Source organism: Aotus nancymaae, unplaced genomic scaffold (genome assembly GCF_030222135.1).
Source record: "Aotus nancymaae isolate 86718 unplaced genomic scaffold, 86718_ANA_hifiasm-v0.15.2.pri h1tg000022l_1, whole genome shotgun sequence".
Taxonomy (NCBI): domain Eukaryota; kingdom Metazoa; phylum Chordata; class Mammalia; order Primates; family Aotidae; genus Aotus; species Aotus nancymaae.
Genome location: NW_026988435.1, coordinates 26,921,291 through 27,209,648, shown reverse-complemented (window position 1 = coordinate 27,209,648; position 288,358 = coordinate 26,921,291). Strand labels below are relative to the sequence as shown.

The 288,358-nt window shown below is 33.6% G+C and overlaps 1 pseudogene; it reads right to left on the bottom strand.

Annotated features, from left to right (window-relative positions):
- Positions 1 to 50,673: 50,673 nt before the first annotated feature.
- Positions 50,674 to 51,332, bottom strand: LOC105711821 (rho-related GTP-binding protein RhoC-like; annotated as a pseudogene).
- Between the last annotated feature and the right edge of the window lie 237,026 nt (positions 51,333 to 288,358).

Here is a 288,358-nt window from a genome sequence, read left to right as displayed (position 1 = left end):
GCTCAAGAGAGACTTAAAATGATGATGAATGACAGATTTTGTTAGAATAAGTTACATATGACTTTGAAAGTGATTTCAACTCCACATTGAGATGCCATAAAATTGAGTCACATAAGCTAAATCAGAGCTGGCAGGGAGAAATTCAGAAATCAGGAGACATTCTTCATCATGAGAGCCTACTTTGAAACTTAAATAATAACAATGCAAAATACACATTTTGAACACTGGATTTTCGAAAATTATTTTGGCCCTTAAGAAAATAGAAGGTTCTGGATATACCATGTAAAAAAGAAATGGAGAAGGTATTGACTACAACAACTTTTTACAAATATTTGAAATTCGGTTCTTGTTTTTTAAACTGTAATGGGAATTAATTGCATAACTTGTTTGATTTAATTAAAATACATTAAGACTTACGACTGGGAATAAACTGACATTAATTCATATGGTCAATAGCCATGAATTCCACACTGTTTTGTGGCAGGAACCATGCCTTTCCTGTGTTTTGTTGCCCATAGCAGACACATGGTAGAAATTACTAATAAATTCAGATTTAATCAATATATATTAAGTAGACAATTTAACAAATTTTTAATTCTTTTAATTACTCAATATACCCAGTGTAAATATTGTAATTCCAAAAGAAGAAAGAATACATATAAAGAAATGTAATAAATTGTGCCATATTGTATATGGAGTAAGGGTAACAGCTAGGTTTCTAGTTAATTTCATCTGTTCTTCAGCATCAGCTCTTTCTGTTATAGCTCAAAGAATCCAACAGTATTCATCTCTTCCTTCATTTGGTGCTCTGTGAAACGCTCTTTAAAAATATCTTCAGGAAAATATTTCAATAGGAAAATATAGCTGCTGACACTTACCAGCATTAGAATATGCGTCTATATGAGTGTGTGTGTGTGTGTGTGTAAGTGTGATTTTTGATTAATTATATACTTTTATACATCTTCCTATCTATGATGATCTCAAGTCAATATATTTATGTTTCCATTCTCATTTTATTCTCTACTCTATATATGATCTTTCGTAGTGCTAGACCTAGACTGTATATATGATCCCCACTTCTGTTTACCTGCATAATTAATAATAGCCATCACTTTTTAATTTTAAACGTGGAGGCATCACTTACATTCTTCATGAAATTTTAGTTTTACAATTTGGAGCATATGTATACTTGAGTATATGTGTATTGCACTTATGTGTTTAAGTATGAATACATATACATATGAATATATATTAATCCCGACATATGTATTAATCTTAGATGAAAATAAACTTTGGAGCTCTGAAGTAACAGTACAAAATTCTCAGGGTTTTCTTTTTAATCATGTCCAATAAGTGAGGGAGAAGAAAAGGTAAAATCAATTAGATAAATAGTTAAGACTGGTCTTCCAAGAAGCAGCCTGCTTGAAAAATCACAGCTACAGGCAACAATAGAGCAGCCTCGGGAAAACTCAGGCTGCACCTGCACTGCTAAGCAGGCAGGGTCCAGTACAGAAGCCTTTTGTTCTTTGCGTAATTGGTGGGCTCCCAGAAAAAAGTTTCCTCCCCTTTTCAGACATGTACATGGTGGGATCCATGGGAACTTGCACAGGAAGGAGGGGAGCTTACCTAAAACAAACACACAGTTACATAAACAAGAGAAGCAGTGCTTTGTACTTGCCTAAAGACATATTCACAACTATATAAGAAGGACTTGTGCAGATGGCTTTTCAGATTTACTCAAACAGCTACATTGACAAGAGAAGCTTCTGATAAAAGCTTTTGAATTCAGCTGTAAAAATGGTAGCTCACTCAGGCTCCCCTCTCTGCTGTGGAGAGCTTTCTTCTTGTGCTTGTTAAACTTTCACTCCAACCTCACCGTTTATGTCTGTCCTCTTTAATTCTCTTGCTTAATAGATGATGAGCTCAGATGATATCTTAGACAAGACCAGTGATCCTGACCTGTTTCATAAGTATCTGAAAAATTCATAATTGAATATATTTAAAGCGAAAAACTCTCCCCCAAAAAGTAATAAAAGTCTATCTTGAACTTACTGATCATGTTCATCATAAAAAAAAAACTTCCCTGAGACAGAACGAAAGCAGAACGTTTAGACAATTCCAAGAATACATATGTATTTGAGTTTATTTTTATTTTCCAGATTTTTTTTCCCAATTCTGTGACAAAATAGTTGTAGTTATACAACAGGAATGTAGGCTCTAAGAAGTTAGAATATGAGGCAAATATTTTAATTTTATGTCATGAAGACAATAAAAAAGAAAATATGCTAATAATTGAGACAGCGTAAGAATTTTAATATTGGCAAAGAGATAGCTGTCAGCAAGTATAAAATGGGTATAATGGTCATCTATTGTTATATAACCAACTGTCACAAAACAAAATACATTTTATTATGTTTTACATATTTATGGGCAAGAACTTCAGGTGGGAACTGCCTGGGAGATTCTTTAGTTAATTAAGAAATAATTTGTGCCAAGAATCCGCCACAGTGTGCATGAAGTTGTCATCAGCAATGAATGATGCATGATTTATCTTACTGGTATTAACACGAGAAGACTTACGACAACGTAATATAATTCCAATGCTCATTTTTCCTTATTCATGTCTTAGAGGTCAAATACACGAACATAACCAAATAATACAGAGGAGAAATAAGGATAGTAAATACAAAGAAAAAGGCAACTACATTTATACTGGGAAGAAAGCATAATTATTTTGAGGTGCACTCAGTGTAATAATATACTGAGAGACTTTATCAATAAAAAAGAATGAGTTCAAATGCATAGTAATATAACATTACTGATTGGAATTCTAAATAAACGGTAGCCACACAATGCTTTTATAAGTTCAAGGTAACTATGAAAGCAGAGTAATCGGTTACATATGAGTGAAAACACACATGCTCACAAATACACTGCTTAGTGGTCTTAAAAGCACAGAAAATAGAATCAAAAGAAAGCATAAAAAATGAATACATTAGTCAACACTCAATTAATATCATCATGGAGTAATTTCCATATTAACGAGATATATTATAGTTGGGAGAGACAAAAGTGATTTGTATTAGAAGAGACCAGTTTATCAAAATTTCTACATTGTCATCTAGATTTAGATTATTCTAAATATGAATTCTGTATCAGATATTTAGTAGAAAAAACAGACCATTTATACCCTTTTCTTAGTGATCAGTTTTAGAAGTGCTATCCATTACCTGCCCCTTTTTAATCCTTCCTCTGATACAATGTCAAATATTTCCATGGTATGATTGGTTATATCATGTAACCAATTTATATATGATAAATGTACTGCCACAAGGGTCTTCCTGTACAAGTTCTTAGCCATTCTGCACCTTAAGCATAACCACCATAGGGTCTCTGCAACATATATTCTTGTTTTTGAATAAAGTTTTGTCTTTCACTGATCTCTCTCATCAAGCTCATTTATCACAAAGTGTGTGTTATGTTTCTGATTGGTTGTTTTACTTTTCATAAACACTCTTAGAAATAAGGAAAAGATAGATTAGTTGCTTGTGATGCAAGTATTATATACTACATGTAAAACTATTCTGTATTGGTAAAATCAAAAAGTCCAATGCTCAGGACCCAATTGTTATTAAAATATTATCCCTCATGGATATATTTAAATGATATATGCTACACCTGAGCATTCATACATATGTCCTTTTAGTGTATTATGTTTATTAACATAAGAAATTATGCAGCATATTTTATAAGTCATTTCCATAGACAGGCTGTTATTTGGTTATATTTTCTCTTACAAAATGAAGTACTCCCAAGTAAAATGTTAAGAAATATTCCTTTAAAAATACTTGAGAGCCAAAATAATTCAGTAGAAAGAAATGGAATAGGTGAAAAAATTCAACTGATCAAAATTAGTTCTGTTATACTTAATTAATTATTCTCAGTTATTGCTTTATTACTAAGTATTCTAATGTATATTGTTTTCAAAATGAAAATGCAAGTTTTTTATGATGGTAAGAAGTTATGTTGGGTTGGAGGCAGATAAAGCTGAAAGAATAAAAATGATAGCATAGAAATAGAATCTGTAGATTCTTCTGAAAAGTCTGCATATGCCTGTGTAATCTGGGAAAAATTTGTGCTTCTGCTGACAAGTTATTTTGTTATTTAATTATCAGCTATAAAATGCACATTTAAAGACTAATTAGAAAATATTTCCCTATAAACATAAAAAAAATTTTGGTTATTTTTCATGTGAGAATTTTTAAATAACAGATCACTGGTCCAGTAATATCCATTGTTTTTTCAATGACATAATATAATCATATCAGTAATATGATATACAACTGGTAATTAGGAGTACAATAAAATCAACTGTAAATATTCTTATTATATCCTATTGCTATTCTGATGTTTTGACTTGGAAGTCATTGTGAATGATTTATAATTGGTTATATAAGAATTAGGCTAGATAAAGTTATAATCACAGAGTTTTCATTCTGCATTTGAGATCAATTTTTATAAATTTAAATTTTATTTCTTTTCATAAGTTCCTCAGATAAAGGATTTTTCAATATTATTACATATAGCTGTCTAGAATTGGAAAACACGACAGAGTATTAAAATCAACATTCTCATACAGGTGAGTAATGTTATTATTACTTGCTATTATCTATTTGCCAAAGATAACTCCCTGATGATTTTTGTTAATTTGTAAAACAGAAAGAACCCCTATTCTATACGGTTACCATGAATTAATGCATCACATGAAAATACCTATCTTAAGACTTATTATATGAAAGAAAAATACTATTAAGTATCCTATATTGCACCCATAATTCATTGACCTAAATATAAAAATTAATGTTGATACTATGAAGAAATTTTAAAGAACATTTACTATACTATATACTTTATGGTTATTTTTCCATTAATTTTACAAATACTTTCTAAGATATGTAATATACTTCTTCATTATTTCACAGATAGTTGGCATTTATTTGTAATAGGTTAATGTCATGTTTCATGACATAATTTACAATGTAAGGTATTTGTTACCAAATTTATAGTTTAGTTATTTTCTGAAGATTTGTATTGATGTATCCTCCATTCCTCTAATGCAGTGTAAAAACGCTTTTTACAACATAGAATTAAATATACTGTGAACTCTAACAACTAGACAGGAAATAATGGGCTAGTAACCCAGATCAAGATTATAGGCACATTTGGCATTTTAAAACCACTTTCTTTCAGGTTCTAATTAGGATAACCTTGCAGGAGGTGTGATCAGACTTTCTATATAAAAGATAACCCTATTTTATAAACTGGAAATATAAATGACCTCAAAGGGCCAGTTTAATGAAGAACTTTCAAGAATTTTTTTTTTGTCACAACTTGATATCTTCTTTAAAGTTACATCAAAAATGGGATGCCATAACTTTGAAATGCGTTTTGCAATGCATTTGACCAACTTCTCAAAATTATAATTTTATAATGTACATGTAAGAAATGGTATATCAATTTCTCAGTGTTATGGTACACAATGTTTTGTAAATTTAAAAGGTTATACATTTTTTATCAATATTATTCAAAAATCAAGATAAGTAGGAAATATTTTTTCAGAAAATATTTTTACATGATTTATAAACATACTCATTTCTAAAACTGATAGAAAAGACAAAATTTAATTTAAAGGCTATTGATTACTGTTGTACATATAAGCTGTGATTCAAGGTTCAGGAAAATTATTTATCTATATTGTATTTTATTCAGTCACATATAATAAGAAATGATTATTTTTTTCAGGTATGCACTATACATAATTTTAATTCATATGGAATTCATGTAAGCAATTGGAAAATTTGATGTTATTTGAGATAAAATAACTAATATTTAGAATAATTTGGTTCTAAGGGCAAGTGGTAGGTTAGCAAGTCTGATAGATTCCAGGGCATATGGCTTATTATATTACTGTATCTCTTATTGCTATTTCAGTAAAGCATTTAAGCTTTCTGGATTTGATATTAAATTATGAAGCAAACCATTTTTAAATTCCACTGAATTAGTAATTTATGTATAATAAAATAGTAAAATTTTTATACATCCAGTGAGTGGAAGACAAAATTAACAAAGTGTGCATGCATTTCAAGACCATTACTAAGTATTGATACTATGGGGAATAGATATAATTATAAAACTTTGAAAACTCCAACTAAAACCAAAAATCATTACATATATGATTAGCGTAAGTTTTATATCTATTATAAGATATATTATGAGACTAAATATCTAAGGATTCTTTCCCAATTAAATATGAAAAATCACATGAAGTATGATAAGACATATGTGCAACAATTCAAAAAAGGATTTTAAACAGGGAAAGCACTGCAATGAGTAAATGAAAAATTGCCAGAAAAATTGAAGAGATACAATTTTCACATACACTAGATGAGCAATGAAACGGGTGGTATCCATGGTTGTTTGTGAAAATGTAAAATTTAAAAAAATCATTCTAGAGGGATTTTTTTTCATTTTTTAAATAAATGTGAATGTTTTGTTATGAAGAAGGTACAACAATGAAAAAACAACAATGCAGGGTGGCTTCCACCATCTGGCAAGGCTCTAGTCTCTGTGGTCTGGCTTCCCAGCTCCAGCTCAGCTTTGCTGTTCTGTCTCCTTTGTTCCAGGAAACCCTAGGTCACTTTGCTACAGCCTCTTTTGCCCTGTGACCTGCAGGCTCTAGGAGACCCCTAAGCAGGATGCCAGAAGATCCCGGAAGCCAGAAAATAGAAACAAATGGGAAGTCTAGGATGTTGAATAATTCTGGAAAAATATCTCTGAAGTAATAAGGTATGAAGACTCTGTAAAAGTAAAGAACTTAGTCATTATGGAGAAATCTTCAGCCAGATTCCAAATCTTAATCAGAAGAAGAAAATTTCTGCTGATTTAAATTCATGTGAATGCTGTGTGTGTGGACAAGTTTTACGTATCACCTATCTCTTACTAGGTACATCTTATATCATTCTGAATGCAAACCATAAGAATGTGAAGAATGTGGAGTGAGGTGATATAAATGTAAACAATGTGGGAAAAACCATTATGTCTCTCATAAATGTCTAAAGACACATGGTAACACACACTGGAAAGAAACCTCATAAATGTAAGAAATGTGGGAAAACATTTAAGTTTCTCTATTTACTTCAAATACATAAAGGAATTCACATTGAAGAAAACCCCTGTGAATGGAAGAAAGGTGGTAAAGCCTTGAGATTTTGCAGTTCTTTTCAAAATCATAAAAGAACTCACAGTGGAGAAAAACTTTATAAATATCAGAAATGTGATAAAGCCTGTGAATATTCCAGTTACCTTCATAATCGTAAAAATACGCATACGGGACAGAAACTGTGAATGTAGGAAATGTGGGGAGGAGTTCAGATGTCTCAGTTATTTTCAAGGACATAAGAGAGTTCACGGTGGCGAAAAGTCTGTGGTTAATTAAGATGGTAAGGAATTCACTCTTTCTAGATCCCTTCAGAAATGTAAAACAAATTATACTGGAGAGAAACCCTATAAATATAAGAAATGTGGTGAAGCCTTCCGTCATTCCTCCTCTATGCAAAGTCATAAAAGAACGCATACTGGAGTGAAATCCTATGGTTGTAAAAAAATATGGTAAAGCCTTCAGTCTATACAGTTACCTCAGAAGACATGAAAGAGTTCATACTGGAGAGAATTTATGTGAATATCAAAACTGTGGTAAAACCTTCAGTCTACGTAGTTCCCTTAGAAGACATGAAAGAGCTAATTCCAGAGAGAAACCTTATAAATGTCAAAAATGAGGTAACATCTTCAATTGCTTCTGTTACCTTCAAACACATGAGAGAACTCATACTGGAGAGAAACCTTATGAATGTAAAAAATGTGGTAAAACCTTCAGACATTTAGGTTTCCTTTGAACATATAAAAAAAATCTCATACAGGAGAGAAACCTTATACATTTAAAAAATGTTGCAAAGCCTTTAGTTGTTTTAATTACCTTGAAACACATGACAGAATTTACACTGAAGATAAATCTTATGACTTTAAGAAATGTGGCAAAGTCTCTAGTCATTCCAATTCTCTAGGTGAACATAAAAGAACTTACACTGGAGAGAATCCCTATGACCCTAAGAAATGTGGTAAAGCCTTCAGACATTTCAGTTCTCTAAATAAACATGAAATAACTTACACTTGAGAGAAGCTCTATGACTGTAAGAAATATGGCAAAGCATTTAGATATTTTGTTCTGTGTAAACATGAAAGAACTCATACTTCATAGAAATCCTAGGACTGTAAGGAAGGTGCAAAAATATTCAATCATTTGAGATTTTTTAAAACATGGAATTAAACAAGTGAAAAACTCTATGTGTATGAGAAATGTGATAAAACCTTTATATGTTCCAGTTCCCTTTGAAAACATTAAAAAACTCAGTGGAAGAAAACCAATGACTGTAAGGAATATGGGAAAGCATGCAATTATTTCATTTTTTTTTGAAAATATAAAAAATTTATACTGGATTAAAAATCTTCATGTAAACAATGAGGTAATGTCCTAAGTGCTTCCAGTTCTAGCTGAGGACATGAAAGAACTAATTTCTGAATGACCCTATAAATATGTGGAATGTGGGACTGACTTTGTCTCTCTCAATTATATTCAAAGACACATGGCATATCCACACTGGAGATGGATCTTATAAAGAATGTATTCTGTATCTAAATTCTAGTAATTTGCAAAATTCAGACAAGTTTTCATTTTGCTAATTATTTCAAAAGTCATCTTAGAACTCCCATCGACAAAAAAATCTTATAATTTTGAGTAATTTGGAAAGCCTGGTGCAAATTAAACATTCCATAGTGCTCAAAACCTACACATAAATGAAATGTTATATAAGTTATAAATATATTATTTATCAGTGGCTCATTCTTAATGAGGATCTTTGGACTATTGATTTCCACTTATTTTACATGAAAATATTGAGGGGAGAGTTCTGTAGATACTCCTTAAGCAATAGTACATGAATTCAATAGGTAGTGGGTTGTTTTTCTCAGTTAATACAAAATTTCTTTATATGGCTAAAAGGTTGTTGTATCTATGGGTAAATTAAAATCTATTTCTTTTTATTTTCTTTTTGAGATGGAGTCTCTCTCTGTTGCTCAGGCTGGAGTGCAGTGGCACAATCTCAGCTCACTGCACCCTCCACTTCCTGGTTCAAGTGATTCTCCTGCCTCAGCCTCCTGAGTAGCTAGGATTACAGGCATGTGCCACCACAGCAGGCATTGTTCAAAGCTGCTAAACTGTATTATATTTTTCTTGTAGTAATATAAAATGAATGCATTTATTTATTTATTCCTTTCTAGGATCATTTCTTCTGTCTTTCATTCTACCTCATAAAGTCAATATTCGAAGCTTTTTAACATACATCATTTTGTAAATATTTAAATAAAATAAGTAGGTTTTAGTTTCATGTGTTCAAGTAATTTAATTTGTATAAATGATTTTGTGCTATGCCTTATTTCCTTTTGGTGTTTGAAACTACCTGTTTATTTGTATTTATAGGATAATGCATCTAAATTCTGCATAATTTATGGAGTACAAGTAACATATCTTACTTTAGCATTTTACCAGTAATAAACTCCAAAGCAGCTTTCACTTTTTCTAAACACAAACAATATTTCAATGTCCTTGCCCACGACTAATGATATAGCTATTATATACACATTCAAATTTTATCTAAGTTCTTCATACTTTATAGAATGATTATATTAAGTAATTGTGTCCTAAGATAATGAACTATTTTTCCCTTAAGCTAATAATACATTTTATTTAATTTTCCCAGTCTAATTCTATAAACATCTTAATCTCAGTGTTGTTTTAAAAACGCATTTTTTTATTTAGCAATTTGAGTAGGTCTTCATATATTTGATACATATTCAGTTTTTCCTGTCTGTAACCTGTTTTTCTTTTGCCTGTTTTTCTTTGATTTACCTGTTTGTTATTGTTTTTGTTGTTTTTGATTTTTCAGAAGTTCTTCATATATTCTTTTAATTGTGGGTGTTTTTGTTACCATCTTTATAAGATATAACTTATATACAATCAAATTCACCAATATCAATATTTTTAATATTGTAGCATTATCAGATAGTTGTGTCTTTTTTTTTTTTTTTTTTTGGTCATTTATATGTGTAGGCAGTGGTGCTTCTTTTCAATGTATTAATGGTATAGCAAATTACTTAGGTATAAGGGTGAGTTTGATGAGTCAACAAGATTTTATTTTTCTTTAAACCTTTCACATTGCCATCTTGAACAAAGTATTAGAAAGGCAAATAAAGGCCGGGCGCGGTGGCTCAAGCCTGTAATCCCAGCACTTTGGGAGGCCGAGGCGGGTGGATCACGAGGTCGAGAGATCGAGACCATCCTGGTCAACATTGTGAAACCCCGTCTCTATTAATACAAAAAAAAAAAAATTAGCTGGGCACGGTGGCGCGTGCCTGTAATCCCAGCTACTCAGGAGGCTGAGGCAGGAGAATTGCCTGAACCCAGGAGGCGGAGGTTGCGGTGAGCCGAGATCGCGCCATTGCACTCCAGCCTGGGTAACAAGAGCGAGACTCCGTCTCAAAAAAAAAAAAAAAAAAAAAAAAGAAAGGCAAATAAAATAAAACATGAAAATATTCAAAGCATTTTTTTATTTTTTAACATTTACTAAAGTATCTTTTAAATGTCATACAATTAACCATTTCATATGGATAATTCAAATAATTTTAGTAAATTTACTGTGATTAAACCATCATCATAAAGAAGTTTTGGAACATTTTTCCTCATCATGCCAATTTGTAATTGATTCTTGCTCCTGCCCAGACACAGGCAACCATAAAGCTACTTTGTTCTTCCTCTTGCTTTTTGAGAATAATTCATATAAATGGATTCATGGAGTATGTGGACTTGTGTCTAACTTGTTTCACTTCCCATGTGTTTTGAAGTTTATTCATGAAGTACCATGTGTCAGTAGTTCATTTTATTTTGAATAATATTGTTTTCTATGGACATATTATATGTTGGCTAACATAAAATACTTGATAGACATTAAATTGTTTGCAGTTTTTCTCTATTAAGAACAATACTACTGTAAAAAATTTCATGCAAATTTTTTTGACTGTGTTTTTATTTCCATATACTTAGATAGATACATACATACATAGATACATACACACATTCGTAAATAGAGTCTTAGAAATGGTCTTACTGACCATCTGGTAGGTTTAGTTGTAACATTTTGAGAAAATGTCAAACTATTTTTCACAGTGATTGTACCATTTTACAGTACCATCAGCAGTGTATGAGGATTCTAGTTTCTCCACATCCTTGTCAAGGACATGTATGATATTGTTTGTCTTTTGGATTAAACTGGTTATGAAAGTAGTATCTTATTTTGGGTTAATTTGCATCTCCATGATGACTAACAGTGTTGAGTAACACTGTATTTTGAAATGTTATAATTAATTGATTTGATGCATAAAGCATACCATTAATTTACAACATACCCAGTTTGATTGATAAATATAATTTTCTGAGTCATAGTATGTAGTTGAATAAAGACAATTATGTCTAAAATATTAATATAAATCAATTAAAAGTACTCAGGATACTGCTTTAAAATGTCTTAAAATTAATAACAGGAACAAAGTTTTATATAGAAATATTAAGTATTGAGGACCTTCTAATAGGTATAATCCTAAATTAAAACAAGCAGGTTATAGTAGTATAAAAATTATATATATACACATATATATACACTTCTGAGAATGATATGAAATTAAATCATGAACTTCTCTGATAATATTATGTTAATCAGAAAGATATCCAACAAAATATTATTTCCTATACAACCTGGGTTAGATTTGACCAGAAGAGAAATTTTGGACAAGATTTGGAAGGCAAAGTGAAGCATGAACCATCACATATGAAGGTTTTATGATTATACAAAATTTTAATATACAGGTCACATTGTATATAACCAAAACCACAACATTTTGAGATATGTCTCCTACCAGAAATTATTTGTCTTCCCAGTGGATGAAAACTCATTCATTAGCCTTAAACCCTACAGCTCGACAAATAGAAAATCTAGCTAGGTATTATCTGTAGACAAAATAATGACTTCTTTGCTTATTTCCCTAAAAAAAATTCTAAATCAGTTTCTAAATACTATCACTCACCTCAGGTTTTTGCCAACTGTTGGTGCAGTATCCTCTAGAATTTCTAATTCTACAAATAAATTCCTCTTCTCTCTCTCTTGCTAATTCTCTGATAAATTTTATCTAGATAATCACATACCTCACTAAGAAATCTAGTTTCTTTTACTTCCCAACCACATCATCTTGATTACTTCCCAGCTTTTTCCTCTTATTTTGGTTAAAAAATACTCTAAAGTCAAATAAAAATAAAAACTAGGCAAATTTTCTTAGGGTTTATTTTAATTTGAAATTTGGTTCTTTCACCGTCATGTTTGTGATAGTTTTATTATACATGTAATTGTAAATTTGTTTATTTTCTGCAATATATTTAGAATATTATTTTGTTCTGTAATTCAGCAGTACTGTAGTTATTTGTCATAATTATTCATTTTCAGGTAGTACATGCTTATCTTTCTGAACACTTTTAACATTTTCCCTTTGTCATTAACGTTTTAGAACTAACTATATCGTGTGTAGTTCCTTGTGGAATTGTGATCAATTGCACATGCCAGAGAAAATTTTAAAAAATCTAAGTAGAAGAGGGATATTTGCAGAAAGAATTATTATGATTCCACAAACTACATACATCATGATGCAACTCAAAGGAGGTTTCAGAGAGAGCCAAACCATGTCATTTATCATTTAGATAAGTGAACACAAACACACAGCAACACACACTCTAACACAAATTTATACAAATCCACCTTTTGTCTTCAAGTATTTCTCTCCATTTTAGAAACAATATCCTGCCTTCAATTAAAGCATTTCATTCATTAATATTTTTGATGATGATAACAGAAAGATATAGGAACATGGCCTTACCCTTTCATGTACTTTTACACTGCTTTCTTCTGTCAGTGATACCCTGGGAAGAAATTGGTGTTACATTAATGAAAACATTCAATGACGGCATGAGTTGATTCATACCAGAGGTAAAAGTGGAAGGTCTTTTATAACTTGAGAGAGTTCCAATTTCAGTCAGTCTTCTTGGTTTAATATTTGACAAGTTAAATTTAACAAATCATTTCTCTTCCCAGTAATATCTATATTAGAGCTATATAAATCATATGCTCTACTCTCCTACCCTAGGGAAATAATTGAGGTGAAGGCCACTGGGCTAAACATGATTTAAACAGAGGAATAAGCACATATCAGTTTAATATTGGCAGAAATATTATTCTCATTGCACTCATTCTGAAAAGTCTCAAGTTCCCTTGTCATATTTCTCTAGAATTATGAAAAATCTCACTACAGTACTGGGTTAAAGTTACACTATTTTCTCCTCTTACGCATTGCTCATAAACACTCAGTTTTCAACACTTAGCTTCTTCTAAACCTTCAAACTGCCCTAACTCCATGTTAATATAGCTTTATATTTTCTATTCCTCTCCCTTCTGTGGGAACTTTATTGTATGACTAAATTTGATTTTTTTAAAATTAAATGCTTCTTCTCATTTTCCAGATTTTAAGTGTATATTCTTCTCCCATATTTGTAAACCTTTATTTTCATGGAAGCGCCAAAGTTGCAGTCTAATAATTGAACATCTCTTACAGAACCATGATTAAGAAGTATTGTGCTAGGAAATTTCTTGAGCTGGAGGCAGATTTATATTATATACCAAATATGATATTAAGTACACTAAGTAAATATAGAACCATAGTGTATTATTTTAAATTGGATACAATATTTTTACTCCGTTGTTGGTATTTGCATTCTTTTCAAATTTAGTTATTAGCATTTGTTATAACTGCATTATAATCTTCAAAGAGGAAGGTCTGTAATAGGCTAGTTCAACATTATATCTGTAATTTCATTTTGATTCTACATTTTATTTCATTTGATACTATATTTTTACTGTGTTGTAGGTATTTGTAATTTTTTTTTCAAATTTAGTTATTAGTGTTTGTTATACTTGTATTAAAATCTTCAAAGGGAAAGTCCTGTAAAAGGCTAATTAAACATTATATCTGTAATTTCATTTGATTCTAGATTTTATTGAGCATGATCTTGCAATAAGAAAATAAAATAGTTAGCATAATCATTGTGAGATTAAATATCAAAGTAAGAGAAATAATTTATTAGATTCTTGACTGAATTCTATTTATACACTAGAAAAATTATTAGAAAATTGATTAAGCATCATATTAAGCTCTACCCTTGAAAATATTTCAGATAATTCTTTTAAATAATCAATATTATAAAATATATATCAGGAAACGTTAGATCTTTTGGTATATTTCAAAAGTAAAAGGAGAATTTGTAGAAAGAAAAAAATTTAAATATAGAGAATAGAATAAAAACAACACAACAAAAAGTCTAAGATAAAATTATATTTAATATGCTGTTATTGAACATTATTTTTCTGGATAATTAGGTTTGACAGAATGGAACCAGAACTGATTAGCAGACATATTTATGATTCTATATTCTTTGGTATTTTGATCACATTGCTCCTGACTTAGAAATATGAGGACAGAGTCTTTCTTCTAAGAAACTTTTACCTGTAGTAAGGATAATCAGAATTTCAAAACTATTTGAAATTTTTGTCATAAAAATATTTAACTGAGATTAAGAGATGAATTTTTTTCTCCTAAGAATTTTTCACTGGGAGATATTTTATAGAATGACTTATAGAATTATATGGGAGATATTTTATAGAATCATTTTGTAGAATGATTCTATAAAACGATTTCTGGAAATCATTCTATAAATTTGTTCTGACTCTGAGGCATCCTTGGAGTTGCTGTGATTTTTGGGGCTGCCTGATTTGTGAATCATTTATTGCTCAACTAAATTCCTTTAAATTTAATTTGGCTAAAGTTTTTCTTTTAACTTTGTGAGAAAAATCAGGGAGGAATAGCACACTTGTACGCCACTGCTAAAATTGAACTTATTCTATTTTTTAAAACATATTGCTAATAAAATTAACCCTACAGTTGTGCACCCAAATGCGTATCAATGATGTTTTTGTTTTTAATTGTGGGTATCAATATGGCCTCATAGATTTACTTTTATTCAATTTCTAATATAAAAATATTAAATTCATTATTCATATAATTTTTAAATAGTCCCCAATGTGGCCAGTTTTTGTCACTCAATTCTGGACTCTTCTTACTTTATTAAAATATAAGTTTATTCTGGAAAGTGTTATCAGCAAGATGGCAGAATAAGGGTTTTCTAGCTTCACTCCCCTCCACAAAAACTCAACTTGTAAATTCTCAGAAACAAGAATAACTGTCTGAATATTGAAGGTCTTGAAAGTGAGGTTAAGACACCTCATTAGACTACATAACTGATAAATGCTCCAACCAAAAGGCAGAAGAAATGGTTCACTGTGACTGCACTACCCTTACATCAACCAAGCTGGCATGGCATCAAACACAAAGAAATGCATTGGACCCACAGTTTGGTTTTTACAGTGAAAAAAAGTGAGTTAGAGATGGAAGTCCATATTCCCCACTATTATGGGACTTCTCACAGGAAGTTCACTTCTGTGACATCCCATGGGAATTACTGAGAGTGCTGGCAGATTTAACCATATAGGGTCAGTGAGAGACAAGAAATATGGTGGAGCTCAAAGCAACCAGTGAGGACTGGATGCAGGATTCCTAGACCTAGGGCATCAACTTCTGCAACTATGGCTGCAGGAATCATGGACATAGGCTTACTGTTGAATGGCATTCATATACAAAGCAAAATCTGCAAAATCTGAACTAAGTGCCAAGGGTTTGATATGTAGACATATTAACACAACAGGACTGCAAGAAACAACATAATCAAAAAAGCATGTCACCAAACAGATAAAAGAAAATCCTAGTGAAAAACCCTAAAGATACATGTTTTTGTTAAATTTTTGACAAATAATTCAAAAGAGCTATTTTAAGAAATATCAGCACATTTCAGGAAAATACAGAGAAATAAGTCACCAATTTATCAGAGAATATAAACAGAAAGAATGAAATAGTAAAACAAAAGGTGACATTCTAGGGCTAAAAAATAGAAAGAACAAATTTAAAAATGTAATTGATGTAGTTAAAAATAAAATTTATCAAGAAGAAAATAGAATTTATAAACTTAATCAATTAAAGTTAGATACAATAATTGTTTAATTGTTTAGATATAAAAACATATAGAGACAAATTTTAGACAAGTGATTGTATAAGACCAGGAGGGTAGGGGAGAGGAGAGCTCATGATGGAAGAATTAGAAAAATAAGGAATAACTATGATTGGTTATGGAGTTTCTTTAGTGGGTAATTAAAATGTTCTAAACTTGATTATGGTGGTGGATGCATAACTCTGCAAACACTTGATTGCATTGCACACTCTAAGTGGGCAAAGAGTATATGAATTATATCTCAATAAAGCTCTTTCAAAATATCTTTCTTTTTCAGAGACCAGCCTCAATTTATTGATAATCATTACACAATATTGTGTATATTAAATTATCATACTGAGTATTCTGAATATATACTCTCTCTGTTGGTTAATTACATATTTTTATATAAAAATCAAAATTTGTTTCTTTTTTAATTTTTTTGTTGATACATGTTAAATGTATATATTACAGGGTATATGAGATGTTTTGATACAAGCATGCAGGGTGAAATAAGCACATCATAAAGAATGAGGTACTTATCCCCTCAAGCAGTTATACTTTTAGTTACAAATAATCAAATTACATTCTTTAAGTTATTCAAAAATATACGATTAAGTTATTCTTGACAATAGTCACCATATCCTGCTATCAAATGGCAGATTTATCCATTCTTTTTTTTTATTATTATTTTTTGTATCCATTAACCACCTGCATCTCCCCACCCAATCTTGCACTCCCCATTGCAGCCTCTGGTAACCATCCTACTCTCTGTGTCCATTAGTTCAGTTGTTCTCAATTAAGATCCCACAAATAAATAATTTTTGTCTTTTTGTGCCTCACTTATTTCACTTACGATATGATCTCTAGTTCCACCCATGTTATTGCAAATGACTGGATTTCATTATTTTTAATGGCTGACTGGTACCCCATGGTGAATATTTACATTTTCTTTGTCCATTCATCTGTTTGTGGACACCTAGAGTGCTTCCAAATCTTACCTATTATAAACACTGCTGCAACAAACATATGAGAGCAGATAAATTTCCTTTTCAAAATATCTTTAACTTTCTTTTTGTCTTTGGCTTCAGATACATGTCAAAGTTACTTGTATTAATTTTTTTCTTCAATGTGTTGATGTTACCAATTTGATATACATTTTTTGTTTCTTTTTGCATTGTTTCACATTTTCTTTTACATTTCTTATTGACATTTATATCTGTTGAAGTACATAAATTAGTAACATGATTTCAAAATTAAAAATTCAAAATTTCCCATTCCAAGCCTCAATCAAGCCAAACCCAGCTTAGCTTCCAGGCCGAGGCTCCTTAGGCTACTACGGCCCATGGGGCCTGCCACAACAAACTCCCACAAAGAAATTTATGATATAATTTTATTCTTCAGTTTGTTATTTTTCTCTTGAAGTTATTTAGGATTTTGTTATTTTGCATGTAGAAGTTGAAGTTTTTGGTAATATAACTGAATTAATCAAATGTATCTTTCCTGCACCTAGTTTTTGAAGTACAATTTAAAAGTTTAATTATCATACCCAGAGTACGAAGAAATTCCCTTATGTATTTTCCAGCATTTTATTACTTCACTTTTTTATATTTATATGGTTGATCATTATGATGTTTACTCTTGTGGTTTTGTATGTGGTTTGGATCTAATTTTATAGTAACCTTTTGTGTCAATGCTGTTTATTAAAATATTGATAAATAGCACTACCTTTTCATGCATTGTATTTTCGTATTTGATTGGGACTAATTTGACTCTGTCCATTTTATCACACTAAGCTTCCTGTCAATTCAAGGAACCAATTATTGTATTCACAGAATTTCTGTAACAGCACGAGTTGTCCATCCCAGTTCTTCAATTTCATGACTACCTCAGCATTCTCTCCTGTTATTAATCCATAAGATTTTCATAAAACATAGCACTATTTACTAGTTCCAGAAGTTGAAGCTTGATAGTATTTTTACTAGGATCACATTGAATGTGTAAATTAACTGAATGAGAGCTGTCATGATTATAATAAAGCATTATTTATGATTGCTTATACATTTATTCAAATCTATTTGATGTTTATCAGGAGGGTTTCAAACTTTTACTGGTATGGGGTTTTGCAAATTTCTTGTCAAATATAGTTCAAAGTGTTTGATCTTTTACTTCAGTTTTCTAAATAAGGCTTTTCTTCACTTTAATTTAATTTTCCTTAGATTAGAAGACCGAGTGAAATTCTCTTTCTCTTTGAAATCTTCTCTAATACCAGTCTGTTAAGAGGAAACTTCCATTCAGGGTAGCATCTTTTTCATTTTTTGAGGTACTGTGTAGCTTCAACTGTTATATAATTGGAAAAAAAAAAACAAAACAAAACAGAGTTTTGAGAGTCAAACAAACTCAAATGCCACACTCAAACTTCTATGACCATTGTGTCCATTTACAAATTGTTATTGAATCAGGGACCTCTTTTCTTTATATCACTGTGATTTCATTTTCTAGTCAATCTAGTAGACTGGATTCTACTCCCTTAAAGTAATTGGGAGAAATACATTATTTTAAAAGTAATGGACATCCAAACATTCATGGAACTCTTTTGCTCAAAACTGTTACCTGTATTCAGTACTTCTGTCAAAGAGATAAAGAGATGTGTTACTGATTATCCAAGTACCCTGTTTCTTAAGAGACATCAGTATGCAAGAGAACTGAGATAATTAGAAGAGAAGGCAAGTGTTTCTTTACCAAGTCATCCACTTCTTAAGAGAAAACCAGATGGAGAAGGCCAGAGTATGGTATTTTAAGGTTTTAATAATCAGAAATTGATTGTGGAGAGCCAAGATAATCGTCTAGGTACAACCTTCGGCTCCCACATAAGAGCTGGAGGGAAGAAGTTAAATACATTTTTTTTTTTACTTCAAACTTCATGTCACAAACAAAACTAGTTGCTTTGATGAATGTTCCAGATTTTCTTGTCTCTGATGTGAGGAGTATTTTTCCTTCAAACTCAGAGAAACAATTGACTTATGAGAGACAGAAATAATGTTCATTTAATTGCAAGGTGATTTTTTTCAATGGAGACCTGTACTATGAAATTGAAAGAAAGTAGTTTTAATCATTGCCACTTTAATTTTACTGTTTAATGATGTTGAACCAATGGAACAGAAAAAGTTAAAAATCTTACATAGTTGTGACAATTACATGTATAGTAGAACACATACAACTATTAACTCAATACTTTTTTTCTTTAATTCCATTTCTCATCTGATTTATGAGATTTTTAATTTCTCATTGGACAATTCTCATCTTATCTATGACAGCTAAATGCAGATTTTGCTTTCTCTCTCAGCTCTAAATAAACAAATAACAGGAATTATAGCAAGATTCAATTTTTTTTGCTATGTTAATTTTTCCATATTCTTGAAGAAATTAAATATTCCAATAGTTACCACTTTCCTGTCACCTGTTTGGAAAAAAATCTTGAGTTTGTAATGAAATAGTTACGGAGAACCCTATCACCATCTCTTCATCCTCCCTTTCACTTTTCTTATTGAGAAAATGAGGGCCAGAACCTAAAGCAAAATAAAAAAAAAAAAAAAAAAGAAAGGAAAGCAAATATTACAACAGAAAGAAAAAAATATATATGGACCTTGGCTAGAACCATTAGGGTATGCCCTTTACACATAGAAAATCAATATGCCTTCAAACAAAAGCATATCTAAACTATAGTCTATTAATAATTTCCTTTGCATTTTCATTAAAGAGAGTTCCAGTAAAAACCTGAGTTTATAATTATCATTTTGCTTGTCATCATCTATCTTTGAATAATATTATTTAGTTTAAAGGTTAATTAGTATGAACCATCTATGATAAAGTGAATAATTTCAATCACCTCACTTTTCTGCTGCACTTAGTTTTCTGAACTATATTATATTTTACTTTTGTTAGCTTGCATATTTTCAATTATTTAATAATCCACTGACCATAAATAGGTATGTTAACTTTAAAACACATGGCCCTAACACTGTTTTTAAAATATGGTTATATATTGGTAAGTCAAGCTTTCTATAATGTACTGAAATATTGAAATATATATCTTAGTCAAACACTTTGTGTCTCAGAATGAGTTCTTATAAATAATTGAATGTCTAAGATACTTAGCATTTACCTCCTCAATAAAGTATAAAACATTTTATTCTTTTAAAGATTATAACAAAAATGCCTAAAATACTACACATATTAAGATTTCTCACAAACAACACAAGGCATAGCATTTTTCATTAAATAAGGTCTACCTTTTTATCATGTAGTGGACTGGATTCTACTTAAGAGTTTCTTTTATTTTGCTACTTTTAATGAAAAATTAAAATTTTATATCTAAATTCTTTAGATTATTATTTCTTTTTTATCTTTATTGTTTTCTCCTGGAATAACTGATGTTCATATTTGCTACTTAAGATGTTATAGTAAACCCTGACTGAGAAAGCACAGCTCTCATTTTAAAGGAATTACAATATGTCTAACAGTACTAAGCTGCTTCCCTGATACAGGATAAACACAGGGCACTCTACATTAATGACTGACTGAACAATGCATGAAGAAAGGTCATTTTGAAGAGGTAAAGGAATCTTCAACATAAAACAGATGAAGTGCTTTTGTTGTTGTTAATAATCTTTACAGCTGCACATCATTTAAACATATAATTCAATATTAGCACCCAAGTAACTCTTACTTTGAAAAGTTTCCACCTACCAAATGAAATCAGCCCTTCCATCCTAGGCCCAAGCAGTAAGTCCTCTGCTTTTTGTTCTTTTGCCTAGTTTTGGTCTTTTCAAATTTCATATAAATAATGTTTGGCTTTTTGCATTCAACATATGCTTCTAAAATTAATCCATTGTGTGCAATAGTTATTTCTTCTTTTTATTGTAGAGTTAGATTTAATTGTATTAATATATTTGAACTCTTTTATTTTATTTATTTATTTATTTATTTTTGAGACAGAGTCTTGATTTGTTGCCCAGGTTGGAGTACAGTGGTGCAATCATTGCTTACTGCAGTCTCAACCTCCTGAGCTCAAGCAATCCTCCCACCTCAGCCTTCAAAGTAGTTGGGATGACAGACAGGCTTGCACCAACACACACAGTTACTGTTTTGTGTTTTGTAGAAATAAGGTCTTGCCATGTTGCCCAGGTTGGTCTCAAACTCCTGGAAGCAATCCTCCTGACTTTGCCTCCAAGGCCCAATTGATTTTATGATAAATCTAATTTTAATTTTCTTTTAAGTTCCAGGATACATGTGTGCAGGATGTGTAGGTTAGTTACACAGGTAAATGTGTGTCATGGTGGTTTGCTGCACCCATCCACCTATCACCTAGGTATTAAGCCCAGCATGCATTAGCTATTTTTCCTGACTCTCTGTCTTCCCCTGACCCCAGTGACAGGCCCCAAGGCATGTTGTTCTACTCCCTGTGTCTATGTATTCTTATTGTTCAGCTCCCACTTATAATCGAGAACATGCAGTGTCTGTTTTTATTATTCCTGTGTTAGTTTGCTGAGGCCAATCGTTTCCAGCTTCATCCATGTTTCTGCAAAGAACATGATCTTGTTACTTTTGATGGCTGCACAGCATTCCATGGTGTATATGTACCATATTTTCTTTGTCCAGTCAATCACTGATGGGCTTTTGGGTTGATTCCATGTTTTTGCTATTGTGAATAGTGCTGCAATAAATATACACTTTCATATATCTTTATAATTGTATAATGGATAACCCTTTGGGTATACAGTCTGTAATGAGACTGAGGGATCAAATGATATTTCTGGTTCTACATCTCTGAGGACTCACACAGTGTCTTCCACAATGCTTGAACTACTTTACATTCCCACCAACAGTATCAAAGTGTTCCTATTTCTACACAGCCTCACCAGCATCTGCTGTTTCTCGATTTTTAATATAACCATTATGACTGGCATGAGATGATATCTCACTGTGGTTTTGATTTACATTTCTCTAATGATCAGTGATGTTGAGTTTTTTATTATATGTTTATTGGCCACATAAATGTCTTATTTTGAAAAGTGTCTGTTCATGTCCTTCACTCACTTTTAATGAGGTTGTTTGTTTTATTTTTGTAAATCTGTTTAAGCTCCTTTATAGGCTCTGGATATTACATTTTTGTCAGATGGAAGGATTGCCAAAATCTTCTCCCATTGTGTGGGTTGTCTGTTTGCTCTGATGATAGTTTGTTTTGCTGTGTAGAAGTTCTTTAGTTTAATTAGACGCCATTTGCCAATTTTTGCTTTTGTTGCAGTTGCTTTTGATGTTTTTGTCATGAAGTCTTTGCCCGTGCCTATGTCTTGAATGGTATTGCCTAGATTTTCTTCTAGAGTTTTGAGTTTTACACTTAAGTCTTTAATCTATCTTGAGTTAATTTTTGTATAAGCTGTAAGGTAGGGATACAGTTTTAATTTTCTGCATATGGCTAGCCAGTTTTCTCAGCACTATTTATTAAATAGGGAATAGGTTCCCCATTGCTTGTTTTTGTCAGGTTTGTTGAAGATCTGATGGTTGTATATGTGTGGTTTTATTTCTGAGTTCTTTATTCTGCTCAATTGGATTATGAGTCTGTTTTTGTATCAGTTCTATACTATTTTGGTTACTGTAGTCTTGTAGTATAGTTTGAAGTTGGGTAGGAAAATATCTCCAGCTTTGTTTTTTTTGCTTACAATTGCCTTGGCTACACTGGCTCTTTTTTGGTTCTATATCTTCCTGATACCAAAACCTGGCAGAAATGAAAAAATAAAATAAAAACCTCAGGTAAACATACCTAATGAACATCGATGTAAAAATCCTCAATAAAATATTGGTAAATTGAATCCAGCAGCACATCGAAAAACTTATCCACCATGATCAAGTCAGCTTCATCCCCAAGATTCAAGGCTGGTTCCACATACACAAATCAATAAACATAATTAGTCACATAAACAGAAATAGAAAATTCAATATCATTTCATATTAAAAACTCTCAATAAACTAGGTATTGAAGGAACATACCTTAAAATAATGAGTCATTCATGACCCACATTCAGCCAATATCATACTGAATGGGCAAAAGCTGGATGCATCCCTTTTGAAAACTGGTACAAGACAAGGATGCCCACTCTCATCAATCCTATTTGACATAGTATCAGAAGTTCTGGCCAGGGCAATCAGGCAAGAGAAAAAAAATAAAGATATTTAAATAGAAAAAGAAGAAGTCAAATTGTCTCTGTCTGCAGATGGCATGATACTATATCTAGGAAACCCCATCGTCTCAGCTCAAAAGCTTCTTAAGCTGACAAGCATTTTTAGCAAAGCTTCAGATACAAAATTAATGTGCAAGAATCACAAGCATTCCTATACACCAACAACAGACAAGCAGAGAGCCAAGTCATTAATGAACTCTCATTCACAATTGCTACAAAGAGAATAAAATACCCAGGAATACAGTTAACAAGGGAAGCAAAGGACCTCTTCAAGAACTATAAACCACTGCTCAAGGAAATCAGAGAGGCCACAAACTAAATGGAAAAACTTCCCATCTTCATGAACAGGAAGAATCAATATCGTGAAAAAGGACACTTTGCACAAAGTGATTTACAGATTCAGTGTTGTTCCCATTAAACTACCAATTGATTTTTAAAGATTCAATTTTTTTTATCATTTATCATTTTCTTGTGCCTTCTTATTATTGAGTTTTAAGAGCTCTTTTTCATATTATAAATAAAAGTTCTCCATAAGATATATATATTGCAATTTTCTTCTTCCGGTCTGTGGCTTGTCAGTGCTTTCCTTAAGAGCATTTAAAATAATAATTTCAGTGAAGTCTAATTTCAGATTTTTATTTATTTGCACATTTGTTTATTATTAATTCTGCAGTCTTTTTTCTGCTCCGATGACCTATTTGTCTATTCTTCAGCAGCACTGCACTGCCTTCACAGTTGTAACTTCATAAGAAATTACAAATTCAAGTGATGTAAATCCTGAAAATTTGTTCTGTTTGTTTCAAAATTGTTTTGCTATGTTGAGCTACTTACCTTTTTTTGTAAATATTCTAATCAGCATGACAATTTGTACACAATCATATTACAACTTTGGGCGATTGTATTGTGTTCATAGGTAAATTTGGAAACAATTACAGCATAAACATATTTCTATCCCAATTCACAAAACACTGTATGTTTTATTTATTTAAGCCTTTTGCAGTTTATCCAAAAATATTTTAAACTACAGTCAAAGGACTTGTTCAGACTATAAGCAAATTTTTCCCAGAAATTTCTTTTTTATAAATGCAATTTTAATTTTTTTCTGTTGCAGTTGCTGTCTAGTAGTATTGCAATTTTTAGTATTTTGCCTTCCCTCTCATGTTCATCTTTCATTTCTTCTCTGTGTGAAGGGATCAAGGCATTTAAATATTTTCTATTTGCTGGCTGATATGATGTTAATCTTAGTCAGTAAAAGGCATTGATGGACAGTGAGTGAGGACATGAGGGTTCCAGTGTCTGCCAGGACCCACCTCCTATTGTATAGTGAATTTCTTCCACTGAGCACTTGTTGTACGTAACAGAGCTTCAGATCCCAGCAACTGCACATGGGCAACTTCTCCAGCACAGCTTTCTGCAGTAAATCTTGCACCAAGATCCTGAATTACGTTTTATTTCCACCATCAAGTTTCTATAGCATATACAGTTTCTACTGCACTAAGGTCCAGTAGCAGCCATGTTTGCATTTTTAAAACCCATGTTCTAGAACAAGTAAATCTCCTCTGTTGTCAGAGTCCCTTAGTATGGATGACATTTCCATCATCAAGCTATATAGAATGTACAGATTCTCTCACAGTGGAGTACTGCGGCAAAAAGGATGAATTTCTAGCACCAAGCCCCTAGCATGTGCAGCATCTCTAGTGCCCAGACTCTATCACACAGATGGTATTTCCAGAACCACAATTTTGCATCATGTGCAGCAACGCTTGCATTGGAGTTTTACAGTGCTTGGTGACCAGAAGGACCCATCTCCTACCACCTGCTGATAGGTGACACCTCTATTGTGAAGCTTTGCAGCTGAGAACCACTGGGGAGACCTGATCCCAGGACCAAATTTCACTCTTATCAAAGAGGGTGGATTTCTAGGAAATTTCTGAAGTACATTTCCAAAGAGATTTCCGTGCCATCCAGTGATCCACGGCAGTGCCCTGTCCAAAAATGTCCAGATTTCATCTCTAGGTAAAGAGATGGTCTCTCATGTGTTTTATCTCAGCCTTCTGTGTAGTGGCTGCTACTTACATATGTAACTTGGTGAAAATGCATTTCCATATTTACGTATTGCTGGATTTTTTTTTAATAAAACATGCATTTATGTTCTTGTAGTATGTTGCTCTTGCGTTTACCCTCTTGGAATTTCTGTTTCAGCTGTCAGGGTAATCCAGCTTTTATAATAGAATATAATTTCTTTCCTCTTTTTCTGTTTTCGGGAATGTCCATATAGAATTGTTACTTTTTCTTTCCTTAAGTGTTTGGTACGATTTGCATTAATGATTTCTGGGTTTAAGGCTTTACTTTTGTGGTAAGATATTTAACTAAAAACATCCAGATTTTCCCACATACATAGAACTGTACAGATTATGTTTTTTTTTTCTTTACTGAACTTAGACAGTTTTGCGGGGGTTTTTTTTGTTTTTTGTTTTTTATTTTGGCCAACTCTCCCTCTGTTGCCAGGCTGGAGTGCAGTGCCGCGGATCCTGGCTTAATTCAACCTCCACCTCTTGGGTTCAAGTGATTCTCCTGCCTCAGCCTCCTAAGTAGCTGGGACTACAGGCAAGCGCCACCACACCCCACTAATTTTTGTATTTTTGGTACAGATGGGGTTTCACCATGTTGGCCAGGATGGTCTTGATCTCTTTATCTGATGATCTGCCTGCCTTGGCCCCCCAAAGTGCTGGGATTACAGGCATGAGCCATCGCGCCCAGCCTGATAGTTTTTATCTTTCAAAGTATGTACTCTTTTTTTCAAAGCTGTCAAAGTTATTAGCATTAACTTGTTTACTGTATTTATTATCATCTCTGTAATGTCAGTAGGATCTGTAGTGATACCCACTTTGCATTACTAACAGTTGCAGTTTGTTCAATTTCTCTCTGCTCCTAATCAGTCTGGCTAGAGATTTGTCCACTTTGTTAATCTTTAAACAACCATGATAATCTTTCTGTTTTTACTTTCATTAATTGCAGTCTTTTTATTTTAATCTTTTGCATATTTTCAAAAATGAAAATATATATAATCAGTAACTGTAATTGTTATATCTGTTTTCTTCTAATTTGTAACTGTTGCTTTTCAATATAATTCATGATTATTTTAAAGTTTCATTCAGGTAAGTATTATGTATGAAGTATAATGCTTTAAGCAGTAAAAGTGTTAATAACATTTAGGCAAGTTAAGTGACTCCAAAAAAGTACTAGGTTGGCAGATACTAGGTTGGATTGTCTTCCTGGTGATATTTCAGATCCAGGTGACATCTCTATGTTTCTTTAAATTTTCCCTCATTGCCTGAAGATTCCTGAAACAATTCCGAGCATCATTTTCAGCCTAGTCCATTATCCAAAGAGGGAAAACAATGGGTGGAAAATAAAATGAAATAGACAACTAGTGCTGTCATTTTTTTAAATCAAAATTTCCACACTCTCCACTAAGTCTCAATGGTTAGAACTGGCCATGCGTCTAATGGCAAAACCCTATGAATATAAAATTGCTGAGGTGATTGGATGGCATGAACCTGGCAGATTGAGGCTGTGGTGAGCCATGATCATGCCACTGCATTCCCACCTGTGCAATGGAGTGAGACTGTCTCAAAAGAAAAAAGAAAAAGAAAGAACAAAACAAATGAGTTAATTGGATAGTCAAGTAATAGTGTCTGCTTCACCCCAGAAGCAGAAATCAAACTCTTAAGTACTAAAGAACTTTGCTTATGCTGAATTTTGAATGAATTTAATTTTTACTCATTAATTTAGCTAGTAACATTTTAGTTTTGTGAAAAATACTAAAATATTGAGAAAGAAAAATATAATAATTATTATTGATATTGTAGGGAAAATTTCAGGTAAAATATAGAGTGTATTTTTATTTTCCCCACATTAAACATGCAGACAATTGCTCCATTTGATTTAATTTTTCTTTTACTCTAGTTTTGACCTCGTTGAGTTTAAGCATCTCTGCATGCTTGTGTATATTTGCTTTCGTTTCTGTGGAAAATGAATCCTAACATAGCACTTGTAAGTGATATTCAATAAGTACCAGCAATACAATATTATATTATTCTGCTTAAATTTCTTCAGTATATTCTTTATCTCATCCTGATAGAAAGATGTAATTTCTGAGAGTTAAGTACAGAATGCCATATTATTAAAACTCAAACATTTGATTTTGAATTTGGTGTTTGCTTGCATTCTGACCAGTCTACAAAATGAAGAAAAATGATTTTCAAGAAATAATCATAGCATGTATTTGCATATTTATAGAAATTCCTGATGCTATGACTACAAAATAATAAAATAGAAAGGTTTCCATGTATTTAATCTCTTCCCATTATTTAGTAAACTAATGAAAAAGAATTTTTTATTGGAATTCTATAACATCTTTGACATATTAATTTATTATTGCATCCATGATTATTCTTAAAGATGACAGTATCTATCAATACTCATTTCATAATAGCAAATTTTTCAAAATGCCACTTTAACAGGTCATTCAAAGTAGAATTATCTGAATGTTTTTCTTGACCTATACATTTGGAAAACATTTGGTCAATTTAAAATTAGTGTTTTAAATGACTTTAAAGATAAATACCTGACGTGATACACTGTTCTAATATTTTCAAATCATTAGCTCTGTGAAAGCTAACTTATAAAAAAGAAAGCAAAGTAAATCAAACAGATTTCAAAGGGTTCAATGATGCTATAAATAATATTTCTTTGCAAGATTAAGGATATTTTCATAAATTTTTTTTAAAGCTCAGCGCTAGAAATCATGCTTTGAATTTGAATTAAAATAAGATTGCTTTTAATTTAAATTATTCTATTCCTCCAATATAACTTTTTAAAACTATGTAAGTTCCTTTATTTTTAATGTTAAATGTGGGGTATTACTTCCATCCCAGTGCAAGTGAGGCTTCTTGGAAGGGGGCTAAAGAAAGGGAGTTTACTTTTTCAAAAAAAAAATACACTTAGAGCACATTGATTTATACAGCTATATGCTAAAATTGGTGTAAAATCACTAGTCATATGTAGGATTGAGAGCATAGATGGTATGCCTTTAAGAAACAAAATATTGCAAGAAATTAAATAAATTTGAAACTACTGAGCTAAAATTAATAATGATAAAAATGATAGGTATGACAGGAATAATAATCATGTCTTTTCACAACAATCTTAAGGCACAGAGAGCCTTAAAGCTGCCTAAATACAATCAGTTGGGTTAGTTTAGACACTTTAATGTCAATTTATACAGTATGATATTACTGGAAGATGATGAACTCATGAAATGCACATGGAAATTGCTTTGGATAGAAAGTTGGAACTCTGAGTCAGTCACCATTTAATTTGCACATATTAATAAAGCTACTATAGTTAATAATATACACACACTAAAAATTGCAATATTTTATAGATTTAGAGGAACATGTATTCTAGATAAACTCTTCAATTTACCCAGGAGAAAATTTCCCAAAGAGATAATTGGGGTCTATTTGGTTCTCAGAGACCACTCAGGAGAAGGAGCTGTTTTGAACTATCAGTTCTAGTTAACAAAAACAACTCCTTCACTATCAAACAAATCCTGAATCCTGAAATGCTGGTGAATTCCCTTCTACTCCCTCATATAAATATAAAACATTTTATTGTCTACATTTGAGTAAATATTCCAAAATTCGTTGATGAGTCAAAATACATTTTATCAGGCTAATGAATTTAAAGGTTTTCAAGATGTGGCATTGCCACTCAGACATAATGATTCTGTCTCCTAGATATTTTACCTTTCTCTCAGATCCTGTTTGGCCAGGGGCCCTAAAGCTTTATTTCCTCCAGAATGAGTGTCAGCAGAACAGGTGCTGTTATTAAGAAATTTGGCACTAAAAGCACAGCCTAGAGGACAGATCTGCCTTCTTGTCTATACATTATCATTGGAAGTTTGAAGCATATTAGGTGTCCTAGTTTAAGATCTTCCAAATGTAGAAGCTGACACAACAATTCATGTTTAAGATTTTTATTTGAGAAGTTATTTCAAGAGGTATGCAGGGAGTCTGAAAATGATAAAGGAAGGGAGGAAACCGAGAGAGTTTCATAACTGGCAAGTTGCCTACGTGAAAAACTGGAACTCGACACCACTATTATACTCTTTACAGAAAAGAAGTTGGGCTAGTAATCTACCAGCTCAAAAACCACATCCCTTTGAGGACACTCCTAGGCATTAAAAACTCTGCACATGCAGCATGCAGGAGCAATGTCTGAATAAAAAACACCCCCTCAAGCAGAGAGATGCAGAGAGGCACACATCTGTCTTACAGTCTCTATACAATCTCTATATTGAGTCCACAAAGTAGGTGGGTGGCAGGAGTGCCCACTCTGATCCTCAGGATCCCCAAATTAAGCTCTCATGGCCTGTAATAAGGTTATTCAAATTATTTTATTTTAAACCTAAAGGTAATTCAAAAATAAAATGGAAAAAGTAAATAGAGATACTTACTTAAAAAATCAAAGACAACAATAAAGACTTGGAGTAGATCCCTGTATTGCTAAAATAAAATCATTTTTAAGACAACACATTTATTTTTAAACTTGTATTTGAAGCAGGCATCGGCAAGCAAGTAAGAGCCAAAATAATAATAATAATAATAATAACCTGACTGTATATGAGGATTTACAATAAGATACAGTGGTAATTTCGGACTATTAAATTATACGTAATTAAAAATCTACAGGTGGAGGATATTTACTAAGAATTTGGTGAAAACATTAGAATTATAACATATTCTTCAACATTTAATTATTAAATATAGAAACTATAACACATGTAAAATCAGAATACATGTCAACATTTTACTTTGCAAAAAAGTATTTTAAAGTGTAAACAAAGGAAGAAATCACAGTTTTTCCTCATTAATAAAGAAGCTTAAAAATGGAAAACACAAAAAACATAATTTTAAATGATGGAGATTTAATGATTTCATCTTTTTCATTGCTTACTGATTTGTATTTTTTTACATGTCTCAATTATAAAATGCATCAGTATTATTATTTAAGATACAAGAAACTACAAAGCAATGACAATATTACAGAACATTCAAGAATTATTGAAAGAGCATATCTAAAAAAGTAAAGATATGTGTAAAGAAATGGCTAAGTTACTGAATAGCTTTTAAAAGCAAAAGTTTGAAACTTAAGTAAGGACAATTCAACTTTTTCTTCTGACAGTAAATAGCATTTATGCTCTGGTAAGTCACTTAAGTATTTACAGCTCATACTTTATCTATCTTAAATGAGACAACTGAATTACACTGCAGCGAATTTAAGATGCAGTAAAAACAACTTTAATGAAACTATGGCATCAAATAGACAAAGGAACCGATATCTGGTAACGAAAATAGAAGACTCTTACTTAACAACTATCCAGAGCTTTGCATGAGAGTGTATGAATGAGGCATTTTGCAGAGCTCTGTAAATTGCACATTTATAAAGTTATACTCAAGAATTAAAATACTCAAATAAATTGTTACACAGAGGAAAAGTACCTTTTTAAAATTAATACTCTTGCTTTACTTTCTCTGTATTATAACTGCATGGGAAATTATAATAAAATAGTCATTCTATTTTTATGTTCCAGACTGCATTTTCCAATTAATTAAAACTATTAATCTTCATTATGATTCTTTATTTCATGTAAATTTAACTTTTTCTTTAAAATACAAAGTTGGAATAAAAAAGATGTTCAGAAAACTTTAGGTATATTTTATCACTTTTTGAGGCAAGGGCAGGAAGGTGTCACGTTTGTAATGCTTCATGTAGTCAGCAGTTTATGGTTTATTTACTTTTTAATTCACAGTTAAAGAAAGAACAAAATCAGCAGTACAAAATAAATGATTGCAAATAAAAAGTATAAGCAGAATGTATTCACAGCTCTTTAGAGTGAATTCTACACATTATCTTTTTAAAAATATGCTGCACATTTGATTGAGTTTTGCCCTAAATTGTATTCATCTAACGTATTTATTATATTTTCTATTATCATTTGAAAAGACATTTTGAATTTTGCGTTTTCTATAAGACCGAGAACACTTCACTCTTAAAGTGATAGTTGTTTCAAAGTAAGGTAATTTGAAAAAAAACAAAAACAAAGCTGGATAAGTATTATATTACTACTTAGGAAATTGCTGTGAAAGTGTATTACCTCATCCAGTTTCTGACAGGAATCTAGCAGCAGCTGAGCTGTGTGGTTTTAGCTCAGCACTTGTAACAAGATCTCAGTTCTCCTGTGGAGTAGCAAGGATCTCAAGATCTAACTTCAGCTTCAGAATCTGCTTCCATGATCACCCACCTGATTGTTGGCAGGTCCCAGTTCCACAGGCTCTGCCTGAAAATACTAGTTACTTACTACATGATCCTCTTCATATAGCTGCTCCAAAAATTATGGCTCATTTCTACTAGAAAGAGTAATGAGAGATGTAGAATAACAGAGAAAGAGAGAGAAGACCAGCAATATTCTGCCATATGCTATTTAGCACATTGACAAACCCTGGTAAAACATGATAGGGGAGTATTTAAAGGTGTGAATGCCATGAAAGGAATTTTTGGAGGTTATAGTGGAGGCTGTTATTCCAGTCCTTCCTGGCTTCAATTATTTATGTTGCTCCCATAAGTGAAATACAATTACTTCCTCATAAAAGCCCTCCTAATGTCTTACCCCATTACAGCATCAGCTCAAACCCAGATCTACATCTATACCCAGTACGGTAGTGAATGAGGCTCCTTCCTATGGTTTCTTAAATACAACTCCCTGAGTACAGTTTTTCTTGATCTCCGAAACTAACATGACAAGATATCTGCTCTTAATACACCCAATGTAAAATGATGTGATTGGCATAGATAATATGTTTTAAAGAGGAAGAAAAAAGTAGTCATTTTTGCAAAGCTACATTTAAAATTCTAAAACTCAGCCGGTCACATGCTGTAAATTCTGTAATTATATCTCAAGACCAACAAATAATTGCTCTGGGCTCTTGGTTCCACCCTGTGAGTCCTCCTTCCTTTGTAATGAAAGGTAGCATGGGTTGCTTTTCACTCACTTGCTGCCAGTAGAATTCTGTGGGACAAAAGCCCTCTTTTAATTTTGTGTTATGTTTGTTCTTTTCAGTTCAATATGGTATCACATCTGAATCTGGAATTTCTTTAAAAAGTGTACAAATCTCATTAAGATCTGTACCATTAGAAAAAATCCATGTTCATAATCTCTTAGGGATGAGACCTTCTTTACTTTTCATTTCACCTGGGAAGGCTGAGGGACAGTGACCTTGTGCTTCTTAAAAGCTCTACTGTTTTTAAGAAAATATGAGGCACACATTTAATCTCTTTAGAGAGCCTTTTGTGTGATATACAACCTTTGATTTTTCTGAGGTCTCCACCAAAGATGTTTTAGTCACATCTTCAGCTTTATATTTGGTCTGTATTTTCCTAGGAGTGTGTCTAACTTTTATCTTTCCTCAGAAAGCTATCCTCCTTTGTGAAATGAAAACACTAAAAATTTTCAAAACCATCAAGTGTTAATACTTTGGTTACCAGTCTTTCTTTGTTTCATCTCCTGCCTCTGCCATTACTATAAGCAATAAGAGGAAATCAGGGAGCATGTTCAACACTGATTGGGTATCTCACTGGGAGACGATTCTCCATAAGTCTCTGGTATATCTGCACCTCTGACATCATTATCTCGCATTTCTGAAGGTCTGAAGTCAGAAATGTGTCTCAATGGGCTAAAATCAAAATGTCAGAACAGCTGCACTTCTTTCTGGATCCTCTAGTGGGGAATCCATCGTCTTGATATTTCCAGCTTCTAAAAGCTGCTTGTATTCCTTGGCTCTTGGCCCCATTGAATATTCAAAGCCATAAGTGACTGATACAGTCTTTCTCATCCTAAGTCACCCTAACATTAATGGTCTTCCTTCCTAGTTTACTTATAAGGACCCTTGTAATTACAGGATATTGCAAAATAATTTGGGATAATCCCCATCTCAAGGTCTTTAATTTAGCCACTTTTAAAAAGTTAGTTTTGCCATGGAAGGCATATAACATATTCACAAGTTCCAAAATTTAAAACATGGGTATCAATAAGAGGCCATTATTCTGCTTATGATAGTTCACTTTTTGGACTCCAAAGATTCAGTTTCATCCCACATGCAAAATGCAATCACCTCATAACAAAATCTCCAAATTTTCAACTAACGAATGCATAAACTTAAATCCAAAATCTCATCTATGTCTTCTCAGCTCAAAGTCTCAAATATTACTCTCTAAATCAGGTATGACCGTAATCCATTCTGGGACAGAATCCCGTATGTGGGCTTGTGAGACTAGAAAACAAGTTATCCGCTCCCAGGATACAATGGTGGATGGGGATAAAATAGCAGTTTTATATATTTCCTTTCAAAATGGGGGGAAAATGAAAGAAAGGCAAGCATTGAACAATCCAAAATTTTGAAATCTGGTTGGGAAAATGACACTAGTTCTGAAGACCTAGTAATAATATTCTTTGATTCCTGGCTCTACTTGCTCAGAGGATGATACCTCTTCCATTGGAGCCATCTCTAATTTTTAAGAAATGCAGCACATGTTCTCAGGTAAGTAATGTTATCCATTTCATGCTTGTAGAATTTTGGGACCAACATTTTCTTATTATCTCATTCTTTCTCTGTCTCTTTCTATCTCAGCTGGTAGAGTTTCTGCTGGTAAAAATTTTTCAAGACCCTTGTAAGTTGCCTGAATTAATGGGAATTCACTCTATTAGTCAAGACATTATCACACAGATATTTTCTGAATTATTCATTTATCTTCCTGGCTTCTTTCCAGAGAGTTGTGCTTTCTTTGATTCACTAATATATTTCAAGAGTCTTCTATGTGAATAACACTGTAACTATTAGTTCCTTCTTAGGTACTAACAAAAAAGCTTTCCAGTCAAATGCTACTTTTAAAGTATGCTTTCTTGACAGTGAACTTCTTAATTTATTTTGCAATCTGAATAAGCTCAGAATTTCTCGAATCATGAAGTTTTGGTTCTTTCTACTTCATAGTTCTTCCCTCAGTGTATGTTTTTTCTCCCACATTTCACTGTAAGCACTAAGAAGCAACCAGATCACATCTTTAACACTTTCTTTGGAAATCTCTTCAGCTAACTATACAAGTTCTTTTACAAAGCTTTGTTTCTGCATAACTGCAGGACACTATTTCACTAAGCTTTCTGCCACTATATAGCAAGTATCTTCTTTCCTTCAATTTCCAATAACATATTTCTCATTTCTCACTGAGCCCTCAATAGCAACAACTTTAACTCCCATATTTCTATCCATAGTCTGCACACAATAATTTAAGTATTCTCTAAAGTGACATATGATTTCTGTGCCATGATCATCAGTTTCTTCTGAAGTTTTACCAGCAAAGTCTTAAATGATTGTATTTTGCAACTAACAGTCAACACAAGCCAATCTCAGCTTTTTCAAGCATGATCTAAAACAATATAAAAACTTATAATCTTACAGTTCTGGAGGGCAGAAGTCCAAAATCTGTCTCACTGGGCTAAAATCCAAGAATAAGCAGGGCTTCCTTCTTTTCTGGGGGTTTTAGGGCAAAGCCTTTTGGGTTTTTTTGTTTTGTTTTATTTTTTGGGTTTTGCTTTTTTCAGCTCCTTCTTCCGTCTTCAAAACCAGCAACAGCCAGTCAAGTCTTTCTCATGATGCATCACTCTGACACTCACTCTTCTGCTTCTCTCTGTCACTATTCAGGAAGACCCTTCTCCTTCCTTTGTGTCCACCCGAATAGTTCATACTAACCTCCCCATCTCAATATCCTTAATTAACATAATTACACCTGCAGTATCTCTTTTTGCAAGTAGTGTTCTAGATGTTAACACACAGTCATTTTTGAGAGGGAACATTATTTTGTGTACCAGTTTGCTAGCAGTTCTCTCATAAGATCAGTGTTTTTATTTGCTCTTTTGTTTTTTACTTGCTTTTAAAGTAGTTCTTTTTATTTATTTATTTATAATTAATTTATTTTTTAAGTTATACTTTAATTTATGGGGTACATGTGCAGATCTTGCAGGATTGTTACACAGGTGTACACTTGCCATGGTGGTTTGCTGCCTCCATCCCCCCGTCCCCTACATTAGGTGTTTCTCCCAGTGTTATCCCTTCCCAATCTCCCCATCCTCAGCTATCCCACCCTTAGCCCCCAACCACCCAAACAAATTCTACTTTGTGATATTCCCCTCCCTGTGTCCACGTGTTCTCATTGTTCAACACGTGCTTATGAGTGAGAACCTGTGGTGTTTGGTTTTCTGTTCTTGCATCAGTTTGCTGAGAACGATGGTTTCCAGTTTCATTCATGTCCCTGCAAAGTACATGAAATCCTCCTTTTTTATGGCTGCATGGTATTCCATGGTGTATATGTGCCACACTTTCTTTGACCAGTCTATCATTGATGGACATTTGCGTTGGTTCCAGGTCTTTGCTGTTGTAAACAGTGCCACAATAAACATATGTGTGCATGTGTCTTTAGAATAGAAACATTTATAATCCTTTGGGAACATACCCAGCAGTGGGATTGCTGGGTCAAATGGTATTTCTATTTCTAGAATCTTGAGGAATCGCCACACCATCTTCCACAATGGTTGAACTAATTTACACTCCCACCAACAGTGTAAGTGTTCTTATTTCTCCATATCCTCTCCAGCATCTGTTGTCTCCAGATTTTTTAATCATCACCGTTTTAACTGGCATAAGATGTTATCTCAATATGGTTTTGATTTGCATTTCTCTAATGACCAGTGAAGATGAGCATTTTTTCATATGTTTGTTGGCTGCACAAATGTCTTCTTTTGAAAAATGTCTGTTCATATCCTTTGCCCACTTTTTAATGGGGCTGTTTGATTTTTTCTTGTAAATTTGTTTTAGTTCTTTGTAGATTCTAGATATTAGCTCTTTGTCAGATGTGTAGCTTGCAAAAATTTTTTACCATTTAGTTGGTTGCCGGTTCACTCTAGTGATTGTTTCTTTTGCTGTAAAGAAGCTCTGGAGTTTAAGTAGATCCAATTTTTCTATTTTGGCTTTTGTTGCCAATGCTTTTGGTATTTTAGTCATGAAGTCCTTGTCTATGCCTATGTCCTGAATGGTATTGCCTAGGTTTTCTTCTAGAATTTTTATGGTGTTAGTTCTTATGTTTAAATCTTTAATCCATCTGGAGTTAATTTTTGTATAAGGTGTAAGGAAGGGTTCTAATTTCCACTTTCTGCCCATGGCTAGCCAGTTTTCCCACAGCATTTATTAAACAGGGAGTCCATTCCCCTATTGCTTGCTTTTTTCAAGTTTGTCAAAGATCAGATTGTTGTAGATGTGTGGCGTTACTTTGTTCTTTCACTGTGATAAAGCTTCCTTCCTACGCAGCATCCCCTGAGCCATTCATCACCCCTGGGACTTGAGAAACAAGGAAAGTTGAAGCAAATGTGAAACTTGTGCTGCTTTCAGTATTTCGAGGAAAAGTTCTTTTTCTCTGACCTAGGAGTTTGATAGCTTCTGCTAGCATCAGTGGAATTGTGGCAGTTCCGTTGTTAGCTTGCAAAGCAGACTAAAATTTCAAATGTGTCACAGTATATGACTGTCTTAGTCTGGTCAACCATTTATGACTTAGTAATTAACTTTAGCTAATTATGATGGTGCTAAACTCTCTGCCATTACTTTAAAACAATCTCCTTTCTCTAATTTCTAATGACGTTTGTCCCACTTTTCTGCAACCCTTCATGCACAGACTTATCCAAGAGCATCAGGCTTCTATTAAGAGCTTCCTCAAAGCACTTTGGGCTTTCACTGTAATTCTCCTCAAGGTCTAGTTTCTGGTTTCAAACTCTCTCTCATATTTCAAGTTTGCTTTCTTGCATCTCACTTTTGGTTCCAAACAGATATTTTGGTTCCAAAAAAAAAAAAAAAAAAAAATCAGCTTTCTTTTGTTGAGTAATAAATTATTTTAAAGTATAGGAGCTTAAGGCAACACATACTTCTTTTCTCTTACAGTTTCTCAGAGTCAAGATTGAAATTCTTGGAGTAGTTTAGGTGAGAACTTCTGGCTATGGAAACCAAGAGATTGCAGCTAAACTGTTAGCTGGTGATTCAGTCACTTCAAAGCTCAAATGAGGCTTGGGAACCTGGATGCAAGCTCCTTCATATGGGTTTTGGCAGACATCAGTTCTTTGGTGGCTCTTGGCTGTCACAGAGTGTGTGATGAGAGCAACAGTGAGAGAGAGAGAGCGCATGCAATACGAAAATATCAAATACCTGTACTTTATAACCTTCTCTTAGCAGTGACATATTTTATTTCTACCGTATATTATTTGATATCCAGACCAACCATAGTACAATATGGGTGGAAATTATTTGGAGTTAAGATAAGTGAGGGCTTTGTTGAAGGAGGAGCATTATAAACTGCATTCTTCGATATTATTATTCTAAAGTTAGCCTTCTTTGTATATACAAAATATTGTTATTTTAAAATAATATGCAGAAAGCATTTCTATCTATCAAATATATTTTGTTACATATCTAAGATAAAAGAAATCACATTTTATACTTATATCAAGTAAATTTTTAAACTTTTGTGGTCATAAATAAATATTTTAATAGCATATTTAATTATCTGTATTAGTATATTTGCATATGGAATTATCTAAAATACATTCATAATATTAGACAGAAAAACCTGATTGAAATTCTGAATAACATAATTCATGGCCCACAAGAATGATCAGTATTTGTCATTGGCTGTGTGACCATGAACATACAGCTTCGTCTCCATGATGTGGCCCCTGCTCATCTCTCCTACCTCATCTATTCTCATCTCCCTCCACCAGAGACACACTCTGTCTTCCTTGCTAATTCTAAACTCAGTAGATGTATTCTGGACTGAGGACTTCTACTCTAGCTGTTCCTTCTGCCTGCAATCCTCTTTCACAGATATCCCCACAGTTTCCCACTTTACTATTTTCAAATTTTTGATCAAGTGCCATCTTCTCAGTGAGACTTTGCCTAATTAGAATTTACGTTAACTCAATACATAAAGCTAATTCCTGATTTCTGCTTCATTTTTTTTGCATGTACTTACAAGCCTTTATAATATCGTGCAACTTATTTGTTTTTTCATTTTTATTGTCTACCTCCCATACTAAGCTGTGATTTCCGCAAGGCAAGGTTTTTGTCTATCACCTTCTTTAGTTAAGTGACTCCGGAACATAGAATACCAACTGAAACTGTGATAAGTCAAAGAAAACTGCTGAAAGAATGAGTAAACATATGGGGCTTCTGGAGGTAACAGGCTAGTAAATTAATCAGCAGGTTGAGTAGTGCATACTGGATGTTTCCTTTGCCTGAATGAATAAGTTGTTATATTGAAATATAAGAAAGTGGAATAAGTTAGAGACTTAGGTCATTACTGAATATATTTGTAAATACTGCTTTTCTTCTTGGTTGTCACATTGGGAGCTATAAAGGGTTATGTAAGACTGTTCTAGATTATCATGGTAGCTTCAATATTCTTGTTATCAATTAATATCAAGTGACCATTGCTGAACTGCACAAAACAATATTAATGGTTTAAATTTTCAAGCTGTTCCATGAATATTTTTAGCAAAACTTTAAAAACTTTAAAGCAATGGACCGAAGTTATGTTCTATAGTGACATGAAAGGCTGTATAATCCAATTGAATTTGGCTTTCCTGTGGAGCTTGAATTGCTACTAAGGTTATATGATAATAAACTCTATTTTTCCTATTGAGTGTCATGCCTATATATATATATATATATATATATATATATATATGTCTTTTCAGTTAATGGGATTTCTATTGTGTTTTATGGTAACATTTGCCAATTCCATATCTCCTTTACTCAAAGCTAGATCAAAGGACTTTTTGCTCTCTGATCTCCAGTTCTTCAAACATCCTTGAGTGACATTTCTCATTACTTTCTGAAAATACCCAATGTAAGGCAGAATGTCTGCAATACAATATAGAATCACTTTGTGCCGAAAAAGACAGTGGCTAAAATTATTAATTTTATGTTTGCCAGAATTGTTGTCAGCAATTCTGTTACCACTTTTAAAAAAAATGCTCAGTTCATATGATATTTGAATAATATTTTCTCTTCTGCCCTTAGATTCTGCTAAACATTAAACCAATTAACAACAGACCTTTCGAGCTACGCTCTTGAATCTTCTGGAGTCTATCAGACTAAAGGAAAGCAATGAGGGTACTGTGACTTAACGCTTCTTACCCTGAATTCTGTTTCAATCAGATAAGCTTTGACTATTTCCATTCCGTTCTTGATACTTCATATAAAATTTACTTTAATAAAATGAATATTCCTTTGGGTAGAAAAAAAATAATAAAAAACAGTTTACAAGCTATATTCTCATGTGGTTCTCTTGCCTCAAAAAGATATATTACTAAATGTAATGTAATGAAGTATCCCTAACCCGAAAGTAAAATTCATGTCCACCCGGAAACTCATGTGACTTTATTTGGAAATATGGTTTTGCAGATATAATTAGTTAAGGTGAACTCATACTGACTTTGTGGGCCTGAATTCAACAATGGATGACCTTATAAGAAAGCCATATGATGACTCAGAGAAATACCAGGAGAATTCCATGTCAGAGGTGAGGCTAACTGAAGTGACATCTGTAAGCCAAGGAATGTCAAACAGGGCTGATAAGCACCAGAAACTAGTAAGAGCTCAGGAAGTATTCTTCCCTAGCTCAAATGTCACAGCTTTGCTGACACTTTGATTTTATAATTCTAGTCTTGAGAACTATGAGAAAATAGGTTTCTATTATTTTAAGCCACCCTATTTATGGTATTTTGTTGTATCAGACTTGGGAAACTAATACACTAATATTGAATCTATGAGAAATGTGTTTTGAATGATTATTTCAACATATCTTGAAATTCTATGTATTTTCCATAATGCATAAATTTCTGATATACACATTCTTTTGAAGGCTTTCAAGGTTAATGTCATAATTAGTTGTGATTACCCCAAAAATCAGCCATTTAAAAAACTTTTAACATTCTTAAATGTTTTTCTTGACTTACCTTGTATCATGTGTTCTATGACTCAAATTATATGTTTTTTAGATTAATCTAGTTATAGAATTATAAGAAACAAGACAGTGTGGTATGTCCTGTAGAACATCAATTTGCATATGATTCTACAATGAAGAAAGGAAAAATGAAGACATTCCAGAGATAATAGGGATCTACATGATATTCCCTGGCTTCACTTGTTTTTCCCTTTAAACTTGGATAAGCCCTTTAACATATCACTCATATATGTCTGGGTCATATGAGGGAGCCAGAATAAATTAATTGAACTCATGGAGCTAGAGAGTGAAATGATGGTTGCCAGAGGTTGGAAAGGGTGGCAAGGATGGGAGGGCAATGAGGTGATGGTTAATGGATACAAATGAATAATACAGTTAGATAGAATGAATAATATATAGCATTCAGTAGCACAACAAGGTAACTATAGTGAACAATAATTTATTCTGTATTTTAAAATAACTAAAATAATGAAATTGGAATGTTCCTAACACAAATAAGTTATTCAGGTGATCAACTGCCCTGACTTGATCATTACTCACGGCATGCTTGTATCAAAATATCACATCTACCTCATAAATATATACAACTATTTTGTAGCCATAGTAATTATTTTTTTAAACCCTGTAGAGAATGAATAAAGTCACATATTAAGGGAAGATAATTTAAACACCTTTAGGTGACAAAGAGTTGCATCTAGAATAAATAGAAATTTATTTCAATTTAAAAAATTCTTAAGTGAAAAAAACATTTAAAAAATAAGAAGAAATAACAAAAGACAAGGATGTAGAACAACTTTAAGACTGATACATTCTTGGTGGGATTTGAAAATGTTAAAATCACTTTGGAAAATATCTTGATATATTTTCATAAAATTTGTTTTCCCTTGCCATATTACCTAGCAATTCTAGTTTTCTATTTATCCTATATAGAAGTAAATACTTAAGTCCATACTTTTTTTGGAACAAAAATATTTACTCCATGTATGTTATAAACACTTAAAGCTTGAAATGACTCCAAATATCCATGAATGGGTGAAAAGCTACACAAATTCCGGAGTATTTATATACTGGATGAATCACAAATTGTTTTGCTAAATAAAACAAGCCAAAAAAAGGAGTATGTACAATATAATTCCACTAATATTGGTTTAGAATGGACAAAACTAATCTACATTGAGAAAATCAGATAAGCAGTTGTCTGAATTAGTAGGTGTGAACACCTACGGTTGGTTGGAAGTAATTTTTATTAAAGCCAGAAGAGCTTGAAGATATCTAGACTCATGGGCAAAGTCTCTTACAGAGGAGAAACTAAGGTAAAAAAAAATAAAAACTTGGCATGAAAAAGTTAATGGAGCCCCAAATTTAAGGAAGCTTAGATAAAATTTTGGAATTTAAGCAGTAACAGGAGAGTTAAGAAAATTAAGCTAATATTTTTGAAACTTTCACAAAACTAGCAGTGGAGGAAATTCTAGAACTACAAAATTAGACAGGCTAACTTTAACCATTCTTCTCTAATTCAGAGTAAAAATGTAATAAGAAATCTGATTAAGGACATAACTCATGCAAATTATTATTTTAAAAATTAATAATAGTATATGTTGGAATTATATCCTTATAAATAAGAAACTATATATTCTAAAGATATGCCCGTTGAACATATAACACTGTAACCTGACAGTATAATTTTTTAAAAAATAGAAGAAAAAATGAAAACAAGTGGTTAAAAACAGCATAAATATGGAAGGAACTAAAATAAAAGAAAAGAATTTTAGGAATGAAGATTTTACTCTGAGTAACATATAGGAACAAACAAAAACAAGTCATATCTTACGTGAAAAAGATTCAAAGGAGAAAGACTTTAAAATTAAAAGAAGTAAAAAGAGAGAAAACATTGATTTAAGAAAGAAGGGCCGGGTGTGGTGACTCAGGCTCACACCTGTATTCCCAGCAGTTCGGGAGGATGAGGTGGGAGATCACCTGAGGTCAGGATTTTGAGACCAGTCTAGTCAACATAAGAAAACACTATCTCTAGTCTCTACTAAAAATACGAAAATTAGCCAGGCATGGTGGTAGGTGACTGTAATCCTAGCTACTTGGGGGGCCTAGGCAGGAGAATCTCTTGAACCCAGGAGGAGGAGTTTGCAGTGAATTTAGATTGGCGACTGAGCAAGACTCCTACTCAAAAAAAAAAAAAAAAAAAAAAAAAAAGGACAAATTTGAAATTACATTTTGAAAGGAAACATGGATTTATTGGAGAAAATTAATTACAAACAACTGATACTGATACAGATTCCAGTATAGTTGACTTGTCGTTTCTTTATTGCTGCTGTAGCAAATTGCTACAGACTTCATAACTAACACAATTTGTTATCTTTCACTTTTGGAGGTCAAAAGTCAAATGTTCCTTCTGGAAACTCTAGGCAAAAATTTGTATCTTCACTGACGTTTTTAACCTCTGGAGTTTCTTCACATTCCCAGGCTTGCAGTCTCATATTATTTTCCTCTCTGTCCCCATCATTACAACTCTTTCTCTTGCTCTGATCATTCTTCTACCCTCTTAATAAGTACCCTCATGATTACATTGTAGACACCCAGATAATCCAGGTTAACCTCCCCATCTTGAAATCATTAACATTATTGCATCTGCAAAGTCCCATTTTCCAAGAAAGAATTTTCATAAATTCTGGAGATTAAGAGATGGATGTCTTTGGGAAAAATTATGGTGCCTACCATGGATTATAAAGAAAGAAAAGACAATGCTTTGGACATCCAGAGCAAACTATAAAGCCACAGAAGAAAGGAATTATAAAATATAATCAGATTATCGTCAGACTTTCCAAGAGTAACACTCAGGCCAGAGAAAAAGAGAAAAGTATCTTTTTAACAGTTAATAAAATAAATATGAGCTACAGATTTATTTTCTAATTAAACATAATTCAAATATAAAAGCCCCTGGAAAACTCTCATATTTTAAGCATTCATAGAATGAGACTTTGACAGGTTGTTAAATATGTTTCAAACAGTCAAAATGACTTGAGAGACATCAAAATATATAAAAACTGGTATATAACATTGAATATATATATACATGTAGAACTAAGAATACTTGATATATAAGATATAAAATACATTTTGATGGCTATATATCTTATGATATACTTATAACTGTAAATGGAGAAAACACACAAAAATAAACAATTTAAATATAACTAAAATGATGAAAAAAGGATACCTACATAGGGTAGAAGAGATAAGCAGTCTTCAGTCCTGAATTGCAATTCAGTGTCAGAGGGCAATTCATGCTTTTCCATGTACTGCTCTGTCAATTGAAAATGGCTTGAAACAATAACCAAATCTGTATTAAGAAGTATCCCTAGTTACTAGATTGCCACATTGAAATGCCATTTCTCTCTAAAACAAAACAGGGCTTCTTGAAGCATAGTTGATCCACACCCAGGTCAGAAAGCGCCCAGTATGTGCCAAGAACACCTTCTCATACCCATTGACAGAGCCATGTCCGAAGGACTCAGAAGCCAATTTGAAAAGTTTTCCACTATCCGAAGAAGGAATAATTTAGGGATAATTAAGGAAAAGCATGGTTACAGATTGAAACCCATCAAAAAAGTTTAAATATATAAAATTGCAAACAATAATAATAATAAAGTAATAACCTTTGGACAATGCTAGAGACCCAATTCATTCTTTAGAAAGTTAGTGCTATAATTTGAATGTGGTTTGTTTGGCCCCACAAATCTCATGTTGAAATTTTAATCCCCAGTGTTGAAGATGGCACCTAGTAGAGGTGTTTGGATGCCAGGAGATCCCTCATGAAAGGCTTGGTGCCATTTACACGGGAGTGAGTGAGGTCTCACCCTTAGTTCCTACAATATCTGATTGTTGAAAAGAGCTGACACCTCCTCTTATCTCTCTTTCTTCCTTTCTTGCCACTTGATTTCTGCACATCAGCTCCCCTTTTCCTTATTTCATGAGTAGAAGCAGCCTGAGTCCCTTGTCAGAAGAAAATGCTGGTGCAATGCTTCTTACATAGCCTGCAGACCTGTGAGCCAAAGAAACCATTTTTAAAATAAATTACCCACCTCGGGTAATTCTTTATAGCGACATAAGCAGATAAAGGCCATCAGTAATTAAAAGCAAAGAAGAGATGGAATGCTTCTTTTGTATGGATGAAACCACTGGTAACCAAATGATAGATGTTTCTTTTTTCAGTCCAACAGCTGAAGAAGAAATAATAAAATTATAATACCATCATTTTTCAATACCTATTGGAAAAATGGATCTAGTCTTTGAGCAATAAGAACTGCTAAAACTATAAAAAGAAAGAATTATAATATATGCCTCCTGTTGAATAAATTGCCACCTGTAAATTAAACAAGCAAACAGAACTGATCTTTAATTGTGATTCTCTTAATTTAATTATAAATTTATAAAGAGTTATACTAACCTACACCATGTAGATATATATGAAGGAAACTCTACAGAAAAAAAAAAATGCAGTGGCTTTTCAATTAGTTAATTGAAAAGAAACCTAGGCATAGTTTACTTAGACAATTAAAGGGTATTTTCACATCCATGCAGTACTGCTAATAATAAAGTTGAAAATCATTTTCTGTGGGTCTACTTGTCAAGAAATACCAAACATCGAAATGATCACAATACTTGATACAATCATAATATTTGTTAATTTTTTAATTGACAAAGATGTGAAGAAATTGGAATCCTTATACATTGTTGGCGAGAAAGTAGAATAATTCAGCCAATATGAAAAACAGTAAGAAAGTTCTGCAAAAAATTAGATATAACTATCATATGCTCCAGAAATCTCACTTCTGGGTATTTGCCGACAGAAAGTGAAGTCAGGGTCTTAAAAATATTTTATCACTCCCATATTCACTGTAGAATTATTCACAGCCAAAATTTGAAACAACTTACATGTCCATTGATAGATTAATATATTGTTAAAAGTGATATATATACATAATGAAAGATAATTCAGCCTTAAAAAAAAAAGGAAATCCTGCCATACGTGACAACAGGGATGAACTTTAAGGACACTGCACTAAGTGAAATAAGCCAGTCAGAGGAGGTCAACTACTGCATCATTCAATTTGTTGCAGGCATACAAAATAGTCAAACTCATAGAAGCAGAAAAAAAAATTGAGGTTGCAAGAAGCTGGAGAAAGGAAAACAAGAAATTGTTGCTCAATGGCTACAGTATTTCTGTTACACAGTATTAATGATTTCTATAGATCCATTCCATGACACAGCACCTACAATTAACAATACCATATTGGCCCCTTTAGAGGATATATCTCATTTAATTGTTCTTACCACACACACATGCACACAAACATATATATACACATCGCAAATGAAAAAATAGACACACAGACACAAAAGAATAAGGGAAGGACTGGGCATGGTGGCTCACATCTGTAATCCCAGCATTTTAGGAGCCCCAGGCAGGAAGATCACTTGAGGCCAGGAGTTTGAGACCAGCCTGGCCAACATGGCAAAACCCCATCTCTACTAAAAATACAAAAAAATTTGCTGGGCCTGGTGGCACGTGCCTATAGGCCCAGCTACTCTGTGGCTGAGGCAGGAGAATCTCTAGAACTTCTGAGGTGGAGGTTGAAGTGAGCTGAAATCATTCCAAAGCACAACTGCCTGACCAACAGAGCAAGATTCTATGTCAAAAAAAAAAAAAAAAATTAGCTACGTTAAGTATCTTAATTGTGGTGGTGGTATCATGGGTGTATGCAAAGTCTAAACTCATTAAACAGCATATATTAAATATGTGCTATTTTTACATATAACTTATAACTCAATGAGTCTAAAAAAGAAATCTATAAAAAACAATTTTTTAAATTTCTAACCACAAATTATGAATCATAGATTGTAATATATATATAGTATATTATGTACTTATAGAGCATAATGAGAAACAATATAGGTACATTGAACTTAAAAATGTATCACATGCTTTAAATTAAATTACTTATTCAGTAGCATCTTAAACATATTGAAAAAATGAGCAATATCATTTTCAATGAAAAACTTCAAAATATGCTATATGTGAGGTAGGATTTTCATTTTGAAAGTTTGCATGTGCCTAGAAGCATGTGTAATAAAAATCAAATATTTAAGAGATTAAATCACAGTGCACACCCTTGTTGACCATGAATGAAACACAGTGAGAGATTTTGGAAGATTTCTTCCTTTTTATACCTATTTATTCTAAACTCCTTACTATGGAACTTTCTACATACATAGTTTTGACTTCACATCTCTCTTTTGTTCCCTTTTTTTCTCTCTTTAGCACTTGTCATTATGTTATTGATGTTTAATTTGCTTGTTTTTCTTGCTTATAGTGTCATTAAAAGTTCTATCAGGGCAAGAATTTTTCTCTATTTGGGTCATCGATGAATCTCTAAGACTTAAAATAGTATGTTTAACACAGTCAAATCATAACAAATGTTTATTAAACTGATAGATACATGATTCAGTCTACATTATTTTATAATTCAAAGAATATCATTTTTAAATGTATATGTAAATCTCAGAGTAAGGGAAAATGTATAGACATTACAAATATCCTTAAACTTATGTCAAAAATTACTTTCATGATCATAGAAATGACCATGTTTTGCTCTCCTTTCAATTTTTATAGACCTTGACATTTTTTGTATTCCAACATTAATAATACTACTTTTAAAATGTTAAATTGAGGTCTGTACTCATGTATTGGCCTTTCATAACCAAGTTTTATTTTTTAAATAAACTCCACTCTAGCCAGTTGGTTTTCAGATGTTACCCTCATATGAAAAAATTAGTATTGACATGCACCTTGTATTTATTTTCAACTGGAGCTGAATTGTATCAAAGAAAATCTCATGTTTCCCGTTTATGACAGGAATGTAACAGACTAAATACCACTTGTCTAAAATGTTCCCTGGTTGTGTTGTCCCACTAAATACATTTACATTGAAATCACAACACTTTTTAACGAGAAAATGAGAACTGCATTTTCTATTATTTGACAAGGACATGACATTATGTGTTCAATGTAAGTTTGTGAACTGCATATTCTAAAATGGGTTTATTTTATAATGATTAAGTTTTCCTTTCAAATACATCTTTGCTGCTTGAATTAAGTAACTGCTAATGTAGGAAATCACAGTTATTTCAAAAAAGAAAACTCAGCTATTGTACAAGTATACAGAAGCACAGTCCATTAACCTTTCTGTCCTTGAAATCAGACTGATGTATTGTGCAACTTCAATTAGCTTGTCAAATAAATGCACTGCCACTACAATTCTTTTCTTTAGTTCAGTTTTAGGAAACAAGGTATGCCAAAAACAGAATAAGCATGACAATTTTCTTCTCTGGGAAGAATATCAGGCAATGCATATTGAAGTACTATTTAAAACTGAGGATATTTCTTTATCAAATGTAACACGAATGATAATAGACGTGGTCCCTGATTTGACATTTCATTCGGTTTTTCTTCTAATAATGAAGATCATGAAACCCATTTAAAATGGAATGAGGATGGTATTTTCAAGATGTTGGCTATATACAATGCAAAAACGTGACTAGATTTTTGTTTCTTGTAGCTAAATAACTTAAATTGTTGACCATGCACATATAGAATAACAAAAATGTAAAAAATGGAATCATATATATATATATATCTCATTATATAGATACAGCTATAGAAATCATATATCCAAAGACGTATCCATAGACATATTCATATCTATCTATCTATCTGTATCTATATAGATAGATAGATATAAATTATTCAAATGGTGGAGACATTTAATTGGCCATCATTAAAAATGTTACCCTATTGTCTGGATATAAATGTATTTCTCTTCATTGTCAATTTACATAAAATACAAATAATAGCAAAAATCTTCACCTTCTTTTATTACAGCCTTGAAACTTGTGTAACTGCTGTTTACTTTCAACAATATATTTGACAAAAATACAAGTACTCCTCAGGAAAAATAATCACAATTATTTTAACAAATATACCTCAAAATATATTTTTACAACAAATCAAATATAATTGCTTAATTTTTTATTGCAATACCCATATATTATGGTAAATGAAACAAATTTACCAATTAAAAATGTGTGTGAATGAGCACAAATATTTAGAATATAATCAAAACTTGAATATTATAAATATAAAGAATACACAAGGTCAGATTTGAAAACAGTCATCAACTCTATTTTTTTCTTTCAGTATAAATGCACAGTTTTAAATTCAAATAATTCTCTCTTTAATGGAATGAAGCCATTTATTTTCTAATGTGTATTAATATGTCAATAATTTAAGTTAGTTTTCCATCTTTATTCTTCCCAACATCACAGTCTACCTCATCTCATTAGATATGATCCAATAGTTATGTATAGTTTTCAACTTTTGGTCTTATCTGATACTAGCTCTCTTTCTATTTTGGGTGACAAACAAATATCAATGATGAAATTGAATTCAATCTGTAATACATGTTAGGAAAAAATATCTTGGATATAGCAACATGTAGAATTTCTATAAGTATATATTAATTTAACCGTGATAAGATTATATCTATATTTTGATGTTTTAATACATATCCACAGTGTACTCACACTTATTTGGTTTATAGACATGAAGTAAATAAATTAAAAGGGATCCTTGTGTGATTAGGTACCTACTTGCCAAAAGATATATCTATTGTGTTCTATTTTATTATAGAAATAATATATTTAACACAGATTTCTAAATGATCTTCAGAAGATCTGGGGACTGAGGGCAATTTTAAAAAGAAACACACTTTCTTTTATTTCATTTCTGCAAATATTTTTAATCAAAAAAACAAATAATGTGTTAATCAAACTGATTCATGGCTGCACAAGTGGTGTACTAGCCTGAGTTATCCAGAAAGTAGTGTCTTAGGCAGTGAGTCACATGATACTGTTTTATTAGGGAACACAGTCTCTGAGTGGGTAGTAAGAGATGAGGGGAATGGAGTGAGAAAATTGTGTCATTGTTTTTCTAGAATCCTGACCATTACTACTAATTACATGATCCCTCTAAACCAATAGTTCCAAAACTTTTTTGGCTCCAGAGACTGGTTTATTGGAAGATATTTTGTTCCACAGCGAGGTGGGAAGATGGTTGCAGGATGACGCTGTTCTATCTCGTCACGGGGCATTAGAGTCTCATAAAAAGTGCACAGCCTAGATCCCTCGCATGCACCGTTCACAATAGGGTTTGCACTCTTATGAGAATATAATGCTGCTGTGATCTGACTGGAAATGAAGCTCAGATGGTGATGCTGGCTCACCCACCACTCACCTCCTGCTGTGTGCCCAGTTTCTTACTGGCCACAGGCCAGTAATGTTCCATCTGGGGGGTTCAGGACACCTGACCTGAATGATCCAAGAAACCAGCTAAACTGCATATGTATATTGCCCATGGATGAGAAGTGAGCAAAGACTTTGTATTTTAACATTCATTAGCCAAAGTGTTTTTTTTTTTTTTTTTAAAGTCTGTGGCTTTTATTCATGCCCCCCTGACCAAATGCAGTCAGAGACGAGGCCCTTGCCACAAACAACTCCCGGGGCCTGGGACTCTTGGTTCCCCTACCGCAGACATTTTCTTGTTGAGCCAGAAGTGTATAAAGTGCTGCTGTGTGACAATCCTCTGGGGAAGATTAAAGGGGCATAAGCCCCAGGGCCCTGAGGAAGGGCAGGGCAAGGCCTGGCTCCCAGAGCACTGGGAGGGAGGGCCCATGCCACCACCTTGGGGCTGGGAAGCTTCAATGCAGTCCTGGGCAGGTGGGAACTGAGAAGGGAGGCATCAGCATGGAGCCTTCAGGAGGCTGGGGTTGTAGAGTGATAATTTCTGTACCTCTGTGAAAGGAGGGGGCATGTAGGAGAGGCCTTGGGGGTCTCAGAGAATGGGACACCCCTCCGGCGCTTGTTCTTGCAGACCTGGAGGCCAGCCCAAGTGGCCATCTCAAACACCTCCCTCACTCCCTCCTTGGTCTTGGCTGAGGACTCAAGGTAGCCAAAGGCACTGATCCGGTTCACCATGTTTCTGCCTTCCTCAGACTGAACGGGCTCCTGCTTCGTCTTGGCCAGCTCTCCCCTCGTGTGCTCATCTTGCCTCCAGTCCTTCTTATTCCCCACCAGGATGATGGGCACGTTGGGGCAGAAGTGCTTCGCCTCTGGGGTCCACTTCTCTGGAACGTTTTCTAGGCTGTTGGGGCTGTTGATGGAGAAACACATGAGGTTGACATCAGTGTCGGGGTGGGAGAGAGGCCGCAGTCGATCATAGTCTTCCTGTCCTGCTGTGTCCCACAGAGCCAGCTCCACCTGTTTGCCGTCCTTTTCAATGTACACAATATAGTTCTCAAAGACAGTAGGGACGTAGACTTCTGGAAACTGATCCTTGCTGAAGACAATGAAGAGGCAGGTCTTCCCTCAGGCACCATCCCCAAAATCACCAGCTTCTTTCAGTTTGCAGTCATGGTAGGGCTGCAGCTGGCTGAAGTTCCCAGGCTGCAGGACTTTTTTTTTTTTTTTTTTTTTTTTTGTAATCGTATGTTCTCACTCATAAGTGAAAGTTCAGCTATAAAATGCAAAGGCATAAGAATGACACAATGGGCTTTGGGGACTCAGAGGGAAAGAGTGGGAAGGGAGTGAGGGATAGCAGACTACAGGTTGGGTTCAGTGTATACAACTCAGGTGATGGTGCACCAGCATCTCACAAATCACCACTAAATAACTTACTCATGTAAATAGCACCTGTTCCCCTAAAATCGATGGAAATAAAAAAATTTAAAGTCTTATACTGAAAGTCAAATGTTACGTAGAAAATACAATAAAGTGAACATATCAAACTTCCCTGCACATTATATTGATGAATGAAAGCTGTGACTAATCTCTTGAGCGTGAATACTTAAAAAAACAAGAAAGGAGACTGTTCCTTTTCTTCAGTTCTCTGCTTCTTCAAAGCAGAGAACTAGAATCTTTGCTATGGCTGCCAAATAAAATGTAGACAAGTCATCATGTTTGAAAAATAAACGAGGTTTATATCTTCTAGGATCTTCTGGGGAAACCACATCTTTACCTTGGAGTTGGCCAAAATGGAACTAACGGCAGCAACCCTCTGTAAGATGGGCCCTGGAGAAACATAACTCACATTGGTTTAGAAGCCTCAGCCTGGTCAGTCTGTAGTTTCTCTCTTCCTTCCACCTCCATTGTGCAATATACGATGCAATTCGGAGCCAAGGATTTGAGGCTTTGGACTTCCATGATTACTACCTCCAACGAGAAAGCACAACGTCTGAATTGGAGAGCTGGTTCTCACTCTCCTCACCCATGTTGATGATGGAAGCATGGTGGCTGCGTTCAAGTTTCTGGAGCTTGAACTCCCAGCCTTTGGATACCAGCATGCTCTCCAAGTTGGCCATGAGCAGCTTGACAGATGACTTCAGTTCCTCAATGTACATGTTTTCCATTTCTTTGGATACAAACTTAGGAAATTTGTGTTCCCTAGCTATTTGATCTGCCATTTGGAGACATCCATTCAGCTCGATCTGGGCTGCTTGCTCATCTGGATTGTCCAGCTGTCAAGCATTGTACAGGAGCTGATGTTTGAACTTCTTGATCCCAAGAATGCTCTGGAATATCTCATAGAGTTGCTGCTTGCTCAGAATCAGCTCAGAGGCTGCGCTGGCCATCATCCAGGCCTGCTGCTTCCAGGGGTCCTCTTCCCCTCGGTAGATGGCATCAAACTTGGTCATCCAGTAGCTCAGCACAGTCTCCCTGCTGAGGCCATCAATCTCGGGCAGGCTGCATACCCTCTTCTCAATGTGCTTCTTGAAGACCTCCCTGGAGTCATTGGTGGAACAGCCTCCACTCTGCACCATGCAGGCCACATGGTCACTCTTCAGGAACGCCTCATAGTAACTCTGCACAGCCTTCACAAAGGCTTTGTCAGCCTCCGTATTCCAAAGTTGGATCTGGAGGTACTGAGCAGGATTCTATTTTGGTAATGAATGGTAAACATTGTGAGAAAAGGAAAAGCTACTAGGGACATACGAGGCTGGGGCAGAGAGAAACTATGAGGTTTTTCTCCATGAAGCAAAGTAAAGCCAATGTGCTGTGATAGCCAGGGCAAGAGACAGATGATGTCAACAGACCTGCAGCAGTGAAGGAATGTCTGATTTGGTAAGTTACCTTTGCAATCTCATAATATTCAATCATTGTCGTGACATGATTGTAGTTTTTCATTAATAGAGACTAAAAGAAAAATTACTATATTTAAAATTATGGATAGCTCTTTTTGTTTCTATAACACTTAGACTATTTTTGAAAATGTCAAGGGGAATAAATTAAGTTGTTATTATACATACTTCGGCTATAGTTTGATTATCAAATTAGAAGAGACACCAAATGAAAAATGTTTTCCTGTTAGTCAAATTTAAAGTTTATTTCCAATCTTTGTTTTCTGTTTGTATTGCAGAATAGGGAATATCCCCAATAAAGTTTTTAAGTAAATATCAGAATAAAATTAAAATTGACAGTGTATGAAAATGTCAGATAATGTTAACTGGGTATGGAGAGGTGCTGTTTAAAAGAAGAAAGGAAGAGAAGTGAATTAAATGTTGATGTATGGAAAAACTGTGAAAAAATAACATTTGCCTATGTTCATTCAGAGGTTCATAATTGGAAAAAGGCAGTTCTTATATAAATACTAATAGTATCAAAATGTGGTTTTGTACTAATGCAACAGCTTAGTTTCAAGTAGCAGACCAGGTTGCTTTATGCATTGTAAAGAAGTCATGCATTATACGAGAGATCTTAGTAAAATAGGTTTGGAAACTTCCAAGTCTTTTCTAACGTGTTGGAGGAAATTTTTCTTTTCAAACAAAGTTTAAACTGAAAGAAAGTCTATGTATTCTGAAACAGAGCACGTATAAATTTTGACAATGCAAATGCCTTTTCCACTTCAGTAAAGATTATTTTCCTCAATATTTTGTGACTCTGTATTCTATAATTTTCTTTTGACCAGCAAGTACTCTTCACACAATACGAGAAAAAAGCTTTGTCTATTGTAAATATCATCCATCACATTTCATAATAACAAGGCTTAGAAAAACTTGTAGGTATTTAGAAGCTTAAAGGTTTATTAAAATATAGAACAGAATAACAAGTTGTTTTCAATTTCTTTACAAAGAAGTAGCAAGAGATTCTGGAGGACATACCCAGAAAGAAGCATTTGATTAAAAATGAATTTCTGTTAAAAAAAAAAAAACCTAGAAATATTGCTAATGTAATGAGGTTGAGCAGATATTTTTAAGAATATCATTAGGCAAAATTTTGACTTAGGGATTTGCAGTTATTATAGTGTACGTTGCTGAAAATGCTTTTGTGAAATGTTGGCTCTAAAAATATAACTTGAACAATTATATCATTTTTTTGATTTTAAGGGAAATGCTTCTTTAGACTTATCAGAAAATTGTTTTTTGGAGCAGAAACCATGAGATGCTACAAAATCTACCGAATTGGCAAATTAAATGCTTTGTGAAGAGAGCATTACACTTACATTATTAATTTGTAATTTTGCTCTTGCTCTTATAAATAGCATAACAAAATGTAAATGGTAGAGAATAATTTCGTTTCCTCAAGAAATAAGAAATGAGCAATATAAATTCAAAAATAAAATTCTTGAAATAGCCTGGTGGAACATAGCCTAATTCATTTCTCATGTTGTAAAACAATCTTAACATTTCTGTTAAAGTTCCAAGCACTTTTTTTTTTACCATAAGCTTAAAGAGTAAAAGTGTATTGGATGCCAACGATATTGTCATTTCTCACATTGGACACTATGTCAAATTTCAACATTTAAAAGTTTTTTAAAAAATAGCATCTTCAATAAAAGGTTTTGTTGTGAAAAGTTAAGAGAGTTGGGAGTAATTTCCTCTTTTTTGGTGTTTTCTATAATGTTCTGGTACATAATGAAGGAAAATAATATAGATTTAAATATACATTTATTCTTTACATTTGATCATGAAAATGACAAAAGTAGAATGTCATAAATACATTTCACGAAAAACTTGCTTGTATGAATTTGTATGAAGTTCATAGGGAGATCAAAATTTGATTTCCTAAAGAATGAAGCTAGGAAAACAATGATATATATTTATATCTATCTATCCATCATCTATCTACCTATCTAGTTCTTCATTCATCAATTTCTCTATATGATAATAAAATATGTCTCTTCATGAAAGTTTGGGAACATACATGGGCTCAGTACTTCTGACTGTGAAACTATCAATGCAAATGATTAATAATTGGAGTAAAGTGAACATGGGTTTTCTCGAAGTTAGATTTCAGTATTGTTTTTCCAAATTTGGAAAAGTGTATAATCCATAATTGTCATTTTACTTACTGTTAAGTCATGATGGCAACAGTAGCTATAGCAATAAATGTAATGGTTAGTCTTAGAGCAATGGAGAACCTTCCAGTTTCTGTCCACATAGATAGCATCAGAAAGGAAGACATTCCAAACTATGTACGTGACTCTCAGTTGTATTTATAACTTTCTATTCATTTTTAACATTCACTATTTTAAAAATTAGGTTAAAACCATAGATTTACCACAATAAAATAGTGATAAATATAAAATAATTAATAAATATTTAACTATATATCTTTATCTCTCAATTTATTTATGTATCTTTTTCTCACCATGTCATGATCTTTCATTTGTGCTTATTTCCCGAATTATAAGCTATGTTTCAGAACTTCTTTCTATTGATAAAATAAAATATTGCAAGTCACTATTCAAAGCATCAGTAACAGATGTTGTAGGCAAATGAAGAGGAATACACAATTCTGCATTCTAATATTCACCATGAATATTACGTTACATAAATCTATAAAAGACTCAGGAACAGAATGGAATAAATTTCATTCCTAAAAAGTGTTCATTAAACACTAATATTATCAAAAACAAGTCAATGATGTGTATATTACACTGTTCACGATGACATACATTTTTAGGCAAAGCATTAAACGTGGTGTTAATTCTCACAGTTTTCTTGTTTTGTTTTGTTGTTATTAAATAAAGAGAGTATATCCATTGCTTAAATTATTATGTCTTTTCAATTGGATGAAAGATAAATATTATACTAAACGTTCCTTATGTACTTACAAAATATTCTGAACAACATATACCTTCGCATGTATACAAAGCATATTCCTACCTCTGGGCCTTTCTACTGGCTGTTAGTTAGGCATGAAACAACACTTGCCCAGATTTTTTAGAGCTCATCCCTAAACTATAATCAAGGCTTTTGAAACATTGCCTTCTTATCCCAAACTGAAACAGATAGAAACATGAGTCTTTTTAGGCCCAACTTTCCCTGATATTCCTGTTTGAAATCATAAGTCCCATCACTTTCTGTCTCTTTATCGGTTTATTTTGATTGTGTATATACAATCCTAATGATGCATTACATATTTATTTATTCATTGTTTATTTCCACAGTATCACTCAGGGATCTTAATAGCAGTGGATGGAAGTGATTCTGCTAATGAAGCGAAAACCTTCATGTTTTTAAAAAAGAAAAATAAAATACATTCACAGAATTGTTTGTAAAATTGGAGAACTAGCTTCAGAACTCAACAACAGGATGGCGAAAAAAATTGCCCGTCAGGGAAACATCATGATTTCCATTGCCTCACTGAGCCCTAGAGGCAACTGCTGCTTCTAATGATATTGCCAGCTTCATTGATGCCTTTCTGAGCCCAAAACTCAAACCACAGCTGCTCCTGAAATTAAAATGCCTGCGGAATTAGCCAAAAATTAATTCCCATCTCCTTAGAGTTTCCTTCCTCTGTTTGCTCACTTCCAAATCAAAGTCTCACATTAATAAGTTTGAATGGTAGGGGTTTGGCTCAATAAAGTTTGAATGTATCTTACAGATTGTGATTGTCTTGAATATTGTATCTGTGCGCTTAAGCTGCCATAACAAAATGCCACAGACTGGGTAGCTTAAGTAATATACATTTATTTCCTCACACTTTCATAATTAGGAAATCCCAGATCAGAGTGCTGGCATGGGTGATTTTGATGATGGCTCAATACTTACCTTGCAGAGAACCGGATTCTTACCGTGTTTTCACAAGATACACGGATGGAAGACTGAGGGGAAAAGGAGGGTTAGAGAGAACAATCTCTTTGGTGTCTCTTCCAATAAGGGCATTAATTCTATCATGAGGGCCTCAATGTCATGACCTCACTGAGCCCTATTTACTCCCCAAAGGCCTTATTTAAATTATTTAGGAAAGAAGTTAGTCTGATGATTTTATATTTATAATTTATTTTACTGAATTTTACAAAAAATTATAATCTTTAAAAATAATCTCATTGCAGAGATCTCCCAAAGCAGGACAAAATTATTGTTATATTAATTATGCTTCCAAAACAATAATATAAGTGTGGTTTCAAGTGTAGGTAAGTTAATGTAAGTCAGTCATGATTATTTGAAGTTTTGAGAAAGCAGGTCATGATTTATTCAAGTTGGACAGTTGAGATGTCAGACATATGAAAAAATTGCATGTAGCTCCCCATTTTCTCAAAAAGAAGAGTCCTGTATTTTGTGAGTAATTGATTCAAGTCTCCAAATCATTTTTCTATGTAGATTCAGAATTTTATATATGTATATACTAATAATATAATAGTAAATAGATAAAACATTTCTTGTAATAACATATTATGTTAAAGTGTCAATAAAAATTGTTGGTATTATGAAATCCACCTGAAAAGATCGGATAATTCTGATTTAAACAGTGCGCACTTTTTTTTTTAATTGCGTTTTAGGTTCTGGGGTACATGTGAAGAACACGCAAGATTGTTGCACAGGCGCAGAAGTGTGCACTTTTTGATACAGTGGGTAGGTAGGACAGATGTTGGAAGATATCAAAACAGATGCTAAATGATTCTTTTTTTACAAGACATTTATAAAAGAGAAACAAAATTAAATGTCAAAATGATAGAACTACTCTCAGTTCAGAGATATAAACCTCCCCAAACTCATTAAACTGGAAACAACAGCCAGAACAGGTGTTTATATAAGTGGGAGCTTAAAACTTATATGATATATGGGAAAATGCATTTTAAAGATACATATGCCAATTTTTCTGTTCATATTTAAAATACTTTACAGTGATATTTTGATAGAGGCTACTTTATTATCTCTATCTGTGGGTGAATTTAAAGGAATACAATTTCAACATTACAAATGTAAAACTATAGAAAAAATGTGCCTATGCATAAAGCAAAATAGAAAAATAGCTGTCAGAAACAAAGATAAAGTGCATTATCAATGCTACTTTCTTCAAATTATCAAAAATAGATATATTTAATTGTGACACTTAGAAATAAGCTCAGAGGAAATTATAGACACAGGCGCAGATGTGATTTTGTGCAGCTGATATTGAAATAATACATAATTACAACCACAAATAGAATAAATGTCTGTGTCTAGTTCTGTAGGTATTTCTTTCTGTTTCTGGGGATGCTTAGATTTTAAAAATAAAATGTATAGTTCCAATGTGTTTATAATGAAGCACAAAGAGAGAAAAGTGAATTCTCCTTTTGGCCAAGAAATGCAGAAGGCTGTCTGATAACCATTTGACTCACAGTCACTGATACATTGTAGCTTCTGAACTGAAGTGACTTTAAATCAGGTATTAAGCAATAAAATAACAGGTGAGTATATTTTAAGATGCTTAAAATATGGTACTTAATTGCAATATAAATTGATTAATATACATTTTTCTAATTGTTTCATAAGTCAATTGTTTCTGTCCATGAAAGTTAATGATATGAAAAGTTGTAAAAATTTATTGCATTACTCCTATATATATATATTTATCTTCATTTAAATTTAACTATATATAGATATATATTATACTTTTAAGTTCAGGGGTACATGTACAGGCTTGTTACATACGTAAACTTGTGTCATAGTGGTTTGTTGTACAGAGTATTTTATGATGCAGCTATGAAGCCCAGTGCCCATTAGTTATTTTTCCTGACTTTTTCACTCTTTTCATTTCATAAGATTTTCCAAAAGATGCAATTTTTTATTAATCATTTTAAATTTAAATATTTGTGTAAATGGGAAAATAAATTATCCTAGGTGCTAAGATAAAAAAAAAAGTATACCTATCTTGCTAAAGGAATCATTAAATTTTGGATTGAATTTTGCATTAATGTTATTCTGGTTTTTTGCTCAACCAAGGTGCTAAAAAACATATATGTCACTGATTAGTTTTTATTATAAATTTATATTGAATATTGAGAGTAATATAAATTTTATTTTATTAACTCTGCTAAGCAATAAGTTTATTTACATCTTCAATATTCAGGGGCATAAGCTAAGTAGAAGGCAATTCTCTTGCATTTCAGTTGGCATTCTGAATTGAAGATAAGCAACATTGCTTATCTTCTGATTGAAGATAAGCAACAATACTCTAATGTGTTAATTGAATTAATTTACTTAGTGCATAGTTGTTAAGTGTTGACAATGTCTAAGCATTGCCCTGGGAATAGAGATAATACACTGGAGAACAAATTAAATTCAATTCCTAGATTCCTGGAATTTCGAGCATAGTGTGGGTAAAAAATACTAAGCCAATATTCACAAGACGCATAAGAGATGCAAATGCTTATTTAACTGTGTTTTAGATTGTTTCCTTTCTAAAAAATTGTTCTTTCTTTTCTTCATAATGATTTTTTTTATATGCAGTATAATTGGGGAAATATTCTGAAAAAAATACTCCATTTATATGTGCAACAGAGAATATACTTGAGAAGAGAAAGTTTCCCCTGAACATATAAAACCAAAAAATTGATAGTGGCACCTGAACACTGAGTATAAAGGGTGAAACTGGAGAAATTTGGCTATTATAGGATAAGAATGCAGCAAGGTTAATGTCCTGAGGCAGGTGGAGGGATAACAAGTTTAAAAATCCTCGGGATCAGTCAGTGAAGAAGTGCTTTGAAAAACCCAGGAAAGCTGTGGACATACTATCTAAGGCCTTGTAAATTATATTAAGAAAGTTAGAGTTTAGCCTTGAAATAATGGAAAAATCATTGAAAGGAAAAAAAAGGTAACACTGTTCTTTTTACATAGTTGATATTTTATACTTGTTTATGATTTGATATTGTTTCATTTTACACAGAGTTTGATTCAGTTGGTGTTAATTTGACTATTGTGGAAACAATTTTCCAAAGAACAAAGCAAAGTATATTAAGATAAGATTATTATTAATTTAGTTAAACATTAAAAAGTGAGTTCATTCCACTTTCAGAAACTTTCTCCAACTGCAGTAATTAGGCCAGATTGAGAAAAAAAAAATACTTTGGTTTGAAGTAGCTTTGTAGAAAGTTCAATTCCTTGACTCATTCTTCCACTGACTCACTATGTCACATAAAAGTCTAGTGACTTGAGTATTGCAATTTGTTTATCAAAATGCTAGTGCAAATATTTTTAAAGAAAACTCATTGGGTTTAAATTCCATATACAGTCCTTGAAGAGAAACCCTTGCTTTATTTCTAGCAACAATTCTCTTCTCAAGTATCTTGTGTCCAGAGATGACTACCAAAACCACTGAGCCTCAGAGAAGTTAACTGTTTCAATTACTTTATGGGACAGGCAATAGAATAGAGGTGTGCTGATGATTTGCCAATCTCAAGATATATTGGTATATGAGTCACTTCCACATTTATTTAAGGTGACTCTTTAAAACCCTATGAAATAAACACAGATAGATCAAATGACCTGCTCAAGTTATAAAGCCATTAATATATAGGGCCTGATACGTTTTATATGATACTCTCAGGCTTTTTGCATTACATCTCACTGTCTCTATAATCCATTTGACACAAAGCACATTTACTTTTAAGGCCACATAATACGTTATAAGTGAGACAGTATCAAACCAGTGGTTTTATTACTTGAAAAATAGAGGTGGGATTAATTTTTACTCAAAAACTATAACTCTTAAAAGTATTACATTCACTTCCCTGACCTAATGACAAATAATGTTGCATTCAAGACAAAACCAATTGAATGTACCTTTGGTGGTATAACTCATAGATAATACTATAATTTTTCCATATAGATTATTTTAAAACTACCCAAATTAACACTTGTAATTGCCCAAACATAACCATAATGCTCTATGTGGAAAACAAGTTCAATATACAACACCTGAGCCTCAATATCCATAACAACTTGCAAAGTAAATGCCATTAAATAAATAAGTCAAAAGCAGCATTTAAAGAAGAAGTATTAGTAGGAAATTGATACTCTGACATGACTGCATAACAATAAAAACGCCATCTGACTACATGCAGGAGTGTAGATGCAGGATTAATTGAACTTTAAAATGAAGTCTAGAGATTTTGGATGTGAGAGTAGTTATCAGTTAACATATTTAATTCTAACTATAAGATATTTAATGTAATCCAAATGGTAACAAAAAAACAGAAAATATAACAGATATATAATGATAAAGAGAAAGGAATAAATGTTTAGCACTCCAGAAAATAATTAAATAATAAAGGTGCACCAGAGAAGAAGAAAAGAACAAAGGAGCTTAAGAAAACCAGGAAATGAATAACAAAATGGGAGTTGTAAGTCCTTATCTATCAATAATAACCTTGAATGCAAATGGAGTAAATTTCTAATGAAAGGACATAGAGTATGTTACCAAACAAGATCTAAATATACAATGCCTATAAAGACTCAAGATTTGAAGAGTAACATAGGAATAAATGGGGTTTAAAAAGATATTCTATGCAAATGTTAGCTAAGAGTTTAGGAGTATCTGTATTTATATTTGATAAAATATACTCCAGGTAAAATAATGCCACAAGAGACCAAGAAGGTGATTAGGTAATGATAAAGAGGTCAATTCAATGAGAGAATATAATAGTTGTGAACATATATACTTTCAACAATGGAGCACCTCCTACATAAAACAAGCGTTAGTAAACATAAAGGTAGAAATATATAGCAATATAATAATAGTAGGGGACTTCAATTCCCTACTTTTAACAATGGAAAGATCAACCAGACAGATAATTAAATCAAAAATACTGGATTTGAATTACATTTTTGATCAAATGAGCATAACAGACATATACAGAACTTTCCACTCAACAGGAGCAGAATACATATTTTTCTGTAGTTCACATAGATCATTCTCCAGCACAGACCATGTAGTAGACCACAAAACAAGTCTTAACAAATTGTAAAAGACTGAAACTATATCTAGAACCAGGCAACAATAGTAGAAAACCAAAATCAACAACAGGAAGGATCTTGGAAAATTCACAAATATGTAAAAATTGAACAATATTCTCCTCAATAACCAGTTGGTCACTGAGTAAATGAAAAGGAAAATTTAAAAAATATCTTGAGACAAATGACAACGGAAGACAATGCACCAAAACTTAGAGAATGCAAGAAAAGCAGTTCTAAGGAAAGTTTATAGCAATAAATGCCTACATTAAAAACTAAGGATCCTAAGTAAATAATCTAACGTTACACTTCAAGGAACTAGAGAAAAAATAAATAAACTCAAAATTAATAGAAGTAAGGATGCATATAAAAGTTAGAAAAGAAATAAATCAAATAGAGAAAAATCCATAGAAATAATGAAATAAGTTTTTTAAAAACTTTAATAAAATTGGAAATACTTTAGCTAGTCTAAGCAAAAAGAGAATATTCAAATACATCAAATCAAAGTGAAAATGAAGAAATAAATGCTGCAGAAATAAATCATAAGGGACAATTATAAATAATCATATGATTGCTAATTGGACAGCCTAGAGGAAATGAATAAATTCCTAGAGAAATACAATCTTCCAAGATTGAGTCCTGAAGAAATAGAAAGCCTGAACATAATAATAACAAATAAAGAGGTTGAAGAAATGATCACAAACCTCCCAGTAAAGAAAAGCCAGGACCAGATGGCTTCACAGCTGAATTCTACCAAAAATTTAAAGAAAGAAAATACTGATACTTCTTAAACTCCATCAAAAAATTGAGCTACAGGAAATATCTCCAAGACTAGTTTATGAGGCCAGTCTTACCATATTACTTAAGCAAGAAAAATATACTGTCAGAAGAAAACAAACAAGCAAACTACTAGCCACTCTAGTGAACACTGATGCAAAAATTTTCAAGGAAATAACATGCAAAACAAATGCAACAGCATATCAAAAACCTTATACATCATAACAAATTAGGATTTATTCTTGACATGCAATCTATATTAAATATATGCAAATCAACCAATATGATAAATAACTTTAATAGAATGAATGATACTGAACACGTGATATAAATTAATGCAAAAAGAATCCGCCAAAAGTCCAACAGGCATTTTTGATGAAAGCTCTCAACAGTATAGGTATAGAAAGAAACTTCTTCAACATAATAAAGGCCATTTTTGGAAAACTCGTAGCTAACATTACAACCAGTGGTGAGAAACTGACAGCTTTTCCACTAAGATTTGGTGCAAAGCAAGCAGGCCCAGTCTTACCCCTTCTATTCAATGTATTACTAAAAATACTAGCAAGAGTTCGGATATGGTGGCTCATGCCAGTAACCCAGAACTTTGAGTAGCCAAGGTGGGCAGATCACTTGAGGTCAAAAGTTCAATACCAGCATGGCCAAAATGGTGAAACCCCATCTCTACCAAAAATACAAATATTAATTGTGCATGGTAGTGCATGCCTGTATTCCCAGCTACTCAGGAGGCTGAGGCGGAAGAATTGCTTTAAGCTGGGAAGCATAGATTGCAGTGAACCAAGATCATGCCACTGAATACCAGCCTGAGTGACAGAGCCAGATGAAAAGAAAAAAAAAAAAAAAGTTCCTCAAAATACTAGAAAAACAAAAGACATCCAAATGAGAAAGAAAAAGTAAAAGTATCTCTATTTGCAGATTATGTAATTTTATATGTAAAAAAGCTCTTTTTCTCATACAAAAGTCAGAATCAATTAATGAATCAGTAAAGTTTCAGAATACAAAATAAACACACAAAAATCAATGTATTTTTGCACAAATAATGACTTAACTGTAAAACAATCAATTCCATTTTGATAGCATAAAAATAATAAAATATGTATTAATAAATGTTGTTTTGTTTTGTTTTTGTATGAATAAATTTAGCCAGGTGTATGTGAAAAATCTGAACATTATTGGATTAAATGAATTAGATAGACCACTACAGAACTCTCTACCAAAACCCAACAAAACATGCCTTTTTGTCATTGCCAAATGGCACATACAGAAAGTCAACCATATAACTGGAAATAAAACCTCAGTAAATTCAATAGAACCAGAATCATACCAAACATACTCTCAGACCACAGCTCAATAAAAACAAGTCATGATAAATAAAATTACTCAAAACTATGCAATTACATGGAAATTAAACAACAAGCTCTTTCATGATTTGGGATAAATAATGAAATTAAGATAGAAATCAAGAAGTTTTTTGAAACTATTGAGAACAAAGATGCAACATACTAGAATTTCTGAGATACAGCTAAGTCAGTGTTAAGAGAGAAATTCATAGCACTAAATACCCACATCAAAAAGTTAGAAACATCTCAAATTAGCAACATAACATTAAAACTGAAAAAATTAGAGACACAAAAACAAATCAACCCCAAACCTACCAGAAGACAAGAAATAACCAAAATCAGAGTTGTACTAAAGGAAATTAAGACAGATAAAAACATTCAAAAAAGGAACAAACCCAAGAGTTGTTTTTTTTTTGAAAAAATTAATAATGTAAATAAGCAAATAGCTAGACTAATAAGGAAAAAAGAGGAAAGATTCAAATAAACACAGTTATAAATAATAAAGTGTTTCTTACCACTGACCCCAAAGAAATAAAAATAACCATCAGAAACTACTTCAAACACCTCTATGCACACAAGTTAAAAAACTTAAAAGAGATGAATAAATTGCTAGACAAATACCACATCCCAAGACTGAACCAAGAAGAAGTTGATTCCCTGAACAGTCCAGAATGAGCTCCAAAATTGAATCAATAATAAACAGCCTACCAACCAAAAAAAGCCCAGGACAAGATTGATTCACAGCCAACTTGTACCAGATATACAAAGAAGATCTGGTACCATTACTACTAAAACTATTTCCCCAACTCATTCTTTAACACCAGCATCATCCTAATACCAAAACCTGGCAGACACACACACACATACACACACACACACGCCACACACACACCCTTTCGGCCAATACACTTGATGAACATTGTTGCAAAAATCCTCAACAAAATATTTGCAAACTGAATCCAGCAGAACATCAAAAAGCTAATCCTCCATGATCAAGTAGGCTTCATCCTCAGGATTCAAAGTTGGCTTAACATACACAAATCAGTAAGTGTAACTCATCACATAAACAGAACTGAAGACAAAAATCACATGATTATTTTAATAGATGCAGAAGAGTAGTTAACAAAATCCAACATTCCTTCATGTTAAAAACTCTCAATATTGTGGGTTTGAAGGAATATACCTGAAAATAATAAGAGCCTTTTATGACAAACCCCCAGCCAACATCATACTGAATGGGCAAAAGTTGGAAGTATTTCCGCTGAAAATTGGCAAAAGACAAGGATGTGCTTTCTATTCAACATTGGAATAGATGCTATGGCCAACATTGCACGAAAATATCTAGCATTCTTATACATCAACAATAGTCAAGCTGAGAGCTAGAACAGGAAAGCAATCTCATTCACAGTTGCCACAAAAATAATAAAATACCTATGTATACAGCAACCAAGGAGGTGAAAGATCTCTACAATGAGAATTACAAAACACTGCTCAAAGAAATCAGAAAAGACACAAATAAATGGAAAAACATTCGATTCTCATGGAGAGGAAGAATCAATATCATTAAAATGACAATACTGCCCAAAGCAGTTTACAGATTCAATGCTATTTCTCTCAAACTACCAATGACATTCTTCACAGAACTAGAAAAGTCTATTTAAAAATTCATATGGAAACAAATCTAGCCCAAATAGCCAAGGCAATTCTCAGCAAAACTACAAAAGCTGGAGGTATCATGTTACCTGACTTCAATCAAGGTTCTAATAACAAAAATAACATGGTACTGGTATTCTCTACTCAATGAAATGGAGTAGAGAGATCAGAAATAAGGCCACACAACTACAACCATCTGATCTTCAACAAAGCTGATAAAAACAAGAAATGGAGAAGTCTAACTCTTCAATGAACAGTGCAGAAGATTGAAGTTGATCACCTTCCTTATACTGTACACAAAAATCGACTCAAGATGGATTAAATATTTAAATGTAAAACAAAAAACTGAAAAAAAAAAAAAAAACCCTGGAAGATAAGCTAGGCAATACATCCTGAACACAGGAATGGGCAAAGATTTCATGACAAACACATCGAAAGCAACCAAACAAAAGCAAAAATGGATGAATGGGATCTAGTTAAAGAGCTTCTGCACAGGAAAAAATAAAAATACTATCAATAAACAGATAACCTACAGAATGGGTGGAAGTATTTGCTAACTATTCATCTAATAAAGGTCTATATCCAGCATCTATAATGAACTTAAACAAATTTACAGGGGAAATAGAAACAACTGCATTAAAAAGTGTACAAATGACTTGAACAGACACTTTTCAAAGAAAAATGTGGCCAACAAACATATTTTAAAAAGCTCAATATTGCTGATCATTATTGAAATGCAAATCAAAACCACAATGATACCATCTCACACCAGGCAGAATGGCTATTATTAAAAAGTAAAAAAATAATAATAAGAGGTGGTGGCAAGATTGCAGAGAAAAGCGAGCACTTACCCACTGTTGATGTGAGTGGAAATTAGTTGAGCCAGTATAGAAAGTAATATGGTGACTTCTCAAAGAGCTAAAAACAGAACTACCATTTGACCAAGCAATTCCATTACTGGATATCAAGTCACATGCATACAAATATTCATTGTGAAACTATTTACAATAACAAATACAAAGAATCAACCTAAATGTCCATCAGTGACAGACTGGATAAAGAATATTTGGTAGAGATACACAATGGAATACTATGTAGTCTTAAAAAGGATTGAGTTTTGCAGAAACATAGTTGGAGCTGGTGGCTTTTATTCTTAGCAAACTAATGCAAAAATAGAAAACCAAACACCACAAATTCTCACTTTTAAGTGGCAGTTAAATGATGAGATATTTATAGGAGAAAATCTAATAATCTGCTTAAAAATAGGCAAAAGATCTGAATAGATATTTCACATAAGAAGACATACAAATGTCAAACAGTCATATGAAAAGATGCTCAACACCACTGATCATCACAATCATATAAAAAGGTACTCACTGACTCTAATGTGATTTGCATCAAATGCAAATCTAAACCACTATAAGTTATTGTCTCATGCCAGTAAAAATGGCTTTTATCCAAAAGACAGACAACAACAAATGCTAGTGGGAATGTGGAGAAAAGTGAATCCTTAAACTCTGTTGGTGTGAATATAAACTAGCACAAACACTATAGAGAACATTATGAAAATTCTTCAACAATGAAAAAATAGAACACCCATGTGACCCAGCAATACTACTGCTAGCAATACCCCCAAAACAAAAGAAATCAGTATTTTGAGGACATATCTACATTCCCATATTTATTACAGCACTTTTCACATAAACAGGTTTTGGAGACAATCTGAGTGTTCACCTAGAGATGAATGGATAAAGAAAATGTGGCTTGCATACACAATGGAGTGCTATTTAGTCATAAAAAAGAATGAGACCTGTCGTTTGCAACAACATGAGTGAAACTAGAGATCTTTAGGTTAAGTGAAGTAAGCCAGGCACAGAAATACAAAATTGCATGTTCTCATCTATTTGAGGATCCAAAAATAATAATAAATACACTTACGGGCATAGAGAATAGAAGGATGGTTACCATAGGCTGGGAAGAGTAGTAGGGGTGGGAGGGGGGTGTAGAGGAGGTGCAGATGTTTAATAGGTACAACTAATAGAATGAATAATTAAGACCTACTATTTGGTAGCACAACAGGGTGACTATATAACTTAATCGTACATTTAAAAATAACTAAGAATATAATTGGATTGTTTGTAACACAAAGGATAAATGCCTGAGGGGATAATTATCTCATTCTCCATGATGAGATTATGACACATTGCATGCCTGAATCAAAATATCTCATGCACCCCATAAATATGCACACCTACTATGTACCCACAAAAATTAAAATTAAAAAATCTGATAAAGAGTTAATACCCAAAATTCATAGTTATATCACTCAATACCAGAAAAATATATTACCAGAGTAAAAGTTAAACAAAAGACCTAAATAGACATTCATCCAAAGAAGACATAAAAATGGCAAACAGTCATATAAAAAGTTGCCTAACATCATCAATCATCACAGAAAGGCAAATTAAAATCCCTCTGTGATACCACCTCACATCCATTTGGATGACTATTATAAAAAACTCTAAAGATAAGAAATGATCATAAACATGTGACAAAAAAGGGAACCCTTTTACACAGTTGTTCAAAATGTAGATTGTTAACAGTTGTTACAAAAAATAGTGTACAGGTTTATAAAAAGATTTAAAATAGAACCAGCATATGTCCATAATATATGTATATGTATGCACATAAGTGCATACATATACATATATATTATATAAACATGTGTATGCATAATACATAGTACATGTGTACATATCTAGTAACGGCATAAAACTTGCTAACCAAATTGTCTAAAATAATGTATTCCCCCAAAAATAAAGACTTCAGAGCATGAGTAGATTTTTATTTTTACATAGTCAGAGATACTAGTCCTTTCATAAGATACAGCATCTCTCAATTGCTGAAATTATGGTTTGCATATATCAATTATTTTCTCTGAGTCATTAATTAAAATAAAACACCTGGGGAATCAAAAAATGCTGACTGAAATTTTCATATTTTTAAGAATTTTGTGATAGTGTGATATGTATTACCCACAAAGTGAGCAGGCTGTGAAAATTTGGCAGTAAATTTAAACATACCCTACTGATTGACATATTATGGATACTTATAATGAAAAAAACCATCAAAAATAATACAAACATTTTTTGGCGATATTTTTTGGCTCTATTAAACACTTTCGATCAAATTATCCAATCTCTTTTAGATAAATGACTCTTTAAACAAATGTCTAGTGTGTTAAATATTCAGGTTTAATTTAACCAATTTATGCCTTGTGTTCCATTATTAGAACGCTAAGCATGTGGGAGTTATTTATATCCTACTGCTCAAGGTCATTGCCAAGGCTGGATTGCAAAAATTCAAAAAATGGCAACCTCAGGCATAAATGGGTTAAAAATTGATAAAATCAGATACAAGAAAACATATAACTTCTCTGGAAGAAAAACAAAATATAAGCTTCCAGTAAGTGGTTTCCTACCTTACTCATCAAACATCCAAATAGTTATCATGAATACAGAGTCAACCCAATTCAAATCAATTTGATTTGATCCCACGTATGTTTATTCTGCTGACACATAGTGTATGCTGCTCTATAATCTGCTTGTCTGATTTACATGAAGATAGTACTTATAGAATAAAACTCTGACAGTTTAATTGTGGGGAACTAGAATAATGCGATTTAAGAGCTCCAAATTATCATGCGATAAAAAAACAAAAGCAACCTCAATGTTTGAGGAAATCTTGTTTCTATGTATTGATTTTTATTCTCTACCACTAACTCCAATTATAGTTGCCTTTCATTCACTCAGTCTATTCATTTATTTACAACTCTTCTGAGTGCCAATTATGTTTCAAAAATTGTGCTTGATGTTGTTGACACAGTATGATAAAAGAGACTTTGCCCAAGACTCCATAATATTTATTGTCCAGTAGTCATTCAATAATATGTACTGGGGATTTAGAAATAATTAATTTGAAGAAGTTTTAAATTTTCTTTAAATCAATACATGAAACGTATTCATTTATGTATTAGTATATACTATATGATGAGATATATAACAATGGCAATCAACCATCTTTACTTATAAGAAGAAATTGGCATTATTTTCAAACAGTAGGTAAGGTAGGAGATTTGAATGATGAGATAAAATTCCCAGAGCACTGAGACAAAGATCTGATCATTTCATTGCTAAACTAGATGCAAAATCATTGATGTTGATAGAGCAAAAATAAAAACTAAAAAGCAAAGCTCTGTTTTTTTCTTAGCCTTCTCCCTTTGCTAAATCCCTAGGCATGAATAGTAGGTTTCCAAACAGTTTAAAAGCTGTCATGAGGTGAAGATGTTTATGGGATGATGGAACCACACATTATTTCCCACAAGTGAGTGACTGTTGCCTAGAGGTGTATCCTTCAGTCTTCGGGCCTCAGAAAATACCCTGAGAAAGCAGGCAGGAATTTGCGAAGAAGGACTCATGCCCCTCAAGCCAATCTGATGGATGGGAAGAAAATTGAGGGTGAATTTTTAAGAAGGAAGGATCAATAGTATTGAGGAAATGTGTTCTCTTTCTGAGTCCGAAAGGGGGCATAGCTTTAAGGGCAAGAACTTCTCAGAGCCATGCCCCCCTCCCACCTCTCTCCAACTGGGAGATTTAATGGTTTCTATTTAATTTTCCAGGGTGCGGGAAGAACCAAAGGTCAATCACTCCAGAAGAATTTTAAAGGAACTCTTTTCATTGGTGGGGGTGCGGGTGGAGGTGCGGGAGGCTTGGAGAGGGAGGAAATTCCTCCTAGGTTATAAAAGTCCCTGTCTCTCTCCTCCAGGCAGATTTCCCCTCTGGGGCCCCCTTCCACACTTTTCGTGGGAGCTTTCTCTCTTCCTCTCCTTTTTCTTTTTCTCTACCTAAATAAATCACTTTCTGAAAACATTGTTTTGGAGTCCGGTATTTACTTTACCAGCGCACTGGGCCGTGGTCTCCTCTCTCATTCTTGACAGAGCGAGGGACCAAGGGCCTGGAGAAACGTCCTCTCAGGGAAGCTGAGGGCACCCCTGAACCCATGAACCTCTGAAACCCAACAGTATTCCTTGCTATGGATTTACAAATTTATTTTTTGAATATATTTTAGAATGCTAGTATTGAACAAAGTAAAAAAAAAAGATTAGGATAATCTATTCTTGTCCATATTTTAGATATCCTTGGGAGTACTGGCAGAGGAGATTATTACAATGAAGGCAATAGTCTACTAAATCTGGGATATATGCTTGTGAGGTTCAATAAAATAAAGATTATATGAAATATAAAAGTTCAAAAATATTTTTAAATAAAATTATAAGGGAAAGAAAAATTGGAGAAGCAGAAATGAATCTTTAACAGTTCCTTTCTTTTTGGAAGTTTGTAATTCCAAATTGTATTCAGAGACATTAAAATTCTGAATAATAAAATAAAATAATTATTTATTTTTTCAGAGGGTAAGAATAAAAAAAAATCCATAAACAAATCTGAATATGACAAAATACACAGCCCAAGTACTGTGCTTATGTTCTAAAATACTATCCAGTCTTAAATATTTTCTGTCTCCCATTTTCTAATAACTCCTGTAACTGTAAAACAAGCCATTAACTTTAGATGTCCTATAAGTTTTGAAAATTTCATTTAGCTTGTACTGCCACATAACATTAATATAATTTCCTTTGCAAATATCATTCATATTGAGGGCATTTAAACTAATCTTCCATTTTAGTTAATAATTTTAATATGTTCTCCATATTAATTCTTCATATTAATTCTCAATTTTAAACATACAAATCACTTAAAATCTGTATACATCAATTTAAGTTTGGTAAAATTATTTGTTTGCTAGGTTTAAGTAGCATAATTTTCTTCTGGTTATAAATTAATTTTATGAGTCAAGTTAAAAATTCAGCTTTATGCAAAAGAATAAAAATCTCTTATAGTACTATCACCCTTCATATATTACTATACCCAGACTTCTGTTAAGTTCATTCTTGAGAACCAAATAAAGTTACTCTGTCTCTTTTGTGGTTTCTCTTCTTCAGTTCCAAGACCAAAAGTATCATCTATACAATGCATCTTGGTGTACAGCAAGCTTAATTAACTTCTGTTATGACAGAGAGCTTACCTCATGGCCCCAAGCAGAAAACAGCCAAAACTGAATATTAGACCTGATTATTTCAGTTAGTGCATATTTTAAAGCATTAATTTTCCTGTTATAAAGCGCCAATTTTGCATACTTTGTGCTTTTGCATAACAAATAAATGTCACAATATTAACATTTTAGTCTTTCTCTATTTTCACAGCCTTCAGCACGAAGTGTACAAGGAGGCAGATTACTTACTTATGTCACAAATTTGCTATATTACTATATCATCTATTATATCGCTAGTAAGACATCGTTGAATTAAACTTAAATGACATAAATGAGTGGTATATCACAACTGATTTGTTAGTCCTGTATCTCTCAATATTTAATGATGTATTTAGACATAAGGAATCACTGTATGTTTGCTATAGAACATATAGTATTAAAAACAATTTAACATTTTTTTGATTTCATGTTTTTAAAATAATTCTGTATTTTATATCAGGTATTAAATGCCTATATGATTTGTCTTCTTTCTTAACCTTGCTTATAACATTTGAAACAATTTTATTAAGTGTTAGAGAAAAAAACAAAAGTTGTCAGTCAGAGATAAGCACAGACATCATGAATGATACACTGCAGGGTTAGAATAGAAGAAAATGAAATCAACATTACGTAAAACAAAACAAAAATTTACAAACACAAGTTTCTCAGGATACTAGAATCCTAATAAAAAATATTTTTATTGGTTCTAATATCTACTTTTTATTTATTTTATATTTTACATTCTTTTTTAAAATCAACTTTTGTGAGTACATAGTTGGTGTACATATTTATGGGTACATGATATATTTTTATCCAGGCATATGTAAATGGAGATCCATCAACCCAAACTTTTCTTTTTGTTACAACATTCAACTATACTCTTTTAGTTATTTTAAAATGTATAATATTGTTGACTACAGTCACCCTGTTGTGCTATGAAATTATATTTACATTTTATAGATCTCATTATCATTTGTCTTCATTATTCAATCATTTTGCATATGTTTTCTAAGAATAAATTATTTTTCCCTTTGGAATAACATAAAAATTTAATTATGTACTTCATGTTGAAAACTTGGCAGGACGATAAATAGATGATGATAGATACACAGATAGATAAATTATAAAAAGAAAAATAGAAAGTAAAAGCTGGGTCATCTTAATATTTCATATGATCAGCACAATATTTGAATAAAATCATTAAAAATGATGAGAAACTGAACTGTGAGTTGTTAGGGGAAGCTCACTTCAAGCAGGTGGAGGCCCGAGGAAGCCCAACGTCCAGAAGGTGGCAGTGTGTTCGACATATCTGACCAAGAGCACACAGGGCAACAAATGCTGCAGTAGTGTGAGTGAAATGGTGCATTTTAAGAGGTTAAATAAAGGTCTAGATGCTGTAGCCTATTGAAAGTCATTGTGAACTTTATGGCTTGAATTTTGAAAGCAATGAAAAGTCCTTAGTTTGAAGTGGAGTAGTGACATGATGAGATGTGGTAGATATTGTGATGTGCAGGTCATCTTACACTTTGATGAGATTGGTTGCCTCAGCACTAGGATAGTGTTGGCAGGCGGGCAGCTGGCCTTTACCTTCCAGATGATTCAGAGTTTGCCTCAGCTGCAGAGAGCTCGCCAAATATCATGCCCTTTTCAGAGAGCATCCCATGGAAAAATCTGGGATAGTCCTAAAAGGTTTTTACAGCTTCAGAGCACCCAGTGAGACTGGCTGTGTCTGCAATTGGATCTTCTTTAACCTTTAACTTCGCCTTCTGCCTGTGTTGCTTCTTTCTTCTTCCATCCATAGCTGTCAAAGGAAAAGATACACCTTGATAAATATACTACATATTAAACCCCATCTGAGAATCTGCTTATTGAGGAGACCAACTTGTGAGTGTGTGACACAGGTTTTAGCAAGTTAAATATGGTGGTTATAGTATTTAGCATACTACTGAAATCACATAGAGATTTTGATGTCCTGGACCTAGCTGATAGTAGATGAGGTTAAAGAAAAAAAAAATAGACATCTTCCGGATGTATTATCAATTTAATATCAAATATAGGATGTGAGAGGAAGATAACAGTGAATTATGACTCTAAAATTTTGAAGACTAAGAAAAAAAAAAACAGTTGCTCTTGAATAAGATAAAATAATTGTATTAGAAGTAGATTTTGGGAAAAGTTCCTAAGTACAGTTTGGTCATTCTACCTGTAGATGTTTTTTATACTTAGACTGCAAATGCACAAGAAGCTTGGAAATGCCAATCTGGAGTAAAGTATGAAACAAAGTAGCAAACATAAAAAGCCATGTTTACTCATTTCTGCTTGCCAGCCTAATTTCACAAAGCCTCTGGCTCTATGATGACAAATAGCTCTCCACAAAAATGCTTTGAAGTTAGAAGAGAGAACATGGTCCCCTATGTCTCTTGCCTGAGCCACTGCATCCCTTCAAAGGTAACTGACCTTAGCCCTCTCCTTTTCTTACACATAAGATAATGTCTGACAGGGTTACTTATTAGGCTTCTGTAATCTGGAACTAGATGTACTCCTACACCCAAACCACAATGTGGTTCTACTTTAATGTAACTTGTGAGCAAGTGTGACGTGATTTTGCAAGTACTGAACCTCCACCACATGTATATAAGAAGTGGGCTGAAGTACTGTGGTGGAACAGTCTGATAGAGCATCTCTAAAGGGCTGCTCCTGAGACTGAGGCTTCAGTCTGTAGTCCATGATACGATTACTGAATAAAATTAACCTTAATTCTGTAAAATCTTGATTTATTTTTGTTAGTCAATGTGAGTATAGTCACAGGCAAGAGGTATATGTTTAGAAATAATGTAGGTTTAGATTATATTTAAAAATAATGAAGCTGGTTGGGAACACAAAATAGTATATGTGGAAAGATAAAGGATACAGGGACTCAGTGTAAAGAGGTGTAAAGAGGTGAAAGAAATGAGACGAAACTAAGAAAGAGACACTGAAAATGGGTTTCTGGTGAAGGAGGACAGTGGTATTCATGACTTAAATGAAGAAAATATATGAATGAGGCGAGACTAATAATGTGTGTTAAATTCCTTGATGAGATTAAAATGAAGAGGACTAAGACTTGACCATTGGATATTAAAAAGCAGAGGTCCTTGGTGATATTGACAAGAACAGTGTTGGTGAAGTGATGCATTGGTCAAAAGCCTAAACACAGTTGGCTCCGAAGAGAACTGAAGAAAAACTATTGTGAACAGCAAGTAAAGGAAACTCTTTTGAAAGAGCTTTCTGTAAAGGATGTAAATAAATGGGTTAGTTATTAGTGGGAAAATTAAGTCCAGTGAAAGTGATTTTAAGATGGCAGAAATAACATGTTTGCCTGCTGCTGAGAAAGAACAGCAGAGGGTGGGAAGTTGAAGCTGTAGCCATAAAGAAATGAATCTGGAGCAGTGACCTTCAGGATATGAGGGTGTCTAGGATCTAACCTCTGAGAAGAGGAATACGGATTGCCAAGCCAAAGTAGCAGAAAAGAAAGTATAGTATATGGGGACAGCTATGGGTAGAAGGATAAATGGGCTAATATGAGCTTATGAGAATTTCCTTCTTATCAAATATATTTCATTTTCAGATAAGAAACAAAGTTGTTTAGCAGGACTGAAGATAGATGAGGAGATGCTAGATTAAAAAGAGAGCAGAAGGTCCTAAGTACAGTTGTTGTGAGATATTCACTTTTACATTCTAAGAGCTCTTAATTTGTATCTAGTTGTGGCTTAATGTTGTATTCTACAAATTAATTTATATCAATAAAATCATAGATTTATATATACTGTTCTATATAATCATTTGATAAGAAAATTGATGGTTTGTTTATCACCACAGTGTTAGAGACGATAAAAAGATCTTTTACTTTCTCAGCAGCTTTCTTTTTAATCTGATTTTATGCTGGAGGCAAAGCCTTGCATTGATTTCCCCAAGCAAATTGCTTATACAAAACTCTGGTAGCAACTCTTCTGGCAGTTTTTAGATCAATGATAACCAATAAACAGTGTCTATGTCTTTTTGAATTATTTGTTTGCAAGCTAGAGAAATAAATTAAGCTACCTTTAGCAAAATAAGGTAATTTATTGGAAAGATATGGGACAACCCACAGAATCAAAGAAAAGACTACAGAAAACAATTATTGAAAAGGACTGAAGCAAGAGAACTCCTGTAGTAGTTTTTATAAATCAATGGGCAGTCTCCTTAGACAAGAAAGACAGAATGGATTAACCTAAACAATGGCTCAACATATCTGTATCTTTTACAGGACTGTAAAAACAGTGAAACACTAGCTCATTCTTCTGCCATTTAAAGTTGCTGCTCTGTAACAGCTCATTAGCTCAAGGGTTGTGAAAATTCAAAACAATAGAAGATTGTTTTGAGTTTAAAGCTGGAATTAAGCCATATGGTTTTTGTTTCATCCATATGATACGTTGTAATGAAGCCATTTATGGTGAATTATTAATTAGGAAAATCAGTGGAATTTATGATTAAAAATGTTTGATCTTTATGCACTGTATCTCTTATATTACTTACTACTCAATGGTAAACTGCTACTCTGCTAAGTAGCTTGCAATTCACTTACTCTTTTAAAACAGTTGATCAGAAATAGGTAATATCTTTCTCTCATTTTTCAACCCACCTTCTGCTCATTATATCGGTTACACTGGGTTTAGTGTAGTATTTCAAATACTAATGGGCAGGTATAAATTCTTAAACAAAATGTCAAAAACGTGCCTCTGCCAACAGAATCTCAATATTTATTCTTTTTCAAATATTTATGGCATGGAATTGAATATACTAGTGTACTTGATGCATATCATTTTCTCATTTCAATATAAAGAGCATTTTGTATTTGCTGATACATTTAATTGTATAATTTAGAATTTACGGTACAAAACTGTAGCTAGACTATAACTTCTCCAACTTTAAGATTATATCATCTCAACCTATAAATCTCTTAATAATTAACCATATTAGTGTACACCAAGACCAGCTTGTCTGTAAGTTTATCATAATAAACTTAAACATGCCATCATGTTCTAGGTTTCCTCGTTACCCAATTCCATGCCAGTTATTAAGTTTATTGGAAATAAAAATAATGCAATCACAGAGGGAAGAAATAGAATGAGAGCACAATCAAGAACTAGACAAAGAATGAGAAAGAGTCAGGAGAGACAATGAACAAAGATAATCGAGCTATTTTACTTGATTAAAGTGGGGGAAATGACAATGAAGAGCAGCATTTCTCTTATGCATCAGGATGTCATGAAAATCTGAATTTTCTGGCAATGTGACTATGAATAGCTAATAAAACTTAGAATTCTGTCAGTCTCCTTTCAATCGTTTATGATTTATAAGAATTTATTTTATATCATAGTTTCTTAACTTCTAGATTTTTGGGGCCACACCATTTATTTCCAATCATTTAACAATATTTAAAAATAAGATCCATCAAAAATTGTAATTTTTCTACAGGTGTGCTTTAGGTAACTCAGTTTTCTTCCTTTTCATGTACTCTTTAGCTTTCGCCTCTCCACTTAGTATTTTGCTACCTCTCTCCTCTCTTTCTCTCATTAACTTTAAAGAGGTTCTGATATGGTAGAAGAGAGACATCTTTTCAATTCATTCCTCATCTAAGATATGAAACATGTCTTTAGATGACACTAGACTGTTGTAGCAAAATAATCTGCAGAGAAGATGAAGAATCACATTTCCTACTGTCACTGTTTATGATGATGGCCTTGCCAAAGTAGTTTACTGGAGCTTGTATCTAAGGCAAACTACACACGGGCAAGGCCATTTTTATTTTAACTTCATAGTGAAGGATGGGTAGAACTTCAATCTTCAAGTTTTCTTAGAAATTTATTTCTTTTAAAGTTCCACTCACTCCTCTATGATTAATGGTTAGAAAGGCAAACTCACTCTTCCATTTAAAAATAAGTGCTTCAGGGTCAATAATGTAATTTCTCCCACTGGACATTTTATAGGTACAAAATGGTCAAATAGTTTCTTGCTGAAAATAAATTGTGTGTGTAACATACAGCCTGATTTTCCCCCCGGTGTATGCAGAACTTCTGTTTCTATAGTTTTGTTTGTTTTAATGAAGTGAGATTGCTGCATTAGGATGGCCATAGAGTTTGACTCAGTGACTCACTGGTTAAATATAAGATTCTGTTTATTTGTCAGAATCATTATAAATCTGTGCGAGATACTGTGGCCCATATGCAATAGATACAAAGTAGTCAAGTGAACAAAACTCATAGAGGGTCGAATTTTTACACAATAGAAATCCGTATGTTTTTCTAATGGGAAAAACAAAGCTGCTAATATTCCTCAGCCTCATCTTTGTAAATTATTTTCAGCTTTTTTCTGTTTTTTTTAATACAACGCAGTAGATTAAAAACATTTAATTACATTGTGACCTCATGGTAGCCAATAATCCTACAATCGATATTAAATCAAATAGTCCCTGTCACTTTTCTGAACCTTACTATCCCTGTAAGATTATTTAGGTGTTTTTCCTACTTAAATTCCTAGAGACAGGCTCTTTACTCATCTTTTCCAAGCCTAGAAAAGCTCATTTTGTCACTGCATTTTGTTTTCATTTATTAATAGCAGAGTCTCAAAGTGTTGAAGGGTAGATTAGTATCCCAGGAGGAGTAAATTCCTCCCTAATATGTGCCTTGGAAATAACCTGTTGGTAAAGGAGCAGATGCCTCCTTCAAAAAAGATGCAGAAGAACCTCTTGAACTTGCTGTCACCAGGTATGTCAGCATTCCTCCTTCAAGACCTTAGTGACCCTACTTCAGACTTGTTAGAGTCTAAGATTCTTTTTTCACATAAAATAATCAATTTATGCACAATTAAAGGTGACTCCAAGTACTGGGAAATCGCAAACAGCAATGAGTATTAGCAGTTTTCAGCCAGTAGAGATCAGTTAGGCAATTTAGATATAGTGAAGCCTCATGGGTCATGGGATGGAAACAAAATCTCTGTTTTCATGTAACTAAAAGTATCTTCCTCTTAACTCCATATAAATACTTGGCTCCTTCTTTCTGTCATTAACCTGGGATTTATTGTTTTCTTATGATCAAATTTTCTCTCTTGCAAATATTTGGTATACATATTTATGCTATTATTGCCATTATTATTTTAGATCATCATCATAATCCCTAGTCTATTACATTTACTTTTAAAACTATATTCTCAACTCCACCCTTATTTCTATCTAGTCTAACTTTCATATCACTGTATCAGAGGCAGCTTTTTAGCATAATTTACCATAATTTTATAAAATATAGCGTGGAATTTAAGATGATTTCAGTAAGAAATTAGAATTTATATTTATGTCTCAAAGGCTAGCCTTGTTTTATTAAATAGTCATTCTCTAATTTTTAACAAAGTTTCTGACATAAATTCGGTGGTCAAAAGTATTCACTGAATTGAATATTTAATTAAAAACATTAGAATCTCATTGAAGACATAACTGTCATTTATAATTGTACATTGGTTGAAAGAATAAACAGTGCTTGGCACATTGTAGGTTTTCAAATGGTTATTTGAATGAACAGCCTGCAGTTCCTTAAAGATTCAGTCTAAAATATAAAATAATAGTAATATTTTAAAAGTGTCTCTGCTCTAATGGGGATTCCTATTTTCAGGGCATCAAATTCTTAACATCTAGAGTGGAAGTTCAGCAGGTGTACAAACATCAACAATAATAATGCATTTAAAATGTTAGAGATGCATGATGATGGGTATTGTGACTATTGCTTTCATGTCTACAGATTCACACATAAATATTAGGAAAATTGTGGTAATTAAATTATTCTTGCCTCTGGCTGTTTTAGAAATGCAAACGTTAAAACTTTCTGCCTAGTGAAACAGGAGGCAGCTTCTGAAAAAAATGTATTATTTATCCAGTGAAATAGCCAGCAGGAAGGACTGTTCTGTCTCTTTGTCTGAATCTGTCATGTTATGATAAGATAACCAGAATTGCTGCAGCATGAGAGTGAAACTAATCCAAGGACTAGACAATTAAGATATATGGAGAGCTTAGACACTTGAAAATATTACTAACCTGATAATTAAACCAACCTGAAATTTACCCCAGTCTTGAATTTCCTGAGGAAAACACTGTGTTTTCCGAATATAATTTAGTCATATTTTCATTATTTACAGTCCACAGTAGACTAAGGGATTGACAATTGTCTGTGTTACTTTCTGTGGTGATTTTGTGTTTGCTTTATTTACTTAGTGCTATCCAAATTCAGTGCCACAAGTAGTTAAATTACCTAACACAAATATACAGAATAAAATTGAATTTAAAATTAGGATAAGTAAAAATGAGGATAAATAAGAGTATTATAGCAAGTTGAAGGCAAAATGAATTCACTGATGAGAATATCATTGGCTATTCCATAGTCAACAGTGGTAAACTGTTAATTTGGTTCTAAGATTCCTGTCAGCCTACATGAGGAAGAAATCCTATTAATTCAAAATGTGTATTCAATCAAGTAAAAAGAAAGCAGGCCTGGCACAGTGGCTAACATCTGGAGCCTGTAATCCCAGCACTTTGGTAAGCCAAGGTGGGAGGATCACTTGAGCTCAAGGAGTTTGAGACCAGTCTGTGCAACACAGTGAGATTTCCTCTCTACAAAACAACTTAAAAATTATCCTGGCATAGTGGTGTGTGCCTACAGTCTCAGCTGCTTGTGAGGCTGAGGCAAGAAGATTGCTTGAGCCCAGGAGATCAAGACTGCAGTGAAGAATGATCACACCACCACTGCACTCCAGCCTGGACTACAGAGTGAGACCCTGTCTCAAAATAATAATAATAATAATTAATAATAATAAAAATAATTATAATAAGAAAGCAATTGTACAGAAAAGAAACATCATCAGTTTTATTTGTGTGTGTGTGTGTGTGTGTGTGCGCATTTGTTTTGGTTTGTTTTTGGCATGAAGTATAGATATAAGTCTTTATATGACAACTTTAAGAAGTACTGATAATTCAATGTCATTTCCAAATCAACCTGAGGAGGTAGCTCTCTTTGAACATGAGAGAACAAGAGACAATGTATTTTTGTGTATATCTGTCTGTGATAAAAATATGAGTTCCCAATGCCTAAAAAAAGCCAACTCAAACTTTTAAACACTGAAAAAATATCTTTAGTACATTTTGCTACCTTAAAAATTAAAGAAGGCAACATTTGACCTAAGTCTCCTCACCAACATCACCAAAGATCCAGCCTCTGCCAAGTACATTTTCTGTTATTTCTCTGAGACCCAACCTTCTGGGAGGCCATGAGTTTCCCTCAGGCAGAATGAGGTTTGCTTCTTGGAGTCACATAGGAAGGCTGAGGTCCCTCCTCACAAAATTGTTCTTCAGATGGAGAGAGAGCTTCACTCTCAGAACAGCTAAGCAAGCACAATTCCTGAGCCTGGTTTTCAGTGGCTTAGAATCTGTGAGACTCTTTCCTGAAACAAATGAATATAATTAAGCTGATTGGATGAAGCCAAGTTACTAAGTCTATATAGAGGTGAAGGTGTGGTCTGTCCCACCAAAATTTATTGAGTGTTTTCCAAAATATTGTCAAAATTAATATTAAAGAACACAGACAGAACAAAAAGTCAGAGGAAAGGAGATCTTCCTCCCTGTCTCCCTGTCCCAGTTTCCTTGTCTACCTTCTTCCTCTCTCTCCTTCTCTCTGTCACCTCCTCTCCCTCTCCCTTCTATCACCGGATGTCTCTCTTCTGGAACTGGGACACCTTTATTTTCCTGCCTTTGGACATCAACACTCTAGGACTTTTGGCTTTTAGACTGTGAAACTTACACCTGCGGTGCTCTAGGTCTTCAGGCCTTTGGCCTCCAATTGAGAGTGACACCTTTGCTCTCCCTGGTTCTTAGGCTTTGGGACTTGGAATGAGCCACACTACTGTAATACTACAGGACCTCAAGCTTGCAGAAGTCCTATGCGGGAAATTCTCAGCTTCCGTTATCATGTGAGCCCATTCCCCTAATAAATTCTTTCTGATCTATGTATCTATCTATCTGTGTATATCCTACTGCTTCTGTCTCTCTAGATAACTGTGACAAACACAACTGTCTTGTAAATTAAAAAGAGTTTTTAAAGTATACCAACAAGTAATTAATTCATACAGGAGAAAAGACATAACACAGGATATTTTTATTAAATCAATTTGATATGAGATGAAGATTTAGTAACTGGTATAAGACAGCATCAATAATTTCATATTTTCCTCTTCACTTTTAATGCTGCTGTTGTAAATTTAATACTGCTGCTATTAAATAACTTTTGTTTCATGGAGATTATTATTGAGGTCATGCCATGGCTCCAGTAAACAAACAAAGACAAGACAGTAGAAATGCAGCTTCAACTATCTGGTCTCTCCTCTCTAACCTCTACTCTAGGCCCATTCTGAACATACATGATCAAGTATAGCAGGAATTATGTACCTACTGAGACAAGATCAGGACATCTCAAAAGAATAAGCAAATATTGACCAAGTTTAAAAACCTGCCAAATGGAACATGTTTGATAGAATTGGATATCCATGACAATTCTAATGAGACTTTCAGATCCAGGCTCATGGTCAGCATACTTTAAGGAGGGGAACCATTAGAGAAAAAATAGTGTTTACATCAAGTTATTTTTTCTTAATTACGATGGACACAGCTTTACTAATACAGTGGGGAAAGATACATATTTTTAAGCATATATTAATTGATGTTCTGTCTTTGGAAAATTAAATTCTACAACCATGTTTTAGTGTTTTAGTAATTATTAATATTTTAATCCTATTGACTTTCAATTATCTACCATTAATTTTCAGATCAGTGATGTTAAAGACGGTTAATTTCACCAACATTCAATAATTTTTCTCTTGCTGAAATATATGCTACTTTTGCCTGCCACTTTCCTTTCATCTGAGCTATGCTGGGAGAAGCATCATGTGAAGCAGTGGGACAGAGTAGATTATGTGTAGACTCTGGAACCAAACAGCCAGGCTAGAAATCCTGAGTCTGTCACCTGGCAATGTTGTAACTTTTGGTCAAGTAGTTAAACTCTCTGTATTCCAATATTCTCAACTCTAAAGTGGGATAATAAGGCTAACTTTGAAAGTAACTTAGCCCATTCTCATTCAAAAATGTATTGTTTGGTTCCCTATGGAGCAAAACTCTGTATACATTCTGTAAAGTTGCCAGATTCTTAGACAAATTCAGGTGCTAACTAATTATTAATGGCAAGTATCACAATTTGATTAAACACGCTTAGTATAAGGTAACCTCTTGGGGTGAGTACCTTGATGGCTATGTCAGGTAAAAGAGCAAAATCACTAAAAATGTAGAGAAAAAAAACAGTAGAAAATAAAAGAGTATGCAATGATAGTATAAAGAGAAGAACAATGTATTGGAAAGAATACGAGATTATAATTTTAAAAAATCCTATTATTTCTTGGTTTTCAACATTCTACCTTGAAAAGTTTGGAAAAGTCATTTAATCAGTCCAAACTTCTTAGCTATAAAATGGATCTCAAAGTAAAACTATTCCTTTAGTTGTTATGAAAAAAAAAAAACAAAATAAGAACTACTTATAAGAAATGCTATATAATGCCCTTTGTATTTATTAATATCATTTTATTTATGAATTGGTACAAGGCGTTATACACCAACATTATCAATACACATTACAATCTCTCCACATACCACAATGGTGGCCCTTTGTGGATGAAACACATTTACTCTTATAATGAAAAAGTGTTTGATAATAGGCACATCCATTTACCAAACAATCCCAAAAGATTTGTACATTTTTACAAGTTTCCATCTGATCAACCCAGAATTTCCACTAGACAAATCATGCTGATTCTATCATAAACACTCACATTAATTCTTGAACACTAATAGACTTTTAAAAACCTTTATACATCATTAAACTTGAAAAAGATTAGTTAATAATTTTAAGAAAAATTCATCAGATGCCTCTCATCTTCATAAGAGAATTGATTGAAGAATACAATTTAAACAATATCAGCCATGATTCATGGTCTTGAGAAACTGCAAATATGTATATTTACTTTTATAGTTAACATATCTTTTTGGAGCCTTTTAAAAACTTCCTTCTGGTTCTCAATATTTTCATGTCATTCTATCAAGTCTTACTTGCTCTAGGCAAATGAGTAAATAGTTTCACTCTAAGTGGCATCATTAGGTGAGTGAGTACTGTTTAAAACATACTATTTTGGATTATGCTAGGTAATAATTTGGAGAAGTGTTAAATGTGTATCTTTGTAAATTGAAATCATTTAAATATATAAATATATGATTAGTATGTTTAAATTCTGTTATTTGAATAATCATAATAATATTTATTTAAAGTGATATTTATTAATTGCTTGTTTTGAGGTAAGATTCTGTTTACTCCCAAAGTCACACTGCCAATAAGTTGGACAGATAGAACCTGAAACATAGTTCTAAATTCAAGAACTCTGTGTTATTACAATCTCTGCCATTCTTATTGAGAAAAAATTACCTATACACAGAACTTTAACATTTTATATGGTTAATTGGAAAAATAATTCCAGGCTTGTAGACTTCAATGACTTTTCTGGAATATACTCTTGGTCATAGTATAATAAATACATATGAAGGTTTGCTTTCTATAAAAACTATTCAAGCATGTAATCTCAGTAACAAACATGTTTTAGATTTGAAAATTAATTTAGAGACATATGAAATAGAATGTTTTTATATGTATACATACATATTTGTGAGGGTTTAATAAATTCTAACTGAGAGATAAATTTCTTTCTTTTTTCAAGAGACAGGATTCTGCTGTTACTCAGGCTGCAGTGCAGTGTTGTGGTCATACCTTACTGTGACCTTGAACTCCTAAGCTCAAGCATTCCTCCTGCCTCAGCCTCCCTAGTAGCTAGGACAACTACAGATTAACCATCATGCTTGGCTAATTTAATTTTTTTTATATAAAGATGGTGTTTAACTGTGTTGCCCAGTCTATTCTCAAACTCTTGGACTCAAGCAATCCTCATGCCTTGGCCTCCCAAATTGCTGAGATGACAAGCATGAGCCACTGTGACTGGCCTGGAGAGGTACATTCTAATCAAATAATGAGGTATGATCTTCCTATTCCATGCTGGGGGCTCACTGATTTCTCTTTAAAATATGGTTTCTTTATTCTGTGAGCTGCTTCACTTATTTATTCTTCATTAATTAATTTATTTGTTGCTATTTGATTTGAGGACTAAATCATGTATTGGGTATGTTGGACGAAAACATGACAAAAAAGTGAGGTACCCAGAGTCGGGAGATGTGGCAAGACAGGATATGAGGCCAAGAGAGGTGAGAAAACAGAAAATGAGGCTGATGAATTGAACAGAAACAGCACCTAGACCTTGTCATCCAGGATAAAGATTTTAGTCACTATGGTTAGAGCAGTGAAAATCTACTGAAATGCTGTATAAATTGGATACTATGATCAAGTCTTTAAAAATCCTCTTTTAACTATCAAATATAAAAGTTAAACTAGCAATTTACCAAGACTATCAGATAATAAATAATAATCAATATACTCTGGCCATTTACAATCACAGGCTACTTGATATCTTTGTTTGGGACAATTTAATGCATTGTCAACATTTCAATTACTCATTTTAAAATGGAGTTAATACTAAAAATTAATAAAAATATTTGCAATTCAGGGTTATGATAACTAAATAATGCTAAATTTGTAAAGAACTTAACAAAGTGATTGATACATAGCACACAAAGATTTACTAAGTAAAACAGCTATTTAATTTATTCACATTTCTAAAATTTTTATTTATTGCATTGATTTATAAAGAACATCAACACTGTCAAAATTTCACTCTTCATCTATGTTTTTCAGTCTTATTTAGTTTTGGTAAAATCTCATTTGGTGATCAAATACTAAGAATTTTGAGCTACGTGCTCATGAATTGAGTAAGTAAACTAGTAGAAAATAATCTTCTCGCAAAATGAGAACAACAGAAGTGAAATCACCCACATTTATTACCTTTTCCTTAAATTATTCTGTGTATGATTCCCAAGGTGGAAACCTGAAAAATGAATGCTATTTTATTTTCTATATTAGGAAATCAATTTTAGTCTACTCTAGCTTTAAAAAAAAAAAGAAAAAGTGGCTTCACAATTAGCAGGAATACAATATTTTTCAATTTATGTAAGGCTGAGGTTTACTTCCCATAAAACAGCTTAAAATTTGACAATTTTTCTTCGTGACATTAAAAACAGTGCGATTCACTTTTTAAGTGATGCCACTTTTCTTTTCAGAATCGTAGAATTCTACTTCATTAATCAGGCTTCCTGGAAGAAACAGAAAAGGTAAAGACAGTGTCTCTTTACGGGAGAGTCTTTATAAATTTCTATGGGGGAGAGAGAGAGAGATAATAAAGATTGATTTATTGATTGACCAATAGTAACGAATTGGGTCAGATGACTATGGAGTCTGTGAAGTTCCAAAGTCTAGAGTCAGCAAGCTAGAAACCCAGGAGAGGCATTGGTGCAAGTTCCAGTTTAAGCACAGGAGAACCCCAATGTTCAAGCTCAAGTACAGGGCCCAGAAAAGTTACCTTTCATTCAGACTTTGTGTTCTGTTCAGGTTTTTAATGACTACATGGAGTCCATCCACATTTAGAAAGGATACTCTGCTGTACTGAATCAGTGGGATTCAAATATTAATCTCACTCAGAAGCACTCTAACAGACACACCAAAAATAATGCTCCACCACATGTCTGGGTACCCCTTTCCCAGTCAAGATAACACACTGAATTAATAATCACATCCAATAAGACAAAAAAAAATTATTTTGAGCAATAGTTAATTAATAACTAATTAATTCATAAATATGTATTGAAAATGCATCTGGTGTTTGTTATTCTTTTTTGCAGGCCTTCATGCATTTTATTTATTTTTTTTTCAATTGGTGTTTGAGGAACAGGCAGTGTTTGGTTACATGAACTAGTCCTTTAGTGGTGATTTCTGAGATTTTGGTCCATCCATCACCCAAGCAGTGTATACTTGTGTGGTATTTTATCTCTCACCTGTCTCCAGCCCTTTCCCCTAAGTCCCTAAAGTCAACTGTATCATTCTTACGCCTTTGTATCTTAGCTCCCACTTATGAGTCATAACATACAACGTTTGGTTTTTCCATTCCTGAGTTACTTCACTTAGAATAGTGGTCTCCAATTCTATGCAGGCTACTACCAATGCCATTAATTCATTATTTTTTATGGCTGAGTAGTATTCCATGGTGTGTGTGTGTGTGTGTGTGTGTGTGTGTATGTGTGTGTGTGAATATATATACACATATACACACATATATACATATAATATACACACATATATACATACATATAGACACATATATACACTCTGTGAGTTTTCTGTTTATTCTGCTGATTATTTCTTTTGCTATGTAGAAGAAGTCCCATCTATTTATTTTCACTTTTGTTGCATTTTCTTTTGGGTTCTTGATCATGAAGTCTTTGCCTAAGCCAATGTGTAGAAGGGTTTTTCCAATGTTATCTTCTAGAATTTGTATTCTTTTGGGTCTTAGATTTAAGTCTTCGATCCATCGTCTGTTGATTTTTGTATAAGGAGAGAGATGAAGATCCAGTTCATTCTTCTCAATGTGATTTGCCGATTATCCCAGCACCATTTGTTGAATAGGATGCCCCTTCCCTTACTTTATGTTTTTGTTTGTTTTGTCAAGGATCACTTGGCTGTAAGTATTTGACTGTGTTCTTGGGCTCTCTATTCTGTTCTCTTGGTCTATAAATCTATTTTTATACCAGTATCATGCTGTTTTGGTGACTATGGCCATATAGCAATGTTTGAAGTCAAGTACTGTAATGCCTCCAGATTTCTTCTTTTTGCTTAGTCTTCCTTTGGCTATGAGGGCTCTTTTTTTCATTCCAGATGAATTTTAGGATTTTTTTTTTCTATTTCTGTGAACAGCGATGATGGTATTTAGATGGGAATTGCATTGAGTTTGTAGATTGCTTTCAGCTGTACAATCATTTTCACACTCTTGATTCTACCCATCCATGAGCATGGAATATATTTCCATTTGTTTGTGTAGTCTATGATACCTTTCAGCAGTGTTTTGTAGTTTTCCTTGTAGAGATCTTTCACTTCCTTGGTTATGTATATTCCTAAGCGTTTTATTTTATTTCATTTTATTTGCAGCTGTTGTGAACTGGGTTGAGTTCTTGATTGGATTCTCAGCTTGGTCACTGTTCATGTACAGCAGAGCTACTAATTTGTGTAATACATTAATTAATTTTGTACATTAATTAATTTTGAAACTTTGCTGAATTCATTTAGCAGTTCTAGGAGCTTTCTGGAGGAGTCCTCAGGGTTTTCTAGATATACAATCATGTCATCGGCAAACAGCAACAGTTGGATTTCCTGTTAACTGATTTGGAAGACTTTTATTTCCTTCTCTTGTCTGACTTCTCTAACTAGGAGTTCCAGTCCTATGTTGAATAGAAGTGGTCAAAGTGGGAATCCTTGTCTTGTTCTAGTTGTCAGGGGGAATGCTTTCAACTTTTTCCCGTTCAGTATACTGTGAGCTGTGGATTTGTCATAGACGGCTTTTTTTTTTTTTTTTTTTGAGAAAGAGAGAGAGAGAATGGGGAGGAGGAAAAAGGAAAAGAAAGAGAGAGAGAGAATGGGGAGGAGGAAAAAGGAAGAGAAAGAGAGAGAGAGAATGCGGAGGAGGAAAAAGGAAAAGAAAGAGGGAGAGAGAATGGGAGTATTGCTTTCTTGCCCAGGCTAGAATGCAATTTAGTAATGGGTATTGAAAACCTCTTGTATACTGATAATTATACTTAATGATGTAGTCAGGAAGGAATAAGGGAAGAAGATAACAAACAAACAGCCAACCAATATTTCATTTAAACCTATGAAATGCTATGCGATTACTGAGGAGTGATTTACTTCCAATTATATAGTCACTTTTGGAATAGGTGTGAGGTGGTAATGTATGCTTTGTGTATTTGAAGTGGAGAGTTCTATAAATGTTTATTAAGTTTACTTGTTCTGGGTCTGAATTCAAGTCATGAATATCCTTGTTAATTTTCTATCTCGTTGATCTATAGAATCATTAGCTATTCTTGTTACATTGATCCTTTTACCATTATGTAATGTCCTTCTTTACCTCTTTTGATCTTTGTTGCTTTAAAGTCTACTTTATCAGAGGCGAGAATTGCATCTCCTGCTTTTTGTTTATTTGTTTATTTTTACTCTCTGGTTGGTAAATCTTCCTCCTTCTCTTTGAGTCTTTGTGTATTGTTGCATGTAAGATGGGTCTGGATGCAGCATACCGATGGGTTTTGGCTTTTTATCCAATTGAAATATATATAAGTTTAATACTGGCGTTTGATGCTAGCTGGCTGTTTTGCCCATTAGTTGATGTAAATTTTTCATTGTATTACTGTTCTTTGCTTTTTAATATATTTTTGGAAAGGCTGATATTGGTTGTTCCTTTATATGTATAGTGCTTCTTTCAGAAGCTCTTGTAAAGCAGGCCTGGTGGTGGTGAACTCTCTAAGTACTTGTTTGTTCGCAAAAGATTTAATTTTTCCTTCGCTCATAAAGCTTAGTTTGGCTGGATAGGAAATTCTGGGTTGAAAGTTCTTTTCTTTAAGGATGTTAAATATTGGTCCCCACTCTTTTCTGGCTTGTAGGGTTTCTGCTGAGAGATCTGCTGTGAGTCTGATAGATTTCCCTTTGTGGGTAACCTGACCTTTCTCTCTGGCTGCCCTTAGTATTTTCTCCTTCATTTCAACCCTAATAAATCTGGCAATTATGTGCCTTGGGGTTGGTCTTCTTGAAGAATATCTTTGTGGTGTTCTCTGTATTACCTGGAGTTGAATATTACCTTGCCTTGCTAAGTTGGGAAAGTTTTCTTGAATGATATCCTGAAGAGTATTTTCCAACTTGGATTCTTTCTCTTCATCACATTCAGGTACACCTATCAAACGTAGATTAGGTCTTTTCACATAGTCCCATATTTCCTGGAGACTTTGCTCATTCCTTTTTATCCTTTTTTCTCCAATCTTGTCTTCTCGTTTCATTTCACTGAGCTGGTCCTCGACTTCTGATATCCTTTCTTCTGCTTGATCAATTCGACTGTTTAAGCTTGTGCATGCTTCGCGAAGTTCTCGTGTTGTGCTTTTCAGCTCCATCAATTCACTTATATTCCTCTCTAAATTGTCCATTCTCGTTAGCATTTCGTCAAACCTTTTTTTAAGGTTCTTAGTTTCTTTGCATTGGGTTAGAACAAGTTCTTTTAATTCACAGAAGTTTCTCATCACCCACATTTTGAAACCTGCTTCTGTTATTGGAACACACTCGTTCTCCATTAAGCCTTGTTCCGTTACTGATGAGGAATTGCGATCCCCTGTAGAGGGAGAGGCATTCTGATTTTGAGTATTCTCTGCCTTTTTAGGCTGGTTTCTTCCCTTCATTATATATGTATCCGTCTGTTGTCTTTGTAATTACCGACTTTCTAACTAGGTCTCTGAGCGGACGTCCAACTTTTTGATTCCCAGCGCCGAAATCTGAGCAATCCACTGCGCCAGCCAAGACAGCGGTGTTAAGATTGATGGTGCCTTTCTGCCCAGGAATCTCTGGACTCTGCACCAAGAACTGCCGCTTTAAGGCGCCAGCAAAACTGCCACTACAGCCACAAGAGTCGCTCTGGCGACCCGTGGAGCTCCTCCGCTGGGAATCTCCTGGGCCGTGAGCTACAAATATTCGTCTGAAAGTGTGGCGTCCTCTCGTTCTCTGCGCTTTCACTGGGAGCTACGTGCCCGAGCTGCTAGTGATCAGCCATCTTGGATCTCTCTCATAGACGGCTTTTAATACCTTAAGGTATGTCCCTTCTGTGCCAGTTTTGCTGAGAGTTTTAACCATAAATGAATGCTGGATTTTGACAAATGCATTTTCAAATGAAATGATCATGTGAAGTTCTTTTTTTTTTTTAATTTTGTATAGTGTATCACAATTATTGACTTGCAGATGCTAAACCATCCCTAAATCCCTGGTATGAAACCTACTTGATCATGACAGATTATCTTTTTGATTGAATTTGGCTTACTGAGGATTTTTGCATCTATGTTCAGCAGGGATATTGTTCTACAGTTTTCTTTTTTTGGTGAAGTCCTGTCAGTTTTGGTATTAGGCTGATACTGACTTCATAGGATGATTTAGGGAGGATTCTCTTTCTCTTTCTTTTGGAATGGTGTCAATACCATTGGTATCAAGTCTTTTTTGAATGTCTCATATAATTCAGCTGTGAATCAGTCTGGTTCTGGACTCTTTTTGTTGGTAACTTTAGTTACGATTTAAATCTCACTGCTTGTTATTTGTCTGTTCAGCATTTCTATTTCTTCCTGATTTAATCTAAGAAGGTTGTTTTTTTCCAGGAATTTATCCATCTCCTCTAAGTTTTCTAGTTTATGCATGTAAAGGCGTTCATAATAGCCACAAATGATCTTTTGTATTTCTGTGGTATAGGTTGTAATATCTCCCATTTTGTTTATAACTGAGTTTATTTGGATCTTTAATCTTCTTTCCTGGGTTTATCTCACGAATGGTCTATCAATTTTATTTACCCTTTAAAAATAATCAGTTTTTTGTTTCATTTATCTTTTGTATTTTTTTGTTTCAATTTTATTTAGCTCTATTCCGATATTTGTTATTTCTTTCTTCTGTTGAGTTTGGGTTTACTTTGCTGTGCTTCTGTAGTTGTTTGAGGTATAACCTTAGATTGTCTATTTGTGCTCTTTCAAACTACTTAATGCAGGCAGTTAAGGCGATGAATTTCCCTCTTAGCACCACCCTTGCTGTATCCCAGAGGTTTTGATAGGTTGTGTCACTATCATCCTTCCCTCCCTAAAAGCACCAAGTTTATTTCCAAGCAGCTGGTGAGCAGGGCTGAGAAAATGCCCCAGGCTTCAACCCTCCCAGCTGAGAAAGCAAGCGAACTCACAGTTCTTCGGCCTCTCCATGGAGCCTGCAGCAGCAATCCACCTCCTTCAAAAGATCTGTGTGTCCTCTCTGCTTTCTTAGTATGATCCTGTGGTAGTTCTTGGAGCAAAAATTGATGGCATGGGTCTCCATATGCTGCGCTGTTCATTCAAGTGTGAGCTGCAAGTTAATCCTGCCTCCTATCTGCCATTTCCCCTCTAGTGCTTATTATTCTGTGTGGAATGTGCTTTATACTTTTGTGACATCAAATCATTATAGTTAAAATCAAAATGAATACTCCAAAAAAGGAAAACATTCTCGCTAATACAGATATTCAGTGGACAATAATTTCTGCTGTCCTTTTGTTTGGATGATATAGGCTTTATAAGAAAGTGCAGGTTTGAGATGCATAGAAGTAGCGGGTTGTATGCTCCATAGATGACCATAAAAATGTCTCCAACCCACATGCTATTCTCACAATGTAACTTTGAAGTTATTTTATCTAAAATATGTGTGTCTGTATTTCTTCATTTGGAGCTGGGTGTTAGAATTTTGATTTTGGCAGATATCACATATGACATCTGAGGCTGGTTCATTTAAGGAAGAGTTGAGATCTTTGAAGCCATAAATGTCAATGTTAAGAAGTCCAAAGTCTCTATGCTCTGAGGAAGTACAGGATGTGTAAAGCACTAGTCTGGAGGACAAAGCCGGTAGAAATCTTGCTTGCTGCCAGCATCAGCCAACAGATGTGTGAGTGAACATGCCACCACTTGATTCCCTTGCACAGAAATTGAAGTCTCTCAAGTGAAGCTTCTGCTCTCATGAGTAGATGAAAATTCTTTTTGCTTATCTTCTGAATTCCTGACCCACAGTATCTGCAACCATAATAAAATCATTGTTTTATACTGAACATTTGGAGTATTTTAATATGCAGTTGTAAATAATTGGAGCTGATAACAACTACTAGTAGGATCTACCACAACCCAAACCTGAAACATACAAAATTTCTTTCAGCCTTAAGGTTTCTGTTAATGACAGCCTAAAGGGAGTTAGGAATAGTCTTACTGAAGCCTGCATAGCCTGGAGAAATCTGTCAGTGAAATCTTAAAGGAGATTAAGGGAAATGACAGTGGGAACTAGAAGAAAGGTGACACATCATACAGTACCACTAAATTTGAATATACTCTTACCTGAGTTAATTTGCAAAAGAAAAACATCCCTAGTGAACTCAATGATCTGGTGAAGGAAATCTCCAGGCAAACTTTTTGAAGATGCCACCTGGCCTTTTCTCTCTGCGTTTAAATCAAATGAAAGAGAAGAGATAGGAGCTAAAGAATTGATGGTTAAATATTTATGCCATCAAGGATTGCAGGGTTTTAAATTAAAACTGAATCTTTTGCCAACCACTCCAGATGGCAAATCATTCTTAATTTAAGAAATAGCTTCCAAAAGAAGATTCAATCGGAGGTAGAACTGCAAGATCCTATGTTAAGACCTTAGGAAACATCTAAGATGAGGTCTCATGTGACTCTTTAGATGGACAAAAATTCTTCCAAAAAGCATGAGGTTATTCCTCAAAGGTCTTCTCTATTAAACAAGTGGTTTTCTAAGACTCCTAAGGACTGCCCTACAGCAGTACCATAGGGAGACCAAATAGGTACGAGATTATCTTGATGAGATTGTGGGTGTGACTCTTGTCTATGGAGTAATTTTTAAATTGACACATACTCTAAAACTTTAAAAGTTTTGTTTAATAGGGTTCATAAACTTGTACTTAAAAGGACAGTAAAATTTTTTTAAAAAAAGTTTGTCCCTCAAAAGTCTATAAGCAAAAAACAGAATGCAAGAAATCTTCTCAGAGATACACATGTATACTACCCCCGATGAAAAGTGAATGGTGATTTAGATGGTGAAACAAGAAGTCCAGTGGGCAGATTTAAAAGCGACAGAGAATAACTGAGTCTTAATCTAAATGATAAATATGTCCAATGAATTTTCAAATAACTACGGACCAATGACTGTGGTGTGCCTCCTGATTTTCTCATTTTAACCTGGGAAGGTCTATCATGATTACATAGTCTGTCCCACCATAGTACGATGATTATGTGGTAGAGAAGAAAAATACATTTTCTTTTCACCTTTAGACATATGTATTATTACTTCACTTGTCCTAAATATGTCTGCTTATCACTTAGATTAATATAAGGATCCCAGTTTTTCCTCTACTACATGACAGAATATTTGCAAAAAATAACTGAAGTGATTTTTTTCAACATTCAAGTCAAATGATGTCCCTCATTGCCCAAAATTCTGCAATAGCTGCACATCTCACTCAGAAAAAAAATAGTCTTTACTATGAACAGAAGACCATCCATCTTCGGTACCAGAGTAATGGATGGCTGATTCAAATATTTCTTTCTGTGTAATTGAATAGTAAGCCCACACTCATTGCCACGTAGCTCTGTGATGCTCTGCCTTTGTGGATTAAAAATATTTGTCTCCCATATTAATATAATACTTGGCTATGTAACATGCTTTGGCCAATGGAATATTAGCCTATTTGACATAAATAGAGACACAAAATGTGCTTCTTTGATCTGGCTTCCCATCTACTATTTTCCCTGAAAAGAACACACCTCAGCTGCAAGTCCAAAGGGGACAAATGACAAATGCATAAGGCCATCATCCTTGAGTAGAACAACTCAGCCAAGTCCTACCATGTCGGTTGAACTCCGGGAGAACCATAGACCCTAGAATGTGGAAAACACATATTTTTCTGGTAAACCAGATATCTGTATACCTACTTCCTTGTTGTAATCAGAAACATTTTCACAAATATTACCTCTACCCATCCCATATTTTAACCATCTTGATTTTTCCCTTTAGTATTGGTATATCTGATAATTGCAAATTTATTTTTAATGTCCTTTAATTCCCTGCTCCCCTCTCAAACTTACAAACTGTATGAAAAAGGGGAAATACGTTTTTGGCTTAGGTTTCAGTGTGCTCACAGCACCTTAACTATTGCATGGTTCAGAACAGGTCCTCAAAATATATCTAATAAACTACTGAAATATGTAAGTACTTGACAATGTGTTAATTCACTATGAGTTTTTATTCATGTTTCTGGTCAAAGTGACCAGGATACATCTGAAAAAATATATGTTATCCTGTGGTACTAGAAATAAATTAGCTATAAAAATTATCAAAGGACCTTCTTAGAGTTTATCTTTGCCTATATGGTAAGTTCATGAAACGAACATTAGAGACAGGATTTTAGTGAGTACAGTTTACAAAATACTGCTGTCATTACATTCTATTGGAAATAGAAACAATGAGTAAATGTAATTTTAAACATTTTAAAGGATTATTGATCTAATAAAAACAGAAATATGTATAATCATTTAATGGAGATTTCACTTTATTGTCATTCTTTATAATATCATACATAGCAAGGATGTGTTAGCTCCATTAAATAAGTCTTACATCTGACATTCTTGTTTTCCTTACCAGCAAAATATTATAAGATAATGCTTTCCTTTTCAATATTTTTCTACCTTATAACATAACTTTTCAAATATATCTCTTGTATATGATTATTGTAGATTGGTACCTTTGAATGTTTGAGGCATATAAGAAGACAGTCCCCTAATCATGAGGTGTCTGTTAATTACCAATGCAGAACACTTAAGCTACTTGCTTACTTCTGGTTTAATATTACAAATTTTACTGTTATTGTGATAATGCTTTTGTCATAATGCATGTTAATACTGTTACATAATAATAATGGTTTTTATTTAAGAATTGTTTTCATGATCTGTTCATTTTATCTTTTTATAAATAGCATTCAAATTATTTTATAATAAAATGTTAATCAAATATTTTATTTTATTTTTTACTTCTTAATTTTTTTGTATGTAGTAGGTATATATAATTATGGGGTGCATGATAACTGGCATGAAACATGAAATAAACACATATTGAAGAATGAAGTATCTATCCCTTTAAGCATTTATACTTTTAGTTATGAACAATCCAATTGCACTCTTTATTTTAATATGTATAATTAAATTATTATTGAATATAGTCACTCTTTTGTGCTATCAAATAGTAGGTCTTACTCATTCTTTCTAACTAATTTGTGTACTCATTAGCTATCCTCACCCCCTTTCTTCCCCGGTCCTTCTATTTTGAGCCTCTGGTAACCATCTTTCTACTCTCTGTCTATGAGTTCAATTGTTTTGATTTTTAGATCCCACAAATAATTGAGAACACAGGATGTTTGTCTTTCTGTGCCTGGTTTATTTCACTTAACATAATGATCTCTAGTTCCATTCATGTTGTTGCAAACGAATGGATCTCATTCTTTTTTATGACTAAATAGTACTCCATTGTGTATATGTACCACATTTTACTTATCCATGTATCTGTTGATGGACACTGTTTTCATGCTGCTGATAAAGACATACCTGAGACTGGGTAATTTATTTAAAAAAAAAGAGGTTTAATGGACTCACAGTTTCATATAGCCAGGAAGGCCTCACAACAGTGGCGGACTGGATGGCGAAAGGCACATCATACATGGGAGCAGACACAAGGGAAATGAGAGCCATGCAAAAGGAGAAATCCCTTATAAAATAATAGATCTCATGAGAGTTATTCACTACCATAAGAAGAGTATACTGGGGAAATCATTCCCATGATTCAGTTATCTCCCACCCAATCCCTCCTACAAAAGCTGGAAATTACTAGAGTTACAATTCAAAATGATATTTGGGTGGGGAAAGAGCCAATCCATATCAGACACTTAGGCTGATTTAAAATCTTAGTTATTATAAACAGTGCTGCAACAAACATTGGAGTGCAGATATCTCTTTGAGGTACTGATTTTCTTTCTTTTGGGTATACACCCAGCAGTGGGATTGCTGGATTATGTGGTAGTTCAATTTTTAGTTTTGTGATGAACCTCCAAACTGTTCTCCATAGTGGTTGTACTAATGTACATTCCCATTAATAGTGTACAAAGGTTTCCTTTTCTTCACATCCTCACCAGGATGCATTATTGCCTGTCTTTTGGATATAACTCATTTTCACCGGGATGAGGTAATATCTCATTGTAGTTTTGATTTGCATTTCTCTGACGGTCAATGATGTTGAGAACATTTTCATAAGCCTATTTCCCATTGATATGTCTTCTTTTGAGAAAGGTCTATTCAGATTGTTTGCTCATTTTTGATTGGATTATTAGATTTTTTCCTATAGCATTGTTTGAGCTCCTGAAGTGTTCCGGTTATTAATACTTTGTCAGATGGGTAATTTGAAAATATTTTCTTCCATTCTGTGGCTGTCTCTTCACTTTCTTTGTTGAATCCTTTTCTGTAGAGAAAGGATACAACTTTCTTGATTGTATCCTTTTTAACATATGTGAAATTTCGTTTTGGTTCCCTGTACTTGTGGGGTATTGCTCAAAAATTTTTGCCTAATCTATGTCCTGGAGATTATCCCCAATATTTTCTTGTAGTGGTTTTATTGGTTTAAGTCAGAGACTTAAGTTTTAATCCATTTTGGTTTGATTTTTGTATATGGTGAGAGACAAGAGTCTAGTTTCATTCCTCTGCATTTGGATATCCAGTTTTCCCAGCACCATCTATCGAAGACTATCTTTTCCCAGTGAGTTAACCATAGCTGTGCAGATTTCTTTCTGGGTTTTCTGTTCTGTCTATGTGTCTGTTTTTATGCCGGGTACCATGTTCTTTTAGTTAGTATAGTATAATTTCAAGTCAGGTAATGTGATTCTTCCAGTTTAGTTCTTTTTACTTAGGAAAGCTTTGGCTATTCTGTGTCTTTTGTAGTTCCATATGCACTTTAGGATTGTTTTTATTTGTAAAGAATCTCATTGGTAAATTGATAGGGATTGCGTTGAATCTAGATTACTTCAGGTAGTATAAATATTTTAACAGTATTATTAATATTTTTTTCAATCAATGAACATATAATCTTTTTCCTTTTTTTAATGTCTTCCATTTCTTTCATCAGTATTTTATAGTTTTCATTACAGAGATCTTTCACTTCTTTGGTTAAGTTAATTACTAGATATTTATCTTTATGTTTGGCTACTGTGAATAAAGTTATTTTTACTTCCTTTCATGTTGTTCACTGTTGGCCTATAGCAATACTACTGAATTTTGTATGCTAATTGTGTATTCTGCAACTTCATACCAAATAGTCACATCATTCTGCATTTCTTCAAACTGTGCTGTATGTATTAGTGTTCAGCAAATACTTCCAATAATACTGATACTCAATGATTAATCACCTTCTATAGTTACATTTCCTTCTACAAAAACAATATTATTGACTGGGTGGTACACTGTGCTCCTATTAATTATTATACTATCTGAGAGGCTAAGCTTATAAATCCATAAAAGTATTACCCATTTACCTAGTAAATATTGCTCAGATTGCTTATTCAGTATTTCTTAAGTAATAAGCAGCTCAAAGAGGAGTAGGCAGTAAAATCCAATCTCTGTTAAGCATGAGCAGCCATCTCACATAAACCAACAAAAGCATCCTGCGAGCATGGGAAAGCTCAAGTCCAGATGGAAAGGAGCCATGTGTAAGGATGTGTGAGCATTCAAAAAGAAGTAAGTCACTACAGATATGTCCATTTTTTTGTCCAAGGAAACATTTTTTTTTCCAAAAAAATAAAGGGCTATATATGAAAGATACATTCGGATATTTCAAATTCAATCAATGTGTTTCAAATTCAGTTAAAGAATGGCTTAAAGCTTATCTCTTGAGACACAGTTAAATGCATGCAATGGATGCCATTATAAATAAGAGTAAAGGTGTTAAATAGTACACATGGGTTAAATTTTAGGATTATAATCTGGCATTACATTACATAGTTCTCCTAAACCAGAATTTCCGATATCACTAGGATAGGAATGTCTGCAATATGTTTCTTGGGTATCTCAGTCTTACTGTTCTCTAAGTCAATTCCATCACACTTGTTCATGGCATGTCACCTCAGTGTGGAATGTCTACAGTAATCTTAGAGTCTGTCTCTTCGATCAGAATTTCTGTTCTCCAAATCATATAAAATGCTGCCTCTTTAAAAATTTGACAAATTCTTTACTAGTAATACAAAATAATATAGTTTAAAATGTTATATTATCTATCTTTTAAAATTGTATAACTGATTTCAGAGTAATTCTATTTCTGCAAAGACCAAATTCAGATGCTCTACTACTAAAATTAAGATAATTGATAGTTATCTGCATTCCAAATATATGATGTAATTTCCCACAATATGACAAAGTGCCACAACAGGCCATTGTTCTTGTGCTCTAATTATTGTCTATACAGGGAATATCACTGATTATTCTAAAAACAAAACCATCCTTTTTGTAAATTGTTTTTCAGCATTTCATGGCATATGTTCAGAAATCCAGTGTAACAGTTATGTGAGAGTTCATTTTACAACCTTCAGTTTGAAGGTTTCAACATAAACACATTGCTTAAATAAAACGCCTATGAGAATTTAATTGATTTTTTTAAAACCAAAACCACACTATGACATTGTTTTGAATATTTTCCAACCTAAAAATCATTACATCTAATCTCCATGACAAAGAACTTTGGGGCCATGACAATCTATAAGTATTATTGGAACGGATGGACTGAGACAGAGCATTTTTCTGAGAAAGGCAAGACCTTGCATTCAGGTACATTGTCAGTTTGCTTTGATAACTGTACAAGGTGTTTTATTAGAGTGTTAAATTTTTCTGAGAAGATTTAGCCCTTCCCTCTGCCTCGCTAAATATTAAAGCATGCCTGTCTGCCATTAACAAGCATTATGAAATATTTGTACTCCAATTTTTTGCAGAGTAGAAATTTTATTGATTACCTAATATAACCTTATTTTGTCATGTAAAACAACAAGAAACTTCTTAATATTCCAAATATCAGTTTATCAAATATCTGATATAATAATAGAGCGTTTATGAAGGATTTATCAAAGAATGTATAATCCATTAATTTATTTGAATATTTAAAATTTTATTTTGGATTAAATATGAGAAGCATAAAAATAGGCGTATCAACTACATCAACAGTTTGACTTACTTTATCGATAATGTTTTAATATTCTGACAATTAGCATAAAATATATACATGGACTAAATGCTTGCATTCACCCAAACCTCTCATGTTAAAATCTTAACCTCCAATGTGATGGTATTAAGAGAAGGGCCTGTGAGAGGTCATTAGGTTATGAGAATGGAGCCCTCATGAATGGGATTAGTTCCCTTATAAAAGGTACTATTTGTACTCTGATTTTTTTCCTTCTATACTCTTTTAGAAATCATTCACTGGCATTTTTTTTCCTGCTTGAAGAAAACATAAACTATTTTTCCTATCACATTCAAAACAGATTATTATATAATACTCCTAATTTTCAGGTAACTTTCTTGCTCTCCTTCAGTCATGTGAGAATACAAGAAAAAGTTAACGGTGTGCAACTGGAAGAGGGCCCTCATCAGAACCCAACCATGCTGGCTCCCTGATCTCAGAGTTCCAGCCTCCAGAATGGTGAGAAATACATTTCCATTGTTTATAAGCCACCTATCTATAGTGTTTTCTTGCAGCTGCCCAAATGACTGAGACAGCATGCTGCTATTTCTTTTAAACTTGAAACATTTTTTTCTTACCACTTATAAAGACAACTTAAAGGATACTTTTTCAGTATTTTCGTAAGCCTCTTTTAAACAGAGTACGTGGAAGAAAATTTTTTTACCAGTTCTCAGTATCGGGAAATATGCTTTTATTAAAAATGTAGTTTGTTTCTTTGTGCTTTCTGTTTTCCTTTGGCATGTGATGAATTCTTAACTGATGATATATATAAATTTGGTTTAGCTGCTAAATGTCCATATCTCCACCAGTAGAGGCATATGGTATACAAATCCTACAAATCTTCCCTTCGTGTTGTAATTTTTGTATCATTCTTTGTAATTCTTCCTGACTTTCTGCAGTTATTTGTATTATTGTTTTACAGAAGGCAAGTATTCCAAGAACTGTGAAATCTCTTGGAGATGAGGCAGGACCTTGGCAAATGGCAAACCTGGTGAACCAATATAATCAACTTCTAACTAGGAAGAATGCTGCCCCAACAACTGAGTAATGGCCAGATGGTGCCACTATCTCCTCACGCCAGCAAGATTCTTGAGTCTTGCTGACAGTGTCAGCTGTACTAACTCAGGAAAAGCAATGCCCAGCTCCATACCATAATTTCTACACTGTCCCTCGCAGACTACTGCTAAATTTCATTAAACATAAAGGTTCTTCGTGTTCTGCAAGAAAACATCGAGACTAAATCAACTGCACTACTTGCCTCTATTTTTCTTGGTCAGTGTTTAATGTGTACGTTTCTCAGAGCTTCAGTCTTATAAGTTTTTCTTTTTTCTAATAACTTTTCAAATTCCTTTTCCCTGATGGAGTTTCTTCTTCATTTCCCCATCTCTTCTAACACTGCTGCTATGGACACTGCACACACTGTTCTAACTTCAATAGTGTTTAATGTTTTCTCAAAATTCTTTTGTCCAAAATTTGCTTCTACCTCTATCTTTTAACTAAAAACACTATTTCCTCTTCATTCCTCTCAGATAGAGGCTTTTTTAATTTTTTCACATTTTATATGCCTCACATCGGGAAGTAGAGTCACTTTGTTCCTTATTTCCAAAGTGTTTATCCTCCATTCTCTTGTAAAACTCACTGTTCTTAGATGATTGCACCATTTGATATACTGCTTTCTACTATACAATCATCTTATTTTATGGATATTATATTTATTCATCTACGATATTAAGATCCAATCTACAGAATCCCACCCCAACCTACCAGGATGCCTTCATATTCTTGATAAATAACATTATCTCCTATAAATAACTTTTTTCTCTTTCATTTTTGTCTCCCAATATACGGTCAGTGTTGGATCATTGGGAACTAGAGCTTTGAAGTTACTATCTTATATATCCTAATTCTAACAATATCCTTTTTTTAATCATGATTCTATCTGTCTTCATATCCAAGTGAGATCATTAGTCATGGACCATTATTCAGTTGTTCTTTTCAGTTTTTTAACTCCCTTGCTTTTCCATAATTTGTTAACTTTCCAAGTAATACCTATCCATGTGTAAAATATCTCTATCAAATTCTTTTAATCTATTTGTATACAATAAGTGCTGATAAATAAAATCAAATAGATACCAATATAGCACGCATTCATAGTCACTAACAGCAGCTAGTTCTTACTCCTATATATTTTTTTGTTATCCTCAAGGAACTTTGTTCTGTATTCACTGTTTATGATTACTTCAAGCCATAACTTTCTTTTTTTACTTTATTCTCTAATAAACATTTTTCATGTAGAAAAGAGCAAATAAAAGTCATAAAATAGTAATTCCCCAACATGTGGGTACTAAATTTGATTATTTCTGCTTTCCCCCTTCCCTTCAGCAACAACGAGAAAAGTGTCACTTGTTAAAGCTCAATACTTCCATCTGCACACCGATTTTTCCCTTTGACACTAGTTTAGAAAGACTTCACTGGCATTTTCTTCTGCTTTACCAGAACACAAAATATTTTTAATATCATATTCAAAACATTATTAAAAACACTTCTAAGTTTCAAATGTAATAATAAAGTAGAATTTAAAATGTTTTAACCTCCAGTACAGCATCTAATTCAATCTCTAAAATCCAAGTAGAAAACACATATATACATTAATCCCTAGCACAATGCTGTCAAAATGGGCTTTACTTGCTTCTCTAGAACTGTGGAATTTTATAATGGAAAGATTAGATCATTTAGTATAAAATCCTGAATTTAGAGATGGAAAATTGTTTTTAATTACATAATTGTATAGAGGCAGATTTATGCTTACAAACCAACTGTGCTATGATTTTGTTCCTTATTTTCACTCCGTTGTGAAATTTAAAACCGCACTAACCAGCTTAGAAGTCAGTTATCATTTGAACAGCCTACATAGCATTTAAGAACACAGTATTTGAAAGCAGACATCCCTGAAATTAAACTGCAGGTCATCTTACAAGAATGAGATTCTGCACAATTTGCTCTACATTCCCAAGTTATTTTTTTGTTTTTTGATGGAGTCTTGCTCTATTGTCCAGGGTGGAGTGCAGTGGTGTGATGTCAGCTCATTACAATGTCTGCCTCCTGGGTTCAAGCAATTCTGCTGCCTCAGCCTCCTAAGTAGCTGGGATTACAGGCGCACACCATCAGGCCCGGCTAATTTTTGTATCTTTAGTAGAGACAGGGTTTCGCTATGTTGATCAGGCTGATCTCCAACTCATGACCTCATGACCCACCCTCCTCAGCTCCCTAAAGTGCTAGGATTACAGGTGTGAGCCACTGTGCCTGGCCTACATTGCCAAGTCTTATAATGCTTGTAATATATTGTCTAACTTATATGCCAATTGCAAATATCAAAGTAAGGATTTATATAAAAACTTGCTTATTGCATTTCCATAGGTAATACCAAATAGATGGCAAATATTTCTGTAATTATTATCATAAAATATTCTGCTATATTTAACCAATTATTCACCAAATACTCTTATCCAGCAGCTTTATTACTTTCTGTGATATACTATTTATACTACCAATTTTCCATCATTTTGTAATGTGTTGATTTGTTGATTTGTAAAAGGAGTTCAAACATGAAAAATAAAATTATGAATGTGGAATCATTTGGGCAAAGGTTACCATTTTGATCTCTGTATCATTTAGCACTCTCCCTAGCATTTATGATATTTACCTTTTGGACCACATTTACTCCTGTCTTCTCGGGATGTAGACAACACCTATTCTGTCATTTTAGAGACCATCTCCTCTATGCCAATGTCTTTCCTTTTTCTAATCGATACAGATTCCTTTATTACCCAAATTTTTAATTTTTTTTTGAGATGGAGTCTTGCTGAGTTACTTAGGGTGGAGTGCAGTGGCGCAATCTTGGCTCACTGCAACCTCTGCCTCCTGGGTTCAAGCGACTTCTGCCTCAGCCTCCCAAGTAGCTGGGAATAAAGGCACCTGCCACCATGCTGGCTAATTTTTTGTATTTTTAGGAGAGACTGGGCTTCACCATGTTAGGCTGGTCTCGAACTCCTGGGCTCGTGATCCACTGGCCTCGGCCTCCCAAATTTCTGGGACTACAGGTGTGAGCCACTGAACCTGGCCAATTTTCAAGAAAATATAAATTTAGTTATGAATTGCTACATAACAAAATGTCCACAAACTCAGTGGCTTATATCAAGTTACATTAGTTATTTTAATTTCTGAGGGTCAGGAATATCGTCATGAATAGCTTGGTAGTCTGCTTGAGGATCTCTGACATATCTGCAATCAAGGTGTCAACCAGGGCTGGGGTTCATCTAAGAACTTAGGAAGGATCAGCTTCCAACCTCACATGATTGTTAGTGAGTTTCAGTCCCTTATAATATGCTGGTGTGAGAGACTCATTTTGTGTTGTCTATCAACCAGGGGGTCCTCTCGCTACCTAGCTGGCTACTGGACAGGAGCGGTGCTCAATTCAATACCATACAAGCTTCTCCTTGATGGTCATTTGCTCCCTGCAAATGTTAGAAACAAAAAGGCAAAAAACAAAAAACAAACAAACAAAAAAAAAACGAAAATAAAAACTAGAGCAAGAAGGAAGTTTCAGTGTTATATAATGTGCTAATGGAAGTAACCATGACATCACCTTTGCATATTCTATTGATTAGATTAAGTAACAGCTCCTATCTGTACTCAAAGAGAAGAGATTATATAATAACATAAATGTCAAGACCTGGGGATACTGGGGGATGGATGGAGGGAGCATTTTAGTAAAGTCAACCACACATACTGGTGTGCATTCATTTAATATTTTATAACAATTTTGTTGGTTGAACAAACTTGAATGTAAGCAATTGGAAGTTATACGTTTTTGTATATCTTGTGACTCAAAAATAATTCACTTAAAGTTGAATGGCTAATATGTGCTATTTTAGATTGGTAGTTTTTAGATTTAGCTTACTTACGGGGAAAAACCTGGTAGAATACATTGTAGATTTTCCAGAGTGTTGTAATAATATGCTGATGTTATAACATTAATAAATAATTAGCCAGGTCAGTTTAGTGGAAACTTTAGGGCCATTTGGGGATAAATTTACCAGACCAAGCATTCTACTTAAAAAGAATATATAACATGTCATTTACCACAACTCCCACTCACTTTATGTGACTTGGAAGCCTTAGCCTTCTTTTTTGCTATTACAGTTCATCATTTTATTTATTTTGGATTTGTGGCATCTGCTATGCCACTGCGTTCTATTGATCGCAATATGAAAATTTCAACCTGCATGAAGTAAGAACATTGATAGAATTTGAGAGCTAGCTATCCCTCTTAATATTACTTGTGGAAGCTCTGGACAGACTGCTGTTTGACCTTCTTAAATGAGCAGCTTGCTTTAAACACCCACAACCGATGTACATACATGATCACTTGGCTGTCAACACTCATAACCATCTGTTATGATGGCAACATGCCTGCTCTCAAATGATATTCCAGTTTAGGCTGCAGGTGCCAACTAAGTAGATTGGCAGCCTGAATTCTGAAAATGCTTTCTCTTGTGCGAAAAGGAAGCAATGCCATGTTAACACCCACATGACTTCTTACCACAACACCACCTGTTCATTATATTTTAGTCCAAAAATACCCATGAAAAAGCCAATAGTTGTCGTTGAGGAAACAACACTAGGCTCCCATGGGATATTTCAAAGTCCAACACGCTGTTCTGTTTGTAAAACGTGATCTTATTCTTGAAACAGCACAAATATGTGGGTGTGAAATAGTATAGCGGAGATCATTTTAAGGAAAATGATTCTAAGACTATACAGTATTCAACATAATAATATCATACTGTTTAATATTTTAGTATCTTTGTTATTGTCCATGTTGGTGGGAAATAGCTGGCTGCTCATATATATAAAATCCCAAGAATTACGTAGATTTCTTTGCTTACATGCAGAGGTCTTAGATATTTTGTGTGAATTCACATCTGCATGCATTTCTTTGCGGCAGAATTCCAAAAGTGAAATAAAGAATAGGAAAGAAACTACTGTATTATACTTAAGTGATTTCAGTGTTAGTTTGCTTTCTGAAGAAGGGTACATATCTAAAGTTCCCCCCAACATTCTATTCAATTCCATCCTCTTCCTACAACACATTTGAAGCAAATAATACAAGGCTCCTATTAGTTTCCGAAATGTGTTAAGTACCAAGTGTTAGCAAAGCTGAAGGAACAAACATTAGCCTCTATAGCTATTTTATGTCTTCTCTATAAAAATGGTCCAATTTACCTTTGTCTGCAGCTTACGACATTGTCTACCTTTCATGTAATATATTATCTTTCATCAAATGACAATTACTGTGCCACCACTAGATACAAAAATGTGCCTAATCCTCTAATTTGTTTCTCCTCCTGCATAAGATAAAACTCTCCAGTTGTGTTCATCCCTTTACAGGAGCTACTGTTGATGAATCACTCCCTCCTGCTCTTGTACATTCAGTCCTGTTTTCTCAGTCTCCCAGCTTGTAGGCATGTAATAATATCTCTCTTCATAAAGGAATGCAAACTGTCCTAACACTACATCCAGTTTATGCCCTTGACATATAACCTTCCTAAAAGTCTTGTGTTTCTTAATGTCTCCACTTTGCCACCTTGCTTCCTCTGAATCAACTCCAATCTTAACATGGCACTTAAACAAAACCGTCACTTAATTTATCTTAAACAAAATTATGCTTATTATTAACATTTTCTTGCCTTCAGATTTCCTACGTCTAATTTATATTTTCTCTTCTTATCACACTTAATCTCCTGTAGGATTCTTCAGAACTGATAACTCCTACTTTTAAAAAATACTTCCTCATGTTCTCATTGTTCAACACCCACTTATGAGTGAGAACATGCGGTGTTTGTTTTTCTGTTCTTGTGTCAGTTTGCTGAGAATGATGGTTTCCACACAGGCAGGGGAACACCACGCAATGGAGCTTGTCAGGGGTGGGGGGAGGGGGGGCGGGTAGGGGGAAAGGGGAGGATAGCAGGGTGTGGGGGTTGGGGAGGGATAGCATTAGGAGAAATACCTAATGTAGATGACAGGGGTGGATGGATGCAGCAAACCACCATGGCACGTGTATATCTATGTGATAAACCTGCACATTCTGCACATGTACCCCAGAACTTAAACTATAAAAAAAAATAAAAAATACTTCCCTTCACATTCTCCTTTGCTTCTTTCTTATTTTTCTCTCACACTAAAACTATAGGTTTTTCCCCGTAACTCTGCCATTCCTTTTCAGGCTCCTGTACTGGCCCCTTTCACTCTAGCTGTCTTGTAAATTGTTGAAATTCCTCAGAAATCAGGACTGAGTATTCTTTTTCACTAAAGAAAACTCAGTTAGAACATTTCCTTGGATCCTAATACAAACTAGAAGCTAATTACCTGATTTGTATCTCTATATATTTTCCATGATGCTCTCCAAGTTCCAGATAAATATAGTTATTTAAGAGTGTCATTTTCATGTGGATGCTTATGTTTCTGAGAGATCTATGTCTGTCTCCAAATTCTGATGAAGAAGGTTTGGGGACAGCCACTACCTGGAATGTATTTGTCTTCATTTTTCAGCTTGCTAAATCATACACATTTTAAGGTCCCAGCTTTCTATTCCTCCATTCAAAAAACATAATTTGATTATTTACTTTTATTTCAATATTCTTTGTATTTCCTTCACAGGATATACAACCTTTGGTGTCCTAAGAGATTTTTGCCTTTCACTGTACCCAAGTCCAGTACACGTCATGGTACATAGTAGAGATTCCCTCTCTCTCCCTTTTTCTCTGAGATCGAGTGTATATATACATTTTGAACAAGCTTATGTATTTTTATTCCACACTCAGTTCTGGTGACCAAATAGAGAAAAAAATAGGAGAAAAATGTCTTTCCATGTAGGAAAAAGTTATACCAGTGAAGCAAAATGAATTGTGCTTCTTATCAAATTATTGCAACATAAAAGCTCAAAATCTTTATCTCTGCTATTTAGAGTTACTTACTTGATAACTTAGTAGCATAAGTAATTTTTTTATTCTCTTTTCTACATTGTCACATTCAGACTTGTCTTTTATATGTATTATCTTCAGTGTTAATATATTTTAAAATGTTTCATTGACACTCATATTCTGATTTTAAGAGAGAAGCACATTTTAGGAATCAATTTCAACTTACACAAAATAGCCTTCTCACACAATTGGAGATAATCACTTACTTTAAAGTTGTAGAATTTGGCAAAGAAAAAAGAATTATTTGATTCATTTTTAAAACATGTAAACAAGAGTGTTATCCTATGCCTGATTTAAAATAAGTGAGTTTTTCCTAAAAATAATTAAGTGACTGTTCTCATGAAATCACTGAAGTAAAATTTCACCTTAATTATGAGAAACTCCATAGTACAAGTTGGTAGAACAAAAATGTTTAAGATTAATATTTGAAATCTCAGCTTCTATTTGAAAGATAAGTTCAGAAGATAAATATATTTTCTTAAAAAAATATAACATAGAGTATAGTAATCTCTGATAGTAGTTTGTATTCCTGTGGAATTGGTGGTGCTATAACTACTATCAGAGATTACTACATACAACTCTATGCACATAATCCAGTAAATCTAGAAGAAATTGATAAATTTCTGGACACTTACACCCTCCCAAGACTAAATCAGGAAGAAGTTGAAACCCTGAATAGATCAATAACAAGGTCTGAAATTGAGGCAGCAATTAATAGCCTACCAACCGAAAGAAGTCCAGGTCCGGACGGGTTCACAGCCAAATTCTACTAAACATACAAAGAGGAGCTGGTACTATTCCTTCTGAAATTATTGCAAACAATACAAAAAGAGGGAATCCTCCGTAACTCATTTTATGAGACCAACATCATCCTGATACCAAAACCAGGCAGAGATACAACTAAAAAAGAAAATTTCATGCCAATATCCATGACGAATATCCATGCAAAAATCTTCAATAAAATACTGGCAAACAGAATGCAACAGCATATCAAAAAGCTTATCCATCACAATCAAATAGGCTTCCCCATGGGGATGCAAGGCTGATTCAACATATACAAGTCTATAAACGTAACCCATCACATTAACAGGACCAAAGACAAAAATTACATGATTACCTCAATAGATACAGAAAAGGCCTTAGACAAAATTTAACTGCACTTTATGCTAAAAACTCTTAGTAAACTAGGTATTGATGGAACGTATTTCAAAATAACAAAAGCTATTTATGACAAACCCACAGTCAATATCATACTGAATGGGCAAAAACTAGAAGCATTCCCTTTGAAAACTGGCAATAGACAAGGGTGCCCTCTCTCACCACTCCTATTCAACATAGTATTGGACATTCTAGTCAGAGCAATCAGGCACAAAAAGAAATAAAGCATATTCGATTAGGAAAAGAGGAAGTCAAATTGTCTCTATTTGCAGACAACATGAGTGTATATTTAGAAGATCCCATCGTCTCAGCCCAAAATCTCCTTAAGAGGATAAGGAACTTCAGCAAAATCTCAGGATACAAAATCAATGTGCAAAAATCACAGGCATTCCTATACACCAATAACAGACTAACAGAGAGCCAAATCAAGAGCAAACTCCCATTCACAATTGCTACAAAGACAATAAAATACCTAGGAATACAACTAACAAAGGACGTGAAGGACCTCTTCACCGGAAACTACAAGCCACTGCTCAAGGAAATAAGATAGGACATAAACAGATGGAAAGACGATCCATGCTCATGGTTAGGAAGAATCAATCTCATGAAAATGGCCATACTGCCCAAAGTAATTTATAGAGTCAATGCTATCCCCATCAAACTACCATTGACCTTCTTCACAGAACTGGAACCTTAAACTTCATATGAAACTAAAAAAGAGCCCGCATAGCCAAGACAACCCTAAGCAAAAAGAACAAAGCTGGAGGAATCACACTACCTGACTTCAAACTCTACTCTAAAGCTAAGGTAGTCAAAGCAGCATGGTACCAGTACCAAAACAGAGACATAGACCAATGGAACAAAGCAGAGGCCTTGGAAGTAATGCCAGACATCTACAACCATCTGATCTTTGACAAACTGGACAAAAGCAATGGGAAATTGATTCCCTATTTAATAAATAGGGATCCAATTTCAGCTTTCTGCACATGGCTAGCCAGTTTTCCCTACACCATGTATTAAACTGGCTAGAGATATGCAGAAAGCTGAAACTGGACCACTTCATTTACACCTTATACATAAATTAACCTCAAATGGATTAAGCATTTAAACCTAAGACCTAACACCATAAAAACCCTAGAAGAAAATCGAGGCAATACCATTTGGGACATAGGCATAGACAAGGACTTCATGACTAAAACACCAAAAGCAATGGCAAGAAGCTGAAATAGACAAATGAGATCTAATTAAACTTAAGAGCTTCTGCACAGCAGAAGAAACAATCATTAGAGTGAGCCAGGAGTGGGAAAAATTTTTTGCAAGCTACCCATCTGATAAAGGGCTAATATCCAGACGCTACAAAGAAATAAAACAAATATACAAGAAAAAAACAACCCCATCAAAAAGTGAGCCAAAGATATGAACAGACACATTTATGTGACCAACAAACATATGAAAAAATGTTCATCATCACTGGTCATTAGAGAAATGCAAATCAAAACAACATTGAGATACCATCCCAGGCCAGTTAGAATAGCCATCATTAAAAACTCTGGAGACAATAGATGCTGGAGAGGATGTGGAGAAATAGGAATGCTTTTACACTGTTGGTGGGAGTGTACATTAATTCAACCATTGTGGAAGACAGTGTGATGATTCCTCAAGGATCTAGAACTAGAAATGCCATTTGACCCAACAATCCCACTATTGGATATATACCCAAAGGATTATAAATCATTCTATTATAAAGACACATGCACATGTATGTTCATGGCAGCACTGTTTACAATAGCAAAGACTTGCACTTAACTCAAATGCCCATCAAGGATAGAATGGATAAAGAAAATGTGGCACATATACACCATGGAATACTATGCAGTCATAAAAAGGATGAGTTAATGTGCTTTGTAGGGACATGGATGCAGCTGGAAACCATCATTCACAGCAAATTGACACAAGAACAGAAAACCAAACACTGCATGTTCTCACTCAAAAGTGGGTGTTGAATAATGAGAACACATGGACATAGGGAGGGGACCATCACACACTGGGTTCTATTGGTGGGTGGGGGACTAGAGGAGGGATAGAAGGGGTGGGGAGATTGAGGAGGAATAACATTAGGAGAAATATCTAATGTAGGTGACAGGGGGATGGAGGCAGCAAACCGCCATGGCATGTGTATACTTATGTAAAAATCCTTCAACATCTGCACATGTACCCCAGAACTTAAAGTAAAATTTAAAAAAATCCCAAAAACAATATACAAAATAGAGAATAAAAAACTTTGCTGTATTTTTAAGTTTTTTGGATAGTATAGGAAGAAATTGTTTCTATGATGTTTTCATCAAATTGTGTTTTTTGTTACTCTTGGGACATTCAGAGTATTAAAGATGACAAAGTTCTGGCCAAGGAGTTAAAAAACTTAGCTATTGAAATTGACTTTGATTCTAACCAGCCAATCTATATAAAAACCTGGTATCTTAACATCTTCATCTGTAAAATGAAACTTGCTGAAACTAATGATTACTGACACTGTTGACACATAAAGTTCCTTACTGAATGAAAACCTAAACTCACAAACCCAACAAGCTAAATAAATGCTAAGATAGAAAAAAAAAAAAACTAAATTATACTGACTGAAAATATGTCAGTAGTTGTCTAGAAAGTGAGTTGTCTGAAAGATGACTTTAGACAGAGCAGGAGGGAATTTTTGAATCTACAAACATATTCTAAAACTTCATATGGTTAATATTCATACAAGTAAATATATGTGTCAAAACATATTTAATTGATAGCTGGAAATAAACATATGCTATTATAGATGTATTACACCCCAATAAAGTTAATTTTAAAAGGTGTGTGTGTGAAGAAGCAGTATGATTCAACACCAAAAATTTCATGAATATGACTTCTTCATAGCTACAGCTTTATTATTTAGGTTATTTAAGATGTTTCTCTGTCTCTCATACTTTAAATGTATACATACACCATAAAATTATCACATCTATAGTCATTGTCTCAGAAATCAAAATTGTCAGTTGTTCGATTTTCACATGCTAAACAAGTTAGCAGGAATTGAGTTTATTGATGCAAACAAGAGTTTTTACTTTGTTGGTTTAACACTTTTCTCAAAATTAACTAATTCTGTGATGCTTTACTATTTACTTATAATCAAATGGAAGTTAATCATTTAACATAAGCCTACAAAATATGGGAAAATAAATAAATTAACTTGTGGACCTTGATAAGAGAATGCATTGCTTAATTAAAGACATCCTTTTAGAAATATTGTAAGCTAAAGGTGGCTTTATGAGATTACAACAAATAAAATTGCCCTTACACTTGATTTCTTCAAACCCTACATGCATAAGAACACAATGTAAGTTTTATTAAACTTGGTGTGTTCCCCATAGTCAATTATGACCTAACATGTTTAGATATCATTAGGAAATGATAACAAGACAGATACGATGTGAAATCATACTTCTGAAAAAAAAATTAAACTGGGAATTTAACAATCCATTCAAAAATATAACAATCAAATTATTGAGTGCATGTAAAAAGTATTTTAAAATACAACAAAAATTTGGCAACTTATTTCATATAATGTATTGTTATTAAATTGTATAATTAATGATTATTAAATTGTATAATTAATGATTAAATGTATAAAACATGTTTTTTATTGAATTAAAAAAAAATAGATGGCTTTTGCTTGGGAGTCCATTCACTCTTGACATTTAATCTGAAGTTGTTTGACTAGTGGTTTACATGCAGTACGGTTTCTAGTTGAAAGTATAAACAGGATATTCCCTCATGTTCTCTTCCAGATTATATATTGTGTGAATCTATGATTTTCCTTCTGTATTACACTGTACCACAATGACAGGTACATCAAAGTTCCCAGGTACAACACTGACTTTTTACATAAAAATACAGGGACATAGATTAACTTGCCAAGGTCATATGGCAAGCTTGTGACACAGCCAGGATTAAAACTCCCAGAGTTCCTGACCAGTTACAGCAGTTTCACTGTAGCATTCTTGTAAAGCTATTATTTGGATCTGTGTAATTTATGTTTGAGTTCACATGCCTAGAATCAGTGTGACCCAGGTCTACTTTAAATCTTAAATGAAGAGTATGTAGTAAGTTTTCAAAAAAAGATTAGATTTGATGCTTTTAACTGAATAAAACCTGCTAAAACATTGAATCATGAAATACAACTGATTTGAAAATTCAGATATATTCTTTATAATATGCTATGTAAAGATTTGGAGATTAGTCTATGATAGTGTGATAGAAGAAAAACTATACTTATTTTAGATAAATAGGTAGTTGCACATGGTTTAGGTTGCACAAATATAAAAACAATAGAATATGTATTTGTCAGCTATTGAAATATGTATGTCACATACAGGCAGTATCAATTTAGCCCAATGATGTAATGATTTACATCAGAAATACATGCCTATTTCACAGGCAGGAGAGACTTCCAATGTGAAAGTGGATTAATTGGATTTTGCCAGCAGTGTTAAGAATAAACAAGGTAGGCTGATTTTTTTAGGAATATAGGGAAAACAGAACGTTATTCTATTATAATTATCCAGCTAGGAACAGTGAGGACAAAGAATTTGCAATAAAAGCACTAAGGAGCTTAGATTTAGGTGCAACACATCAAACACGGAATAAGGTATTACTGTGACTAACAAAATGAGAATGTGGAAGGAAAGAAATGACTAAGCAATGATATAAAGATTTGTGGCTTGTATACCCTGGAAAATGGTGGCATGATGAGCCATGTCATCTTATTGGGAAATTAAGGATATTAGAAAGAGGAGGGACAAATTCATTTAAAGGACAGGTGACGCCTTTAATTTTCAACATTTCAATCATAGTCTAGCAGGATATTTACATTGTTTTTTTGGCAGACAACTTGAGATATGAATTTAGCTGTTTACAATCGATGTTGGAGATGAAACAGGAGTCTTATCAAGATTTTAAATAAATCTTGTAGTAACAGATGATAATTCTTAAATAAATTGTGTAGTCAAAAATGATGTAAGTAAGGTGTACAATAACATCCAATTAGAGAAGACTAGGAATGAATTAGGCTTTTCTGAAGAATTTCTGCCACTAATCTGGTACCTGAAAAGGTTATAGACAGACACTGATGCTCTGGTGAACTGCAGGCAAGTCAGTTTCTGCCTGAATTAATTCAAGTCAAATAATACTGGGGCCACTGTATTTGGTCAGCCATGGAGAAGACCTCAAGACATCTCAACTGCTAAACACCAGAAACAAAGTCAATCTTTTATGTCAGTTTAAGAATGAGACAGGAGAGGATGAAGAAGGGTGTGTTGGTGGGGTGGGGAGAGAGAGAATAATGGAGGAAGAATGTAAGATGATCAAGGAAGTCCTGTATCATAATTGTGCTGGCGGTCACATAAATTAACATATGGAGTACAGTTGCATAAATCAGTACATGGAATACAATTGCAAACACACACATACACATATAGGTTAAGTTTAAGAAGGTAAAACTTGCATAAGATTTGTAGTCTTGTTAAAAGTAATATGCCAATGTCGATTTTCTGGTTTGATATTGTGCTATAGTTATATATGATCTCACAACTTTGGGGCAGCTGAGTGAAGGTTACATAAAATTCTTTATACAGTTTTTGAAACTTTTAGTGAATCCATAACTTTTTTCAAATAAAATGTATTTAAAATGGAAGAGATGAGTTTCCATATTGAGAGGTTCCACTGTACATTCAATTCCATGGATAGCCCAGACAAAGATAAATCATTCTAAAATTTGAGGTTCTTAGGATAAAGAGAATCTCAATTATATACCTAAAGGTATCTCAATTAAAAAATAGCAGAACAAAAGAAATACATTATAGGAAAGTATTAGTCTTCTTAACATCAAAACCAAAGCCAAATCACCAATATTGCAATATCTTTAACAGTTACTGGAAAATTAATTGTAACTTCTATTTTGTACCCAGCACACTATCATATAGGTGTGCAAGTAGAATAAAAGTATTTGGAAAAATGTAGAGTCTCAAAATTGTCCTTTTTACTATTTTTCTCAAGAAATAAATGAACTATGTTCTTTATCAGTTAAGTCAGTAAACCACTACAAAAACACAGGGTTCTAGAAAAAAGTAAATCCTATTTAGGATATAAAAAAGGCAAAATTCCTACAGTGACTAAAAGGCAAATAACAACAACTGCACAATTTTCCTAGAGTCCCAAGTCCAGGTTGAAATAAGAGGATAGAAACCTCTAGAACAAAAAGAAAAAGAGAGAAGAAAATATTCTCAAATGACAGAGAAATTACACAATGGGTTATCTGGTAGGTTTGATTATTTAAAAAACTTGGTTTGAGAAGGGTTTTACTAATCTGTTGGAGGTCATCCTAGAGGATTTATAGAACAATTACATTGTCTTAAAAAAAAAGCCAAACAAATCTACAAAGTAAGAAGAGTGCAAGTAATGCTTGGAAAAATTGTAAAGTTTGCAGGAAAACAAATGTGACTAACAATAACTATTTATCACTTAATAATACTTCCATAGTCATAAGAGGTTTCAAACTATAATGTAGTTTTACCACACATAAAAGAAATATATTATAATTATCTAGGGAAGAAAAATTGAGAAAGAGTGGGACTATAAGAGAGTTAAATTGTCGTCATCTCTCATAGAAAATCAGTAGACAAGTGTAAGTAAAGAGTCAACAGTACATGGAGCCTGCTATCCAGAAAATAATGATAAATATTAAAAGAAATAACTAAACACATTGAAAATGGACTCAGGAGAGTATTAAGTAGCTAAGGAAATTATGAGCAGGAGACAGTATTTTTTGTTTTTTTTTAATTTTGAGTTTTTCAGTACCATTTTATTTTATATTAATTGCACTTAATATTTTTATAAAGATATTTTTAAAGAAACCAGCATTGTAACTAACAGAGGCCCTCCTGTAGTTTGAATGTGTCCCTCAAAATGTATGTGTTGCAAACTCAAACCTTAATACAGGTGTGCTGGGTGGTTGGGCCTAGTGAAAGGCCACTAGACCATGAAGACTTTGCCCTTACATATAGATTAATGTCATTGTCACTTGATGTGGGTTTCTTATAAAAGGCTGAATTTCAATTTGGACTCTTTTTGTTTGTTTGTTTGAGACAAAAGTCTCTCTCTGTCACCCAGACTGGAGTGTGGTGGAGTGACCTCAGCTCACTACAACCTCCACTTCCCAGGTCCAAATGATTCTTGTGCTCTTCCAACAGCTTTGAATAATTTATGTCAATTATTTCTCACATTAAACCACTATATATGCATTATTTAGATTCATAAAATGAAGTTTATAGAAGTTATAAAACTTGACTAAGGTCACAGAGCTATTGGGTGTCAAAGTCAAGATTCAAATCTTCTTATAGTCTCAGAATTAGCGATTGTAGTAAGTTCAGTTTAATTAATTTTGCCTGACAAGGTTGTTACATAATTAAAGAATGTGAAAATCAGTTACATAATTAAAGAATGTGAAAAGCCTGTAATTTTATTCACACTCTTTATATCTATGTCTAGCTGTAGTTATACATTTAAATCTATGCCTATACCATCTATATCTATGTCCAAGTCTACCTCTATTGATTATCACTACCTATATGTATAGGTAGTGATGGATAATGAAGGTTTATTTTTTGTATAAAAATAAAATATCTTTTACCATTTAATGCAGTGATATTAATGGAATATTTAAAATTTAAAGAAAAAAGTAGTATGCTATGCTGGAAGCTCTTTAAAAAATAAGAAATGAAAAGAATGAATATATTTCTAGAAGTGCAATAATTCTTCATTTTTTTTAAGCCACACATCAAAGTAGGCATCATTTCAGGACATAATTAACATTAATCCAAATTTTAGACAAACTGACAAATTTTACTTTAATTGACATTTTAATAGTGAAATTTTATTGGAAAGTGCTGGCAAGCTCACATCCAAACAACCTTCACTATAAAGAAGTGGTTCTGGAAATATGATGAGAATTTATTACAGTCTTCAGCATTTACTCAAAGAGATATACTGAACAATGAAACAAAAAGAAATAAGACCATCCATCACCTTCTCACAAAAGGACCTAAGCTCTTATGTCCATTAATACTGTTATATTCTGCCACCAGTCAATGAGAAGGTGTCCCTGAAAAATTCTTGCAAAAGTGTTAAGTTATAAATATGTCTATAGCAAAGGTATTGCCTAGATTCTGGATGAACTTGATCCAATACCACTTTACTTTATACTGAAAAAAAATCAACATTACCATTATTGCTATCTAGCCATTGAACTGCTTTATCTCAGTTGAAGAAAGAATTAATGATGTATGTTTTATATCACATCATTCATACATATGTGTATGCATATAAAGAAGTGGAGCTTCTTGAATCTTCTAGGCTCTGAAATAATAGTTACACCAATTTTTCACATCATGTTGGAATAAGAGGTTGAGGCATGTGTCAGGTATGCCTTGGTGAGAAGTACCTTTTATACCTGGTGTATGCATGTACTATGCAAATTAATTCCCTTCAGGTGTAATTGTTTGCATGACCAAATACTATCTGACACTGTCTTTTTAATCCTATGGACAGGCACAAAAACTAGCCAAAATAAACAAACATCTGGGCAATTTCCTATACAATGCCTTAAAATTATCAGGTCAATGATTCTGAATCCCAAGGCATGGCAATGAACACTTCATAAAATTGTTTGAGTTTTATACAATGAGGTTTTCAACAACCCTATGGGAATGGATGAAGTGTCCAGTTCATCCTTTTGATTAACTCAGCTAATTCTATATTATAAGGTTTGTCACTTGCAAAATCCTCTGTTATATAACAATACTTGTATTAAATTTCTCTTTTTTGGGTTACAAGCAATGAAACCCAACTCAAAATATGCATTCAACACTAGGGCATCTAGATATATAAAGCAAATATTATTAGGCTAAAGAGAGACATAGGCCCCGGTAAAATAGTAGCTGGAGACTTCAATCCCACACTTTTAGCACTGGACAGATCTTCCAGACAAAAAATCAAGAAACATCAGAGTTGATCTACACAACAGGCCAAATGGATCTAACAGATATCTACAGAATATTTAATACAACAGCTGCAGAATACATATTTTTTTCCTCAGCACTTGATAATTCTCAAGGACAGATCATATATTCTTTCACAAAACAAGTCATTCTGATTGGTATGAGATGGTATCTCATTGTGGTTTGGATTTGCATTTCTCTTTTGATCAGTGATATTGAGCTTCTTTTCATATGATTATTGGCCGTATCTATGTCTTCTGTTGAATAGTGTCTGTTCATGCCGTTTGCTTACTTTTTAAGTGAGAGCTATTTGCTTTAATTAAAAAAAAGTTGTTTAGGTGCCTTATAGATACTGGATATTAGACCTTTGTCAGATGCATAATTAGCAAAAATTTTCTCCCATTGTGTAGGTTGTCTGTTTGCTCTGTTGATGGTTTCTCTTGCTGTGAGGGAGCTCTTTAATTAGATCCCATTCATCAATTTTTGCTTTCGTTGCAATGGCTTTTGGTGTCTTCATCATGAAATCTTTGGCATTCCTGTGCCAAGAATGATATTGCCTAGGTTGTCTTACAGGTTTTGTATAGTTTTTGATTTTACATTTAAGTCTTTAATCCGTCTTTCTATTCTGACGGACTCTATTGAAATAGAACAGAATAGAGAGCCCAGAAATAAGGTTGCACACCTACAAAAACCTGATAAAGCTGACAAAAACAAGCATTGGGAATAGAACTCACTATTTAATAAATGATATGAGGTAACTGTCTAGCCATATCCAGAAAATTGAATCTGGATCCCTTCCTTACACCATATACAAAAATTAACTGAAGATGTATTAAAGACTTAAATGTAAAACCCAAAACTATACAAACCCTGAAAGACAATCTAGGAAACACCATTATTGGCATAGGAATGGACAAGGATTTCATGACGAAGATACCAAAATCATCTCAACTAATGCAAAACTGATGAATGGGATCTAATTAAACTAAAGAGCTTCTGTATAGCAAAAGAAATTATCAACAGAGTAAACAGACAACCTACACAATGGGAGAAAAATTTTGAAAACTATGCATCTGACGAAGGTCTATTATTTAGCATCTATAAGGAACGTAAACAAATTTACAAGAAAAAGCAGACAACCCCTTAAAAATCAGGCAAAGGGCATGAATAGACATTTTGCAAAAGAAGACGTACATGAGGACAATAACCGTATGAGGAAAAGCTCAATAATAATGATTAATAGAGAAATGCAAATCAAAACTGCATAAGATACCATTTCACACCAGTCAGAATAGCTAAGATTAAAATGTCAAAAAATAACAGGCACTGGCATGGCTGAGAGAAAAAGAAATGCTTATACACTGTTGTGGGAGTCTGAGTTAGTTCCACCATTTTGGAAAACAGTGTGACAATTCCTCAGAGACCTAAAAACAGACTACCATTCAACCCAGCAATCTCATTACTGGTATATATCCAAGGGAATGTAAATTATTCTGTCATAAAAACACATGCACAGTATGTTCACTGCAGCCCGATTCACAATAGCAAAGACAAGGACTCAACCTAAATGCTCATCAACAGTAGACTGCATGAAGAAAATGTGAAACATCTACACCATAGAATACTATGCAGCCATAAAAAAAGAACGAGGATGGGGCTGGAGGCCATTTTCCTGCAAACTAATGCAGGAACAGAGAAGCAAACACCTCATGCTCTCTCTTGTAAGTAGGAGCTAATTGATGAGAACACATGGACACATAGAAGGAACAACAGACACTGGGGCCTATAAGAGGGTGAAAGGTGGGTGGAGAAAGAGGATCAGAAAAAGATAACTATTGGCTACTAGATTTAGTACCTGAGTGATGAAATAATCTGTACAACAAATCCCTGTTACATGAGTTTACCTATATAACAAATCTGTACACGTACCCCTGGATTAAAATAAAAGTGAAAAAAAGAAAAAGAAAATAAACAATTTCAAAATACAAAAAAAAAATTATGCTCACAAATGAAATAAAATTTCATCAATAAATTGATAAAAATTATTAAATATGATTTCAATTGTGTAGTGAGCAAAAAACAACCCTTTTCAAGAAACATCTATATAAAAATTTTGTTATATTAAATTTTTATTAAATTAAAGAAGCATTGTTATGACATTTTCTGTTCATTGCAATTGTATTGAAATGTAAATATTGAAAAGAATCACTAAATTTCACGTTACTCAATTGATTCTTAATTAAACATGTATAGTTATGTTAACTTATCTTCAAATCTTCAATTCTGTTGTCCTGTTGTTAGATATCCTTTTGAAATATTTGAACTAAATGTCTGGCATGTCCAGAAAGAAGTAACTTAAAATTAGATTTGGCTAAATAGAAAATGTAGAAAGTGCGATTCTGTCCTTATTCTTTATACTTCCTAAAAGTATGCGTTTTATAATAAATTATTTATTTACAGACAAAGATGTTATAGGAGACTTTGTCAGTCTTAGCTATCTTTGCTTTACCTTATTCAGTTATTTATTATTTCATTAGCCAGAATTCTAATATGTAAACTAGGTAAACAATACATCGCTAAAACTTCATTCAACACAGTTTCTCATTTACTAACCTTTGCTTTGTCAAAAAAGACTAAAAAAGAAATTTAATAACAAGACAAGAGTTGTCAAAATTTGGGAATTTTTTCAAACTCAATTTCAAACTATGAATTTATGCAAGACAAAATGCTTTGCACACAATCCCTTCTGGGTCATGGATATGGTTCAATGTTTCTTGAAAAAACGATTGTGACATATTAAATGACTCTACCAATATTTCCCTATTCCAAGGAAGAGTATCTCGAAGACTTTTAAATTAAAGACATCTTGGGTTTCAGATTCAGCCTTTCTCCCCTAATTATATGAATAAATCTTTGAGTGGGCAACCTGCTTTTCTGCTCCTTAACCCATGAAAAGTCTTTCTTAGAGATGCTTGAAAGAGGTAGTTGAGTGGGCAGGTACAGATAATTCCTCAGTAGCGAGATAAAATTACAACACTCATAAATCAAATATTCCCCAATCAAATTTAATGAAAGTGTTGGCCTTGGGAATGTTTACTTTAGAAATCAATGTAGGGACTTGAAAAAAAGGAATTGATTCACACATAATTTTTCTTTCTTTCTTTCTTTCTTTTTTTTTTTTGAGACGGAGTTTCGCTCTTGTTACCCAGGCTGGAGTGCAATGGTGCGATCTCGGCTCACCGCAACCTCCACCTCCTGGGTTCAGGCAATTCTCCTGCCTCAGCCTCCTGAGTAACTGGGATTACAGGCACGCGCCACCATGCCCAGCTAATTTTTTGTATTTTTAGTAGAGATGGGGTTTCACCGTGTTGACCAGGATGGTCTCGATCTCCTGACCTCGTGATCCACCCGCCTCGGCCTCCCAAAGTGCTGGGATTACAGGTGTGAGCCACCGCACCCGGCCCTCACACATAATTTTTTAGTTTTTCTTTAATTAATTATTTTTAATATCAATGTGATATTAAACTTCCTACAGCAATGACTGGAAGCTTGAAGGCATGATGTTCCCCATCACACATTATCTTTCATAACCAGATAGATAAAACTGGATGACATGGAATACACTAAACTTAACCAATTAATTAACTTTAAATCTCAGCATACTTACCAGTTATGGGACTTTTTTCCTAGTAAAGTGTTTCCATTTTTATGTTTAGAACACCCTTAAGCATCTCAAAGTTGGTCTAGTGGTAAAAAATTTTCTTAGTGATGGTCAGGGAAAAATGTAATTTCTCCTTAGCTTATGGGACTCTACTAAGTGTTTTCAATAATATGAGGAGCATAAATGAAAGAGCACATGCCTAAGTTTGAATACTAGCTCTAACACTTATGACTCGGGTAAGTCGTCTAATCACTTGATTATTTTAAAATATATTATTTGTAAAAAGGATAATAAAATTCACCATAATAGATTGTTGTGAGAGTTCAACGAGTTAATATGTTTAAAAATTTTAGAAATTTTTAGAAATTTTGAGGTGTTGAAATCTTCTACTACTATTACGTGGGTGTCTAAGTCTTTTCATATGTCTGGAATTAATTGTAAGTGTCATTTTAACAAGTATTAATTTTCCCAGGGTGTTACATGCAATGGCAATTGCATCTGTTTTCGGTGATAATTATCTTTTCTCTTTAGGAATTGTATGAATTTTAGTATCATCCTGATACCAAAATCTAGCAAAGACAACAACAAAAAGAAACTGTAGTCTAATGTTTCTAATGAACATAGACACAAAAAATCACCAGTAAAATACTAACAAACTGAATCCAGCAACATAAATAAAGCTAATTCACTATAATTAACTAGGCTTTGTTTCTGGGGTGCACGGTTGGTTCAATATACCCAATTCAATAAATGTGATTCACCACGTAAACGGAATTAAAAACCAAAAACCATATTGTTGGGGTTCTGAAAGGACGATTCTCTAGGTTCTTGGTCCCTCACTCTCTCAAGAACGAGAGAGGAGACAACGATGTAAAGTAAATACCAGACCCCAAAACAGTGTTTGCAGAAAGTGATTTATTTAGGTAGAGAAAGAGAAAAAGGAGAGGAAGAGAGAAAGCTTCCATGAGAAAGAGAGAGAATGTGTGGAAGGGGAACCCAGAAGGGAAATCCAACAGAGAGAAAGAGCTCCCATGAAGGGAGTGTTCGTGGAAGGGGGTCCAAACATGGAGTCTCAAAGGGGTGTGGAAGAAGGGGACTTTTAACCTGGGAGGAATTCCCACCTTCTCCAAAACTCCTGGTCAATAAAAAGCGTTCCCTTAAACTTCCACTGGAGTGATTGACTTTTGACCCTCTCCTATGCCCGCAAAAGTTGAAACAGAAATCGTTAAACCTCCAGGATGGAGAGGCATGGGAGGGGGGCATGGCACTGGGAAGTTCTTGACCTTAAAACTACGCCCCTTTGTGGACCTGGAAAGAGAACACGTTCCCTCGATACGATCATCTCATTAGATGCAGAAAAGCATTTGACAAAATCCAACATCTATTCACAATTAAAAAACTCAACACACTAGGCATCGAAGGAACATACCTAAAAATAATAGCCATATGGGACAAATCAAAAGCCAACATACCGAATGGGTGAAAGCTGGAAGCATTCCCACTAAGAACTTGAACAGGACAAGAATGTCCACTCTTTCCACTCCTTTTCAATATAGTACTGAAAGTCTCAGACATAGCATTAGGCAAGAGAAAGAAAGAAATAGTATCCAAATAGGAAACTAGGAAGAGAAATTATATCTCTTTGGTAATGATATGTTCCTTTACCTAGCAAACCCTAAAGTCTCTGAGACATAATAACAATTTTAGTAAAATGTAAAGAAACAAAATCAACATCCAAATATTTTTAATAGCTTTCTGTAAACCAATAGCACTCAAGCTAAGAGGCAAATCAAGAATGTAATCCTGTTTAGGATAGCCGCCCCGCGCACACACACAACTACCTAGAAATATATCTAATTAAGGAGATGAAAGACATCTATAAGGTGAATTACAGAATATTTCTGAAAGAAATCAGAGATGACACAAACTAATGGGAAAACATAGCATGCTCATAGATTAGCAGAATCAATATTGTTAAAATGGCCATACTGCCCAAAATAATCTACAGATTTAATGCTGTTTCTATCAGTGACAAATGGCATTGTTCACAGAACTAAAAAAACTATTTCAAAATTTATATGGAACCAAAAATGAGTCCAAACTGCAAAAGGGATCCTCCTACAAAAAGCCCTGGACCACACAGATTTATAGCCAAAACAAAAAGAAGAAGGCTGGAGGCATAATATAACCTGATTTCAAACTATGCTACAGAGTTACAGTGACAAAAACATCATGATACTGGTAAAAAAAAAAAAAAAAAAAAAAAAGACATATATTCCAATGGATAAGAACAGAAAATCCAAAAATAAAGCCCTACAACAATTACCAACTGATCTTTGACAAAATCAACAAAACAAGCAATGGGGAAATTCCCTATTCAATAGACAGTTTTGGGAAAACTTGCTATTTATATGCAGAAGAATGAAACTAGACCCCTATTTCTCAGCATATACAAAAATTAAGTCAATAAGGATCAAAAACTTAAATGTAAGACCTTAAACTATGACAGTCCTAGGACAAAACTCAGGAAATACTAATCTGTATGTGGGCCTAGGCAAAGATTTTATTACTAAGTCCGCAAAAGCAATTGCACCCAAAATAAAAATTGACAGGTGGAATCTAATTACACTAAAGAACTTCTGTACAGCAAAAGAAACTGTCAACACAGTAAACAGACATCCTATAGAATGGGAGAAAATATTTGTAAATCATGCATTGGACAAAGGACTAATATTTAGAGTCTATAAGGAATTTAAAAAAATTGACAAGAAAAAGAACCAATCCCATTAAAGTGGGCAAAAGTTATGAACAGACATTTTTTAAAAGAAGATATGCAAGCAGACAAAAAGATCTAGAAGGAGTCTGTGATTTCATAATCCACAGAATACTACTTGATGTAAATAAAACACTTTACATTCATAAGGAACGTTTGTGAATTCTGCCATTAACTAACCAGAATGGTTAGGGTCTCAGAAAGCATAGCTGTGTCTGATAGCAAAGGGTGTATTTAGATTGAATCTTCTTCATTAATTATGACTTGTTTTTCTTCTTTAATTTTCCCAGGGTATTACTCACAATGGCAATTGCATCTGTTTTCAGTGATAATATCGTTTCTTTTTGGGAATTGTTTTTCTTAAATGTAATAAATTTACTTTTACCAGAGGAAACGAAAATGCTCAACGTCACTAATCATCAGAGAAATGCAAATTAAAACCACAATGTGATACCATCTTATACCAGTCAGAATGGCTATTACTAGAACATCAAAAAGTAACAGATGCTAGTAAGGCTGAAGATGAAAGAGAGGACTTTTACACAATTGGTGACAATGTAAATTCATTCAGCAACTTTTAAAAGCAGATTGGAGATTTCTCAGAGGACTAAAAATAGGACTATCATTCAACTGAGTAATCCCATTACTGTGTATACACCCAAATGAAAATAAATCATTCTCCAAAACACACATGAACTTGTACGTTTTCCACAGCACTATTCACAATAGCAAAGACATGGAGCCAACTTAGGTGCTCATCAGTGATGGATTTGTTAAAGAAAATATGGTACATATACAACATGGAATACTACACAGCCATAAAGAAGGACAGAATCACTTCCTGTTCAGCAATGTGGATGCAGCTGGATGTATTGGAGGCCATTTTCCTACGTGAATTAACACAGAAACAGAAAACGAAATGTTCCATATACTCACTTATAAGTGGGAGTTAAATTCTGGGTACACCAATGAAGATAAAGATGGAAACAATTAATGTTGGACTCTTCAAGAAAAGGGGTGCAGGGATCAGGGAAAGGGTTGAAAAATAAATAACTATAAATAACTGCAGGGAGACTCATTAAACAAATTATGCTAAATCTGTTAGGTAATGTATTATATACTGTGATGTTATTAAACATGTTTATAGAGATTATGTTATAACATGGAAAATATTTTTATAATTCTGATTAGAGAGAGCACAATAAAAACAATTTATAATATTAAAATAGTTAACTATTTTCTTAGCACTTACCATCAGGTGGAATTGATGAAACAAAGATATATCCTATAATTTGAGAGCAAATAGAATATGAAAACAAATTTAAAATAATTCAAACAAATAAATGTAAACATGAAATTTTCAGTTAAAGCAGACTTACAAAAAATATTTTGTCTTAAATATTTCTGACATGAAAACACACATTAAAATTTATGAAACATGGCAATGAGTGAGTGAAAACAATTCTTCTTACCTACCCAGCAATCCCATAATCTGTGATCTTGTTTGGTGGGATGATTTAAACAAAAATTCACTTAATCTCTGTAGCTACATCTTTATCTTTTACTTATTTTATAATAGACTAAGAATAAATTTGCTGTGTAAATCATAATTATGTGTATGTTAATACATTGCTATCTTAATGGAAAAAATTATTCTATAAGCATAAATGTGAACCTCCTGGGTTTGCAGGCATGATTTGTACTGTAAAGTTAATAATTAGTTTAAATATTTAATATCATTGCTAACTAGAAATCCTTGAATTCTAAGTGGGGAAACAATCTCTGGGGCATTTTATTTCTCTAATCTGCCACGATTTTTTAAACCATACACGCTCTTCTGTTAGGAAGACATAATATGTCAAAAACCCCATTCAAACAACTGAGAATGACATTTTAGAATGATCTTTGTCATTTGTTTTGAATGGGGTTTTGACATATTATGGTTTGTTATGCTTCTTATAACAAATTGTGTGCATGTATGCTGTTTTTTGCAGAAAGTTTTAATGTATAATTCCTACCATTTATATTGAGTTTAATTTTGTGACTTTAGAATTTTTTTGAAATACATACATATTAAGCCTAACATAAATAAATACCAACATGTGAGTTGACTTCTAATTTTGAAGAAAATGAAAGGGCCTGTAAGTGAAATATGTTTGGAAGCATCATAGATAAAGCAATGGGTTACAAAACTGCCTAATTAGGAAGTGTCTAATAAGTATGCAAGTCAGGCAGTGCTGAAACTCAGCAACTATTTCATCATTAGCTTCACGACAATACCATGTCTGAGAGCTACAATCTCTCTAGTTTTGCAGGGCTGCCGTGAAAGCGAATCAGCTCCTCGCCACCCTCGATTCCTTAATTCCCTCTTAAAATGTACTGGTTTTTGTACATGTACTGGTTTTTAATCACACATATATTGCAAATGATTATTGATATATTACCTTCTGTCTGTTGTTATATCTTTCCTAATTAAGTGACAGCAACTCCAAAGTTTCCAAAATGCTTTAAGATACAGTGTAGTGCATTATATTATTTTTAGTATTATTTACCTTTGAAAATGTTCTTTGGAGAGAGATGCCTTTAATATATTCAATAATAGCTTAAGCTTATTGGGGAGTTTATTCTAAGACACAGTGAGAGGAGAGGAATAGCAGAGCATGGTTATAGGTGAGGGAATCTTTTCGTGAGCCATTGAGAAGACTTTTGAAGAGTCTTGCCACATCCTAAGCATTATTTTTCTTCAAAGGCGAGACAAGAGTCTTCACAGCAAACAAACACAAAATGCCTTGGGGATAATTAAGATTTAATATGTGAGTACCCAGCCCTATCAAGCATCCTTTGCTCAAGTGTGTCATTGAAATCAGCAGAATCATCAAACTTCAAACCTGAGGGCCATTTAAGAGTGAGAAATTTAAACAAGAGTATTTAGATGAGGGAGCACAAGTGGGCATTGAGGCACTAAACCACTGAGACATACTCATTATTCCAGGTTGGAAAGTAAGAGTTAGAGTTAAGTCTAGGTTGATAAGATAAAAATAACCGAGAAAAAAATAGATCGAATGTTCGTTTTGACTACAGTTATTTTATTTCATTTTATCCACAACATAAGTTCCTGTTTATTCATCTGAAAATTATCTGTACATTTGCAGATATTGGTTCTCCCTCTTATGTCTGCATTTACACCAGCACAATTAAACAAGTGCCCAGCACTCAATAAATAATAGCAGTATTACTAAATTATTATTTTTATATTGTTTCTGTAAATAGCTCTGAAGTTTCTTCATAATAAAACACAAAATGAACAAACAAAAGCATAAATTTGATTGCCTATACTTCTCCTGCAGACATTTTAATTGCATCAACTTGAAACATTTCAGGAACAGCAGTCAAACAAATCAGAATTATAGAAGTATATTTTTCTGACATTGTAGAACACAGAACTAGGCAACCTAAGCATAGTGTGACCATTATAATGTAAATTCTAGGTTGCTATTTTATATTATGTTAAAAATGTGTTCTGTATGATCGTCATATAATGTTACATCTCAGTCCAGAGAAAATAATCTGGTTTTAGTCTTTTTTTTCTCCCCTCATAGCATGGTTTTCCACTTTTTGTTATTGCAGTTTTTAAACTTGGCTGTTTAGAATCTGTTTTCCTTTCTTCCTGAAATCCTGAAGTCTATTCACTGACCTACAAACCTTACAAAATTGCACAAATCTTTTAATCAGAGACCTAACAATTTTGCTGACACACTATCTTCTCAGGGGCATAAATTACTGGTAAATGGTTTAAAGGAATAGCTTCCACTAGCTGTGTTTGCTTTCACATTTTTTTTTTTTTTTCAAATACAAAATATAGATGGTTGATAAGTATCACAGAGAAAACCCACGTCATCAGCATTCGTTTTTAACGCTCTATTTCAACAGAGCCAGAGGAAAAAGTGAGAGGGAAAACAAAAATCTAGTTCTATTTCTTTGTTGTTACTCATGTTCAAATAAGCAATTTGTGTTGTTTTACATTATTGACACTCCTCCAGTAAAAGATATTTTGGGGGCATCATCTTGATTCTAGTATTTAATTCTACTTTGGGAGTTTAGAGGATTTTAAAATAGTTTCTTATAGATTCATAGTAGGCAATGTCAGCCCTCTCAATAAACATTGAGTTTCTCAAGTTTTGAAGTGCCAAAGCCCTGCCAGGAGATGAAGGGACACTGACATCTTTAAGATTGGCGCTAAGCTAAGGTACAGCAAGATTGAACCCTTGATTTGGTTAATTAGTGTTCAGTGGAGGACAACCTTCTTCCTTGTCATGGCTTTATATCTACCTCTACAGCTGTGAACCAAGTCTAAGTACCACACTTTTTAGGCTGTTTAAAGATGATTGAGCATTTTATAAATTATCCCTTCCTTTTCTGGCTTTTCATTGCTCTCTTGGTTGTCTTTTTTAAAAATCATTATTGCATCCATTAGCAGTTACATAGTGAAATTTTAAAAGAAGATGGCTAACTAGCTAGATTTCCCCCCAGAAAGGAGTTCTCCTAAGAGCTTCAGAGGAGAACGGACTCAAACTATTCACTGCAATGAACTATGTAGACTTTACTTCTATACATGCCAGTTCTATTGAAAACTACCACAATATATGCTAACTCTGAAAGTTTACAGAGCGGGATTAAATATGTATGTACTGACTATATTACATTAGGGGCATTAATTCTAAACTCTTAAATATTTAAGTCACTGAAGTGTTTAGCATGAGGACACTTAATTATGTTTTCTATTGCACTTTAGTGATAGATTTTCTTGGAAAAAGTGAGAAACATGAGAAAATACTGTGCGAGTGAGTACATGGAGTATTTTTCACACATAAATATGTTCATCTCTTCTTTCTACATATTACAATCTTTGAATTATAAATAAGGAGCACTACTAGAACATACTTTATTTTTAAATTTGGGCAAATGTACTACTTATATACACTAGAAAGACATATACTGTACATACACGTCCTACTGCTGACTTACCCACACTTATGCATGTACAGGAACACACATCATACACACCATTTGGGTGGATTATCTGTTTGACATTTTTGAACAGTTCTAATGTGTTTCTCCACATACCAAAGGACATATATCCCAAAAATTAACTTGGTGTGTTTACTGAGATGCTTTATTCCACATTGTTTGGATCAGATCATGTTAGGGGAAGCAGCAAAGGAGAAAGGATTTACAGAATGCCTACAAACATTGGTTATGAGTAACATATAAACTGGCAACAGCAAACCACAGCAAACTGCTGGAGGCCTCTGGGGAGGCAAACTTCTCCACGCCTCATGTTCCCATGCAGGATAAGCTAGGCTCTGTTACCATAAACATTGTGCTCAAGGATGTAAAACCCCTTAATAACACTATGAAGTAGCCAGACTTGTAGTCTCCTTGTAAGACCCGTGTTCCATCAGCAGCATATAGATAATAGGCTAAAGATAACCACATGTTCTTGTTTTGTGAAACTCCCAAACCGCCACTGTCAATCTTTAGAATGACACACCAGTTCTGGCTCACCAATTCACTCCACCATCATGTAACCCACTCCCCACCATCACTCCACCCCTACCCTATAAATCAAAGTGATTGTAGCCAATAAATAGTGTGGATGATCAGAGCTTGTGGCCTTCACTGTCTCCTTCAGTAATGAATGATGGCCACCTGGACCCGATTTCTCTCTTAATCTGTCTTTTTCTCATTCTTTTGTCACCACCGAACTCGGGGTACCCACGGATGTAATGTGGGGTTTGTTCCCTACATTCTGGTGCCAAACATGGCCGGAATGGAATGACTCACAAATAAATAGCTGTTCCCATTCCTTATTTAAAGCCAGTTATAAATAATATATGTTATCAATTAAGGGCATGAAAAGAAATGTTTGTGAATGTATTGCTGAATATTTTAATATTCTTTAATGTAAACTACTAATGCAGGAGCAAAATGCAGATAATCTGTGTTCTACCCCACCTGCCTCTTGGAACATCACTGCACCAACCCCTCCCCAGCCATAAGTGAGGTCTTGTTTAGCGAACTAACTAATCAAATCTTATCCCTTCTGATAATTGATTGTAAAATGGTTTACCATTGCTCTTAGAATAAAAGTGAATGTCCTAATGATTATAGGACTTTGTATGACCAGTCCCTGTCTAACTGGCCAGCTTCAATGTACACCAAACTCATTCCTGATTACTGCTCTCTATTTACACTAGACTTTTCTCTTGTTCAAATATATCATGTTTCTTGCTTTGATATAAAACTTCCCTTAATTAGTATTTCCCATTGTTTCCTGGTTACTGTTTCATCCTTGCATAGGTTTTGCTGCTGTAAAAAAATACCACAAACTAAGTGTCCTATAAAAATACATTGTCTTACAGTTCCATAGGGCAAGAGCCTTACACAGAGCTCACTGAGCTAAAACCAAGCGGTCAGCAGGTTGTAATCATTCCTGGAGGCCCTAAGGGAAAATCTGTTTCTTTGCCTTCTCCAGCTTCTAGAAGCCACTGACATTTCTTGCCTCATGGCCCCTTACTCCACTTTCTAAGCCAGCAGCAGCAGCAGCAGGTTAATTCCCCTTCATGCTTTAGATCTCTCCTCATCCTTCTTCCACCTTAAGTCTCTGACCCAAATGAGAAAGGCATATGATTATATTAGTCCCACCAGAGAAATTTAGTTCAAATCCAAGAGAATCTTCCCATCCCAAGATAATACTTTTAATCTCATCTGGAAAATCTGTTTTGCCATGTAAGGTAATATGTTCACAGTTTCCAGAGATAAGGGCATGGATATCTTTGGAGAAACTTACTTTCCCCACCACACTCATTGGTCAAAATTGAGTACAAATAATAATTTATCATGATAACTTCAGAGTGCTCTCTTTTTTCTCCTTTTGCATGATCACAATTCTAATTAAACAAATATGTGTCTTTCTATAATAAAATATGAATTTTAATAAGAGCAGGCATTAATTTTATTTATTTTGTTATATATCTAGAGTCTGTCATAGTGTCTTATTCATTTTGGTGTCAAACAATTTTTTGTTTTTGAAACAGAATCTCGCTGTCCCAGGCCGCAGTGTAGTGACATAGTCTTGGCTCATGGCAAACTCTGCCTCCCCGGTTCAAGCAATTCTCTTGCCTCAGCCTCCTGAATAGCTCAGATTACAGGTGTGTGCCACCATACCCAGTAATTTTTGTATTTTTAATAGAGAAGAGGTTTCACCATGTTGGCCAGACTGATCTTGAACTCCCAACCTCAAGTGATCCAGCTGCCTTGACCTCCCAAAGTGCTGGGATTACAGGCATGAGCCACTGTGTTTGGCACAAACAAATATTTTCAAAGTGACTGAAGAAGTGTTTGAGTAATGAGAAACCAAGGATTATCATATATTATAAATTAAATTTGAGTAATTGAAAGAACATGGGCCAGGCATACAAGAAGTACTCTTCTTCTTCTTTTTTTTTTTTTGAGACAGGATCTCACTCCCTCACCAGGAGCCAGGCTGGAGTGTAGTGGTGCGACCTCGGCTCACTGTAACCTCCGCCTACTGGGTTTAAGCAATTCTCCTGCCTCAGCCTCCTGAGTAGCTGGGACTACAGGCGCACGCCACCACGCCCAGCTAATTTTTTGTATTTTTAGTAGAGACTGGGTTTCACCATGTTGGCCAGGATGGTCTCGATCTCTTGACCTCATCATCTGCCCACCTCAGCCTCCCAAAGTGCTGGAATTACAGGCGTGAGCCACCACGCCTGGCCCTTTTTAGCACTCTCACTGATCAAGGCTTAGGTATGGCTGAATCACTTAAAATCTGTGGGTCTCATTTCTTAGTATCTTAATTACTATTCTTTCATTCTTTTCTTTGTTCTCCTTTTTTCTATATCTCCACTTTCTTGTTTGTCTTTCTTCCTTCCTTTCTTTTTTTTAATTGCTGAAATATCTTTCTTATAGAGCAATATTTTAAAAGTGTATTTATTTGCTTGGGTATATAATTGTATATCTAACATTCTTTTTTTGGAGGGGAAGGGCATCCATTACCTCAAGCATTTATCCCTTAAGGTAAAAACAATCCAATTACAGTCTTTGGGTTGTTTAAAAGTATACAATTCAGTTATTATTAACTATAGTCACCCTATTGTGCTATCAACTAGTAGGTCTTATTCATTTTTTTACAACCATTTTTTTGTACTCATTAACCATCCCTTCCTTCCTTTCTTTTTCTTTCATGTTTTCTCACTTCCTTCACTCCTTCTTTCCTTCTTTCTTTATTTCCTTCTTAATGAGGTAACTATTAATCAGAAAACCCACAATTAGTTTTGCACCAGCCTAATAGTTGGGTTGGCAATCTCCAAGTTTCCTACTAATCATACTTTTAAATGATTTTATTGTATTAATTAAATTAAAATCTCTATTAAATGTGCAGTAGTTGCAGAAACTTTTAACAAATAATGAAATTGATGTGAAATAATCTATTACAAAATAATATTTCACTCAAGCATGCTATTTGTATACTGTTCAAACAGTGTTCACTGTGTATTTTTTTTTATCTTATTCCTGAAGCAAAACAGAAAGATTCACATTACTTACTCATTCCTAGTAATTTTGTTTTGATGTACATATTCAGGGAGAAGATTCCAATGTTATCTAATAACAGTAACTTTAATAAAAATACAGTTTGTTATCTACCATTTATTTAGAACTCTCATTATAATCTGCCAGAGAGCAGAACAATGCTTCCTTATTTTACCCTAATTATGCTGCCTATGTGTTAATTAACATTATCATATTAAATAATATTTCTGAAATAAACCTGAAAACACAAATTAACTCAATATATATTGAGTGTCTTCTATATGATAAAACTACTTTGGTTTTAGGCCTCCAAATCTAGCAGAATTGAAAGTACAGTATCTACCAGTTGGTGAGACACAAGGCTCTTCTACTCAGAACATTTGATGATAGTGCTGAGCATCCATTGAAGAGGCCTTGCTGTGATGTGCATGATCCCCAGTTCCTTGGTTGTAGGGAGATTCAGGCAGGTCAATTTTGTTAAGATAATGGAAAGTAATTAAGACGCTCACAACCCCAGCTATTTACTAATTGGCGTGGAAGTGGCTTAGTGTTTTTACAAGTAATACAGTTAGAATATCTCTGACCTTCAGTTTTCTCACATTAAAAAACCAAATACAGTACATAGCTTGCTAAACTATTTCCAGTGTCAAATTAAGAATGTAGAATAAAGTTTTTTTATCATTGCTATTATCTTAATCTTTATATTTCAAGCTTACATGAAAAATGTACCTACAATGGTTTCATTTGTAATTGGTACATTAATTAGATTTGCATGTAGACTTAAACAACTCAAGACAATTCTGGTTTTATTTCCAGTTGTGTAATATAGAGTGTCTAAGTGTTTTATTTCATATACAATATTTCTATTTTTATAAACAATAGTTTTAGCATCTTGTAATTGTGTTTACCATAAAATGCATGTTGACTTTTAGCTAATTTTCAGCAGTAGTTGAATTATCTGTGTAGGGTACTTGGGTTTAAACAATTAGATATGAGTAACATATTTGCCAATTACCTCCTTTATGATTCAATTTTCCCAGTACTGAGTAACATAACAATAAGTTTCTCTAGAGATTATTAATCAATAATTGCTGTGCCATCCATGAACTCTAGTTGCTTGGCAGTGGGGAGATTTAGGTAGGCCAGTTTTGTTAAGGTAGTGAGGAGTAATTAAGATGCTAACAACATCAGCTATTGACTAATTGGTATGGTATACGTTATGGTGTATGAATATATGAAAATTATTAAAGTATGTTAAATCATAATTATTCATTTTGATTTTTGATAGTCTATAAGTCAACATGTAATACTATTGAAACAAAATAATATTTTATCCATATAAATTATAATATTTTTAAGAGGTAAGATCTTCAAATTGGGCCATATTTATATTTTAGGATAATATAGTAATATGGTTTTCAAGGATTTAGGTGGATTATAGGATCATATTAGATTTGTATTGATATACAACATTTAATCAATTGCAGTGTATACATTTGAGAGAATTCAATGAGTAAAATCCTCTGATTATTACATATCTTTTCATTTAATTTAAAGGTTGATGCAAAAGTAATTTCAGTTTTTGCTGTTACTTTCATTGGCAACACCCACAATTACTTTTGCATCAACCTAATATTATATTGTGCTAAGGATTTAATCTACTGTCTAGTATATATTTTCATAACTCCTTGAAACTTCACCTATTCAAAATTTTTCCATTATAAATAATGTTTTTGTTGATTATTGGAACTTAGAATGAAAGAGAAGAAAGAAAAATGGAAGAAAGAGGTAAGTCCACTTCTATCACTAGATTATGGTTGTTGTTAACATTCTGTATGTTAATTTCCAGTATTACAGTATAGACTATGTTAATAGTTATTTCATTGTGTGATTGTTATGAATTGAAAGTTTTGCTCCCCTGCAAATTCATATGTTGAATTCCTAACATTCAATGTGATGATTTAGCAGGTAGGACTCTTGGGAAGTAATTAAGTCATGAGATTTGAGCCTCCTTGAATGGGTTGAGTGCCCTTATCAAATACCCCCTGCCCCCCAGAGAGTTCCCTAGCCCCCTCTTCTGCTATGTGAGGACATTACAAAAAACTGTCTATGAAAGGAAATGGGCCCTCATCATACACAGCTCTGCCGACACTTTGATCTTGGACTTTATAGACTCCCGAATGTGAGAAACAAGTATTTGTTGTTTAAACTACCCAGTTTATGATATTTTTGTTATAGAAGACTTAATGAACTAAGACAGTGACCAAACAGGTTATTTAACTTAGACGTTTTTTTAGGTGTAATACTTCTCCAACTTTTTTGGTTTACTAAATGTAATTTCTATTATATGGATTGTCTGCTCATGTTTTTAGTCCTTTTAATTATAGGGATTATAGTAAAACACAAATTTTCAATTGGTTGTGTTATTCTGATAAAGATGCCAAACTTTGATTATCTTGATTAATTGTTAAAACACAGACTCATATTAGTGTGCAGCATGGAGTAGCTGCACTCATTTTGCCAACAAATACAGCTACTAATTCTCTTACCAACACTTCATCAGTGACAATATATTTATGAAAGTCATCCTGAATTCCTTGGCAGGAAATGGAGGCCAGTGATTGTTGATGGCTTCTGCATGGTTCTGTTAATGGCTGTGCCTTTTAGAAGCCCCATTCCCATTGAGCCATCTCTACAATGTTGCAGCCCTCAATTAGGCTCCAATAATTATATTCCCTTTTCTTGCTCATCAGGCCCAAAGATGTTAACACTTTTCTCTTTGCTAAGGCTTGAGTGTTTGTTCAGCATCCCTGGGGCTTCTGGTAACTCAGCCCATTTTGTTAATTAAAATGTGTTTTCAAAATTCATGGCTTAGTGTCCTACTGGAACTATAATGAATAAGATCTTACCGACTTTTTCTTTTCTTATTTATTGACATGAGTCGACTTTAGCAAAATAATAATCTTTTCCAATTGCATTTGCTAGCTACAAGCACACTGCTATGTCCCACCCCTCACATTTTCTTTGCCTTTAGGTTTTAGTAACATGATTTTTGTAAAACAGTCTTTTGCCTCCCGAGATAAAATTTTACCAAGGGAACAAAGAAGATACATGTCTGAGTGACAAAATGTGCATGTTAAAAGAGGACAGAACCAGGATTTAAGAGTCCTATGGTTAATTACGGATCTGTTTCAGCTTGGTTTCTGGGGCAGCAAAAAGTCATTCAAATTTTATGCACTTCAGTTTCCTAAACTATCAAATGAGGATGCTCCTTTAGTTCTGATTATTGCAAATTGTTTTCTGGATGCAAGAATAAATATTTGCTTATAGATGAAGCTCTACCCTTTCTTTGACATCATTGTTCTATTTTTATTTCTTTACATTGCTTTTGAGTGAAATGTCTTCTTTTGAGTAATGGATTACAGTACATAAGAATAGAGTGTTTGTAAAACGCCTGAATTGTATGACAAGGTCCTCTGAGTTCTTGGGCAATGTAATTTATGTGTTGAAGCCTAATCAGCCCATCATCAATATTTAGGAGCTTCTTTAAGTTAGCAAATATAAAATCTTCAGTGTAAACATCGATTTATTATTTTTTTCAAATGATACATTTCTTTTAGTCATTGCAATGTTTGGTTTCAAACACTTTTAGTTGTGCTCATTTCTTTTGTGATATAAACAGAAATAGGGTCCTAAAATAGTAAGTTATGATTCTTGCATCCACATATGAACTGAAATTCCTCATTTGATACAACTGCAATATAAAACTTCATTTTCCTCTACAAATTTCTGATGAAATAGAAGAGTATGTACATTAGTGAAAAATAAATTCATCAAGGCCTCACTTTTATGGCATTTATATTCTTTACAATTGAAGACCAAATCATTGTCCCAAATTAAATTCTTTATAACTTTACAAAGAAGATACTGATCTCAAATTTCAAATGAAATTTGACAAAAGTCACTAAACTACCATTAGTAAACTAAATTGTGATGAGTGTTTCTAGTTCTTTTTAGGTACTAGAAATCCTACAAAGTGTTATAGAGACATTGTTTATTTTTGAAAGATTATACTTTTTTCTTAAAGCCATGTATTTTATCAAATAAAATACACAGTTTTTGACTGGACACACAAGGATAGTACATGAGAAAGTCACCATCTGCTTCTCTATATGTTTAGTATTAAACCAATTTATAGCATTGCTCTATTAAAAGTAAAAATGTAAGAACTTATAGGAATAAAATATGACAACTATTAGAGTTACAGTTTCAGAGCAGGTTCTCATTACATGGCCACAATTATTATTATCGTTGTTATTTTTATTAGTAGTGATAGTATTGTCATTATTCCCTAAATCATTATGTATTTTTCAATCTGGAGAAACAAAGGAATGAGATAATTGAACAAAAATATATATGCTATTATAATTTGTAGTTCTATGAAGTTGTGGTTCCTAAGCAATCAGACACAAAGCGGAAAATTTAGTCAAGAAGATTTTAATGAATTTGTGTCTTTTTTCTCCAAAATTCTTTTAAAAAATGACAATTTACAACTAGGCTGCCAGTGATTAATAGTCCTGTTGTTCCTGCAGAACTAGCAATGTGTTCCATTGTGGAAAACATCTTAGAAGTATTTCTTAAGCTATGGTTAATATTACACTCTAATTCTGTAGCTAAACATTCAGATAAATTGAATGGATTGATTAAAACTAAATAATTCATGACTCTGAATATTATGATTATAAGAAGATTTCTTAGGCAAAATCCAATGTTCTAATTCCATGAATGAACAAGAAAACAGCTACCAAGATATTTTTAGGAACTGCAGCAGAATGATACCAAGAAAAATACTAAACTGAACCCTTAATAAGCAGGATCCACTATAAAATGGCAAAACAGATACACAAGTGAACATTATTTTTTTCTAGTCAGATCATTATTTGCTAAAGCAAATTTCATCCAAAGCAGAGTAGAAGAAATATTAGGTAGAAAACTAAGTCTAATTACACAGTTAACTAATAAATGTAAGTGAATAGTTTTTTTTTTAAATAATTACTTTTAGAATGGTAATTTGAGGCAACTAAATATTAACATGTGTATTTAGAGAACAAATAGAATATGCAGGTATTTATGAATAAAAATCTTTGCTTTGGAATAAATAATTATATTAATTTACAACTCTTTTAATATAATAAATTCAACAGTGGGAAGACCTAAAAACATTCAGCTATTTAAACTATTTGATATTTATACTTGGTTTTTGAATTGCACATATTCAAATTTAAGGTAAAACAGAATTAACTTAAAATGTATTTAAAACTTACTAGTTTATAAGCACCTATATTAGAGTGATATACATTATATAACAGAACATATTGTAATTTTCCTAATATGACTACAATTATAGCTTACGTGCTTTCATTTGTAGCATGACAAATTTTTACATTTAAAATTTGACACTTAAAGTCTCCAGAGAAAATATTTATTTATTCTGTAATTTGGTGAAATATATGTAACTATTCCAATGGCAATTACTAAAAGTAAATCATGTATACATAGAAAATTTAGCTTTCCATGTTGTAAGGATAAGTTTATTACTCTTCGTTTTCTAGAATAATATGAAATACTTTAGGAAGAAGGGAATAAATTGTTTCTTCTTTACCAGAAATACAGTGATTGCCTGCTAATTATGTCTCTGAGAACTGATGACAGTGTCATCTTGAATGTTCTCAAGACCATGCTATCAAAAGTGTCTTCATGCATTCATTATGCTTCCTTTTTAGCAAAAATTTTACATAGCACCTGAAGTTCAATGGAAAGGAAATTGAATACCTCATTCCAAAAATATGAATGAGCCAATGACAGTGATAATACATATTGACAGGAAACAATAAGATGTTATAAAAGTTGGATTTAATTTCTTTGTATTACTTTATCTGAAGGTAAGTCATATGTAGTATTTGTCCTTTTTAGGATACTTCTTACATAACGAGGACAGATTTTATTGTTGGAAATTGAAATGACATAAATTTAAGATAAATGTGGAGTGTAAAATATATGATTTGAAGCAGAACTCCAATAAATAGAAATAAATTTTAAAATGTATTTGACTAGTGATTATTTAAGTATATGTTGACTATAAAGTAGCTTTTGAGGGTTTTGGGTTTTTTGTTTGTTTTACCCATGGTGAACTTCTGAAAGAATTCTATAAATCTGTTTATCTCCCTTGTCTGTGCCCTTCGTCATGTTTCAGCCTTATTCCCAAGCTCCTTACCTCTAACTGCACTGCCTACCCAGTGAATATAGACTTCAAGGCTAGACATTGATCCTGAAAAACTTTCAGGGAAATATTTTACAGTCTTTTTGAATCTAATTCTCTTTTATCCCTGTTCAGGATACTTTGATTTTAAAACAGAATTTTGGCAACATTTATGCTTTAATTGATTTTACATGCTTTCTCTGTTCTAGGATAAAAATTTGAATAAATTTTATAAGTATTTAAGTACTTAAAGGAATATGATGGATTAGGTATTTATATTGTGTATATAGTCTAACTGCATCTATCATTTTATCTGTATCTATTTATCCATAGAACGAAATCTAGACCAATTTTATATTAGAATAAATTCAGTACTGAGAATAACCAAATACATTAAGTTATTTAAGCTATTCCATATTTATGCTAGCTTTGTAAATAGCAAATATTTAAATTTAAGGTAAAATAGAATTAACTCTTAAAATTTTATTATAGCTTACTAGTCTATGAAATCTGGCATTAAAGTTATATAAATTTTGCCACAGAGGTTATTCTAATTGTTTCTATATGACTATATTTTTACCTTATGTGATTTTACTAGTAGCATATTTTTCACATTTATAATCTTATAAAAGATGCTTAAAAATCTCACCTTTATCTCTTAAAGATGTCTCTAAATATCTACATAGGTAGATAAACAGCTATGAAAAAAATTAGAGAAGTGAAGTCATTTTCTAAGATGACAGTGTTACCTATTTGAGGATAAAGCCTATGTTATTTCCACAACAAGAATTCTGCACTTCTATCCCATAAAGTGATTAAATTAATTAAAATATGATAATTTAATTTGAAGAATTTCTGAAAAATCAACTTCTAAACTGTAAAGATAATTTGGTTTACAATGTCCTAGATTACAGCATGCTCTGCCAATATTTACTGAAAACATTGAGTGATACACATATTTGAAAATGGTAGATCTTTTCATGTACTGTACAAATTGAGTCATTGTCAACTTAGTGTTTACTTTTCCCAAGATAATTTCACTGCTGGAAGAAATGAAAAACATGGCCTCACTACCCTTTCTGTATCTCACATTGTATAGTCAGTATTTTTTTTGCGAGAAAGACAAACATCATAAGCAAATTAAGTGATTGCCTAAGACATTTCTCCCAAGTATTTACAGATGATTTTTAAATGCAATTTTTAAACTAATTTTTTTTCTGAAATTACTTAAAAAGGTATCAGTAGTGATTGTTAGTTTGGTATATATCACAAAAGTTTAATAGGTTTCTCATATTAAAATAAAAATATGAATGTCATGCATATGTACCTGTGTATATAAATATATATCTCAAAGACAATTTTTAAATATTTTTTACCACTGTTCGTTTTTCAAATTCTGAATGACACAGGAAATGTGTTGTGCAAAGATCTACTCATATCTCAATACTTTGAAGTAAATGTGTTAACATTTTAATGACCATTAATTTTCAAATATCTTGTGATATACTTAACTGAAATAATATAATAAACGTGATATTTCTTGTGATTACCTATTTTCTCCCTCCTTCATTACCATTATCCATGATCATTACCCAAACAAACAAGGGATATATGCCCTTTAACATATTTATATGTATGTACATATATGTGTGTATATAAACATAAATGTTTTCCATCCTAAAGATTATGATTGTCTTATAAAGCAGGATACTATCATACATATTTTATGCATCTTGCTTTTCCAACTCAAAACCATTTTAAAATCCCTCCACATTACCAGGTATTACTAAATTTTTTCATTTTAGAGTGTGTAATGTAACCCTTTGATTATGACATTCTCCTACTAATGAGCATTTATTTAAATTCTTGTTCTTGTCCACTGAAAATAGCTTTGATAGGCATCTGTGAACATTTTTATACATGTTTTCTAAGTAAGAAGATTCAAAGGTTCAAACCTGCATTTATTAATGTAAATATATATTGCTAGATTGCCCATATTCAACTCTTGTGAATTCATATTTTACACCAGCAATATAAAAAAGAATAGATTTCCTAGATATCTGCCAGATATGAATTATAAGTTTTCTAATGTTTTGCCTTTCTGCTAGATGTAAAGTTTCATCTCATAGACACATTAATATCCATCTTTCTAGAACCAAATATTTTAGCGTTTTTCACAGCCTCCTTGGATATTTTCTACTCGTTTCATTAATTATTTTTGTTTTGAAGTGTTTACCTTTTCTTTTTCAATAAAAAATATTTATATGTTACCAAAAAAATGTAAATATTTTCCTGAATTAACTTTTATCTATTTAATTTTGTGGGGTTTGTTTTTGTTTTTTGTTTTGTTTTGTGTCAGGAGGCTTTATTCTTTTTTGTGCTTTTACTTGACAGCATTCTGTTTAGAAAATTATCAACAACCCCCATGATCTGTATAAAGAGATATAATCACCTAGATATTTTGTAATATGTTTATTCTGTATTCTGTATTTAACTTCAACCTTTCAAGGTATTTTAATATAAATATCTGTATTGTCTATTTATTTATATTAAATATTCAGTTAATTAAATAATCTATCCTTTTACAAATAAATGGAATTACCAACCATATGTATTCTCAGCTGATATAAACATAAATCTAGTTTTAGATTGTTTATGTTTTTTAATCTTTTCATTTCTGTTTCTAATACTATACTAATATTATTAACATCATTTTTTTTTTCTACTTCCTGGTATCAGGGAACAATCTTCCTTTAATTTTCTTTTCATTTTCTTGTTTTATTATATCTAAAAACTGATAATAAACGTTTTGCCAATTTTTAGAAATTTTCTTTTTCAGATTCTAATTGAAATTCTATGAACTGTCTAGATTAATACAGGAAACATTGACATTTAATGAGATATTGTTGCATATTAATTTATTAATGAAATTAATTTTATTGAGAATTGTTTAACACAGAGCTGCCAAATTTGCTCATAAAATGTTATTCTTTCAATGTTTCTGTAGGTTATTAAAATTTTTATTCAGATATATATACATATACAATTGATTTATACTTCCTTTTTGAACAATTTGATTTAGTTTTTATATTAAATGTTCTATAGAATGATAAAACCGTATTTAAAATGTTTTCATGTTTTTAATGTCTAGAGGTATTAAAAACATGAACATATTTTAAATACAGCTAAAGATCATTGATTATATGTTCTATTAAGATTAGATAAATCTAAGAGGTGATGTTCATTTTCAGTGATACCTGTCTAAGCATTTCTAATCACTTCTACAGTAATTAGTTCATTCAAGTTTTACCTTTTTAAAGATTGAATGTTGATCATTTAAAATTATCTATTTGTAAGTATTTTCCTAGAAATATTTAAATATTTCTGCCATAATTTAATGTATATTTTATTATTCAATTAATATATTCTACTAATATATTCTACTTTGATATTTCCCATTCATCTATTTTTACTTTTTATTTTACTTGATCAAAAAAAAAACACCTCTGCATAGTCTTTTTATGGCATTAATTTTCGGTATATTTTTACTTTACAAATTTTATTTTCTTTTTTGGCTTTTCATTTCTAATGTTATCATAAATGTCCTTTTTCTTATTTTTCTGTTGATGTCTTTCTAAGAAACTGTTTTTAAAGACCTCTCATCAATATTCTTTTGTGACTTAGAAATGCTATAATATATGGATATCATTAATATTAAATTTTCATGAAAATACAACTTTTGCAGTCCTCTATAAAGGCTAGTGTAAAGTGTTCTCTTTCTTTCATTTTTTAGACAGTAATATCCAATTTAGTATCAAATATTTGGTTCAAGGAGTTTTTTTAGTATTGCATTTTTTCAATCATCTTTGGGTTTGGAACACATAAATATTGCTCATTTTTAATTTGATTACCCTAATGAGACAATATATCCTTTAAGCACCTTTATTTTTAATAAAAATCATTGACTTTTTGACCAAAGGCATATCCATACTGATTTTGTAAATGTTCTATGGACATATAACAATGTTTACGCTTTTTACTTGTGGAATATACAGTTCAAAATGTACATATAACGGATGGAATAAAATCATTTGAAAAATGCTCTATATAATATGTCATCCAAAAAATGCAAATTAAAGCAACAAAGAGATACACTACACAGCTATTTGAATGGGCAAAATCCAAAACACTGACAACATCAAAGGCTAGAAAGAATGTGGAGCAACAGATACTTACAAAAAATTAACAAAGACTACAAAATGACTAACATACAGAAGTGAAAGAGGTTTCTCCGAGTGTCAACCCTGTGTACGTTGGTTAATGAAAGTTGAAGTGTTTAATTAGAGTGATCATCCATGGAACCACAAAGGTGGGTTTAAAAAGAACTTTGTTGGCCAGGCGCGGTGGCTCACGCCTGTAATCCCAGTACTTTGGGAGGCTGAGGCAGGCAGATCACAAGGTCAAGAGATTGAGACCATCCTGGCCAACATGGTGAAACCACATCTCTACTAAAAATAAAAAAATTAGCTGGGCATGGTGGGGTGTGCTTGTAATCCCAGCTACTAGAGTCTCCGTTAAAAAAGAAAAGAGAGTAAGAGAAAGAAAAGAAATAACTTTGTCAGTACATTATTGCTCCATAGATCATTTATTTTCTCTATTTTTTCTTTGTCTCTTTAGATACAACATAACTTTGTAGCACACAAATAAGAAATATTATTTTCAATGTTCTTTTTAAACGCTCCTTCACAAAACCGTTGCATGAATGTCTTAATCTGTCATACAACTAGCAGTAAGGCATGAGTAAAATACATATATGAAATTAATAGGAAAAAAGTTAAGAAATTTAATATTTCATCTGAAGTCAGGAGTTTGAGATCAGCCTGGCCACCATGGGGAAACCTCGTCTGTACTAAAAATACAAAAATTAGCCGGGCATAGTGGCACAAGCTTGTAATCACAGCTACCCGGGAAGTTGAGACAGGAGAATCACTTGAATCTAGGAGGCAGAGGTTGCAGTGAGCTGAGATTGGGCCACTGCACTCCAGCCTGGGAAACAGAGCAAGATTTCAACTCAAAAAAAAAAAAAAAGTCCTTAATAACAGTGTTGTTATTTTAAGAGGAAATAAAATATAACAACAGTGGAGATGTGAAAGATAAAACACAGATATGTGTCATTATATAGACTTGAATACTGAAATACAATAATACTAATTTCACACACCAGACATGAAATGCAGTCTTCTTACTTTGCATTAATATGTTGTAGCCAGTGGAATTCAATGTCAACTTTATTCAGTGACTTAAACATCCTCCATAGTTGTTAAAATTCACCCATGTCATTTAACAAAGATGTTGCAGAGAAGAAAATGGTAGCATATCCTGTACATAAAACAGATCTGTATATGACTTGTAATTAAAATAAAATTATAAAATATTCTTAACCTTACTTTCTTCCATTTAATCCCTGAGTCTTACTAATAATGATGTTTTTTTCTGAACGTAGAGCTAAAGATGTTAAAATTTTTCCTGTTAAAGTGACATGACTTTGATTTATGTACATCTTTTTCCCCTCAGCAGGCATGTATTTGCATTTTTCTTCACAAAGACTGTAGAAAAGTCTTAGCAACCAAAATGACTCGAATCTCTCTATTTGATATTCTTTGATCAGACCAGGACAAATACATGAAGCTTATCTTTAATACCTACCTCCCATTCCTTTAGGACTTCTTTCAACTCAAATATACCACCCTGAGTTACATACTTTTCTGACCTTCTCATAAGCCCTTGAAATTTAAATTAAAGGCAAATAGAGTAGAATGGATTGGAGTGGAATGGAAATGGAGTAGATGGAATAGGATAGAATAATAGAATAACTCCAGTTGCTCATGGTTTCAAATATCTCTCTTTTCAATGAAATGATAAACGTGGTCATTTTTAAAACAGGAACCAGCACATAATGAATTAAAGTATACGTTCTATGTAATTAATTAGGAAAAGAACTTACTGAGTGTCAAATTAATGAGAGATATGTTGTCATCATCTGCAAAGTAGAAAGTTTAGTTTATGTCTGTGACTGGGTTCAGTCAACAATTGTTAGCTAATTAGTAGCATTCAAGTCTGTAAATTATTGTGTACAATGTAATGATGTAATTTACTTTTAATAAGCACCTCAGTGTTTTCTCTTTCTCTCTGTGTGTCTCCCTCACTCTCTCCCTCTGTGCCTTCTTCCCCTCCTTCCTCTCTTCCTGACCACTCTCATTGTACTAAAAGTATGGTATTATTAGCCTCTTGGGGGGAAAGCTGACACAATGACAAGTAATTACATTGTATTATTAAAAAATGCCATGAATGCAGAAAGCTTCGTGTGACAAATTCATCCTGAGAAAGCAGGAAAATCCACGTCTGTAGGTACTATAAGCGTGGCTTGTTTGTTTTAGAATGATAAGAAAGAACTTGCAAGTTAAACCCAGATACTTGTTTTTTTTTTTTTTTTTTTTTTTTTTGAGATGGAGTTTCACTCTTGTTACCCAGGCTGGAGTGCAATGGCATGATCTCGGCTCACCGCAACCTTCACCTCCTGGGTTTAAGCAATTCTCCTGCCTCAGCCTCTCAAGTAGCTGGGACTACAGGCATGTGCCACCATGCCCAGCTAATTTTTTTTTTTTTTTTTTTTTTTTTTGTATTTTTACTAGAGATGGGGTTTCACCATGTTGACCAGGATGGTCTCGATCCCTTGACCTCATGATCTACCCACCTCGGCCTCCCAAAGTGCTGGGATTATAGGCATGAGCCACCGCGCCCAGTCAAACTTGTAACAGAATCTTGTGTTTGAGAAAACTGGAAATTTAGTACAAATAGATCTTATAAAACATGAACCATGACAGTAACAGAAAATGAAATTGGAATGAGTTCTCAGAGACATTTCAGGGACTCTCTTTATCCTTCAGTGATTAGCAAGTCCATGATGTCAAGCAATTTAATTTTTCAATTAAAAGTAGGAGAGTGAAGAACAAATAGAGAAGAATGGACAGAGATAATTATCTATTAAAATAGTCATGGCATGAGCTAACAACAACCTGATAACAGTCAATAGCAGTGGGAATTGAGAGAGTCAAGAAACACTTATTTGAGACTTTGGACTGAAAATGGTGGTTGTTGCTGCTTCATTCTATTAGATCAATTTGTTGATAACTAATAATAAATAGATACAATCAGAAAGCATAGCACAGTAAACTACTGGCATTTATAATTTATAAAACAAAACACTTTATAAAAATTTAAATGAATTTTAGTTATTTGTATTTCACGTACCTCAAATAATATGTCATTTAATTTTAACAGCATTTTGAAGCAGGCTTTATTGCCAGTTTGGTAAATAACCAAATGAAAGTTTCAGCAATTTTACATTGTCCATCTTCACATCTGAGAATGAAGTTTCAAATCAATTTAGCTTTGCCACAGTGTCACTTTTTTATTTAATCAAACAGTTCTAAATTGCTTAAATATCTGTGTGTCTTTCTTATATGTTGAGCAAGTAGCAACAGTGTGACAGTATTGAAGTCCTGAGACAACTGAGAGACAGAGGGAGCATTGGTATAAATGCTGAAGAAGTGTTAAAATTAACTTGTTTGGCTTTAAAAGTAGAGAGAGGGCCATAAATATCAATTGAATCTACGATTACACAATGATTAGCCAGTATACAAACATGTGTATTTTTATCATATATAAAACATGTTATCCCCAAACGTTTGCAAACAGGAAAAGAAAATGTATAAGGGTTTAATTTCACTTGTCATAGGATTTAAAGGAAATACTGAGGAGCAAGAAGGCCTTTCTTGTAATTGTCACATTTTACCACAGGCAACATCTGAAATGCCAGCACTGTTAAGCTCATTAAGTCTCAAGGACAGATATGAACACAAATCTGTGACATAGAAAAAAATAATACGTAGATATGTCAGAGGATCTTTATCACAACGTTAATTATAGATCTAAAGAAATATGTTTTGATTTCAGCATGGACCTACTTGTATAATTGCAGCTGGCCAAGGAGCAAACATAAATGAAACCACAGAAATATGAAAGTTAATGGGTTTCTAAAAGTCATTTATTCATGCCTTCTCATAAATCTTAAAAAAATAGGAAGGGCTAGAATTATAAATAACTCGCTCTAGTCAAACTTTTAATGACATCCCAAATTACAATTTACGATTTCTGATGTTTCCTTAGATGCTCCTTCACAAAGCCAAAAAAATAATCTTGTTATAATGTCTTAAAATATTATTTTCATACAACAAAATAATGGCTGGTCCTTTGTGAATAGAATGAAAGAAATAAGCAAAATTAGACAGGTAACCTGAAGAAAACAAACTAATTGACACATATTTTTTGAAGAATGATCACCATCAAGGAATGAAATTCATTTTCATTTTCATTTATCTTCATCTACTTTTATTATTTCCTGTTATAAGTTTATTTTTTCTATTAAAAATATTGTATCAAAAAATTAAGCCAGGGATTTACTGAAGTGAATGAAAGTATTGTGTGTATAACTTTGGTAGGATACACTATCTTAAAGGCAATTGACAAATGTATTTCCATAATCACTTCTACCTAGCCTTTAGAGCAGAAGGGATGAAATATTTTCTTTTTTTTTTTTTAATTCTTTTTTATTATACTTTATGTTCAGGGATACATGTGCAGAAGGTGCAGGTTTGTGACATAGGTATACACGTGCCATGGTGGTTTGCTGCACCCATCAATCCATCATCTACATTAGGTATTTCTCCTAATGTTATCCCTCCCCTGGTCCCACACCCCCTGATAGGCCCTGGTGTGTGATTTTCCCCTCCCTGTGTCCATGTATTCTCATTGTTCAACTCTCCCTTATGAGTGAGAACATGTGATGTTTGGTTTTCTGTTGGGATGGAACATTTTCAATTGCTCTGTGTATCACTATCTCAATTAGACAATAAGACTTAATTAGAATACTCTTGAGCAAAAAAGAGAATTGCATGCATGGCATCCTAAGACAGAGGTCAAGATGAAGCAGGTGGACTAAAAATACTGCAGAATGCCAATGAGAAGCAACACTTTGGTGACCATTCTGCCTACAGAAAGAAAGTAAAATAAGATAAATGCAATGAGACTTTGAGTGTAGCACTTTCAATTTTGTTAATTAGGCTGCATTCATGCTTCTGCGAGGCAGCAATTATGCCACTCCATCCCTCCATAGCCCATTGTGCAAATGCTGCTGTTCCTGGTAGATATACAGGAGTTCCGTCTGAGCCAAATGCTGAGATTTCATTACAATACTGTTCTCTTAATGATGTAATTCTTAAAATTTTATTTATTTGTCTTACAAAGAAAATGTATTAGTAAATTTGTTACTAGTGTGTTTCGTTATTGTTGTTTTGAGAAAGGGTCTCACTCCATCACCCAGACTGGAGGACAGTGGTGCAATCATGGCTCACTGCCACCTCAATCTCCTGGGCTCAAAGGGTCCCTCCCGAGTAGCTGGGACGATAGGTGCCTGCCACAATGCCAGGCTAATTTTTGTATTTTTTTGTGAAGATGGGTTTTTACCCTGTTACCCAGGCTGGTCTCGTATTCCTGGGCTCAAGCAATCCTTCCACTTTGCCCTCCCAAAGTGCTGGGATTACAGGCATGAGCCACCACCCCAGTCTTTAGATATTAACTTTGTAATTTTTATGTTGTTTCTGCCAGTGAGGACTTGTGTGTCTAGAATCACATGGTGATCATTTTAAACTTTTAATAAAATTAGAGACACACAATTTTTACATATAGTGCCACTTCTAACTTTGATCCTGATGGAATTTTTTATATTGATGATGATTCATGTGCATTCATCCCCAAGGAATCATAATGTTTTATATCTTACAAAAAGAAAAATAATGTTACAAATGGCCAAAAAAGTAAAGCACAGTTATGCATTGCTTAATGATGATGACATGTCCTGGGAAATCTGTCCTTAGGGTATTTTATAATTTTGTGAACATCATAGTGTATACCTACACAAACTTAGAAGGTATAGCCAACTACACACCTAGGCAATATGATATTATAGCCTATTGATCCAAAGCTACAAACCTGTACAGCATGTTTCTGTACTGAATATTGTAGGCAATTGTATTTGTCTATTTAAGTACATATACATACATACATATATATATATATATATATATATATATGGTACAGTAAAATATAGCATAAAAGATGAAAGATGAAATATAGCATAAAAGATTATTTAGGGGTGTGTGTGTGTGTGTGTGTGTGTATATATATATGGAACAGTAAAAATATAGCATAAAAGATGAAAAAATGGTGCTGTATAGAGCATTACCATGAATGAAGCCTGCAGGACTGGAAGGTGCTTTGGGTGAATCAGTGAGTGAGTGAGTGGTGAGTGAATGTGAAGGCCTTGGACATTACTGTATACTACTATAAATTTATAAATACTGTACACTTAGGCTACACTAAATTTGTAAAAAATATTTATTTCTTCGATAAGAAATTAACTTTAGCTTACCATAAATTTTTACATCAAAAAATTTTTAATTTATTTAGTTTCTGGATTCTTGTAATAATACTTAGCTTAAAAATTAAACACATTGTAGAGCTTTACAAAAATATTTTTTTCATTATATCTTTATTCTATGTTTTTCTTTACTTTTTAAAATTTTCTGTTAAAAACTAAGACACAAACACACACATCAATGTAGGCCTATACAGGGTGCATATCATCGATATCACCATATTCCACTTTCACATCTTGTCCCAGGGGCAGTAACGGGCATGGAGACATCATCCTCTGATAATACTTTCTATTGAAGCACCTCCTGAAGGACATGCCTGTAGTTATTTTATGGTCAACGTCTTTTAATTAGTAGAAGAAGTATACTGTGATACAAAGATATAAAATATAGTAAATATATAAATATATAAACCAGCAACATAGTCATTTGTTATCGTTAGGTATTGTACATAATTGCATGTGCTACAAGTTTATAGGACTGGAAATATCCTAAGTTTTTGTACATCAGCTTCACCACAAACATGTGAGTAATGCATTATATGAGGAAAGTATGGTGGTTACAATGTCACTAGGTGATAGGTATTTTTCAACTCCATTATAATTTTATGGGACCACTATCATATATGTGATGCCTTATTTACTGTAATGTCCTGACATGTTCAGCCTGTATTGTGTTCCATCTGTTACATACATGCAACAAATATTCTTTTATGTCATCTTTCAACAACTTAATGAGGAAAACTTGCCATCAATGTCTGCATGTGTGTATTCATACACACATAAAGACATATGTATATCTACCTATTCATATAAGTACAAAGAACATATATAAACCCCATTACATTTGGTTTAGTTTTATAAAAATTACTCTGTATCACTAAATTATTCTAACATGGACTTACATAAAAACAGATTTGAATCATGTCATCCTAATTTTTAATTAACGTGCTATCAAAGCCCATCTAAACCTTATTTTTGATGTTTGATTTTCCTTACTGTTATCATCAATGACAATGCAACCACAGTGAAAAGTGTACTATCAGTCACCTCTGAATACTGGCCACTTGCTCAGTTTGACAGCATTTTTAGAGAATTGTCAAGGCTAGTTTGTTTCTTCCTGCCTTTTACTAAGCTAACCACTTTTTCAAATCTAAGTGCCTACCATTTAACCAAAACAATGGTTAGCTAACGGCATAGGATTTATTTATTCTACTGTCATTTGGACCACTGATTTTAAATTTGTCTTTAAAGTGTACAGTCATCCCTAATATCTGTAGAAGATTAGTTCTAGGACCCCTGAAGGTACTACAATCTGTGGGCGATTATGTTGCTTATATAAAATGGCATAGTGTTTACATATAAGCTACACACATCCTCCTTTACACTTCAAATCATCTTCAGATTACCTGTAATATCTAATGAAATGTAAATACCATGGAAACAGTTGTTACAGTGTATGTTTTATTTGTATAGGTTTTTATTGTTGTATTTTTGTATTTTTATTTTTCATGAATATTTTCCAGCTGCCATTCGTGGATACAGTAAACCTATTGTAAATATATTTTTGCTTTCTTTATTTTTTCTTGCCTGCTTTAAGCATACAAACTTCATCCACTTTTTTTTCCTAAGGACCCAGAATGAATGAGCAAGGTGCCCTCTTGATTGGTGAAGGAAAACAACCTCTTTTCTTCTGCCTACAATCTCAGAAAAATCTCCTAGGCTAATGAGCATTGACAGTAAATGTTTTTTCAGGCTTTTGTCTGGATTGTGTTGATTATACACTTCAAAAAACTTTACCTTAGTTGTTTATTTTCCTCTCCTACCATGACTCAAGAGCAGGCTCTGAATATAGGATTAGGCAAGAAGGAACTGGATCTTTCGGAGTGTTTCTATTTCATAATGGATTAACATAGTCCTCAGATTCCTGACTCACGTGGTCATGTAAAATAATTTTGCTCTTACATTGGAATAAAATTACTAATTATAGATATACCTGAAAACACTCAAACTCCACACTTCTACGGTCTCCCAAAATGAAAATAGTATAGATATGTACAGATAAAATGAGGTGAATAGGAAATTGCCCACTGCTTTTCTTTTCTGACCTTAGCCAGAGACATTTTGACATGAAGGAACAGCTATTAGCCTGAGGACTTTTGTGAAAATGAAGCTGTTAAAAATGTGCAATCAAATATTATTAAAATAGGCCAGGTGCTCATGCCTATAATCCCAGCATGATCAGGGGCCAAGGCTGGTGAATCATCTGTGGTCAGGAGTTCGAGACCAGCCTGGTCCACATGGCAAAACCCATTTCTATTAAAATATTGTTTTTTTATTATTATGGCAGGAATTAGTTTTAGAGAAAGGTTGCATATGCCCATTTAGTAAGATGATAATTCAAACAAAGATAGTATATCTACAATGGTTGAAGTAGGAAATAATTTTCTTTCTCTCACAGATTCTACTGTGTATAGACAATGTTTCAAATTCCTTAATTTTAAGGTTTTTTTTATAATTTGAAAAGGCATATAGTTGGTCATGTTTCTTGGCCTACAGATTAGTATTTGACTCTATGATTTGACTTAGTGCTATTATTTGTGAGTATAATAAAAAATTGGTTAAAATGGTAAACAAAATTATTATGAAGAATTAACATAGGGTTATTGTTTTATTTTATAAAATGACCTTATTTTACCTTTTGAGTCTTTATTTACTTGGGACGTAGTTAAACCTATAGGAGTTCTACACGAAGTTGATAATGTAACTTGATTATAATTCATCAAGTCAATATCTTTTCCCTCCATTTGTTAGCCTTCATTTGCTTTATGCTCTTTCTATTTTCATCCCCATTGTAAGTAATATGTAATTTCCCTTATGGGTAAAAAATATAACCAGGAGAAATTTAATAACAATTCAATTTGGATGTAATGCTATGTTTGAAATACAAATCTCTAAACAGTCATTATAGTCTGGTTTCTCCAGAGAAACAGAAACAATTGGAAAGATAGAGAAATAGATGATAGATGATAGATAAATAATAGATAGATAGATAGATAGATAGTAGATAGATAGACAGGTATAGGCATGGACACAGATTTATTACAAGGAATTGGCTCATGACTTACCTGGAAAATTAATTGTCTACAGCTGGCAAGCAGGAGACTCACAAGAGTTCATAGTATAGGTGCAGACTGAATCCAAGTCTGGAGAGAAGACTGATGTCCAGTTTGAAACAGTAAAGCAAAGAGAAATAATTATTTCTTATTCAGCCTTTTATTCTATTCATACCTTTAACTTAGATGAGGCTCACCCACATGGAGGAGGGCAAACTACTTTACTCAGTCTACTGATTTAAATGTTAATCTCACCCAGAAATATATTCACAGACACATCCAAAAGTAATGTTTAACCAAGTATCTGGGCAACCCATTGTCCAGTCAAGTTGACACCTTAAAATTGATCATTATAGCAGCTCTCAAGTGTGAGTTCCAAAGTCACTGGTAGATTACTGTATTTTGTGCAATACTACCTGTAATTGCCTTGCCATCTTGTCAGGCTCTGAAAATTTGCCGTTTTTTTCAGGCAATTGGGCCCCTGCAAGTTTGTCCACCTCTGATTTGATTGGACAATCACTGGCATCTGGTAATGTGAGTAAGCAACACTGTACTATGATCTAAACATAAGGCAATTTATTCCACCATACATTAGCCTCCAGACATCTTTATCTTGAGCATTTTTTTCATAGCACTTATAACATTCTCACTTTTAGAGAATTTAAATATTTCATATGCTTTTTCACTAAAATGTAACCTTCCTAAGGGCAGAAATATTTGTCAGTATTGTTCTACTAACATATCTTGCTTTAATTGCAGGTACTTATTAAATATCTTTAAATGTTTCCTAAGACCAAATTTCCCTCCAGAAATTGTTGTCAATATTATGCCCCAAATCAAAATTATCCCCTATTAAACATATACTTTCTTCTCATATTTGTTGAATCCTATTCACACATATTTTCCAAATTCCTGATAGAGCCTACTTTTTATCATTCATGCACACACACATACACACACACACACACACACACACACACACACACAGCCATCCTCTCTTATCCATGGTTCTTCTCTTCACGGTTACAGTTATCTGCAGTCAAATGTAGTCTAAAAGTATTAAATGGAAAATTCCAGAAACAAAAAAATACACATTTTAAATTGTAGCCTTTTTGAGTAGCCTGAAGAAATCCCATGCCATCTCACTTTGTCCTTCCCAGGACATGAATCATCCCTTTGTCTATATTATGCTGTAGACACTGCCTACTCTTTAGTCACTTAGTAGCCATCTTGATTATCACATCAAAACCAATATTTACATAATTTGGTACTATTTGCAGTTTCAGGCACTCACTGGGGATCTTGGAACATATTCCTTGAAGATAAGGGGACCTAGTGTACTTAGTTATATATTAATTAAGTGCCAAACACTTTGCTAGTTTCCAGGGATGTAATATTGTCTTAGGGACAAATTCATTAAAAGCATAGCCTGAGACATAATTTGTTAAGGGAATACTCTTAAGAAAGAAAGAAAAAAAAAAACCTCTAATGGAGTAAAGAAAACATCCTAGGTAAGAGTATTGAATTGAATGATGTCGCTCAAAAATTCACATCTTTCCAGAACCTCAGAATATGAGCTTATGTGGAAATAAGGCCTTTGCAGAGGTAATTAGTTAAGATGATGTTACACTAGATTAAAGTGGACCCTAAAATCAATACATAGTGTACTTAATCAAAAGAGAATAAGAGACACAGAGATATGCACAAGAAAGAGAGTCATATGAGAGAGACAGAGATTGGAGTTATTCAGCTACAAACCAAGGGATACCAATGATGCCTAGAAGCCACTGGAAGCTAGGAATCTTGGAAGGCTTCTTCGCTAAAGCCTTCAAAGTAAGCATGGACCTACCAACAACTTGATTTTGAAATTTTATCCTGCAGAATTGTGAGAGAACAAATCCCTGCTGTTTTCAGTCACTTAGCCTGTGGTAATTTGGTATGAAATTTCCAGAGATTTAATATAGCAGGGAACGAATCTAAGCAGAGATATAGTTACAGCTGAAGTATAGAATTTCAAGATTTGACATGTAACAGCATCAATATTCTTATATATTTATTATTTTATTTATTTATTTTTAGTTATTAATGATTTTTTAGTTCTTTATTAAGGTTATAAGAACTTTTTTCCTATGTTTTCTTTTAGTAATATTTTAGAATTAGCCATTATGTTTTACTTACATGTAAGCTACTTAAATTTTTTTTGTGTGTGTAAGGTTTATATTTATACATACATAGAGACAGACAGACACACACACACATTTGTATATATTCCATTTGGTTAATCAGTTCTTGCAGCATGATATTTTGGAAAAACTATTCTTTTCTCATTGCATTATCTTGGTATCTTTATTAAAACACAATTGACCAAATCAACGGGGTGTGAGTCTCTATGAAGACACAGATTTGTATATTTCCCAGGCAAAAACCAAGCAATGGAACTGCTGGGTTGTTAAGTCTTAGACCAATATATGTGAATTTATTTTTAGGTATTGCGTTTTCTTCCGTTGACCTATAAACATATCTTCATCAATATGTTCTCCATACTTATGAAGGGAAACTTGCTTCTAATTTTAGTGAAGTTTCAGTGTAGTGGTATAGAAATTATCTGTTGGTTAATTTAAAAAGTCAGTAAGAGTATCTGACTTTATTCAATAAATATGTAAAATAAAAATATACTCTAGAATATTTTAGAATATCTGTTGTTAACTCTTGGAATACATTTTGTATTAACTATTAAAGCCAGGTAGTATAAATCTTCAAACAACTTTGTTTTTCAAAAATACTTTGTATGCTTTGACCCTTTGCATTTTCACATAAATTGTATTGTTCATTTTAATAAAAAAAAAGAAAAGTCTCCTAGGATTTTGATGGAAATTGTTTTGCATTCATAGATGAAGTTTACACAATTGCAATCTTAACAGTATTGTTTTTAACTAGAAAGCATGTCTCTATCCTAATTTGTGTTCTTTTTAAATTTCTCTAAGCAAATTTTCTAGTTTTCAGTGTACAGTTGTTACATATGCTATATAAAATTTATTTGTAGTTATTCATATTTTATGCTATTACACTTTTATGTTTAGAAAATATTTCCATTTTAATTACTAGCTCATGGACATATAATTGTTATTTGTATGGTAATCTTGTATCTTGCAAACAATTTTAAATTTTAGTAGATTTTTGCACAGATTATTTAGCCTTTTCTACACACCCAATAATGTTTGTAAAAAAATATGTTTTACTTCTTTTTCACTCTATATGCCTTTATGTAGGATCTCTCACAGAGTAACAAATTAAAGTGGTAGTAAGTGTTCAGTCTTTCAGGATTAGGATGCTGTGGGCTGTATACAGGTTTCCCATTATCAGGTTGAGGAATTTATCTTCTGTCTCTAGTTGCTGAAAGTTTTTATCAAGGTGTTGAGTTTGTTAAATTACTCTTCAGTATGAGAATTTATTATGAGACAATAAGATTTTAATCAACAGTTGAATGGATGTTCTAATAACAACTAAACCAATGAATTCTTTGAATCTGAAATTCTTTTTCTGTTTTTTTTTTGTTTTTGTTTTTGAGACAAAGTCTCACTCTGTTGCCCAGGCTGGAGTGCAGTGGCACTATCTTGGCTCACTGCAACCTCCGCCTCCTGGGTTCAGGCAATTCTCCTGCCTCAGCCTCCTGAGTAGCTGGGATTACAGACGTGTGCCACCATGCCCAGCTAATTTTTGTATTTTTAGTAGAGATGAGGTTTCACCATGTTAGTCAGGCTGGTCTCGAACTCCTGACCTCATGATCCAACCGTCTTGGCCTCTCAAAACACTGGGATTACAGGTGTGAGCCACCGTGCCGGACCTGAATCTGAAATTCTTTACCCAGCCAAGACCATAAATAAAGATTACACAGACTACTGAGACAAATTCTGAATAATGAAAGCAACAATGTGGATGATTATAATGATGCTGATGTTGATGATTTAATTTTGAAATAATATAATCTGAGGAAAAGCACCCCAACCACAGACAGGGAAGTAGACATAAAGGCAGCTCTAGCAATCTAAATGAGAATGTCTAACTAGTGTGCAGCTCTTTTAGGGCATCACAAGTGATATGAATCAGTACTAATCATGTTCTCTTCACATGCAACTCCACTGATAATACATATTCCAGGCTGTTAGAACTGAAAAGAAAAAATAGGCCATTGATTAATTAAATATTAAACATTGTGACCATTTTTTCCTCATCCACTCAGATATTGCAGCATATAGATTAAAAGGAAAAAATATTTTAAGAGTGGATGAATTGGGAATAATTTCATGCTAGTTAATAGGTATATAAAAATTATTTGCTGTGTATCCTTGTAAAGACTATAAGACTGGGAATCACTGTGTAAGTTGATATAATTTGTTAACTTTTATATATGTTTAGTATAGTAAACATATATTTTAAATATATATATGCTACATATATTTAATATTATATAAAAGCAATTGGCAAGGACACACTCATTTTTTTTTAAGTTGCTGTGGCTATATGACTGTATAATGGAACAGATAATCTGATTAAGAATAAAGTGAATCTTTCTCCTAGCTACCACACCAGCTTCTGAGTATACACTGCCATTAGACTCTAATTGTATTAGAAGAGGGGCCCTGTGACTCATTCTCACAATTTAGATAGCTTTAGAAACAGAAGGAAATGGCTAATAATAAGACATACATTGCCTACGCAATTCCAAACTTTACTTTCGGCATACACAACTATGAGATCGTGGAATTCTCTTCCCCAATAACACCATAACTACTTCCTTTATCTGCCAAGGGACAGACACTTAGATGGAATTTTGACAAGCAGACTGAGATGTATACATATGCCCACACAAGACCCATCGTAGGAAAGCGAGAGCAAGCTGAAAAAGGTTGATGGAACACAGGACTGGTTTGTTCCACACCACCTAGTTCTGGCCTAGAGCACAAAAAAAGTCATTTTGAGAAAAAGTTTATATGGTCAGAATATAAACTTTTCTGTTTATATTCTGACCATATGAACTTTTATAATATATATTCTCTCCTCCCTCCGCTTTCATAAATGTGTTTTCAAAATGACAGAAAAGTCATTGTTTCAAAATGACTTTTAAGGGTGGGGCTACTGTTTTATTCCACTTCCATGTTAATGATCATATATTTTTAAAAGAGCTACATCCAAATGAATTAAGAGTAATAAAGGTGCAAGTGAACACCATTACATATTGAATTCCCTACTGAATTGATGTCTCTAAAAGCGGTTAGTAAGTCTTCGTGTAATGTATAAAAATATATCACTAGTGCATGGCCTGGGGTCATAAATTAAAGAGAATATACTAAACCTAAGTGCTTGAAATATGTCAGAAAAAATATATATGCCTTTGACAATGTGGTTGTGATAAAGTATATGTAAATTAAATTATTTTAATCCACACTGATTCAGCTAATTTACCTAATAGTAATGTACCAAGTCTAGGAGACTACAGCTCCGTCTATGGGTATGATCACTTCTGAGACTTGATGGAGTTAAATGAAAATGTGGTGCTTTGAAGGCTTGAATTGTTTGTTCTAACTGACAGAGGCACTGAGTAGGACTCTTGCCCCCTACTGCTTGCTCCCCAGGGAACTAACAGAGAAGTCAAGTTCACACAGACTACTGTGGAATTTTAAGATTCTTTCTTCTGGAAGCTAGGAGTTAAAGGCTACTACATTGGCTCTGCAAATTCCCTTCCATTCCTGCTGAGATGAGAGAGTACATTTCATTCGCAGTATCTTCAACTTGCTTTCCTGGTTTGAAATATCATTAAGAATCTCGTCAAAATGCAAAGTTTTGGAATTTTGGCTCCCTGCACCACCACACACACTGAATGCAGATGCACACTACATTTTATAAATCCACATAGATAATTAAAAAATATTTGCATCCACAGTTCAACATTTTCTTCCTTGCCATGATTTCCAGAACTATTTCCAACAATTTCGACAATATAAATCAACAAAATCCAGCAATACTTTCTGGAAATATATCTTGTCTTACTCACTAAGGTTGTCTTCATTCTACCCCACAAGTCATGCTGATATTGATCAGTATCTGATTACAGGGTTGGCACATAGGTATGAGAAAATGAAGGGGATTTTTTCTTACTCTAGCAAAGAGAATTGAATGGAAGATGTTTTTCTAGGGGCATTAAGTAAGGAACTGGCAAACTTATTCTGCAAAAGTTAAAATAGTGCATATTTTAGGCAAATTCTTCTCTGTTTCCTTTTGCACAATTCATTTAAAAAAATGTACAATTCTTACCTGGCATGGTGGCTGATGCCTGTAATCCCAACACTTTGGGAAGCTGAGGGGGATGGCGGATCACCTGAGGTCAGGAGTTCGAAACCAGCCTGGCCAACAAGGTGAAACTCCATCTCTACTAAAAATAGAAAATTAGACGAGTGTGGTGATGTGTGCCTGTAGTCCCAGCTACTTGGGAGGCTGAGGCAGGATAATCGCTTGAACCTGGGAGGTGGAGGTTGCAGTGAGCCAAATCATGTCACTGCACTCCAGCCTGGGTGACAGAGTGAAACTGTCTAAAAAAAAAAAGGTATAATTTTTTAGCTCAATGGTTACATAAGAGGCTATGGGCCTATCTGGCCATGGACATTAGTTTACTAACTCCTGGTATTCAAACTTTCTATACCCTCTGGGATATGTCCAAATCAATGGTGTAGGACACATGTTCCTTTTTCACATTCAAGACCATACCTTTCACCTTCAAGAATTTGTGAGACTCTAAATTCGGCAGAAGTTCAACACACGTAGTTGGTGTCCATTTTTTGGTTTATCTTGTCCTTACTGCTAAAAGCAATGAGAAAATAATTCAGATCAAGCACAGAAAGGTGATTCATTATATGTAATACCTTGAGGCAAGCATTTTAATTTTTTAAAACTGACACTCTTTAGGCTATTCAGTGCTACAATTTGAATTTGTCCATCGAAACTTGTGTTGAAACTTTATCCCAAATGTGATGGCATTAACAGACAGGACGAGTAAGGGGTGATTAGATCATAAGTGCTCAGCCCTCATCAATGGATTGTTACAGTTATTGTGAAAGTGAGTTCATTATCTCAAAAGATCAAATTAACCCGTAATACCAGATTATCTGTGCTAAAGAATTCCAACATTTCCCTGTGGGCTTTAGAGTGGTACTGGTTATTACTGACTTGTAGCTTCTCCTACGGACCATTCAAATTAATACTTGTAATAAATCGTGTCATTTTTGCATTTACATTTTTGTCTTTGCAAGTAAGTGTACCTGCATGAATTGCTCCTTTCAAAGAAACCCCAGTGGTCAGGAACTCTACATTAGGAAAAGATCAATACTTGCACACCTATAATTCTTCTTAGTACATAAACACATGTAGGTACTAAGCACACAATGTATGTAATATATACACATTGTTCCAAAAGTTGATGAATATGGGTTTCTTTAATACCTTTTCAGCATATAAAGCATATGGCAACCTTTGCAAACCGTAAATTTAGTTTCTAATCTTGTCTAAACTCAGTTGTCTCAAATTGCTGTCATAAGAAGTTGACTAAATTATTCTACTGAGAGAAGAAATTATTTTTGTGATAATAAACTAATTTCCAATTTCAGTTTACTCTATTTTATAATGTACCACTTGTGTTATACTCCATTTGCCTCAGTATCATTGATAGAGACAGGGGACAACCAAATGCCACCCAGGTCATGGTGTACAGGGGGCTTACCCATACATGACCATGGTGAAAAATAGTGTCCCTTAACACACGTGCAGTAAGGGAAATAAATCAATGTAGACTAGCTCAGACTAAGGACCTGCCTGCAAACTAGGAGAATGAGGTGGAGACACAGAGAATTCTTGCTCGTTGCAGGGGGAGGAGCCTGACCTTCAGCTGTGTGGTGATTCAATCTGAGAGATGGGAGCCTGTTGGCAGGACCCCCTTTTTTTAGCTGAGAGCATTCCTTTAATAAATTCTGCTCTTCTCACCTTTCGGTGTGTCTGTGTGCCTAATCTATTCCAGTTGTGTGACAAGAACCTGGATTTTAGCTGAACTAAGGAGCATCAAATCCTGAATCATCATGAACTATATAAAATTAAGCTGCAAGGAATAAAATACTAAAACATTTTATTTCACAAATGCTCATAATGGCATAAAATGGCAGCTTCTAACTCTGGAATGCATTTCTATTAATATCATTGTTAAAATTTATTTATCTTAACACCTTGCAGAAGTGTTGGAGTCATCATAAATACATCTCTCCCTTTTAAAAGCTAGACTGTAGTTTATATGTGACTATTCTTGTCACCTTTTGAAATCTCTCATAACATGTGTAAGCACTGGGCACTGTTTATTCTAATGTTTTTGGATGGCTCTTTGCAAAAATATTTTAATAACCAATGAGATAAAAAAACTATGTATTAATCATGATAACATGATTACATTTATAAATTATTTTCAGAAGACACAGAGACAGCTGCAGCATAAACAACTTGTTTTGTTTACTTATAGTTGAGCTTCTCCTTTATTTTTAATGTAGTCAACTTTAGCATTGCCTTGACACCCTGGATCCCTACTGGCTTGCATCATGTTGGCAATTCTACCCCCTGCATCCAACTCAAGGGGAAAAACACAAACTTTCAATAGACTAATCAAAGCCACTTCCATACTCTCTAGGAGAGCAAATTAAGTTGATTATTTTCATTGCTCAAATGCAAATGCTATAGCACTAGAAATTCAAGACACACAATACTTAGGTTGCATTCAAAGTAAGAATTTTAATATACTCTTGTAGAAAACCCACACAGTGATTTGAAATTTACACATAATTATAGAGAATTATCTGATTAAATTTTAGTGTGGAGCTATTAAGCAAAAAAAAAAAAAAAAAAAGTCAGGTAACTGTAGACAACTTTTTCAGTTTTAAAATGCCATTGGATATTTGAAAAATGATTTCTGTTATTTCTGATACAATTTCAAAACACACACAGTGGAAGAAGCAATGAAAAAATACATACTTTAAAATAGAAACATTCCCATTTCATGTACACATTTTGTTAGTATTCAAGTAAAGCATACACATCCATGTGATACAGGGCAACATTCAAATTATACACATCAAATTACCATTCATTACAATGGCAACTTACAGAACCTTTACACTAAAAGTAGAATTCCTTTGAATAAGGGCAATTTAGACATACACACAAATTTAATATACCATTTTTGGAGGGATAAAAATATAATATGTAAAAGTTGTATTTTGAATCCTCCCAACATGAGATAAAAGAATGGTTAGTGGTTTGAATCACATTCCAATGCAGTACATGAAGGAATCCTTAGAAAGCCAGATGTATAATCATTGGTATGTGTTTCTAATAGCTTGCTTGGTATTATATAAACTATACTCCAGATTTATATTTGATTTATAAAAGAACACATAAATAATATGAGTAAGTTAAATATTTTCTATAATGAAATTATTTACAATATTACCATTCATTTTTTCTTAAGATATAAACAAAATCACAAATACAGTTGTGTATCAAATTCACTTTTAATCTTGATTCATGAATCAGGGCGGCCTCCGTTCTACAAAATAGTATGAGAACTCCCTCTGGGCAATGGCAAAAGAGTAGGTTTTCATTTTTGTTTTTTTCAGGTGGAGACAGTGAAACAGAACAATAAGGAAAAAATCAACAACAACAACCCCTAATTGGTTAACATCAGGTTATTTTAGGTTTCTTTTTTACAAGGGTTAAAGCAGAGGGAAACAAATGCCGTATAAACCTGACTCAGGTAGATTGGAATCTCCAGTTTTGAGGAAAACCTGCTTTGTTTTGAGGTCAATTTGCTTTCTTAACGTTTCAGTTTGATTATGTGAGATTTAGCATAAGTAATTTCATTTTGGTTTGGTCTGTTATGTTGAACACTAGAGCGGGAGCTTAATACAGAACAGGGACCTCTCATAATTTTGTTTAACTGTATGTATGTATATATGTATAATAATTATGCTCTATGTTTTCCAATATAAACATCACATGAATATTTAGAATGTGTTCATGTGTACTATATCTTACATTCAAAAATATATTAACACATTATATCATTACTTTCATAAAAAGGTTGTTTCATATTTTATATTTAAAATATACATATAAGACAATTTCACCATCTAAAGTCATACTTTCATAAAGCTAAGGAGATTCCTTGGAAATTCTTCATGATGCATTTGTAATTGTAGCTATGAACAAGACAATGATGTAATACAAATCTGTAGGTTTGTCCGTAAATAGAAAAGATCATTATTATAATATTTTAAAAAGTTTAAGAGATGTTCTGTTTTCTTTCACATGCACTGAGTTGTTGGAAGTACAAACATCTCAGATCATGTGAAAAAAAATCACTTAGTGAATCTAAGTATTGATGCAGTACCCTGTTGCCTTCTGTTCGCAACACACCATTCTCCAGCAGATCCGATCCTTTGGAGAATATAAACTCTTCTGTTTTTTGCAAAATCATTTGAAAATTCCTTATGTTAAAATAGCAAATTGCAAAAGTACGACGGGCTTAAGGCCACTGGAAACTGATGAATATAGATAACCTCCACAAATACTAGATATGCCAAAAAAGCCATAGAATCTAGTTGTTTATCTTATTATTCTTTGTATTCAACTGTTGGAAGCAAAGCCATCTCAGTGTATGTGTTCTATTTTCAATTCTTTACATATTGCTCAAATAGAAATAACTGCCTAAATGTAATAGAATAATGATGCACATTTACTCACTTTAGCCAAGTTGGAAAAATGTACCTCACTTCAAAAGCTTCCTGGATGTATGAGTAATTTTACAAAATAATTATTTATTTCCTTTTGAGAGAAAGTGGAATAAAATGTCTTTAATGTTCTATAGTCAAAAAGATGGTAACTACAAAGTGATCTTTTTAGGACTTTGCCATTTCTTGTAAAAATGGGAGAATTTTATTTTCTTTTGTTAATGATTTTCTTCAAAATAACTCAAACTTTTAGATTGTCACAATATTCAAATAAATGTAAATAACCACATTTTTTAAAAAAGATAAAAGAACAACTTTGATGCTACAGTTAAGTGAAAATGATGACACAATTTTGAAATATATCATAAATAACTTTTTCTCTTGCATAGAATAATCAAAAATGAATGAAGAGCGAGACTCTACAGAGTTATACAAGATCACAATACATAGGAAAAGAAAAAAATGGACATTTCTAGAATGTGAAATAAAACTCAACAGTATATTTAAAAGCACACTCTAAACTGAAAAGTACTTTCCTCATTTATTAATAATATTAACATTTGTGTGAATCTTTCATTGTGTACAGAAATAAAACTCTTGATTTCTGAACTTTGTCGAAGTACACTGTGGTCTTCTATTCTCCATACACCTTTCTCCAGTAGATCTGATCCTTGGGAGAAAATAAACTCTTCTTTGTAAACTTATTTGAATATTCCTTGATTAAATAGCAAATTGCAAAAGTACGATGGACTTAAGGTCATTGGAAACTGATCAATACAGATGGCCAGCACAAATACTAGATATGCCAAAGAAGTCATAGAATCTACTAATTGTTTGTCTTATTCGTCTTTATATTAAAAATAATCTTAAACTTCTTTTATTTTTATGATTAAAAATCACTTTGTGAACTGGGCACAGTGGCTCATATCTGTAATCCCAGCACTTTGGAAGGGCTAGTTGGGCTGATTACTTGAGGTCAGGGGTTCGAGACCAGCCTGTCCAACAGGGTGAAACCCCATCTCTACTAAAAATTTAAAAATTAGCCAGACATAGTGGTGGGCGCCTGTAATCCTAGCTACTTGGGAGGCTAAAATGGGGGATCGTTGGAACCTGGGAGGCAGAAGTTGCAGTGAGCCAAGATTGCACCATTGCACTCCAGCCTGGGTGACAAGAGTGAAACTTTGTCTCAAAATAAATAAATAAATAACCACTTAGTGGAAAAGATCTATAGTTGCTGAAAGAAATTCTGTGTTTTTTTTCAGATGCAAAATACTTTCAATAATCCTTTCCAGACAGTTCAAGGAATTATGCTGGCAGCAAAGGGAATTTCTATCTTTTGAAACATAATTTTGGTAATTCATTCTTCAGATTTTTGGTTTTATTTTCCAGTGAGTATTCTGTGTCATCAATGACTTCTTCCACAAGAGCTCTGTGAACTCTATTAAGCCTTGCAACACTGACAAAGACCACAGTTATCTTTTTGTATATTTTGTTATGAGAATGAAACAAAGTGACCAACACCAACATGAATAAGGAAAATTCAAAGGTGTTTTACTCAAAAACAGTTTCATTCAATTGAATGTGATTAGAGTCTACAAAATTATGAAAATAAGTGTGCTATAAAATTTCAGAAGTGATATCAAAGTTTATTCATTTAAACTTTAAAAGCAATATCCAACAAGTGTCCTACTGCACGTTTTCCAGGATAACCCCATGAGGCAGCATGTCGTGAATCTTAAATTTTGGCTTTTCATGAATGACTGTATTGTTTTAGAGTAGAATACTGTGTTTAGAAAAATAATGTCCTTTCTGAATGAAATTAAATGTGTATCTTATTTAAAAATTCAGTAAGGAATACTTGTTTTATCAGGATAGCATATCTTATTGTTGTATTCTGTCTCAATGGCTACACTCAGGTTCCCTGCTGCCATTACAAATGAGTATGAAGCCACTTCTCTGGTGGAAATAGCTCTAGGACTGACATTTCATTATAATGCAGGGTGCTAGTGTTCTACCAAATACAACAAAACTAAATGGTTCCCCTCATTCACTTCTCATATTAAGAATCTCAAAGGAGAGAGAAACCAAAATACTACTATTTCATTTGAAGTAGTGCAATGAGAAGAAACATACTGTAACTTTTTCTAGTTGCCAGTAATTGAAAGTTTCATAGTAGAAAACCAAAATTATTTTCTTGGTTTGTTGTAGAAGCTGAATCATGAGATAGAGTGCTTTTGCTTTCATACTTTATCCAGTAGGGCTCATCATCATTTTTTTTCCTGTTAATCAATATTTTTTGCAATATAGTAAAAAACGTTTATTTATTCACTGCCCCATTTATTCAATCAATAGTTATTGCATGCCTTTATGAGGTGCTACATAAAATAATCAATCAAAAATTGTGAGACTTAAGAGCCTTAACATTAGTTACTCTTATGTTTTTGTCAATTTAGTTTTAATGATGAATAATAGAAAGCATGTTTGAAAAAGATAACTAAGTGATATTCAATGATAGATACACATCATTTGATAAAGTTCATCACTTAAAGCATTTCAGCAAACTTGCCAGATATCTTCTCTATTTAAATCTTGTAAGTTATTTATCAAATAAAGAGAAAATTTTTAAACTGTATAATGAAAATAAATTTTGTTTCGAATACCCTCTAACTTTGTCTCTATACATTCAAATACAAGTGGCGATATGCCCAAAATTTTGAAAAAAGTTTCTTTAACAAGAAAACATGAGATGCACTTGCCTGATTAAACAGAATTTGCTAAAAACATGGAGAATTAAGATTTTATTTCTTCATTAAATATACATGTATACCTTTAACAACAGATAGAAAAGAGTGGTTGAATAATTTTGCCCTCTTCTCAGAGTATAAATTACAACGTAGAGGGAGCATCCTTTCTGTGCTGTGGCAAATTGTCATGCTGCTTTCTAAGGTTAGATCAACTTCCAACATTTTGTTGTCATAAAATATCTTTGAGAATGCCTAAAGTAAATTGACTGGTACTCTTCCTCTGAAACATCATCTCTTTTATCTGTTTTTTTTTTGTTGTTGTTTTGTTTTGTTTTGTTTTTACAATTACTTTCCTAGGCCAGGAGCAATGGCTCACATCTGTAATCCCAGCACTTTGGGAGGCTGAGGCTGGTGGATCCCTTGAGGCTGGGAGTTTGAGACCAGCTTGGCCAACATGGTAACCCTGTCTCTGCCGAAATACAAGAAAAAAAAAATTAGCCAGACATGGTGGCATGCACCTATAGTTCCAGCTACTCAGGAGACTGAATTGCTTGAACCCAGGAGTTGGAGGCTGCAGTATACCAACATTGTGCCATTGCACTCCATCCTGGGCGGCAGAGCAAGACTCTGTCTCAAATAAATAAATAAATAAATGACAATTACTTTTTTCATTTTGGGAAATGGGAACGAGGAGTAGGCAAAGAAAAACGTGTCTGTCTATACATCTTCCTTACATTGCTCTGTTTATGTAGAGTCTTTCAAACAGCCAGTCTGAACATTCCTATGGGCATATTTCTTCTGTGTTTCTGTCTATGTTACATGAGAATTTCATTTCTTGTGCTATCACTTTTTTTTACTTTGCAGATCCTTTATCTTTGTTATCCAATTCCCTCTTCCAATCATCCACTTTTGTAAAATGTCACTTGGGTTTGGCATGAAGGCAGCACAACTACATGCTTGCTGTTTCTATTAACAGATAAAAGATGCTGAGATGCCTGTCACCATCAGACTATGGAGTATCTGATCATCAGTGTTGATGATGAGTAGTTTATTTATGAAGTGACTTGTGGACAGAAGAGCTAGCTGTGAAGTTTTAACTTTATACAATTAATTACAGTCAATACACCTTGTGATATGATTCGGCTGTGTCTCCACTCAAATATCATCTGGAATTGTAACAATTCTCAGGTGGTAAGGGTGGGACCAGGTGAAGATAATTGAATCATGGGGCAGTTTCCCCGGTACTGCTCTCGTGATAGTGAGTGAGTTCTCACCAGGTCTGATGGTTTTATAAGGGGAATCCCCCTTCGTTCAGCACTCATTCTTTCTCCTGCTGCCCTGTGAAGAGGTTCCTTCTACAATGATTCTAAGTTTTCTGAGGCTGCCCAAGTCATGTAGAACTGTGAGTCAATTAAACTTCTTTTCTTTATAAATTACCCATTCTCAGGCAGTTCTTTATAGCAATATGAAAATGAACTAATACAGTAAATTGGTACCACAAAGAGACGTATGCTTCTATAAAGATATCCCAAAATGTTTAAGCAACTTTGGAACTGGGTAACAGGAAGAGGTTGGAATGGTTTGGAGGGCTCAGACAAAGGGAGGAAAATGTGGAAAAGTTTGGAACTTCCTGGAGACTTGTTGAATGGCATTGACCAAAATGTTGTTAGTGACATGGACAATGAAGTTTAGGATGAGGTGGTCTCAGATGGAGATGAGTAACTTCTTGGGAACTGGAGTCACTCTTGCTATGCAAAGAGACTGGTGGTATTCTGCCCGTTTCCTAGAGATCTGTGGAACTTTGAACTAGAGAGAGATGATTTAAGGTATCTGGTGGAAGAAATTTCTAAGCAGCAAAGCATTCAAAAGGTGACAGAGAATAAGAGTTTGAAAAATTTGCAGCCTGAAAATGCAATAGAAAGGAAAAACACATTTTCTGGGAATAAATTCAAGCTGGCTGCAGAAATTGGCAGAAGTAACAAGGAGCCAAATGCTAACCGCCGAGACAATGGGAAAAATGTCTCCAGGACATGTCAGAGACCTTCTCTGCAGCCCCTTCCATCACAGGCCCTGAGATCTAGAAGAGAAAACTTGTTTTCTGGGACAGGCCCAGGGCCCCATTGCTGTTTGCAGCTTTGGAACTTGGTGTCCTGCATCCCAGCCTTTCTAGCCATGGCTAAAAGGGGCCAACATACAGCTCAGGTTGTGGCTTCAGAGCGTGCAAGCCCCAAGCCTTGGCAGCTTCCATGTGTTATTGGTCCTGTATGTGTGTAGAAGACAAGAATTGAGATTTGGGAACTTCTGCCTAGATTTCAGAGGGTGTATAGTAAACACCTGGATATCTAGGCAGAGGTATGCTGCAGGGGTGGAACCTACACGGAGAACCTTGGCTAAGGCAGTGTGGAAGGGAAATGTGGGGTCAGAGCCCCCTCACAAAATCCCTCCTGGAGCACTACCTAGAGGAGCTATGAGAAGAAGGCAACTGTTCTCCAGACCCCAGAATGGTAGATCCACTGACAGCTTGCACCGTGCACCTGGAAGAGCTGCAGACACAATGCCAGCCATGAAAGCAGATGGGATGGGAACTCTACCGTGCAACGTCACAAAGGCAGAGCTGCCCAAGGTTGTGGGAGCCTACCTCTTGCATCAGTGTGCCCTGGATGTGAGACATGGAGTCAAAGGAGATCATTTTATAACTTTAAAGAGATCATTTTATGACATTTTATAACTACCATATTGGATTTCAGACGTAGATGAGACCTGTAGCCTCTTTGTTTTGGCCAATTTCTCCCATTTCGAAGTTTGTACTTTCCCAATGCCTGTACCCCTACTGTATCTAGGAAGAAACTAACTGGTTTCTGATTTTATAGACTTATATGCAGATGAGACTTGCCTGTCTCAGATGAAGCTTTGGACTTGGAATTTTGGTTTAAAGCTAGAATGAGTTAAGACATTGGGGGACGGTTGGAAATGCATGATTGTGTTTTGAAACGTGAGGACATGGGATTTGGGAGGGGTAGGGTGGAATGATGTGATTTGGCTGTGTGCCCACCCTAATTTCGTCTCAAATTGTAATAATCCCTATGTGTCAAGGGCAAGGCCAGGAAGATATAATTGAATCATGGGAGCAATTTCCCCCATACTGTTCTCCTGATAGTGAGTGAATTCTCATAAAATCTGATCGCATTATAAGGGGCTCCCTCTTCACTTGGCACTCATTCTAACTCCTCCTGACTTGTGAAGAGGTGCCTTGTGTTATGACTGTAGGTTTCCTGAGGCTTCTCTAGCCATGTGGAACTATGAATCAATTAAACCTTTGTTTCTTATAAATATCCCAGTTTCAGGCAGTTTTTTTATATCAGTATGAAAATGGGCTAATACAACCTGGTGACAAATTTCAACCGTGTTTTGGGACTGATTTTAATAAACTAACAGTAGAAAGTAAATTTTGTAAATATCAGAACCATGCTAAGTAAGGATTGCATATGTATAATTTTAGACAAAACCAATTTAACAACTTAATATTTTTATGTAACTGTATACACTGAAGAATTACCCATAGGCAATAAATTAAAATAAGGTATTCTATTTACTCCATTTAGCCAAATGAATGTTTATGGACAGAAAATATTTTCTTCATGTTTCTAATTACAGCCATGCCAAATCTTTTACCATGTGCATTCCAAATATTGGATACATGTAAATAATAGTAATCTTCAAGGAAAGCTTATTTTTCAGTATTCTGCTTTTTTAAAAAAATAATTAAACTCTGTGCAGCTTCTGCTTATTTTTTATAAACTCACACAGGTCCATTGTTTGTCTTTCATGTTCCAGTAGCAAAATAGCACATGCTTTACTTTTTAGTTCACTCTTTGTCAATGTCTAGAAAATCCTCAATCCTTTTCATTTTCTATGAATGTATGTATAGCAGAGCTTCAAGGTTTAGGGTACATTACAGATACACTCGTCAGTGTCAGAATGGCAATGAAAGAAGACAATAATTCTGCCCCTCTCATACGACTGTATTTTTTTCTTATATCATTGCAAACAATCACTGGGAAATGTAGTTAGTGAAGAAAATGTTTGCTCCTGGTGGGAACAGAATTTTTTATAGGCAGAGTAGCTTTAGTCCTGAGTTAAAAGTACTGTCCTGAGATTTGGTTGATTTCATGTTTTAGCTGAGTTCAATCACACAAGGTGTGAAGAAAGCAGGGAGGTCATCACACTAATGTCCGGTTAGAAAACATCTGCCAGTAATCTAGTGGCATGCTGATATCAAACGCAGGAGCTAACAAGGCAGGCATTGAGGAGCCCAAGAGGTAAGAACAGGAAACGTCAGCTCTCAAGCATGCACAATCTGGCAAACTGGCCCACTGGGGACAAGCAAATTTGATGACAGTCCCCAACAGCAAAAATCCCCATGTTTACTGTGTAGTCTGCATTTCACTCAAACACTGTCATTTTTACCCCTGAAGTTTTAATGGATAATGTTTTCACTGACACTCCAGGAATGTCCTCTAAAGGAGAAAGATTAGTGTTAAAAGCAAAGATTACTTTAAGAAAAGAAAAATACTTATTCAATGAGACTTTTTTGTTTGTTTGTTTGTTTTTGTTTTTTGTTTATTTTTTTTTTTTTGCCTACCCTTCCACAATATTTCTGAAACTATAAATGAAATATGCACTTGCTGAAAAGGATCATGGTAGTAAAAACATAGGAGACTAATTATTGAAATTAATAATCGAATCCTTCTCATAGTAACTGTCTTATTTTATGTTATTTCTTTCAGACTTATAATAGATTAGTATATAATGGGAGGTTGATTAAGTTTTTCCTGTTTTTCTGGATTTGGGATAGTTGATGGAATTATTCATCAGGAGCCAATGCTAGAAAAGAAAATAGTTGTTGAGTTCCCCACCTTCTAAAGAGAGGCAAAAATAACCTGGACAGGTATTAACTGTGGGTTTACCAAAACAGGAAAAAAAATTTTCTATTACCAGGTACCGCATCAACTCTGCTTTCCAAAATAAATAAAGTGAATGGAAAGTAGGAGATATGCAAAAAGCTAAGAATCTGGGGTTGTTTTCGTCCTATGCAAAACTGCTGTGGCCCTTCAGACCTGTAAAACAAAGGAAGCACTTTTCCTTTTCTCTGGTTCAGCTGAGTAGAATCTGGCTCTAAGAGAGCCACTGTGAACAATGAATATTGTTAAGAAGTTGAAGCTAATGCTTTGTTCCCTGGTTGGATTTCTATAATGGACTCCACAATCCAAGAGAATGGGATGTCTTGATATGTAAATCCTAGATTTCAGCAGAGATTTTAAACATAAATACTGACACCTGCTTCCTTCCAAGACATGAGGTTTAAAGAAATAATCTACATGTCTGGGCTTGGGCTTTGGAATCTTGGGCGAGTCAGCCCCTACCTCCCAAGACTGGCCACTCTCCTTAGCAGGGACATTTTTCTTACTTCACAGGGGCTCCAACACCCAAGGACAGCACTGGGATGTCCTCTCTCAAGAGTATTCTTCTGAGACCACTTGGGCTAACTAGTCTGCCACCATTCTGTGTGGAAACATTTACCACTTAGGTTGTTCTCTGACACCATCTCTGGACTACCAGGACTCATCAAAAAAAATTATACCACTTTCAACATACATAAAATATTTCCTTCTATACTTTTGTCTATACTTGATATTGATCAAATTTTTTAAATACAACAATCTGATTGAATGCTGGTGTCTCTTAGGGTTTCCATTTGCACTTCTTAATTAAGAAATAGCTTTCATATATGTGTTGAATATTTGTATTTCTTTTGTATGAAATATTAGTTCATGGCTGGGCATGGTGGCTCATGCCTGTAATCCCAGAACTTTGGGAGGCCGAGGCAGGTGGATCACTTAAGCTCAGGAGTTTGAGACAATCCTGGACAACATGGTAAAACCCCACCTCTAGCAAAAATACAAAATAAAATAAAATAAAAAGCCAGGTGTGATGGTGCTCGCCTGTGGTTCCAGCTACTTAGGGGCCTGAGGTGGGCCCATCACTTGAACCGGGGAGGCAAATGTTGCAGTGAGCTGACATTTTGTTACTGCACTCCAGCCTTCTCAAAAAACAAAATAAAAAAAAAGAATAAATACAAGTTTATGTGTTGTCTTTTGTTAGGTAGAAATATTTCTCTCTTTTTATTATGTTATTATGTTGATTTCTATTATAAACCTTCTTTATTAAATTAGCCTCTACCTGTCAGATGTGATACTCTTTTAAACTGTATACTTTCTTTTTAACCATAGAAATATTTAATTATAATGCAGACAAATGTATGTAAACCATGTATCTTTCTAATTTTGTAGCATATTAGAAATGCCCTCTCAGATCATACCTATGTATGCCTAAATTAGAATAAAATGGGAGTATAATCTAACACTGTAATAAAACTATCATCACTATTATTATTTCCACGTATCTAATAACTTTTCCCAACATCATTTATCATGATAAAACTAATTTCTGGTGGTATCCATTTCATATCTCCCATAATAAATTGTCTTATGTGTTTGTATTTATTTCAGATATTTTCATTATTTTTATTGACAGGTCTATTCCTCAGTTAGTACTATAAATGTTTCAATTACCATATTCTATGTTTTATTATCTAGTAAATGTATGCCCCTTGTCAATTTCCCTTTCCCCAAATTCTCATGGTTATTTGCATTTATTTCTCACTCTCCTATTTTACCAGGTAAATTGTAGAATCATCTTGTTAACTGCTACGTTCCTCAAAATATGTCATGGTTTATTTTTATTGCTTTGATTTATAAAATAATTCAAAGGAAATTTACAATTTTATGACACTAAGTTATCATTTTTAAGGACAGGCAATAATTAATCATTTATTCAGGTCACTTAAATTCTTATCTGTTATATTGCCTTTATATCTGTCCATTTTGTTTCTTAAGACAATGCATAAAAATTATCAGACACTACAGGGAAAGACTGGCAACAGATAGAACATGTATACTCAGTGGTTATTTGTTCTCAACAATTATTCATACGTGTTTCTGGGAAGGCAGCAAGGAGGGTCCTTTAAGAAGTGAAGGGGAACTCAGGAATGCAAGTGAAACAAGAACAAATCTAAGGAAAGAAATTTGAAAACTTCAGAAATGAATTCACAGTAGAATGATTAAATTTACCAATAAAATTGCATTGATCATTTACCTCAATTATAATCCAAGGAGTACAAATGAAGTAAAAACTTAAAATACATCTACCTATAGATTTTTTTAAAAATTCATACTCTCTGATGGCAAGATTTAACAATTACAATTTTTTTTTTCAAATAAAAGATGCTGAAAACTCTAAGTATCAATTTAAATAAGTGATAGTTCACATATTACGTGGCTTTAAATAAGCAAAGCACAAGTTTAATTGTACAGACTCACAATCCAGACTACCTAGCTTCAAGTTTTCACTTTATAATTTACTATTTGTAGTAGGCTGAGTTCTTATCTTATCTATGACTCAGTGTCTTCATTTGGAAACAAAAATAAAATGATGATAATGCTATGATAATAATGTTATCTCCACCTATCTCATAAAGTGTGTTAAAAGAAAAACTGGGAAAATTAAATCTAGCAGAATTTAATAAAGCAAAGAATGATTGGTGAACAGGCAGCTCTCAGAATGAGAAGAGATTCAGAGAGCTCTGGCCTGCAATGTGGGCAGGCAGCATTTATGGACAGACAACAGAAATGAGGTAGGAAGACACCTTAATTGATTACAGCCCATCAGCTACCTTATTTGAATGTGGTCTGATAAGTTGGCTGCCTGTGACTGATTGAATCTTGACTGCTGTGATTGGCTGAGCCTCAGCTACTAGTTATAAAAGTATACTCTATTTAGGCTCTCAGTTAGTTGATATGCTAAGTTAGTTTGCAGTTAATTACATAAGGTCTCAAGTTGGAGGCATCCACACACCAAATTTAGTTTAACAGATGGCTTATGAAGAATGCATGAGATAAGACAAGTCATGGCTAAGAACACTTTCTGATTCATTCTTAACACTTTGGAAACAGAGGGAGGAGCAAAATGGCAAAATATAAAACTCCACCCATCATCCCAAACCCCCTCCCTGACAAAAGACACCAAGTTAACAACTATGTGCACAGAAAAAAACACCCTCATACAACAAACCCCTGTGACACAAGTATACCTATATAATAAACCTTCACATGTACCCCCAAACCTAAATGTTAAAATAAAAGTTAAAAAACACACACCCTCATTAGAACCAAAAATCAGGTGAGCACTCATAGCACCTGGTTTAATTTAACACTGTTAACTTCATATCGCTACAAGAGGCACTGAAAAGATACAAACTTCACCACTGAGAGCCAAAGTGCTCTGTGTCCCCAAGAGAACTTGAAAGGCAGTCTAGACTATAAGGACTGCAATTATTAGGTGAGTCCTAGTTCTGAAATAGGTCCAGAGGCAGTGGACTGAGAGTCATGTGATATACTGGAGCACCCGCTGGGGTGACTAAGGGAGTGCTAGCATCAACCCTACCTTATAACCCCAACTGCATATCTTGCATATCCAAAAAACCTTTTTCTTCTGCTTGAGATGAAAAGGAAGACTGGTGAGGACTTCGTCTGCATCTAGGATACCAGCCCAGCCACAGCAGGGTAAGGCACTGGTTAGAGTTCAGAGGGCTGTTATTGGGACAGAGCTCCAAAATGACATTTCTACACATATCTTGGGCTAGAAGGGAACCCACTGCCTTGAAGGAAATAACCCAGTCCGGGCAGCATTCAACACCTGGTAGTTGAAGTGTCCTTGGGTCCTGAGTTACCAGCAGCAATACCCCGGTCCTAAATAGAGGGTGTTGGATGAACTTTTGACTTGCTGGTTTCAGGTGAAACTCTGCACATAACAAGCTTAGTGGCTACAAGGCAAACCCCTCCTGCTTGAGAAAAGCACAAGGAAAGTAAAGGGGACTTTGTCATGTACCTTATGTACCAGCCTAACCACAGGAAGGCAGAGCACCAAGTGGTCACTTTGGGTCCCTGATTCCATCTAGGACTTGACCTTTTCTTTTTTATTTTTACTTTTTATTGTATTTTAGATTCTGAGGTACATGGACAGATCATGCAGGATTGTTGCATAGGTACATACATGAATGTGGTTTGCTGCCTCCATCCACCTGTCACCTATATCTGGCATTTCTCCCCATGTTATCCCTCCCCAACCTCCCCACCCCCAGCTGTCTCTCCCCTAGTTCCCCCCAACAGACCCCAGTGTGTGATGCTCCCTTCCCTGTGTCCATGTGTTTTCATTGTTCAACACCCGTCTATGAATAATAACATGCAGTGTTTGATTTTCTGTTCTTGCATCAGTTTGCTGAGAATGATGTTTTCCAGATTCATCCATGTCCCTACAAAGGACACGAATGCATCATTTTTTATGGCTGCATAGTATTCCATGGTGTATATGTGCCACATCTTCCTTCTCCTGTCTATCATCATTGGGCATTTGGGTTGGTTCCAGGTCTTTGCTACTGTAAACAGTGCCTCGATGAACATATGTGTGTATGTGTCTTTATAATAGAAATATTTATAATCATTTGGATATATAACCAGTAATGGGATTGCTGGGTCAAATGGAATTTCTATTTCTAGGTCCTTGAGGACACGGAACTTCTGGACCTGCCCTGGGCCAGAAAGAAGTCTGCTGCTCGAAGGAGACATCCCAGGCCCAGCATCAGTCACGACAAGCTGACTTAAGAGAACTTCCTGGAGCCTTAAGGGTGCATCTTTGGTAGTTTGCCAGTATTCCTTACAGCCTGGGGTTGTAGTGGTTTATGGAGAGGACCCTCTGTCTTTGGAAAGAGTGAGAAGGACTGTGCCCTGTGTTTGAGTGATGGCTCAGCTGCAATACAATAGAATATAAGGTAGACATCTAAAATTTTTGACTCTAGTCTCTGACTCCCGGATGGCACCTCTAGACTCCCTCAGGTCTTGGGGGACCTTGGAAGTGGTATATATGTGATTGGACTCTAGCAGGTCCTGAAGGCAAAAGTAAGTTACATGAGGAAGTGGCTCAAATGCCCATGGCCTCCATTCCTCCCACCTTGCCTTCTCTCCCCCAGCCCGTATTGATGGCCTCATGGGGCGAACTCTATGATCAGTTGATAGAGAAAGAGAAGACTAGGGCCTGGTTCACAGATGGTTCTGCATGATATGCAGTTACCATCCAAAATAGAAAAAAAAGTCTACAATTTATATGAAACAACAAAAGATCCAATATAGCCAAAACTATCTTATGCAAAACACACACACACACACACACACACACACACACACACACACACACACACCCTGGAGGAATCACATTACCTGACTTCAAATTTTCATACAAGCCTATAGTAACTAAACAGCACGATAACGGCATAAAAACAGACACATAGGCCAATGGAACAATAAAAAGCCCAGAAAGAAATTTACACACCTACAACGAACTTGTTTTTGAAAAAGGTACCAAGAACATACACGGATGAAAATACAGGTGTCGTCTATAAATGCTGCTGGAAAACTGGGCATCCACACACAAAAGAATAAAACTAGACTCATATCTCTTGCCGTATATAAAAACCAAATCAAAATGGATTGAGGACTTGACTCTAAGACCTGAGACTGTGAAACTACTAGAGGAAAACTTTGGAGAAAATCTCCAGACATTGGTATGGACAACTTCTTGAGCAATACACACAAGCACAGACAACCAAAGTAAGCATGGACAAATAGAACCACATTACGTTATAAAGCTTCTGCACAGCAAAGGATACGGTCAACAAGGGGAACAGACAAGCCACAGAATGGGAGGAATATTTACAAACTACCCCTGTGATTAGTAACCAGAATATTTGGAGCTTAAGCAACTCTATATATAGGAAACAGTCTAATAATCTGATAAAAATGGCTAAAAGATTTGAATAGATATTTTTTAAAAGAAGGCATGCAAATGGCAGTCATATAAAAAGATGCTCAACATCACTGGTCATTAAAGTAATACAAATCAAAACTACAATGAGATATCATGTCACCGCAGTTAAAATGGCTTATTTCCAAAAACCAGGTAGTAACAATGCTGGTGAAGATATGGAGAGAAAGGAGCGCTTATACACAATCGGTGGGAATGTAAATTAGTACAACCACCATGGAGAACAGTTTGGAGGTTCCTCAAAAATCTAAAAATAGAGCTACCATGTGATCCAGCAGTCCCAATGCTGAATATATGTCTTAAAGAAACAACATCAGTATATCAAAGAGATATCCATGTTTGTTGCAGCACTGTTTACAATAGCTAAGATTTGAAAGCAATCTCAGTGTTCATCAATAGATAAGTGGATAAAGACAGTGTGGTAATATACACAATGAATTACTATTCAGCATAAAAGAGAATGAGATGTCATTTGCAACAACATGGATGGAATAGACACAAGTAAAACTACAGAAGAAACAAATAAAATTAAATATATAGGAATAAACCAAAGAAGTAAAAATCTCAATAATGAAAACTATAAATCATTTATTAAGTTGAATTGAAAAAGACACCAAAAGAGATTACTATGCTAAGTTAATTCAACCAGCCATAAAAAGACAAACATCACATATTCTCACTTATTTGTGATATCTAAAAATCAAATCAATTGAACTCATGAACATAGAGAGGAGAAATGTGGTTAGCAGAGGCTGGGAAGGGTTGTGCAGGGTGGAGGGGAAGTTGGGGATAATTGATGAGTAAAACAAAAGAAAATAGAAAGAATGAATAAGACCTACTATTTTATAGCACAATAAGGTGACTATAGTCAATAACAATTTAATTGCGTATTTTTAAATAATTCAAAGAGTGTAATTGGATTGATTATAAGTCAAAAGATAAATGATTGTGGGGATGGATACTCCATGCTTCATGATGTGGCAATTTCACATTTCATGCTGGATAGAAACATATCATGTACTGTGTAAATATTAATATACACACCTCCTATGAACTAACAAAAATTTATAAAAATAATTTAAAAAAATTTAAAAATAGCAAAAAACTTCTTAAAAAATAAATATAAATGGGAAAAATCACTTAGAATATGATATCTATTTTTGCACTTGATGGCACATATATTTCTTTATTGCAAGAAAAATGCATTGTTAGTGAAAAAAGCATAAAATGAGTTTTGTAGCTCATTTTAAATGTCACAACAAAAATATTATAGATAATTATCTCTAGAACATAACATTATAGGCTAGTTTTATTGGTTTTATTCTTAAAATATGAATTTGCAAGACATATAACGTAACACATTAAAATTGTGAATATGATCCAAGCAATTAAAGGCAAATCTTTAGTACTTAGAAAGTAATAATCTCAGTTATTGTCAGCTTCATACATGTGAACAAATAAAACATAAATATGGATTTAAAATTAAACTTATACTAAAATCTCTTTTAAAAAATCTAGAATTACCTAAGTAAAATAATTAGCCAGACCTGTGGTATTTATTACACACTTAATGATATCAGAACCCTTTGGTACAACTAGTAATAATAGTCAGAGTGTGTTTTCTCTGTCAATCTCTGCACTCTAAATTTGGAGGGGAAATGAAAGCCAAGGTATCTAAATAGCTAGACACAAATTGTTTATTTTCTACCAAGAGCCTGGGACTGGATTTCCAAGGGTTACAGAAAACACCTTTTTGCTAGTCTTGCATGTCCATATCTTGATGTCTAATTCTTTTCAGTAAATAATGACCAGAATTATTCATATTATAATAGAACAAAAATTCAAATCACTGCCATGCTTGACAATTCTCAGACTGTAGACTAAGGTCAAAATGTGTGTTATCTTCTACTCACATTATTCTCTGTAGAATAAATCATATTAGCTTGCAAAAGAAAGGAAGAAAAAGAATGCAATGGGTAAAGAATTTCTTGAGAGGTGATAATCAGCACTCAACTAAATCTAGTGGAGTTTGGTCATACTGAAGAAAAGTGAAAAACTATTCAAAACACTTTTGCTCCCTTAAAGGGTTGGCCTAAAAAATATTAATAGGCTGGCATGCAACGTACTATAATTGCCTCTCTAAATTTATTATACTGTTAAATATGATTTTGAATTACTTCTCAAGATGGCATTTAAGTGTGTTTTCTACTTAAGAAAGCACATCTTTATAATATTTCTTTTATGTTCTACACAGTGGTTCTTCTCCACCAAGCTTTTTCATGTAAATTTCTGGCTGCCTGTTATTTGTTGTTAAAGCTGTTTCCCTTCTTCCTTGCTTCTTTGTATTTTTTGTTGTATAGTTTAGGAGGAATTAGAATAAGAAATTATAATAACTTTGATTTTAGCCATATTCTTTATTATTATTTTTATGCTAGTGTCTCACATGCTTTTATATAGTATTAGAGTTTATAGTGGCAGTTTTTAAATTCTAAAAATATTTTAGTAAGTGCTTAAAAAATTTCTACTTTTTTACAGAACTTTTTGTTTTTAGATAGAATATTTTTCCCATGAAGTAATATTTGTAAAGTTTATTTATTTATTTGTATTTGTCTTTTTATTTTGTAAGTCAGGGTTTCACTCTGTTGCCAAGGCTATACTAGAACTCCCAGGCTCAACTGATCCTCTTATCCCAGCCTCCAAAGTAACTGAGACTACAGGCACGTACCACCATGCCTGGCAGATTAACTGCTTTAATTTAATCTTGCCATCCGAGTGTGCAAAGCGAAATCAAAGTTTGTTCAAAGTTTTATAAATAGCTGTATATTTTTCTTCATATTGAAAGGAAGACAACAAACAGTTTCAGATGGTGTTTTTCCCTATAAAAAATAAAATTTATGAAGTATGTATATATAATATGTTTATTTAAAATATAAAACAATGGTGTTTAAAATTAAATGATATAATATCATTATGATAAACATACCTTAACCCGTCTATAAACTGTTTCAAATATATTGACTCTTTAAACCTCACAAAACTCTCGGAGTTAAGTACTCACTGGTATTTACCCCATTTTAAATAAAAGCAACTGAGGCTTAGAATTGCCCAGCGACCAATGTAAGGCCATAGTTGATACATGGCAGATTCCAGGAAGTCCAGCTTCAGAGAAAACAATGTTTAATTGTCATCACCGTTGCATTCCTTAATAAGGAAGAAAAGAATTGGACATATTCAGAATGAGCACTCTTTAGAAACAATAAAAATTAATATTTATTGAGCATTTTAATACTATAATTGTTTTTCATATAGCACATTACTTTAATTACATAATTTGATCTTTATTCCTCATAAAAGAGGTTATTTTCATTCTTGTTTTTGAGATAAAATACTGTGGTTCAGTGAGATTAAATAATCAACCAAAAGTCATGCAATTTTCAGGGAAGGATTCTAACCAAGGATTCTAACTCAGGAAATCTGACTATAGGAATCATAGTTGTTAACTAGAGATGCCAGTTTTACCTTTCCCATTTATATTGGTTTGTTGTTCACTGGACCAGACTTGAATAAACAATATTGAATGTGTGAACTCAGATTTACTTATTTTCGCTTTCTTTGCATTTATACAAGCTTTACTGAGGTATTATTGATAAGCAAATAACTACATATCTTACCATATACAATTTGGTAAGTTTAGACATGTGCCAACACTTATGATACTATCATCACAATCCAGGTAATACACATGTCCAGCACTTGTCAAAGTTTTTGTGTGTGTATGTGTGGTAACAATACTTAACATGAGATTTACCCCTTACATTTTTAAAGTGCTGTACTATATTGTATCATTAACTCTGAGCACCATGTTGTACAGCAGATCTCCACAACTTATTTATCTCCTATAACTGAAACTTTACACCCATTGACAAACAACTATGGAAACTTTATCCTTAACAAAGACTTTTCTATGAACAGAGATATGAGTTATTCACCATCAGAATTCTCAGAGCTGTGCTAAATAATGAAAGTAGTTTTAAAAGAGTAGCCACAATTATCCAATTTCAAGATTTTATAAATGTTAGATGTGTTCTGGAGATGAAATTTCATAGAGTGGGATATTACTAAGAAAGAAAAATGTCTGTATCAAAATGCTAGACTGTGTCAACAAAATCAAACATATATAAATGTAGCATATCATAAATTATATCTTAGGTGTACGTGAACTATAAGCGTACATATAAGTGTCATTTTATATCTAGAAACTCCAAAGAACATTATGTCTTATTCATAGATTTTGATGTACATCTGTCTCTGCACTATGCTTTATTTTGCACCATCCTACCAATCCTATTATTTAGCACAATTTATTTTATTTTATTTTATTTTATTTTTTTAAGACTGTGTCTCACTCTGTTGCCCTGGCTGGAGTGCAATAGTGTGATCACCGCTCATTGCAGCCACAATGACACGGGCTCATGTGATCCTCTCATCTCAGTCTCCCAAGTATCTGGGACTACAGGTATACACCATCACATCCAGCTAAGGTTTGTATTTTTTGTAGAGATAGATTTTTGCCATTTTGCTCAGGCTGTTCTCCAATTCCTGGACTCAAGCAATCTGCCCACCATGGTCCCCCAAGGTGTTGGGATTACAGGCGTGAGCCACTGTGCCCAGCCAGAATTTGAATTCTTATTCTTCACCTTTGGAGCCTATGACTTTACAATTCTGTAATTTATTAGTAGCCAGAGTTTTAAGTTTGTAAATATAAATCATATTTAATTTAAGCAATATATCAGACTCTAAGTCAACACAATTAAACACTTCTACTTTAAATAAAACTACTGTATTCTTTTTGTTATGAATAATTAGAAATACCCTTAACTCTATAACATACCAAAAAAATTTCCTTCAAAATTATTTAAATCTGAATGCTAACACAAAAATTAAAACCTTGGTTCTCCATCATTCTTACATGACTGACCATGTCAACGGCATCTATTCACTTGTCTTAAAAAAGTGATTTTATATTCTGATCTTTTTTTATTGTTTAAACTAATTTAAGATCTCTTTTATATAGGTCTATATTAATCATATTAAATATTTTATAAATGGTTGATTGAAGTATTAATGTTTCTCAATACTAAATGAAAGAGTATCAAAAACTGTAAAATATGTTTATCCTCATGTAGGCACATATTATTAACCAATATAAACCCACTAATCAGGGCAAAATCCTTCTTGTAAAAGTTTCAATGAGTTTGTTACTTCTGCTTTTCCTAGAGGAACTGATCGATCTGTGTGAATGTCTTTAAGAAGGTATGAGAAAATGATAAAAATACCTAAATATAAAATATAGGATACCAAAAAAGTGGTTAATCATATTTGTATTTAGTTTTTAACTTTATAATAGTACATGAGTTTTTTTCAGTCACCAACAAGTATGTATTAAGAGTTTCCTGAAGTATATTTCTCTGGTCTGTGCATTTTGGAGAGCAGAAAATAGTTACGAATATTGTAACTTCTCTCAAATAATTTTTAGGAAACTTTTTTTTTCCTGATTTTTACCTAAAATATCCCTAGCTAAGAAACAATCTTCCATGAAAACATTTCTAATCATGTTGGCATAATAATAATACATGTATTTTAAATAACATTTATTTATTTGAAAAACCTAATATGAGGTTCAATTTTCAAACAAAATGGTTTTTATATTCTCTTTTGAAAGCTATTTTAAAAACCCTATGTTATTTCTTAAATTGGAAATATAGTAACACAAGTTTGCTCTCTGAAATAAGTTTTGTTTGCAAAATTATTTTCAAAGATGTTTTGGGAAATACAAATTCTGAATATCAAAATATCTTATATCATAATTTGTAAGATTATCATGTTTTTAATAAAATAAATTGATTCCATTATGGCAAACATTGGTAGCTAAAATCATCTAACTCATGTTTGAGTTCCTACATTTCTAAAACTTGTGACCATTCTTCTTACTATGAGAAGGCTGTGAAATTAAGTAAACCCAAACCATTCTACCCCAACAGACAGGCTGTAATAAAAAAAATTTCAAAAATGTAATCAGTCATTGTTCCTGTGACAAGTCCAAAAATTATAAATTTACATATCTTTTTGCATTGCTACCCTAAGCAAAGCTCTATTATAATATCTCACATCTGTGAGTTTTGCTAAAAGCATTTTAATATTCCACTTCAACACTGTAAATTTGTTGACTCTGAAAATGTAACAGAAGAATTCTATTGGGTATTTCTATTCCACTTAGACTAAAATTTAAGAAGCTACCATTTTACTTACTTCTACTTTTATCTACTGCTTTAGCAACCACAGTTCAACTTTAAAAAAAGGACCACTTTTTCCTTTAACTTTCTAATATATCTAGAAATGACATATTTTATAAATTTCCTACCCTGCTTATAACCTGCTGTGATATGTTTCATTTGTGGGTTTGTAGTTGTTTATGAAATTCAAAATTCCTCAAGAGAATTGGAAAGTGCATTATTATATCTACACTGAGAATCATTTAAAATAATTGAGAACCATCTTCTAGAATTTTAGATTCAAATAGAAATGCAACATGCTTCACTTGTACATCTTTATACTCAAAAAGAGAGAATGCCAAAAAATGTGTTTATATGAAACACTAAGTCAATGAATCTATAAGTTCTATGCTATAGGGAAAGAAAAATAAGAAAAAAGGAATTACAAGGCAATACAGAAAGATTAAGAAACAGAAGAATGAGAACCCAAGTTTATATATTGGGAAACATAAACACACATCCAATACATAAAAATATGAAGTGTAAGATAAAGTTGTAAGAAACTCTCCTTATTCATAACAATTTCTATTGAAAATATTTTCTGTTCTGTTTAGAATATTTGATTCTCCAAATACTAACATTTGCATCCTGGAAAAAAATGAATAACACCACCGAGTGGGAAATTCAACAGTAACTTAAATATTTACTACCTGAAGTAAACAGGTAGTCAAACAGGATTAAGTTTCTGCTTATAGTTATTGGGTCTGCATTTTTAGCAGAAATAGTATTAAAGGTACAAGATACTGTCAGACATGAATCATGACCATATTCCAGGAATATGTTGGTATGCCTTCTTTTTCTATCATGCCAGCAGTACAGCCTTGGAGAAATACAGAAAATGATCCTAACATAAGCTACAAAAAATATTTGAAATCAAGGCTGAACATTTCCTTTGGTAATAAATAGTATCATTCCATATGCTGTCTAAAGCCAAGGGGAATATGGAGAATGTTATAATAGGGAAATTCATGAAAATCAATCTCAGGAGATAATATATTACATAAGAAGTGATATGAAGACCATAGCCTGTGCTTATAGTCCCATCTTTATACTGTCTGTGTGTGTATGTCTAGGCATGAACATTATCACTTTTTTTTTTTTACTTTTAATTTACCATCATTTTTACTTTTACTCCCCATTAACATTTTATGTAGATGTCCTTATGAATACATTTTCCTTTTCATTTACTTTGAACTAATACAAAGACATTGTATGAAATGGGAGAAGCACTATCTATATGTCCTAGAATGCTCTTAATAGAACACATCACATTATATTTCTGTGGGTGGGCAATGGATGTAAATTCAGTCAAACAGGCATTGTTGTTTGGCAGGTTAAATTTTGAAATAAATTGATGTAAAGAATGGTATGTGGATGTTGGGCAATCAAAGAATGAAATATAGTGGATATTATATTTTTCCTGCCTTTTACATATGTGATACACGTATATCCTATATATGTATATGAAATATATTTGTGTATCATATATGCATATTTATATATATTTGATTCTATTCATATTTATATTCTATATATGTGTGTAGAATCTCTACACACATATATAGAATATAAATATGAATAGAATCAAATATATACATTTCTACACATATATATAGAATATAAATATGAATAGAATCAAATATATATATATAGACACACACTACTCTGAATAGACACACATAGTCTATTCAGAGTAGTCTAATTTTCCTATGAGGACAACCAAACTCTTTCCATAATACATAGTCTTAAAGGAAAGGTTATTCAAGTTTCTTTTTTCTTTTCACCTTGCTTTTTTTTAATTGCATTTTAGGTTTTGGGGTACATGTGAAGAACATGCAAAATTGTTGCATAGGTACACACATAGCAATGTGATTTGCTGCCTTCCTCCCCATCACCTATATCTGGCATTTCTCCCCATGCTATCTCTCCCCACCTCCCCACCCCCTGCTGTCCCTCCCCTATTTCCCCCCGACAGACCCCACTGTGTGATGCTCCCCTCCCTGTGTCCATGTGTTCTCATTGTTCAACACCCACCTATGGGTGAGAACATGCGGTGTTTGATTTTCTGTTGTGTCAGTTTGTTGACAATGATGGTTTCCAGTTTCATCCATGTCCCTACAAAGGACACAAACTCATCGTTTTTGATGGTTGTATAATATTCCATGGTGTACATGTGCCACATTGTCTCTGTCCAGTCTATCATCAATGGGCATTTGGGTTGGTTCCAGGTCTGTCCTTATAGTAGAATGATTTACAATCCTTTTGATATATACCCAGTAATGGGATTGCTGGGTCAAATGGAATTTCTATTTCTAGGTCCTTGAGGAATCGCCACACTGTCTTCCACAATGGTTAGATGCTTTACAAAAGAAGACATGCATGAGGCCAAAAAAAAATTGGAAAAAAATGCTCATGATCACTGGTCATTAGAGAAATGCAAATCAAAACTACATTGAGATACCATCTCACGCCAGTTAGAATGGCGATCATTAAAAAATCTGGAGAAAACATGCAGGAGAGGATGTGGAGAAATAGGAACACTTTTACACCGTTGGTGGGAGTGTAAATTAGTTCAAGTTTCTTTTCCATTGCAGGTATGGCACCCACTTCAGGCCTAAAACATGCCCTTTTGCTGTTTCTGTGGAAAACAGTGAAATAATTGAAAATACTTAGTTATCCCACTGTGGTAGTTTCTTCTTTAGGGAAGGTTGGTTTCCTTTGCTTATCCAGAACCCTTGACTTCCTTTGTTCAACGCCTTTTCATTTCACCCTGCCGAACTATGATACCCTAAGCATGAAAAGATGTCTTTTTTCTGCCTTCATTATTCTGAGAAAATTTCTATTTGGTATGACCAAACAAATAAGAAAATACTCGAAGTTTGCTTTTCTATCAATGCTCATTGGGTCTATACTTATTTTTTTTTAAATGACAGATTAATAAGAACAATAACGTTCTAAAATGTGAAGGAAAACAGTATCATTGCACAAACACTATGTGCAAACATCAAGCAAATCAGCTTAAAAGCAGCTTAGATGGCAGGAGGCAGTGGTTTACAGATGTAATCCCAACCCTTTGGGAGGCCAGGAAGGGTGAATTCCTTGAGCTCAGGAGTTTGAGACAGCCTGGGAACATGGTGAGACCCTATCTCTGCCAAAAATACATAAAAATAGCCAAGCACATCACTGTCCTGGGCAATGGCGTGGGGAGCAGAGGTTGCAATGAGCCAAGCTTGATCTGCTGCACTTCAGCCTGGGCAACAGAGTGAGACCTTGCCTCAAAAAAGAAAAAAAAAAAAAAAAAAGGTAGCTTAGAGGCTGGCTGCAGTGGATCATGCCTGTAATCTCAGCACTTTGGGAGACTGAGGCGGAGGACCACTTGAGCCCAGGAGCTTGAGACCACCCTGAGCAAGCTGGCAAAATTCCATCTGTACAAAATGTGAAAATTAGCCTATGGTCCCAGCTACACAGAAGGTAAGGTAAGAGGATTAATTGAACCTGGGAGGCCGAGGCTACAGTAAGCCATTAACCAATCAGACCAGTGCGCTCCAGCCTGGTGACAGAGTGAGACCCTATCTCAAAAATAAATACAGGAAAGTATAAAAATAAAAAAAAATAGCAGCTTGGAGATGATTAGTGGTATAGTTCACTGGTGCTGTTTCGTTGCCACTCAGGACTGCCTGATACATAAGTCCTAATAAACTCACCTACTCACCAAAAAAAAAAAAAAAGAGAAAAAAAAAAGCTCCAATTTCTCCTTACATGAGGAAAAGCAGATGCTTCTATTTTCTGCTTTATGGATATTCACCACATCTTTATACTGTCAAGTTTTCCAATTAAAAGTTTGAGGTGCATGTAATTGAATATATTTACATTCTTCCAGAAAGTTTAATTGAATGAGTGCCTAAAATAAGCTCTGTTTAATTTGAATCTAATTTTTTATGTTTTTAAAGAAATAGTTCTTACAAACAAGTTCATTTTACAAACATTTTGAAGGAAATCATTACATGTGAAATGGCATCACTTGATTGTAAATGGAGATTCATGTGACAGATTCCTTTAGAAACCATCAAGAGGTCATTCTTCCTTTCTTAGTTTACAGAACTCGTTTTCTTTCAGCAGCAAAGCACCTATTCCAGGCATATTATTATAACTGAGTTTCCTTTTGCCAATCAAGTGATTTAGAGGTGTATAAACACTTCTGGCTAATGAGATGTGCATGCAACTTTGGAACTGTACTTCAGCAGAAGAGTTTATTCTTTTATTTAAAGAGTGAAGTATGTGAGAAAAAGTAACCTGCATCATCTTTTTTTTTCTGGTCTTGGCTGTTACAAAGCAAGTGATGAAATACTCCAGAATTTCCTTGTTTACGGTTGTGCACCTTGGCACTGCCAAAACCTAGAGGGCACCATTGTTAGAGTCTTAGTTTGTGACTGCTGTGGATCTTGATTAGCATACGTCTCTGATATTATAGAAGGTAATAATACATATGCTCATGGCACATGTATGTATTGGCCCAAATAAGTGGGATGATAAATGCATTTACTATATACAATTTCTGTTGCATGAATCTTGTGTTTTTATCTAAAACACTCATGTATAAAACAGTCTAAAGAATAGAATAGGTTAGATTTGGAATCTAATCTATAGACCATATTTGGCTAGTTATTTCTTTTGCAATAAACCAAAGTAAATGTGAATACACATTAATAATACCTTAAAATATGAATTGTCATGAACAATAAATATCATCCATGATTAAAGAGGTAATATTGAAACTAAAAGTGGGACACCTATTGTTGCCAGCAATGAATTCCTAAGGATCCATAGCAACCTCAGTTCTTGACTCCTCAGAAGAAAGAATTCAGCTGAGGGGCATGAGGCAGAAGAGACTGAGGCAAGCTAGAGCAGGAGTGAAAGTGTATTGATAAGCTTTAGAACAGGAATGAAAGGAAATCAAGTCCACTTGGAATAGGGCCAAATGGATGGCTTGAGGAATCAAGTGTGTGGTTTGACCTTTTGACTTGGAGTTTTATATGTTGGCGTGCTTCTGAGACCATGTGTTTCTTCTCCCGTGATCCCATGGAGTGGGCTGTCCACATGTGCAGTGACCTGTTCGCACTTGGGAGGAGAGCATGCACAGTGTGCTTACTAGAATTGTGCATATGTTCACTTAAGGTGTCTTGTTTTACCAGTCAAATATCCTCAGAAGGTAGTATACCACTTAAACTCCATTTTGCCTCTGAGTGTGCATGCTGGAGCCCAGTCACCCAACTCCTGATATCTTATCAGGAAGCTGCTGATCACCAGCTTGCGTTTTAGGGAGACAGTTAACAACCATCTGAGTACCACCGGGTGGGTAACATTCCTTGTGTGCATACCTGGCTCATGTCTGACTAGCTATCTACTGTAGCACTATTAGAATAGCCAAAACCAGAACACTGACAAAACTAAATGCGGGCAAGGATGTGGAGCAACAGGAACTTTCATTTATTGCTGATGAGAATGAAAAATGGTACAGTCACTTTGGAAGATAGTCAATTTCTTACTAAAGGAAACTAAATCTTAACATAGGAGCCAGTAATCGTGCTCCTTGTAATTTACCCAAAGAAGTTTAAAACTTACGTTCACATGTAAACCTGCACACAGCTGCAAATTTATCTACAATTACCAAAACTTGCAAGCATCTAAAATGTCCTTAAGGAGGTGAGTAGGTATATCACTTATGGTACCTTCAGAGAGTGGAATATAATTTAGTGCTAAAAAGAAATGAAAAAAGTCTGCCTTAAAGTCTACATACTATATAATTCCCAACTATATAATAATCTGGAAAAGACAGGTTTATAGAGAAAACAAGAAAATCAATGGTTGCATGGTTTCAGGGAAAGGGAAGAGTAAATAGGCAGACAACAGAGAATTCTTAGTGTAGTGAAATGACTGTGTGTGATACCGTAATGGTGGATACATGTCATGATATATTTGTCCAGACCCATAGAATGTACAACACCAAGATTGGACACTGATGTGAACTGTGGACTCTGGGTAATATTGATGTGTCAACACAGGCTCATCAACTTCAATATAGGCACCACTCTGGTGGGGTATTTGAGAATAACAAAGGCTTTGCATGTTCGGGGGCAGGGCGTATATGAGAAATTTGCACCATTTCTGCTCACTTTGATGTGAACTTAAAACTGTTCTAAAAAAATAAAATATATTTTTAAAAGTGGACTAACCGTAAGATTTAACTATAATATTAAAAATTTTATACCTATATAATTTCTGGATTATATCAGAGTTTATAGGTACTTTAGCCAAATTTCATTATTATTTTAAATTAGCATTAAATAATTTATGTCATTATTCTGTTTAATAGGAAAGAATGGATTGGTTATGCTAAAGTTGATCCAGAGTAATATAACCATGTTTCTAAGAATGCTATTCTGGTTATAATCTTTACACAAAAGAATAGAAGTCTTATGGAAAAGAAATGCAAAGTTAAATAAAAATAAAATTGAAAATGAATCCAGAATTTATAAATTATGAGTAAGATATAATAAAAATGTAATGAAAACCTCACTTCCTATTTTAATTAAATTAAATTAAATGTATGTAAATACTTTAGATATTAGTTTAGGAAATATATACTTTTTAAAGTTTGATTTAAATGATACACCAATATATTCCTTAATTTAATTTTATTAGTAAATTTCAGTTTTGGGTAGTTCCAAAAGAAGTTAACATCATAGTTGATGACAGACATGGCTTTGCTTTCAGCTCCAAAGAAATGTTTTATATTAAAGCACCCTTAAGACCCCAAAACACATGGGTGTTAATTATACCTGCTTTCTTATAAAATAATGTGAAGCATGAAAGTTAACAACAAAAAAGAAAGAAACCACATACTGTTAAAAAGAAATTGTTTCTACCTAGTCTGCCTTAATTAAATATGAACCAGTTTGCAAGGCTTGGTAATCAAGGATACAATATATTAAAAATATTTAAGGAGCTACATTATTGTTTTACTTGGATTCTACTTTTTTACCACCCAGGGAAATTAAATACTGACATGATTGCCTTTGTCAGGACACTTTATATTTCTCTCTAAATATTTCATTCCCTCCTAATGCTGTTATAAACAGGGTCAATGCAAGAGTAATTAATCCACCGTGCAACAAAAGAGAAATGTAATGTGCTTACTTTGACTTCTTTTCTTGTGAATTAGTTCACAATCAAAGCTATTGGAAAGCATAATTAGGTTAACACTTAATTAACAAATTAATTTCATGGAATGCATGTCTACCTACTGTGGTTCTTGAATGTACAGTAAATGTGTTTATTAAATATGCGCAACACATAAGAGAGGTTGCCGAAGAAAGTTTGTAGATGTGTTTGCAATATGACTACATTTGCATGGTGATTCATGACTTTTTCTCACTGATTACAGATATGTAATCATGCAATTGATCATGAGAAGTTAATTTCAGCTACGATTAGGATGACTACTCTACAAAATATTTTTGAACTATAACTTCAGAGCATAAAGAAAATTGGATAGCACTAACAAATATAAACAAGTGTGTTTTGACTTAAAATATTTGACAATTAGAATATTTTCCTCATATGAACTTTTATCTTTCCAACATTAGATTTTTGCTGAATTTCTTCTCCAAATGATGCAAAAATATTATCAATTTCAGCTTTTCTTTACAATGGAAAATTTTCAACACAATAGCCATAAAGCTCTAATGGCTTTTCTTGTGATTGGGTAAAAGCATATTTTCATCTTCCAATAATTGTCAAAACTGTATTAGCATAATATTTTGACTACTGCTTTTTTAGTTTAAAAAAAATGATTTTGCTCTACATAAAAGTAATTCAAGTGAGCAAGTGCCAATACAGAACACTGGAAACATGACGTGAGAAGCAGGGAGATTAGGAGAAGCATGGGAAGGCGTGAGATACTGACTCTGGTTATGTTTATATTTTCTGCTTTGAAAGCAGGAACAGAGTTTGCTAAAATTCCTATATTTTCTTTCTCTTTTATTATAGGAAGACTCTATGAACCTACAGGTTTGCACCTTTTTTCCCATTTCTGACACCTTTTTTATCATCAACTCCTCAGAACTGCTAAGACTGAGTATCATTGTCATGTTTAATCCATCCTCATAAGAATCAGTTGATTTGCAACAAGTATCAGGATCATTTTCTAAAGTGCCTTTTATTACCAGTACAAGTAAAAGATTTGAGAGGATTTTCAAAATCTACTTAAGATCTAAAATCATTTGTCTAATTTTGGGGTAGATAAATAATTGACCATTGGAGACAAAAATTAAGGTGAATGCATAGTTAAGAAACTATTGAAATATTACAAATAAAAGTTAATTGACACTGAATCAGTTTGAAAATAGTGGTCATGATAAGAAGTGATTGATATGTTGATATATTTGGAAAGTTAAGCAGAAAAGATTTCCTGAAGGACTCAATGTAGAATGTAACAAAAAGAAAGGAATCAAGAGTGTTCAGTATTTTTGGCTTAAGTAACATTTAAAAAAATGGAATTGTTACTCATCAAGATAAGGAGACTATGAGAGAAAAGTTTCTGGGAACAAACCAGGAGTTTAGTTTGTGGCTTGTTAATTTGCAAAGATCTGAGAAACATCCATGTGTCAGATATTTTGAATGGGATGTTGGACAGATGGAACATTGTTTGAAGTAGAAGTCCAGGATTGGGATGTAAATATGGGAATCTTCTGACTGTAAACTTAGATCACATAATGATCACTTAGACAGTGAGAGAATATGGAGAGAGAAGAGGTCCAATGAGTGAATCTGAGTCCCACAGCAAAATTTAAATGTATGGAAAATAAGTAAAAATCAGCAAGAAGGTAAACCATGGTTTCTCAGTCTCAACACTCATGATATTTTGGAGCTGATGATTCTTTGACATGGGAGAGTATCCCATACATGGTAGGATGTTTAACAGCATCTTTGACCTTTACCTACTACATGCCAGATGCACATCCTCTCCTCAGGTGAGACAAACATAAAGGTTTCTTCAGATATTGTCAAATGTCCCTGGCTGGGTTCAACTGGAGTGAGAGTGGGAGCAGCAAAATAACATCCCCAAACTAGACTCTTAGGGAGAAAACTAGGTAAATGCTGGGGCTTAGGAGGCTAGCAAAATTTTAAAAATTTTCATGGAGGAATTATGTCAAACCAATGAAGTAAGATGAGGACTCAAAATGAATTAACCATATGATGGTCATTGACATCACAATATGTTCCATAAAACATGTATCAGTTAACAAATGTGTGTTTTGTCATAGTTTTGACAATTTTATTTTGATTTTTTATTTAATTTCTTAAATTATAAAATGTATCCTGTCTTAGTCTTTTTTGTTCTGCTATAAAAATATTTTAGATTGGGTAACTTATTAAAAAACAAATTTATTTGTCACAGTTCTGTAGTCTGAGAAGTTAAAGATCAAGAAATCACCATCTGGTGAGGACCAACTTGCTGTGTCCTCTCATGGTTGTAGACAAAAAGGGCAAAAAGGGAAAGGGTGCTGTGTCCTCACACAGCAGAATATGAAGTGAGAGAAGGAGAGAAGGATCCACTCCTGCAAGCCCCCCCAACTTTTTTTTTTTTTTTTTTTTTTTTTGAGACGGAGTCTCCCTCTGTCGCCCAGGCTGGAGTGCAGTGGTAAGATCTCTGCTCACTGCAACCTCCGCCTCCGGGATTCAAGCAATTCTCCTTTCTCAGCTTCCCAAGTAGCTGGGACTACAGGCACATCACCACACCTTGCTAATTTTAATTTCTATTTTTAGTAGAGACAGTGTTTCACTCATATTAGGATGGTCTCTGTCTCCTGACCTCGTGATCCACCCGCCTCGGCCTCTCAAAGTTCAGCGATTACAGGCGTGAGCCACCGCGCCCGGCCTGAGAGTGTGTGTGTGTGTGTGTGTGTGTGTGTGTGTGTCTTTCCTTTTTCTCTTTTTCCTTCCTTCCTTTCCTTCCCTTTCCCTTTCCCTTTCCCTTTCCCTTTCCCTTTCCCTTTCCCTTTCCCTTTCCCTTTCCCTTTCCCTTTCCCTTTCCCTTTCCCTTTCCCTTTCCCCTTCCTTCCTTCCTTCCTTCCTTCCTTCCTTCCTTCCTTCCTTCCTTCCTTCCTTCCTTCCTTCCTTCCTTCCTTCCTTCCTTCCTTTCTTTCTTTCTTTCTTTCTTTCTTTCTTTCTTTCTTTCTTTCTTTCTTTCTTTCTTTCTTTCTTTCAAGACTGAGTCTTCCTCAGTCGCCCAGGCTGGACTGCAATGGATCTCTGCTCACTGCAACCTCCGCCTCCCGGGTTCAAGTGATTCTCCTGCCTCAGCCTCCTGAGTAGCTGGGATTTGGGGCACGTGCCACTGCGCCCTGATATATATATATATATATATATACACACATATATATATATATATATATATATATATATATTTTGGTATTTTTAGTAGAGAGGGTTTCACTATGTTCATCAGGCTGGTCTCGAATTCCTGAACTCGTGATCTGCCTACATCAGCCTCCCAAAGTGCTGGGATTACAGATGTGAGCCACTGTGCCTGGCCTGCAAGCCCTTTTTATAACAGCATCAATCCATTCATGAAGGTAGCGGCATCATTGCCTAAACACTTCCCCAAAGGCCCTACCTCCCAATACTGTCGCACTGGGAATTAAGTTTTTAACACATGAATTATGAGGAACACATTCAGACCATAGTTTGTACCCATAATAGTATGAATATTTTCACATCTCTAACTTTTTAAAGCACTATTAAGCCATTAAAGTGTCAAATAATATGCTGTGTGTAGCCATGCATTTTTATATTTTAATTCTTGCAACAACCTTATGAGATAGGATGCAAGATTTTCTCACGTTTAAATAGTTACTGTATGCCATTCAAAGATTCAAACCTAGCACCATTCCAAGACTATGGCTAACACACTATGTTCCATTCCCCCCTTAAAGTTTCTTCAAAGAATGGTGGTCTTTGAATTGCTACTAGTATTACTATTAACATTACCCAGTTTAATCAATTCTAAAACATATTTTTGCACATTTAACATTAATAAAATGGGGAAGCATCTTATTGATAGTGCTTATAATTGCTGTCAGCCAGGGAGCAATCATAATTAAATCATGTCAAATCCCTCCTGTGAAACCTTCATGTAAGGAAGAACTCATTAGCACTGGAGTCTTAGAAAAGATGATATGAATAGTAGCAGTGTTTCTTTTACAACAGTATTATAATTGACATTTATTGTGTGCTTACTCTCTCTGCAAGCATTTTGTAATCTATTTTCATGCTTTAAAACTTGTAACAATTCTCAGGACAAGAATTTTGATCCATGTTTTACAGATGTGTATCATTTGTGTAAATTTCTCACTGCTTCTCAGTGATGTAGCTTCCATTGGAACCCAGGTATGCTGAGATGTCAGTGCTATTAGGTGGAAGAGTTGAAATTTTAATCTGTGTTTCCAATTGATTATAACATTTGGTCTTTAATCTATGGTTATTGTTCCATTTTCATTTACAAAGTACAATGCCTATACACAGCAATGGACAATTACTAATACATTATGCAAGACATATGTCAAATACCAAATGTTCCTTATGTTATGCCTTATGTTTTCCATTTTGACTCCAGAAAACTTTGTATATAACTTTAAAATTGTTCTTAACTATTCTCAGCTTTTTTGATTTTAAGAGATAGAGGTTTACAGAAATAAGAAACATTTTTACTTCACTTTTATATTCTAAAATGATTTTATACCATATCAAACTTCATTGAATTTAGTATTCATTGAATTTAGTATTTAAAGCAAATTAATTTATTTTAAGCTTGAATCTCAAGGCAGCTCAATACCCAAAACAGATTAACTTGGGCTAGAGTTAGGTAGACAAGTATACTTCCTTGAAAACCTTTTAAAATTTCATCTTACTGTGACTCAGTCACAATGGTTGAAAATTCAAAATAGGCTGCAGCCTCAAAAATTCGGATTCAATACAACTTGTAGCTATATTTCAATATGAGCTTTAAGGAATTCTGATACTGTTATATACAGAATTCAGCTCAAGAAATTTCTTCATCTTGAATTCTAGAGTTCTGCAGATTGTTCTCTTTTTCTATATATTATTCTTTATTCATACAGTCTCTTTCATGAAGGCAATTTTATGTGAATAATTTGTGTTATATATATTCATGTGCAAACACATACATACATATTATATTACAATAAATAATAATTCATTCCAAACTTGTGAAAATGCTTATGGAGGCAATGATAGAATCAACTTACATATTTTATAACTTGTCTTACTATCAAAGTGTTTTTTAAAACAAATAATGCTACAAATGTATAAACAAAGAGTAATACGGAAATATAAAAAATATATATAATTGAAACTGATAATCTCTATTAGCATTTATTTTTATGTCTTAGATGCAACTATGTTATCTAGAATTATCTAGATTTTCATCACTCCACTTTGTATAATCATGGTTTAGAAAAAAGTAAACTCGATGATTTTGGGGGAAAATTTCCTAGTAAAATAAATATGAGAGTACTTAGAATACATTTCGTTTTTTGTCTTTTAACCTGGAATGTAACAGTTTAGACTAAATATGTATGAAAGCAAATTTAACTATGTCTAAATTTATCAGCATAATTAATTAACAAAGTTCAAAGCAGCCCACATGATGCTCTTTTTTCAATCCCTCTCCAATTCAGCATCCACACTGGTGTTTTCTGTGTAACTCTTTTTATTTCAGCTAAAAGTATATGCTATAAGATGAAACTAAACTATATATTTGCATAAAATTGTATGTATTTCATGTCAGCGTCATCTTTCAAATTTGTCATTTTCCAAAAGAGTAATGAATCAGTGGAAATATATGATGTTGCTCCATTATTCAAACATAATGGGAGCATTCAAATAGTTTAAATATGTTTAGGTGAAACATGATTTATAACTATTGGATAAAACTTACTGATAATGCCATCTCAATATTATACTTCTTCATCTGAGTTATTTATTTTAAAATGTATTCCATATTACAAAGGGAAATAGCATATTCTTATTTTAGTGATGGAACATTAATTGTACATTCTTACATAAAACAGGGTTTCACCAAATGTCTCCTGCAGGATTTCACCTGTAAATTTGTTTTCTCTGTATGAATAGTGATCCTCAAAATGATAGTGTACAATCTTATGACTGATAATATTAAAGTGTATAAATATCAGATCAAAATCCTGTATAGCAAAGAACATTTTTAATATGCTTTACAGCCAGAAATATACATTAAAAGTGATAAGCTTAGAAGAGAGGAGTTTACCCAATTCACAGTGATAGGCTTAGCAAAAGTATGTTTAGCAAAGGTCCTGGGAGATATGTGAGATATGTGCCACTGAACATTTCACCAAAATGCATAGATGATGGAAGACGGATATTCTCTTTGTGAATATTCTCTGGCCTCATATCAATAAAGACTGGAGACAGCCAGATTCTGCCTGGGCCATTGTGCACAGGGGGCTTGCCTGACCATGCCCACAGTTGTTGGGATTCACTTGGGGTGGCTGGAAAAATATTAAGGGAAATATAGGGAAGTTATTGATTATAGTCTCAAGTCTATTGGAAGGCTGAAAGGTTTCAATGAGACTGGCTAAAGGCAGACAATTCTTTTTTTTTTTTTTTTTTTGAAGTAAAGTAGTTAATGTATATATTTTCACTACTACCATTTGGTGAAGAATGTAGCATATTTTCCCTTCCTTTTTATCTTTATCCACTTCTTAAGTTAGAGCATTAAGTCATAGGGTAGATTAGGATAATAAGAGCTTCCCCAGTTATGTCTGTTTACCTGATATACCTTTATCTCTACTCTATTTACTCATGTAAATTGATATTTGAAATTTTGGGAAGTTGTTTAATGCCACTTAATTATTTTAGGTCCTGAGACTATAAGTTTCAAATATAAATTTTAAGGACTTCTATAAACAGAACGATCATATAAATGTTTTATGTTAGTTGTTGTTTATATCATATTTAGTTGTTTCGTATTTAGTTGTTAGTTGTTGTTTATATCATATTTATATCATTTTATGTTAGTTGTTTATTTCAAATGTTTTATGTTTGTTGTTGTTATATCAACTAAGTTTATATCATTGTTATTTTACATTACAAAGTGAGAAAAACCTCGGAAGAGATTCTTTAAGGCCATCTACTTGTGTTCTCGTGAGTCTACATATTTTCTTTTCATTGATTCATTGAGAGAAAAAATACTAAATTTTCTATGATATCTCATATGCAATTTTTAGTTTGTTTTCAAATAGCCTTCAAAACAATTCCTATTGACCAGTTTAAATCCTGTATTTCAGGAAAATTGAGGTAAGCTGGTAATGCTGTTTAGCATATTGCTAAATTATGTCAAACTTGAGAATTCAGTTATTTTTCTACTAATATTAGTTCTTATCACTGTAAAACCCCTTTGTAGATCTTCTGATTAGATTTATACTTAAATAAGCCACTGGTTTCCCTTGAGCCCTTTACGAGTTTGTTTCTTTCTTTATATAAGGTCAAATAACCAGACTCTGACCATGATCAGAAAACAGTAAAATAACCAGACTCTGATGATGATAAGTCTGATAATATGCATAAAATCACACTTAAATTAATGGAAAGTAAAAATAAATGTCTATTTAGCAGATGAATGATTAAGTGAGTGCACACTTCGGCAGTTTGTGTACAGAGCCAAGCTGAATGAGCTTGACCTCAGCTCCATGATCTTAGCCTATTTAAGACTCAATTTCATCTAGTAAATAGCTTTGCTAATTGTGAATATCTTCTCTTACATATTTATGTAATATCACTCAATGAGAATATATTTTCTGTGATATCTTTTTAAAAATAATCTTAGGAAAAGAAAAAAGTGAAGAATATAAGTTCATATGCTGCCCAATATATTATGCAGAATAATTTTGTAGATCAAGGGTCTGCAAACCTTAGTCACTCTCCCAAATTTATCTCACTGCCTCTTTTGTAAATAAAGTATTATCAGAAAACGGTTATATCCATTTTTGTATACATAGTAATCTATGGCTGCTTTTGTGCTAACATGGCAGAATTCAGTATTTGAAGGAAAGCTTAAGGTTCATGATATCGATATGGTTTACTCTCTGGCTCTTCACATATATACAAAGATGTTTGGAGATACCGATGTAAATTATAAAGAAGAAAATATATGCAGAAATTTAATGCAGTACTGAATAGATTTAAATTATGCAAAAATATGTTTACTATTCTGATGTTTTAAAAATGTACACTACATTAAAGATAGTCACATGTAGAGCTAAAAAGTGATAAAATCAATATGTTTTTAAAAAATTTATTAGAGGCCAGGCGCAGTGGCTCACACCTATAAACTCAGCACTTTGGGAGGTCAGGACTTCAAGACTAGCCTGACCAACATGGTGAAAGCCAGTCTCTATTAAAAAAGCAAAAATTAGCCATGTGTGGTGGCACTTACCTGTAATCTCAGTTACTCCAGAGGCTGAGGCACAATTGCTTGAACCCAGGAGGCAGAGGTTGCAGTGAGCTGAGATGGAGCTGCACTCCAACCTAGGCAACAGAGTGAGACTCCCTGTCAAAATAAATAAGTAAATAATAAAAATAAAATTGCTTAGGCTTGCCCTGTAAAATATTATTATGTTCATAATTTCAAAGGGTATTGGTGCAAATAAAAGAGTAGATGTTAAATCCAGAACATATTTAGATAATATACAGCATTGAACGCTGCATTTTGAAGTGAACACTGCATTGCAAATAACAATGTATATTAATATTATTTTAAAACAAAAAAGAAAACATGCAATCATCTACAAAACAGGTGCATATACAAAAGTAAATGTGTACTACGTCAGAAAGCAAACCTCAACATGTCCTATGCAGCAGAAATTGTAGTTTTTGTACAAACTCCACAAAATAAAAAAGCCTAACAATGAAAACAAAAGTAAAACAGTTATAGATATTTACAATTGAGTTTTAAATGTCAAAAAATTATTTATTCAAAGAAGAGTTAAGAAAAAATATCACACATTTTATTAAGAATTACAGTAGAAAAAAACACAATATACAAAATCCAGCAAAAGATGTAGTAATAAAATGCATGCTCTTGAACCTTTTTTCTTACAAAATAAAATAAAATTTATGAAGCATCAAATGAGGGGAATAGCTATCACAGAGAAACTACTACAAAATAAACAAGCATGTAAATGCCAAATTAATTAGAATTCAGTTAAAAGCAACATAATGATTATAGAATTCAAGTACTCTTTCTTGAATAAGGATTTTTGAGACCACTAGATGATTTAATTTGATGTAACCTATTAAATGGTATATGGAATAAACCTGAGAGACAGGTAAATCATAAGTGGGAATTGATACATATTTAATAATTAATCAGTTCAATAGCTGTTTAGTTTCAAAGAGGTCTAAGGTACTTCAGAATGGGGGAGAGGACTGATTATGATTGATGAAAGGGAAGTGATGGTCAGGAAATAAAAAGTTTAAACTAATGTTTTCAAAAGTGTCAATGTATGTTATATCTACCATTTGACTTCATTGGGTATTAAAAGTATGAGAACTTAGCAAAAAAAAAAAAGATACCAATTATTAAATTGATCTTTATACTTAATGTAATTTCTATCAAAATTTCAACAAGAGCATTTGTTAACATGCAAAGTATATGTTTCATTTATATGTAAAGATATGAGCCCCAGGATCCCTAAAACAAAAAGTAAAAAGGGTCATTCTACCTGATAGCAAGTCTTATTACATAACTGTAATAAGACAACGTAGTTCTGACAGAGGAATAGAAACAAGGATCAATGGCGAAGTGCAGAAAAGCCAGAAATAGACACATATATTTTTTAATTCCCACATTTATTAAGATATAATTTAAAATAATTATTTTATATTAAATATGATATTTGATGTATGCATAGATAATGATGTGATTAAATAAAGCCAATTAAAATATTCATCTCACATACTTGTGTGTGTGTAGTTAGAACACTTAAAATCTCCCTTTGCAGCTTGGAGTATATATTACATTATTACTAACTATGGTCACAATGCTTTACAATAGATCTTTAAAATGTATTCATGCTGACTAAAACATTGTACCCTTTAGCAAACATCTGCTGATGGACTACCCCACCCACTGATGTCCTCAGTCCCTGGACACCACTATTTTACTCTCTGCTTCTATGGGATCTACTATTTTGGATTCCATATATAAGTAAGATAATGCAGTATTTGTCTTTCTCTTCCTGACTAACTTTACTTAACATAATGTCTTCCAGGTTCACCCATGTTATCACACATGACAGGATTTTCTACTTTTAAAAGTCTGAATAGTAGTCAATTTGTGTGTGTGTGTGTACACACCACAGTTTCCTTATCCATTCGTTTGTTGATAAACACTTAGTTGGATTTCATATCTTGGTTATTGTGCATAATTCTTCAATGAAGACGGGAGTGCAGGAATGCAGATATCCTTTCAACATACTGATTTCATTTCTTTTGGACATTTACCCAGAAATGGAAATGCTAGATCACATTGTAGTTCTGCTTTTCATTTTTTTGGTGAATCTCTGACTGTTTTCCATTATGGCCATACTATTTTACCTTCTCCACAACTGTGAGTAAGGATTGTGTTTCCTCTACATTCTCAGTATTTTGTCTTTTTAATAATAACCATTCTGACTAATGTGAAGTTATATCTCATCATGGTTTTATTTTTCATTTCCCTGATGATTAAGAATGTTGACCATTTTATCATACACCTGTTGACTGTCATGATCTCCTCTTTTGAGCAGTGCCTGATCAGGACCTTTGCCCCTTTAAAATCCAGTTATTGGTTTTTCTCACTGAATTGAGTTCCTTATGTATTTTGAATATTAACCACTTATCAGATGTATGATTTCTAAATATTTTCTTCTATTTTATAGGTTGTCTTTTTATTCTGTTTATTGTTTCCTTGCTGTACAAAGCTGTTTAATTTTATGTGATTTTATTTCTCTATTTTTAAAATTTGTGGCCTGTCCTTTTGAGGTCCTATTTTAAAAATTATGGATTTCCCCTTTGTTTTTTCCTAGCAGTTTTCCAATTTCAAAACTTTTAAGCATTAATCTATTTTGAGTTGGTTTTTGTTCATAATATCAGATATGAATCCCATTTCATTCCTGTCGATGTGGGTAGTGTATTTACCAAATACTATTTATTGAAGATATTTCTTTCTTCATTGTGTGTTCTTGACAACTTTATTGAAGATCAGTTGATTGTGAATACAGGGATTTATTTCTGGGCTCTCCATTCTGTTGCCTTGGTCTTTATGTTTATCTTTATGCCAGTATAATGTCAGTTCAATTATTAAGGTTTTATAGTATATTTTGACACCAGATATTGTCATATTTCCAGCTTCCTTTTTTTTTTTCCTTTGGCTATTAATGGTCTTTTGAGGTGTCATATAAAGTGTAGGATAGTGTTTTCTATTTTTCTGAAAAATATTTTTGTAATTTTGTTTAAGACTGCTTTTAAAGCTACAGATCACTTTGGAAAGTATGGATATCTTAACAATACTGAGTCTTCAAGTTCATGAAAAAGGATACCTTTGCATTTGTTTATGTCTTCTTCAAATTTTTTTTATCAATGTTTTTTGGTTTTCAATATAGCAATCTTTCATCTCCGTCAAAACATTTATTCCTATGTATCTTAACTTCGCAGCTTTTGTAAGTTGGATTGTTTTCTTAATTTCTTTTCTGTATAGCTTGCTGTTACTGCTATGTAAATGTTACTTATTTTATTTGTTGATTTTTTATCCTGTAACTTTATTGAATTTATTAGCTTTAACAGTTTTCTGTTGGAATCTACAGTGTTTTGCATATATAAGATCATGTCATCTACAAATAAGTAATTTTACTTTTTCCTTTCTCATTTGAACACATTTTACTTATTCCTCTTGCTTAATTGCTCTGACCATGCCTTACAATTCCATATTGAATGGAATCGATTAAGAGTGGTCATTCTAGCCTTGTTCTTAATTTTATAGAAAAAGCTTTTGGCTTTTTAGTATTAGCTGTGAACTTGTCATATATAGTACTTTCTATATTGAGACAAACTTCTTCTGTACCTAATTGGTGAAGAGGGTATTTTTTGCGTATGAGAGGATGTTAAATTTTGACAAATGCTGTTTTCTGCATCTATTGGGATGATAACATGCTTTTTATCCTTCATTCTGTTGATTAATGTATCATATTTATTGATTTGTCTATGTTAAACCATCTTTGAATACCAAGATAAATACTACTTTATCACAGTGTATAATCCTTTGAATGTGCTGTTGAAGTTAGTTTGCTAACTTTTGTTGAGGATTTTTTTGCATTCATTGTTTCCACAGATATTGCCTATAAATTTTATTTTCCGGGTTATCTCCTTGTCTTGGTTTGGTATTAAGAGGTAATTCTATCCTCATAAAAATATTAAGAATGTTTCTTCCTGTTTAATTCTTTGGAAGAGTTTAAGAAGGATTTATTTTAAATTTTGTTAGATAGAATTTACCAGTGAAGCTTATCTTTTTTGCGAGTTACCTGAATACTGATTTGATCTCTTTACTCATCATTGTTCTGTTCAGATTTTCTAAGTCTTTATGATTCAGTTGTGCTATGCTTCATGATTCTGTGAATTTATCAATTTCTTCCAGGTTGGCATATAATTGTTCATAGCAGTCTCTTATGATCGTCTGTGTTTCTATGGTATCATTGTACTGTCTCTTCTTTCATTTCTCATTTTATTTATTATAATCTTCTATTTCCCTTTTTTTACATTTGCTAAAGGTGTGTCAATTTTGTTTACCTTTTTGAAAAATTAACTTTTACTTCCATTTACATTTTTTGTTGTTTTTCTAGTGTCGATTTTATTGATTTTTCTTCTCTGCCCTTTATTATTTTCTCTCTTCTGAATCTGGGCTTAGTCTGTAATTTCAGGTTGTTTGAGATCTTTTTTCTTTCTGAATGTAGGGATTTGTCACTAAAAACTTTCCACTTATAACTGCTTTTGTTGCATTCCATACAATTTGATGTGTATTTCAATTTTCATTTGTCTCAAGATATAATTTGTTTGTTTGTTTGTTTTGCTTTTTTGAGACAGAGTCTTGCTCTGTCGGCCAGGCTGGAGTGCAGTGGCATGATCTCTACTCACTGCAACCTCTGCCTCCCTGGTTCAAGCAATTGTCTGCCTCAGCCTCCCAAGTAGCTGGGATCACAGGGGTGCACCACCACGCCTGGCTAATTTTTTGTATTTTTTAGTAGATCCAAGGTTTCACCATCATCACCATGCTGGTCTTAAACTCCTAATCATGTGATCCACCCACCTCGGCCTCTCAAAGTCCTGGGATTACAGGTGTGAGCCATCGCTCCCAGCCTTCATTTATCTCAAGATATAATTTTAAAATTTTCTTTCTGACATTTTTGATCCATTGGTTTGATCAGGTATATATTGTTTTATTTTCACATATTTGTGAATTTTCCAATTTTCTTCCTGTTGGTTGGAATAAATTTTCCAATTTTCTTCCTGTTGGAATAAATCCCAATTTTTGGATTTATTCCATTGTAGTCAACATATACACTTGATACAATTTCAATCTTTTTGTATTTGTTGAGACTTGTTTGGTGAACTAACATTTGATCTGTCTCAGAGAATGTTTGGTTATTCCTGAAAATAACGGATGTTCTGTTGCAGTTGGATGTAATGTTTTGTATATTTTCAGAATATAGAGTTATTTGGACTATAGAGTTATTGATGCCCACTGTTTCCTTATTAGTATTCTGTCTGGATGATCTATCAATTGTTTAAAGCTAAAGTTCTCTACTATTATTACATTGCTTTGGTTTCTGCTTACATTTCTGTTAATATTTGCTTTGCATATTTAGAAGCTCCAGTGCTGGGTACATACATAGTTATAATTATGATATCCGCTTAAGAAATTGACCATTTTATCTGTATTTAATGACCTTTTTGTCACTATGGATGGTTTTTAACTTAAAGTCTACTTTGTCTGATAGAAGCATAATCTTACCTCTTCTCTTTTGGTTACTGTTTTCATAAAGTATCTATTTCAATTTCTTCACTTTCAGCCTACGTGTCTTCTTAAAACTAAAATGAATCCCATGTAGGCAGCATAGAGTTTGATCTTGCTTTTGTTTTCGTGTTTTGTTTTAAATTAATTCAGCCAATCTATGTCTTTTGATTGGAAAATTTGTTTTATTTATTTTAAAGTAACTACTGATAGATAGACAAGGGCTTACCAATGTCAGTTTGTTAATTCTTTTCTATTTCACAATTCATTTGTTTTACTTTTCCTCTATTGCTGTGGTCTATTGTGATTTGTGGTTGTATCATTTTCTTTTCTTTATTTTTCATATCTCTGCTCTTAGGTTTTCGTATTTCCTTTGTGGATACTCTGTGGCTTATGTACAACATTTTATCATTGTGATGGTCTATATTATGCTGAGAACAACTTGCCTTCAACCATGTACAAAAATCATCTACATTTTAGCTTTCATTCCCCTCACATTTTATGTTGTTGATGTCACAATTTATATTTTGATACCATGCATTATTACCAAATTATTGTAGCTATAGTGATTTTTAATGCCTTTGTCTTAAATACTTTTGAGGTTTAATTGGACATTGATCATGTAATAGGAAATGTCACTTATTTACTTCCTTCAAATCAACAGACTATACCTTTAAGTCCCATTAATAAAATCCCTTCAGTTCTTTTACTTTCCATAGTGAATGACATTTCTGCAATTGTCAAGAATTCTTTAGCACTGGAACCAAAGACTAAGGTCTAAAGTCAAAGGCTAAAGTGTTCCTTGACAAACTGTATATTTACCTTTGTAACATCATCTTTCTTTGAAGATATAAAGTACATCTTTGAATGACTGTATTTTTAGAAGTTTCCTGCCATATTTGCTAATGGAGACTCTTGACAAAATTAACTTGGTCAATACTTATTGACAAGTTTGTGAGGAACTTATAATCTTGTCAAAATTCTAACAGCTGTCAATATATGAGAGAATAAGTATTATCTGGGTATTATAATTGTTCTAATATTTGTTTCCTCTGTCAGCTATTACATACCATTATGTTATTTCTTAAAAGTAAACATTTTCTGGCATTGATATGCAATAATGACAGCACAAACAGAATGCTAATAAATAACATCTGAGGGCCAGAAAACTAGGAAGATGGTTGGCACCTCATTTATTCTGTTTAATCAAACGTGTTTGCCTCTGTTGATCATATCGTGCATCTGGACAGGCACAGACATTACCAACCTAAGGCAGAGCTGCCAGCATAGAAGGAAAAGAAGCATTTTCAAATATGAAAATGATTAAGGCACCATTCCAACTCATCTTCAACCGTGGTAGAAAGAGACACTGCTACAATTCCAAGCAGCAATGGTAATGAGCAAGATAATGATCCTCTCTGCATAACATATACATAATTTAATTGAGTCCAATTTTCCTCTTAAATTCCAAAAGGAGGTCCTTCTTGATGTCACAGAGTTTACCCTGGGAAATTCTTCTCTACTCAATATATTCCCTGGATGCCAGGAATTACACTGACTATAAAAATCTTACTTATTTTCCAAACATCATTTAAAAATGTTCCATTAAAATCTATTTTACCAGTTAATACTTGAGTTTGTTTTCCTACCAAAACTGAGATGAAAACAATCAAAGCTGTGTTTTCAATTCATTTGAATGTTTAATAGTATACAGACTAAAACATGCATATGCACACACAGGTGTGCACACAGAACCATATACACAAGTAAAATAAATTAATGATAATAATAAAAAAGAAAAAGTTGCGATCACCAATCATTGTTAAAAAGAGATGTTGGGAAAATAAACAACTACATATTTCCTTAGTTTTCTTAACATATTTTTAAGAAGATATAAATAAGGTTGAGTTCAAAATTCAAACATGCAATTCTATTGCAAACTTTTGATAATACAGACATAAATGCAAAATAATATTTTACTATTTATATATTTATCTTACAGGCATTTATTTTTATATTTAATAATAGTCTCTATTTCTCAAAAACCTTATGTTTAAAAGTTATTTGAATGTCATTGTTTGGAAACCTCAGGTAGTTATCACTTATGAAATATTAAAAGAAGCTATACCTAAGATATTAATATATTATTGGTGAAAAACCAATTTTTATCCTATGAATGCATGCATGTATTCTTTTTTCCCGAATTCCACAGCAATATGTGCTCAGCATATAAAATTGAGAAGTACAGTAAAGCATAAAGAACCTTCGCCTAGATGCTTATGATTTCAATGCCTCCTCACAGAGAGAAAACTCCTGTTAAATTTGTTGATTTGCAATGCTCTTTTTAAATATATTTTAAGCAAAATATATTTTTAGGAAAAATAAAAAATATATATATTTTTAGGAAAAATAAAAAATATATATATTTTTAGGAAAAATAAATGTGATAATTCCCCCATATTACTGCATAAAATAACACAGTGAACTATTCCACCAAAAGTTTTGCCCATTGGAGGAAATAGATACTAGAAGATAGTAATATTGTTTGAATGTTTGTCTCTGCACAAATCTCTTGTTCAAGTGTGATTCCCAATAATGGAGGTGGGACCAGGTGGGAGGTGTTTGGATTGTGGAGGCAGAGCCTGCATGGCTTGGTGCTGTCTTTGCAATAGTGACTGATGCTGTCTTTACAGTAGCAAGTGAGTAATGCTGTCTTTGCAAAAGTGACTGATGCCGTCTTTACAGTAGCAAGTGAGTAATGCTGTCTTTGCAAAAGTGACTGATGCTGTCTTTACAGTAGTAAGTGAGTTCTCATAAGATCTGGTTTTGGTGTGGTATCTTCCCCACCGTGTTCTCTTTCTCTTTCTCTCTCTCTCTCATTCTCTCTCCCTCTCCTTTCTCTCTCTCTCTCTCTCTCTCTCACTTCTGATATGCCTGCTCCCACTTTGCCTTCTGCCATAATTGTAAGCTTCCTGAAGCCTTCCAGAAGCTGAGTAAGATGTCAGAACCATGCTTTCTCTAAAGCCTACAAAAGCATGAGTCAATTAAACTTACTTTCTTTATAAATTACCCAGTCTTGGAAATTTATTTTTAGTAATGCAAGGATGGCCTAACACAGACAGTAGTTTTTTTTTTTTTTTTTTTTTTTACTTGTTTCTTCTTCTACCCTAAGGAAAGTGAAGAATTTCACAGTTTGGGTAAGATGGTGAGAGCATGGTGTTCACTAGCCACATTTCCCTACTGAGCAAATTGAAAGCAACAATTGTCAATCCCAGTGCAGACCTTTCATTGACTACGTTGTGTGTTCAGGCACAGTAGATACTTTTACATTTATTTTCCATTGAGAAAGCAAATAAGTAAGTGGAACTTGCTTACCTAGTCTCGTCATTTTCTATTCTGTTTGGTAAGGACTAGATGACCATTGGTTATGAGCAGTCCAGATGCTAGGTTTCATAACTAAGATAAATAAAGAGACCTGCATTTATTAGAGATTGATGGACAGTTGACCTCTCATGCTAAGGAAACCTAGTGATTTTATATATTGACTGGCAGTCTTTGTGAAATTTTCAAGTAAAATGCCCAGTGATGGTGGGAAGAGCAATTGTAAATCCAAAACATAATTACAAAGAAACTACAGGTAAAATTTGCTTCCACTTTTTTTTAACACATTTATCACATTTATTGAGCATTTACTACATATCTGGGAATGTTCCAGTTTCTACGGTTTTGTTAGTGAGCAGAATAATAACAGTATACATTAACAATTTTCCATTCTTTTTAAGTTATCTCTATGATCCTTGTTTTTTAAATTTAACACACCATTCTTAGCTAATGTTTTTCCCCAAATTATTCCTCCCTTATCAGAAACACTGTGATAAACTTTGTTTATATTCAAATTGCCCCAATTACAGAGTCCCATATATAATGTTGCTGTGTTAAAGAATATGATAGAATTGTATAGTCTCAGTGACATGTTCCTTCAAAATCTTTATCAATATACATGGCATAGGTAGTGTTATCTGTTTTTTTTTTTTAATTTTATGTTTCAACACATTCTTACTGGCCCTGAGGATTTCATTTTAACATTTCTTTTTGCTAATGTGAGACACACAAATTATGATGTTTTTATTATTATACTTTAAGTTATGGAGTACATGTGCAGATCGTGCAGGTGTGTTACACAGTTATACATGTGCCATGGTGCTGGTTTGCTGCATCCATTGCCCCATCACCGACATTGGGTGTTTCTCCTAATGCTATGCCCCCACAATCCACCTGCCTGCTATCCCTCCCCCAGCTCTCCAGCCCCCAAGCCCCAGTGTGTGATGTCCCCCTTCCTGTGCCCATTTGTGCTCATTGTTCAACATCCACTTATGAGTGAGAACATGCAGTGTTTGGTTTTCTATTCTTGTGTCAGTTTTCTGAGAATGATGGTTTCCAGTTTCATCCATGTCCCTACAAAGGACAGGAACTCATCATTTTTATGGCTACGTAGTAATCCATGGTGTATTTGTGCCACATTTGCTTTATTCAGTCTATCACTGATGAGCATTTGGTTTGGTTCAAAGTCTTTGCTATTGTGAACAGTGCCACAATAAACATATGTGTGCATGTGTCTTTATAATAGAATGATTTTTAATTCTTTGGGGATTTACCCAGTAATAGGATTCCTGGGTCAAATGGCATTTCTATTTCTAGATCCCTGAAGAATTGTCACACTGTCTTCTATAATGGTTAAATTAATTTATACTCCCACCAACAGTGTAAAAGCATTCCTATTTCTCCACATCCTCTCCAGCATCTGTTGTCACCACATTCTTTAATGATCTCCATTCTAACTGGTGTGAGGTGGTATTTCAACGTAGTTTTGATTTGCATTTCTCTAATAAGCACTGATGATGAGTTCTTTTCCATGTTTTTTGGCTACATAAATGTCTTCTTTTGAAAAGTGTCTGTTAATATCTTTTGCCCACTTTTTGATGGGGTTGTGTGTTTTTTCTTGATTTTCTTTTTTGTTTTAGCTTCTTTACCATACTATTGTAGTTTTCATCATTTCGTAGTATGTTTTACTTTTACTTTTTACAGTAATTCTCTCTGTTGCATTTTTTTTTTTTTTTTTTTTTTGAGACAGAGTCTTGCTCTGTAGCCAGGCTGGAGTTCAGTGGTACAACCTCCGCCTCCTGGGTTCAAGCGATTCTTCCACCTCAGCCTCCCTGAGTAGCTGAGACCACAGGCTCGTGCCACCACACCCGGCTATTTTTTGTATTTTTAGTAGAGACAGGGTTTTACCATGTTGGCCAGGATGGTCTCGATCTCTTGATCTCATGATCAGCCCTCCTGGGCCTCCCAAAATGCTGCTATTACAAGTGTGAGCCACCGTGCCCAGCCTATGATGCATTTTATGATTATTTATTACTACCCTAACAAAAGCATTATTGATGTTTGTTTTTAAATTATTTACTTGGTGACTTATTAATTTAAAGGTTTTTCATTTGATTGAAATTAATATTTAAATGTTTTCATTGAAATAAACATTATAAACTGCCCCCCATATGTGAAATACTAGTTTTTTATAAACAGTATTTTCTTTTTTTATATAAAGTCATATGATATAGGAGAAAATGCAACAAAAATCATTCTAGAAAATCATGTAGTTTTAAATACTGTTCATGTTATAAACCAGCGGTGGAAAAGTTCCATCCCTCGTGTTGCAATTGCCTTTCATTCAATTTTATTGTAAGACATGGAGTCTTACATGCAGGGCATTGTAAAAAGAATACAATACTCTTAACAAATATGTATCGAATGTATACTACGTATCTGGGAATGTTTCAGTTTCTGGGGTTTTGTCAGTGAACAGAGTACAAAAAGAAAGCCATAGCCTTTATGATATTTATAGTCTAGGAGCAATTGCTAATCCAGAAAGAAAACTAAATTGTTTTAACCCATTCAAATATTAAAAGATGCTCCCGATTGGAATCTAAATGTAAACTCTCAAATATTAACAAATTAAATGGCGATAAAAATACATTAAATAAATGTATTCTGGAGGTATATGCTTATATTTCTTAATATAATTTTTTTTACCCAAATATATGAATATAGTTTTCTAAATGAATTATAAGAGTCTCAGATAAAAGTGGTGTTTGGTAAGGCAAAATGTTTTGCTTTTGTTTTTTCATTTCTCTTTCCTTTGCTTATGGACTATGATAAAAATAAACAAACAAAAAACCTAGAAAGTAATGTTTATTGCTACAATTGTGTTGGTTTTATTTTCCATGGCCCGTGCGCTTTAAAAGAGAATTAATGATATATTATATAATGACCACCAACACCAAGGACAGTTTGCTGTATAATTGTAAGACTCAATTATTATTTTTTAGTTTAGTTTTATTTTCCCATAGACATTTGGACAGCTAATTTATGAAATAAGTTTGGCCAGGCGCGATGGCTCTTGCCAGTAATCCCAGCACTTTGGGAGGCCTAAGTGGTTGGATCGTGAGGTCAGAAGTTCAAGATTTTCTCCATTTTTCATAATTTTGCTCTGTAACACTGCATACTAATACTGTGCCTTGTGATTTCATGGTAACCAGGTTGTTCAGTTTTGTGATTTGTTGTCACAAAAGGCCTTCTGTTGTTCAATTAAAAAAAACCTTCTTCAATTAAAAATTCCTTCTTCTGGAGAAGGAATCCATGAATTAGTAAAGCATGGCAATCATGTTGTCTTTAAATAATGTATTTAAATAATTAATATGTTCTGAATCTCAAGAACCATTTATCTGTTTCAGTGACAAAACTGAAAGGGATTTGGTTCCCAGAAGTTCATGTTGTTTGCAGCATTCCAGAAGTAAAGGATTGAATCTGACTGAAGTGTTCATCTTCAAACTCAATTGTCTTTGATGACAATGAAAAGATAAAACAAAAGAGGAAAATTTATAAAACTCTCTAACTTTCCAGAATGCTCGAAAGGACCAGGATTCCAGGAGTTAAGTAACATCAGAAATGTTAGACTGTGACTGTTTGCTGCAATATGCTACAGAATTTGAGCTGTTATTTGTAGATGTGTCTTTAAAGGCATGAGATTGACTCCTTAGGCGTTTGTTTAACCGAAGTGTTTTCCTTATGCTGTGAACATATTCAAGTGAACTGACATCATTAAATGTCAAAATACATCTCAGAAAATACTTTTAGTAGAGATTATATGCTAGATCAAGGACTCCGTGAAATGATTTAGGCTTACTGGTACTTACTACTTCTTAAGCATAGACAAATTAATGATCTGTTTAAGTAGATGTTACCATTTACGGATATGAGTCTGAGGCTGTTCAGAAGGCAGTAACCCAAAAACTTTTATACTTGTGTTCTTTTGATTGAATAACGATAAATCTATACATTTTTACATAGAAGAATTCTGAAGAAAACTGCCAGGCAATTACTTTTGTGACCACGAGGTGACATGGAATGCGACCTATCTTATAGCATTGTATATTTTATAGAGATTGAAAATAGTATTGCTCTTTAATTCTAGAACGATGAAAGGCATTGTACTCACTTAAACAACTAGAAAATCAACAGAAGGATAATTAGGAGCATATCTGCAGATGTTGCATTTTAATGAGAGCATAATTATTCATCTGAGTTTCTCTAAACAAAAGTTTTTGCATATGATATGCTGATCTCATTAAAGAAACTTGGTATTTTGAGAAAAAAATGCAGTGATATTTAAATAAAAGGTTAAGTGCCACAGTAAAAATAAGACATAAACTTTGAAAATCTTAAATAATTGACACGTGCAGTAATTGCATTGGTTGTAAGATTAGGCAAATAATGTTTTCTAGGCCGGGTGCGGTGGCTCCCGCCTGTAATCTCAGCATTTTGGGAGGCCGAAGCTGGTGGATCATGAGGTCAAGAAATCGAGACCTCCCTGGCCAACATGGTGAAACCCTGCCTCTACTAAAACTACAAACATTAGCCGGGCATGGTGGTATGCACCTGTAGTCCCAGCTACTCGGGAGGCTGAGGCGGAAGAATCGCTTGAACCTGGGAGGCAGAGGTTGCAGTGAGCAGAGATCGCCCCACTGCAGTCCAGCCTGGCAACAGAGTGAGACTCTGTCTCAAGAAAATAGATATTTTATAATAATAATAAAAAATTATGGTGGCTCTCAGAAGAAAAATGTTATCTATATAAACAAGTTAGCAAATGTGAAATCATGACAAAGAAACTCAATCTTAGTATACACATTAAATGCCTTATTTAAAAAACTATTGCATAGGCCTCAATTTTGACATTAGCCTTGTTCTCCTAATGAGGATAATGAACTTCAATGACTTTTTATACAACTTTAAATGGAATGTTTATGATCAAAAAGCAGTCTATTTTAATTCATTCATTTTTAATAAGATTTCTTTTTATTTTAAAAAGGAAAGTAAAAATTTGAAGCAGCTACGAAAATTTTATATTCTTCCTAGGATCAAAGGAACCTAGGGCCTAAAGCAGAAGGTCTGGGAGAAATTTTACATACTTTACCATGTTTCTTTTTTTAATTTAGTGGAAAAAAAATCTGCAAAGAAACTCTCCAGTTTGAATTTATGTCATTTTCCAACAAATTCTGAATTCTCAGTTTGCAAACCAGGTAGTAGGGTCAATGAGAAAATTTTTGTGTGAAAAAAAATTCTGTGAAGGCAGCTTTAAAGGAAGAGACAGTAGAAGTGAAATAAAAATGCCTTTTAGTTTGTATGTCATCAAATGAGAATCACTGCTTGCTACATTACCTGTAGTTTCATTTTTAAAAACATTTTATTCATTTAATTTTTGGAACAGGATCTCACTCTGTCAGTCAGGCTGGAGTGCAATGGTGAAATTATGGCTGTATCACTCTACATATATAATCGGGTCATGTCTCCATTTCTTCCAATCTCCAACCTTTGAGTATGTAGCTGTATAATTATGCTGTAAGAAAAGCACTATTATTGGTGACTATTTAAAAATAAACCCAAAAATTAATGCCAATTTCAAGGACCTAAGATGCTAACTAGGGCTAACACACAGAGATGTATGTATCTGGTGATAAAACTAATTTTTTACTAATAAGACTCCTTAGACTAGTCCCCGAGTTTATTCTCCCAGATCATGAACCATGAAGTAGGGCGTTACTATATTGATAGATAGAGTTCAGTTAAAATCATTGGAATTTCTCCTGCTTGCCTAAAGAATAAACTGCATACAACATCAGGTCTGTGTGTGTGTTTGTCTGTGGGTGTATTGGTCGTGTCAGTGCCATTATTAGATATTAGAAAGATGCATGGATGATGACATTTCCAGTACTCAATTATAGTTGTTTATATGGATATCCTCTTATAACTGGATCAAAGCAATTCAGTCACTGGTATCAGAAAACCAACAATTAATCTTGAATATCTCTTTTCCCTTATGTGAACAAGAAAATAATAGTTTGCTTTCACATGACAGGGACAAAGACAAAAAACAAAAAACCTGTCACAGGCACGTGACAGTTTTCTAGATCCATGCCAAAAGGATGTCAGCCTTCTGAATATAACAGAGAAAATTATTTCAATTACATTTACAGTATGCTGAAATGATGTGGAAAACAAGAAATTGTGGGTTACTGTGAAGCAATTCATTTGAAAGTGAGTTTTCAGTCAGGCAGAGTGGAGGGAGATTTCCTTCTGTGTTTCCCTCTCTGCCATTTCGCTCCTCTGACTCAGAAGAGAAAGTGAAGAGCCTGTGGCGTATCAATATCCTATATGGAGGCCAAGCAGCTTCTAATGGGAGACTTTGGAACAAAGCCAACATTGCCTCAGGTAATCATTAGACATTTGTGAAAACATCATTTTTAACGCCATAGGGCCCCAGTTGAGACAGAACATCTGGCTATCAGACTTCAGATGACTTTGCAATTTATAGTGTGCATGAGGAGACTGATGCCATATAACCCTCCTAATCATAAAACAGGGCGTTCTCTTCAACATTCCCTGATGAATTGAGTATAGTTTAGATGTGACAAATGTTGAACGTAAACTAGAGTTATATGAACATGTCACTTACGAGGCTATTGTTTAGTGTTCTATATCACTGCTAGTTTACTCTCAGCTAAAATTATTTCATTCAAAGTTTTTGGTTTTTATTAGAAATAAGAGAAAAAAATACCCTCAAAAATTACAGATGGTTTTGAGTGATATGATGGCACTAGCTGGAAGTGGATCATTCTGGAATTGTAGCTAAAGAAAGAAATTCGACATTGGTCCTTTCTGTACACTATTTCTGACGTTGTTCCATTTCTTTTTATGAAATTAATGTTTTTGAAAATGCCCCATAACTAATATAGAAATGCATCTTTCTGAATTGTATGCAATAGTTCAGTCCGTAGTAATGATATATTCCAATTAGAACATCTCCAACCAACACACAAAAATAAATAAACCAAAGCATATGTTGAGACTTCTGAGGCAGTAGTCATGAATGTTTCTTGCTTATGCTCATTTCATAAAAGTACAAGTTGGTAGAAAGTGAGACTGGATTAGAAGGAAACACAGAGGGACTGGTAATGTTTTTAATTTGTTTTTTTGCCCTGATATTAAAATATATGGATCTTTATGTGTCCTTTTGCTTTTCGTTGTTTATGATTAGGTGTTCTGGCTTTGACAGACAATAGAGTTGAATGAAGAAGCACAAAATAAACTACCTCTAAGTTATTCAACATTAACTTAGAAGTTCCTGGTGTAAAAAGTCATTTTTGCTACAAAGATGTTGCAAACATATTTCAATTGTTGCTTACATCTCTGTTCTGGTTATTTCTTATGTGCTTTTGAGTTGGTGATGGCAAATGCCTACACATTTTTCCTCCAAAATAAGCATGAATATTGTTTGGAGAAACTGATTGAGGAAAAGCCACTGCATAAACTGAAATCATAAATTGAAAGCGTTAAAGATTAGATTACATTCTCATTCTGGGTCCTGGCAAAATCATGGAATGCAATATGACTAACATTTCTATTTCCAGTGTTATAATCTGACTTCATTTGTGGTGTCTTCAAAGAAACAACACAGTTTTATAAAACCACAAATTTCATCACAATTAAACAAAAATAATCAAAGCGAAAAGAAAAAAAGACAAACTTTTATTTAATAAAAACAAAAATAACTATTTTGCTTTATAATTAAAATAAAACATACTTTTTGTATACCTTAATCAAAACAATGGTTTTATTTTGAAAAACATAAAATTTCAGAGCTTAACTTTCTTTTTGCCCTAATTTATGACCATGCATCTTTGCAAGGAGACAGGCCAAAATGTTAATTGTGAGTAGGGTCAGAACATTTCTCAAAAAACTCCTTAGTATTCTTCCAAAAATCTCAGTCATCTATTAAACATACTAGTGGGTTTTGTTATTAGTTTTATTTCTTCTTCAGCTTTAGCATTTCCTTGGGTTGGCTTCAGATACAGCATTTGATATAAGAGCTGTCATGTATAGAGTTTAATTAGGAGGTGGATTCAGGGAGCCACAATAGGGAATGGAAACGTGAGACAGAAAGGAAGAAGTCCAATAAAGAAGATGTTAACGACCAGTTTATTGCTATGGACAACTGAATCTTTTTTTTCCCATTGGGACCTCTGGGAGACAGCATAGATCTGTCCTACTCTGGACTCCAGGAAGCAGAGGTAGTTTCTCACTAACTTGAATGTATTTTCAGCTTAATGCTATCCCTGGGGTGTTAATTACTGGCAATGCTCATCCAGCCACCCCCACACCTGATAACTGCACAGAAATGTACTTTAGTTTCATTCTAGGATTTTAAATTATGTTTTTCTTAGTACTTTCAAAATTATGAATCCTATTTGTGAAGGGAAATTTGTGTCCATTTGGAAGCTGATTTCTTACAGATTTTATCTGATCCATGGTGACTTCTGTTGAAATTTATGGGATTCTATTTCTTCAACTTGTCTGCTGCAAAATGAAGCAGAAAATGTATTAGCCACAAATTGACTTTTTAAAAATTTTATCATGACAAGGGATAATTGAAGAAATATAGAAGAACAATCAGACAAATAAGGAACATAATAGGGAATTAATCCAGAATAGATATTATAAAATGTTCATTTTATATAAAATTATTTTATGACTAAGATATCATTAATACATCACAATAATGTTTTTGTTTTAAAATAACTTACATTAACTTAAAGAAATATCACTGAAGTAAAATGTATGTGATGAAAATTGTACCTATAATAATTTATACAGCTGGATGTATTACCACAAAGGGAACATACCAGATGAAGAACACTCACATCAAGAGACACAACATTAATATTTCCAGAACCACAGAAGCACTAATCCTGTCTCATTCCAGTCACTACTACATAATCATAATTTGATTTCTATAAAAATCATAATTTGATTTCTACAAATAGGTTATTCCTGCTTGCTTTTGAAATTTATGTAAGTAAAGTATGTGTATGAATTCTTTTGCAGCTTCTTTCATTCAATAATAATTTTTTATGGTTCATTCATGTTATTGCATAACAGATATATGTCATTGATTGTCATTGCTATTCAACATTTCATGGTATAAAAATACATGTTTGTTTAATCTTACAGTTGTTGAAGGATGAGAAGAATACCTATGCATATTTTTGTTCATACTCTTATGAATAATTCTGCTTCAGACATGTGGAACATTTATCTTGGTTGATATTTATAATCATTTATATTGCGAATACATCTAGAAGTGAATTACTGGGTCATTAGTAATGATAGTATTGATTTAAGTAGATACCACCAATCAGTTTTCCAAAGTGGTAGTAGCAATTAATACTCACATCTGCAATAGATGTGAATCCCAGTTGCTCTATAATTTAGTTAGTATCATCAGTCTTTTTCACTTTAAATTTTCTGATAAGTATTTGATGATATTGCATTTCTAGGAGTTAATAAAGTTAAGCAACTTTTAAAATGTGTTTTTTGGTCTGTTAGATATCCATTTTTGTAAAGCACCCATTTAAATATTTTTCCTGTTTTTTTTGAAATTAGGTCATATGTCTTTATGTGATATTCCTTTACATAAATTATACACACATCTTTTGTCAGATGCATATTCACAAATGTATTCTTTCACTCTCTTGTCTTGTTACTTTCTTAATGGTGTCTTTTTTAGGAAAGGAATTTCTTAATTTTAATCTTAATTTTCACTTAATAAACATTCTAACTCTATCTATTTTTTTTTCTTTTATGGTAAACTCTTTTTCCATGCTAAATAAGAAATCTTCTTCTTTAATGTCATAAGTTGTTAGGGACTGCATGCTATGCCTCCTTTAATATTTATCTGTTGAAACCTTAACCCTTAATGAGCTGGTATTAGGCTGCAAAGCCTTCGAGATGTAACTAGGTTTATATGAGGTCATGAGAGTTGAGACCCTAATAGGATTAGTGTCCAAGAAGAGAAAGAGACTATTCTCTCTCTTTATTGCTCTCTCTCTCTCTCTCTGTCTCTCTCTGCAATGTGAAGATATCAGGAGAAGATAGGCTTCTGCAAGTCAAGGAAAGGGCCTCATCAGAAACCGTATATGCTGGTACCTTGATTAGGATCTTCCCAGAACTATGATAAATACATGCTTGTTATTTAAACCACTTGATTCATGGTATCTTTCTATTGTAGCCTGACCTAAGACATAAATATATTCTTATGTTTTCTTATAAAAGCTTTATTTTTTTTTTTACAGTTTACATTTAAAAATACTAAAGGTTCTAAATTGATTTTTATTTATAGTATGATGCTATGAGTAAGAGTCATTTTTGTACAAATTCAATTGATTAAGAACCATCTATTGGAAAGACTATCGCTTTTGAAAAAAAAAAGAAAAAGCTGGCCACCTTTGTCATAAATCAGGTGCCTAAGCATATGTGGGTTTATTTCTGGACTTATAATTTTGTTGTATTGGTCTACTTATATATTTCTATAGTTGTACCTCAAATAATCTTTATATGTCATTCACATATTACCTATCCTCTTTATGTATATCTTTTACATAACACAAATTATTTACTCTGTATTTCAACAGTTTGACTATAATAAGCCCACAAATTGTGGTATTATACCTACTAAAAGACACTCAAAGATAAATAATATGAAATTATTTTTGAAAAATACATAAAAATTTCAGATTTCTGAGAGTTTGCTTACTTAATAATATAGTTCTCATTTAATTATCTGCCACTCAGAAAAATTTTGACATGCTTCCATGATTATCTGTATTCATATTATGATCTGTATTCTTTTTGACTTTTGTAACTTTTTCTATATTTCTACGTATAAGTTTACATACAAGTTGGGCATTTTAATCCCCTTTGAAAATAAAGGGAAAAAAATGTTGAAAGATTCTTAAAGAAAAAATAAAACTATCATCATTACCAAATGACATACTCATGTACGCAGAAAGATCAGACTGCAGTTGCACTATTATAATTAATAAGTAAATCTAGAAAGGCAATTGGATATAAAATCAATGTAAAACACAATTTTTCATATATTAACAATAAAATATCTGAAATTACATTTCCAAAATCATAGGACTTGAATAACATCAACCTTTACATTACCAAATACTAACACAAAAAGGGAAAAAAATAAGAAAAGATAAATTAGATCTTTATGCATTAAATACATTACTGAGAATAATTAAATAAGTCTTTACAAATATTCAATATACTTTAGTCATGGTTTGATCAACTCACTACTGTGAAAACTGTTTCCTACACAGTTTTTTCTCTCTTCAGTACAGTGCCATTCAGCATCTCAGTAAGTTCTGAGTATAAAATTCAACGAAGATGTAATAATCTTTTCATAGCAGTGCAAAGATTCTATAATACAAAGGGAAACTTACCTATGATAGAAAACAAACTGGAGAATATAGAGAATTAAAGAGCATGTTATTTTCTAGAATAATTACAATAATTTTATCACACTAACACTATCTTAACACTAATACACTATCTAACAAAGATAGTCAAACAGAAAATAATTCATAGGAGCATTAAATAGAAGTCCAAACACAAACCCATAAATATATGACCACCCAGTTCATGATAAACGTGATACTTCAAGGTAGGAAAAAAATTGTAATTCTTTTTTTTTTTTTTTTTTTTTTTTTTTTTGAGACGGAGTTTCACTCTTGTTACCCAGACTGGAGTGCAATGGCGTGATCTTGGTTCACTGCAACCTCCACCTCCTGGGTTCAGGCAATTCTCCTGCCTCAGCCTCCCGAGTAGCTGGGACTACAGGCTTGCGCCACCATGCCCAGCTAATTTTTTGTATCTTTAGTAGAGACGGGGTTTCACCATGTTGACCAGGATGGTCTTGATCTCTTGACCTCGTGATCCACCCGCCTCGGCCTCCCAAAGAAAATTATAATTCTTTTTGACAAATAATGCTAGGTCCATTCAATATATACATGGAAAAAATTAATCAGAATCCTACTGTATACCATACAAAAATGTCAATCCTTGGTAAATTGCAGATCTTAATCTGAACATTAAATACTGAAACTATTGGCAAAAATAAGATAAGGTAAAAATCCAAAATGTCAGCCAAATATCCACAAGTCATATAAGGTAAATGATTTGTATTAAAATTATATGTGTATTTGTTCACACATGTGTATATATGACGAAATAAAATCAATTAGAAAAAGACAGGAAGTTCAACAGTAAAATTGCAAACTCTTTTAACGGTTACTTAAAGTATATAATCGATACCCTATAAATCATTAAAAGCTGTTTAACTACATTATACATCAGTGTTTATGCAAATTAAGACCACTATAAAATACTATTATACATATATATGAGAAGGGCTAAAGTAAAAGAAAATTCATGAGTTGGTAAGACTTTGAACAACTAGATTCCTCTTATGCTTCTTTGAAGGATTTAAATTCTTAAATTACTTCAGAAAATTGTCTCTATTTGCTAATAATGAACAAAATGCATCTATATCACAGCAATTCTATTGCTATTATATATAAAACAGAACTGGAGCTTACTATTACCAAAATACTTCAGATACAGCAAGAACATTTATAATAACAAAAATCCAAAAATAATAAATGTTTTCTTTTATAACATCAAATTTTGATATATCCATACAATAAAATTCTATACACTGATGAAAGAATACAAATATTACAAAGTCAAATTAAATTTGATATATTTACACAATGGAATTCTGTACATTGGTCAAAGAATAATAAATCACATGTAAACTCGTGAATAAAAAAGAAGCCTAGAACAAATGCGTGAATATTATATTGAGTGCACTTCTTCAAACAAAATGAGTTTATGATATTAGATACAAGGATAGTAGTTTCAATTTGAAAGTTCTGTGAGAATTCAAGAATATGATTAAAATTTGAGGCAATAATGAATGCAAGATGAATTCTATTATAAAATATGTGATTTTTAAATTAAAAGTATTTGTACTTTGGGAAGTTCATTTAATGAAATTAAGATTAATTCTGAAATAATAAACAATAAAGATTCTGTTAGATAATATAAGAGAATATCATCTCAATCTTAAATTGACAATATTTTCTATGCAAAAAGACACACAAAGCACTAATTAAAAGAAAAATAAAATGTATTAAATTTGCTTAATTTACATTAATAGATTTTATCAAAAGAGCTCAAAATAAGGCAGCCACAGCAAACAGCTCCATGTAAGAAAATATTCACAAAACTTTTAAAAGACATATATCTGTGATACACAGAAAATAATCAAAAGAGAAAAAAAACAGACAAAAATTGACAAAATATTTGAATAGGTATTTCACAAGAGTGTATGCAAAATACCAATAAAGCAAACAAAGAGATGCTCAAACATTTTAATCACTAGGAAAATGCAAATAAAATAATTCTGAGATAATATCACATGTTCAGCTAAATGATTAAAATTAAAAGCATAACCAAAATTTGACAAATGTGAAAATAAAAAGTTACATAAAAAGTATTCATCATGAGTATTCTGTAGCCTGTCTCATAGTGGAGTATTCACTTTGGTCAAGTCAAAATCTACTAAAACTTCACATGCAGAAGCTCTCTGATGCTTAGTTGTATGTCTTATTTTATTCTCTACAGAAACATGTATTTCTTTGTTGTTAATGGTTAATGAGACTTGGAAAAAATTCATGTACTTGACAATGACATTATTTCATTACTAATTTGGCTGCATAGTAGTCCATGGTATATACGTACCACTTTATTTTTTATCCAATCAGCTACTGCTGTACACTTAGGTTTATTCCAATGTGTGAATACTGCTGTGATAAAGCTAAGAGTGCAGGTGTCTTTTTGGTAGAATGATTTCTTTTCCTTCAGGTAGTTATCCAGTAATGGGATTGCTGGGTCAAATGATAATTCTGTTTTCAGTTTTTTTGAGAAAGCTTCAAACTCTTTTTCACAGGTGCTGAACTAATTGACACTCCCACAAACAGTGTATAAGCATTTTCTTTTCTCTGCAACCTCTCCAACATCTGTTATTTCTTGACTTTTTAATAGCCATTCTGACTATTGTAAGATGGTATCTCATGGTGGTTTTAATTTGCATTTATCTGACAATTAATGATGATGAGCATTTTTTCATGTGTTTTGGTCACTTCTCTGTTTTCTTTTGACAAATATTTCTTTATGTCTTTTGCTTATTTTTAAATGGGGTTATTAGTTTTTGTGCTATTGATTTGTATTTTTTTAATAGTTCCTGGATATTAGTCCTTTCTTGGATGGATACTTTGCAAATATTTTATCCTATTCTGATAGAAATATTCTATTTCAGATAGTTTTCTAAATCTCATCAGAGTAACATTTTAATAGAAAAATATTCTGGCTGAGCACGGTGGCTCACGCCTGTAATCCCAGCACTTTGAGAGGCCAAGGAGGGCAGATCACCTGGGGTCAGGAGTTCAAGACCAGCATGATCAACATGATGAAACCCAATCTTTACTAAAAATACAAAAATTCAGCTGGGCGTGGTGGTGAGTGTCTGTAATCCCAGCTACTGGGGAGACTGAGGCAGAAGAATTGCTTGAACCAGGGAGGTGGAGGTTGCAGCGAGTCAAGATTGCTCCACTGCTTTCCAGCCTGGGTAACAAGAGCAAAACTCCATCTCAAAAAATGAGAAAGAAAAATATTATCCTATTTATACAAGGGGGAATAGGAAGTGCCAGGAAAGGAAGGGTGTGGTCTCTGACTAGGGCTTCACCCCTGTGACTATTACCATGAACCTAGGTGAGGACAGGCGCTTCTGTTTCCTACCCGAATTTTGCGTTTCCCAAGACCACCCTGGCCCACCACGCCCCCATCCTGTGTCTCTAAAACTCCCAGACTCTAATGAGAAGAGATACAAGCAGCTGGACCTCGAAAGGAGCACACCAGTGGAAGAAGACATAAGCGGGTGGGGGCCAAGAGGCATGCACCAGCGTAAGAGCACATGGATAGATACTGGCAGGCCGGCAGGCCATCCACCAGCAGAATCACGCTGAGTTTAGCTCGGGCGCTAGGAGGGCGCAGCCCCAACTCCAGAGAAAACCCACCTTCCCACTCCATCTCCCTTCTGGCCTCTCCATGTGCTGAAAGCTCCTTCCAACTCAGTAACACCCTGCAGTCATTCTCCAAGCCCACATGTGATCTGATTCTTCTGGTACACCAAGGCAAGAAACTCGGGGATACATAAATCCCTCTGTCCTTGTGATAAGTCAGGGGGTCTAACTGAGCTGACTAGCACAAGCTGCCTACAGAAGGGTAAAATGAAACAGCATGCTGTAACACACGTCCACTGGGGTTTCAGCTGTAAACATTCACCTCTAGACACTGTTGTGGGGTCAGAACTCCACAACCTGCCCACTTGCATGCTCCCCCAAGAGCTTGAGCAGCATGGTACTGAAGCAGCAGCAATTCACACACCCATTGCATGGGCTGCGAGGGGGACGAGGGAATTTTCCAGTTTCACTATTGTTCTAGGTTGTCTGTTTACTCTGTGGGCTGTTTTTTGCCTGTGCAGAAGCTCTTTCATTTCAGTACGTTTCATTTGTCATTTTACTTTCGTTACATTTGCTTTTGAGATTTTAGTCATAAATTCTTTGCCTAGGCTGATGTCCAGAAGTTTTCCCTGGAGTTCCTTCCAGAGTTTTTATCGTTTAAGGTCTTATATTTAACTATTTTCATCCATCTTGAGTTAATTTTTGTGTATGATTAGAGGTAGGAGTCCAGTTTTATTCTAAAAGAATAGAATGTAAAACATGCGGCTAGCCAGTTTTTCCAGCTCCGTTTCCTGAATAGGGTGTCCTTTCCCCATTGTGTATTTTTGTCAACATTGTCAAAGGTCAGCTGGTTGTAGGTGTCTGGTTTCACTTTTGGGTTCTTTTTCCTGTTCCATTGATCTGTGTGTCTGGTATTTTGGTACCAGTACCATGTTGTTTTGCTTTCCATAGCCTGGTAGTATAGTTTGAAGCCAGGTAATGCCATGTCTCTGACTTAGTTATTTTTGCTTAGGAAGCAATTAGTGTTTATCTTGATTTCTTTTTCTTTCTTTCTTTCTTTTTTTTTTTTTTTTTTTTGAGACGGAGTTTCGCTCTTGTTACCCAGGCTGGAGTGCAATGGCGCTATCTCGGCTCACTGCAACCTACGCCTCCTGGGTTCAGGCAATTCTCCTGCCTCAGCTTCCTGAGTAGCTGGGATCACAGGCTCACACCACCATGCCCAGCTAATTTTTTGTATTTTTTTAGTAGAGATGGGGTTTCACCATGTTGACCAAGATGGTCTCGATCTCTCGACCTCATGATCCACTCGCCTCGGCCTCCCAAAGTGCTGGGATTACAGGCGTGAGCCACCGCGCTCGGCCTTATCTTGATTTCTTTTATACCAGACCACACCCCCAACCTCAACCCTACAACTCTGATTCTTCGATTGTTTGATTTATGTGGCATAAACTCTTGACACATCCAAGTCTGTTTCACCATAGATCAGTCTATAATTTTAAATGGTTGTTAACATTCCTATACATAGCAAACTGATTTTTTTTTTTTTTTTTTTTTTTTTTTTTTTGGTGGGCAGGTGGTGAGAATACTATAGCAATGTGTGCATTTACTTTGTATCATATCAGGAAGAGTGTAATGTACAGTTGTTTTAGGGTTGATGATGCTAAGTTTCCTCAGTTGAATAAGGTGATACCTGTCATGTTCCTCTATTGTAAAGTTACACTTACATCTTTTTATTTAGTATTATTTTATTTATTTATTTTTTGAGAGGGAGTTTTGCTCTGTCACCCAGGCTGGAGTGCAGTGGTGAGATCTTGGCTCACTGCAACCTCTGCCTCCTGGGTTCAGGTAATTTTCCTGCCTCATCCTACCTAGTAGCTGGGATTACCAGAACTCACCACCAAGCCCAGATAATTTTTGTATTTTAGTAAAGACAGGGTTTCACCATATTAGCCAGGCTGGTCTCGAACTCCTGACCTCAAGTGATCTGCCCACCTCAGCCTCCCAAAGCGCTGAGATACAAGTGTGAGCCACATCTGTATTTAAATTAAATTAATTAATTTAATTAATTTAAATTAATTAATTTGGACAATAATGCGTTGAAATTACTACAGGTGTTTTTCCTATTTTTTATGTGGTTTTCCAAGTCTCATCAGAGTGACATTTTAAGAGATAAAAAAACTTTTTCACTGATCACTGCAGCTGCTGGAGTGAAATCCCATTATCCTTCCCACCTGTCACCCTTCAGCTTAATGTTATACAAAGACACACCTTCCACCTCAACTTGTCTACGTTAAATTCATTTTCTTTGTTCCTTCCATTCAAATATGCTCCCTTTCCTATATTTCTCTCTTTAAAATCTTATTGTACCATCATTTATGAAAGCAGGATTTTGGAAACCATCTTTCAAATTAAATTCAAACTTCGTATCTGCCCTGTGTGTCCCTCCGTAATCTGATCCCTGTTTCCTTCTCCTCATTAACTTCCTTTCTACTGCCCATTTGCCTGCTCACTTATGTGACCTTTCTCTCTTTGCAGTACCTGAAGCCTGGAAAGCCTTTTTTCTCTGATGCTTGCATGCTTTCCCTTTGGCTAGATGCTTGTTCTCTGGATAATTCATGATTATCTCTTTCCCCAAATCCAAGGTTTTCCATTTTGATTTTCTGATTTTCTTATATGTGACTCTGTGTTCCAAATAAATTAATGTTTATTTGGACTGTGCCAGTCTGATCCAACTTTTCATTGTGACATTCTCAGCTCCTAGTACACTGGATGGCTCTTAGAATACACTCACTATGTATTTGGTGAATTAATATATAAATGAATCAATGTGTCTTTGATGTCTCCTTTTCTTATGCTAGCACTATGGTACCGATTGAAAGTTGTACAGATAGTCTCTGACTTACAAGGATTTAACTTACAATTTTCTACTTTATGATGCTATGAAAGTGATAAGCCATACTTTGAGTTTTGAAGTTTGATTTTTTCCAAAGCTAATGATATGCAATACAATACTCTCTCAGGATACTGGGGAGATACAGCTCCCACTCAGCTATGCCATCATAAGGGTAAACTCTCTACTGTGAGTTTACCCTTACTCTCAATGTACTCTCTACTGTGTTGCCAGATGAGTTTGACCAATACTAGACTAATATAAGTGTTCTGTGCATGTTTAAGGTAGGCGAGGCTGAGCTATTTTTAATAGGTTAGGTGTATTATATGCATTTTTGACTAAACAATGTTTTCAACTTATGATGGGTTTATTGGAAAGTAACCCCATTATAAGCCAGACAGCTCTGAACTTGCTATAAAGGATGATAATGCTGGGGGCAGTGACTCATGCCTATAATCCTGGTGCTTTGGGAGGCTAAGGCAGGAGGATTACTTGAGCCTAGAAAATCTAGGCTGCAGTGAGTAATAGTGGCCCCACTGCACTCCACAATTAATTTTGTATTGCAGCTATTTTGTAACAGAATATTGATTTTTGATAATGTAGTTTTTGTATAAAACTTTTTAATTAAAAAACTCATCTCTTGCCTGCATCATTAAAGGATTCATATTTAATGATTATGAACTGAATATAGCTCATTCCTAATTGATAAAACATAATCTAATTATTTAGTTAAGCTAATAATTTAATTAAATGATTTGACAATTAATTTGATATTAGAAAGGATAGTCACTCTACATCTATGGCTTAAATATCTTGAATTGAAGATATTCTACAATAAAATTTATGTAAATTATGTCCATTATCATATAACAAACAAAATGAGCATGCACACACACACACACACACACACACATACACATGCATACACACACACAGACCCACATATAGAAGATAAGTGAAAAACATCAATTTATCAGATAATGTAATATAGATTTAAAGAGATTCCTTGAAAATATTTTTGTTTCTTTCTTTTTGTTCTCATATTCACTTTAATGATCTTAAAAAATTTATTCTAAAAGATTAATAGCATTTTAATATTCAATTTGGTTATCTATTTTTATTAATGTAGCTATGAATTTCCATCATGTGCATTACACTATGGAAAACATTTTAAATGGATTACTTTACTCAAATAGTAAGTAGTCTAAATGAAGTATTCATAGATTGAAATATCTTTAAATTAGTCACCATATCATCTACAAAAATATTCATTTTTATCTTCACTGCTTTTATGGAAGTTATTATATTGAAATATTATTTTATTTTCTGAATGGCCATCTATGTTTTGTTATGAAGCATTTTCAACTTTTAAGGTGAAGGTAATAAAGTACAATGTGGTTAAGAGCAATTTCATAAAAATTAAGTAATTTTTGATTATTTATTTAACTGGTTTAACTGTAAAATATTCAGCCATCAGCCTCCTTTGATAAGCAGGATCTAAGAGTACTTGGAGGAGAAAATATTACCCTTGAGCAACACCACAAACCACTAGGTGGTAGTATATCCTTTCTCATTTAATAAAAATAGTCATTTCAATTTATTCTTTTAAATATTTAGTGGTAAAGAATGCTAGTACTTTATTTGCAAAGACAAAGTTTAGTACTGTTTTATGTTTGTATTGTTATTTCATTTTTTGATTTTTGGTTTTTCCAATTTTCCATTTTGTAAGTATAAGAAGCTATAATGATTTTTATTGTTGAGGGTTTTATTCAGAATATGTAGCAATAATGTATTTTCTAATTTATAAACAGAAATTTTTAAGTGTTTTTTTATCATCATATATTAAAATATCATCTATTCTGTTATAGTCTATATTTTGAATATTTAACTTTTTTTTTTGAGACAGAGTTTTGCTCTTCTTGCCCAGGCTGGAGTACAATGGCAGGATCTCAGCTCATCACAACATCCCCCTCCTAAGTTCAAGCAATTCTCCTGCCTCAGCTGAGATTACAGGCATGAGCCACCACACCTGGCTACTTTTGTATTTTTAGTAGAGACAGGGTTTCCTCCTATTGGTCAGGCTGGTCTGGCACCCTGACCTCAGATGACCCATTCACCTTGGCCTCCCAAAGTGCTGAGATTACAGGGGTGAGACATCACGCCAGACCTTCACTTTTATTTTATAGGAAAAAACTGTCCATCCACACGCAAGAAATTATGAATATAATTGTTTTATTGTAAATAATATTATTAATGAGAAGCTATTATCATTCAATACTTCTGAACTCACTGGTAAACAGAAAAGTCAATTAAAAATAAAATGTTGTTTCAAAGGTTATGTCACTGAGTAATTAATTCTTTTTTTTCTTTGCTCACCCCCATCCACTGTAACCCCATAAGAACAATAGATTAACTGCATGTCGTTTTCCATGTTTTCAATATTCATGGTAATATCAACATAAATTTTATATAAACACCTGCTTGAGAGTGTAACTTCTTGTAATTGGTATAGGTTGGTATAAAAGTAATTGCGGTTTTTATCATATAAACTAATGGCCAAAACTACAATTACTTTTGCAGCAACATAATAGATTTATCCATCAAATAAGATTATTACTAACTGCTGCAAATAGAGAATTGGACTTCTCATATGCTATTGCTAGGGATCAAAGTTAGCATAACGTGTCTAAGAGGCTACTTTAAAATGCTTTGTAAAACAGATAATCATTGACATGAAAACCATAGTTCTAGAAATTTATTTGAAAATGTATTTATGAAAATGTACAACAATTAAGCTACAAAGATATTTATTACAATATTATTCACAATGGGAATGTGATACTGTCTACACAATAGTATGCAATTTAAAAATCATTAATAACAAGTCGTGTAATAGGAAACTAAATAACAAATATATGTTTCTATATTAATTCACATGGAAATTTGCAGAACATTAATTCACAAGGAAAAAATTAAATGCTACATTCTGTAGTCAAATGGTAGGTAAAAAATAATATTGGAATCCAGCTCATGTATGTAAGAAAAAAATTATAACCTATGTGCCTTGTTCTGTATAGGTTTCTACATTTACATTTGTATATATACCTCATAATCCAGTACTAAGGCAAAAGAATCTATATTTCTGAAACGCTAGAGTAGAGAATAGATCCATATTCAAATTCCCTATTTAGTTATGTCAAACATGTAAATTTGTACAAGAAATTAATATATGCAAACTAATGAAAATATTGACAAATACATATTATTTATTATTAAATTATGTGAAATAAAAAATGTAGGTTTCAAGTGTTTCTTGTCATTTCTTATGGGTTTTTTTTTTTTTTTTTTTTTTTTTTTTGAGATGGAGTCTAACTCTGTCACCAGGCTGGAGTGCAGTGGCACTATCTTGGCTCACTGCAACATCTGCCTCCAGGGTTCAAGGGATTCTCTTGCCTCAGCCTCCTGATTAGCTGGGACTACAGGTGTGTGCCGTCATGGCCAGCTAAATTTTGTATTTTGGGTAGAGATGAGGGTTTCACCATGTTGGCCAGAAGGGTCTCAATCTCTTGACCTTGTGATCTGCCTGATTCTTGTCATTTCTTAATACAAAATAAATTTAAACATATAAACAATAAAAATAACAAATACTGGTAATAGAACAGTTCACAAAGCCTTTTTAAGTGAATTAAGTTATATAAACTTACGAGGCATAATTTATACAATAACCGTGATAACTAATCTGGCCTCTAGGGGATAGTGAGGAGAAGAGGGCTAGCATGGGGTGTATATAAAGGAATTTCCCTCCAGATTTTTTAATATAATAAAGTATTTAACAGTAATCCTACCTGAATGAAAATAGTAGTGCTGAAAGATCTTCTATAAAAATAATCGAATGTGTATACATATTAATTTAATTCTCTATAAAGTAAAATACATTTCTTGATATTTTCAGTAAGGCCAATGCCCATTTTCATTTTTAAATTATTCATAAAATATTAGACTTTTAGCCAATATATCATAGAGCAAATCAGAAATCTAAAATATATTAAATTAATCAAAATCCATTAAACTATTATGTATAGAAATATTTTTTACTGGGTTTTCACGATCATTTTATATTTTTTTAATAATGGTTATTACTGAGTTATAACCATCATTTTATATATTAGTTTTTGTTTTTCGTTTATTTCAATAGTTTTGGGGGTACAGGTGGTTTTTTGTTACATGGGTAAGTTCTTTAGTAGCGTTTTCTGAGATTTTGGTGCACCTGTTACCAGAGCAGTTTACATTGTACCCCATATGTGTCTAATTCCTCATCCAAGGTCCACTCTTCCCCAAGAGTCCCCAAAGTCTAGTATATCATCTTATGCCTTTGCATTCTCATAGCTTAGCTCCCACTTACATGGGAGAACATAAAATGTTTGGTTTTCCATTACTGAGCTACTTCATTTAGAATAACGGCCTCCAACTCTAACCAAGTTGCTGCAAAGGCTGTTATTTCTTTCCTTTTTATGACTGAGTAGTATTCTATGGTATACATATACATTCTTCTTATCCACTCATTGGTTGATGGGCATTTAGGTTGCTTCCATATTTTTGCAATTGTGAATTGTGCTGTTATAATTATGTACATACATGTGTCTTTTTCATATAATGACTTCTTTTTGTTTGGTTAGTACCGAGTAGTGGGATTGCTGGATTGAATGGTAGTTCTACTTGTAGTTCTATAAAGAACCTCCATAGTGTTTTCCATTATAACTGTCTTCCTTTTAATTATATCACTAAGAGGTTCTTATTGAGCTCCTCTGGGCTATAAAGCAAAATTCCAGTTATTATTTATTTATTATATTAGCAATATAAGTTTTTCTAATTACACAATTTTCTACAGCCTCCCCAGAAGTCATGAACAGAAGGCTATAGCTCAGAGGAGTTGCACAAAAATCTTGAACTTTTGCAAATACAGGAGGAGAGGAAAGCAGGAAGGAATTAAAAAATAATGATTTCAATTAATACTTACATTAGAATGAATTTTACTTATTAAATAAAATGTCTATTACTTAATCCATATATTATATATGTATATCCACTTATTTTTTCATAATACAAATCAGATTCAACAAGATACACAGGCATATAATGAAAAAATATATGTATAGGTTACATTTATAGATTAATTAAAGAAAAACCAACACCTTACCAAAAATGAGTCTTCTGATTTCTAAACCGTTAGCATACCTCTTCATTTCTTCTGTGTTTTTAATTTATCTCATCAGTGATGTAGTACGTTTATATATTAGTTGATATAATTTGTTAAATTTTTCCTTAAATATTTTATATTTTCTGTTGCTATTATGTATGAAATGTACTTTTAAATTTGATTTTTAATCCTTTGCTGCTGAAGTAGAGAAACATAATAGATTTGGGTTATTGACCTTGTACATTACAAAGTACTAAACTCACTTATCAATTCTAGAAGTATTTTTGAAAATTTATTGAATTTTTCATGTAAATGTCCCTGTGTCTGCATATGAACACAGTTTCGACTCTTTCTTTTCATTCTATTTTTGTTTGACTTATTTATTTATTTATTTTTTGCTTCATTGTGCTGGCTGGGACTTTCAATGTAACGTTGAATAGAATGGATATCGTTATTGTCTCCCTAACCTTGGAGAAAAGTGGTCCATCACCCATGGTTAATTATAATTTCTGTTAATATAGGTGTGCTGATGATATATTTACTCAGGTTTATTTGTCTGAAAATTTTTTATTGTCTATATTTTAAAAGCACATTTTGCCTGGGTGCAGAGTTATGCATTGACAGTGGGATTGTTTTAGCTATAGCAACAATATCATCACATTCTCACATTCTCTTTTAACCTGCATCATTTCAGATAAGCAGCAAATTTTTATTCAGATATTTGTTTCTCTGTACATAACGTTTTTTATAACTCTCTTATTTTAAAATTTCTCCTTTATTGCTGGCTTTCAGCAATTTAATTTTATGTGCTTTGGTGTAGCGCTTTATATGTTTATCTTGCCTTGGGTTAATTGAGACTTTAGGGTCTGTGAGTATAGAATTTTGGTAAAATTTATAAATATTTTAGTAATTTCTACTTTGCTATTTATTGTATCCCTTTCTCTTTCTATTACTCAAGTAATATATATGATTGACTGCTTGATATTTTCCAGCATGTTAAAGAGAGTCTGCTTAGTCTTTCAGTCTTTATTTTTCCTTCTCTCTCTTCATTTCAGGTACTTTTTGCTTTTATACCTTCTACTTAATACATCTTTTATTCAATAGTGCCTAAAGTTTTCTTAAAATTTAGAGGTAATTTTACCTTTAAAAATTACATTTGGTTCTTTTTATATCCTTAATTTATTTCTCATTATACTTAAAATTAGTTTTACATATTGAGCAGATATGCCTAAGTATATATGGTAAACATACAATGGCTTTTTAAATACACTTGTCTACTGATTTATCAGTTCTGTTTCTGTTGAGTGATTTTCCTTCTGGTTATTTTTCTTTCTACTTGTTTATTTGTTGTGGGTATCAGATATTGTTAATTCTACAGTGTTGGGTGCTGGATTTTGTTTTATTTATTTAAACAGTGTTAAATTTTTTTCTGAAAGTTAAGTTCTTGGAGATCAGTTTGAGTCCTTAAATGTATATTGGTAAGTGCTCTTAAGGTAGGTTTAGAGTAGATCTTACTCTAGGGATAGTTAAACACATTTCTTAGGAATGGCCAGTTAGAGATCTCTGCTGAACAGCCTGTGTATTATAAAGGTGTTTCAACACTGACTGTCTTTATGTGAACTCTAGGATTTTTTTTTTAAACGTGTAGTTCCCTGAGAATTAATTGTTCTTTTCCTAAAAAAAATGCTCTGTGTAGGCCTCATAGTATTTCACTTATGCATTCTCAAAGAGGTGGGCAGCTGAAAACCCCAAGGGGATTCTTATTCATATTTTTGAATTCCTTCACTTGGAGTCACCTCTTCTAAGAAACTCTGCTCCACAAATTATTAGTGCTCTTGCCTTTCTAGCTGTGATCCTTGTTTCATCAATTCATTGAGAATGTTGGAACCCATTTGACTTTCTCCCTTCCTGAACTACAGAACGTCTTAAAGCCTAGGGCCCACCGGCTTTGTTTTCCATCTCAATGGATCACAGTTCTGTGCTGCCTGTTCTACAATGGCAAAAATGGATGCTTTCTATATTTTGTCTATTTTTATAGTTGTTTGTATTGCTTGGGTCATTTAAGACCATGTTACTCTTTCAATCATAGAATCAGTGTCAAGAAGCAATGCCACATGAATATATATACATTTTTTCACATTCTGGACTTTGAGTCAAAAAATCACTGGCAACTAAGGTTAAAGGATGAGGAATTGAGTTAGAAGTTAGGAGATTGTGTATTTCTTGGTAGAGGTTTCCAGTTTATTCTTCTTTGAAGCAACATGTTTACACTTCAAATAGTAATGAACTTAAAGATTTCCCCCTCAGACCCACAGTAAGGATTTGTTTATTTGAGCAAGATACGGTCTTTTTCCTTTTCCTGAGGACAAAATGGGAGTTGTACATCCTGCCCTACATAAAATGTGGGATTTGTAACTTCAGAGTTTCCTGTGATGAAAATCCCCACATTGGATGTGTATGTGACATCTGAATCTCATTGTGTTATATATAAATTGGGGCATGAGGACTGTCATTAAGATATTATGCAAGTAAATAATCTTCCTTTGATCCAGAAAGCTTATGTTTACTGTCAAAATAGCTATTTTAGTAAATACAAAATTAAAAACATATCAAACGAGTATCACAACATTTTATTTTACAATGCCATTATGCATATGCTTAAACCATAATTTTCATCAAGGTAATATAGTTAATCATGCTTAAAGGAGAAATTGCAGTTAAAGGTAAAATATTACAGCAAAAATTTCAGAACGTATTTCCAGGGAGTAATCCATGGTTCCAGTTTAATGTTAGAGGAATTACTAGTTTACTTTCTTACTTTAAGATTTGACATGGCTTTTAAAATAAAATTTTGTAAACCTCATAGCCCTATTTTATTATCAAATACATACTGTGATCACACAGGCTGCATATAAACAGAACAGTCATTAGGAAATGTAAAAAACTGATTTTTTAAATTTACATTTTCAAATAGACTTTATTATTCCTTGAATTACCTCTGTGATGTACGTGAAAGAATGTTTGATTTTTTTTTTTTTTTTTTTTTTTTTTTTTTGTAAAGCAATATTTTAAAACTAGGCCTTGTTTTCCCAGGAAAGATACTTCTGAATATTACAAGTAGCTATGACTTATATATATACATATAACTCATAGTTATAGAACAGTGACACTTCTCACAAGTATTTTTCAAAATAAGTGCTCTAGAACTAACATTGAATTGTTTTGGGGCTGTAATTAAAGATTTTGCGAAAAGCTGTTTTTTGTGAGGCAAATGCCCAGTGTTGCTTGTTCATCCAGAAACTTGGATTTTTTTTTTTTTTTTTGAGACGGAGTTTCGCTCTTGTTACCCAGGCTGGAGTGCAATGGCCCGATCTCGGCTCACCGCAACCTCCGCCTCCTGGGTTCAGGAAATTCTCCTGCCTCAGCCTCCTGAGTAGCTGGGACTACAGGCATGCACCACCATGCCCAGATAATTTTTGTATTTTTTAGTAGAGACGGGATTTCACCTTGTTGACCAGGATGGTCTCGATCTCTTGACCTCGTGATCCACCCGCCTCGGCCTCCCAAAGTGCTGGGATTACAGGCATGAGCCACCGCGCCCGGCCCAACTTGAATATTTTTAAACTGCCTTGGTTGATTAGAAGTCTTTCTATACACACATGCACACCCATGAGGTTTTTTTTCTTAATATTTTCACATACACAAATATTTTGAAGAATTTTAAGTAAAATACCTCCCAATACAACCTTTGTTCGAAAAATAAAAGAACCAAGAGGTATAGTACTGTTTAAAGCCCAGTCATTCGGAAGGTAAAATCATTAGTATATTTTTGCCTTGTTAAGATGTTTATATTCTAGAAGTTAGTTTAAAACTCAAATAATAGATGAAGTAGATACCAAGTTAAAACCACAGCCCTGGCCAGGCATGGTGGCCCAGGCCTGTAATCCTAGCACTTTGAGAGGCCTAGGTGGGTGGATCGCTTGAGGTCAGTTCAACACCAGCCTGGCCAACATCGCAAAACGCCATCGCTAATAAAATACAAAAATTATCTGGGTGTGGTGGCAGGTGCCTGTAATCCCAGCTACTTGGGAGGCTGAGGCAGGAAAATTGCTTGAGCCCAGGAAGTGGAGGTTTCAGTGAGCTGAGATTTCCTGCGGGACTCTGGCCTGGGTGACAGAGCAAGACTCCATCTCAACTAATAATAATAAAAATAAATAGATAAATAAATAAAAATAAAAATAAAATAAAACCACAGACCCAATCACAGGCAAATACTAAATTGTTTTTTGGAGAGGGATACCCTGAAATAAGGCCATCCTGCCTCCTATAGCACTTTTGCATGTAGTATATACTCAATAAATGATTATAATTCGTTAATTGAATGTAAAGCAATTCTGAGATTTGATGCTTGCCTAATACTAGAACGTTCCACATCTAAAAAAATTTGTTCTTGAATTATCCATACTGATGAAATTGGTGCCCTTTCTTAATAAGGATGAATTACCAGGATGGTCCTAGCCAGGCATTCTGATCTCCAAGGGTAAGAGAGTCATCATATGTCTTCAAGGATATCACTGACTTTCCAGAATGAATGTCATTTGAAGCCTCACCAATTCTCTCTCCTGAGCAACTTCACTTTTCATTATCTGATAGCCTACCTTCCATCACCGACAGTTTTCTTACAGCTTTCATTTATTTGAAGCTTCCTCAAGCTCTTAAGTATTTTTTTTCCAAAGGCATCTGAACATCTTCTCAAGACTTCATTCTTTTTCCTTCATATTTAATCCTTTTGCTAAAAAAAAGATGAAGCTGTTAGTAATTCATGGTCAAATATACAGGAAACAAAATGAGCATGTCATTTGTCAGTACTAAGAAACTGTTCTTATTACATAAATTACTTAGAAATTATAATCCACTGAAAATGTTTTAAAAAAGATAAATCATCACAGAATTTAACAATGGAGTAAGGTTTATACTTAAATATATCTTTAACAAATATTTGTTTATTTTATATGAATTCAGCAAACAAGTAATTAATTTTTAATAGCCTCAAACTTTCTATCTGTAAAGTAGGAGTAATTATAATAAATTTTTACTGAAGAACAAGTTATTTAATGACCATAATTTATGTATTTTTCATGATGGTTCTGACAATTTAAATGAAAGTGCTTCATTTTTTTTTGTCTCTCTCTTTTCTGTCAAAACAACTTCTAATAACTCACTGATAAATCACATGACTTCAGTTATTAAATCAGGATGGAAACAATTTGATCTACTATTTCACGAGTAACTTTAGTTCCATTCTGCTGTATCATTTCTCACCCTAAATGTCCTGTATTAAAAACAATGACAAAAAAGTATTTGAATATTCAAATTTTACTATTTAGAATATTTAGATCTAGATTTCATTGTTTCTACTTCCTATAATTTCCAAAGTTAGCGATGTAACCTGTATTTTATGAACACTCTTATGGCCTACAAAATACCATATGCATACAATATATTTTGCTTGAAATCAGTCACATAAAAATAGATAAATATTTGCTCCGTGTAAATACCTACTCTTAAAGAGCAGCAAAGGAAAAATGTATATATTGCTTTAATTTCAATATTTAAAGAGAAGCAGAGCCATTGTAAATAACGGAAGTGATAGCAGGTTCCTACAGAATTAAAGAAAAGAACAACAACAAAGTACAGAGATTGAGATAGGTATTCATATGTACGTGAAACACTCTGAGGTTCTCTTTCACCATTTGGTAATAAATACTAGAAACTGGAACTTAGACCCATAGCTCAAAGATTTGCCAAGTGGTCTGTGTCCCTGATATGCTCAAAGGAGGTTATGATACGTGATAGATAGATAGATAGATAGATAGATAGATAGATAGATAGATAGATAGATAGACAGACCGACCGACCAGATAGATAGATAGATAGATAGATTAGATAGATAGAGATATACATGGAGAGTTATAAAGTTATGCTTATAAGTAGAGTAAGCAAAGAAGAATTTGCACCAAAAATTAAGTTTATAAATAGAGTATCCAAAGAAAAATTTATCCAGTATCATTCTACATTACTAAAGGCATTCATGATTCAGAGTGTTTTAATTATTTTGCTTTGTCTCACTACCAAAGCTTACCTTAGTCTTTCACCACAGCATTAATAACTCCATAGCACAGAAGTTGAAGATGAAATATATGTGAAGGGATCTCCGTTAGTGTTTAAGAACAAGTTTAATATTTTGATGATCATATTATTGGGTAGCTTAGAATTTTTTATATTTTTTTTCTGGCACAGAAATATTACTTGCATATAAAATTAAATTAAGCCACTTCTATGTATTGTTAATATACAGAAGGATTTAAGAGATGATTGATTTCCCATATCAATAGGGAAATATCAGATACACTCCTTTTTAAAAAAGAGACTCATAGTTCCAGGGTCATGATAAAGTGGGAACAAACTGCCGTAGAAGAGCATATGAAGAGAACAGCTGGACTTTAACTGCTGGATGTGAATTGATGGGAAAGAGAGTAATTCTAGTGTTCTCAGTCACAGCACCATTCCTATTCCATGAAGCAGTTACTACGTGCATATCAGCAGAACACCGATGGTTCTGGACAGTTGAGGAAGACAACAGGAATCTCCTGAAGATTCATGAAGCCTTGACCAATGTCACAGTTGCTGCAAAGTAAATAAAATCAGAAATATCACCACGTATGCATGGTTTTTTTCACTGTATTATAGTACCCCACTAATACTGGACATAGGGTAGCAGGATGGACAGATATTTTCGAGGCATGAAAATGGAAGGTGAAGATAGAAAGTAGGATGAATACCACAGTGAAAACAATGAGGTACTGGGGATTAGGACTTATTTACTTTAGGAAAATATGATTCAATCCATCCATAACAGAAGTTAACTTCTTTATTCTATTAAAAAATAGCCTATGAAAAAAATGTCAGTTATATCCTAGTTTATGTTGAAACTCTAAACAATATCTTCTTATGAAAAGGAGAAAAGGGGGCTGGCCATGGTGGCTCATGCCTGTAATCCCAGCACTTTGAGAGGTTGAGGTGGGTGGATCACTTGAGGCCAGGAGTTTGAAACAAGCCTGATCAACATGGTGAAACCCCATGTCCACTAAAAATGCTAAAAACCCTATTTCTACTAGCTGGGTGTGGTGACATATGCCTGTAACCCCAGTTAATCTGGAGGCTGAGGCAAAGGAATTGCTTGAACCCTGGAGGTGGAAGTTGCAGTGAGCTGAGATGACACCGCTGCACTCCAGCCTGGGTGACAGAGCAAGACCTGGTCTCCAAAAAATGAAGAAAAATAGAAAAGGAGAAAAGAAAAGATATCCATTATTAATGTTTTTGGTCAACAACTGTTCTGTAAATTCTAGCCAGTAGAGTAAGGCAAGAAGAAAAAAATATTTCATAAACATTGGAAAAGCAGGAGTTACATGGATATAATTATTAATTTATAAGGTCTTAACCAATGCTCAAAAACAAGTAGAATTAACAAGAGAATATAACAATGCCACAGAAACAAAACTCAATAGCATCTTTACATAATAGCAATAAATGATAAAAACTTTTTTTTAATAAAACATTCACTGCAGCATCAAATATATGAAATACCTGCTATGGTCTGAATGTGTCTACCCAAAATTTATATGCCAAAACTTAATCACCAATGTGGTAGTATTAAGTGGAAGGACCTTTAGGAGATGATTGTGTTGAAAGGGCAGAGGCTTCACAAATGGCATGAATTCCCTTATGAAAGAGCTGGAGGAAAACAGGTACACTCTTTCGGCTTTCTGTCCTTCTGCCACATTAAGACACAGCAAAGTGACTTCTTGAAAACCAAAATTAGAACTGGCTGTCACCAGGCTTTGGACATGCTTATGGCTTGATCTTGAACTTCCTCATTTCTATAACTATGAGCAATAAATTTGTCCTGTTTATAAATGACTCCATTTAAGATATTTTGTTACAGCAGTAGGAATGGACTAAGACAATACCCATGAGTACATGTAACATATAATGTACTACAGTTCTACCTTGAAAGGCAGAAAACATCACTGTGATAAACTAACAAAGACCTATATCAGCATAAAATTATGCCATGTTTATGCATTAGAGAACACGATCCAATTGATATATCTGTTTTCCCCAAATGGATCTATTTATCCATCATAATTTCAATTAAAATAATAGCAAATAACTTTCACTTTTGGCCAATATGGAGTACAGAGACTAGATTGCTTTCCTGCCTGAAACAACCAAAACCAAAACAATCAAACAAAAAAAATTAAAATAAAAGACATGAACTACTGGTTTAGAAGACAATGGACAGGCAGTGAATGACACTGATTGCAAATACAAACTAGATGAGCTCCAAGATTGCTCCCTTTTAACACCTTGAAGGAGCAGCACTTGGTGATGGTGGTTGTGGTGAGGGCAGGGGAGGTGGGAAGGGCCAAATTGGAGGTTCACTGAATCTCTCAGATGAAGGGGGATAGCTGGATGTCCAGGAAACCAGGGAGGTGAAACTTCACAGAGTAGGGTAGGAGAGAGGAGATAGCCACACAGAGAGAATCCCAGAGTTATTCAGAAATTCCCCCTCAAGTACAGACCAGAGCACTTATCAATGTATCCATGTGAGGTAAATACCTGTCTTAAACACAATCCATTTTTAAGGCTGTATGCATTTTAATTTATAGCTTACTTTTAATCAAGGTAAGCTAATTTTCTGGCAGTTCACTATTCCTCAAATGAGTAGACTGAGAGTTAGAAAGATCAGATGGCTAGTCTTAACATCATAAGCTTATTCTCTAAAGGGGATACAAAATAAGCTAGATTTAATGCATTAAAAGTAAATATACAACCACATAAGAACCTCAAATATATGGTTCAAATATAGATGCTCTAAGTCATACTAAGGAGAACGGCATTTCATCAAAGTATGTGTTTCTTTATGTGGCAAGAATTAAATAAATTATTATTTTTAAAACCATTTTGCAAAATGTCATAGATAATTTAGTATCTTGATCATGATGTATAATACATTTATCTACAAAGGGAAGAAACCAGAGAAATGCAAATGGGTTGTTTGGATCAATATTTCATTATTATTTTCAACCACACTGAAGTGGTTCAGTCAACCACTTTAAAACTGTGGTTTGCTAACTTCCTCCTAGAGTGATCTCTATCATTATTCATGCTCTGGTGTAGCATAAAGAAATCACTTCAATGTCAGACAAAAATTAAGAGCAGTCAGACCAAATTTCGAGGAGACAGAAATTAAGTGCATGAACATTTACCTTATCTTGTTTTTCACCACAGAAATGACAAAATGGTGGATAAACCTTGCTAACATCATCAGATTAATTGTTACATGATGAATGAGATTATTGGACAAGATTTACTCTGTGTAGGTAATTATAAAGGGGAAGGAATTTGTTCTAAACAATGTTTCATAATCTACACACAAGTTGACATCTTACAAAATCACAAGGGCTTGTTTAGCTATTAAAAACGGTTGATTATTTTTAATTAAGTGATTTTACATGTTTTATATTTTATATGCTCCTTTGATTTTTCCCCATTACAAAAACATTCACAATGTCTTAGATAATGTTACTAAATACATCTGTACTAACCTAATTAAGTAAATTTCTTATCAAACTTTATGCATCCTTATCTCCCTCATTTCCAAACTATCATCATCTCCTGTAACTTAAATAATCTTCTCTAAACCTATTATTTCCTTGGAAATAGCCTGTTCATTCTAACCAAAAAAAAAGCAGTTTAAATAAATTTTTTATTATTGAAACTTTGAGGATATTGCTGCTTTGTTATTATCTTCTTCAAACTCTACTAGAACTGTTAGTATATTCAGGGATACCTAACTGTGAGGCAAATTAGATAAGTAATTTGCTGGAGCCAGAGGTTTTGAGTTAGGAATAAAACAGGCATACACGAACAGGTTTTTAGATAAATGTTTTTATGGGTAACATACAGTGAGACTTTTACACGCCATATGTACAACAATTGTGAGTGGAGTGATAATTTGAATGAAAACAGTAGAAGCAAATAGGTATATTTTTGTCTGAATATCTAAACCACAAAACTAAATAAATGACAAGTTCAAATTCTTTCATCCTTCTTTCTTATGCTCATTACATTATCTTATGTGTCCACAAAGTTAGCTTGCTTGACTTCCTTCTTCTCTTCCCGTTGTTTCTCCCAGTATCACTGGATCTTGTGTTCAAATCCCAGCCATTCTTATGCTATTACCATAATGTTTCTCTGGTTATAGCCTGTTACCCATAATGACTACATGACTGCCCTTAATTTTTGACCCACCTTGATGAAAAACAAAAGTATCATTTATGCTAACTCTTGTTACATAATGTCAAAATGTGGAACTGATTTGTTTACCCCCAGCTATGTCATTTAACTACAATTATTTTTTTTTAATATTTTTGTGATAGAACCTCACTCTGTCACCCATGCTGGAGTGCAGTGGCATGATCTTGACTCATTGAAACCTCTACCTCCCAGGTTCAAGTGATTCTCCTCCCTCAGCCTCCAGAGTAGCTGAGATTACAGGTGTGTGCCACCACGCCTGGCTAATTTTTTGTATCTTTAGTACAGATGGGGATTCACCATGTTAGTCAGGCTGGTCTCAAATTTCTGGCCTTGTGATCCGCCAGCCTCAGCCTTCCAAACTACAAATATTTTTATTAAAGCATAGTAGTTGAGGGTGCAGGCTCTGTAGGAAGGCCGTGGAATCATTGGCTCTGACATTTGACTCTGAACCACATAGGCAAATTTCTAAGGTTTTTGACTGTAATCTCTGGTTCCCAGAAGCTTTCACAGACTCACCCGGGGCCTAGGGGTAGCTTGCAGCCTGGAAGGAAAAAACACAGAATTGGCTGGCTTCACCATCTGCTGATTGTAGAGTCCTAGGTCCTTCAGTGAACATAGATGGCTTCAGGTGTGACCTAGCACTCCCAGTCGTAGTGGCCACAGAAGCGCTTGCATTACTATACTCCCAGTACCAGGCAGCTCAGAACACAGAGAGACTACATTTGTATGGGTGGCAGTAAGGGAAAATAAGAAGAGTCTCTGGCTGATAATCTAGAGAATTCTTCGGGATCTCATCCAAGACCACCAAGGCAGTACCTCTACAAATCTGCCAGAACTACAGTAATTTTAGGCTTGGAGCCCAAGCCCTTTCCAGTATCTGGAAAGGCTTCTCAGGAAGGACAGTCTAAAACTGTTATAAATAAGGAGTAAGGGTCGTTGAGTTCCCCTTCATAAGACACATCAGGTAGCACCATCAGATCCACAATTTTTGCATTAGAAACAGCTAAATATAGAAAATGTGGCACATACACACCATGGAATACTATGCAGCCATAAAAAAGGATGAATTCATGTCCTTTGCAAGGACATGGATGAAACTAGAAACTATCATTCTCGGCAAACTGACACAAGAACAGAGAACCAAACACCGCATGTTCTCACTCATAAGTGGGTGTTGAACAATGAGAACACATGGACACAGGGAGGGGAACATCACACACCAGGGTCTGTCAGGGGGCTGGGGTCACTGGAGAGAGATAGTGGAGTGTGGAGGGAATGGGGAGGGCTAACATTAGGAGAAATATCTAACGGGGGGATGGATGAAGTAAACCACCATAGCATGTGTACACGTAACAAACCTGCATGATCTGCACATGTACCCCAGAACTTAAAGTATAATAAAAAAATAAATTAAAAGGAAATAGCTAAATATAGTAAAATCTCACAGAACGTTCTTTGTGAGGAATCTCTAATAACGTCAAAAGATTAACAAGGATAATATTTAGTGCATTAGAAAAAAAAAGAAGCAAATATTTCAGTTCTTAAAGAGATTTAAATATTGTGTGTATCTTTGTGTGTACAAATTAGATTAACTTTTTAAAACCACAGAGACTTTTTTTAACTCTAAAAGCTCGGCAACAATGAAAATAGTTGAAATTACCAAATGCCTTGGAACACACACGGCAAAAGCACATGGGAAATTTAGGAGAGATGATAGAATGGAGATGTCCAGAAGAGATGAGTGTTCTTATCATCTTAATTATACTTAATATTTTAAATATATTTATAAGAGTTCTTACCTGCATTTCAACTGCATGTCATAGAAACTCTACATTGTAACTTAAACATAATTTAAAGTAAAAAATAATGACAATTTCAGTTCAAATAAAGTTTTCAACGATCATATCCCTTTTTCCCAAGCTTCCCTTGGAATATAGCTGTGTAACTCTCATCTGCAGAAGAAGAAAAATAAATAATATATGTGTGCATGTGTGTTACATGATACATATGATTTGGGAAATATAATTAAAAACACAATACCCTCCCAACCCAGAAATCTTCTTCACAAAGGTAGACGAAAGAAAATAATTTAGTATAAAGTTATTATATTTTAATTTTAAAGTATTTAATCATTTCTTATTAACTTATCACTAGATTATTAATGTATTTTCATTATTTTAATTGGTAATATGAATTATTAAAAATAATTTTATTACTGAATAGTCATTAAGTAGAGTGTAAAGTATACCATACGAAACTCACTAAAAGACTGTAAACAGACAGGAGTATCCCATTCTTCTGCATCACCATGCAGAAATAACCAATTAGTATATATTCTAAGATAAATAATAACCAGCCCTCAAGTAAAATGAAGGGATAGCACCATTTGTCACACACATCCTAAATTCATGTGACAATTGGGACAATTATCTGTTTAGCTAAATGGTTTAACACAAAGGGAAAATAAACTGCTCACATTTTTATGACAAGAAGTAGTTTTGCAACTTGGAATTAGGTTTCCATCCCAGTTAAGCTACTATCCTCCCACAGAAACTGGGAGATTACTTAAGGTAAATATGGAAAGTCAATTAAAAGTTTGACTCAATATTTTGTGATTCTAACTGATTTTATTTGAAAACACTTCTTCAGAAACTGTGGCTGAGGCTCCAAGCATCAAGCATTTACTAAACTTATGCCATATAACAGTCTTACATTTTTATAATATTTTTATATTATTTGCAGAAATGATCCTATTCATTTGGAGAATCAATTTAAAGGCAGCGAATGTGTGTAACACAGGTGTATTAATGGCTTTAATGTCCACAAATGGATCCAACAGGAAAAATAATCATTTAGAAATGTTTTTACCACAAAAACATGGATGGAGAAAAGAAAAAAAAATTGTACCATTGTGTAGATTTATTTCTTGCTAAATTTCTAATTGTCCTACTCTTCTCTTAATATGTTTACTATATTCTGATAGAAAATTAAGTGTCTTTTTAATATCTCACAAGTTTGGCATACCACTCCTCATTTTAAATGAAAGCATGCTATTGCTTATCGTAGGAAAATAATTTAAAATCCTTGTATTATGCTAATGTTAATGCTCTTTGGTATGTAGCTTTCATATGCCTGAATTTCTACCCTGATTTTAAAAGCTTCCCTTTAGAATTCATCAGCATCTTTTCTGAACCATGCCCCTCTATCCTGATCTCAATTTCTTTCTCTTTTTTCCCTTCCTGTTCCTATTTGTCTCAATATTCTCCTCGTCGTAGTCTTCTAACATAATTTCAATTTTTGTAGCATTTTGAATCTCTTAAAATGGATGTACAGATATGTCCGAACTCATTTATTCCTAAACTAGCCTCTTTGCACCGTCATATTTTCAATTATTTCTGACATCGGCTTATAAATGGCATGACCTAAAGTGAGATTTTATTTCCACAACAAAATTCCCTTAATTCAATTTTATAATGTAGCGATTCTGCCATTTCCCAAATGCCATAGCTGAAAACTTCAAGAACATTTCATTCTATTCTTCTGCTAGTGTTAATCAGTCACCTACAAATTCATTGACAAATTGTTTATCTTTGCATCGCACAATGCTATCGTTTTATTTTAGATACTTAACATCTCAAAATTATTAAAATCTGTAAAATCCAATTCTCTTACTCTTACTCCTGTTTCTACCTGACATATGTCTTACATTTCTAAGATTATATTAACTCTCCTTAAACATTGCTTTAACTGCAACATTGCTATCTCTAAATCTTTATTTATTTATTTATTTATTTATTTATTTATTTATTTATTATATGTATTTTTGAGATGAACTCTCTGTCACCCAGGCTGGAGTGCAGTGGCACAATCTTGGCTCACTGCAACCTCTGCGTCCCAGGTTCAAACTGCCTCAGCCTCTCAAGTAGCTGTGGTTACAGGCACCTGCCACCATGCCTGGCTAATTTTTGTATTTTAGTAGAGACAGCGTTTCACCATGTTGGCCAGGCTGATCTCCAACTCCTGACCTCAGGTGATCCACCCACCTGGGTCTCTCAAAGGGCTGGGATTACAGGCGTGAGTCACCACGCCCATCCAAAATCTCCAAATTCTTATTGGGGAATAATAACTAATCTCTGTAGTTTAACTTCTGAGAGTTTGTACAATTTGGCTTGCATTTTGCTTTCCAATCCCATCTTTCATAAATGTACTATGGATTGATACTTTATGACAAGATAAGTATGAAAATAAATTTCTTTTTCTAAGGAATAAATTTCACATTCACTATTTTCAAAATAGTGGTCCTGATGCTGAACTTTATCCTGAATGCATGCACAGAATTATTCATAGACAAAAATCAGTCAGCCCCTTTTGTTTAATTCTGAGTATTCTCTATTTGCCCTCCAGATCCAATTTCCAAAATCTTTATCTTTGTCCAAACTTTTATGCGCTCCAGATAGTTAATACTTTACATTCTCAGTTGCTTGCCAATGGCTGTATTTGTCTGCTGAAGACCTCAGCTTCCGATAGGCAGTTCTTATATACAGAGCACTACATATCAAAAATATAGCTCCCTCTGCATTTCAAGAATGGAAGTGATAAATGCCTTCTGATGTTACTATTCCTGGATGCCTCAGAATCTTCTCTGTTCTCTTAACTCTTCCCACACATTTGCAAATGATCCTTTTAATAACTCTCGTTAATCCTTGACTGTGCCATCCCTTTGTTAATAGCATGCTTAGTGATGCAACTGGCAATACTAAGATCTTTAAGAAGCCAGAAACATCCTACCTGATGTAATAATATTATCCAGACACTGCCAATGCCCTCCAGCCAAAAGACCACTAGACACACACTTGTATTTAAACAAAGTTGGGCAGGGTAGTTCATTGCAAGGAAAAGCATAAACCAGAACTATGAGACATCTCACTAAAATCTTAGAAAAAATTCATTATAGAATTTGGAGTGATGTTAGGTGATTTGGAGGATGGTTCATTAAAGCAAGCTTGTTTTTAATTTTCCTTTTGGGAAGAAGGAATAAGGCTAATATTACATATCCTATCCATCAGATCTATAAAGAGGAAAAATTGAAATGAAATTGAAGTTTTCATTGTTGAGAAGCAGCAGTATTGCCATGTAGGTACTTATGCAACAAACCTGCATGTACCCTAGAACCTCATATATGTGTGTGTGTGTGTGCGCATGCGCGTGTGTGTGTGTATACAAAATAAAAAAATTAAAGGCCCTAGTATAGTGCTTGGTATATAATATATAACCAAAAAAAAAAAAAAAAAAAAAAAAAAGCAGCCGCAGTAAGCTGAGAAAAGGAAATATTTGACACATTTGGGGAATGATCAGTTACCTATTTTTTTGTCTTTAGGCTTAGCTTTTTGACTTTTGTGTGGTGCACAGTGTGAACTTGTCTAATACTGGTTTTCTACTAAATTGTTTACATTCAACTGGAGGTCATCGAAAGATGACTGTGCATGTCAGACACCTCCTGAGAACACCACCATCTAGCAGTGAGGATCAGGCCAGTACCCAGCTACCTGGAGCTGCTTATTCTCTTACCACTTACCTCTGTGACAACATTCTGTTCACATGTTAGTGTTCAATTCAAACATTGCCCACTTTATTATGACATACACAGTTGATTATATTTCTTTTTTCAGACATATTTCTTTCACTGCTCTTTTATACCACAAATTAGCTTTTATGAACTTCAACTCTTCATATCTTGTCTTGCATGATCAATTCATAAAAATTAGTAACTGATTATATGTTTTACTTTTCTCTTCCAAATGCAGTGTTTTGTCTGCAGCATATATGTGTGTGTGCATATATGTGTATATATCTTTATAAATACTTTTTAAATTAATACTGATTGTACACATAAAAAAAGGTGCAGATGGCTTTATAAAATGGGACACTGACCTTTAGTGGTAAATGTATTTTTACAAAATGTTCTTGATAACATGAAATATGTAAATTTATTTCTCTCATATGCTAAATTGATGAGTAAATTTAGAAAATTACAAGAAGATGCTCTTTATTTGACTATTACATCTTCCAGTATACATAGAATTTCTAAGGGTATGATTCTCAATAAATTTCTGGAGTAGTACTGCTCAGGCAATATGTTAATTCTTTAATGTTTTTATTTTAACAGAATGTAGGCTTGTAGCATCTCAGGGAGAATATTGTTCTCTTTAAAATTGTTAAGATAATGAGCCTGAACTAATAAAAATTATACTTAACATTATGGTGATACTTTCTGCAAAGTATGCAAGTTAATGTTTGCTATTTATAAATATGTACATATGGTTCACAGCATCAGCACCCAATTAAAACCCAAAGGGAAGACACAAATGCATTGCCACTCATGTCTAAATAAGTGCTTAATTATATTTACATGGGTTTCTGTTAATGAAAACTATATCATTTATTCCATTCTACTTTCATGCATAAACTATCTTATATGGTTGTCTGCTTTGACTAAGGCTTTCCTAGAGGGAAAGGATTCCAATCTGTACTATATAATTTGGTTTAAATATTTTATCCCTTTTTATATTACCAAATGTTAGAAATATTACATATTTATTTATGAATTTTTGTTTTGAGCTTCCAGTTTTTTCTTTTATTATACAAACTGGCTTTAAAACCAACAAAAACAGAAAAAAGTATCAGCACTTTTCCTCTGAAAGAACACTATTTGGAGTGTGAAAGCAAGTAAAAGGCCATGGAAATCAGGGGAATTTCCTGTTGATTGCTCTGGGATAGGAAATTTAATATTACTTTTTAAGAGAAAAAATAGAGCCCTATTTGCACACATGATATGTGGGTACTCCCAATGAGTTCTTCCCAACCTCATTTTCACCACCAGGAAAAAAGAGAACCAAAGATCAACACTATTCTCCAAAGTGTGTAGTTCTGAAGGTAAAGGTAGAAAAAAACAGAGAAGTTATATGTGGGAAATGTTAAAGCAGCTTCACTATATTAAAGCAAATAGTATATCTGGACATGTTGTAATAAAATTCTTGGATTAAACATGAATAGACTGGAAAAACTAATATGGCAAATATAAAACTCATGACAGAAGGGCAAGTACATTTGAAAACAAAATATTAAAAATGTAATACTTTCAAAAGACAAGGGATCAAAAAATTCCCTGAATTGTCTCCAATAAAATTAAAACCCTAACATGAGCTCAAGACCTCAAAGATGTGATGACTAAGCAGCTAAATGAGATGAAAATAGAGATTGAAGTGCAATTAGAAACCATGAGGCACACAAAAGTCACTAATAAAAGTCTAGTCAGGCTGGGCGTTGTGGCTCACGCCTATAATTCCAGCACTTTGGGATGCCAAGGCGGGTGGATCACTTGAGGTCAGGAGTTCAAGACCAGCCTGGCCAACATGGTGAAACCTCGTCTCTACTAAAAATACAAAAATTAACTTGGCATGGTGGTGGGTGCCTGTAATTCCAGCTACTCGGGAGACTGAGGCAGAAGAATGGCTTGAACCCAGGAGACAGAGGTTTCAGTGAGCTGAGATTGCACCACTGCATACCATCCTGGGTAACAGAATAAGACTCTGTCACATACACACACACAAAATCTAATCAAAGCTATGAAGGAAAACTTTTATATTATTATAATTAGTGTGGAATAAAAATTAGAAAAGAGACTAGGAAATTGAAAAAATAATAAATGATATGGAACACGGAATAATATTATCCAGTATAATAAATGAAATAGAAATAAAATTTTTTTATTTCCCAATAGAAGAACAACATCAAAAATGAAAAAATACATCGTATAGTATGCATTTTTTTTCACTCGAAAAACTTTACATCTATTTACTGTCAATCCCTGTAAATCTTTACACTGGATATGAGTGATGGGTTAATTAATTAATTAATTATTTTTTTGAGATGGAGTCTTACTCTGTTGCCCAGACTAGAGTGCAGTGGTGTGATCTTGGCTCACTGCAACTTCCACCTCCCAGGTTTAAGTAATTCTCTGCCTTGGCCCCCAAGTAGCTGAGATTACAGGCACTCACTACCACGCCCAGCTAATTTTTGTTTTTTAGTAGAGAGGGGATTTCACCTTCGTGGCCAGGCTGGTATCAAACTCCTGACTTTGTGATCCACCTGTCTCAGTCTCCCAAAATGCTGGGATTATAGGCATGAGCTACTGCACCTGGACTATATATATCCTCCCAAGTAGTTGGAATTACAGGCATGTGCCCACACCCAGCTGGTTTTGTATTTTAGTAGAGATGGAGTTTCTCCATGTTTGTCAGGCTGGTCTTGAACTCCTGATCTCAGGTGATCCACCCACCTTGGCCTCCCAAAGTGCTAGGATTACAGGCCTGAGCCACTGCCCCTGGCTGATGGGCTCAATATTAACAGGTTTACACAAAGGGGTGAAAAGAAAAACAGAATTTTGCTAAAATAATTCATTAAAAATTCAAAAACTAGAATTTTACTGAAATAATTAAAACTATCATAAAATAAATTAATTACTAAATGTAGGCAGAAAGAATATGAAGAGTAGTATTTATGTTTTATTTTATTTTTTTCAGGAGAAATAGATACACTTTATTCACTAGAAAGTTTGTGAGAAGTGTCCAATACCCTCTTTGCCATCTCTTTGAGAATAAACAGAGTGATGATTTCTAGATTTCACCACTTTTGTGTAAGCTGTCATGGCATAACTGGCTTCAAAAAGTTTTCTCCCCTTAAAATACATTCTTTTGGCCATAAGAAATGTAAAGCTAAGAATAAAAACTAACTTGTCAAATCAGAACACTTTATACAATGAAAATTAAGTGAAAATGCGTAGAACTTACCATGAGAAAGTCTGAGGAAAAACATTACTTATTTGCAGTAGCATACATTATTTTAAATAGAATTCTCAAATGTATATCCTGAATTGTAGAAAAAAAATGATTAAAAAATTATAAAATACCACATAGAAAATGACTGTCATCTACAGGCTAGACAAAGGCACTACTTCTAACTCTCCACAGCTACCATCAATAGCAAGAGATAATGAAACATTGCCTAAAATAAATGTGGTCCAAGTATATTACACTCAGTTAACTTGCATTAAAAGACAAATTCTCAGGTTGAGAGCAGTGGCTTATGCCTGTAATTGCACTTTGGGAGGCTCTCTAAACTTTTCAGGTTGTTTTCTTTGGATTTTGGTAGTTTCTTCACACAGATGCACTTACTTCTACTCAACTGAATGTTCTGGATGAATCTTTTGAGATCTCTGGAGTGTTATTTTATTGCAGTTTTCTCTTCTCCTTTGCTCTTCTTTATGAGTTCTAGCTATCTTGACTTCTCTGAACTTCTAGCTGTGTCTCCTCACTTGGAGTAGGCTTCCTAGATTTCCCAGTCCTGTGCCATGGCCTACTAACACTCTGTAAGCAATAAATTGGGGCAATCATTAGGCTTATTTTGTTCGTTTCCTTAGTTGACTGAGACAATGAATCATTACTATCAAGAAAACATGAGTTGTCAATACACAATGTAGCAGGGAGAAATACACTTACAACTCAGAATATAATCAAGGATACTTCTTGCTACTCTAAAGTTTGTGGTAAAATTAATAGAAAATTCAAGAATATATTAAAATCATGACTATTAATGACACAAATTCTGCAGGAATAATGTGAGACTCCATTTCAAAAAAAAAAAAAAAGAAGAATTTATATTGTATCTGAAACCAAATAGAAAGAAAATATTTTTGTTGAATTAAATACGAATGAATGAATAGCTCAGCTAAAAAATCATAATGAGCTCTTTCTTCAAATGCTTTATGTAAGTTTGGTTCATCTTTTCTGGTTTCCTTCCCTTTTTCCTCATCCATTTAAATTAATATGGGCCAAGTAGTTTTCAATAGTTCTTGTTAAAAGGAGATTAGTAAGGCAGACAACAGCTCTGCTCTAATCAAAATAAGTAAATTTTCCTGGTCCTACTTAACATCTCTTAGGCAAGTGACTGAATGATAATTTGACCTTAAATATAGCTCCAGATATAGTATTATAAAATGTGCTTTAGAAAGGTTATAAGGTTTATTAACAGAGTATTTTGAACAAATTTACCAAAGTTTGGCATCAAATTAACATGGATACCATTTTTGTTATCTAATGCAATTTAAACTATTTGCCCTTTTAAATACAACCAATACCTGAAATTCTACCAAAATCATTTGTTTATGATATTGCACATTAATAGCTCACTTGTGATATTATATCTAAGTTCATTTGGGTTTGCTTTATCTTGTTTAATTTTTGTTCCTTAAAATTCACCAAATTTGTATCAAGAAGGCTATAGGTAACAAATGCACATGGGAAATGACATTTAACATTATTTATCACCAGGGGAATTCAAATTAAAACAATAATTTAGATCTCTGTATGTGTCCATATTTTAAGAGATTGATGGATCTCAGGAAAGAATTCCAGCTCTGACAAAGGAACCTAACTGCATTACCGATATTACAAAGAAAGTCACTGAAACTGGTTAGTGAAAATGGTGTTGACTAAGTAATATCAGAAATGAGTTCAGTCTGTAAAACACGTGACAATAGGAACTACACATAACACTATATTATAATTTAAAAAGTTCTCATTGTGGTACAGGTTAACAATTCTTATACCACGACAGATTTATAATAAGATTTTTAAAATAAAATAAATGTATAGTGGATGGAAGGATTCAAAATTCTCACTGTTGGAGTGGAAAATTATAGACAAACTAGAGGAAAAATCTAGAATGACCGATGTGGTAATAGAATAAATGTGGAAGCATCAGAATACAGAATACTCCTGTTTAGCTTAATATACACACAGACTTGTGTGTGTGTTTGTGAGTGTGTGTACAGAGATAGATACAACTTTATTAATTTAAATGTATCTCTTTCAAAAGGTATACACAACACCATCTCAGCTAAGTTGTCCAGGTTAGAATCAACACTGCTAAGTCATGCTGATAAAACACAGCCTTGTGATATGATGAAAATGATGCTCCTCTCCAAAAGACAGAAACCAAGTCTAATAAAGAGAAAAAGTCATGAAAACTCTCATTCTACAAAATATCTGACAAGTCCACGTTAAAACTATCAGTCAATATTTAAAAAGTTTGGAAAACTGCTCCAGTCAAGCAGCTAAGACATTTAGAGAGACCTAACAAGTAAAGGTGATGTGTGTCTTAGTTATTTGGAGCTGCTATAACAAAATACCATAGACTAAGTCCCTACAAACAAGAAAAAATTATCAGTTCTGGAGGCTGGGATTCCAAGATCAGTCTGCTGGCATGGTCAGGTGCTGGCAAGGGCTCTCTTCCAGTTTACAGGCTTCCATTGTATTTTCGTAGGACAGGAAGAGGAGAGAGCTCGCTGGGGTTTCTTTTATAATGGCACTAATTCCATTAACGAGGGCTCCGCCCTTGTAACCTCGTTAACTTTCAAAAGCTTCACCTTCACCTGTCCCTCCAAATTCCATATGTTGAAATTCTGAGCCCCCCAATGTAATGGTACATGTGAGGTACATTCAGTACATTGCAAAGTGGCACTCTACATAGAATATTAAAGTGAAAAATATGTAAATATTACGGAAATTGGAATGATATATGGACTTTGACTAATAATTGTTTTTAATTACCAAATACATTTAAAAGCTTAAACTAGAAGAGGAAAATGTGAATATATTTCCAAAATATAATAGGAAATGCAAAAAATGTATATATCGTAATCTTTTAAATTTATCATAGTGTATAACTGATACAGCTTTTTGTGCATTATGTAATTTAATAGAAATTATTGTGATGGAAGGGAAAGTATGACAATACTATCTAATAATTTTTGTCTTTTTATTTTCTTGACAAGTTGCAAACCCCACTATCATACTATTAGCAAAAAGGTCGCATAAATCAAAGCAAGACAAGGGACTTAATCCAGTCCCTTTATTGAAAAAGTAGAGCAATTATGGTCATACTCTTTTGTAAATACAGTATTTTTGTATTCTAAAATAGCTTATAAAAATATATATATATTAATGCATAATGGAACAATGGAAAACTTCTACATGAAAATGTACAATCCTTCTGTGGCAATTTATTTAAAAAATTAAAAGTTCTACAGATTTGTTTTAGAAAGAAAGATACTGCCGGTTTCCAAGGCACCACAATTTACAAGTTTAATTCACTATGGATCAATATAGATTTATAAAGTGAAAATCAATATCATTAGCAATTTATGTTTCAAAGGATGTTAGATATTTCACGGAACTATTGGAAAAGCTGGATTTGTATTTTGTCAGATAAATAAACACTTTTTAAACCAGTATTAACCAATTTTTAAAACCATGACAAGTAATAATACAAATAAAATAATGCATAGCAAAGCAAGCACAGGTAAACATTTATGTATCTATATCTATACACACACACACATACACAGAGTTTACTATATATAGAGTTCATTACTTGATATCATATATATATTCTAGAAGTAGTGAACTTATTGTATAATGAAATAAAGAAAGCAGCTACAAGCTGATTGTATTCTTACTGAGGGTATGCATGTGGTTAGCAATGTCATAAATAAGCCCAATTTTAAAAAGCATAATAAGTAATTTGAATCACAATTATACCTGATCATATTCAATGCCATATGAGAAAACCACACTGCCATAAAAATAAACTAATAAAATATCAAAAATAAAATCTCTTGCTTTTCTCATCTTTGATTTTTATTTGTTTAAATAGATATGCTTAAATGTTGGCAATAGCATCAAATAATACTAGTTAGAGTGGCTAAAGAGATAGTCTAATTCTTTCCTATGGATTGCTCAAAAATACCCCTTATTTGTTAGACCTGTTACAGTGTAGCAATTTTTAAAACAGCTTTAACATTACTCATCTAGGTAATCACATTATCTTGTAATTATTACATTACTAAATTTCACACTGACGAAGTTTATAATTCATTTATTTGTTAGCCATACATTATCTTCTCTACTGAATGTGTAAAATCCTTTAAGGGTTTGCATATTTAATTTGCTCATATAAAACAATATTTAATATAGATTTCTAGGTTCATATTGTTCAAAAGCAGAAATATTTTATACTTCTCTTTGTATATTTTTGTATAGTTGTGCTGTAAATTAAGGGTCTTGTGGTGCACATGAATTTAAAGATAAATAAAATGTAGAAAGTATTTCTAGTCCCATTTCAGAACTAGTATAGAACCAAAGAAGTTCTTCTCTAATCTCTCTGATAGTTATTCAATAATTTTCTAAGTAACTGAATACAGTAAATAGATTTTGCAAGTTAACCTTTATGCAGATAATCATAGGTTTAAAGAGAGAAAATACTTGACAATGCAAGGGCTACCTCAAAATATATATGGGTCAGGCATAGTGGCTCACACTTGTAATCCCAGAATTCTGGGATGACAAGATGGCAGATTTCTTGAGCCCAGGATTTTAAGACAAGCCTAAGCAGCATGGCAAAACCCCATCTCTATGAAATACAAAAGTGTTTAGCTATACATGGTGGTGTGTGCCGGTAGTTCCAGCTACTTGGGAGGCTGAGATGGGAGGATCGCTTGAGCCCAGGGGGGTCAAGGCTGCAGTTAGCTGTGATTGTGCCACCACACTTCAGCCTAGGTGATAGAGCTGGACCACCCCCCCTTGTGTGTGTGTGTGTGTGTGTGTGTGTGTGTACAGACACAGGCACACACATATATGGCAAAAACCTGCTCACATGTAAAAAAAAATTAATTGCTTTATTAAATTATTAAGAAATTAATCTAGCTATTATGTAATCACATTCTAATTTGTTCTGCTTTATTCCCACTGTGTAAGAAGCAGGAATATCATTTTATCTGCTGGGGATGAGGCAAATATCGTGCTCTGTATCCTTGTGGATAAAAGGCCAGTAAAAGTTACCCTCTGTAGGCTTTGTCAACTGCAAGTGAATAAAAGTGACTCTTAGGGCTTTCTCATGTCTTTTGCTCGAGAGCTTTGCTCAGTTTTGATTACTAAAATGATACAAGGTCAATGAATAACATGCCATTAACCTAGCCAATGTGAGTTCTGCCTTAAAGATAAACACAAACGCTTTAATAAGCTTTGTACAAAGAGGTAACAATGGAACTAAGGAGACTATTACCATTTTCTTTTAGGCAAAGGTACAGGTACCTACAGCAGTAACGAATAATACAATAGATCATAACACAGTACAATACAGTGCTAAGAAACTGATTTCTTGCTTTATAAATCATTCTTTCTTTGGTATCAATAGAAAGTCAATCTACGGAACTGAAGGAAAAGCAGACATTTCAAAAGAATGTGCCTAATGCTTACAAAATACTCAGGAACGAAGTGAGATATAAAACACATCAAGTCTAAAACATCAAGAACTCTCTGGTTCAGAAGCTGTTGTTACCATTATTGTTCCTTGACATTCAGTAATGTCAGACACTTCCTTTATTCTGAGTACTTCCTCCCTGAACGGTGAGAGTGAATCCCAAGTCAGCGACTGTTGACTATTAACCTCAAACTGCCTCTATGCTTTTGTATTACTTTCTCATCAATTAAATATCACATGCAATATCCATTGCCCAAGTCTCAGACACCTGCCAACAGCTTAAATACTAGAGAGTGAGGAAAGTAGATATATCTTTTTGTTGAGCATATATAGTTAGAAGACTCACCTTCAAACCGTAAAGATGTTCAGTTATGTTTTACCTAGATATTTTCACTGAGACTACAATTCACAATTTTGTTTACTCAATAAATCCATGGCCATTTCCTGCCACAAATATATTGAGAGAAACTGATGCTGATATCATCATCAATGCAAATGTCCTAGAAGAGTTTGCAGAGAAAAGCATTTTTTTTTGTATATAATGATTTACTTCAAGATAAAGTAGATTTCCTTGAATTTGATCAAACAATAAATTAATTTAACCATTTATTGAACTTGCAGTACAAAAGTAATCCTCCAAGGTAGTTTAGTCAGCATCTTTTATTTCATTAACTGCAATATTGATCAAATTGACTAAATAAACATCTAAATTTATACCAAAATAAGGTCAGCTGTAGGGATGAGAATAGCTATAATAAAATATTTTATGGAATATTTTATTCTTAAAGAAATTTTTTTTTTTGAAACAGGATCTCACTTTGTTGTCTAGGCTGGAGTGCAGTGGCGCCATTTTGGCTCATTGTGGCCTCAAACTCCTGGCTCAAGTGATGCTTTAACTTTAGTCTCCCAAGTAGCTGAGACTACAGGGATGTGCCACCATGCCAGGCTAAGAGTTTGTATTTTAATGATAGCTTCTGTTCAGTCACTATATGATGTTTCTTTTTTCATGGTCAAAAAAGCCTTCCACATCATAGTTAAACGTCCTGCATCTGTACTATGAGAATAGATGATATCTGAGACTCTTTGGATGTGGTACAAAAGCACTCCTTTTAAACCTTAGCTGATTGGCAGTTAGGTTCTGAGAGAGTAAATAATGTTTTCTAACATTGTAAGTAAACTAAATGCCAAATCCTCTTTAAAACTTATAGCTTGGCTTTGCTAAACCAGAGGCCTCTCCCCATGTCAACTTGGCTTTCTCCCTAAAGAGCATCATGCAAGCCTTAGGATCTATGCAGAATGCCCAAGTTTCTACACTTCAATTAGGTACTTTCTATTTTTCTGCCTAAATCAAGATTATGTATTCGTTCTACCAAAAAGAAAGTGGCCTCTCTGACAACTTAGGTTAAATCACAATAAATGTCCTCTTTTTAAATCAGAACCAATTTAGTATTTGTGAGAGTTCAACTGTGGTTTAGATATTAATAAGGGACAATAATTCATTGGAGATCTGTGTTTTATATATTTCAATACACAAAAATTAAATCAAGCTCACAACTGCTCATATCATATTCGGTCCATCTATCTTGATAATTTTATATATATATATATATATATATTTTTTTTTTTATTATTATTTTTTTTTGACACAGAGTCTCATTTTGTTGCCCAGGCTGAAATGCAGTGTCCTGATCTCAGCCAACTGCAACCTCTGCCTCCCAGATTCAAGCGATTTTCCTGCTTTAGGCTGCTGAGTAGCTGGGATTATAGACACATGCCACCACGGCAGACTACTTTTTGTATTTTTAGTGGTGAGAAGGTTTCACCGTGTTTGCCAGGCTGATCTCGATCTTCTGACCTCAAGTGATCCATCCACTTTGGCCTCCCAAAGTGCTGGAATTATAGGCCTGAGCCATTGCTTCTGGCCTTGGTAACTATAACTTTGTAATGACTATAACTCTAGGTTCAAGTTTAGAATTTTTAAGCCTCAAATTTCCTGGCCTATGGCTCATAATCTCTTTTATTCTTCTCACTTAAGAGAGGCCTAGTGTGTATCCATGTGGATGAGCAGCCAGCCTATAAGTCTGTCTTTCAGCCATTGTTCACATGTTGGGGTACACGTTAATAGTACATTATGTCCCTAAGAAAAATGACAGAAATAGAGGATTATATGTGCCCTGTATGTGGCCTTGGGGCTGTTAACAAAATTTGTGGAATCATGAGGACCTAAAGAGAAGTTTAGAAGAGAGATGTTGGTGGGATATATCTCCTTGACCCTCAGGCTATAGCCATGAAGGTGAGGAGCTGATGAAAGGGAGACAGAGTGAGGATGCCTTCACCAAAATGGAACCCAGCTCAAGCCCTTTTCTTGCCTATGTCTAAGGATAATACTCCACCCTATTTTCTTTCTGAAGACAGAGGCTGTGTCTTATTCATCCTTATATCCAGTAGTCCTTGATGGTCAACAAGTTAGTTTCATTTGAATTACTTACTTTTGTTGAATAAATAAGTTTAAAACTAGAGAAAAAATGTAATCATGACTAAGGCCATGTAGCTAGTCAATGTCAAAACAGTTCAAATTCAGATTTCAAAAATCAGAGTCTTCTGGTTCTGAGGTCTTTGATCAGTTATTGTATTATCCTTTCTCATGCTGCTATGAAAAAATACCCAAGACTGAGTAATTCATAAAGAAGAGGTTTAATTTACTCAAATTACTGGGTATTCTTAAAGAAGAGGTTTAATTTCCACATGGCTGGGGAGGTCTTAGGAGACTTCCAATCATGGCAGAAGACACCTCTTCACAGGGCAGCAGGAGAGAGAATGAATGCCAGAAGGGGAAATTCCAGATGCTTATAAAACATTAGATCTTGTGAGAGCTCACTATCTTGAGAATGGCATGAGAGAAACTGTCTCCATAATTCGACCTCTCACTGGGTCTCTCCCAAGATACATGAGTATTATGGGAATTACAATTCAAGCTGAGATTTGGACAAAGACACAAAGCAAAACCGTATCAGTTGTTGTATCACACTGATGATCCTTCACACTAAAGCATATAAAAAACTAAATGTAGGTGTCATTAAGCAACCAGAGGCCTGATGTGGTATGAGATCCCAGCTAAAGGCAAGGTTAAAGTAGCATTCAACAGTGAGGTCTAACTGTATGGAGAACATCTAATTGAAACAGTGTCTTCCAAGTCTGAATATGATTTAGTTAGGGATACAGAAGACATTCTAAATAGAGAAGACAACACCCAGGGTCTTATTTTATTTACCTCATCTATCCATAATACAGAAAATACATCTACTGAAAGTAAATTTAATCTCAGAACAAAATGAGCCAATTTTTAATTGTGATAATAAAAAGTTAGGAAATTTTGTTTGTTTGTATCTTAATTTCTCAACCATCAGGACACATCTAAATTGAAATGTCTACAAATTATTTTGAAGACAAAATCTAAAGTTAGTCTTTTAAAATCAATATATTTAAAATCTATTTCCCTCAAAAATATAAAACCAAGATTCAGTTTAGCCAAATAAATCTTTGGAAATTTTCTCTTTATGTTAAGAAACATATTTACAGTGGATATATTTGAATTCACTGGGGTTAAATATTCTTTCTTCATCTGTCTTCTCTCTGTCCATCATTCTTTCTACTATTTTCCCATTTACTTGGATAAAAGCCACAAGCAAATAATCATGCCAACCACAGACAGACACTTTTTTCAAATAAGTATGAGAAATATCATTTCTGTAGAAACAGAGTTTCCACTGAAGTGTTTAAGGAAACAGTATTTAATGGGGGGAAAAAGAGAATGACTATTTTCCCTGGTGATAACAAGTCCTTTTTGTCCCAATTTATAGCAGCAGGGGAGGGAAATGTGTACCTAAAATGAAAATAAACTGTCGAGGAACAGAGTGTGCATATAAAGGGTAGGCTGGGTAGTGGCTGAGTAATTACAGTAATTCAGGACATGTAAATATATCCTATGGACCGAAGAACAGAAATATGTTATAATAGAAATGGAGCAATTAAGAAAATATGTCTTCAGGCTAAATAACAGTACATATTCCAAACAAAGGACAAAATCAAGGATAATGTACTAATTTAAGAAACTAATTTTTAACCATATTGCAAAGTCAAGTATACACTAAAGCCAAGTTAGCCTCACCTGATTATCTGAGGTAGAAAAATGATATCATGCTCCATTCCAAAAATGTCTTTTATTAAACAAGTGTCAAATTATGCCAATTGGGGCATATTTGCTTTAAATTTTTTAGGAGATAGTACTAAACCACTAAAGCAGAGAGAATAAATTTCAGAAACACGGGAATGAAGTGAAAGAGCATTTCATTTCATGAACACTATTCTATACTGTTCGACAATTAGTAAGCTACTTTTGCAAAGTTAATGTTAAGATGGCAAGGTAAATGGACAATTAGACTGGTTGCTTTTCCAGGCATCTTTAGTTCTGTGCCTAATTCTGAAGGTTAATGGCTAGTATTAGCAGACATTTGATTTTAATTTTAAAAAATAGGCAATTTAAATCCAATGCATTCTCTAATATGCATTCTCTAGAAATATTTCTACTTAATATGGCTATGTAAAGTTTTTTATTGTAATTGTATAGGTTTAATTTTTTTTCAAATCAAAGCTTAATAGGTATGCACGTGCCATGGTGATTTGCTGCATCCATCACGCTGTCATCTACATTACGTATTTTTCCTAATGCTATCCCTCCCCTAGACCCACAACCCCCAACAGGCCCCAATATGTCATGTCCCCGTCCCTGTGTCCATGAGTCCTCATTTTACATTTTTGTGATATTAGATGTTCATATATGTCTCCACATGTCTTTTGTTCAACTAAAATAAAATAAGCATCTGAACAGCTGATTAATCCATTATAGATAAGCAATAATTCATTCTTAAAACGATCCCCTTCCTATTGTCATATTCTAATTTGTGGGCATTTAATTTGTCTTAGCTTTTACTGAAACTTGCTCAGTCTAATATTTTCAAATTATATTATGAGGACTTATATTCCATTTGTGAATAACTATAGTATTTGATTATTTTCTTCTGTTTATTTCCCCTACTTTCTCCATATTCTTTTGTAGTAAATAGGTTATCTTGTTAACATAATTTCTTTTCTTGTAAGCAAATTTTGTAAAATTATTTAGACTCAATTGGAAAAAAATGTATGAAATATAATATTTGAAATTTCAAGGTAAATTTCAATTTTTATGGATTTCTAATGAATTTTCTAATAGTAATGTACATTTTTAAATTAAAGAATGAATAACTTTTATTTATATTGAACAATCATCATCTAGGATATAAGTCAATGTAGAAGAGAACAAACCTGGAAAGCTTCACGTAGGCCATTTATACCTAGTGATTATTTCGCTCCCAGAAGTATAGAATTGTCAGAGTGAGATATAACTACGTTAATCCCATGGATAAAAAGAATAACCACTGAAAAGCCTTGCCCATATAAACTAGTTAACTAGTTTTGCTGTGTCCTCACCCAAAATCTCGTTTTGAATTTTAATCCCTATAGTGTCAATTATCTCCACCTGTCAAGGGAGAGGCCAGGTGGAGGTAATTGAATCATCAGGGCAGTTTCCCCAGTGCTGTTCTTGTAATGGTGAGGGAGTTTTCACAAGATTTGATGCCTTTATAAGTGTTTGGTAGTTCATCCTGCATTCATCCTCCTTCCTGCCACCTTGTAAAGAAGGTGTCTTGCCTTCCCCTTAGCCTTTTGACATGATTCTGTAAGTTTACTATGGCCTTCCCAGCCATACTGAACTGTGAGTTGATTAAACCTCTTTACTTTGTAAATTACCCAGTCTCAGGCAGGTCTTTATAGCAGCGTAAAAATGGACCAATGCCAACAGTATGTGCAAAAGTAGTTGCTTTTATTTCTTACTTTTTCTTTCTTTCTTTTTTTTTTTTTTTTGAGACAGAGTCTTGCTCTATCGCCAGGCTGGAGTGCAGTGGCACAATTTTGGCTCACTGCAACCTCCGCCTCCTAGATTCAAGCAATTCTTCCGCCTCAGCCTCCCGAGTAGCGAAACCACAGGCACGTGCCACCATGTCTGGCTATTTTTTTTTTTTTTTTTTTTTTTTTTTTGTATTTTTAGTAGAGACGGGGTTTCACCGAGTTGGCCAGGATGGTCTCGATCTCTCAACCTCGTGATCCTCCCACCTCGGCCTCCCAAAGTGCTGGGATTACAGGCGTGAGCCACTGCACCCGGCCTTTCCTTTCCTTCCTTTTCTTTTCTTATTTCTTTTCTTTTCTTTTCTTTTTGTTTGGTCAGTGAGAGAATTGGTCCTTCCCATTTCATGATCCAATCCACTGCCTTCTAGTCTACCATTCATCTGTTCTAGACAGGGTGAGTGCATTCTTGAATGACTGTATCTTCTAGGGAAAGAGAAAGGTATATTAATTAGCCTGCTCAGGCTACCATAAGAAAATGCCACAGACTTGGGGAGAGCGGATTAAACAACATAAATATATTTTCTCACGGTTCTGGAGGCTTTAAGTACAAGATCAAAGTGTCAGCAGATTTTGTTTCTTCTAAAATCTTTTTACTTGGCTTGCGGTCAGTGCCTTCTTGCTGTGTTCATATGGTCTTCATTCTGCATGGAGGCCTGTCTGGTGTGTGTGTGTGTCTCTCTCTCTCTCTCTGCATGTCTTAATGTCCTCTTATTTTAAGGAATCAATCATATTGGATTAGGGCCCGCCCTAATGACTTCATTTTAAACTACTTGTCTCTTTATAAACCCTATCTCCAAAAAAAAGGTCATATTCTGAAGTACTGGGGATTAAGGGCTTCACAAATGAATTCTGAGGGGACACAAGACTATAACAAGGGATAACAGTGACATTTATTATCACTCTTATCTGCCACCTTTGCTTCCTGCCATTTGTCCCTCTTCTTTGTTGCCACTTTGGATTCTGCTACAGTATCAGAAAATCAAGCAGGACACAATTTCAGAAATGCTTTTTAGTTTATTGCCAAGCTCCTGGCATTCTCTCTTTTTCCTGTAGCTTGATCAGTTTCAGCAGAGAACTATTTCCTTCCCAGATAAACCTCATTAGCAGGGTTTAAAAAAAAATCAGAGTAAATCAGACTTCATCTGAGTCTCTTTATGAGGCAAAACAATTCTTCATTTGAAACTTAAATGAGATAATTTTTAGATTCTATACCATCAGTGAAAAATTAGCAAACACATTCATCTCTTAAATTTCTTCTTGATCCCAAATCTGTCTAATTAAGTTTACAGCTCTCGCTCTGTGGGATACACACACTACCATTTCTTATGAAAAGGAACAGAGCAGTGCGGGATATAAGGGACTGAAGGAAGTACCACAAAGATATTAAAATTATTTAAAAATCTCCAATTCACTGTTTCTACAGAAAGTATTTCAGGTGTCCAGGCTGGCATCTGAAGTTTACAAGAGGATAAACAATACCATTTGTTGGCAATATATAATTAATTAAAAATTAATTAAACACCACATGTTCTCACATGGCCACAGGGAGGGGAGCATCACACACTGAGGTCTGTTGGGGTGAAATAGGGGAGGGACAGGGAGGGTGGGGATTTGGGGAGAGATAGTATGGGGAGAAATGCCAGATATTGGTGATGGAGAGGAAGGCGGCAAATCACACTGCCATGTGTGTACCTATGCAACAATCTTGCATGTTCTTCACATGCACCCCAAAACCTAAAATACAATTTAAAAAATGTGCTGTGTATTCAGATAAAAAAAAGTTAAACTTGATACTCAAGCCTTTCAAGAAAGTACAAGTGGAGGAGAGAGTAATTAGAAAACTTATTAAACCTGATTCAAACTAGCAAAAGCTTTGTTAATGTAAGTCAGCACCTAAATCTAAGGTTTTAAGTAAGTAATCTGCTGTGGTTGATGGATTGTTTTTTCATTTTTAAGTTCCTTTCCTCCTTTTTTTTTTCCTTTTCTGATTCACTGTTTTTATTTCTCAAGTCCTTATAAGGTAATTATTTGAATACCTAAATAATTTTTCATCTGTTTTTTAAAGCTCACCTTTTGGCAGGTAGTAAACTGGTAACTTGCCTTCACAATAAGATAGATTAGGCAACAAGGCTATCATTAGTGAATTTTCAGCTTTTTTCAGAAATGCTGATGTGGTATCTTGCAAGCTTGGTAATGACCTTGGAGGATAATGTGACAGTCTCATAACCAATATTGAACAAAAACAAACAGTTTTAAAGGAAGTTGTTTCATTCCCTAGAGGAAGAGAAAATAATCAAAGTGTGTACACTGATTTCAGATTTTCTCATTAACTCATTAGTGTCCACCTACATTTGATGCTGCTTTAATGAAGCTTCTTTGCTTATAGATTTACTTTCTCCTCCTACTGTTCAACAATCATTATCATCTCCATAAATAGGGATCATTCATTATTTCAAAAAATAATAACTTTGACTTTTAATCTCTAAATATGAAAATTTCACCACGTTATGTGTCAAAGTGGTTATAATTAAAGTCTAGATGCTCTTCTTATCTATACATTCAGATATATTGGTTGTTTTCCTTTGAGACTGTCAGGGAGATGTTAAAGCCACTAAGTGTAATCAGAGAGAACTTCTTTGGAAATATTCTTTTGAAAAAGAACAAATTGCCATGCTCCGCCCTATAATCCCAGAATTTTGGGAGGCCCAAATGGAAGGACTGTTTGAGACCAGAACCTGGGGACTAGTCTGGACAACATAGTCAAACCTTGGCTCTACCAAAAATAAAAAAATAAAATAAAATAAAAAAATTAGCCAGGCATGGTAGGGCATGCCCATAGTTCTAACTACTTGGGAGGCTGAGGTGGGTGGATCATTTGAGCCGGTGGTGAGGTATGATAGATCCAATGCACTGCAGCTTGGGAGAAAATGAGAGACCCTGTCAAAAACCAAACCAAAACAAAACAAAAACACAGACTAATTCCACAGGAGATGGGGTACCCGATCGCCCTAGTGTACATTTCTTATTTTATAATTTTGATTGAGTGTTTATCTTCGGCTACCATTTATTTATTTGTTTTTGTTTTGGACATAGGCTTGGCTGCAGTGTCAAACAGTAAAAATATAAATAGCAAACTAAATTAATTATATATCGCTTTTGTCTATTTCTAAGCAATCTAATATTTAGCAGTCCTAGAAGACAGAGTGGTGTCATTGTGTGAAGAACCATGTTTCCTACTCTCTTGTTCTGCTATCCACAAAAGGAACTCTTAAAGCTGGTAAAAATAGAGCATAAAAGAAATGACACAAGAGAAGACTAAAACCAACTCGCCCTGTGCCTTCACCACTGGGTTTCCTGACACTGGATAGTGTCTCCTCAGAAGAAGGGCACCTTTTTTCTTGGTCCAACAAGAGGAGGCACTTTTTAAAAATTTTAATCCTGTCTAACAAAAGGGAATTTCTTTTCAATTCTCATAGAAACTAATCTCTGCTATCATTGCCTTATTATGATGGTTCTATCTCTCTTATCACAGGTCAAAATGACATTTTTTGTATTCCTATTTCAGCTGCTCTTGAGTTTCACTATTCATTTCTCTGTTGTGTGACCCTAATCTTCACAAAGTTAACAAACCAGACATTTATATTCATGAAGGTTAGATATTAAAAGTTTTATGTGAAGCTTTTGAAGAAAATGTTTTCTAATAAATCCCTCAACTTTAATTATCTTGAGGTTTAAAGCTAAAGAAAATATTTTTTCATATTTTTGGAGGCATTTTTTAATAATAAACCCACCAGGCAAAACTCAGCTCTGTAAATGCTTGTTAATATTTTATCAAATTAACACAAATTGATTTAAGTTTATAATCATTTTACGGTTCTGAATTATGTCAGGCTCCATTCATTGCAGCCTACAGTGAAACTTACATTAACTCTCATTTTGGTGTTTGTTTTTAGAATTTGTTTTGTTATTTACATAAAAATAGTATGAGTATGCAATTGTTTTTAGTTTCACAAATCAAATCAAGGTATATGACATGACCCAAGGTCAAGAAACAGAAACTTGCAATAGTTCAGAATTCTGTCTTTGCCCTCTACAAACCACTACCCTCAAGTGTAATCAATATTCTGACTACTAATATCTGTTAGTACGTTTTTCTGAGGGGAAACTTATAATAAACATGATCATACAATATGAACCCCTGTATAACTACTTTTTTATTCTACCTACATGTGTAGATTCATCTATATTATTGCATGTTAATTTATTTAATGTATCCTAATTGCTATATAATAATCTATTGTATAAATGTAATAAAATTAATATATCTATTTTGTGTTAATATACTTTTGGTTAGTTTCCCAGTGTGGGAATCTTGGAAATAATGGTACTATGTGTTCTTGTACATGGTTTTGGTTAAACATTGATATGCATAATATTCAAATTTTTTCATTAACTTTCATGTTTTCTTTTAGGATAGGCAGATAGACAAAAACTTTCCCTCTTTTAGGTTTGAAACGTTTATTTCACTTACATTTTTGAAGAATGTTTCAGTTGGCTGTAGAATCCAATATGCCTGTTACTTTGTCAGTCTTTTGGGATATCTTCATCCACTCTGGTTTCTATTATTTCTCTTAAAATGTTAGTGTTTACCCTACCATCATGCCCTTTGAGGGTAGAAGTTTTTCTCCAAACTTAACTGCTTTTATTATTTTGATAGTTTGCTTTTCAGTAGTATTATTGTGATGTGCCTAAGTTTATTTAAGGCATGAGGGTGAGTTGGCAGAGGAGGTAAGAAAGAGCGTTTAACCTTATAATTATCGATAGTCTTAATTCTGTGAGTTAATTTGCAAGGGGTTTGGAAAATTCTCAACTATCTTCCAAAACAACTTCTCTCATCCTTTGGCACTCCAGTTGTCTGTATACTAGATCTTTTGAGCCTATCTCATGTATTTTAATTCATTTTTTACACTGTACTTTAGGTGACTTCTATTGCTGTGTCTTCTATTTGTGAAATGAGACTTACCCAGTGGCCATGGTGAATGAGAAAAGGGCAATGATGCCTTCTTTGTGCCATACAAGGAAGGCTACAGACAAGCATCTTGCTCACACCTCTGAGCTAGGATGGTTCCTGTAACCTTAGGTGAGACACTGTCACCAGCCACCCAAGTGGGGCATCCAACAAGGTCTTCTGGTTTGGGCCTGAAAATTACTCAATCATACTCAGGTATTTTCAACCAATCAGGACGGAACAAATTTGGATTTCTCATTTGCATATATGAACCTGACTGAAGGCTGGAGCAGGAGCTTTCTTTAAGCCAGACTCACTCTTTGTTCTGTAGAGCACACTATTAGTTTGCATCAGAGGCTGTGGTTCCCTGATCTGCAGATTTCATTTATTTATTTATTTATTTTCAGAAAATAAAGTTCTTCTTTGTTTTTCTTTACTTTGCAAATTACAATTATCTGTGATGACATTGTCCTATCTTTATTTTTCAACTCTTTGTCTACATTATTTGTCATATTAGGCATTTATTTTTAAAGATTCCTTGTTCAACTATAATATCTGGATCAACCATGAGTAAGGTTTCTTTCCCTAGGATTATCATATTTTCATTCATCTTTCTATGAATACTAATCATTTTATGGGATATTCTAGAAGGGGTCCATTAAGATTGTAAATAACATTATATTCTATCAGAAAATGTTTCATTTGTGTGTATGTGTGTTACGTGTATAGGATGAGAAGCTGACAATATCTAATTGAAAAGTGTACTAGATTGAGTCTAGAAAACAACCTAACCATAGTCCGTCCACCCTTGTATTCCTGGGACAGAAACCTCTCAGTTTTCTAATTGGTCTTGGCATTTTCTGCATCACTGTCAGGTACATGAATAAAACGTAGATTTGGCCTTCATGTAATCCCATATTTCTTGGAAGCTTTGTTCATTTCCTTTCACTCTTTTGTCTCTAACTTTTCTATTCAGCTCCTCAGATCTGAAGCTCTGTAAGAGAATGTTATCTGCCCTTAGCACATTGTGGCCATGATTTTCCACCCCCAATTCCACCAGAAACCTTTTGAAAGACCTTTCAGAGTAAAACATTTACATTGAGAACAACATTATTTTTGATATAGAATAAGAAATAGATGAATGATGAAGATGATTATAGTAGACAGTTAAATTAGAATAAAGATAAGACAGCATGAAATAGTTAAGGAAATGATAGTAATTAAGCAGGGTTTCAGTTTCAGTGTTAGGGAATGTATAACCTACATATGTGTTTGCTAGGGTTTCTATAATAAAGTACCAGAAATTGGGAGGCTTAGAAAAACAGAAATTTGGAGACTAGAAGTGCAAGATCAGGGTTTTGGAAGGGTTAATTCCTTCTAATGGCTGTGAAAGGGAAATGTGTTTCATGCTTCTCTTCTATCTACTGGTGGTTTTTTGATACTCATCAGTGTTCTTTTTTCTGTTGCATCACCTCAATATCTCCCTTCATCTTAATATGTTGTTATCCCTCTGTGTATGTCTGTCTTTATATTTCTGTTTTACATAAGAACATCAGTCATATTACAGTAGGTGCTCATCTATTCCAATATGATCTCATTTTAATTAAACTAATCTACAATGACCGTATTTCCAAATAAAATCATATTTGAGGAAATCAGGGTTGAGAACTTTAACATACGAATTTTTAGGGGAAAAATTAACACACAAAAATATGATATATCTCTTGAGAAGTAATTTTGGCTTTAAAAACTTTGGCTATTACAAAAAAATGGAAAAAAATCCTTTGGATGTTATTCTAAAATTGAAAATATTTTATGACTTATAAGATACAAAATGATATAAAAAGATACTAATAGCCGCAATGTGGAAAATGGATTAGGGTGAAGTAGGACTGCAAGGTAGAAAACCTGGAGGTGAGGAGAAAATTTAAGAAACAATTAGAACAATTAAATAGAAATATACTGATGTTTTGTAGAAGAATAGTGGTACAAATGATAAATAAAAATAGATTATATGATGTATAGAATTTGGTACCTTCCTGGGACGGAACACCAGGGAAAAGGGGCAGTTGTGAGTTCTGCTGCAGCAGACTTAAATGTTCCTGCCTGTCAGAGCTAAAGGGAGCAAAGGAGCTCCCAGCACAATAAGCTCCCTTTTGAGCTCTGAAAAGGGACAGACTGACTCCTCAAGCAGCTGCCTGGTCCCTGTATATCCAAAAAGACATCTCATACAGGAGAGCTCTGGCTGACATCTGGCAGGTACTCTTCTGGGACAAAGCTACCAGAGGAAAGAACAGGCAGCAATCTTTACTGTTCTGCAGCCCCAAAGGGTGAATCCCAGGCAACAGGGGCTGGAGTGGACCTCCAGCAGTCCTGCAGCAGAGGGGACAGACTGCTAGAAGGAAAACCAAAAAACAGAAGTAGCTTCAACATCAACAGAAAGGACGTCCACTCATAGACCCCATTCAAAAGTCACCAACTTCAAAGATCCAAGGTAGACAAATCCACGAAGATGGGAAGAAACCAGTGCAAAAAGGATGAAATTACCAAACGGTCTCCTCCTTCAAGGGATCACAACTCCTCACCATCAAGAGAACAAAACTGGATGGAGGATGAGTTTGACAAATTGACAAAAGCAGGCATCAGAAGGTGCATAGTAACAAACTTCTCTGAGCTAAAGGAACATGTTCTAACCCAATGTGAAGAAACTAAGAACCTTGAAAAAAAGTTACATGAAATGCTAACTAGAATAACCAGCTTAGAGAAGAACATAAATGACTTGATGGAGCTGAAAAACACAGCATGAGAACTTCAGGAAGCATACACAAGTTTCAATAGCCAAATCAATCAAGCAGAATAAAGGATATCAGAGATTGAAGATCAACTCAATGAAACCTTCATTATTTTTGGTAAACTGGAATGTTAGCAGAACATATGCATATAAGTAAGCTTATACATGGAACAAAATGAATAAAACTGTCTGTTACTGTGAATGCTTGGCATGTTAATACTTTTATGTATAACTGTTTCTACTTGCTGGGAAGATTGACATCTGTTTTTACACATCACAAGGGGGCTAGCATAAAAATATGGCTAATATCTTAAAAACTGCAGTCTTCAATATGACGTGATGATAAAAAATTAAGGAAAATGTATCCATCAAAGTTGTAAACCTTAGGAAATCAGTCAGTAATTAAATTTATTCAAACTCTTAAAAAAAAAAAAGCATAAAAGTTGATGGCCCGGGACAAGTTATTTAAAGCTAATGTGGATTATAAAGTAAAGAACAACTAGTAAAGAAGAGATTAATTAAAAGCTACTACATTTTGAAACCAATTCAAAAGAGCTCAAGTGAAACTCATTGCTTGGCATCAGTGAAACGCATGAGAAATGACTGTGAGAATCTTAGAGACACACAGTACAGTTAAAAATAATGCATCCTTATAAATGTCATTCATTTCCAGATATTTATTTGAAAGTAAAAGAATAGTAGGACAAAAATGTAGCCAATATGAAAAATTTCCAATAATACATTGAGAAGCAATGTAGTAGAATTGATAAAGAGCATAGGCTGTGCCAATAGAGAGATCTTGTTTTAATCCCTAGGTGATTTCTTGATAACTAAGTGAATCTCTGCTTCTTGATACTGTATTTACAAAAGTGTAAAATTTTGTGTGCCTGATGCTCAAGGTAGTTTATGTAAATGAAATGCTGTTTGTGAAGTATTTGGCAAATGGTATGTTATGCCCATAAATGGTAGGAGACAAGCTTGGATAAAATATAAAAAAATAAATTTCATTATTTTATCTTAAGCCTTTTCAATATCATGGTTTATTTCATAATATGCAAATAATCCATATGTGAGAAAAAGAATGAGTTGATCAGGTATTCTATAGTAATTATTTATACATTCTAATATCACTTTTAATCCTGCTTCCAACAAGCTCTACAGCTTTAAGAATATTTTTTATGGCCAGGCGCAGTGATTCACTCCTGTAATCCCAGCATTTTGGGAGGCTGAGGCACGTGGAACACCTGAGGTCAAGAGTTCCAGACCAGCTTGTCCAATATGGTGAAACCACATCTCTACTAAAAATACAAAAATTAGCCTGGGGCAGTGGTGGGCACCTGTAATCCCAGCTACTTGGGAGGCTGAGGCAGGAGAATCACTGGAGCCCAGGAAGCAGAGGTTGCAGTGAGCCAAGATCATGCTACTGCACTCCAGCCTAGGTGGCAGAGCAAGACTCCATCTCAATAACACAGAAAAAAAATAGTATTTTTTATTTCCTTGGTAATGGTGTCCCATTTCTGTTCAAAGTTGTACAAATGTAAGCATCAATCAGGAGAATTTCTGCAAACAGATTTTACACATATGTAGACACTTATTTTAAAAACCATTGAATGTGTACTGCCTTTAGTGCATGGAATCTATTGGTTTGAATAAAAAAAAAAACATAAATTACTGGAACGAGAAAGATGGCACATTGAAGTTGTAGCAAAACTTCATTAAAATATATATTAGCAGATATAAATGCATCACAAATGAAAGGTATAACATGAGATAGAAACTGATATATTAACAAAGCCTGTGCATCACAGCTTGAAAAAAAAAAACATAAATAGAGGAGAAGTAAAAGATAACTGATCGATCTGTCCTAGAAGTTTGGAATTTAATTGGGAAGATTCATCAACACCTGATTAGCAGTATTCAGTATCTTCCAAACCAAAGTTATTGGCTCTGGATTAAAAAATAGCTATCTATCCATCTATCTAGATATCTGATATGACTTCAATACAATTAATATTACTCATGTCACAAAGTGAACCCACTGAATAGTAACCTTGTCTTACTGTTTCCCCACCTAATGAAAAAAAATTCTTCTACAGCAACCCAGACTGGAATCACTAGATCTTCTCATTAATCTGTAACTATTTTTTTTTCTCTGAGTTTGTTAGTACCTCCTAATTATGGAATGTTTGTATATATTTGCAAGGATAATATCTGATCTGTCTGATGCATTTGCACTAGTCAATGCACCTAGTTTTTCCTATTTTTTACAAAAACTCTGTCCTTGCTCTACCTGGGTGGACATCATCAGACACTATTTTATATCTGGTGTTTATTTGGGGGAAACCTTCTCTCCCACTAAAATGTAAGTTTCATACAATGAGGAACCATATCTGCTTTGCTCCGGTGTGAGTCCATTCTCACAGTGCTATGAAGAAATACCCGAGACTGGGCAATTTATAAAGAAAACAGGTTTAATGGACTCACAATTCTGCATTGCTGGGGATGACTCAGGAAATGTACATTTATGATGAAAGGTGAGGGAGAAGCAAAAAGGCACATCTTACATGCAGCAGGAAAAGTACATGTGTCAGCACAGGAAAAATCTACCAATTGCAAAACCAAAACCTGTCAGATATTGTGAAAATTCAATAACACTCACCATCATGAGACCAGCATGGAAAGGACCACGCCCATAATCCATTCACTTTCTACCAGGTCTCTCCCTAAGCACCGGGAAATTATAATTCAAGATGAGATTTGGGTAGGGACGCAAAGCCTGACCTGCTCTAATACCAGATTTCAGAAATGTGTGAATCTTACTAATCAAAAAATTAAAATTTTCTGAGTAAATACATGAATGTATAAATCATTTTTAATGTTTGTATTTTGAAATTATTTTTCTTATTTTTTCCCAAATCATATCTATGATCTTACTGTGTTGTCTTTTTTGCTGAAGGAAATTCTTATTCAGCCAAGTATTCAAGTCAAAACATTACAAGTAATTTTCTACCCATTATAATTAATCATCAAGTACTTAATTTTTATTTCTTAATTACTGAATTTGTTCTCTTTTCTATAAACCTATAGTCAAAGTTTTCTTTCCTCATGAAGCTAATTTTTTTAAGTGATCAGTACCTAGTCTCAAGATATACCATAACAAATTTTCTTACATGTCAATTATAATTGAGATAATATATAAGATGCTCTTGAGATTGAAATTCAAGTTGTTTGTTTGTCATTACCTTAAATATCTACTAGACAAATGGAAGTACAAAAACTACTGAATGTCATATAGTCATTTACAGATTTTATGTAGTGAGTGAACAGATCATTCTCACCATAATAACCACAGTACCTATTATAAGTCATGATACAGTTAGTAATTATTAGTTGTTACATTGGTTATCTAAAATTTATGTTTGTAGTGTCTATACAGCATCAATAGCTCTTGTTTTGAAATAGACATTATCAAATTACAACATGTTACTAATCATTTATTTAATAATAATTTTGTCATCATTTTAATTACAGAAACTTCTATAACAATGTGCATACAGCAGCTTTGAGTAATACTTCACCCCACTCCAAAATTAGTTTTCACCAATACTTCACCTCATCAAAAGCATTTAGACCAAATTTGTTTTATTCTTAAATATATTTTTTTCCCTTTTGCATATTGCAGAAAAGCCAAATAATGCTTGTTTTATTACCAGCTTCATCCTTGATTTTAAAATTCTAACAAGGCACAAAATTATTAATTCCATATATTTATCAATTCTGATAATATTGTTTGTTCTCCTTTCTCCAGTTAAGAGCTACTAGAGCTGCTATTTTTCCTGCCCCAATTTCATTGTACACCTTCATGAAAAATAAGCCCTAATTTTCATCTAAAAAACCAATTCCTCTCCCTCTCATTTCATATGATCTAATGAAACTGACTATGCCTGCACACAGGGGATAAAGCATTTAATTTTCTAATTACATCACCAGTGTATAATTATGAACTAAAATGTTATAATAAAATCTGAAAATTCCATATATCACATGTTATGAGCATAACTTGTTTAGGTAAGATAATCTGGTGACAAAGATTTATTTCTATCACTCTAACAAAGATTCTTTAAAGATTATTATTTAACTCAGAAAATGAGTAAAACATAATTGATTATGTTTTATGTTGCATTAGTAATCTACTTCTCATTGATTAGATTAGTCTAGTCTAGCTATTGAATATTAAATTAACGTGTTATATAGTAGTTTTTGTTAATTTATTTTAATAAAATTTATTATTAGTTTTTCGTATAGACTACTGATACTCTCAGGAGTGCAATAATAGATAGATTATACTAACCAAATTAATTCATATAACCTATTATAGAGGAAATCCATATAGAAATTGAAAAATTTGTAAGTTTTATGTAGGAGCTGACCATAAGTCTTTCCCCATAGAACTTTATCAACAAATCAGAGAGACTATTTAAATGCTGAAGGCGACCATTGTAAAATTTCTATTATATAAGACGTTTAATTGCAGAAGCTATAAACCCTTTAAACAGGTTCCCATTAGAAATTTATGCAAATATAATGCCCCACCTGCAGTTCTGAACTCAGATTTTCTCATTGTATATATCTACAAAAATAACAACAAACTACTATTTAAATCCTTGCATTTAGAATTGCTTGTCTACCATTAGCAAATTCTAGGTGATTTACTTTTCATAAATTATCACTTAGCATTTTTAGAAACTATAATTCATTATAAAGTAGGATATCATATCTCTGTGAGCTTCCCCTCAAGTATTATCAATATTTCTAACTTTATGCAGATACATTTCAGTTCAGTAATAAGTTTTGTGAATTCTTATTGTGAATACATTTGATGATTAAATTGTGGTCTTAAAGTATTAGCTTTTACTTGGGCAGACAGTAAAAGGCCTCCAATACTCTAAGTGGCTAATGGAAGTGTCCAAATATAAAGTATTTTTTCATGTTGCCTCTTTGTTCTATGTAAACATTGATTTTAAATAGGCAGTGCTTGAGTAATCTATAGTAAAACTGAATAGTGTAGACAGTTTATCTATGCATTTCTAGTTTATAAATATAAGCCAGAGGATATGTGAGTACATAAGCAACCTAACAGTGGTGTTTTATTACTTTTTCCAACTCAGAACTTGGCTATATATCCAGCTAATACCATGATCTAATTTTATTGTTTCTATAATTTTTTTATTCTCCATATAATGCTTAAATAGTGAATAATTATATGTTTTAAATATATATAATAGTTAATGTGTTATACATAGTTAATAGGGAACAATTATACACATACATAGCTACACAATTTAAAAATTATTCTGATAGTATAAAAACAATTATCAAGCAAGGATGCTCCATGACTTTGGTGGGGAAAGATATAGATGTATGCATTCCATTTCATACGTTAGTATTTTAAGACAACTGGTCACTCTACAAACACAAAAATGCTTAAATATTTTCCATTTTTGACTCACATAGTGACTATCTTTTTCAATTGAAACTATAGTTTAACATTTTCACCTCCTAGATAAAAAAAATTACTAAGACATCCAATCATCTAATTGCCTTTGATTCCCCCCTCTGCCATCAGTATCTAGTAGAGAAGCAGCAGCAATTTCTATATATCCTTCTTGGAATCTCTTTTAAAGCAAGACCCAACTGCAAGCCAGGAAAAAAGCCCTCACCAGTATTTGAGCATATAGGAGCTCTGATCTCAAACTTCCAGCCTCCAGAACTGTGAGTTAGTCAATTTCTGTTGTGTTAGTGATCCAGTGTGTGATATTTCATTATTGCTGTCCAAATTAAGACAACTTGTAAAACTGGCACTGCACAATGTAAAAATGAGTGATAAAATTCATGTTAATAATTTAAATTTGTGTTCAGTAAGAATGACATTAAATAGCAAGTAAAAAGCACCCTGATAACCCTAGACAGATGGAAAAGTTTTAATGGTGTTAAGAGCACAGTTTTTTTTTTCTGCTTTATGAATTACAGTCATTACATTTTCACTTTACACTGGACCCTTTCCCTCCCCTCCCTTCCCCTCCCCTTCCCTCTCCTCCTCTTCCCTCCCCTTCCCCCCCTTTCCCTCCCCTTCCCTCCCCTTCCTTCTCTTTCTCTCCTCTCCTCCCCTCCCCTCTCCTCCCCTCTCCTCTCCTCCTTCCTGCCTTCCTGCCTTCCTGCCTGTCTTTCTGTCTTTCCTTCTGTCTTTCTTGCTTACTTGCTGAATTTGAAATCTGAATATTCAATAGAGTCTATTAGTCTGAAGTTTGTATTTAACTCCCAGGAATTTGAATTCTGATGGTTGCACTGGTCCTTGATGAAATCTGGCCTCTAGCCGTCTATTACAAGATTTCTATTATCTATCTGATTTTTCTTTTTTGGCATATGTATATTCAGTGTCTTAATTTATCAGATTAAAAGAAAAGTCTTTGGGGAAGAAAAGAAAATAGGTTCAATTGATTTAATCTTTTGCATGATCTCATGGCTAATGAATTCAATGGTTCTCAGAACAACATATTTGAGACAAACTTAGGACAAACTTTGCTTCACATCACTTTTCAATTCCTTTTGGAATTTCTCTCTATCCTAATTGTTTTTTGTCTCCAAGGACTATATTTTGTAGCTTTATCTTCTCAGAGCTGTGAATTGATGGACGAATCACAGTTGCTGGGAGCTGGTATTTAGTCAAGTTAAAATGATACATGGTTTTGAGACGGAGTTTCATTCTTGTCACCTAGGCTGGAGTGCAATGGCATGATCTTGGCTCACTACAACCTCTGCCTCCCAGGTTCAAGCAATTCTTCTGCCTCAGCCTCCGGAGCAGCTGGAATTACAGGCATCTGCCACCACTTTCGGCTAATATTAGTATTTTTAGTAGAGACAGGGTTTCACCATGTTGGCTGGGGTGGTCTCCAACTCCTAACCTCGAATAATCCACCCATTTTGGCCTCACAAAGTGCTAGGATTACAGGCATGAGCCACCACGTCCCCCTACACCACCACCCGCTGCCCCGTGAACACTATTCTTACTGACTACTGCAGTCCTCATGAAATCTTCTCTAAAGCTGCATTCCTTCTAGGCCAATTACCTTTGTTCTTCATGTCTTTCTGGTATAATATTAACGAATGTAACTATCTAACGTATTTACTTCAACCACTTTACAAATTGCAGTTCTAGAAAATTTCCATGTGAACAAATGAATAAGGTTTTCACTTGAAACCTACCTTAGAACAAAAAGGAAAGACAATCCAAATTTCAAGGACTTGAATTTTTATTGTATGCTGAGACTTCCAAACACTGTTAGACATAAAAATTACCTCCTTACAAGGCTTCCCAAATCTCAGAATAAAAAAGAGAGAAAAATCAAGTATCATCATGCGGAAATGTTGTGTTTTTTTAAAGTAAAGCCGAGATTAGTGTGTTTAACATTAGGGCACAGTTCTCCTTTTTTTCCCCATACTACTGGAATAAAAGATTTTTAAACATGCAGTCTTGATGGAAATGTCAAGGGCATACAATATTCTCTTTAATGTTAGTTGTAGTGACTTTGGAGTTTCTTTTTTTTTTTTTTTTGGCAAAATAAGCTTTCTTGAATTCAGGTTTTTATGGAAGAATAACCAGCGTTACAGTGATAATTTCCTATCTATTGGTGGCTAGCTTCTCACTAACACACACATGACAGAAATTATTTTGAGGGAACACAGATGTGGGAATTTGCAAAGATTTCAAAGTAGCTATAGAAATATGTATTCAAGTAATGCAAAAACTTAAATGTCTAAAGAATACAAAAAGGGTATATTGACAATGTCTCATTAAATAGATAATATTAAATAGAAATTATAAATAAAAAGCAATTAGAAATTATGAAGTTGAAAAATATAATAACTGAAATGAAAAACTGACCAAACAGGCTCAACAGTAGATTTAAGCTGGCAGTGTAATAATCAACAATCTTGAAAATAGATTACTATATATTACGCAATGTGAGGAACAAATGGAATAAAGAATGAAGACAAATGTGGACACCATTAAACACATTAACATAAGTTAAACGGGAGCACTAAAAAAATAATACCAAGCAAAAGGGAGAGAAAATATTGAAAGCCAAAATGACTTAAAACATCCTAAATTTAATTGGAAAATTATTATAGCTTAATGAACTCAAAGTAATGTATAAATAAAAACAGATACACAGAAAGACAACATCATCAAATGTTAAAATCGAAATCTAAAGACAAAATCTTGAATGTAATAAGAGAAAATATTACATCACATACAAGAAAAGCTCAATAATACCAAGTGCTGACTTCTCAGAAAATAAAATGAGGATACTGGTAGAAAGACGACATAGTCGCAATGCTGAAACAAAAGGCAAACCTGTCAAGCAAGAATTCTCTGCCACCTGCATAAAAGACATTCTAAAGACAAATAAACAAAAAAAGTTGTTTAGGGTGAAAACAAATGATACCACATTTTTATTTAAATATATACATACAAAATGATTCACTAAAGGTAAAAGATAATGAGTAATTATAAAATACAGTATAGTTACATATTTCTTCTCTTTTTCTTCTAAACTAATTTAAAAAGCAATAGTATAAAATAATATATACATAATTATATTTTGGGCTTATATAAAAATGTAACACATTAGAAAAAAAAAAAAACACAGGTTAGGTGGGTCAAAACAAAGCTAAACTTGAGAGAGAAAGGAATGCCAAGTGGTAATTTTAAAACACAAGAAGAAATTAAGAGAAACAGAAATGATTGATGTGTAGTTGAGTATGTTTGTGTCTCTGTGTGTGTTTACATAACCTATATAACAATTATAGCACATAGTGTATGTGGGGCGGGGGAAAGGGAGGACTGGAGCTATAGAAAAGTAAAATTTCTGTATTTTAATGTAACTAAGTTTATATATTACTGAAGTTGAATTTTCATAAGATAAGACATACATGTCTCAGAACAGCCGCTAAATGGCTGGGCACAGTGGCTCATGCCTATAATCACATCACTTTGGGAGGCCAAGGCAGGCAGATCACCTGAGGTCAAGAGTTTGAGACTAGCCTGACCAATAGGGTGAAATCCTGTCTCTACTAAAAATACAAAAAAAAAAAAAAAAATCAATAAATTAGCTGGGCATTGTGGTGTGCACCTGAAATCCCAGCTACTCAGGAGGCTGAGCCAGGAGAATTGCTTGAACCTCGGAGGCGGAGGTTGCAGTGACTGGAGATCATGCCACTGTACTCCAGCCTGGGCAACAGAATGAAGCTCTGTCAAAAAAAGGAAAAAAAGCTAAATGTAACTTTAAAGTTTAATTAAAACTCATTAAATATATTAAAGTGTTCTACCAGAATATATCCACTTAATTCAAGGGAAGGTGGTAAGTGAAGAATGAAACAACAAAAAAAGCAAAGAATGAGACATATTAAATGCAAAATGTCATCTATAAATCCGACTATATCAATAATAACAAAAAAATGTGAAAGGAATAAAAAAAATCAGATCAATAGGTAGAATTTACCAGTTTGGATTTAAAAATACAACTTGGTAACTACTGTAGATACATTAGATCCAAAGATACAAATAGATCAAAAGTAAAAGGATATAAATGAAATTTACCAGACTTTGTCATGCAAGACAACTGAAGTGGCTAGAAAAAATAGAAAAATAAAATTTTACTGGAGATTAAAAGAGACAATTTATCATGATAAAAGTCAATCAATATGGAAAGTATAAAAATTACAGGAATATATGCATCTAAAAATCCCTTGAGATATACAAAGCAAAGTGACAGAATTGAAGGCAAAAATAAGCAATTCAACAATAGTTGGTGTAGGCTTTCAATAATGCATAGAACAGCAAAGCAGAGCTCAAAAAGGAAATAGAAGTCTTGAACAACACTATAAGTCTATTAGACCTAACAGATATTTAAAACACTTCATCCAACAACAGCAATATAATGCTTTCTCTCAAGCATTCTTGAAACATTCCAAAGAATATAACATATGCCCATCCATAAAACAAACCACAATACATTTTTAAAAACTCATGTATAAAATATCTTCTTTTATCATTAAGTAATCAAATTAAAATCTATAAACAGAAGGACATTGTGGAAATTAATATATATGTGGAAACTAAACAACAGGATCCTAAATTAATCACTGTGACAATATGGAAATGTTAATGGTGTCATATTAGCAAGACACTGGACTAGGAATTGCAAACTTTCCTTCCTATGGAAATTCAACAATACACGGATTCCCTTTGTGAGAAAATTACAGACTAGTTAAGAGGTTCCCACTCCCCAGTTGAGCATGCCATCAGACACACCAAAGCCAGTAAGAAAACAAACTGTTTCCTCCCCATAGTCCCTTATGCAGACATAGCATGTGATCTAGAAAAAAACTTCTGAGATTCCAGCATTTTTTCAGGGAGGAAAAGAGACTATTAGATCATGTGTCCAACATTCTGACACATTTTTGGTGGGCTCCCTGATTTCTGAAGGAGCTGAGAAAAATTAAGATCTGGGCAGCACGCTGCTGTTCCAGAGGACCCATGGCACAGCAGATAGAGGCCAGTACAGCCTGATGTCCTCTCTTTAGAGGGAAAAGTAATGAGTGCAATATAGGTCTAATATTCCAGCTTCTTAGGGTGCTTCCAGAGAAAGTGGCTTCTGTCTCATCTATCTCAGAATATGAATGGAACCCAGAATGCTCTAGAGACTTAAAATATCTGGGGGCTGCTGGAAACAAAAATAGCTGTGTGGCATGCTCTCTCTCTCTAGAGGGCCCACAGTGCAGAGAGAGGTTGTTACAGAACTGTGATGTCTCAGGGAAAAAGAAGAGAGTAGAGTGTGCATCTAACATACGTTTTTTTTGTTGTTGTTGTTTGTTTGTTTTCTTTTTGTAGGGGGCATGGGTGCTTGATGAAATAATTTCTACATAGCACAATTTGAGTTGCTAACAGGATCTGACATACTCTCAATTCCTGGGGGCAAATAATAACAAAAGAAGTCTCTGTAGTATGAAGTTGCTTCAGAGAACCCGTGTTACAGAAGACAGAAATCAGAAGAAGCCAGAGATCACAAGCCTTGGAAAGAAATAATCAAACACATCCTTCTAATTAGGAATCTACATGCACAAATCCAAGTCAGACACATCCACAGAAAAGGTAACGACTGTTACCGGTTTCTTGCAATTCTCCTGCCTCAGCCTCCCGAGGAGCTGGGACTACAGGCGTACCACGCCACATCAGGCTAATTTTTGTGTGTGTGTTTTAGTAGAGACAGGATTTCACTGTGTTGCCCAGACTGGTCTCAACTTCTGAGCTCAGGCAATTTGCCCACCTCAGCCTCCCAAAGAGCTGGGATTACAGGCAAGAGCCACTGCACCTGACAAGTTTTTTACCTTTGAGGGGCACTGAGATAATTTCTGGGTTGGGGGTTTTATGAGGAGGGCTAATTTGAACATTCTTGAATATGTCCACGGATGTATATCTATACTTGTTTCTGTTGAATGCACAAATGGTAGCAGTATACAGCAAAATAATAGGTTGTGGAAATGAACATTTTTAATGTATACTGGTAGCTTTGCTAACTGATTGTATCAATTGACACTCCGAAAAGCCATGTCTATGACACTGGTTATTTCGTATTTACCAAAATTTGCACCTCCTTGATGACTAATACGACTATTCATCTTTTCATAAGTTTCTTGGCAATCTGGACATATCACAATTTTTATGTTATTTGGGAATTGTTTCTTCTTTGTCTAGGATCTGATTTATTTTTTTCAGATTAGAGCAATAAAGTAATCTTTTTGAGTTGTAAATCAAGTATTTTTTCAACCCTATTTAAAAAACAAATAATACAAACTCCAAAGATTTATTATTTTTGCTTAGAATAACACGCATACAGCCTAATATTATATAAAATTTACTACATAAAATTATCTCCTTTCCATTCTACTGCACCCACACTATCTTTACTGCTATTTTCAAGTTACAATAAATGTTTATTCTTGTAGCTACTGCTATTTTCTTTTTACTCATTGGAGTCCTTGTTCTTTATTTTAACCTTCTAGTTACTATCTCATAAATTACATTTCTACTCAGTTGTCATGTAACAAGATATGCTTTTCCTAATAAAACTAGCATTCCTTGACTTTGATTTTACTCTGAATAATTAGTAATTTATTTTCTTCAGTTCACTTATCATTATCTAAAATTATCTTTTTTAAATATACTTCAGTGTGTCAACAGCATCTATATCTGTATCAAACACATAATAAATACTTGACACATTTCAAATAATTAAGTGACAAATGTATATTACATATTTTTCATTAGTTATTTTTCTCCTGACCCATTTTTCAGTTGTTGCATTCTCCAAAAATAACAGAAAAAGTTGATTGACTAAACCTCTGAAATATTTATTGCACTAATCCCTTAATCTACCATCAATTTAGAGTGTAGGCCTGGAAAATTTCCTGTCACAGTTGAATTGCTGGTGACTGAGGAAAGCTTTGAGAAGTGTCTCATGTTAAGTATTTATACTTACAAAGTTAATTACGGAAAGCACAGAATGATCTATGGAAAAGGTGGGAAAGCTCTACAACATGCTGGCACTCATACCTTCTTCATTCATTACCTGTGAGCCCTTGGAAAATATATACAGTTTTTTAATGTGTCTGATTTAACAGATCTATAAAATAAGAAATGAATATAATTCTTAATGTCCATTTTGGCTCCAGAATTTTATGACTCTATCATGTAAACAACTACTTTTTAAACTTATTACACAAAGAATGCTGGAAAATTAATGCAGTTGAGAATTTTGCATCACTTATTTAGATCTATGTATCGTATTTTCTTGATATTTAATTTGGTACACACCCCCACACTCACACGTGTATATATCGTAGTTAAATAATTCTGCTTTATCAGCTATCAGTTGATTATTTAGTTCGGGCATCAAATACAGTTTTAATAAGCAATGACAAACCACATAGCTTTACAGTGATTTTTTTTTCTACTCACCTATTGCAGGTTAGTTGATTAAGGTTCTTATCCTAGGAAGGTTAAATTCTCAGCCATACCACTCCCATTTTTTTAGAGATGGAGTCTCTCTCACTTATGCACTGAATATAGATATAATTAAATTAAAATAGAGATCGTAGTTAAAACAGTAGATACCTTGGCAGAAAGACAGATTAGAAAGGAAAAGAAAGAGACTTGAAGGAACTTCCCAGAATAAAGATAAACTTTTGAAATTCTGGTTGATGTATTAGTCATATACAGGTATATATTTCTTCATATTCTTTTAATTTTACTGTATGCTTTTAATTGCACTGTATTAATTTGTATTTTACTGTATTGCAATTTGGTAAAAATTAACCAATATTAAGACAGCAATAATTCTGCAATGAGCATTGATGATATCATATCTTTGTAATCAGTCTATAATATGTTTTTAAGATTATTTCAGAAATTATGTGAGAAGATTTTGAATATTGAATTCATAATTAATGTATGGTTGTCTACAGCAATGTCAATGATAACTATATCAGCATTTATTTCCTTATTTGTATGTCTTTTTTCTTTTGAGACGATAAATACAAAATGTTTGTTCCTTCCGGAAGAAGAGTTTTGGATTTGTCTTATTTTGTTTTTAGATGAAAATACTTTTGCAAAAAGTTGATCAGATAAATATTAAGAATTGTGCCTTTCTTTCTGGTAATATCATCTAGGGTCAGGATTAATAGAAAAAAAATCAAAATACCAAATCAGATGACTGTGCTTTTATTAAAATACCTGAGTATCTAAACACATCAGTATCTAAACACACATAAATAAATGTTGAAAAATTTATTTTTATATTTAGCAAACTACTATCTTAATGCATCATAAAAAAACTAAATAAATTGTATTATGAACTAATAATATAACTCATTCATCCTGTAAGAAAAAAATTTCCATTCAACTACCTACTGATTATTCCATACTTAATGGCCTATATGAAAGCTAAAATTTGCTAAAAGATATGATGGTTTCAAATGACACTGAATTTGGTCTTTTTGATCAGTGTTCTGGGAAACTTCCTCTTCTTAAAGGAAGGTCATGCTTTTTGATCTATTCAGCTTTTCGAGTAACTGGATGAGGCCAACATTAAGGGAGGCAATCTGCTTTACTCAGTCTTCCAAATTAAATGCTAATCTCATCCAAAACTACCTTCACAGAAAGACCCAGAATAATGTTTAACCAATAGCTGGAAACCTTGTGGCCCAGTCTAGTTGATACCTGAAATTAACCATCACAGATTGATAACAAATTAATCATTTTTAAGAGATTAGCAGATGGCATATCCTCAGTTGTCTGATTCTGAGATTTCACAATGGCTTTGATGGGCACAGTTTTACTTTCATTTATGCCTCAAGTCGAAAATAGAATATTTGTTATTGCAGTTTAATTTTTAACATTTTTGTGTATGTGGTAGGTGTATACATTCATCTACTTAGCTTTATCATTTCCCTTAGGAGTTGTGAACCAGTTACCTCCTGAGACTCTACAATTTCTGAATATATATATTTTCTCTCTTCTTCCCATTTATTCTTGCTTCCATGATGGCTAACAGCAAATGCGACAACAGAGAAACACAACATCCAAATATTAAAATTTCCAGCCCTTCCCCCTAGGGTTACAGGTATATTAGATTGTGTATTCTAAATGCAAGTTTCTGCAGGTAACATTTAAAAAATAGTACCTATAATTTTGTAATATTTCAATATCTCTGTTATTTCAATGTCTAATAATAATTTATTTACTTATCTCCATCTGAATAGCAAGCCATGCTAAATTACTTTGTATATGTAAATCAACGTGATAAGAAACACTTATTTCTTACTCATAATACATATCCTATGGGAGTTATCTGATGCAGTGTCCCATGTATCATATTACTCCACTTTCACAGATGAGAGATAGTTATTTATTAAATTTTATTAAAACCCCACAGTGAGTAAATGTTGGAGGCAGGATTCAAAATCATTTTTCAGATTCAAAAATTATTAGCTGTTACATGCAGAGACCTTGAGGCAGAATGTTGTTAGATAATTTTATAGGACTTGAGAGATGAAAAGAAGCCTATAAATTATATGTCTTCATTTTTAAAATTTGTCGATAAGGAAACTAAACTTTATAAATCTTGAGAGATCTGTATAATGGAATCAGGATGAAATCCTGTATCTTCTCATATAATATATGCTAAATAAAAAAATAAATTTAAAGCTTAATATATAAAGATGTCTATTTATAGGTCAGGTGCATTGGCTGATGCCTGTAATCCTAGAACTTTGGGAGGCCGAGGCTAGTGGATCATGAGTTCAGAAGATCAAGACCACCCTGGCCAACATTGTAAAACCCCGTCTCTACTAAAAACACCAAAACTAGCTGGGTGTGGTGGCACACGCCTGTAATTTCAACTACTTGGGAAGCTGAGACAGGAGAATCACTTGAACCCAGAAGGTGGAGATTTCAGTGAGCCAAGATCAAGCCACTGCACTGGCATCAGCCTGGCGACAGAGCGAGATTCCATCTCAAAAAAAAAAAAAAAAAAAAAAAAAGAAGATATCTATTTATAAAACTGAATTCATTTAATGACAACTTAAACTGACTTTTACAGAATATGCCTAAGCCGTTAGATGAAGACAAACCTTTTAAGGGAGATGAGCAGAAAGGAGGTAAGTAACAAAAAGAACAAAGTGAAGAAAAAAAGATGGATTATAGGTAGAAGGGTTTCTTACAGAACAAAAACATGAAATGGATGCACATTGTACTTTCTGGGACAGTGCATGTTGTGTAATTGCTGATTTACAAATATATCTTATCTTCTAAGATAACACTAATGCATATGAAAGGTAGCAGAACAAGACATCTCAAAATATGCCACTTAGGTATACAGATTATTTTGATCTAAAAGCACTTGAAAAACAGCAGATCAAAGAAGGGCATTCTAATCTACCCCATTGTTTTTGAAAATGAAAGATAAAACTCATCTCTCTTCATACTAGAAGAGAGAATCATTCTTCAATGGGTAATTATATTCAGGATAATTCCATATAAATACACCCTGTTAAAATAATTATTATATCTCTTTTAGCTTCCTCACATAATTTGAACACTTTCCATAATTGTTTCTCTACTCGACCTAATGTACAAGCCCTTAGATTTGGCCACGTTTTTGTGTCATCACTTCTTTGTGAAGGCTCCTACTTCATATAAAAGATACAAATTTGTATGTTATTCTCCTGCCAGTCTGGCTTATGTCAATTTAATTTTAGGCCTAGGGAAAAGTCTAGGAAGGTAAATGTAAAATTTTGCCTTCTTTACAGGGAAAAGGCAGGAGAACAGATTTGTTCTATCCAAAATTTTGTGTATTGTTTTCTAGTTTGGAGATTAAAATGTGACCATGCTCCAAATTATTTGATTGGATATGGCTGGCTGATTTAGTAAGTCAATTTATGATTGAAAATTCAGCCAAAAACAATAAATTAGCATACTTGATTATGATATTTTGGTTAGTATTGTAGGAATGTTGTAGCTTTTTTAAATTGTTCAGATCACAAACCTAAATAATCTTTATTTCTCTTTCTTTAAATTTTCTCCCTTGTTTTTCTCAAACTATGATTTATGGAATGCTAGTTCATAATCACTTGAGTTATTAATTTATTTTTTAAATGTAGGGTTCTCAGGTCCCATTTCACATCTACTGTGTCAGAATTACAAGGTTAAGTCTTGGAAACCTGTTATCTTTAACAGTCACCTTATGATGTTTAGGAGAAGCAGAGCTTCCAATTGACATAGAACAGAAGAACAGGGCAGCAAATATTATTTGTGTGCCTGGTGGCTCACCTGGATCAGAGAAAGGGAGGCCCAAATGGAAATTAATTTTTAAAGTACCCAAGGGTTCATAACTCTTATCAATTTGTATGCACTTGCAAGACTAGAAATGATAGACAAATTAACTCATTTGTCAGTTATTAGGATTTAAAATATTGGACTGAAGCAATAAAATATATTCTGTATTACTAATATACTAAGAGGACTATCAGCTGTGACAAAGTTCAAAATTTCCTACTTTACACAAGTAAACTGGTGTAACTAAGGTTTCGTTTTGCATTGACCATACTGTTTACCACTGATACTCTTTGCATATTTTAAACGATAAACACCCATAAGATAAAACTTTATGTTTATCAGTTATATTGGGTTAAATTCTGATAGAAATCTTGATAATATCTTGGCCTATCTCCTGTTATCAGACTCTAATACAAACATGCATTATATGACATTAAAGATATATCTTCAGAGATAATTTATTAGAAAACTATGTAGAGGAAAATTTAGTACACTAAAATAATTAATATTAATGTATAATGTTTTCTATTTCATTTAAATTTCTATTTCAAGTATGAAATTCTGTAACATTAGTTCAAGATATATAAGTTGTTCTGCAATATCA